Source organism: Phyllobates terribilis, unplaced genomic scaffold (assembly GCF_046119375.1).
Source record: "Phyllobates terribilis strain yellow unplaced genomic scaffold, ASM4611937v1 Scaffold_1__5_contigs__length_1240528914, whole genome shotgun sequence".
NCBI lineage: Eukaryota > Metazoa > Chordata > Amphibia > Anura > Dendrobatidae > Phyllobates > Phyllobates terribilis.
Genome location: NW_027362761.1, coordinates 368740036 through 369028393, shown reverse-complemented (window position 1 = coordinate 369028393; position 288358 = coordinate 368740036).

Sequence of the window (288358 nt, the reverse complement as noted above, 5' to 3'; positions counted from 1 at the left end):
AGGAGTGATAAGGGAAGAATGTGTTTGTTTGTCAGTTAAACTCATTGATGGTGATGTGTGTCAGGGCTCTTTATATCACTGTAAGCAATTGCAGACACCTGTGCTAATTAGTTTGGCAGGTGTGTCCAATGAAAGACAAGACTACTTAAGAAAGCTGTCCCACATTATTAAGCAGCCTACATTTTCTGCCAAAATGGGAAAGAAAAAGGATGTGTCGGCTGCTGAGAAGCAACAAATTGTGGAGTGTTTAGGTCAAGGCATGACTACTGTCAACATTGTGCGATGATCAGGATGAAGTGTCTGGGCAATCAAGAAGTATGTAGCTGATTCACAGTACACATGTGTGCGTGCTGATAAGGGCAAATTGAGGACTCTTTCCTACAGGCAATTACGTCAGGTTAAAAGAGCAGCGGCAAAAAAGCCTTGTCATAGCAGCAGACAAGTTTTTGAAGATGCTGGTGCCTCCAACGTCCCCCGAACAACAAGATGCAGGGTCCTTCAGAGGTTTGCAGCTGTGCGTACGCCATCCTGTCGACCTCCTCTATCCACTGCACACAAGCAGAAACTGCTCCAGGGGGCCAAACATTACATGAAGACTGATTTCAAAACTGTTTTGTTCACGGATGAGTGCCGTGCAACGCTCGATGGTCCAGTTGGATGGAGTGGAGGATGGCTGGTTGATGGACACCCCATGCAAACACGGCTACAGCGCCGACAAGGAGGAGGTGTAGTAATGTTTTGTGCTGGAATCATGGGGAGATAGATTGTCGGCCCCTTTAGGATCCCTGAAGGGGTAAAGATGAACTCCATAATGTATGTGGAGTTTCTCAAACAGCACTTCCTGCTATGGTTCAAGAAGAAGAACCGTGTATTCCACAGCAAGATCATTTTCATGCATGATAATGCACCGTCTCATGCTGCACATAACACATCTGCCTCTCTGGCTGATATGGGCATAAAAGGGGACAAACTTATGGTGTGACCCCCATGCTCCCCTGACCTCTACCCCATTCACAACCTCTGGAGCATCATCAAAAGGAGTGTCTATGATGGCGGGAGGCAGTTCACATCTAAGCAACAGCTCTGGGAGGGTATTCTGTCCTCATGCAAAACAATTGAAGCAGAAACCATCCAAAACCTGACAAATTCAATGGACGAGAGAGTTCAGAAGCTCCTTTCGAACAAGGGGTCCTATGTGCAAATGAACATCACCTAGAATAAAGTTTTGAGTTGAAAACTGTTTGATTTCAGTTTCTAATAACCTGCTAATGCTTATAATTTAAAAAATGACCATTTTTTTGGTCTTTTTTAAAATGAAAAGGTTGATCGAAGAGTGTGTGGGATCTAAGAGTGTGGCAACCCAGTAGTCAGGATTACTTCGAATTCTGACAATCTGAGGGTCATGTTGCAGGTAGTGCAGCAAGAAGGCACTTATGTGTCTTGCGCATCTCGGAGCCCCAAAATTATTTTCCGGGCTAGATGCAGATAAAAATTATTATTAATTTTAAATCTGGTGGAGCTTAGTATATATGGCCTAATAGAATCAGTACTGCACACTGCTACAAAGCCCAAATTATTTTCCAGCCAAGATACAGATAAACATGATTAGTAATTTTAAATCTGGTGGAGCTTAGTATAGATGGCCCAATAGAATTAGTACTGCACACTGCTACAAAGCCCAAATTATTTTCCAGCCAAGATACAGATAAACATGATTAGTAATTTGAAAGCTTAAAACGGTTGGTGAGGTGATTTTAACCAATCCTCAAGCTTTTACTCTCCCCAGGATGACACAGGGGTAGAAAAGTCTTTTCGGATCCATGATTTGTTCATCTTTATGAACGTGAGTCTGTCTACATTATCAGTGGAGAGCTGCGTGCGCTTATCTGTCAGCACACCACCAGCAGCGCTGAACACACATTCAGAACGCTGGCTGCGGGGCATGACAAGATCTCCAAGGCATAAGTGGCTAGCTCCGGCCATTTATCCAGATTGGAAGCCCAAAAAGAGCAAGGGTCCAGTGACACAGTCATGGCTTCAATATTTACTTGGAGATACTCCTGTACCATCGTCTCTAGGCGTTGACTATGTGTCAGACTTCTTGTCTACTGTGGCCTTGCAAAGAATGGGCTAAAAAAGTGGTGAAATGATTCCGCAAAATTGATGTTACCAGCAGATACTGTGCTTCTGTTACGGTTTGAGTGCTGAACACTCGACGCTCCCACTGTTGGCAAGTTGGAACTGTGAGATTCACTACGTGCACCACTGGTGTTTTGTGGAAAAGCACATGTAAGATTCTGCAACAGTCTCTGCTGATACTCCTGCATGCGTGCATCCCTTTCTATGGCAGGAATAATTTCTGCAAATTTACTTTTGTACCGGGGATCTAACAGTGTGGCAACCCAGTAGTCAGGATTATTTCTAATTCTCACAATTCGAGGGTCATGTTGCAGGTAGTGCAGCAAGAAGGCACTCATGTGTCTTGCGCATCCAGGAGCACCAAGTCCCTGTTGTGTTGGTGGCGAGGTAACAATCATGCTTCCTTCCTCTGTCCTCTCCCCCCAACCTCGCACAACAGAAATGTGATCAAGGTCTCCCTCATCTGTTGAGTCTTCCATCAGTTCGTCCTCCACTTCTTTCTGGGCTCCTGCACCTTCCTCACTAGTTTGGCTGCTACCATGCGCCCTGGTAAAACCATCTCCCCCACCCTCACGTGCCTGCCGTCTTGGTGCTGCCAACCGTCTGGACCTTGCAGATGTTAGCCCTTCCGCATACAACTCCTCCTCCTCTACTTCCTCCACCTCCTCTCGTGCCACCACCTGACTCCGAATTCTGTTTAACATGTGCTCCAGCATGTAAATCACCGGAATAGTCATGCTGATAATGGCATCGTCAGCACTAAACATCTTCGTCGCCATTTCAAAACTGTGCAGAAGGGTGCATAGGTCCCTGATCTGAGACCACTCCTCCAGCATGATTTGCCCCACCTCTGGATCTCGTTGGCCCAGGCTATACATCAGAACGTATTGCACCAGGGCTTGTCGGTGCTGCCACAGTCGCTGCAACATGTGCAGAGTTGAATTCCACCGGGTAGGCACATCGCATTTTAGCCGGTGAAGTGGCAGGCCCAACGACTTCTGTAGAGATGTAAGTCGCTGAGCTGCGGGATGCGAACGGCGGAAGTGAGCACACAGCGACCGTGCCCTCTGCAGAAGGCCATCTAGTCTTGGATAGTGGGCTAAAAATTGCTGGACAACCAGGATCAACACGTGACCCATACAAGGCACGTGTGTGACATTGCCCTGGCGAAGGGCCGCACCCAGGTTTGCAGCACGGCCTTCCCTGGCTTCAGGATTAGTGGAGACAACCATTCATGAAATTGGTTCTCCAGAGCTGACCACAACTCCTCAGCTGTGTGACTCACATTTCCCAGACATTTGAAAGTAAAAATCCGCCTGATGACGTTAAGCCCTACTGCCAGCATAGTAAGGAGTAGAGATGAGCGGTGTTCGACTAGAACTGTTCGCCAATCTCAAATTCGAGCTGTTTTGGGCGGTGTTCGAGTTGTTCGACGAACCCGAACGATTTGCAAAAAATTCGGCTGTTCGAGGTTATGTTCGATAACTGTTCGTGCACCAAAAGCGTGTCCTGCATGTCTGGCGCTATTTAGAGCACCAATCATGCAAGGATTGTCTGCCACTCACTGTAATGCCACAGCCATGGTGGTTGTGGCATTACAGTGATTGCCCAAATCGATGGGAACAGTGCCAACAGTGAAACATGAAAAGCCGGCAATTCAGCAGCGGCATACACCTGTACCCGACAATTTAGAACCGAAAGAATAGAGCGTCACACATAGATAAGATAGATAGAAACATGTCAGTCACATATATATGAAGTACAGTGACAGTGTTGCTTACTGTACTTGTCATTTAGCGTAAAGGATTTATCAAAAAAAATAATAGTGTTTTCATGCACCGTCTCTTTAAAAAAGCCGGCCGGCAATTCAGCATCTGTACCCGACAATTTATAACAGAAAGAATAGAGCATCACACATAGATTAGATAGATAGAAACATGTCAGTCACATATATATGAAGTACAGTGATAGTGTTGGTTACTGTACTTGTCATTTAGTATTAAAATAAAGGATTTATTATTAAAAAAATTGGCGTGGGGTTCCCCTTAATTTTAGGCTCTAGCGGAGGTTAAGCAGACGGCTGGGGCAGATGTTTGAAGCCTGGGAAGGGGGTAATACCCACGGAGCTTCCCAGGCTACTAATATCAGCCCCCAGCTGAATGCATAGCCTTTACTAGCTATTAAAATGGGGGACCCCCCCCAAAAAAATGACGTGGGGTCCCCCCTAATTTAATAGCTAGCAAAGGCTAGGCAGACAGCTGGGGGCTGATATTAATAGCCCAGGAAGGGAGCCATGAATATTGGCCCCCTCCCAGGCTAGAAACACCAGCCGTCAGCCGCCCCAGAAATGGCGCATTCATAGGATGCGCCAATTCTGGCACTTAGCCTCGCTCTTCCACGCTGCCCTGGTGCGGTGGCAGGGGGTAATAGGGTTGGGGTTGATGTCAGCTTATAATGCCAGCTGACATCAAGCCCAGGTTAGTAATGGAGAGGCGTCTATAAGACACCCCCATTACTAACCCCATAGTCAAAGTTAAAAAAAACACAAACACCCAGAATAAATTCCTTTAATTGAAATAAAGACACAATCCTTTATTGTTCTAAATTAAACCATACTTACCGTCACGCCCATTCCAGCTGAAGCCAACGATCTCCTGCAATAAAAGAAAAATAATAAAGCAACCTCATCCTTACCTTTCCATGGTTCCCACGACAGCTTCAGCTCTGCTACATCGAGATGACAGGCTGGACCGCAGCAGAACGCTGCCATCCAGCCTGTCATCCCGCAGACACTGAGAAGCGCAGGCTTGCTTGCGCTGCTCAGCGTCTCTCTGTGACGACATCCAGATGAGCCGAGTTCATGTCCAATGAACTCGGCTCACCTCATGCACGTCACTGACAGCGTGGAAAAATTCTCACGCTGAAGCGGTGAGTGCAGGAGAATTCTCCCACGCTGTCAGTGACGTGCATAAGGTGAGCTCATGTCCAATGAACTCAGCTCACCTCCTGCACGTCACTGACAGGGTGGGAGAATTCTCCTGCACTCAGCGCTTCAGCGTGAGAATTCTCCCACGCTGAAGCGCTGAGTGCAGGAGAATTTTCCCACGCTGTCAGTGACGTGCATAAGGTGAGCTCATGTCCAATGAACTCAGCTCACCTCCTGCACGTCACTGACAGCGTGGGAGAATTCTCCTGCACTCAGCGCTTCAGTGTGAGAATTCTCCCACGCTGAAGCGCTGAGTGCAGGAGAATTTTCCCACGCTGTCAGTGACGTGCATGAGGTGAGCCGAGTTCATTGGACATTAACTCGGCTCATCTGGATGCCCTCACAGAGAGACACTGTGGAGCGCAAGCAAGCCTGCGCTTCTCAGTGTCTGCGGGATGACAGGCTGGATGGCAGCGTTCTGCTGCGGTCCAGCCTGTCATCTCGATGTAGCAGAGCTGAAGCTGTCATGGGAACCATGGAAAGGTAAGGATGATGTTGCTTTATTATTTTTCTTTTATTTCAGGAGATCGTTGGCTTCAGCTGGAATGGGCGTGATGGTAAGTATGGTTTAATTTAGAACAATAAAGAATTGTGTGTTTATTTCAATTAAAGGACTTTTTTCTGGGTGTTGTGTTTTTTTTAAATACTTTACTAGAAATTCATGGTGGTCATGTCTAATATTGGCGTGACCCCATGAATTTCGGGCTTAGGGCCAGCTGATAATGCCAAGCTGGCCCTAACCCCTTTATTACCCAGTGAGCCACCGCATCAGGGCCCTGGATGAGTTGGGTACAGCGCCAGAAGATGGCGCTTCTATGAACGCGCCATTTTCCGGGGTGGCTGCGGACTGCAATTTGCAGCGGGGGTGGCCCAGAAAGCTTGGGCCTCCCTGCGCTGCGGATTCCAGCCCCCAGCTGCCTAGTTGTACCTGGCTGGACACAAAAACAGGGCGAAGCCCCACGTCAATTTTCTTTAAATTATTTCATGAAATAATTAAGAAAAAAAGGGCTTCCCTATATTGTTGTGTCCGGCCAGGTACAAATAGGCAGCTGGTGGTTGGGGGCAGCCCGTTCCTGCCTGCTGTACCTGGCTGGACACAAATATAGTGCGAAGCCCCACGTCAATTTTTTTTAAATTATTTCATGAATTTCCTGAAATAATTTAAAAAAATTGAAGTGGGGCTTCGCACTATATTTGTGTCCAGCCAGGTACAGCAGGCAGGAACGGGCTGCCCCCATCCACCAGCTGCCTATTTGTACCTGGCCGGACACAACAATATAGGGAAGCCCTTTTTTTCTTAATTATTTCATGAATTTCATGAAATAATTAAAAAAAATTGAAGTGGGGCTTCGCACTATATTTGTGTCCAGCCAGGTACAGCAGGCAGGAACGGGCTGCCCCCAACCACCAGCTGCCTATTTGTACCTGGCCGGACACAACAATATAGGGAAGGCCTTTTTTTCTTAATTATTTCATGAATTTCATGAAATAATTAAAAAAAAAGTACGTGGGGCTTCGCCCTATTTTTGTGTCCAGCCAGGTACAACTAGGCAGCTGGGGGCTGGAATCTGCAGCGCAGGGAGGCCCAAGCTTTCTGGGCCCCCCCCCGCTACAAATTGCAGTCCGCAGCCACCCCGGAAAATGGCGCGTTCATAGAAGCGCCATCTTCTGGCGCTGTACCCAACTCATCCAGGGCCCTGGTGCGGTGGCTCACTGGGTAATAAAGGGGTTAGGGCCAGCTTGGTATTATCAGCTGGCCCCAAGCCCAAAATTCATGGGGTCACGCCAGTATTAGACATGACCGCCATGAATTTCTAGTAAAGTATTTAAAAAGAACACAACACCCAGAATAAAGTCCTTTAATTGAAATAAAGACACAATTCTTTATTGTTCTAAATTAAACCATACTTACCATCACACCCATTCCAGCTGAAGCCAACGATCTCCTGCAATAAAAGAAAAATAATAAACCAACCTCATCCTTACCTTTCCATGGTTCCCACGACAGCTTCAGCTCTGCTACATCGAGATGACTGGCTGGACCGCAGCAGAACGCTGCCATCCAGTCTGTCATCCCGCAGACACTGAGAAGCGCAGGCATGCTTGCGCTCCTCACTGTCTCGCTGTGACGGCATCCAGATGAGCCGAGGTCATGTCCAATGAACTCGGCTCACCTCATGCACGTCACTGACAGCGTGGGAAAATTCTCACGCTGAAGTGCTGAGTGCAGGAGAATTCTCCCACGCTGTCAGTGATGTGCATGAGGTTAGCTCATGTCCAATGAACTCAGCTCACCTCCTGCACGTCACTGACAGCGTGGGAAAATTCTCCTGCAATCAGCGCTTCAGCGTGAGAATTTTCCCACGCTGTCAGTGACGTGCATGAGGTGAGCCGAGTTCATTGGACATGAACTCGGCTCATCTGGATGTCGTCACAGAGAGACGCTGAGCAGCGCAAGCATGCCTGCGCTTCTCTGTGTCTGCGGGATGACAGGCTGGATGGCAGCGTTCTGCTGCGGTCCAGCCTGTCATCTCGATGTAGCAGAGCTGAAGCTGTCGTGGGAACCATGGAAAGGTAAGGATGAGGTTGCTTTATTATTTTTCTTTTATTGCAGGAGATCGTTGGCTTCAGCTGGAATGGGCGTGATGGTAAGTATGGTTTAATTTAGAACAATAAAGGATTGTGTCTTTATTTCAATTAAAGGACTTTATTCTGGGTGTTTGTGTTTTTTTTAACTTTGACTATGGGGTTAGTAATGGGGGTGTCTTATAGACGCCTCTCCATTACTAACCTGGGCTTGATGTCAGCTGGCATTATAAGCTGACATCAACCCCAACCCTATTACCCCCTGCCATCGCACCAGGGCAGCGTGGAAGAGCGAGGCTAAGTGCCAGAATTGGCGCATCCTATGAATGCGCCATTTCTGGGGCGGCTGACGGCTGGTGTTTCTAGCCTGGGAGGGGGCCAATATTCATGGCTCCCTTCCTGGGCTATTAATATCAGCCCCCAGCTGTCTGCCTAGCCTTTGCTAGCTATTAAATTAGGGGGGACCCCACGTCATTTTTTTGGGGGGGTCCCCCATTTTAATAGCTAGTAAAGGCTATGTATTCAGCTGGGGGCTGATATTAGTAGCCTGGGAAGCTCCGTGGGTATTACCCCCTTCCCAGGCTTCAAACATCTGCCCCAGCCGTCTGCTTAACCTCCGCTAGAGCCTAAAATTAAGGGGAACCCCACGCCAATTTTTTTAATAATAAATCCTTTATTTTAATACTAAATGACAAGTACAGTAACCAACACTATCACTGTACTTCATATATATGTGACTGACATGTTTCTATCTATCTAATCTATGTGTGATGCTCTATTTTTCTGTTCTAAATTGTCGGGTACCGCTGCTGAATTGCCGGCCGGCTTTTTTAAAGAGACAGTGCATGAAAACACTATTATTTTTTTAAATAAATCCTTTACACTAAATGACAAGTACAGTAAGCAACACTATCACTGTACTTATTATATATGTGACTGACATGTTTCTATCTATCTAATCTATGTGTGAAGCTCTATTCTTTCTGTTCTAAATTGTCGGGTACAGATGCTGAATTGCCGGCCGGCTTTTTTAAAGAGACGGTGCATGAAAACACTAATATTTTTTTTAATAAATCCTTTACACTAAATGACAAGTGCAGTAACCAACACTGTCACTGTGCTTCTTATATGTGTGACTGACATGTTTCTATCTATCTAATCTATGTGTGATGCTCTATTCCTTCTTGTCTAAATTGTCGGGTACCGGTGTATGCCGCTGCTGAATTTGCCGGCCGGCTTTTTTAAAGAGAGTGTCTTCTGAGCAGTTTGTCAGCTTTTGGACACCTTTGCAGGTGTTTTCTATGTGTTTCTATGTGTTTTTGTTTGCCTGCCATTGGTTTTAACGGTGTTCGACGGTGTTCTAAGGTGTTCGACGAACAGTTCGACGAACAGTTCCTCGAACATCCCGGTGTTCGACGAACCGAACCGAACCCGAACACTACGGGGGTGGCTCAACACTAGTAAGGAGGTGTGCAGGATCCCTTCTGCGCAGTTAGAAAGCTTGTGGCATGACCAGACAGGCTTTTTGTGCAGGTGGAGGACCGAGAGGAGGCTGAGGAGGCAGAAGCAGTGGAGGAACTTTGAGATAAAGAGGATTGACGCACAACTCGTGGGTATGGCAAGACTTGGACAGCAGCCCCTTGTCCTGCTGTCACCATAGTTACCCAGTGCCCAGTCAGCGACATGTAACGCCCCTGTCCATGCCTACTCGTCCAAGTGTCTGTGGTGAAATGCACCCTGTCACACACAGAGTTTCTCAAAGAATCGGTGATGTTGTGTGCGACATGCTGGTGGAGCGCAGGCACACCTTTCTTTGAGAAGTAGTGCCAACTGGGCATCTGGTACTGGGGCACTGCGACGGACATAAGGTCTCAAAAATCCTCTGTGTCCACCAGGCGGAAAGGCAGCATTACTGAAGCCAAGAGCTTGCAGATGGTGAAATTCAACCTCTTAGCTTTCTCATGGCTAGGAGGAAATGGTCTTTTACTTGTTCACATCTGAGGGACCGAGGGCTGGCTGTTGTGCTTAGACGGGGTTGATAAGGGTGTCCCCGGCAAACTGCCGGTCTGTGAGGAAGATGCAGGCGGACATGTTAGGTTGCCTTGATCCAAAGGTGGTGCTATCGATGTCGGACAGCGCTCAACAACAGCTGTTGTTACCACCTCCAAAGAAAATGATGACCTGCCAATCACGCTGGCTGTTGCGGGTAAAGAGGTGGCAGGTCTGCGTCCCAAAACAGGTGTGACTGCTGTCCCCCCAGTCACAGAGGATGAAGAGGCCGCGGATGCACAAGATGTGGCAGACGGTGGTTGGCCCGGCCGGCTAGGCCGCATTGTAGCACAGTAAGCTTCCCACTGCAACTTATGCTTCATGTCCATGTGCCGGTTCATGCATGAAGTACTCAAACTATGTATTTTTTGGCCTCTACTTAGCTTTTGCTGACAAATGTTACAGATAACACGAGTTGGGTCATCTTTATCGATCTGAAAAAATGCCCAGGCTATGCAAGGCTTAGCACCCATGCGACCTGAAGAGCCACCACGACTTGTGGTGAGAGGCAGAGTTGTGTTTGAGGATGCAGTTGTTGACGTGCTTCCAGTACTACGTCTCTGTCCAGGAATGCGCAACCTGACCTCGTCGTCACTAGCATTCTCCTCCACCTCCTCTGCTGACCTCATCTCTTGGCTGACTGTGGGTTGACAGTAAGTGGGATCTCCAACCTCATCATCATCACCCTGTGTGTTATCACACCCATCGTCCTCAGAGCCAACCTGTTCCTGCCCTGACAAAAAACTAAAGTTGTCGCTCCAATTAGGTATTTGAGTCTCATCATCGTCTTCCTCATTGTCTCCACCAACAGGAGTTACAGTTTGGGAATGAGGGTCTACATTATGGTCAGAACCTTCTGCGTCTGGTTCTGGATTCGACTCATAAAGATTCTGGGCATCAGTGCAGATCATTTCCTCGTCTAGATTCACAGAAGCGCTGGAGCCGACCTCTGTTTCCCAGGTTATAGTATGAGTAAACAGCTCTGCAGACTCAACCATCTGTTCTACCTCATACTCAGACGGGCAGCAGGAGATTTGGGAGCTGTGAGGAAGCAAGTGCGATTGGGGTGACACCTCTGAGGACTGGAGTATTTGTGATGTTGAAGTTGATGTGGAGGAGAGCCCACTTAAAGGAGCACTTGATATCTGTTGAAGCACCTGCTGTTTTTGTGCCTCATCTGGAATTTGTACCGATTGGCGTGGACGTAAGAAAGGGATCTTATCACATTGTCCGCTAAAAGAAGTAAACATTTTAGTTTGGCTGAAAGATGGTCTTTCTTCTGCAGATATTACTGTTGCTTTAACACCTACCCCACGGACACAACCTTTTTTCCTCTTCCCAACACGCCTATTCCCCTTTCCACCAGCAGCAGGCCTTTTTCCACTCATTTTGGTGGTTACCTAATTCACAACTCTGGAGTTGTTTGCACAAAAAAACAATGGATGGGAACCGAGCAGAGCTAAGTGGCCAAACTGTGGTATTAGGCCAAAACTATTGGCTGGGTTAGATGCAGAAAAAAATTATATTCAATTTGCAACCTGATGGAGGTCAGTATAGATGGACTAATAAACCAAGTCCCACACACTGCTAGAAGCCCAAATATTTTTTCAGCGCTAGATGCAGAAAAAAATTATATTCAATTTGCAACCTGATGGAGGTCAGTATAGATGGACTAATAAACCAAGTCCCACACACTGCTAGAAGCCCAAATATTTTTTCAGAGCTAGATGCAGAAAAAAATTATATTCAATTTGCAACCTAATGGAGATCAGTATAGATGGACTATTAGAACAAGTCCCACACACTGCTAGAAGCCCAAATATTTTTTCAGAGCTAGATGCAGAAAAAAATTATATTCAATTTGCAACCTGATGGAGGTCAGTATAGATGGACTATTAGAACAAGTCCCACACACTGCTAGAAGCCCAAATATTTTTTCAGAGCTAGATGCAGAAAAAAATTATATTCAATTTGCAACCTGATGGAGGTCAGTATAGATGGACTAATAGAACAAGTCCCACACACAGCTAGAAGCCCAAATATTTTTTCAGAGGTAGATGCAGAAAAAAATTATATTCAGTTTGCAACCTGATGGAGGTCAGTATAGATGGACTAATAGAACAAGTCCCACACACAGCTAGAAGGCGAAATATTTTTTCAGAGTTAGATGCAGAAAAAAATTATATTCAATTTGCAACCTTATGGAGGTCAGTATAGATGGACTAATAGAATGATGCTATGCCCAAAAGGTTTTACTTCACTAGGTGCAGTAAAAAAATTGGTATTCTATAAACAGGTGGTATAGCTTGCAACACAGATAGGCTACTCCACTGACTAACACACTCTGCAATAGGCCAAAAAGGATTAGCTTTGCTAGATTTAGCCAAATGCTGTGAAAAAAACTTGCACAGCACTGGCACAGACCTGCCTGGCAAAAACTGATAGGAACTGATGTAACTTAGCCCTGAAAAGGACTGCAATTACAATTAGTCTTTACTCCCAATCTATCTATTTAAGAGCACAGACCTGCCTGATAAAAGTCGTAGGAAATGCTGTAACCTAGTCCTTAAAAGGACTGCAATCACAACTCTTCCCTACTCCCAAGCTATCTGTAGATTTGTGCGAAAATTGGCTTGAAATTAACAAGGTATAGCGCACACAGCAACAGCGGTGCCGTCTAACACGCAGCTGCAGCAGTGAGAAAATGGTGGCGACGGGGAAAATGGCTGGGTCTTATAGGGCAAGGACATGTGACATACACTGCCAATGACACATGCCCTTGCTTGTGTGAAAAAAAGCACTTCACTCCGTGTGTGCGCTGCTGATAGGATGACAGATTGCACCTCCCCACTGTAAATGCGGGAAAGAGAAAAAAAAATGGAGATCTTCAATATTCCTGCAGAGATCCATCCCCTGCCCCTCCTCCCCGCCCCGCTGTACACTCAAACTGCATATTAACATTAATTTTCATCATTACTGAGAAAAAATCCAGTTATGATTTTGGTGCACGAACAGTTATCGAACATAACCTCGAACAGCCGAATTTTTTTCAAATCGTTCGTGTTCGCCGAACGGCTCGAACACCGCCCAAAGCAGCTCGAATTTGAGATTGGCGAACAGTTCGAGTCGAACAACGCTCATCTCTAGCGGGGACATGTACATACAATAAATTCAATGCAAGGTAACACAGTTTAAACAGTTACATTAGGAGGTCCCTGCTCGCAAGGAAAATGGGTGGACATAATAGGTGAAAAGTGCTTGTTATTTCAGGTCTGGCAATTATAATAAGTAGGGATTTTCATATAAAGCTGCATGATCCATTCACCAGCCAGTATGCTTAAGTGCAATAATCAAGTATTGAGTGCAGTTATCGTGTGCATGGAAGGTGTGGAGACAGATGAATAGTAGGGTGCAGATTCTGAATAATATTTAGAAGGTAGGAACAGGGGAAAGTTAGTTTACTGAGTAGTTGAGATGGTAGGCTTGCTTAGATGGGTTTTTAAAGCGGTCTTAAAGATGTGGGGGCTAGGCATCAGTTGGATCTTCTGGGGTAGAGCATTCCAGAGAATTGGTGCTGCAAGAAAGGAGTCTTGGAGAGGAAAGTGCGAGGTTCAGTTTATGGGGGATGTTAGTCTTAGGTCTTAATCATTTGTAGAATGGAGGGCACGTGTAGGGTGATAGACAGAGATGAGAGAGGAGATATAAGGCAGTGCAGAACTGTGGAAAACTTTGTGGGTGAGAGTGATGAGTTTATATTGGACCTTGTAGCAAATGGGCAACCAGTGTAATGACTGGCAAAAGATGGAGCCATTGGTGAAGCGGCTGGACAGAAATACGACCCTGGCTGCCTCATTCAGAACGTATTGGAGAGGAGAAAGTTTGGTAAGAGGGAGACCGATCATAAGAGAGTTGCAGTAGTCCAGACAAGAGTGAATAAGAGTGACAGTAAGAGTTTTCGCAGTTTCAAAGGTGAGAAAAGGTCAGATTCTGGAGATGTTCTTAAGGTGCAGGTGACAAGAGCGACCTATACTGGTTGGCCACTTTTCTCGATCAACGGTACAAGGAGAAATTTCCTTTTCTCTTTTTGGAGTCACCAAAGAGTATTACAATGGAATCGTTCAAGAAGGCCGTTGTAGGTCAGTTGCTGAAAATATCACCCTCAGACAATGCTGGTGGCAGAGGTACCGGCTCTTTTCAACACAAGGGATAATGGGGAGAGACACGAACATCAGGACCACCAGAGGTGGGGGGAAAATGTGCACAAATTGGGCAATTTTCAATAAACCAGCACAACAGCAAGGGCTTTCTGTGCCTGTAACAATGCCAAGGAGGGATAAGTTGCAGAACATGGTCAAGGGGTACTTAAGTGACCATACGTGCATCCTTTCTGACCATTCAGTTCCCTTAAATTATTGGGTGTCTAAGCTGAACACTTGGCCCGACCTCTCCTTATATGCCTTGGAGGTGCTGTCAGAGCGTGTTTTCAGTTCCGCTCAGGCAATCATCACTGATAGGCGCACATGCCTCTCCACGGAAAATGCAGACAGACTAACTCTGATTAAATTCAACAAGGACAGGATATCTCCACAGTTTGTAATCCCTCCAGATGACAGCAAGCCAACCTAAATTCACCAAAAATGCAAATTCATGCTACTGCGGTTAATGTCACCCCCTTCCCATAAAAAATTGGTTCCTTCCTTCGTCAACCATGACTCAGCCCATAGGGCTAATTTTTACAAACCCTATGCTCATTGTGCAGTGGACAAACCAGGACAGTATTCCTACTCCAGCCTAACTACTATTTGTGATTGGAGGCCCTTCGGGATGGTGGCTTCCAAAATAGTGGGTAAAATGGCCTGGTGCGTGCTTGGTAGCCGGCAGTAGGAAATGTTTGGACTACTGCTTTGCGTATGGCACTAAACACCTTTTTAAGTGGACTAATGTGGACAGAAGGCAGGGAGTCACCCCAAAAACAGCGGGGAGAATGGCCTGGTGTGTGCTTGGTAGCAGACAGTAGGAAATATTTGGACTATAATCACTGATAGGTGCACACGCCTCTCCACGGAAAATGCAGACAGACTTACTCTAATTAAATTCAACAAGGACTGGATATCTCCACAGTTTGCAATCCTTCCAGATGACATCAAGCCAACCTAAATTCACCAAAAATGCAGATGTATTCTTCTGCTGTTGATGTCACCCTTCCCATAAAAACCCATTTCCTTCCTTTGTCAACCATGCCTCAGCCCATAGGGCTAATTTTTGGACAAACCAGGACAGTATTCCTACTCCAGCCACCTACTATTTGTGATTGGTGCCCCTTTGGGATGGTGGCTTCCTGCGTCAAACATGACTCAGCACATGGGGCTAATTTTTACAAACCCTATGCACATTGTGCAGTGGACATACCAGGACGGTATTCCTACTCCAGCCTAACTACTATTTGTGATTGGTGGCACTTCGGGATGGTAGCTTCCAAAATAGTGGGTAAAATGGTCTGGTGCGTGCTTGGTAGAAGCAGTAGGAAATGTTTGGACTACTGCTTTGCATATGGCACTAAACACCTTTTTAAGTGAACTAATTTGGATAGAAGGCAGGGTGTCAACCCCAAAACAGCGGGGAGAATGGCCTGGTGCGTGCTTGGAAGCAGGCAATAGGAAATGTTTGGACTATTGCTTTGCGTTGGGCACTAACCGCCTTTTTAAGTGGACTAATGTGGACAGCAGAAGGCAGGCTGTGACTACAAAAACAGCGGGGAAAATGGCTTGGTGCGTGCTTGGTAGCAGGCAGTAGGAAATGTTTGGACTACTGCTTTGCGTAGGGCACTAAATGCCTTTTTAAGTGGACTAATGTGGACAGAAGGCAGGCTGCCACCCCAAAAACAGCGGGGAAAATTGGCTGGTGCATGCTTTGTAGCAGGCAGCAGGAAATGTTTGGACTACTGCTTTGCATAGTGCACTAAACGCCTTTTTCAGTGGACTAATGTGGACAGAAGGTAGGCTGTCATCCCCAAAACAGCAGGGAAAAAGTCCTGGTGCGTGCTTGGTAGCAGGCAGTCGGAAATGTTTTGACTACTGCTTTGCGTTGGGACTAATGTGGACAGCAGAAGACAGGCTCTGACCCCTAAAACAGTGGGGAAAATAGACCGGTGCTTTTAAAAAAAAGGCAGCACAAAATGCTACTACACTATGTGCTGGAAAAATATTGCTTTGCCTCTGACAAGAGCTGTTTTAAGATGAACACTGGAAGAACACTTTAACCTCTCCCTACCTAATACACAATCTCTCCCTCCCTGTACTCTGACTTTGTTGTGTGTCTTCAGCTCTGAAAAGAGCTATTTTTTGGTGGTATTATGGAGATAGTGAGCGGCTCCTTTAAACTGTCCCTGCTCGAGTATCTCTCCCTCCCTACTCTACACTGAACTAGTATATACTGCAGGTAGCCCTTAAAAGGGCTTTTGCTTTATCAAGAGGCCTAAACACTCTCCCTAACAGCTCAGCGATCTCTCCCTATGCTTGTAGAATGCAGGCTCTGGACGCAATGTGCACAAAATGGCAGTGGCAGGGCTTAAATAGACCCTATGATCTAGGGAGGCCATCCAATCACAGTAATGCCACAACCAAGATGTCTGCGGCATTACTGTGATTGGTTAAGAAGCCCAGCATGTTTAGTGGCTGGAAAGGAGGCGCCAAAACTGCAGGGCGGGACATCCGAATATAGGGAGGTGAGTAAACAAATGCTCGCAATATAACGAGTAATCCGAATACCGTACTATCTGTGCAAATAGCGAATAGTAACGAATACACTCGCTCATCACTAACCTTGACCATATAGCGGTAGATGTCAGTCCTGCAGTACATATTAAGAGATTACAGCATAGTTATAATGACTTACAGGTAGGGATGAGCAGACCAGTGGAAGTTTGGGTTCTGGTACCTGACCAAACTTTATGTCCAAAGTCCAGTTTGGGTACCAGAACTTTACCAGAACTTGAACATGAACCCAAACCCCATTGAAATGTATAGGGACCTGAACTTTGGAGCTGGAAAATTCATTCTCTCTCTCTCCCCTCCTGAAATTCTCCTGGAACTTCGAACATTAAAACAGACTTCCAGGAGAAGTCCGTGTTCGGAGTTCAGCACCAGACACTTAGTGTCTAGTATCAACTAGTGGTGAGCGAACGTGCTTGCCACTACTCGGTACTCACCCGAGCATCACGGTGCTCAACAAGCTGGGCGAGTATTTCTGGGTTGCTCGGGTGGGAACTCGAGTCCCCACTCTGCATATTTGGCACTCTTTAGAGTGCCAATGAACATGCAGGAATTGCACTTAATGCCGTAGCCATGTTAGTTGTGGGCACTACAGTGATTGGCTGGCAGCACAGCGTCATCAGGTCTATATAAGACCTGGCACCACTATACTCGTCACAGTCTACCCCTGAAACAGGCAGAGTAGGGAGAGTTTCTGCTGAGTCAGGGAGAGATTTGCTTGTTTATAGTTAGTATAGGTATTCCACAACATATATATATATGTCCACAGTGGCGGCTCCCTTAGCCGCATAACACAGGTGGCATCACGAACTGTATATAAAAACTATAAAGCCCATGTAAATATCCCCCTTATATTGACCGCCCTGGGTCACAAACCGGATCACCGCCACTGTGACATCTCCCCTACCAACGACTGGCCCGGCACCGAGTACACCACGGCCCAGGGGGCGCGTCAACTTGGCATCACGAACAGGATATGAACCCACCCTTTATCACCGGGTATTGTGCACCTAGAGACTGTGTTATATACTGAATGTGGCGCCCACCCCAGATGAACGGGCGCCATTATGTGCGAGCCCAAAGACAACAAGAAACCACCTCCCATCGTGGGCCGGGTTCCAGAATGGCGCCAAAAGCGGGGCCCGCCCCGAGCAGCAGTGGCCATGTATGTAGATGTGGCCATCAAGATGGGGGGGCCAGCCCCTAGGTGTGTCCGACAGCAAGCTGCCATGGAACCGCCCCCGAAAGGGGAGAGGAGAGAAGAAACCTGGGAGACAGGGCGGAGTCTCCAGGAGTCTAGACAGACCGCACCCGGCAGGCAACATGGAGGAGAGAGTCCAGAGAAAGCTCCCGTCCATGACCTGCAGCAAGCAGAAATGCCTCTCACCCTGGAGGAGGCAATGGCTAAATTATCCCTGGAGGATACCGAGTTCCTCCATACCGAGATCCAGGAGCTAGGCCGGAGGATGAAAAGGGCCCAGCAGGATGCTATCGCCTGCTGGACGGAGGAGCTGCTTGGGTAGATTGTGACCCGGCAGCAGCCAGCGCTGCGTTCCACCAGCGGCGCCCCAGCCCCGGAGGAGCCTGAACAGAGCCAGGAGGCAGAGAACAGCACAGGCGGGAGCAGGTAAGAGGAGTCTCCCTGTCCCAGGCGCTGAGAGTGCTGACCTGCTCCTGGGCCCCCTGGGGGAGCCTCCAATCCTGGGCGCCTGCTCCGCTGACCTGCTCCTAGGCCCTCTACCAGAGCCACCTGCCCCTGCACCCGAGTGGGTGTACGGAAGCCCCGTCTATGACTGGTCTGCCAAATTCGAGGACCAGCAGGGACTGCCACTGACGCCCACACCTGCACCCCCGGTTACCTGCAAAGGAGGAGAGGAGTTTCGGTGGGACAACCGGGAGGGGGACCTCATGGCGTTCCCGTGAGAGACCCAGACCCAGGCCCTCAGGAGGGAGGAGTACTGCAGACGGGAGCTCCTACAGCTGGAGAAGGAGCATCATGACCGGCAAGTGCGGTGGGAGCAGATGGAAGCCCGGAATGTAACACGGGTACTTTAGATGCAGTGACACAGAAACACAGAGCAGCCAATACGGGGTTAATAAACAGGGGGAGTTATAAGTACAAGGTCAATCTCCACGCATGGAGCAACAAGGAAAATATGGGGGGAAAACAAGGAAAATAGCAGGTAAAAGTCTATAACTAACTTTTTCTACACTATCCCGGTCATGGGGAGGGCGGTACATCACGGATTGTAGGGCATCACCGTCCAGGGCCAGTAAGGCTATTTCAGCTTGCATAGCTGGGGTCATCGGATGCATACATAACATACTCCTAACTCTCTCAACCCAGTCCCACAGCATCATATTGTCCCCGGTGAACTTTGGGTGATTGCAGAACATGGCCCCCAGCGGCAAGCTAGATTTAGGAGCACCCAGGATGGGCTGCTCTGCAGTGTCTGTGTCTAACGACTGCATCCTGCCGACTATGCCAAATGTAACACGGGTACTTTAGATGCAGTGACACAGAAAAACAGAGCAGCCAATACGGGGTTAATAAACAGGGGGGGATTATAAGAACAAGGTCAATCTCTACGCAGGGAGCAACAAGGAAAATATGGGGGGAAAACAAGGAAAATAGCAGGTGAAAGTCTATAACTAACAGTTCACAGTCTGACAAGATGTAGCAGAGCCGATTCGGTTGTAAACGTTAGTTTGTACACTTAGCTGACTCTGGCTCCTCACAAGGCAGTCGCCAGCAGATGCAGGTGATGATTTCTTCAGGCTTCCCTGCCCAAACAATGCTCCGTCTTCTGGCGGCAGCGGGCGGTCTCCGGTTTTACCCGCTGAGCCCCTAGTCCATAACACGGCACCTCACGTGCCTCGGCTCCACGGACCCTGCGTCCCTTGTCTCTATAGTCTGGCTTGACTCCTCCAGTCCACTGCACCCGACTCCTGCTTCCAGTACTCGAGCCAGGAGCTTGGACCTTCTCACACTGTTCTCCTGTGCAGGACTCTGCTCCGCTTTCCCGCGCAAAACGTCCTCGTCTCTTCCTCTCTCCAGTCACACCAGGAGTCCCTCGGTCACCTGACTTCCCAGCTCTGTCTCTGGACACACCCCCAACTTCCCAGTCACATGACTCCTGTGCTCGCAGTCTGTCTCCCCCTGCAACAGGAGGTATGGCCCCGGCAGTTCAGGATCCCTTGATCTGAAATCACTTACACCCCGGTCTTCCCCCTTACAGGAACTTGGCGGCCAAAACCAGGGCCCGCAAGGTAAGATCCCCCGTCTGAAGGGGATAGTGGTGAAGTTCGACCTGGACGCCGGGTTGGGCTTCGTCAGAGAGCCACAGACGGATCAGGACGTCTTTGTAAATCGGCGGGATGTCGAGCCCCATCTCCAACAGGGGCATCCCGGCCGAGACCTCTAGCCCGCTGACTGCGTCACCTTTACCCGACACAAGGGAGAGCTCGTGTGGTATGCCCTCCAGGTGTACAGAGTGGTGAAGGAGAGAAAGGACATGCCCCCGCAATATGAGGCTGATGACCCAGCTGGGTCAGCTTGCTGAAATTAGGTGTTTCCCTGGAGGGCGCACCACTGTTGAACTGTTTAATTGAAAGAAAAAGTTTAAAGACTGTATATAGTTACCTGGAAGGGTACAACACTGCCCAAGTTCAAGTTTGAAAAGTTTGCTTTTGTGTGCATAATTACCTGGTAAGGGTACCAAAGACTAACAGGCTGAGGACTGTGAGCAGCCAAGAACTTAACTGTAAATAGTTGCACTTCTTAAAGTGCCCCTTATTGGTTTTATATGACAAGACTGACCTCAGAACAAAAACCCGTTTGGCATGGTCGAAGACGTGGTCGAACAACTGGATCACCTATGCCCTGCAGCCACGCCCAGGGCCTACGCTAAGGGTTTTCAGACGGGTCCCTCATGTTGTTCAAATTGCACCTTACCAGTGAAAAGGACATTCGGCTGTAAATTTAACTGTATTTGATTGAAAATGTCTAATATGAGAAGTGTTTTATCTGCTTGAAAAATGTTTTATATGTGTGAAGAAGGAAACTGTTTTCATTAAAAAGTTTTATATGGTAACCTGTAATGTTTAAAAAAAAGAAAATGTGCCTCCCATAAAGGGAAGAAAAGTTTTGTTTATTATCTTCTATGTAAATGCATTCAAAAATTTGCATATCTAAACTGTGTTTTTACTGTGTTCCAGCCCGCTGGCGTGCTGTGTTTTACCAGGGGGGTATGTGGCGCCCCTGCGGGTTCAGTCACCACAGAGGTACTGCATCTCAGCCAGAGGTGTGGTATCTCACTCTCAGGTAAGGAAGGAGTACTGCCCGGGACCCTAACACCTGCATCCAACACTACACTACTCCAGACCAGCAGGAGGGGCAAGAGGCGTCGCTTTCTGCTGAGCCCTGTCCCTGGTTGGAGTGGGGGAACCAAAGTAGGGGGAACCATGTAGTGGGTGTGGGTGGAGGAAGAAGTTCAAGGGAGCACTTGTTAGGAATAGTATAAAGAGGGAAGCCATCTTGGGAGTTAGAGAAGTAGAGGGAACAGGAGCTCTTTAGGAGCTCTGCTCAGTAGGAGGGCCTAGTCAGAGAGGCCCAAGACTGAAGAGAGAATATGATCTGAGCTCACTCACATAGTTATCAATGAGCTCATGCAATCATATTGGACATGGACTTAACTATGATGTTTAACAGGGACCTTTGATAATATCATTTATCCAAGGACTACTAACTCAGATGTCATTATCACATGTCATTATCATATTGACCTATTTGTGATACCCTGTTATTGTAATCATTACTCTGATTTTCTGATGTTTTGAAATATGCGATGCCTTGCTGATATGATCTATATTATTCTATGTTGGTCTAATGATGCATACTATGATCATGTTATTTATACCCTTTTTCTCATTTTCTTTAGATCCCATCCTAATTGGTGTTCCTCCCTCCTGATCCCCTAACTTCCTGGACTCCTATCCTGATCCTATAACATCTCTCCATCCTATCCAACAGTCTCCAGCGCTACTCATATGCAGTGGAACGCATACAGCATAGCGTGGAACGCACTCGCGCATCACTTCCGTTCACATGACCAGCCTTTCTCGTTGTAGGACCTTAAGAAATGTCATATGACGCTACTTCCGGTTTTCAGGTCCTTCAGATTGCCACATTCGCGCTCTAATCCCACTGCTACCAATGATTAGCCCAGTGAGTGACCCTTAACCCTCTCAAGCACCTATTTAAGACCCAATAGGTCCTGAGTACCTCATAGCACCTCCAGACAAACGGTGGACACCGTGTCCGGCTACCACACATCTCCAGGTAACTTCCCAGGGACCATGCCTTTACTCTCCACTCTAGCAATAGCCTTAGTCCATGGCATTTATGCCTTTATTTTTATCCCCACAGCTTACAGAACCTAATAGGCTACTGCTTTAATATATCCATTTCTGCATACTGGTAGGTTCCTTTCTACAAGTTTTCAGGCTCTGCCACCAATCCCCCTCCTCATCCTCCTTCCCTTACCATCCTGTCTTTCCCATGTTGTATTCCCTTTAAGCACTTTTGCATGACAAATTGGTTTGATTTGATCATGTTTGGTCACATCCGTATTGTTTATATATGTCTATATGATACTTACTGCCATTTTTATTTTTGTAGTACACCGATGAAGGTCTAATGTGACCGAAACGTCTGTTGTTTATTTTCTACACTACTTTATTAAAAATTATAAAAGAACCCATGAGTCTTCTGAGTGCCAGGTTACTTCTCTACATGATTACGGGCTTGTAACCCTACCTGGGCACCACCATCACCCCAGGAGTGCGGTAGTTTTCATCTATTCAATTACCTGGTTCTATATACCTGCACCCTGGTGTGTCATGACAACCAACACCTTCTTCTACAACGCCGAGGAAACGTCTAATATTATTGCCAAAACGAACCTACCATGTGATTTCCTGAAAATACCGCCGAAGGAGAAGAGAGGTAGAGATTGGGAAAAGGAGTTACGCCATTGTACTAATCTTGAACTACATTGTGCCACACTCTCTGAATACGTCAGTGTCCAACGTATTCCAAGAGGACTTAGAGTCCCATTACGCCCTACACTTTTCTATGACCAAGAGGACTATTGCATAAAGTTTGAATGTATTTTAAACAAATGCTCATTTGATCTCATGACTTTAACGATTGAATTCTTACAGAAGGAAATTATCGCATCCAAAGAACAGATTTCTAGCATCGAAACTCAACTAGCATCCATGATCTCCACAGAGGAATTGAATTCTCTAAAGACCAAGGTTAATCAGAACCTGGAACAACACCGAAGGGATACAGAAAACAGGAAACGACTGAAATTCATCCGTGACGCAGAGGACTACCAGAAGGATCGAGTATACAAATGGCGCGACTTATCCAGCACACGTCGTGGTCCGGGACAACAGGGTCACTCCTCCACCGACCTTTCCTCTTCTGGCTCGGAATTGGACAGACCAAATCACCCATCCTCCTCTACTCATTTTTTAGGTTTTTGGAAGAAATACAACCGAAGAAGAGGAGGACGAGGAGAGGCGGCACCAACAGGGGGCGACAGGAGCTTCATCAGGGTCACACGCTCCCAGGTATGACCCCATTAGTTGTGAACATTTCGTCACGATCCCTCAGCATAGCGGAACTATCGGTGTTACAGAAAGGCCTGTCTTCCTGCCCGTCTTACAAGTGTAATACTTTTGGTTTAGAGATGGATTTACAGAGATTTTTCAGATCCATTAGACTCAAGGCTCACTTTTCTCAGGAGGTCATTTCCAACACCACCACACCTATCATCAATCCTGTCAGCATCACAGCGGCTAGCTTAGGATTAAAGAATAAAAGTACCTATCGACCCCCTCAGAACTACCATGCTGCAGAAACTTTCATTCATTTCATTAAACAATCTTTCCAAAAATTACGATCAGATATTGATCTAGGCCGGTTACATTACCAACAGAATCTGTCCTCTTTGGACTGACAAGCACTAAAAACACTCCAATCTGATTCTTCCATTATCATCAAATCAGCAGACAAGGGCGGGGCGATAGTGGTGATGGACAAATCTACCTATCTGAGTGAGATCCATAGACAACTAGATGACAACTCAGTCTATGAGAGACTTACACATGACCCCACATCCACTATTAGGGAGGTTATTTCTCCAAAACCCTGGAACACCATTGCGTCCAGGGAACAATTGACAATAAAACCCGGGAATTTTTAACCAATACCTTCCCAATCACTCCAGTGTTTTACACCTTACCGAAAATTCACAAGGATCTCGAAAACCCCCCAGGCCGTCCTATAGTCGCTGCCACTAATTCCATTCTATCACCTTTAGCGATTTTCTTGGAAAAAATATTGACCCCTTTGGTTAAACAGACCACATCCTTCATCCTTGACGCAGGAGTCTTCCTTACCATTATTAAAGAGATTGCACAGATCCACCCAGAGTCCTTACTAGTCACCCTTGATGTTAATAATCTTTATACCTCCATCCCACATGAGAAAGGAATCACTTGTGTAAAAAACCTACTGGAAATTTCCCATACACCACCAGAGATCAGCTGCCTCTGCTTAGATCTTTTAACCTTGGTCCTATCTAAAAATTTCTTCTTATTCCAGGACACCTTTTACCTACAGTAACAGGGTACCGCGATGGGGTCCAATGTAGCCCCCCCGTATGCTAACTGCTTCATGTCAACATTTGAGGAAGAGGTAGTATACATGAATCCATTATGTAAGACCCACTCTAGGTTATGGAAGCGATACATAGATGACATTTTCTGCATTTGGACAGGGCCAATGGAGACCTTGACACAATTTTTTGAAATTCTGAACTCTTCCTGGGATGGTCTTGGCTTTACCATGTCTTCCAGTAGACAATCTATTCATTTTCTCGACACTACTATCATCAAAGATGAGCTGGGCTTCCTATCTACCGACTTGTATGTGAAACCCACAGACAGAAATAGCCTTTTACACTACACTAGCCTTCACCCGAAATCCATCTTTACCTCAGTACCCAGATCCCAGTTCCACCGGGTTCAACGCATTGTTAGTAATCCCTCTATACAGGATGTCAGGATCACTGAGATGAGGGAGAAATTTCTTGACAGAGGTTATCCACCAGCCATGTTATCTCGAGCCTTAGAGCCCACTACAAGCACTCGTCTTACTTCCAACAAACGCATACCTTTCATCCATACTTACCATCCTATGGTTTCAATACTACATAAAAAGATCAGACAACACTGGAACATATTGAAAACAGCTTACCCCACAGTTCCGGAGTTCAAGGTCCCGTTCTTACCATATTACAAAAGATCCACTAACCTCCGTGACCAACTCGTCCATTCAGACATCGGTACCACTAACACCCAACTAAGACAGAGATTCCTATCCACACCGAAGCATGGGACCTTCCCATGTTTACAATGTCACCAATGCAATAATATTATCCGGGGAGATACTATATATCACCCACAATCAGGCAAACAGTATAAAATTAAGGATTATTTCACGTGCAACTCTTCCTACGTGGTTTACATTTTAAAATGCCCTTGTGGCCTGATCTATGTGGGTGAGACTACTCAATGTGTCAAAGATAGAATCTCTAAGCATAAATCAACAATACGTTGCAAAAATTTACTCTTACCAGTTCCCTTACATTTTGTGACAGCCGGACATCTGGTGTCACAACTCAAATTTCAGGTGATTGAGCATGTCCCCCCTCCAAGATGGGGAGGAGACCGAATCCGTTTACTAAAACGCAGAGAGTCTTTTTGGATCCATGAGCTACAATCATTATCCCCCAAAGGACTCAATAAAGAATATGATCTGAGCTCATTCACATAGTTATCAATGAGCTCATGCAATCATATTGGACATGGACTTAACTATGATGTTTAACAGGGACCTTTGATAATATCGTTTATCCAGGGACTACTAACTCAGATGTCATTATCATATGTCATTATCATATTGACCTATATGTGATACCCTGTTATTGTAATCATTACTCTGATTTTCTGATGTTTTGCAATATGTGATGCCTTGCTGATATGATCTATATTATTCTATGTTGGTCTAATGATGCATACTATGATCATGTTATTTATACCCTTTTTCTCATTTTCTTTAGATCCCATCCTAATTGGTGTTCCTCCCTCCTGATCCCCTACCTTCCTGGACTCCTATCCTGATCCTATAACATCTCTCCATCCTATCCAACAGTCTCCAGCGCTACTCATATGCAGTGGAACGCATACAACATAGCGTGGAACGCACTCGTGCGTCACTTCCGGTCACGTGACCAGCCTTTCTCTTTGTAGGACCTTAAGAAACGTCATATGACACTACTTCCGGTTTTCAGGTCCTTCAGATTGCCACATGCGCGCTCTAATCCCACTGCTACCAATGATTAGCCCAGTGAGTGACCCTTAACCCTCTCAAGCACCCATTTAAGACCCAATAGGTCCTGAGTCCCTCATAGCACCTCCAGACAAACGGTGGACACCGTGTCCGGCTACCACACATCTCCAGGTAACTTCCCAGGGACCATGCCTTTACTCTCCACTCTAGCAATAGCCTTAGTCCATGGCATTTATGCCTTTATTTTTATCCCCACAGCTTACAGAACCTAATAGGCTACTGCTTTAATATATCCATTTCTGCAAACTGGTAGGTTCCTTCCTACAAGTTTTCAGGCTCTGCCACCAATCCCCCTCCTCATCCTCCTTCCCTTCCCATACTGTCTTTCCCATGTTGTATTCCCTTTAAGCACTTTTTCATGACAAATTGGTTTGATTTGATCATGTTTGGTCACATCCGTATTGTTTATATATGTCTATATGATACTTACTGCCATTTTTATTTTTGTAGTACACCGATGAAGGTCTAATGTGACCGAAACGTCTGTTGTTTATTTTCTACACTACTTTATTAAAAATTATAAAAGAACCCATGAGTCTTCTGAGTGCCAGGTTACTTCTCTACATGATTACGAGCTTGTAACCCTACCTGGGCACCACCATCACCCCAGGAGTGCGGTAGTTTTCATCTATCCATCTCCGAAATGACCACATCAGTCAAATACTGGAAGCACTGAAGCACTGCCTTGGCCAAGTGGCAACAGGCTGTGCTAAAGCTGATATGCTTAGGTGACAAACCACACAATGCTTAAGAGTTGTGGACAGCTCTGAAAGAGCAAGCAGATCTGTGGCTGACACCACTGACCCTACAGCCAGGCATTGTCATGTGTGACAATGGCTGGAACTTGGTGGCGGCTCTGAGGCGAGGCGAGCTCACACATGCCTGTCCCATGTGCTTAACATCATGGTTCAGCTATTTCTCAAAACCTACCCGGATATGCCAGATATGTTTGTTAAAGTACGCCGTGTGTGTGCCCATTTTAAAAATTCAGCTACAGGTTCCTCTGCCCTCACCATGCTTCAGCAGCAATTGAAGCTTCCAGCTCACCGACTAGTGTGTGATGTCACCATGCATTGGAACTCAACCTTGCATATGTTGGGAAGGATTTGTGAGCAGTAGTTGTTGAATACCAGCTTCAACACGACCATTGATATTCAGGTCATCAGTCGCACATAACAGCTGATGAGTGGGCATGGATGTCTGACATCTGTGCCATCCTCTAAAACTTTGAGGACTCCACCAAGATGGTGAGCAGCGATGATGCCATAATTACCGTTACCATCCCGCTTCTCTGTCTACTGAAACGCTCGCTGCTTACCCTTAAAGAGCAGGCATTGCAGGCGGAACACGATGAGATGGAGCAAGGAACTATGCAGGATGATGCCACACAGCCCAGCCTCATCTCAACGCGGATTGGGTGATAATAAAGAGGAAGAGGAGGAGGAACAGGAGCTGTTTTTCTGCGCTACAGACGGTAGTACCCACACAACAATCATAGCTTTTTGTTCAGCGTGGATTGCCTGAGGAGAGGGAGAAAAAGGAGGAAGATTAGGAGGAGGATTATGAGGAGAGCATAGACAGTCGTGTTCTTGATAAGGACAGGAAAGTTTTGGTAGTTGGCAGTCTGGCACACATGGCTGACTTTTTGTTCCGCTGCTTTTCCCGTACGCATTTTGAGCAAAAATAATTACTGGTGGGTCACACTTCTAGACCCACACTACAAAGAGAACTTTCTATCTCTCCTTCCTGTGACAGAGAGGTCGAATAAAATGGTGCAGTACCAGAAGGCCATTGTTGACGAATTATTAAAAAAATTCTCATCTGAAACGCTGGTGGCAGAGGTCACAGTTCCTTGAACAACCAAGGAGCACAACTAGATGCAGCAGAGGCAGGGGAACACTGTCAAAGGTGTGAGGCAGTTTTCTCAGACACTCCCAGCACACAGGCCCTGATGCGCGGGGTACTCTGACAAGGAGGGAAACATTTTTGAAGATGCTAAAGGAGTACCTTGCCGACCGTACCAACGTCCTCCGTGATTCCTTTGTTCCTTATAACTATTGGTTATCCAAGCTGGACATGTGGCATGAACTGTCTCTCTACGCTTTGGAGGTCCTGGCCTGCCCTGCCGCTAACATTTTGTCAGAGCGGGATTTTAGTGCCATCCGGGGTATTATCACTGATAAGCACATCCACCTGTCAACTGAAAATGCTGAAAGGCTGACTCTTATAAAAATGAACAAGAGCTGGATTGGGCCAGACTTTTCAACACCACTGGATGACAGCAGCATAACATAAATTCAAATCCAGTTGCTTTTTTTGGGGGGGTCTATTCCCATTTACCTATTCACACCCAGACATGGGTATATGCTTCGTGATTTTGTCTATTTTCTATTGTCCTCCTCCTCCTCCTTCTCCTCATCCTCCACCACCATATAACCAGGGTGACCGTGATGCAACACCCACATAATTTTTTTAAGGAAGTTTATGATGTCCATAGTACTTTTTTTAGAGACCTACCTCTAATATTCTGTATGTTATACAGCATGTTCATGTATACCCCCCAGGGGTAAATGTTTTTTAGCCCATGCACTTAGTGAATGGGCATTGCCAGTATAGGAGACCCACTCCTTAACAATTGTAACAATTTTTTAAAAGAGAACCTCCTCTACGTCTCTTCAAAGGGATATTGGAGTGCGTCTAATTTTTTTTCAGCCCTTGCAGTCACTGCATACGCAATAACAGTATAGGAAAACCATTCCTTAATAATTAAACAACACAGCATAGCCGACTGATGGCCCTCTAACAATAGTGAGGGACGACTGCTGGCCCTCTAATAATAGTAAGGGCCGCTGATGGCCTTGTAAAAATAGGCTTTGTGACTTTCACAGTCCCTCCTTCATAAATGAAACAGGATGTGTCTGATCATGTCTCACACACCACATGGCCTGATAAGGTAGTAAAATGTTAAAATTACATTTACCGGTGAATGTATTTTTCACCATTAAAAGCAATGTGCAAAAACACATCAAAAACGCTACGTGTGAGCATAGGCCAAGGTGTGGAGGAGCATTTTGGTTTTTGACTATTTATTTTGCCTTATATACAAGTCATTACCCTTGAAAGAATGTTCCTTAACATTTTTTCCAGGAAAATCCATTTTGGCTTAGTTTTTGAATGACAACATTGTTCACAGCAGTGACCTGGGAGTCAGAGATGCTTCCAGGGGTCTTCCCCATGCTGTTCCCATATCATTTTAGCACTGTTCCATCAATTGGTCAATTTTTAGGCCCTCTCCAGACCTCCGGGGGGTAGCTGCTGGAAAAATGCTTGAGTTTCCCATTGACTTACATTGGGCTCGTTGCTTGGGTCGAGCACCCGAGCATTATGATTTGTTCGACCCAAGCAAAGAGCACCCAAGCATTTAAGTGCCCGCTCATCAGTAACAGCAATATTTAACAGGTTAACCACTTAGAGTGGTGCGCCGCTCCACTTGCGGCAATTAGAGGCAGATGATGGCTCAATAATATGACCATCATCTGCCTTCAGAATTGAGGTCTCAGTTTGGAATGATGTATTCTGTAATCAGGGATGTTCCTTAAACCAGATTGGGTGGGATACAGCTGGCTTGACTTCTCTCCACTTTCTTTAGTTACCGTGTTTTATATAATATACAGTGAAGGAAATAATTAATTGATCCCTTGTAGTGATGAGCGAGCACTAAAATGCTTGGGTACTCATTGCTCGGGTCGAGCAAATTGGAATACTCGGGTGCTCGACCCGAGCAACGAGCCCAATATACGTCTATGGGAAACTCGACCATTTTTCAGACGGCTCTCCCCGGCTGTCTGCTGAGGGCCTAAAAATTGCCCAAATCGATGGGAACCGTGCTCAAATGACATGGGAATAGCATGGGGAAGACCACTGGAAGCATTTCTGACTCCCAGGTCACTGCTGTCAACAACCTTGTCAGAGGTATTACGGCACTTTTACGGACTCACAATAAAACAAACAAAAACTAATCCAAAATGGATTTTCCTGGGAAGTATGTTAAGGAACATCCTTTCCAGGGTAATGACTTGTATATAAGGCAAAATAAATGACCAAAACCAAAAATACTCCTCCACAACTTGGGCTATGTTCACACGTAGCGTTTTTGATACGTTTTTGCACTTTTGCATTGCTTTCAACCAAGACAAATGCATTCACTGGGAAATGTCATTTTAACATTTTACAACCAAATCTGGCTGTGTGGCGTGTGACACATCATCAGACACATACATACAGTGCTGAAAGGACTGGTTCTCGGCAGGGTTGGACGGGCCCACCAGAAAACCGGAGACTCCTCCGATGGGCCCTGGCTTCTCCTTCAGGAGAGTTCATAGTGCCGAAGTGAGGCCATGATGATGATAGAGGCCACCATCTGCTTAGTTTTCTGTTACTTGGAATGCAAGCGCAAGTATACAGCCAGCCACCCATCCACCCACCGGTCGCAATACTAAACTGGCAGATTTCTGGGCAGCTGCTTGCACTTGAAATGTGGCCTTTTAGGCTCGTGGAGACAGAAGCTTTTCACAACTTCATGCCGGCGGTGGCTGGGTGTCCATACTCGGTCCCCAGCCGCCACTATTTCTCCCGGGATCGTCTCCGCCTTCTACAAGCACGGGTCCCACAACATTACCCGTGCCCTCCCCAGTGCACTTACTGGGAAGGACCGCCTAACCCCAAACATGTGGTCAAGTGAATGTGGCCAGGGACAGTACGGAGCCAATCCACAGCTTTTTTTGCTGAGTTGTATTTCACCACAGCCATATTCTTTAGCTTGGTGAAAGGACTTGGGAAACCATATCTACTCCATCTGTCATTTCTCCCAGGAAGTCCTCTAAAGCAACTTTCACTTGAAATGTGGCCTTTTAGGCTCATGGAGGCGGAAGCTTGTCACAACCTGATGCTGGTAGTGGCCGGGTGTTCATACTCAGTCCCCAGCCGCCACTATTTCTCCCGGTATCATCTCCGCCTTCTACAAGCACGGGTCCCACAACATTACCCGTGCCCTCCCCAGTGCAATTACTGGGAAGGACCGCCTAACCACAAACATGTGGTCAAGTGAATGTGGCCAGGGACGGTACGGAGCCAGTCCACAGCTTTTTTTGCTGAGTTGTATTTCACCACAGCCATATTCTTTAGCTTGGTGGAAGGACTTGGGAAACCATATCTACTCCATCTGTCATTTCTCCAAGGAAGTCCTCTAAAGCTGCTTTCACTTGAAATGTGGCCTTTTAGGCTCGTGGAGGCGGAAGCTTGTCACAACCTGATGTGAGATGCTTGGGCGAGCACCGAGCAGTAGCAAGCATGCTCGCTCATCACTAATTAAGTTCCAAAAAAAATTATTCCTGGCCCCTGAGACCTCAGCCTTTTTCTAGAAATATCTAACAGCAGCAGCAGACAAAGCTGGAATGGAGCCTCTTTTGCTATGTGCACTGCAGTCTGCTATATACCCTGCCTGCCTGCCTATATTCACTGCCTGCATGATATCTCTGCTGATGGATTAGTCCTCAGAAGGACTGTTTGTTGAGATGGATATGTGTCTCTAATATAGTTTGGTACACCTACACTAACTAGAAACAAGCAAATCTCTCCCTAGCTCAGCAGCACCTCTCCCTACACTGTCTGATTCCTGAGTGACTGTGATGAGCATGGCGACGCCAGGTCTGATATAGACCCGATGACGCTGTGCGGCCAGCCAATCACTGTAATGCCACAACCAACATGGCCACGGCATTACAGTGAGTGGCAGGCAATCTCTGCATGTTCATTGGCTCTGTAAAGAGCGTCAAACATGCCAGGAGGAGACCCAAGCTCCCGCCGACCAACCCCGGAAATACTTGGCGAGCGTCGAGCATCTCGAGCAGTGAGATGCTCGGGCGAGCACCGAGCAGAAGCGAGAATGCTTACTCATCACTAATCCCTTGCTGTTTTTGTAAGTTTGCCCACTGACAAAGACATGAACAGTCTATAATTTTAAGGGTAGGTTAATTTTAACATTGAGAGATAGAATATCCAAAAAAGCAACAAGAAAATCACATTGTATAAATTAGATACATTTTTTTGCATTTTGCAGTGAGAAATAAGTATTTGATTCCTCTGGCAAACAACACTTAATACTTGGTGGCAAAACCCTTGCTGGCAAGCACAGCAGTCAGACATTTTTTGTAGTTGATGATGAGCTTTGCGCACATATCAGGAGGAATTTTGGTCCACTCCTCTTTGCAGATCATCTCTAAATCATTTTAAGAGAGTTGTCCACTATAATTCAAAATTGCCCAATGTATTTTTATGATGAAAAGAAGCTTCTTTCTAATTACCTCCCACTGCTGTTTCTGCCTGTGAGCGGCGCTATCGCGATACACTCACAGGCAGCACATGACCCCCCGGCTGATGTCACGTCAAGTGAGGCGTGACTCAGCACTGGGGTCCCTGTGGTGGCTGCTGGGTTGTGGGCGGGATTACTCCGCGCGTCACACCCAGCATCCACTGTGTGCTTTCCCAAGGAATGGGGAGAGGGAGAGCGCGTGGTGAAAGTTGGGTGTGATGCTGGGTAACCCTGCCCACAACCCAGCAGCCACCATGGAACACAGAAGATGGACCCCCGGCTGCATCTGGAATGCAGAGTTGGGGGTCACGTGTTGCCTGTGAGTGGCCAGTGCTAGCTCCGCTCACAGGCAGAAACAGCAGGGGGAGGTAATTAGAAAGAAGCTTCTATTCAGCATAAAAACACATTGGGCTATTTTGAATAGTAGTGGACATCCCCGTTAAGATTTTGAGGCTGTCGCTTGGTAACTCGGAGCTTCAACTCCCTTCATAAGATTTCTATGGGATTAAGGTCTGAAGACTGGCTAGGCCACTCCATGACCTTAATGTGCTTCTTTTTGAGCCAATCCTTTGTTGCCTTGGCTGTATGTTTTGGGTCATTGTCTTGCTGGAAGACCCAACCACGACCCATTTTTAATGTCCTGGCGAAGGGAAGGAGGTTGTCACTCAGGATTTTACGGTACATGGCTCCATCCATTCTCCCATTGATGCAGTGAAGTAGTCCTGTGCCCTTAGCAGAGAAACACCCCCAAAACATAATGTTTCCACCTACATGCAAGACAGTGGGGATGGTGTTCTTTGTGTCATAGGCTGCATTTCTCTTCCTCCAAACACGGCGAGTTGAGTAAATGCCAAGGAGCTAAATTTTTGTCTCATCTGACCACAGCACCTTCTCCCGATAACTCACAGAATCATCCAGGTGTTCATTGGCAAGCTTCAGACTGGCCTGCACATGTGCCTTCTTGAGCAGGGGGACCTTGCGGGCTCTGCAGGATTTTAAACCTTTAAGGCGTAATGTGTTACCAATGGTTTTCTTGGTGACTGTGGTCCCAGCTGCGTTGAGATCATTAACATGTTCCCCCCGTGTAGTTTTTGGCTGATATTTCACCTTCCTCATGATCACGCATACCCCACGAGGTGAGATTTTGCATGGTGCCCCAGATCGATGTGGATTAACAGTCATTTTGTATTTCTGACATTTTCTTACTATTGCAACAACAGTTGTCTCCTTCTCACCCAGCGTCTTACTTATGGTTTGTAGCCCATTCCAGCTTTGTGCAGGTCTATGATCTTGTCCCTGACATCCTTAGAAAGCTCTTTGGTCTTGCACATGTTGTACAGGTTAGAGTCTGACTGATTAATTGAGTCTGTGGACAGGAGTCTTTTATACAGGTGACTATGTAAGACAGCTGTCTTTAATGCAGGTAACGAGTTGATTAGGAGCGTCTAACTAGTCTGTAGGAGCCAGAACTCATAATGGTTTGTAGGGGATCAAATACTTATTTCTCACTGCAAAATGCAAATAAATTTATCTAATTTATACAATGTGATTTTCTTGATTTTTTGGGGGGATATTCTATCTCTTTACAACAGCAAGGTATCCCTTCACTGTATAAATAGATAGATCTTGCTAATGACAAGCTAACAGGCAAAATATGAAGCTGTAGACCAGGGGTGGGGAACCTCTGGCCTATGGGCCAATGCCCTTTCCTCCAACCCTGGGAAAATTCCTGGGGACTGCAATGCTCAGGCCACTGGCCCGTTAACCCCTACTTACACTGTGAGCATGCGTACAATGAAGGATTACTTCCTGGCGCTGGCCACTGCCAGTGTCAAGATGTTTTTTGTGGGTGAAGTTATCTCTCTCTGCGCTCCCCTCTCTCTGCGCTCCCCTCCCAGTGACTCCTATGTGACGTGTATACAGCAGTCTCAATGTCTCCTATATGATGTATATGCACCAGTACCAGTGACTCCTATGTGATGTATACACAGCAGCCAGAGTGTCTTCTATGTGATGTACATAAAGCAGTCTCTGTATCTCATGTGTGACGCATACACCAGCCTCAGTGTCTCCTATGTGATGTATATATTGCAGTCTCAGTGTCTCTTATGAGATGAATACAGCAGTCCCTGTGTCTCATATGTCATGTATACTTCAGACCTTTCACTGCTTGAATTCTGTAAATCTAATGTGAGCAGTGATGAATTTCCCACTGTGAGGAGACCTGCAGTGTAATATGCATCTGTGTTCAGAGCAAATTGCTGCTGTGATGAGTTCTTTACAAAACTTATCACAAAGAGTCGACGCCCTTATCGCTCCAGATTGATGTAAACCTGGAAATTGGAAAAAATGAGGACTTAAAAAAAGTGATGCCAAATTCTTTTTCAATGATTTTTATTAATTTTTTAATTAGTCAAACAGTGTTATACAGAGAGGATAAAAGGGGAAATGGGAAAAGGGAAGGGGAATGGGAAAGGGGAAAGGAGGAGAGCTCTAATAATTGAACAAGTTTATCCATAAAAGGAAACAGAACAAAATGACACATAGTTGTAATACATAACAGGTTAAACCGTAAGGAGCTGTATATATAACACGGGGTATACACTAGAATCAAGTAAACATTTAAGTATATAAAGACAAATGAATAATCTTATGGAATTATCTCAATCGGGAAATGTATTAGTCTACAGGGTCCATTTTTTTAAGTTTTGGTTAACCCATTATTGTTAATTGCAAATCTAAACTCGTAAGATTTATGTAGAGTAATCCTTTCTATTAACTCTGAAAAGCGGGGAGGATCAGTTTTTTTCCAATTAAATGCGACAGCATTTTTGACCACTAAACAGATGTGAATAATAAGAAGTCTTTCTGGTGGAGTGAAATTTTCCATTTCGAGAGAGAAAAGTGCTGTTTGAGGGGTAAGAGTAGTTGGCTGGTTAGTCAAATTTTTGATTAGTTTGGAAGTTTGTGCCCAGAGTTTATGGATTTTTGAGCATTCCCAGAAAATATGTAATAAATTTCCTTGTTGTCCACAATTCCTCCAGCACAAGGGTGAGTTATTAGGGTCAATATGGGAAAGCCTTATTGGGGTATAGTACCATCTGCAGAGGATTTTGTAAAACCCTTCATGCAGCGACATTGAGATGTTTGAAGCATATGAAAAGCATAATGCATTTTCCCAAGCTTCTATTGCAAAAGAGGAGTTGAGGTCTTTTTCCCACCTTTTCATGAATGAGGTTTTAGTTAGTGAATTATCATTATTGAAACAATTATAGATGTTTTTAAGACTCCAGAATATTTTGTGATCAACGTTGCATATGAGGTTTGTTAAGGCTTCCGAAGTTAATCTGTTGTTTGATAGGAAGAGTGAGATGAGTTCTTTAGTCATGGTATAGTATAGGAAATCAATTGGTCAGTTTAAATTTGACTTTTAGATCTTTGAAGGGGAAGAAAGTTTTACGACGAAGACGTCTTTAATTTTTTTTATACCAAGGTCTGGCCAATGTGAGGGGAATGGTTTGTTATGTAAAGCAGCTATAAACGAGAGATAAAAATTAATTGAGTTATTAGAATTGTTTATTCTTTTTTTGGTCATAGCTAGCTTTCCCCATGCAAAAATAGTTGCCTGGAAAATTGGGTGTGAAGGCTCTCTGTGGGAATTTTGAAAAGTTTGCTGTATAGTAACCCGTTCGGGGGATGGTTGTTATTCAGCAAAGTTTCAAGTTCAGTCCAAGCCGGTGAGTAATCTTGGCTTAGCTAATATTGACTTTGTTTTATAATATTGGCAAGATAGTACGCGTTTTGTATAAGATAGAAGTCGGGGTTCTAGCCTTTTTGCTACTCCAAATGAAAGAGTTAATTAGGTTTTGTATCCTTATTATATAAGAGTTGGGGATAATAAGTGGAAGGTTTCTAAAGACATACAAAATTTTAGGTAAAACGATGGTCTTTATTATTAACGTTTTGCCCAGCCAAGAGAGAACCTGATCAACGTAGTAGAGTACATCCTTGTGTATAACATCTATTATTGACTCCATATTTTTGTTTATTATTGAGTTGATTTTTTTTGATATAACAATTCCTAATTAAGTGAATTCTTCCTCTTCCCAACCAAACTTGAATTCTCCTTTGATTTTGTTTATTAGTTCGTCGCTTATGTTAAATTGTATTATTTTTGATTTACTGTTGTTAATTTTAAAATACGATATTTTAGAGAAGTCTTCAAGTATGGTCATGGCCTCTTTAATAGAACTGAGTGGGTCTAAAAGGGTAAGGAGAATGTCATCCGCGTACAAGTTAATTTTGAATTGCCGGAGGTCAGCATGAAATCCTTTAATATTCTGATTTTATTTTCTGTGCAAGTGGCTCCATTGCTAAAACGAACAGGAGCCGGGAGAGGGGGCAACCTTGTCTTGTTCCATTGGTGATTTAAATCGGGTTTGATAAATGATTGTTGGCATAGATTTTAGCTGTGGGATTAGAATAGAGTGCTAATACCGATGAAAGGAATTTTTCATTAAAACCAAATTTAATAAGGGCATGTTCCAGATAGAGCCAACTCAGCCGGTCAAATGCTTTCTCTGCAACTAATGTTAGGAAAATTGAGGGGAGTTTGGACGAATTAATCAACTTAATGATATTAATTGTCTAGTTCCTTCTGTGGGTTGTCTTTTACCAACAAAGCCGATTTGGTCGTTGTTAATGATGACGGGGAGTATAGATTTAAGTCTGCTCACTAGTGCTTTGGAATAAATTTTGACATCTGAATTGATCAGAGAGATGGGTCTAAAGTACTTTACATCTTCCAAATTGCTTTTAGATTTAGGTATGAGTATTATAGTAGCTGCCAGCATTTCAGGTGTGAAAGAACCTTGGGCAGATGCATGATTAAAGATTTAGATAAATGGGGAGCTAAAGTATGGTCAAATATTTTGTAATATTCATTATTGAAGCCGTTAGGACCGGGGGATTGGTATGGCTTGAGTTGTTTAATGGTATCAAGAATTTCTTGCTCGGTAAAGGGTGTCGTTAATGTTTCTAAGTCCTGTTGACTGATTTGGGGGAGTTTAATGGAGGAGAGAAATGAGTTTATGGAGTCTTTATTTGGCTTCGGAATGGAGTGATCCAAATTAATATTATATAGTTTGTGATAATACTTGGCGAAAGAATCAACTATGTCTTTGGTGTGATATTTGGGCGTGCCATCTTGCACTAAAATTTTGTCAATTCTGTTGTTCAACCTCTTTTGTTTGATGTGACTCATCATGAAATTTGTGGGTTTATTTAATGAAGAATAGAGCTTGATTTTGGAGTTTTTAATTAGTGAATCATATGAAGCAAAAATTTCTGTTTTGAGCTCCAGCCTAAGTTTAATAATTTCTTGCCTAAGCCTTGCCGATGGGGATCGTAGGTTAATTTGCAACTCTTCTTTGATTTTAATTTGAGATTGGATCTCAGTCATTTTTGCCCTGCTTTTCTTTTTGAGGGTAGAAGACAACTTCAACATTACCTCTCTAAGAACCGCTTTGTGAGCGTTCCAGCATGTGAAAGGACTAAAAGATTCGTCCTTGTTTTCTTTGAAATAATTTTTAAAATTTTCTTCTATGATGGCTTTATGTTCGGGGGAAAAGAGGAGGGTGGAGTTACACTTCCAAAGTAAATTATTTTTAAGATTAGGGCCTAGTCTGATTTCTCCTAAAATCGGAGAGTGATCCGAGAAAGTTTTTGAGTTGAATGAAATTTTGTTAAATTTTGAGATAGTGAAGACGTCTGTAATTATTAAGTCAATTTGGGACGCAGATTGATGAACTTCTGAAAAGAAGGTGAATTCTCTAGATGTGGTGTTAATGCATCTAAAAACGTCAAATAGTTAATTTTTTTCTAACCAGTTATTTAGGGAGGTGAACAGGGATGTTTTAGGGGAGGAGGAGTCTAAATGGCTATCCGGGACGATATTAAAATCTCCCAAAATTATTAGTTCTCCCTTTCTTACTTTGGAAACTTTTTTCATTAGTTTATTTAGGAAACCGATTTGTCTTCTATTGGGGACGTAAACGTTAACTATTGTGCATGGTTTGTTGTTAATTTTGCAAATCAGGATGTGAAATCTACCCTGCAAGTCAAAAAACTCCTCATCAAACTTAAAAGGGATTGTGTTCTTTATATTGGTAGCTACCCCTGGTTTCTTTTTATTTTTATTTGTTGACTCGAAAATGTTTAGAAAATTTTTGTGGCTAAATTTCGGGTGTTTGTCTTCAGAGAATTTCGCCTTTTGTAGACAAATAATGTCTGCTTGGTAGTTGTTCATTTCCTTACATAGTGCAAATCTTTTTTATGGATGTTTAGCCCTTTTACGTTGTATAAAAGGATTTTTATACTCATAATGATATAGGTCTCTACATGGTTAAATAATGTAAGAGAATACCTGTAGTGGGATTTCAAAAAAGATTATTCTATCAGGTGAATCTCTGGGTTTTATCAGTTCAATTTTGTGTCCTGTGCTAATTAGACAGTACACAATAAAAATAAAAAAAAAAAACAATAACAGAATATTAATACAGGTGAGAAGAAGTAAAAAGAAAAGAAAACACAACTCTGAAAGGAGTCCTCCAAAGGTTACCTACAAGTCCGTAGGGTTTTTCTTTTTCTTGGGAAAGTTCGTGCAAGCATCCATAACGAAGCAGCCTTGATGCTAAAAGAAGAATTCCCCAAGTGGGAATGTCCCAGAAAACATTGTAAAGATAAGGATTACGCAACAGAACATACAGTCATGGCCAAAAGTTTTGAGAATGACACCAAAATTATATTTTCACATGATCTGCTGGCGTCTGGTTTTTATTAGTGTTTGTCTGATGTTTATATCACATACAGAAATATAATTGCAATCATATTATGAGTACCAATAGGTTATATTGACAGTTAGAATGAGTTAATGCAGCAAGTCAATATTTGCAGTGTTGCCCCTTCTTCTTCAAGACCTCTGTAATTCTCCCTGGCATGCTCTCAATCTACTTTTGGACCAAATCCTGACTGATAGCAGTCCATTCTTGCATAATCAATGCTTGCATTTTGCCAGAATTTGTTGGTTTTTGTTTGTCCACCCGTCTCTTGATGATTGATCACAAGTTCTCAATGGGATTAAGATCTGGGGAGTTTCCAGGCCATGGACCCAAAATCTCTATGTTTTGTTCCATGAGCCATTTAGTTATCACCTTTGCTTTATGGCAAGGTGCTCCATCATGCTGGAAAAGGCATTGTTGGGCGCCAAACTGCTCTTGGACGGTTGGGAGAAGTTGCTCTTGGAGGACATTCTGGTACCATTCTTTATTCATGGCTGTGTTTTTAGGCAAGACTGTGAGTGAGCCGATTCCCTTGGCTGAGAAGCAACCCCACACATGAATGGTTTCAGGATGCTTTACAGTTGGCATGAGACAAGACTGGTGGTAGCGCTCACCTCTTCTTCTCCGAATAAGCTGTTTTCCAGATGTCCCAAACAATCGAAAAGGGGATTCATCAGAGAAAATGACTTTGCCCAAGTCCTCAGCAGTCCACTCCCTGTACCTTTTGCAGAATATCAGTCGGTCCCTGATGTTTTTTCTGGAGAGAAGTGGCTTCTTTGCTGCCCTCCTTGAAACCAGCCCTTGCTCAAAGAGTCTCCGCCTCACAGTGCGTGCAGAAGCACTCACACCAGCCTGCTGCCATTCCTGAGCAAGCTCGGCACTGCTGGTAGTCCGATCCCGCAGCTGAAACAGTTTTAAGATACGGTCCTGGTGCTTGCTGGTCTTTCTTGGGCGCCCTGGAGCCTTTTTGACAACAATGGAAGCTCTCTCCTTGAAGTTCTTGATGATGCGATAGATTGTTGACTGAGGTGCAATCTTTGTAGCTGCGATACTCTTCCCTGTTAGGCCATTTTTGTGCAGTGCAATGATGGCTGCACGTGTTTCTTTAGAGATAACCATGGTTAACTGAAGAGAAACAATGATACCAAGAACCAGCCTCCTTGTAAAGTGTCCAGTGATGTCATTCTTACTTAATCATGACTGATTGATCGCCAGCCCTGTCCTCATCAACACCCACACCTGTGTTAATGGATCAATCACTAAAACGATGTTAGCTGCTCCTTTTAAGGCAGGACTGCAATGATGTTGAAATGTGTTTTGGGGGTTAATGTTCATTTTCTGGGCAAATATTGACTTTGCAAGTACAGTAATTGCTGTTAAGCTGATCACTCTTTGACATTCAGGAGTATATGCAAATTGCCATTACAAAAAATGAAGCAGTAAACTTTGGAAAAATTACTATTTGTCTCATTCTCAATACTTTTGGCCATGACTGTACTTAGTGTAAAATGTAACAATTATGCGGAAACACAAAACTTGAAACTTATCAACAATTGTTATTGTTAGATTACAGTCAGCCCATGACCCCTACTAACTAATAACCAAATATATTTCTCCTGTAATCAGAGCTGATTTTGCTGATGATGAATACTCAGCGGTTGTTTCTTGGTGGAAGAGGGGGAGTTTTAAAGGAGGGATCATCTTTTAGAGATGCGATAAATTTACGACCTTCTTCTGGGGAAAGAAGTATAATGGTTTTCCCCCTATGGAACACCAGTAGTTTTAGAGGAAATCCCCATCTGCATGCCAGACCCACATCTCTCAGGTAAGTAGTAATTTCTCTGAATGTTTTTCTTGCTTCAATAGTCTCTTTGGATAAGTCCGCAAAGATTTTTAAGTTGTTGTAGGGCTCAGGGAAGGTTTTTTCCTCTCTTATATAGTTCTGTATCCTTTCTTTTGTGTTGTAGAAATGGATACGCATTATTGTAGCTCTTGGGATTTCTGCCGGAATTGAGTTTGGACGAGGGAGTATATGAATCCTGTCAATAATCAGCTCCTAATTGTGATGTTGTTACTACATCTGTGATTGGTTGGCTTGTTTCAGTTTCTGCCTAGTAACGATGAGGTAATGGGGAGGAGGGGACAAGGCAGGAGGAGGGGAACGGAAGGAGGAGAATAAAAGTATGGCTGTTTAAACCTACCATCCAGCATCTCTGTGTGGCCTTCTGGAGTTCCTTTCGTCTGCATAACAACACCACAACTGGCGACGAGGAAGCGTTCATCATCAACTAAAGGTATTTCAGCTCTACAACAATGGCCTGTTTACCTGCCTTCCCTGCTTTTGATGTACATCAGTCCCCAGCTAACCTAGCAGCATGCTGGGAGAAATGGCTGAAGCGTTTTGATATATTCCTACAAGCCATGAACATATCAGATGATACCAGGAAGAAAGCCATGCTATTACATTATGCAGGGGAACAAGTCTATGATATATTCACTACTCTGCCTAATACTGGAGAAGACAAAGACTATGAGCTCAGCAAGGCAGCTTTAAGCAAATACTTCTCCCCACACAGAAATGCGGCATTTGAAATCTTCAAGTTTAGGCAATTAAAGCAGTCAGCAACAGAAAATATTGATGAATATCATGTCCGACTACGGCACCTTGCAGCTTACTGTGAATTTGCAGATGTCGACAAAGAGATCCAAATGCAGATTTTACAAGGCTGCATCTCCTCTAAATTACGGAGACAAGCACTCAGAGATCCCACCATGACTTTAGCAAAATTGCTTGAAACAGCACGTGTAAATGATACCGCCGAAAAACAAGCTAAACTCATAGAGAACATTGAGTGCGAGGCGGAAGCACCATCTTGTATAGCAAAGCTAACACAGAGACCGCCTGTGCCTCGTATGCAGGGGGCAACTTGCTACAACTGCGGAGGGTTTTATCCTCACCAGAATGTCTGCCCAGCAAAAGGGGGGACCTGCCATAATTGTGGAAAACAAAACCATTTTGCAAAAGTGTGTAGATCCAAACCACAATCCCCTCATCCCACAGTACAACCCAGGTCACAAAAAGTCCAAACGCTGCAGCTTACTGACGAGCCTCACAGTACTTCTCTATTCTCAGTAACTGCAGAGGGATCTCAAACACTGCACGCACTTACCAGTCCAAGGCGACTTATCCTGATAAATGGCAGTCCGGTGGAAGCCCTAGTAGACACGGGGGCGTCAGTAAACGTCATCAGCCGTGCAGTCTATAGCCGACTCCCGAACAGACCTGCTCTACAAAGCACTAGCCTAAAGATTTTTCCTTATGGTTCAGCATCGGCACTACCCCTGTGCGGCAAATTTCAGTCAGAACTTGCAGCTGACGGGAAGTCCATCACCGACACTGTATATGTAGTAGAGTGCTCCGCAGACACGCTTCTCAGCTGCAGTACTGCTATATCTCTGGGTCTGGTCAACCTGGTCAATAGCGTCACGGGTCCTTCGGCCCAACACATCATGCAGAGGTACCCCAATCTCTTTAAAGGTCTCGGTAAGCTAAAAGACGTTCAGATAAAATTGCATATTGACCAGTCAATACAGCCGTCTGTTCAACCTCACAGGCGCATCCCATTTCATGTCCGCAAACTTGTGGAGCAAGAACTGCAAGATCTGGAAGCGTCTGATGTTGTTGAACGAGTTGAAGGCCCGACCCCTTGGGTATCGCCCATTGTTGTTGCACCAAAACCAAAGCAGCCTGGTAAAATCCGGCTATGTGTGGATATGCGGCATGCCAATCTGGCTATTCAAAGAGAAAGGCACATCACGCCCACTATTGATGACATTCTCGCAGACCTGAATGGTGCAAAAGTATTCTCTAAAATTGATTTAAAATCAGGTTATCATCAACTTGAGTTGCATCCAGATTCCAGATACATTACAACTTTTAGTACCCACGTGGGTTTACGACGGTTCAAGAGGTTGAACTTTGGTATCTCATCTGCGGCAGAAATATTTCAGAACGTTATCAGTCAGGTTCTATCTGGAATAGTAGGAGTCCTAAACGTCAGTGATGACATTCTTATATATGGTACAACCCAAGAAGAGCATGACAGTCACTTAGAGCAAGTGTTTCAGAGACTGCAAGCCTGCAATCTAACAGTCAATCCGTCAAAATGTGAGTTTAACCAAAAGTCATTAAGCTTCTTTGGATATATCTTTTCTGAGCAAGGAGTTTCAGTAGATCCTCAGAAAATTTCTGCCATAAAGTCAGCTAGCCAACCTCAAAATGTGTCAGACGTTCGCAGTTTTCTAGGACTAGTCACGTACTGTGGACGATTTATACCTGATCTGGCCACGGTCTCCGAACCCCTGCGACTACTCACAAAAAAAGACACTCCTTGGACATGGACTACTGAACACCAAGCAGCATTCGACTCCATGAAGTCCAGTCTAACTGGCGACACCGTCATGGCCTATTTTGACCCTCTAAAGTCCACCGAGCTTATCGTGGACGCAAGTCCGGTGGGCCTGGGTGCAATTCTCACACAAGTGTCCAAAGCAGGCACCGTCTCTACCATTTCCTATGCAAGCAAAGCCTTAACAGAGACAGAACAACGCTATTCACAAACTGAAAGGGAAGCTCTTGCGGTTGTATGGGGATGCCTTCATTTTCATCTGTACCTTATGGGACATAAATTCACAGTGATAAGTGACCACAAACCGCTCATTCCGCTTTTCAACAAACATTCTTCAAAGCCTCCCCCACGACTTGAACGCTGGTTGCTCCGCCTACAGAACTACCAGTTTCGGTTGAGATACGAGGCAGGAGCTGGTAATCCGGCAGACTACTTCTCGAGACACCCAACACCACAAACTACCAAGGACGACATCCCAGCAACTATCCTTGCAGAGGAACATATCAATTTTATTGTTGCACATTCTGTGCCAAAAGCCATGACTATGGAGGAAATACAAAAAACGGTGGATTCCGATCACCAACTTCAGTTAGTTATAGAGACTGTTCGATCTAAAAATTGGAGCAATTTTCTTGCTGAAGCCCGCCTCCAAACACCAGATCAAACAACCTACTTGACAGCTTTCTTTAATGCACGACATGCTCTCTCCGTGTCTGATTCAAATCTACTGTTGCGTAACAATCGGCTGGTGATACCCCAGAAGCTTCAAAGCAGAGTACTGGATCTGGCCCACGAGGCTCATCAAGGGGTGGTGAAAACAAAGCAATTACTGAGAGAGAAAGTCTGGTTTCCAGGACTAGACAAAAAAGTAGAGGCACTTATTGAAACTTGCATACCTTGCCAAGCAACTACAATTGACCATAGACGCGCACCCTTACAAATGACACCCCTGCCAGAGGGCCCGTGGACTGCTGTTAGTGTTGACTTCTGTGTTTTACCGGATCACTCCTATCTGCTGGTTGTCATGGATGACTATTCGAGGTTCCCAGTCATTGAACATGTTTCGACAACCTCTGCCAGGGCTGTTATACCAAAATTAGACAAGATCTTCTCGGCATATGGCATACCGGAAACAGTGAAATCCGACAATGGATCACCTTTTAATAGCACAGACTTTCGATCATTCGCAACCTATCTGGGTTTCACTCACAGGAAAATAACTCCTTACTGGCCTCAGGCCAATGGTGAAGTGGAACGGTTGATGCAATCAATCAACAAAACTTTGAGGATCGCTACCATGGAGCACAAGGATTTACAGCAAGAGCTACACAGATTTCTTAGCTACACCCCATTCTACTACCGGGGTGCCACCCGCCACTGCGCTGTTCAACAGGCCTATGCGTGTCAAACTCCCGAGCGTTCCGCTGAGTCCTGTTCAAACACCAATTGCTACTAAGGATGCCATATCCAAACAGAAGATGAAGAGGTATGCAGATAAGAGCAGTCATCGTTGCAAGCCGCCGGAAGTTTTGGTGGGAGATTGGGTCCTTGTAAAAAGACTAAGACCTAGTGACAAGTTTGCATCACGATACTATCCTGAACCCTTTCAGGTCACACAAGTCAAAGGCACCATGGTCACTGCTCAAGATCACGGTCGCCAGGTCACAAGGAACGTGTCACATTTTAAAGAACTTTGTGACTATATCCCAGAAACAGACGAGGCAGATGGCGATGACGTCCTGCCGGGTCCCCAGAGCTCAGCAGTTCCAAGGGAGGATACCTCAGAGAACTCGGAAAGTTCATCTGGGACTGAGATGTCTCACCGCTATCCAGCGAGGGCAAATCGAAGACCGCCAGCCCACCTCTTGGACTATGTTCTGCAGTAAAAAGAAAAAAAGAAAAAAAAAAAAAAACCCTTTGTACTAATGTGAATTTTTGAACCGTTATCCAGTTCTATTGTTGTTTTGTTTTGTGAGAAGAGGAGAGATGTGATGTTGTTACTAGAGATGAGCGTTGTTCTACTCGAACTGTTCGCCAATCTCAAATTCGAGCTGTTTTGGGCGGTGTTCGAGCCGTTCGGCGAACACGAACAATTTGAGAAAAATTCGGCTGTTCGAGGTTATGTTCGATAACTGTTCGTGCACCAAAATCATAACTGGATTTTTTCTCAGTAATGATGAAAATTAATGTTAATACGCAGTTTGAGTGTACAGCGGGGTGGGGGGAGGGGCAGGGGATGGATCTCTGCAGGAACAATGAAGATCTCCATTTTTTTTTCTCTTTCCCGCATTTGCAGTGGGGAGGTGCAATCTGTCAGCCTATCAGCAGCGCACACACGGAGCGAAGTGCTTTTTTTCACACAAGCAAGGGCATGTGTCATTGGCAGTGTATGTCACATGTCCTTGCCCTATAAGACCAAGCCATTTTCCCCGTCGCCACCATTTTCTCACTGCTGCAGCTGCGTGTTAGACGGCACCGCTGTTGCTGTGTGCGCTATACCTTGTTAATTTCAAGCCAATTTTCGCACAAATATACAGATAGCTTGGGAGTAGGGAATAGTTGTGATTGCAGTCCTTTTAAGGACTAGGTTACAGCATTTCCTACGACTTTTATCAGGGAGGTCTGTGCTCTTAAATAGATAGGTTGTGGGAGTAAAGACTAATTGTAATTGGAGTCCTTTTCAGGACTAGGTTACATGAGTTCCTATCAGTTTTTGCCAGGCAGGTCTGTGCCAGTGCTGTGCAAGTTTTTTTCACAGCATTTGGCTGAATCTAGCAAAGCTAATCCTTTTTGGCCTATTGCAGAGTGTGTTAGTCAGTGGAGTAGCCTATCTGTGTTGCAAGATATAACACCTGTGTATAGAATACCAATTTTTTTACTGCACCTAGTGAAGTAAAATCTTTTGGGCATAGCATCATTCTATTAGTCCATCTATACTGACCTCCATCAGGTTGCAAACTGAATATAATTTTTTTCTGCATCTAGCTCTGAAAAAATATTTGGGCTTCTAGCAGTGTGTGGGACTTGGTCTATTAGTCCATCTATACTGACCTCCATCAGGTTGCAAATTAAAAATAATTTTTTTCTTCATTTAGCTCTGAAAAAATATTTGGGCTTCTAGCAGTGTGTGGGACTTGTTCTATTAGTCCTTCTATACTGACCTCCAGCAGGTTGCAAATTGAATATAATTTTTTTCTGCATCTAGCTCTGAAAAAATAGTTGGGCTTCTAGCGGTGTGTGGGACTTGGTCTATTAGTCCATCTATACTGACCTCCATCAGGTTGCAAATTAAAAATAATTTTTTTCTGCATCTAGCTCTGAAAAAATATTTGGGCTTCTAGCAGTGTGTGGGACTTGGTCTATTAGTCCATCTATACTGACCTCCATCAGGTTGCAAATTAAAAATAATTTTTTTCTGCATCTAGCTCTGAAAAAATATTTGGGCTTCTAGCAGTGTGTGGGACTTGGTCTATTAGTCCATCTATACTGACCTCCATCAGGTTGCAAATTAAAAATAATTTTTTTCTGCATCTAGCTCTGAAAAAATATTTGGGCTTCTAGCAGTGTGTGGGACTTGGTCTATTAGTCCATCTATACTGACCTCCATCAGGTTGCAAATTAAAAATAATTTTTTTCTGCATCTAGCTCTGAAAAAATATTTGGGCTTCTAGCAGTGTGTGGGACTTGGTCTATTAGTCCATCTATACTGACCTCCATCAGGTTGCAAATTAAAAATAATTTTTTTCTTCATTTAGCTCTGAAAAAATATTTGGGCTTCTAGCAGTGTGTGGGACTTGTTCTATTAGTCCTTCTATACTGACCTCCAGCAGGTTGCAAATTGAATATAATTTTTTTCTGCATCTAGCTCTAAAAAATTGTTGGGCTTCTAGCGGTGTGTGGGACTTGGTCTATTAGTCCATCTATACTGACCTCCATCAGGTTGCAAATTAAAAATAATTTTTTTCTGCATCTAGCTCTGAAAAAATATTTGGGCTTCTAGCAGTGTGTGGGACTTGGTCTATTAGTCCATCTATACTGACCTCCATCAGGTTGCAAATTAAAAATAATTTTTTTCTGCATCTAGCTCTGAAAAAATAGTTGGGCTTCTAGCGGTGTGTGGGACTTGGTCTATTAGTCCATCTATACTGACCTCCATCAGGTTGCAAATTAAAAATAATTTTTTTCTTCATTTAGCTCTGAAAAAATATTTGGGCTTCTAGCAGTGTGTGGGACTTGTTCTATTAGTCCTTCTATACTGACCTCCAGCAGGTTGCAAATTGAATATAATTTTTTTCTGCATCTAGCTCTGAAAAAATAGTTGGGCTTCTAGCGGTGTGTGGGACTTGGTCTATTAGTCCATCTATACTGACCTCCATCAGGTTGCAAATTAAAAATAATTTTTTTCTGCATCTAGCTCTGAAAAAATATTTGGGCTTCTAGCAGTGTGTGGGACTTGGTCTATTAGTCCATCTATACTGACCTCCATCAGGTTGCAAATTAAAAATAATTTTTTTCTGCATCTAGCTCTGAAAAAATATTTGGGCTTCTAGCGGTGTGTGGGACTTGGTCTATTAGTCCATCTATACTGACCTCCATCAGGTTGCAAATTAAAAATAATTTTTTTCTGCATCTAGCTCTGAAAAAATATTTGGGCTTCTAGCAGTGTGTGGGACTTGGTCTATTAGTCCATCTATACTGACCTCCATCAGGTTGCAAATTAAAAATAATTTTTTTCTGCATCTAGCTCTGAAAAAATATTTGGGCTTCTAGCGGTGTGTGGGACTTGGTCTATTAGTCCATCTATACTGACCTCCATCAGGTTGCAAATTAAAAATAATTTTTTTCTGCATCTAGCTCTGAAAAAATATTTGGGCTTCTAGCAGTGTGTGGGACTTGGTCTATTAGTCCATCTATACTGACCTCCATCAGGTTGCAAATTAAAAATAATTTTTTTCTTCATTTAGCTCTGAAAAATTATTTGGGCTTCTAGCAGTGTGTGGGACTTGTTCTATTAGTCCTTCTATACTGACCTCCAGCAGGTTGCAAATTGAATATAATTTTTTTCTGCATTTAGCTCTGAAAAAATAGTTGGGCTTCTAGCGGTGTGTGGGACTTGGTCTATTAGTCCATCTATACTGACCTCCATCAGGTTGCAAATTAAAAATAATTTTTTTCTGCATCTAGCTCTGAAAAAATATTTGGGCTTCTAGCAGTGTGTGGGACTTGGTCTATTAGTCCATCTATACTGACCTCCATCAGGTTGCAAATTAAAAATAATTTTTATCTGCATCTACAGTACCTCTGAAAAAATATTTGGGCTTCTAGCAGTGTGTGGGACTATTTGTATTAGTCCATCTATACTGACCTCCATCAGGTTGCAAATTCAAAATAATTTTTTTCTGCATCTAACCCAGCCAATAGTTTTGGCCTAATACCACAGTTTGGCCACTCAGCTCTGCTCGGTTACCATCCATTGCTTTTTTGTGCAAACAACTCCAGAGTTGTGAATTAGTTAACCACCAAAATGAGTGGAAAAAGGCCTGCTGCTGGTGGAAAGGGGAATAGGCGTGTTGGGAACGGGAAAAAAGGTTGTGTCCGTGGGGTAGGTGTTAAAGCAACAGTAACATCTGCAGAAGAAAGACCATCTTCCAGCCAAACTAAAATGTCTACTTCTTTTAGCGGACAATGTGATAAGATCCCTTTCTTACGGCCACGCCAATCGCTACAAATTCCAGATGAGGCACAAAAACAGCAGGTGCTTCAACGGATATCAAGTGCTCCTTTAAGTGGGCTCTCCTCCACATCAACTTCAACATCACAAATACTCCAGTCCTCAAAGGTGTCACCCAAATCTCACTTGCTTCCTCACAGCTCCCAAATCTCCAGCTGCCCGTCTGAGTATGAGGTAGAACAGATGGTTGAGTCTGCAGAGCTGTTTACTCATACTATAGCCTGGGAATCAGAGGTCGACTCCAGCGCTTCTGTGAATCCAGACGAGGAAATGATCTGCACTGATGCCCAGAATCTTTATGAGTCGGATCCAGGACCAGACGCAGAAGGTTCTGACCATAATGTAGACCCTCATTCCCAAACTGTAACTCCTGTTGGTGGAGACAATGAGGAAGACGATGATAAGACTCAAATACCTGATTGGAGCGACAACTTTAGTTTTTTGTCAGGGCAGGAACAGGTTGGCTCTGAGGACGACGGGTGTGATAACGCACAGGGTGATGATGATGAGGTCGGAGATCCCACTTACTGTCAACCCACAGTCAGCCAAGAGATGAGGTCAGCAGAGGAGGTGGAGGAAGATGCTAGTGACGACGAGGTCAGGTTGCGTCTTCTTGGACAGAGACGTAGTACTGGAAGCACGTCAACAACTGCATCCTCAAACACAACTCTGCCTCTCACCACAAGTCGTGGTGGCTCTTCAGGTCGCATGGGTGCTAAGCCTTGCATAGCCTGGGCATTTTTTCAGATCGATAAAGATGACCCAACTCGTGTTATCTGTAACATTTGTCAGCAAAAGCTAAGTAGAGGCCAAAAAATACATAGTTTGAGTACTTCATGCATGAACCGGCACATGGACATGAAGCATAAGTTGCAGTGGGAAGCTCAGTGTGCTACAATGCGGCCTAGCCGGCCGGGCCAATCACCGTCTGCCATATCTTGTGCATCCGCGGCCTCTTCATCCTCTGTGACTGGGGGGACAGCAGTCACACCTGTTTTGGGGTGCAGACCTGCCACCTCTTTACCCGCAACAGCCAGCGTGATTGGCAGGTCATCATTTTCTTTGGAGGTGGTAACACCAGCTGGTGTTGAGCGCTGTCCGACATCGATAGCACCACCTTTGGATCAAGGCAACCTAACATGTCCGCCTGCATCTTCCTCACAGACCGGCAGTTTGCCGGGGACACCCTTATCAACCCCGTCTAAGCACAATAGCCAGCCCTCGGTCCCTCAGATGTGGACAAGTAAAAGACCATTTCCTCCTAGCCATGAGAAAGCTAAGAGGTTGAATTTCACCATCTGCAAGCTCTTGGCTACAGAAATGCTGCCTTTCCGCCTGGTGGACACAGAGGATTTTCGAGACCTTATGTCCGTCGCAGTGCCCCAGTACCAGATGCCCAGTCGGCACTACTTCTCAAAGAAAGGTGTGCCTGCGCTCCACCAGCATGTCGCACACAACATCACCGCTTCTTTGAGAAACTCTGTGTGTGACAGGGTGCATTTCACTTGGACGAGTAGGCATGGACAGGGGCGTTACATGTCGCTGACTGGGCACTGGGTAACTATGGTGACAGCAGGACAAGGGGCTGCTGTCCAAGTCTTGCCGTCCCCACGAGTTGTGCGTCAATCCTCTTTATGTCAAAGTTCCTCCACTGCTTCTGCCTCCTCAACCTCCTCTCGGTCTTCCACCTGCACCCAAAGCCTGTCTGGTCATGCCACAAGCTTTCTAACTGCGCAGAAGGGATCCTGCACACCTCCTTACTATGCTGGCAGTAGGGCTCAACGTCATCAGGCGGTTTTTACATTGAAATGTCTGGGAAATGTGAGTCACACAGCTGAGGAGTTGTGGTCAGCTCTGGAGAACCAATTTCATGAATGGTTGTCTCCACTGGACCTGAAACCAGCGAAGGCCGTGTGCGACAATGCTGCAAACCTGGGTGCGGCCCTTCGCCGGGGCAATGTCACACACGTGCCTTGTATGGCTCACGTGTTGAACCTGGTTGTCCAGCAATTTTTAGCCCACTATCCCAGACTAGATGGCCTTCTGCAGAGGGCACGGTCGCTGTGTGCTCACTTCCGCCGTTCGCATCCCGCAGCTCAGCGACTTACATCTCTACAGAAGTCGTTGGGCCTGCCACTTCACCAGCTAAAATGCGATGTGCCTACCCGGTGGAATTCAACTCTGCACATGTTGCAGCGACTGTGGCAGCACCGACAAGCCCTGGTGCAATACGTTCTGACGTATAGCCTGGGCCAACGAGATTCAGAGGTGGGGCAAATCACGCTGGAGGAGTGGTCTCAGATCAGGGACCTATGCACCCTTCTGCACAGTTTTGAAATGGCGACGAAGATGTTTAGTGCTGACGATGCCATTATCAGCATGACTATTCCGGTGATTTACATGCTGGAGCACATGTTAAACAGAATTCGGAGTCAGGTGGTGGCACAAGAGGAGGTGGAGGAAGTAGAGGAGGAGGAGTTGTATGCGGAAGGGCTAACATCTGCAAGGTCCAGACGGTCGGCAGCACCAAGGCGGCAGGCATGTGAGGGTGGGGGAGATGGTTTTACCAGGGCGCATGGTAGCAGCCAAACTAGTGAGGAAGGTGCAGGAGCCCAGGAAGAAGTGGAGGACGAACTGATGGAAGACTCATCAGATGAGGGAGACCTTGATCACATTTCTGTTGTGCGAGGTTGGGGGGAGAGGACAGAGGAAGGAAGCATGATTGTTACCTCGCCACCAACACAACAGGGACTTGGTGCTCCTGGATGCGCAACACACATGAGTGCCTTCTTGCTGCACTACCTGCAACATGACCCTCGAATTGTGAGAATTAGAAATAATCCTGACTACTGGGTTGCCACACTGTTAGATCCCCGGTACAAAAGTAAATTTGCAGAAATTATTCCTGCCATAGAAAGGGATGCACGCATGCAGGAGTATCAGCAGAGACTGTTGCAGAATCTTACATGTGCTTTTCCACAAAATACCAGTGGTGCACGTAGTGAATCTCACAGTTCCAACTTGCCAACCGTGGGACCGTCAAGTGTTCAGCACTCAAACCGTAACAGAACCACAGTATCTGCTGGTAACATCAATTTTGCGGAATCATTTCACCACTTTTTTAGCCCATCCTTTGCAAGGCCACAGGAGACAAGAAGTCTGACACATAGTCAACGCCTAGAGACGATGGTACAAGAGTATCTCCAAGTAAACATTGAAGCCACGACTGTGTCACTGGACCCTTGCTCTTTTTGGGCTTCCAATCTGGATAAATGGCCGGAGCTAGCCACTTACGCCTTGGAGATCTTGTCATGCCCCGCAGCCAGCGTTCTGTCTGAACGTGTGTTCAGCGCTGCTGGTGGTGTGCTGACAGATAAGCGCACGCGGCTCTCCACTGATAATGTAGACAGACTCACGTTCATAAAGATGAACAAATCATGGATCCGAAACGACTTTTCTACCCCTGTGTCATCCTGGGGAGAGTAAAAGCTTGATGATTGGTTAAAATCACCCTACCAACCGTTTTAACCTTTCAAATTACTAATCATGTTTATCTGTATCTTGACTGGAAAATAATTTGGGCTTTGTAGCAGTGTGCAGCACTGGGTTGCCACACTCTTAGATCCCCCAAACTTTTCGATCAACCTTTTCATTTTAATAAAGACCAAAAAAATGGTCATTTTTGAAATTATAAGCATTAGCAGGTTGTTAGAAACTGAAATCAAACAGTTTTCAACTCAAAACTTTATTCTAGGTGATGTTACATTTTCACATAGGACCCCTTGTTCGAAAGGAGCTTCTGAACTCTCTCGTCCATTGAATTTGTCAGGTTTTGGATGGTTTCTGCTTCAATTGTTTTGCATGAGGACAGAATACCCTCCCAGAGCTGTTGCTTAGATGTGAACTGCCTCCCGCCATCATAGACACTCCTTTTAATGATGCTCCAAAGGTTCTGAATGGGGTAGAGGTCAGGGGAGCATGGGGGTCACACCATAAGTTTGTCCCCTTTTATGCCCATATCAGCCAGAGATGCAGATGTTTTATGTGCAGCATGAGATGGTGCATTATCATGCAGAAAAATGATCTTGCTGTGAAATACACGGTTTTTCTTCTTGAACCATGGCAGGAAGTGCTGTTTGAGAAAATCCACATACATTATGGAGTTCATCTTTAGCTCCTTCAGCGATCCTAAAGGGGCCGACAATCTCTCTCCCCATGATTCCAGCCCAAAACATTACTCCACCTCCTCCTTGTTGGCGCTGTAGCCGTGTTTGCGTGGGGTGTCCATCAACCAGCCATCCTCCACTCCATCCATCTGGACCATCGAGCGCTGCACGGCACTCATCCGTGAACAAAACAGTTTTGAAATCAGTCTTCATGTAATGTTTGGCCCACTGGAGCCATTTCTGCTTGTGTGAAGTGGATAGAGGAGGTCGACAGGATGGCGTATGCACAGCTGCAAACCTCTGAAGGACCCTGCATCTTGTTGTTCGGGGGACGTTGGAGGCACAAGCAGCTTCAAAAACTTGTCTGCTGCTATGACAAGGCTTTTTTGCCGCTGCTCTTTCAACCTGACGTAATTGCCTGTAGGAAAGAGTCCTCAATTTGCCCTTACCAGCACGCACACGTGTGTACTGTGAATCAGCTACATACTTCTTGATTGCCAAGACACTTCATCCTGATCATCGCACAATGTTGATTGTAGTCATGCCTTGACCTAAACACTCCACAATTTGTTGCTTCTCAGCAGCCGACACATCCTTTTTCATTCCCATTTTGGCAGAAAATGTAGGCTGCTTAATAATGTGAGAGAGCCTTCTTAAGTAGTCTTGCCTTTCATTGGACACACCTGCCAAACTAATTAGCACAGGTGTCTGCAATTGCTTACAGTGATATAAAGAGCCCTGACACACATCACCATCAATGAGTTTAACTGACAAACAAACAAATTCTTCCCTTATCACTCCTAAACACTTTTTGTATAATAATTTGGAACGCAGTGTACATGTGCTTTTCCACAAAACACCAGTGGTTCACGTAGTGAATCTTACAGTTCTAACTTGCCAACCGTGGTCTGTATGGAGTTGTTCAATAAAGGGCCCAAAATTAAGATAACATAGATGGGAGAGGTCTCTATGAATAGGAATTCCTAAGTATTTGATACCCTGTGAGGGCCAGGCAAAGGGAAAGTTGGACTGGATGGAATCCTATATGGATTTGGGGAGGGAGACATCGAGGGCCTCAGACTTCGCTGCATTGATTTTAAAATTTTACCATGTAACAAAGTGATCTATTTCAGCCATAACAGCATGGATGGATATATGTGATTGAGTGATATATACTAGGACATCATCAGCAAATAGAGAGCACTTGTACTCGGTGCCTCCCACCTCAATCCACCTAATATTGGGGTTATGGCTAATTGATGAGAGCAGGTGCTCCGTCACTAGGATGTATAAGAGAGGGGACAGAGGACATCACTGCCTTGTCCCATTGGTGATTGTGAAAGGTGATGAAAATGTTCTGACGCACCCCCTGGGCCTTGGGACACCCGGAGCCGGACCCTTTTTGGTGGATGCTGGTGGTTGTAGTCTTTGTGGCGGCGACCCAGTTCCGTGGCTCAGGGCGGTCAAACCAGTGGTGGAACTATTTATGTGGTTTTCATGTTTAAATGTCCGACTACGCCACCCGTGGATTGCGGTCAGAGTGAACCGCCGCTACAGGGCAGACCACTGAGGCTGGTGTTGTGGGTGCAGCAGAGCGTAGCATAACTCCCCACGGGAGGAGTATAGCCTCAGGGCAGTGTATGCGGAGGATGGGGGTGATGGTGCAGGGCAGCAGCAGTAACGACACGGAGTCAGTGATGCAGTTCAGGGCCTTTACTCACAGTTCTTATTATCCAGACCACGTCTGCAGGTAACGGCTGCCCACGTCGTACTGTGCTCACCAGGTGAGGGGTTCAGACAACTCCCAGATAACTTTGGAGCACTTCACAGGACCCCCTTTGTGTGTCCTTTGTCTGGCCTTTCTTACCAACACTTCTGTCCGTCTGCCTCGGGCCTCCTCTTGGTAAACTTGGCGCCAGTTTCCCTGACCCTATGTGGTGCCTTCCTAGCGGGTGTAGCGAGGGGCTGCGCCACATAAAATGTCAGAGCCTCCGGTTTCTAGCTGAGGGTCGTTTCCTGCCTCCACTAGTTCGGGGACCGGTCTCCCCCTTTGGCCTGACCCCTCCACGCAGGTGGATTCTGGCGTGCGGTGGCGACTCGCCCGTCCGCACCCCTGGGATCCCTTCATTCCTCGTTCCTGGAGCCTTCTCCGCTCCTCTTCCTTCCTTCTCCCTCTTACAGGCCTGGGCCTCTGTTACTAGGCCCGCCTCCAGAGCAGAGCTCATGCAGAGCCCCTGCTCCCTGCCACTTCTGCTCAGACTTCTCTGCACTGAACTAAGATGGTGCCCACCTTTTATACTCCCTTCTCAATGCACCCAGGAACTGCTTCCTCCCTGCTCCTGCACTACAGGGTTCCCCTTCCTCAGTGTTCCCTCCCCCCACTCCAGCCAGGGACAGGGACTGTCGTGCCCATCTCAGGGGCATATTGGTCGCCCTGCCCCACGGCAATGTGGTGTAATGCATGCAGGTGTCGGGTCCTGATCCACACTCCATCCTTACCTGAGAGTGAGATATCACACCTCTGGGTGAGGTGCAATACGTCTGTAGCAACCGAGCCCTCAGGGTGCTACAGTTCCATTTATCTTCAGCCTAGGTGACGTATTGCGATACAGGGCCGTGATTTTGGCTATAAAAGGGTCCCCTAGACCCCTACCCCAAGCTTTTTAAGAGAATCATATATGGCGTGCCAGGAGACTCTATGGAATGCTTTCTCAGCATCCAACGAGAGTATCTAATTACAAATTTTTAACTGCATCTAGCCCAGGAAATACTTTGTGCCTAGTAGCAGTGTCTGCTAGTGAGCGGATTATACCGGCTGTTAAGCAAGCTGCACCACCTGTAGTTTAGACACTTAATTTTTTCAAAGGAAATGCTTCGGGACCATGGGATACTTAGTGAAGAGCATCAGGAGGCACCCCAAGGCATAGGGGCTGGGACTGGCAGTAGGATGCCTTGCGGTGGACAGCCGAGCTCGATCCTTATAAAAGCTTTTTAACTGCAGCAGCTTTAGTGGACGCTACTGGAGCTGGATTTACCGCGGCTGCTGGCATGAGACTTGCCCTCCAATAGATCCTTGTAAATGGATTTAAAGTGTATTCATTCAAATTAGAGAGACAATTTAAATTAAAAAGCTTAGAGCTGCCTCCACCACAGGGGGGCTCGCTCGACCCACCAGCGGACAGGCACCAGTATTGGGAGAGGGGGGCTGGCCGTCAGGGTTCACCGCGGCTCTGGCACAAACCCGGCGACACGGAGGTGGCACGGGCAGGAGCGGACTGGCCGTGTCGGCTTCTCACTTTTTGGATTTTAGAAGGGCATGACATGCCTATATCTGTGTCTCCCCCTCCTTTTACTCCTCCACCTCTTTTATTTTCGCATGACTATATGTACTTGTCACTTTTCCATGTGTTAGTTATGTCTTCTGAGCAGTTTGTCAGCTTTTGGACACCTTTGAAGGTGTTTTCTATGTGTTTCTATGTGTTTTTGTTTGCCTGCCATTGGTTTTAACGGTGTTCGAAGGTGTTCGACGAACAGTTCGACGAACAGTTCGGCGAACACACGGGTGTTCGACGAACCGAACCGAACTCGAACACTACGGGGGTGGCTCAACACTAGTTGTTACTACATCTGTGATTGGTTGGCTGTTATCCTTGTTTCAGTTTCTTCCTAGTAACGATGAGGTAATGGGGAGGAGGGGACAAGGTAGGAGGAGGGGAACGGAAGCAGGAGAATAAAAGTATGGCTGTTTAAACCTACCATCCAGCATCTCTGTGTGGCCTTCTGGAGTTCCTTTCATCTGCATAACAACACCACACTAATTGGAGAGAGAAGGCAGGATTTTTTAAAATAAGGTTTTAACGTAATCAGAAAGGCCGTAAGCAGGGACACTCTCAGGTATACCACGGATTTTTAAGTTGTTCCTGCGTTTGTGGTCTTCCAGGTCCGCTGATTTTGATCTGAGTTTGTAGATTTCTAACTGTATATCACGATTGTCGCTTGACATTTTTTCTGTTTTTTCTTCAACTGAGGCTAATCTTTTCTCATTGTCCTCAAGCTTTTCATTGAGGATTTTAAAGGTTGAGTGTATTAGTTCGGCTTGTTTTTCCAGGTTTATGAGAAATGGAGTATCTGCTCTGGTCTTGGCTTAGGTACTGGAAAAAATTAAATATAGGCAAATCGGTAAACAAAATTATGTTTTATTTTTAATGATAATTCTTAAAATTGGGAAAAACAGTCGTGTGTTTAAAAATATACAGGGGATGGTGGTTTATCTGCTTCGTGGATATAAAGCTTGCTAGGAGCTTGCTAGGATCAATCTAGAGGGAGAAAGGATGAGGGGTTATTACCTGATACTGTTGCTAGTTCCAGAAATACTAATAGGTGTCAAGGGTGGTTACCTTCTTAGCGGTCTAGATGTATTTTCAATAGATGTGTTCTAGTCCATGGGGGTGCACTCGGGGATTCTGTGAAAACAATGGGATTTTTGAGAGAGTGGTATGTGTTTAAGGATAATGGTCTCTATTCCTATAGTTCATACCTGATTTAGTGGGATGGTGGGAATACTGGCAGGATTACCAATGTTGTTATCCAGAAGGTTGTGTTGCTGCCGTTTTTCTGTGATATAGAAAGTTAATATTTCTAAGGACAATAGACAGGTGTGACTATGTCCAATAGATTAGATTACCTGATTAGATTTACCTTGTGTGGTGCGACGCTTGGTCTGACAGAGGCACCTTTTGTGGTATCTGCAGTGGATTTACCACTAAGTGACTGCAAGGAAAGAGTTGAAACTCTCTCCCTTAATTTCCTTGGTGGCTGCAGTAGCTGCCAGGAGGAGCCGTAGAGGGTTGTGCTCCTATATGCTTTGTAGGCAGTATTGGCAGTCTATAGTTTCACATGGGCACCTTCTAGTGGTGTCTGGAGTGGGTGATGCACAGAAAGTTGTGTGGCTGCTGTGTTCCTGTGACATAGAAAGTAATTATTCCTTAGCACAATAGACAGGTGTGACTATGTCCAATAGATTAGATTACCTGATTGGATTTACCTAGTATTGTGCGACGCTTGGTCTAACAGAGGCACCTTTTGTGGTATCTGCGGTGGATGTACCACTAAGTGACTGCAAGGAAAGAGTGGAGACTCTCTCCCTTAATTTCCTTGGTGGCTGCAGTAGCTGTCAGGAGGAGCCGTAGAGGGTTTTGCTCCTATATGCTCCGTAGGCAGTATTGGCAGGTATAGTTTCACATGGGCACCTTCCAGTGGTGTCTGGAGTGGGTGATACACTGCGTTACAGCAGAGGATGGAGTAGAGGGTTTCACTCGAGATCCTATTTGGTTGAGAGCGTTACCAGGAGGAAACAGAGAGGGATTGTTCCTGTATGCTTCGTAGACGATGATAATGCCAGGTAAAGATGATTGCAAGAGTATGAGGACTCTGCGTGGTGTAGCTAGAGTCCTATAGTAGGGGTAACTGCTGAAATTGCTGCCACGTACCTTTAGTTCCGGTGGTCAGCGTTTCTGTCGTTGCTGCCCTGTAGCTGAGGAGCTGCGGGATGTCCGGTCACGTGGTATGCGTGACGTAGGTATTCGCGTGTCTCGCGATGGTTCGGGTACGGGTGGCTCATTGAGGATTCAGTACTCACGTATTTAAGGATACACCCAGCACTGAAGGACCATCCCTGATGAAGGATTCCGAGCCAATCCGAAACGCGTAGGAAAGGTCCTCAGTGCCACCCGTACCCGAACCATCGCGACCACGTGACCGGACATCCCGCAGCTCCTCGCGAAAGGAAAAAGGTACCGCTACACAGGGCGCCCGCCTCACTGGAGCCTCCGGCCGGGACTCCGTGAGCGTCGAGACGCCCACATAGCTGACCACCACTGTCCTCAGCTACAGGGCAGCAACGACAGAAACGCTGACCACCGGAACTAAAGGTACGTGGCAGCAATTTCAGCAGTTACCCCTACTATAGGACTCTAGCTACACCACGCAGAGTCCTCACACTCTTGCAATCATCTTTACCTGGCATTATCATCGTCTACGAAGCATACAGGAACAATCCCTCTCTGGTTCCTCCTGGTAACGCTCTCAACCAAATAGGATCTCGAGTGAAACCCTCTACTCCATCCTCTGCTGTAACGCAGTGTATCACCCACTCCAGACACCACTGGAAGGTGCCCATGTGAAACTATACCTGCCAATACTGCCTACGGAGCATATAGGAGCAAAACCCTCTACGGCTCCTCCTGACAGCTACTGCAGCCACCAAGGAAATTAAGGGAGAGAGTCTCCACTCTTTCCTTGCAGTCACTTAGTGGTACATCCACCGCAGATACCACAAAAGGTGCCTCTGTTAGACCAAGCGTCGCACCATACTAGGTAAATCCAATCAGGTAATCTAATCTATTGGACATAGTCACACCTGTCTATTGTGCTAAGGAATAATTACTTTCTATGTCACAGGAACACAGCAGCCACACAACTTTCTGTGCATCACCCACTCCAGACACCACTAGAAGGTGCCCATGTGAAACTATAGACTGCCAATACTGCCTACAAAGCATATAGGAGCACAACCCTCTACGGCTCCTCCTGGCAGCTACTGCAGCCACCAAGGAAATTAAGGGAGAGAGTTTCAACTCTTTCCTTGCAGTCACTTAGTGGTACATCCACTGCAGATACCACAAAAGGTGCCTCTGTCAGACCAAGCGTCGCACCACACAAGGTAAATCTAATCAGGTAATCTAATCTATTGGACATAGTCACACCTGTCTATTGTCCTTAGAAATATTAACTTTCTATATTACAGAAAAACGGCAGCAACACAACCTTCTGGATAACAACATTGGTAATCCTGCCAGTATTCCCACCATCCCACTAAATCAGGTATGAACTATAGGAATAGAGACCATTATCCTTAAACACATACCACTCTCTCAAAAATCCCATTGTTTTCACAGAATCCCCGAGTGCACCCCCACGGACTAGAACACATCTATTGAAAATTAATCTAGACCGCTAAGAAGGTAACCACCCTTGACACCTATTAGTATTCCTGGAACTAGTAACAGTATCAGGTAATAACCCCTCATCCTTTCTCCCTCTAGATTGATCCTAGCAAGCTCCTAGCAAGCTTTATATCCACGAAGCAGATAAACCACCATCCCCTGTATATTTTTAAACACACGACTGTTTTTCCCAATTTTAAGAATTATCATTAAAAATAAAACATAATTTTGTTTACCGATTTGCCTATATTTAATTTTTTCCAGTACCTAAGCCAAGACCAGCGCAGATACTCCGTTTCTCATATTCCTAATCCCTGCAGCCTTCTTTGGTTCACTGCCTGTATCAGCTGCAGGTCTAGGCCACAAGTCGGATAGCGCCTTCTAACACTTTCTATTTTTCCAGGTTTAGTTTCATATTATCATTATAACTTTTGCTAGCTCCATCATGTATGTTTCAGTGTCATTTTTTGGGGGAGTAGGGAGCTCTTTGAAGCTGCATGTTTTATAGTCATTTTTATCAGGGGTCTGAAAAGCATGATCCCTTTTTGATTTCTTTCTTTCAGGGCTTAAGTTTGGAGACTAATCAGCGTAATCTGATTCTGATTCAGAATCAGAATTTTCCTGTGAAACTGTACTTTTTTGTCCCCAGTCATCTGGTTTGGGTCTTTTGTGTGATATTGAGAGGTCCATTTCCTCTCCTATCAGTTTGTTGAAATTAGGTGTTGGGTATTGTTCTTTGTTTGATTCAGCTATTGGTGATAAGCAAGTATCCTCTTTTTGGAGAGTTTACTATAGGTAAGGGACAAGCTATTTTTTCTTGTGTCCGATTGGTCTTCTCTCTTACGGGGGGGATCTAGATTTGAGAGGACTGATTGGATTAGGAATATCCTCTGAAGGATTACAGTATGAGTGAAACTGGGAGTTTTTATCTTTTGGTTGTTTGAACTTACTCGCAGAATTAGATGATTTGTTTCCTGAAGGATTGTTTTTTTTTTTGTTGGAGCTAATGTTTGAATAGCAGATTATCTGGAATAATTTATTCCTGACAAAGAGAAACAACAATATAAGAATAACCTTATGTAATATTTATGAGACACTTTTAGCCCCTGGCGAAAAAATTTGAAAGACGTAAGTCAGTCAATAAATTTTCAATTTTCAATTTTTTATTTTTTTTTTATGGTAAATAAGGTTTAATGTGTAGGTACCCCAAGAATTGTGAATTAAACCTTGCTTAAAGTGGGTAGAAGTTTGATTGGTCTAAATATCGAGAATATGCAATGGGCCTTGCCTTAAATCAAGGGAATTCTAGAAAGACAATTTCAAACCTGGAAAGAAAGATATGAGGATTAGTTTTATATTGCAGCTTTGATACTATAACTGTAAACAGGCCAGCAGAGACCACACACTGATCCTAAGTGTACCAAATATTAGGATGAGAAGAGCATAAGGAGCCACAAATATGTGAGTCTTTTATGCTGACACTGCTGTAAACTGATGGATGTTATAATATGCTTGAGAAAACAGATATATAAACCGACTGGAATGTTAGTAAAGTCCTGGGTCCAGATGAGAGCCAATCAGAGGGTTTGAGGAGCTTGCTTCTTTGAAATACCAGCCTGGGATAGTGCTGTGAGAACAGTAGGATTTAGAATGATCTCTTCTCTAGTTGGTCAGTGATCTTGTTGACCTGGAGACAGAATGCTGGTAGGTAGGTAGAAAGACCAGATGCCTCAGTGTCAGATGTCAGATCCTTAAAAGTTTTGTATATTTGACTTTATTTTAGTAGCAGAAACAGTTATTCAGTGCTGCAACTCCAAAGAGCTATATGTGCGGTGATAGGCAGTACAACAGATGCGAGGGGAGAGGGGGAGGCTGCGGTGCTGCTGTGCTGCTATGATACCCTTTAACCTCTCCCCAGGTCCAGACTCCCACAATGACTTGTATGTCCCACCGCTGAGAATAAGTGCCCAAGGGACACCAATAGGTGCTGAGAAGCGGGCTGGAGCTAGATGCCTGGAATACAAATATGCAGGAGCGGTGTCGCGTAGCTCCTTGTTCGCAGCTCTGCCGCCCGCTTGCTCTGCGGTATGCAGTACTCCTTCGCCACCCACTCACTGTTTACCGGGATCAGAGGAAGCCGTCCACGTGAAAGCCTTCACGTTGTGGATGTAGGGATGGGACCGAAAAGCTGGCGCTTGTCTGAAAGAGCCTCTGCCTTTGCCGGAGTTGAGTCTGTGCTGCCTGTAGTTTTCCTATCTCTGCAGCCTGCCGGTTTCACAGTGTGCTGTGACCTCTGCCACTCACGCTCTGCCCGCTGGAGTCAGAGGAAGCCGTCCACATGAAGGCTTCACGTAAGGTATGTAGGGACGGAGCCGGGAGGCTGGCACAGCCTGAGAGAGCCTCTGTCTTTGCCGGAGTTGAGTCTGTGCTGCCTGTAGTTCTCCTATCTCTGCCGCCTGCCAGCTTCACAGTGTGCTGCGACCTCCGCCACTCGCACTCTGCCTGCCGGAGGCAGAGCAAGCCGTCCACGTGAAAGCTTCACGTAAGGTATGTAGGGACGGGGCCGGGAGACTGACACTGCCTGACAGAGTCTCTGCCTTTACCGGGACTTGGTTTGCGCTGCCCGCACAGAAGCCGCTGTTCTTCCGCCGGTGGTTCTGAAGTCCTGCTGTTCTCCTCGTGTGATGCTTTCAATCCAGGTCTGGCTCTCGTCCACTGCAAGCACTATTGACCTCAGAGGGTAAGGTTGATGGTGGCAGTGGAACACAATGGCGCCACTGGATATGTCCCCTCCTTCTTGCTCCCTCAATCAAGCAGAGGTACAGGAGGGACACTTCCGGCCGTAGCGTCACGGCACCGCCGGGATCACAGGCCTATAGCTCCTTCAATATAAGTCTGTTTTTTATGGGGATAGTCTCAAAATGATCCTGAGACTTCCCCAAGTCAGTCCATATAGGATTGTCTGGGAAATTCTCTTTTCCGTTGCGTTATGGTCGGGTTAAAAGGGCTGCCTGCACGGAGCTCAGCTCACCCGCCTCCTACATCCATTGAGCCCAGGCCACACCCCAAGTGATGCCAAATTCTGAGCCATAAAGATGGGTACCAAAGCGAATGAACATTTACAAAACATTTTTTTATTTAAAATGCTATTTGTTTCAGAACTAAACTAGCTCCTTCTTTAGGTATATGCCTTATGGAAGGAGCTAGTTCAGCTCTGAAACGCGTAGCATTTTAAATAAATAAAAAACATTTTTTTACGTTCATTCGCTTTGGTACCCATCTTTATAGCTCAAAATTTGGCAGCGCTTTTTAAGCCCTTGTTTTTTCACTTTTTTCCATTTGTATCATCTGGGTTCAAGACTTGGACCCAGTGGGTTGACCCGCAGCCATTGGAGTAACCTTTTCGTTATCATCAGAGTTGTGCCTGGAGTCGCACAACTCATTCAGGTGAATAGTTTATTCGATGTACTCTGCTACATTATTGTCAGACCTGCGCAAGGAGTGCTTCCCCTTTTTTTTTTTTCTTCATTTTCGTAAACCTGGAAAAGCAGTTACAAGTAGCAACATCATCAATACCACTTAACATCACATACCTCATCAAAGAGAAGCAGCTTCAGCGATCACATTAGGGGTGACTTACCATATATACTCAAATATAAGCAGACTTTTTCAGCCCATTTATTAGGCTGAAAAGACCCCCTCGGCTTATACTCGGGTATATACTTTATTGCATATACATTCCGGTGGTGGTTAGTGATGGGGGGTTGCGGCAGCGGAGGAGCGGGGCACACACAGTAGTCGCTGCTGCAGCTACCACGTGTGCCTGATGCTAAAGCAAAATTAATATTCACCCTTCTCCATGCCCATGGGAGTGGAGAGGAGTGAATATTAATTTCTTTAATAGCGTGCGCACAGTGTCAGCAGTGCCGCAGCGGCTCAGCAATCCTGTGCCTGCTACTAAAGAGAATGCATATTCGCCCTTCTCCTCGCCCAAGCGCTGCTGACAATATGCGAACGCTATTAAATAACAGGGATATTCACTCCTCTCCACTACCATTGTCCCGGCATGGAGAGGAGTGAATAACCCCGCAGCTCACCTCGGCGTCTGAGGTAGCATGGCAGTGACATCATGCACTGCTCATATGCAGGAGGTAAGCTGCTGGCAGAACAGGACACAGCGCTGAAAGGAAGGTGAGTAGAAGTGTTTATTTTTTTAAATGTGTGCAATGATGGGGTGCCATGCATACCAGGATAAGGGGGGCCATGCATACGAGGCTAAGGGGCCATGCATACCAGGATTGGGATGAGTGGTGCGATGTATACCAGGATTGGGATGAGGGGTGCCATGTATACCAGGATTGGGATGAGGGGTGCCATGCATACCAGGATTGGGTCTGAGGGGTGCCATGCATACTAGGATTGGGGATGAGGGATGCCATGCATACTAGGATTGGGGATGAGAGGTGCCATGCATACCAGGATTGGGGATGAGGGGTGCCATACATACCAGGATTGGGGATGAGGTGGCCATGCATACCAAGATTGGGGATGAAATGGCCATGCATACCAGGATTGGGGATGAGGGGTGCCATGCATACCAAGATTGGGGATGAGGGGTGCCATGCATACCAGGATTGGGGATGAGGGGACCATGCATATCAGGATTGGGGATGAGGGGGCAATACTTACCAGGATGGGGAAATTTACCAGTAGCTGCTGCATTTCCCACCTTAGACTTATACTCCAGTCAAGTTTTCCCAGTTTTTTTGTGGTAAAATTAGGTGCCTCGGCTTATATTCGGGTAGGCTTATACTCGAGTATATACGGTAGTTGTTTGACCAAATATAACATGATAATTTTGACTGATGTTATAAATATCCAAATGGCCCTTGGCAGAAAAAAAGATTCTCCACCCCTGCTTTAGACCAATCATTTAATTTTTATCAGTCTCCCTCTATAACCCTATTTCTGTCCTGGTCATCTAGTAACATTGCTAATTCTATATGTATTTTCACTTTTTATAATGTTTTCTAATTACTCTTACTTTTGTATGTGGGCAGTGGGAAGGGTAAAATGTACAACTGAACTGGGAAGTTAGCTCATGGCACCTGGTCAATATAACTGAGTTGTAATGATTTGGAAATCAGTGCACTTAAATTGATTGTTAGTTTTTAGAACATCGGTAATATGTCATACAAATCATAGTATTGGGTTCTGTGTCACAGACACCAGACAGCTGAACAGCTCCTAGGCCAATTCATACATTACCAAAAAGGTCATCAAGATGTGATGATAATCCACCTTTAATATTCCAGCCTCACAAATGCTTCATTCTTGTTCCTTATCTAGCCAGATCATTACAGGCTACTGCCTTTCAAAATGAATGTCAGCTTCTTTTACTGCACAATGGAAAAAAAAGAAAGAGAAAAAGATGACCTTTAGTGAGTAAAATAGGTTTGTGAGCTTTCAGTGCTTTGTAGCTATGTCTGAAGCTCATTATCTCCTCATCTCAAGAACGTCCAGTCCCTGTATCAATAACTATGTCTATGCAATAGGTTTGTATCTATTGCTCGCAAGATAGAGCTCTTGCATGAAGGTTTATTAATAGCCAACAGCAAGCTGCCAAATGGATCAGAGCATTATAAATTGAAGGAAAGTGCTTCTTATTGTATTCTTTCAACTGCTGTTTTGGCTGTCTGAAGAGATTTTTTTTTGAGCTACTGACCCCAGACAGTGATGACAGGTAAAGCCAATGCTTACTGCTCTGGTATTGTCTATTGTGGGGGATTATATTAAATGTACTGCATTCATGATGGCGACAAATATTTTAAAATTTTTAATAGCGTCATTATTTTCCATAATAAAGCATGATATAAACATAACTTCACTGAATATTAGATTGCTAATGTTTCTCCAATACTTATTGCATAAATTCACTGTCTATTCCAATTGGAGTAATTATTAGTGATGAGCGAACGTGCTCGACAATGCTCGATACTCGCCCGAGCATCATGGTGCTCGACAAGTATTTCCAGGTTGCTCGGGTGGAATCTCGGGTCCCCGCCCTGCATGTTTGGCGCTTTTTAGAGAGCCAGTGAACATGCAGGGATTGCTTGCCACGCACTGTAATGCCATAGCCATGATGGTTGTGGGCATTACAGTGATTGGCTGGCCGCAAAACATCATCAGGTCTATATGAGACCTGGCACCGCTATGCTCGTCACAGTCTATCCCAGAACCAGGCAGAGTAGGGAGAGCTGCTGATGAGTCAGGGAGAGATTTGCTTGTTTATAGTTAGTAAAAGTATTCCACAGCATATCTATATACCCATCTGAACTAACAGTTCTTCTGAGGATTAATCCAGCTGCATATATTCAGTGGTGATAGCAGGAGTTAGGCAGGCAGGCAGTGTATGTGGCAGACTGCAGTGCATATAGTACAAGAGGGTCCATAGCACATTCCTGCTGCTGATGTTCTTACATGTATTTGTACACATAGCCCCATATATCACGGGCCAGAGCAAATGTTTTTTTATCTTAATTCTGGTTATTTGCTTTAAAAGCAATCCAGAGTACACCATTTTTCTGCTCCATTTGCTTGATAGCACTGCAGAATAAAGCCAGATCTGTTCCATATTTCAGCAATAAAAATCCAGAAATTTGAACTGAACGTGGAAAATATTGGCCTCCTTTTCCATTTTGTTGCAGTGTGTCGGTCAAGCTATTCACACTTGGTCTCTGTGAAGAATAGTATTAGTAAATTACAGGCCTGCTATTTAAAACCGTGGTTCTCTGTCAGACATATCACATATAACATTGTTCCAAACCCAGCCATTTCTGCCTTCCATTTTGTTTCAGTATGTCGGTCAAGCTATTCACACTAGGTCTCTGTGAAGTATAGTATTAGTAAACTACAGGCCTGCTATTTAAAACCATGGTTCTCTGTCAAACGTATCACATATAACTGGGTTGCAAAATCAGCCATTTCTCGTGAATGTGGAAAATATTGTCCTCAATTTAAAAAGGGCAAGGTACATAGCAAGGGACGGGGAAGTGGATGTAATGGTGATGATGCATGCAGAGGCTGAGGATGTGGCTGTGGGCAAGCTGAAATTGTGCCACAACAAACACCCACATCTTGTTGCTTGACCTTCATGTCCCAATTACTAGAGAACCAGAGCACACGACTATTGAACCCAGAGCAGTGTCAAAACTTTGGTTGTTGAATAGCAGATAATGCTTCCAGTCACTTTGCCACCACCATCACCACCCTGTCTTCCATACGGTCAAGTCTCAGTAGCCGTGAGTCTAGACCGCATATTCCTCAAAAGGCGCAAGCTAAAAGTTTTACTATGGCTCTCACAGTCCACTGATCTGAACATGATTGAAAAACTGTGGCTAGACATCAAAATAGCAGTGCATACAAGATGAGCTTGGAATCTCTCAGAAGTGGAAGAATTTTTCAAGGAAGAATAAATGAAAATCTATCAAACAAAAATTGAAAAACTCTTGGCTGGCTATAAAAAGAATTTACAAGCTGTGATACATTCAAAAGTGGGTGCTACTAGGAACTAACCATGCAGGGTGCCCAAACATTTGAATCTGACCATTTTCCTTTTTGTAATTTTTAAAACGTAAAAAATGAAAATATATACTGTAAATTTTTTTTTTTGCATAAAATATGAAGGAAATGTGTCATCTTTAACTTTAACTTTAGCCCTTTTAGAGATCATTTCATCTTGCCTAACTCTTAACAATAACAGTAATTTTACATGCCACTGTATGTAGCCAATTTGATCCAAAATACATCTCCGAAACTCTCTCTTGGTCAACTTGATTTAATTTTTGGCACACTCTTATGTCATCATAGAGATGACCCCTCTAGTTTTGCAATTAGTCAATTATTGATTACAAAAAGTTTTACAAAGGTTTTACTCTTTTTAATGAATTCACAAGCTTTGCAACCCCCATTTTTACAGGTACCAATGATCTTCGGGTTTAACCAGGTACCTTCTGGTTTGTGTTTTACAAAGTGATTGTGGACCAAATGGTTTCTCAAATTTTTCCCCCTCCTATATGTCATTTTTGACCTTTCCTGGGGTACATCTAGCTTTTCCATATCTGATCTTAGAATGCACCAAAGATCACATAGGATGTTGTAAACTTCCCTGTTCTGGTTGTAAAATGTACCAACTAGTTGGATCCGCTTATCAATGTATTTCCTAGTCACTGAAACCAGCAGAGATTTGCAATCCGGCAGGAGGGCATGCCTGTATGCATGACCCAGGACTTTTGTAGGATATCCCTTTTGAAGAAAATAATTTTTTTAAATCTTTTGATTTATTCATAAATTCCCCAATGGTGGAACAATTTTTCCTCATTCTTACATATTGACCTTTTAGAATTTCTTTGCGTAATGGTTCAGGATAATGACTGTCTCATAGTACCAGACTGTTTGTAACAGTAGATTTCTGATGCAAAGTTGTTTCCAATCAGCCTAAAAGAGTCTTGATGATGGTAATATCCAAAAAGTGTAGCCTTTCTCTCTGAATTTCACTAATTAAAAATAGATTAAATGGGTTTTGATTTATACAGTTTACAAATACAATAAGCTTTCAGAGTCTGACCACAGAATCAGCACATCATCAATATACCTCGCCCATAATATGATGGACGAGATACATTGTTCCATTTTGTCCGAGAAGATGGTGTGATCCTTCCACCAGCCAAAATACAGGTTTGCAAGACTTGGCACACAAGAACTGCCCATTGCAGTCCCAAGCTGCTGCTGGTAAAGGTAGTCCCGAAAAAGGAAGACATTCCTGGTTAGGGTGAACTGGAGGAGTTGGAAAACAAACTTATCAAAAGGGGGTTGTCCCACGAACAAATGTTCATTTTATTCACCAGATCTTGAAATAAAAATAAGAACCACAATTGGATGTGATTAAAAAATGTACCTGTGCTAAGATAATTTTATAAATGTGCCCCTGCTGTGTACTGTTTAATGGCTGTGTCTGACCGTGCAGGAACGTGGTCTGATCATACCACACCTCCTGGGCAGGGGAGGAAATAAAAGAGTTTACAGACATTACAGCACAGAATAACATCTGATTCTTTTTTTGAGGTAAAACATTGCTTAACAACAGGCAGGAAAATGTTTTGCGCCACAAACACAATCAGCTGCGATCCCCTACTGTACCCCTAGTTTCTAAATAATATTGTACTGCTTCGAGTTGTACAATGCCTCCACTTCTAGGTTCACCAAAAATGCATGTGGTGGTATTTCAGCTCTCTGCAATTTCTGTAAGATGTCCATAGTATCCCTATCATATGAGGGCAGCCAAGTTACAAAATTTTGCAATATTTTGTCTACATAAATACAAATATTCTGTGCATTACTCTTCAATCCTGATATAATCAGATGTCCTTTAAGGAGGCTTAACACTTTACGAATTTTGATAAGACTATAAAATGTTGAGGTTTGTGGATGGTCAATGAGCAGATATTACATTTCTCCCTTGTCATAAGACCTCTCATTCACACTTCAACCAATATCACCTCTAGTTCTTCTTTAAATCTAAGCAGGGGGTTATAATACAAATTTTTATAATATTTTGGTCCCACAAAATATTCAAACATATCTCCTTGTATTGCTCATTGTCAAGGATCACAAGGTTTCCCCTTTTATTTGCTGGTTTGATCGTAATAGTGGCATTGGATGTTAAAGTAGAAATGTCCCAAGTGAGAAAGGGAAGGAGATTTCCCTGCCAAGAGGACTACCGTGCTTGTTTTCCTAATTCATCAAATCTCATTGTGGCTATCTTTACAAATAGGTCAATTTGTATTGTTTCACAGAGAGGGGGGAACATGATGCTTTTTTTCAAGACAGTAACCTTTACCCTCCTAATGTTGTCCCTCATCAACTAGCTGCATTAATGTAGAAAATTCCGAAAAATCACTTTTTTGAAGGTTCAGTTCTTCACATTGTTGTCTATTTAGAATTTTATAAAAATTGCTCCATTTAAGTTTGTGGGCAGACAAATTCAAGTCCTTTATCCAATCAAATGCAATAAAATGTGTGGTAGGTACAAAGGAAAGCCCCTTCACATGGAGAAACAACTAAATGCATTAATCCTGATCAATTATCGATGGATCTGGTCTGTATCCTTTGCTCCACAGGAATAGGATACTCTTGATCTAAAAAATTCTTAGAATGTCCCTGATTGTTCCTAAACCTTAGATATCTCCCACGATTAAATTTATTTCCTGGTCTGGTGAAGTGGGAATTTTTCTATTACTCCCTCACAATCTGAGGGTTCACTCTCAGAGGAAGAGATCTCTGATAAAGTATCCCTTCATGGAGTATTACTCAGAAAATTATAGGCTTTGTGTTCCCTAAAATCAGAAAGGTCACAGGTAAACTGGTTATGTTTCCTTTCTATAATGGAACACTGTAATTTCTTGACAGCTTGTGGCAATGTTGCCAACAATTTGCCAAGTAATTGTAACTATATATATATATATATATATATATATATATATATATATATAATATATATAGAAATATATATACATATATATATATACAGCACAGACCAAAAGTTTGGACACACCTTATCATTTAAAGATTTTTCTGTATTTTCATGACTACATTCACACTGAAGGCATCAAAACTATGAATTAACACATGTGGAATTATATACTTAACAAAAAAGTGTGAAACAACTGAAAATATGTCTTATATTCTAGGTTCTTCAAAGTAGCCACCTTTTGCTTTGATGACTGCTTTGCACACTCTTGGCATTCTCTTGATGAGCCTCAAGTAGCAGTCAACGGAAATGGTTTTCACTTCACAGGTGTTCCCTGTCAGGTTTAATAAGTGGGATTTCTTGTCTTATAAATGAGGTTGGGACCATCAGTTGTGTTGTGCAGAAGTCTGGTGGATACATAGCTGATAGTCCTACTGAATAGACTGTTAGAATTTGTATTATGGCAAGAAAAAAGCAGCTAAGTAAAGAAAAACGAGTGGCCATCATTATTTTAAGAAATGAAAGTCAGTCAGTCCGAAAAATTGGGAAAACTTTGAAAGTGTCCCCAAGTGCAGTTGCAAAAACCATCAAGCGCTACAAAGAAACTGACTCACATGAGGACCGTCCCAGGAAAGGAAGACCAAGAGTCACCTCTGCTTCTGAGGATAAGTTTATCCGAGTCACCAGCATCAGAAATCACAGGTTAACAGCAGCTCAGATTAAAGACAAGGTCAATGGCACACAGAACACAAAGTTCTAGCAGCAGACACTGTTAAGAAGAGACTTTGTGGAGCAGGCCTTCATGGTAAAATAGCTGCTAGGAAACCACTGCAAAGGACAGGCAACAAGCAGAAGAGACTTGTTTGGGCTAAAGAACACAAGGAATGGATATTAAACCAGTGGAAATCTGTGCTTTGGTCTGATGAGTCCAAATTTGAGATCTTTGGTTCCAACCACCGTGTCTTTGTGCGACGCAGAAAAGGTGAACGGATGGACTCTACATGCCTGGTTCCCACCGTGAAGCATGGAGGAGGAGGTGTGATGGTGTAGGGTGTGCTTTGCTGGTGACACTGTTGGGGATTTAGTCAAAATTGAAGGCATACTGAACCAGCATGGCTACCACAGCATCTTGCAGCGGCATGCTATTCCATCCGATTTGCGTTTAGTTGGACCATCATTTATTTTTCAACAGGACAATGACCCCAAACACACCTCCAGGCTGTGTAAGGGCTATTTGACCAAGAAGGAGAGTGATGGGGTGCTGCGCCAGATGACGTGGCCTCCACAGTCACCAGACCTGAACACAATCGAGATGGTTTGGGGTGAGCTGGACCGCAGAGTGAAGGCAAAAGGGCCAACAAGTGCTAAGCATCTCTGGGAACTCCTTCAAGATTGCTGGAAGACCATTTCCGGTGACTACCACTTGAAGCTCATCAAGAAAATGTCAAGAGTATGCAAAGTAGTCATCAAAGCAAAAGGTGGCTACTTTGAAGAACCTAGAATATAAGACATATTTTCAGTTGTTTCACACTTTTTTGTTACGTATATAATTCTACATGTGTTAATTCATAGTTTTGATGCCTTCAGTGTGAATGTACAATTTTCATGGTCATGAAAATACAGAAAAATCTTTAAATGAGAAGGTGTGTCCAAACTTTTGGTCTGTACTGTATATATATATAATATAATTTTAATATCCCCTTTAAAAATAGGAAAACACACAAAAAGTGAAAAAATTATTTACATGTAAAGTGACCAAGGGTGGTAGCCATGGACAAGCTGCTACTCCATAATGCCCTGGCACTTTACAGGAAAATCGTATCCCAGTCCCAGTATGCTGCCAGGTGTGGGGTGCATCACATTCACTTGTAGGCCACAGGCCTCTGCTTTCTCCTAGCCTCCATCTTCAGGAGCCGACGTACATAACTCAGGAGATACCCAGTTCATTTCTACAAGCAAACGTTTACTGGACCGTTCAAGTTCATCAGATTGTAGCATGCAGTATTAGGCACAACACATCTTAGTTCCCGTTTCCTTAATAGAGATGAGCGTTGTTCGACTCGAACTGTTCGCCAATCTCAAATTCGAGCTGTTTTGGGCGGTGTTCGAGCCGTTCGGCGAACACGAACGATTTGAGAAAAATTCGGCTGTTCGAGGTTATGTTCGATAACTGTTTGTGCACCAAAATCATAACTGGATTTTTTCTCAGTAATGATGAAAATTAATGTTAATAAGCAGTTTGAGTGTACAGCGGGGTGGGGGGAGAGGCAGGGGATGGATCTCTGCAGGAATAATGAAGATCTCCATTTTTTTTTCTCTTTCCCGCATTTACAGTGGGGAGGTGCAATCTGTCAGCCTATCAGCAGCGCACACACGGAGCGAAGTGCTTTTTTTCACACAAGCAAGGGCATGTGTCATTGGCAGTGTATGTCACATGTCCTTGCCCTATAAGACCAAGCCATTTTCCCCATCGCCACCATTTTCTCACTGCTGCAGCTGCGTGTTAGACGGCACCGCTGTTGCTGTGTGCGCTAAACCTTGTTAATTTCAAGCCAATTTTCGCACAAATCTACAGATAGCTTGGGAGTAGGGAATAGTTGTGATTGCAGTCCTTTTAAGGACTAGGTTACAGCATTTCCTACGACTTTTATCAGGCAGGTCTGTGCTCTTAAATAGATAGATTGTGGGAGTAAAGACTAATTGTAATTGCAGTTCTTTTCAGGACTAGGTTACATCAGTTCCTATCAGTTTTTGCCAGGCAGGTCTGTGCCAGTGCTGTGCAAGTTTTTTACACAGCATTTGGCTGAATCTAGCAAAGCTAATCCTTTTTGGCCTATTGCAGAGTGTGTTAGTCAGTGGAGTAGCCTATCTGTGTTGCAAGATATACCACCTGTGTATAGAATATCAATTTTTTTACTGCACCTAGTGAAGTAAAATCTTTTGGGCATAGCATCATTCTATTAGTCCATCTATACTGACCTCCATCAGGTTGCAAATTGAATATAATTTTTTTCGGCATCTAGCTCTGAAAAAATATTTGGGCTTCTAGCAGTGTGTGGGACTTGTTCTATTAGTCCATCTATACTGATCTCCATCAGGTTGCAAACTGAATATAATTTTTTTCTGCATCTAGCTCTGAAAAAATATTTGGCCTTCTAGCAGTGTGTGGGACTTGTTCTATTAGTCCATCTATACTGACCTCCATCACGCTGCAAATTCAAAATAATTTTTTGTCTGCATCTAGCTCTGAAAAAATATTTGGCCTTCTAGAAGTGTGTGGGACTTTCTCTATTAGTCCATCTATACTGACCTCCATCAGGTTGCAAATTAAAAATAATTTATATCTGCATCTAGCTCTGAAAAAATATTGGCCTTCTAGCAGTGTGTGGGACTTTCTCTATTAGTCCATCTATACTGACCTCCATCAGGTTGCAAATTAAAAATAATTTTTTGTCTGCATCTAGCTCTGAAAAAATATTTGGGCTTCTAGCAGTGTGTGGGACTTGTTCTATTAGTCCATCTATACTGACCTTCATCAGGTTGAAAACTGAATATAATTTTTTTCTGCATCTAGCTCTGAAAAAATATTTGGCCTTCTAGCAGTGTGTGGGACCTGTTCTATTAGTCCATCTATACTGACCTCCATCATGCTGCAAATTCAAAATAATTTTTTGTCTGCATCTAGCTCTGAAAAAATATTTGGCCTTCTAGCAGTGTGTGGGACTTTCTCTATTAGTCCATCTATACTGACCTCCATCAGGTTGCAAATTAAAAATAATTTTTATCTGTATCTACCTCTGAAAAAATATTTGGGCTTCTTGCTGTGTGTGGGACTTGTTCTATTAGTCCATCTATACTGACCTCCATCAGGTGGCAAACTGAATATAAATTTTTTCTGCATCTAGCTCTGAAAAAATATTTGGCCTTCTAGCAGTGTGTGGGACTTTCTCTATTAGTTCATCTATACTGACCTCCATCAGGTTGCAAATTAAAAATAATTTTTAACTGCATCTAGCTCTGAAAAAATATTTGGCCTTCTAGCAGTGTGTGGGACTTTCTCTATTAGTCCATCTATACTGACCTCCATCAGGTTGCAAATTAAAATAATTTTTTGTCTGCATCTAGCTCTGAAAAAATATTTGGCCTTCTAGCAGTGTGTGGGACTTTCTCTATTAGTCCATCTATACTGACCTCCATCAGGTTGCAAATTCAAAATAATTTTTTGTCTGCATCTAGCTCTGAAAAAATATTTGGCCTTCTAGCAGTGTGTGGGACTTTCTCTATTAGTCCATCTATACTGACCTCCATCAGGCTGCAAATTAAAAATAATTTTTATCTGCATCTACCTCTGAAAAAATATTTGGCCTTCTAGCTGTGTGTGGGACTTGTTCTATTAGTCCATCTATACTGACCTCCATCAGGTTGCAAACTGAATATAATTTTTTTCTGCATCTAGCTCTGAAAAAATATTTGGCCTTCTAGCAGTGTGTGGGACTTTCTCTATTAGTCCATCTATACTGACCTCCATCAGGTTGCAAATTAAAAATAATTTATATCTGCATCTAGCTCTGAAAAAATATTTGGCCTTCTAGCAGTGTGTGGGACTTTCTCTATTATTCCATCTATACTGACCTCCATCAGGTTGCAAATTAAAAATAATTTTTTGTCTGCATCTAGTTCTGAAAAAATATTTTTGCCTTCTAGCAGTGTGTGGGACTATCTCTATTAGTCCATCTATACTGACCTCCATCAGGTTGCAAACTGAATATATTTTTTTTCTGCATCTACCTCTGAAAAAATATTGGGCTTCTAGCTGTGTGTGGGACTTGTTCTATTAATCCATCTATACAGACCTCCATCAGGTTGCAAACTGAATATAATTTTTTTCTGCATCTACCTCTGAAAAAATATTTGGGCTTCTAGCTGTGTGTTGGACTTGTTCTATTAATCCATCTATACAGACCTCCATCAGGTTGCAAACTGAATATAATTTTTTTCTGCATCTACCTCTGAAAAAATATTTGGGCTTCTAGCTCTGTGTGGGACTTGTTCTATTAGTCCATCTATACTGACCTCCATCAGGTTGCAAACTGAATATAATTTTTTTCTGCATCTAGCTCTGAAAAAATATTTGGCCTTCTAGCAGTGTGTGGGACTTTCTCTATTAGTCCATCTATACTGATCTCCATCAGGTTGCAAATTAAAAATAATTTTTATCTGCATCTAGCTCTGAAAAAATATTTGGCCTTCTAGCTGTGTGTGGGACTTGTTCTATTAGTCCATCTATACTGACCTCCATCAGGTTGCAAACTGAATATAATTTTTTTCTGCATGTAGCTCTGAAACAATATTTGGCCTTCTAGCAGTGTGTGGGACTTTCTCTATTAGTCCATCTATACTGACCTCCATCAGGTTGCAAATTAAAAATAATTTTTTGTCTGCATCTAGCTCTGAAAAATTATTTGGCCTTCTAGCAGTGTGTGGGACTTTCTCTATTAGTCCATCTATACTGACCTCCATCAGGTTGCAAACTGAATATATTTTTTTTCTGCATCTACCTCTGAAAAAATATTTGGGCTTCTAGCTGTGTGTAGGACTTGTTCTATTAGTCCATCTATACTGACCTCCATCAGGTTGCAAACTGAATACAATTTTTTTCTGCATCTACCTCTGAAAAAATATTTGGGCTTCTAGCTGTGTGTGGGACTTGTTCTATTAGTCCATCTATACTGACCTCCATCAGGTTGCAATTTGAATATAACTTTTTTCTGCATCTAACCCAGCCAATAGTTTTGGCCTAATACCACAGTTTGGCCACTCAGCTCTGCTCGGTTCCCATCCATTGTTTTTTTGTGCAAACAACTCCAGAGTTGTGAATTAGTTAACCACCAAAATGAGTGGAAAAAGGCCTGCTGCTGGTGGAAAGGGGAATAGGCGTGTTGAGAAGGGGAAAAAAAGGTTGTGTCCGTGGGGTAGGTGCTAAAGCAACAGTAACATCTGCAGAAGAAAGACCATCTTCCAGCCAAACTAAAATGTCTACTTCTTTTAGCGGACAATGTGATAAGATCCCTTTCTTACGGCCACGCCAATCGCTACAAATTCCAGATGAGGCACAAAAACAGCAGGTGCTTCAACGGATATCAAGTGCTCCTTTAAGTGGGCTCTCCTCCACATCAACTTCAACATCACAAATACTCCAGTCCTCAAAGGTGTCACCCCAATCGCACTTGCTTCCTCACAGCTCCCAAATCTCCAGCTGCCCATCTGAGTATGAGGTAGAACAGATGGTTGAGTCTGCAGAGCTGTTTACTCATACTATAGCCTGGGAATCAGAGGTCGACTCCAGCGCTTCTGTGAATCCAGACGAGGAAATGATCGGCACTGATGCCCAGAATCTTTATGAGTCGGATCCAGGACCAGACGCAGAAGGTTCTGACCATAATGTAGACCCTCATTCCCAAACTGTAACTCCTGTTGGTGGAGACAATGAGGAAGACGATGATGAGACTCAAATACCTGATTGGAGCGACAACTTTAGTTTTTTGTCAGGGCAGGAACAGGTTGGCTCTGAGGACGACGGGTGTGATAACGCACAGGGTGATGATGATGAGGTTGGAGATCCCACTTACTGTCAACCCACAGTCAGCCAAGAGATGAGGTCAGCAGAGGAGGTGGAGGAAGATGCTAGTGACGACGAGGTCAGGTTGCTCCTTCCTAGACAGAGACGTAGTACTGGAAGCAAGTCAACAACTGCATCCTCAAACACAACTCTGCCTCTCACCACAAGTCGTGGTGGCTCTTCAGGTCGCATGGGTGCTAAGCCTTGCATAGCCTGGGCATTTTTTCAGATCGATAAAGATGACCCAACTCGTGTTATCTGTAACATTTGTCAGCAAAAGCTAAGTAGAGGCCAAAAAATACATAGTTTGAGTACTTCATGCATAAACCGGCACATGGACATGAAGCATAAGTTGCAGTGGGAAGCTCAGTGTGCTACAATGCGGCCTAGCCGGCCGGGCCAACCACCGTCTGCCATATCTTGTGCATCCGCGGCCTCTTCATCCTCTGTGACTGGGGGGACAGCAGTCACACCTGTTTTGGGGCGCAGACCTGCCACCTCTTTACCCGCAACAGCCAGCGTGATTGGCAGGTCATCATTTTCTTTGGAGGTGGTAACACCAGCTGGTGTTGAGCGCTGTCCGACATCGATAGCACCACCTTTGGATCAAGGCAACCTAACATGTCCGCCTGCATCTTCCTCACAGACCGGCAGTTTGCCGGGGACACCCTTATCAACCCCGTCTAAGCACAATAGCCAGCCCTCGGTCCCTCAGATGTGGACAAGTAAAAGACCATTTCCTCCTAGCCATGAGAAAGCTAAGAGGTTGAATTTCACCATCTGCAAGCTGTTGGCTACAGAAATGCTGCCTTTCCGCCTGGTGGACACAGAGGATTTTCGAGACCTTATGTCCGTCGCAGTGCCCCAGTACCAGATGCCCAGTCGGCACTACTTCTCAAAGAAAGGTGTGCCTGCGCTCCACCAGCATGTCGCACACAACATCACCGCTTCTTTGAGAAACTCTGTATGTGACAGGGTGCATTTCACCACAGACACTTGGACAAGTAGGCATGGACAGGGGCGTTACATGTCGCTGACTGGGCACTGGGTAACTATGGTGACAGCAGGACAAGGGGCTGCTGTCCAAGTCTTGCCGTCCCCACGAGTTGTGCGTCAATCCTCTTTATGTCAAAGTTCCTCCACTGCTTCTGCCTCCTCAACCTCCTCTCGGTCTTCCACCTGCACCCAAAGCCTGTCTGGTCATGCCACAAGCTTTCTAACTGCGCAGAAGGGATCCTGCACACCTCCTTACTATGCTGGCAGTAGGGCTCAACGTCATCAGGCGGTTTTTACTTTGAAATGTCTGGGAAATGTGAGTCACACAGCTGAGGAGTTGTGGTCAGCTCTGGAGAACCAATTTCATGAATGGTTGTCTCCACTGGACCTGAAACCAGGGAAGGCCGTGTGCGACAATGCTGCAAACCTGGGTGCGGCCCTTCGCCGGGGCAATGTCACACACGTGCCTTGTATGCAATTTTTAGCCCACTATCCCAGACTAGATGGCCTTCTGCAGAGGGCACGGTCGCTGTGTGCTCACTTCCGCCGTTCGCATCCCGCAGCTCAGCGACTTACATCTCTACAGAAATCGTTGGGCCTGCCACTTCACCGGCTAAAATGCGATGTGCCCACCCGGTGGAATTCAACTCTGCACATGTTGCAGCGACTGTGGCAGCACCGACAAGCCCTGGTGCAATACGTTCTGACCTATAGCCTGGGCCAACGAGATCCAGAGGTGGGGCAAATCACGCTGGAGGAGTGGTCTCAGATCATGGACCTATGCACCCTTCTGCACAGTTTTGAAATGGCGACGAAGATGTTTAGTGCTGACGATGCCATTATCAGCATGACTATTCCGGTGATTTACATGCTGGAGCACATGTTAAACAGAATTCGGAGTCAGGTGGTGGCACGAGAGGAGGTGGAGGAAGTAGAGGAGGAGGAGTTGTATGCGGAAGGGCTAACATCTGCAAGGTCCAGACGGTCAGCAGCACCAAGGCGGCAGGCATGTGAGGGTGGGGGAGATGGTTTTACCAGGGCGCATGGTAGCAGCCAAACTAGTGAGGAAGGTGCAGGAGCCCAGGAAGAAGTGAAGGATGAACTGATGGAAGACTCATCAGATGAGGGAGACCTTGATCACATTTCTGTTGTGCGAGGTTGGGGGGAGAGGACAGAGGAAGGAAGCATGATTGTTACCTCGCCACCAACACAACAGGGACTTGGTGCTCCTGGATGCGCAACACACATGAGTGCCTTCTTGCTGCACTACCTGCAACATGACCCTCGAATTGTGAGAATTAGAAATAATCCTGACTACTGGGTTGCCACACTGTTAGATCCCCGGTACAAAAGTAAATTTGCAGAAATTATTCCTGCCATAGAAAGGGATGCACGCATGCAGGAGTATCAGCAGAGACTGTTGCAGAATCTTACATGTGCTTTTCCACAAAACACCAGTGGTGCACGTAGTGAATCTCACAGTTCCAACTTGCCAACCGTGGGACCGTCAAGTGTTCAGCACTCAAACCGTAACAGAACCACAGTATCTGCTGGTAACATCAATTTTGCGGAATCATTTCACCACATTTTTAGCCCATCCTTTGCAAGGCCACAGGAGACAAGAAGTCTGACACATAGTCAACGCCTAGAGACGATGGTACAGGAGTATCTCCAAGTAAACATTGAAGCCATGACTGTGTCACTGGACCCTTGCTCTTTTTGGGCTTCCAATCTGGATAAATGGCCGGAGCTAGCCACTTACGCCTTGGAGATCTTGTCATGCCCCGCAGCCAGCGTTCTGTCTGAACGTATGTTCAGCGCTGCTGGTGGTGTGCTGACAGATAAGCGCACGCGGCTCTCCACTGATAATGTAGACAGACTCACGTTCATAAAGATGAACAAATCATGGATCCGAAACGACTTTTCTACCCCTGTGTCATCCTGCGGAGAGTAAAAGCTTGATGATTGGTTAAAATCACCCTACCAACCGTTTTAAGCTTTCAAATTACTAATCATGTTTATCTGTATCTTGGCTGGAAAATAATTTGGGCTTTGTAGCAGAGTGCAGCACTGATTCTATTAGGCCATCTATAATAAGCTTCACCAGATTTAAAATTACTAATCATGTTTATCTGTATCTTGACTGGAAAATAATTTGGGCTTTGTAGCAGTGTGCAGCACTGATCCCATTAGGCCATCTATACTAAGCTCCACCAGATTTAAAATTAATAATAATTTTTAGCTGCATCTAGCCCGGAAAATAATTTTGGGGCTCCGAGATGCGCAAGACACATAAGTGCCTTCTTGCTGCACTACCTGCAACATGACCCTCATATTGTCAGAATTTGAAGTAATCATGACTACTGGGTTGCTACATACATAGATCCCCCAAACTTTTCGATCAACCTTTTCATTTTAATAAAGACCAAAAAAATGGTCATTTTTGAAATTATAAGCATTAGCAGGTTATTAGAAACTGAAATCAAACAGTTTTCAACTCAAAACTTTATTCTAGGTGATGTTACATTTTCACATAGGACCCCTTGTTCGAAAGGAGCTTCTGAACTCTCTCGTCCATTGAATTTGTCAGGTTTTGGATGGTTTCTGCTTCAATTGTTTTGCATGAGGACAGAATACCCTCCCAGAGCTGTTGCTTAGATGTGAACTGCCTCCCGCCATCATAGACACTCCTTTTGATGATGCTCCAGAGGTTCTGAATGGGGTAGAGGTCAGGGGAGCATGGGGGTCACACCATAAGTTTGTCCCCTTTTATGCCCATATCAGCCAGAGATGCAGATGTTTTATGTGCAGCATGAGATGGTGCATTATCATGCAAAAAAATGATCTTGCTGTGAAATACACGGTTCTTCTTCTTGAACCATGGCTGGAAGTGCTGTTTGAGAAAATCCACATACATTATGGAGTTCATCTTTAGCGCCTTCAGGGACCCTAAAGGGGCCGACAATCTCTCTCCCCATGATTCTAGCCCAAAACATTACTCCACCTCCTCCTTGTTGGCGCTGTAGCCGTGTTTGCGTGGGGTGTCCATCAACCAGCCATCCTCCACTCCATCCATCTGGACCATCGAGCGCTGCACGGCACTCATCCGTGAACAAAACAGTTTTGAAATCAGTCTTCATGTAATGTTTGGCCCACTGGAGCCTTTTCTGCTTGTGTGAAGTGGATAGAGGAGGTCGGAAGGATGGCGTATGCACAGCTGCAAACCTCTGAAGGACCCTGCATCTTGTTGTTTGGGGGACGTTGGAGGCACCAGCAGCTTCAAAAACTTGTCTGCTGCTATGACAAGGCTTTTTTGCCGCTGCTCTTTTAACCTGACGTAATTGCCTGTAGGAAAGAGTCCTCAATTTGCCCTTATCAGCACGCATACGTGTGTACTGTGAATCAGCTACATACTTCTTGATTGCCAAGACACTTCATCCTGATCATCGCACAATGTTGATTGTAGTCATGCCTTGACCTAAACACTCCACAATTTGTTGCTTCTCAGCAGCCGACACATCCTTTTTCTTTCCCATTTTGGCAGAAAATGTAGGCTGCGTAATAATGTGAGACAGCCTTCTTAAGTAGTCTTGCCTTTCATTGGACACACCTGCCAAACTAATTAGCACAGGTGTCTGCAATTGCTTACAGTGATATAAAGAGCCCTGACACACATCACCATCAATGAGTTTAACTGACAAACAAACAAATTCTTCCCTTATCACTCCTAAACACTTTTTGCATAATAATTTGGAACACAGTGTACATGTGCTTTTCCACAAAACACCAGTGGTTCACGTAGTGAATCTTACAGTTCTAACTTGCCAACCGTGGTCTGTATGGAGTTGTTCAATAAAGGGCCCAAAATTAAGATAACATAGATGGGAGAGGTCTCTATGAATAGGAATTCCTAAGTATTTGATACCCTGTGAGGGCCAGGCAAAGGGAAAGTTGGACTGGATGGAATCCTATATGGATTTGGGGAGGGAGACATCGAGGGCCTCAAACTTCGCTGCATTGATTTTAAAATTTAACCATGTAACAAAGTGATCTATTTCAGCCATAACAGCATGGATGGATATATGTGATTGAGTGATATATACTATGACATCATCAGCAAATAGAGAGCACTTGTACTCGGTGCCTCCCACGTCAATCCACCTAATATTGGGGTTATGGCGAATTGATGAGAGCAGGTGCTCCGTCACTAGGATGTATAAGAGAGGGGACAGAGGACATCCCTGCCTTGTCCAATTGGTGATTGTGAAAGGTGATGAAAATGTTCTGATGCACCCCCTGGGCCTTGGGACACCCGGAGTCGGACCCTTTTTGGTGGATGCTGGTGGTTGTAGTCTTCGTGGCGGTGTCCCGGTTCCGTGGCTCAGGGTGGTCAAACCAGTGGCGGAACTATTTATGTGGTTTTGATGTTTAAATGTCCGACTACGCCACCTGTCGGTTGCGGTCAGAGTGAACCGCCGCTGCAGGGCAGACCACTGAGGCTGGTGTTGTGGGTGCAGCAGAGCGTAGCATAACTCCCCACGGGAGGAGTATAGCCTCAGGGCAGTGTATGCGGAGGATGGGGGTGATGGTGCAGGGCAGCAGCAGTAACGACACGGAGTCAGTGATGCAGTCCAGGGCCTTTACTCACAGTTCTTATTATCCAGACCACGTCTGCAGGTAAGGGCTGCCCACGTCGTACTGTGCTCACCAGGTGAGGGGCTCAGACAACTCCCAGATAACTTTGGAGCGCTTCACAGGACCCCCTTTGTGTGTCCTTTGTCTGGCCTTTCTTACCAACCCTTCTGTCCGGCTGCCTCGGGCCTCCTCTTGGTAAACTTGGTGCCAGTTTCCCTGACCCTATGTGGTGCCTTCCTAGCGGGTGTAGCGAGGGGCTGCGCCACAAAAAATGTCACAGCCTCCGGTTTCTAGCTGAGGGTCGTTTCCTGCCTCCACTAGTTTCGGGGACCGGTCTCCCCCTTTGGCCTGACCCCTCCACGCAGGTGTATTCGGGCGTGCGGTGGCGACTCGCCCGTCTGCACCCCTGGGATCCCTTCATTCCTCGTTCCTGGAGCCTTCTCCGCTCCTCTTCCTTCCTTCTCCCTCTTCCAGGCCTGGGCCTCTGTTACTAGGCCCGCCTCCGGAGCAGAGCTCATGCAGAGCCCCTGCTCCCTGCCACTTCTGCTCAGACTTCTCTGCACTGAACTAAGATGGTGCCCACCTTTTATACTCCCTTCTCAATGCACCCAGGAACTGCTTCCTCCCTGCTCCTGCACTACAGGGTTCCCCTTCCTCAGTGTTCCCTCCCCCCACTCCAGCCAGGGACAGGGACTGTCGTGCCCATCTCAGAGGCATATTGGTCGCCCTGCCCCACGGCAATGTGGTGTAATGCATGCAGGTGTCGGGTCCTGATCCACACTCCATCCTTACCTGAGAGTGAGATATCACACCTCTGGGTGAGGTGCAATACCTCTGTAGCAACCGAGCCCTCAGGGTGCTACAGTTCCATTTATCTTCAGCCTAGGTGACGTATTGTGATACAGGGCCGTGATTTTGGCTATAAAAGGGTCCCCTAGACCCCTTCCCCAAGCTTTTTAAGAGAATCATATATGGCGTGCCAGGAGACTCTATGGAATGCTTTCTCAGCATCCAACGAGAGTATCTAATTACAAATTTTTAGCTGCATCTTGCCCAGGAAATACTTTGTGCCTAGTAGCAGTGTCTGCTAGTCAGCGGATTATCCCGGCTGTTAAGCAAGCTACACCACCTGTAGTTTGGACGCTTAATTTTTTCAAAGGAAATGCTTCGGGACCACGGGATACTCAGTGAAGAGCATCAGGAGGCACCCCAAGGTATAGGGGCTGGGACTGGCAGTAGGATGCCTTGCGGTGGACAGCCGAGCTCGATCCTTATAAAAGCTTTTTAACTGCAGCAGCTTTAGTGGACGCTACTGGAGCTGGAATTACGCGGCTGCTGGCATGAGACTTGCCCTCCAATAGATCCTTGTAAATGGATTTAAAGTGTATTCATTCAAATTAGAGAGACAATTTAAATTAAAAAGCTTAGCGCTGCCTCCACCACAGGGGGGCTCGCTCGACCCACCAGCGGACAGGCACCAGTATTGGGAGAGGGGGGCTGGCCGTCAGGGTTCACCGCGGCTCTGGCACAAACCGGGGGCACGGAGGTGGCACGGGCAGGAGCGGACTGAACGTGTCGGCTTCTCACTTTTTGGATTTTAGAAGGGCATGACATGCCTATATCTGTGTCTCCCCCTCCTTTTACTCCTCCACCTCTTTTCTTTTCGCATGACTATATGTACTTGTCACTTTTCCATGTGCTAGTTGTGTCTTCTCAGCAGTTTGTCAGCTTTTGGACACCTTTGAAGGTGTTTTCTATGTGTTTCTATGTGTTTTTGTTTGCCTGCCATTGGTTTTAACGGTGTTCGAAGGTGTTCGACGAACAGTTCGACGAACAGTTCGGCGAATACACGGGTGTTCGACGAACCGAACCGAACTCGAACACTACGGGGGTGGCTCAACACTATTCCTTAATACAGTGCGCTTTCAGCATTGCTATCTGTACCACCTGCACTACAGTATCCTTATGTTTACTGTTTCTATCAGCCCAAAGCATTTCCCGTCAAGCTCCTCAATGCACCTGGGATCCGTTACCTTCCTTTAACGTGGCTCTACATACATTGTTTCCTGCACACCAGAGGATAAGGCACTCTTCATAGTACTTGTATCGAGCCTTGAGCTCCGGACATTGCAGGAATGTCCACAATAGATTCCAGTTATGCTTCCCACTGCCAAAACAATAGATTCTTGTCAGTCTTATGAGCAAAGAAACTTTCTTAGATAGACAAGCCTTGATTTCACTATGTTCTTGTGGATGCCGGGTGTGACGCGCTGGGTAACCCCGCCCACATCCCAGCAGCCACTGGTGGAACGCAATAGAGGGACCCTTGGCTGCAGCCTGGACTTGTCGTGACGTCAGCGGATGTCAGAGCCAGCTGGGGTCACGTGATGCCTGTGAGCGGCCAGTGATAGCGCTGCTCACATGCAGAAAAGGCACCACAAGGTATTTAGAGAAACACTTATTGGCCCCGGGGGAATACATTGGGGGATCATATAAAGTAGTGGACAACCCCTTTAAACTGCTGCAGTGCATTAACAATGCAAACATTTTTATTAGAATGCTATATTGCAGTTTATCACAGAGCAATCAATTCACAATCACACAGACTCTGCAGGTCCTTATCTTCCCTATCACTAGAATCTATGTAATATTAGTCACAGTACCACACAACCACTATGTTTTGGACACATCTATCTCTATTACTAATGATCAGCTGTGCGATCTGACCTCCTATACCTAGACTGTAAAACCTTAAAATGGCCACTGCTTTTTCTGCCTCATCTTCTTTATTGGCATGGCTGGCATAATTCTTCCTGTTTGGCTATGCTACATCACATGATGTAATGCTGCAAGGCAATAAGAAGCCTGCGCCGGCATCCCTGGTATTATGTGAGCCCACTATCTTGCTGATGCAATGTTAGGCAATGTGTGAAATGATGCTGAGGATTTTTTTTAACGATGTACACAAATTGAACCATGAAATGGTTAAATTAATTGAGACCTGTGAATTTCTTGAAATTCAACTTAAAGTTGATTTGCAGCAGTTTGATTTGATCAGCTTTAGAAATTACGTCTATGGTTCTATGGTTGGTAAATGTGCTCCAGCTTCCTAACTTTAAACATGGCATTGGGTTGCTGGAGGGCAGGGAGTAAGGAGGTGTATGACTTTGACTTTGTACAAGAAGAGATGGGCACAAAATGTACAGCATCAAGCATTAAAGAGACTTCTGACTTTGAACATGGGGGGACAAGATATATGGCAATATATATTGTAATGCAGCGGCTTGCTTGGCATTACTGTAATGGTCCAGGATGTGTTTTGGGCTGACCATGTACCTCCCCCTCAGGTGACTGGTCACATGACTGTGACATAGTGCAGGTCCTGTGCACACAGAATGTCTGATCACATGACTGTGACATCAGCACAGGTCCTGTGGGTGTGTACTACAGGATATATAAACCCTGGTAGTCTTGAGACAGGGTGTGGAAGGCGTGAGGCCTGTTCCCGTGTGGGACACCATTAGTGTGAAGCCTGGTGAAGCCTGATGAAGCCTGAAAGGTCTAGGCTGGATCTTTAGCTGTGTAAGCGATGCCAGTGGCCTTGGAGGGCAGAGGCTTGAAAGACAAGAGTCCTGAAAGGCAAAGGCTGGATGTTAAGTGTGAAGACATACCAGTAGCCATCGAAGGTCCGAGGGCTGGAGACCCCCACCTGGGAAGCCTAAAAGCCACAGTGATGGCAGAACGAAACTGTTAAGACCCGGCAAAAGGTAAAAGCGGTACGTTACATGGACACTGTTATATATGGACATTGTTATAGTTACTTTGCTGAAGGCTGTAACTGGAGCCCAGTAGGCATAGCTGCCACTGGAAAGGCTCGTGGACATTATATGTGTGATAAGCGGTTTTATGATAAATAATAAACTGCTGCATTGTGAAAAACCGGAAAGACATTGCATGTGTGCTTTAATTGACCCGGTGCAGCGAGTATCCACCAGTATGATGACTAGCGCTGCCTTACATGTGGTTCAAGAATGCGGGCAACTGCAGCCTGGTTGCTAGGGGCAGCTGCAGCCCGGTTGCTAGGGGAAACTGCAGCCCGGTTGCTAGGGGTAACAGCGGGGTCACGAAGATTAAAACATCTTGCTGTGACTCGGCGGGGTCACGAAGATTAAAGCATCTTGCTGTCACTCGGCGGGGTCACGAAGGTTAAAGCATCTTGCGGTAACTCGGCAGGGGTTACGAAAATTGTCCTCGCACTCAAACCTGGTTTGCTGTGGCTCAGCGGGGCCACGAAAATTTTTCCAGGGGAAGCGGTGAAGTGTCTAGTGTGAATAGTGTACCGAGATGGCTGTGGATGGTGCAGTACCTCCAGACGGACTGGAGAAGGGGTTAGATGACCGGCTGCAAACGTCCTGCAGAAAAATGGAGTGTCCTGAAGAAATGCAGGAGCAGATAAAGATGGCTGTGAAGGGAGCTGCAAATGAGTCTGAAGCTATTGAGCGATTAAAGTGCCTGTTAAAACCGCAGCAGGAATTTGAGAAACATCTACTGGACATGGTGCTGGAACCGCAGGAGCTGTGGGCACCGTATAGAGTGGCGGCAGTGGACCATTCTGTGAACTCTCCGGTGGCGCCATTGTTGTCCCAGAGTGCCCGGGGAGGTGGTAAGAGCTGTTGTGAACTGAGTCCTAAGACTATTGTTGATTTTTCTTGTAAAAATTCCCCTACCGGTGTGGTTGTTAAAAAGGGGGCAGAGTCTAAAAAAGGGGCGGTTGCTCAAAACAGCGTGGAGTATAGAAAATCAAAAAAATTTACAGTTGGTGGGTTGGTACTGCCTAAAAATGACAATGTGACCGTTGATAATGGAGTAGCTCCAGTAGAAGGGGGTGACATCAAGGTGGGAGGTGACTTGTTGGTCCACGACACCATAGGGAGTGACGCAGACCCCACAACTGATGGTGACACTACAAAAGTAGAAAGAGAGTTCAGTCAGGAGGGGCTAGATGAGGGGAGAGAGTCCCCCTCTCATCGGCGACGGTGCAAGGGCAACAAAAAGGTTGCTCCTGCAGTCTTTGCTGCAAGTGAAAATAAAGAAAATGTAGTTCTGTGTGCCTTTGTTTCAAGTGTGGATCCTCCTTTAGAAGCAAAAGAGGAGGCGGCCAGTCCTGACCAAGAGCTGGAGCCTATCAGGCAGCAGTATCAGAGTGACATGCAGCAACTAAGGAAAAACCTGGAGAACGTGTCCTCAGACCAGCAGAGCCTGGAGTCTGAACAGCAGAAAATATACCAGGTTGTGAGGAACTGGCAGCGAGACCTGGAGGGAAGCAACGAGGAGGTTAACCAATGGAAGGAAGCGTTCTACGAAATAGAGGAGGACCGCCGCAAAATCTAGGAGGAGGTTTTTCAATTGGAGATTGACAAAGCAGAGTGTGAAGATGAGTTGTGCGAGGTGAAAGGTCGCTTCTCTCGGGTACAGTTAGAGCTGTCTGCCCTCAAAGAGGTGCTGCAGGATGAAGTTTCTGGGCGTGAACAAAACCTATTACGACTGTGCGAACAGTTCAACCGGGAGCTGTGTGACTCCAAGAAGGAATATGGTGAACTCATGAGGGAGCTGCAGCAATGCCAGGACCAAGTAAAGCCTCTAAGGCAGGAGAAGGAGCGGCTGATGGACTCTCTGTACCAGCGAGACTGGGAGCTATCCGCCCTGAAAGAGGCAGAAAAGAGGCATGAAAAGTTCAATAGGGAACTGCAACAAATCAAGAGAGACTATGAGGATCTCCTCAGGGTTAAAGAAAAACTAGAGGATGATAAGGTGGATGCAGAGCACATGGAAATCTGTGCTTTGGTCTGATGAGTCCAAATTTGAGATCTTTGGTTCCAACCACCGTGTCTTTGTGCGACGCAGAAAAGGTGAACGGATGGACTCTACATGCCTGGTTCCCACCGTGAAGCATGGAGGAGGAGGTGTGATGGTGCGGGGGTGCTTTGCTGGTGACACTTTTGGGGATTTAGTCAAAATTGAAGGCATACTGAACCAGCATGGCTACCACAGCATCTTGCAGCGGCATGCTATTCCATCAGGTTTGCGTTTAGTTGGACCATCATTTATTTTTCAACAGGACAGTGACCCCAAACACACCTCCAGGCTATTTGACCAAGAAGGAGAGTGATGGGGTGCTACGCCAGATGACCTGGCCTCCACAGTCACCAGACCTGAACCCAATCGAGATGGTTTGGGGTGAGCTGGACCGCAGAGTGAAGGCAAATGGGCCAACAAGTGCTAAGCATCTCTGGGAACTCCTTCAAGATTGCTGGAAGACCATTTCTGGTGACTACCTCTTGAAGCTCATCAAGAGAATGCCAAGAGTGTGCAAAGCAGTCATCAAAGCAAAAGGTGGCTACTTTGAGGAACCTAGAATATAAGACATATTTTCAGTTGTTTCACACTTTTTTGTTAAGTATATAATTCCACATGTGTTAATTCATAGTTTTGATGCCTTCAATGTGAATGTACAATTTTCAAAGTCATGAAAATACAGAAAAATCTTTAAATGAGAAGGTGTGTCCAAACTTTTGGTCTGTACTGAATATATATATATATATATATATATATATATATATATATATACACAGGGTGGTCCAAAAGTAGGTGGAAAGAAAGTGTAATAAGGTTATGAAAGGGGAGATTTATCAAACACTAAATTGCAGCCACCTGTCTGGATCATCCTCCAATAAACCAAGAATCAGACTTGGACGTTAAGATTTCCACCCAATAGATTTCAGGATTTGCATGATAGAAGCGCGTGAAATTCCCGATTCCAAAGAGGCTCTTCTGGTGGACTTTTTTGGACTCTGAACAAATGTTTCAGCAACAAGTTGTTTATTATCTTCTGTCAGAGTGTTTTAGGTCGACCAGTTTTTGGAGCATTAAGGATTGAACCAGTGGCATTGAATTTGTCACGAATTCGGTAAATGGTTTGTCTCTTTGGGGCTTGAGTACCAAATATTTCAACCCAATTTATCTAATGGTTTCAGCATTTTGAGATCTCCAATACTCTGTTAAAATCCATTTTCTTTGATCTGTGTTTAAATTATTTGCCATTATGTGTTATCTGAAAAGAAAACAGATTTGGGGGAGATGTATCTGTATATGTATCAGTTGCCCTTAGCAACCAATCAGATTCCACCTTTCATTTTCCAAAGAGTCTGTGAGGAATGAAAAGTGGAATCTGATTGGTTGCTAAGGGCAACTGAGCCAGTTTCACTTTACACCATGTTTGATAAATCTCCCCCTTCATAACCTTATTACACTTTCTGTCCACCTACTTTTGGACCACCCTGTATATAGATATATCTAGATATATGTAAATTTATATGTATATATATTCCTGACATTGTACATGTGGAAGGCCCAATCCCGACTTTTGCTATGTTGCCCCTTGATTTCTACGTTCACCCATGTGCATACCATAATGTTTTGTATTTACAATAAAAGATAAATTTAATGAGTACATTAAAGATGGAGCATGATTGAAATTGATTTTTCACTTCATTATTGCCTTTCGTACTTCTTGGAGTTTCTACTCCCATGTGTTGTGCCAAGATTTGTAATTCCTAAGCGATTTCATTTTTTGGTTTGACATTGAGTTGATTATCATTATCTTCATTGTTTTTGTTTTTAAACAGGAGACATTGACAATTATCAGTGTTCCTACTCCTGTTGTGAGTAGTGATGAGCGAGCACTAAAATGCTTCAGTACTCGTTGCTCGGGTCGAGCAAATTGGAATGCTAGAGTGCTCGGTCCAAGTAACGAGCCCAATGTAAGTCTATGGGAAACTCGAGCATTTTTTTGGCGGCTCCACCCGGCGAACTGCAGAGGGCCTAAAAATTGCCCAAATCGACTGGAACAGTGCTCAAATGACATGGGAACAGCATGGGGAAGACCCCTGTAAGCATTTCTGACTCCCAGGTCACTGCTGTCAACAACGTTGTCAGAGGTATTACGCCACTTTTACGGACTCACAATAAAACATGCAAAAACAAAAACAAAATGGATTTTCCTGGGAAATATGTTAAAGAACATCCTTTCCAGGGTAATGACTTGTATATAAGGCAAAATAAATAATCAAAAACAAAAATGCTCCTTCACACCTTGGGCTATGTTCACATGTAGCGTTTTTGATGTGTTTTTGCACTTTTGCATTGCTTTCAACCAATACAAATGCATTCACTGGTAAATGTCATTTTAACATTTTACAACCTTATCTGGCCATGTGGTGTGTGACACATCATCAGACACATGCATACAGTGCTGAAAAGACATGGAATCAGCATGGGGAAGACCCCTGGAAGCATCTCTGACTCCCAGGTCACTGCCTAAAAGTGTGCCCATCAAAAGCCTCCTGCCATGCACCTGTCATTGCAGACTTGCAGCAATCATCATCCACGTCATTGTCCCAGCGCAGTGTTCAGTTGCCCCTACCCCATTCCTTGGAATGTAAGCACAAGTATGCAGCCAGCCACTCACCCATCCACCCACAGGCTGCAATGCTATACTGCCAAATTTTTGACAGCTTCTTGCACTTGAAATGTGTCCTTTTAGGCTCGTGGAGGTGGAAGCTGACCACAACCTCATGGCAGTGGCAGCTGGGTGTCCATACTCAGTCCCCAGCAGCCACTATTTCTCCCAGTGTCGTCTTCGCCTTCCACAAGCACAAGTCCAACAACATTACCCGTGCCCTCCCCAGTGCACTTACTGGGAAGGACCACCTAACCATAAACACGTGGTCAAATGAATGTGGCCAGGGACAGTACGGAATCAGTCCACAGCTTTTTTTCTAAGAGTCCTATGTCACCACAGCCATATTGTAACATACCTGGCGGCGTCCTTGCATGGTGGTCCATCTCCCACTGTGCAAGAGCGCGCACTTGATCTCCAGTCCAGAATGTCTCTCTGGCTTCCCTCCTTGCTGTCTGTTTGTCTGTTTTGGCTGCATAGGGCGACGCCCGCTGAACTTCCTGTTTCTTGTACCTGCTGCGGACACGCCCCTGTTGCACCTTCAGCCTATTGCTGTCCATCTTTGGGTATTTATACCACCTTCTTCCTCAAGATGGCGCCTGAGCATTGTGTCCTGTCAGTCGGCTTTTTGTCTCTGACATGCCAGGTCCTATCCTGTTTTCCTGCCTGTTTTCCAGTTCTGTGTCTGAACTGTGGTCTGTTCTTGTGAACACACTTCTTGCCTGTTCTTTTGCCTTCTAGGGGCCGTATTCCTAGATCTGCCTGTCTGTGCCTTGCGGTATCTGTTCCCGTCTGAACAGAGTCCTGTTTGTGTCTCTGCCTTGCGGTATCTGTTCCCGTCTGAACTGAGTCCTGTCTATTTCTCCTGTCTTGCAGTATCAGTTCCCGTGTCTGAACTGAGTCCTGTCTATGTCTCCTGCCTTGCGGTATCAGTTCCCGTGTCTGAACTGAGTCCTGTCTGTGCACTTTTGCCTGCTGCCTTTCCTGGAGGCTGTATTTCCAGGCCTGTCTGAACACGCTCCTTGCCTGTTCCTCCCGCCTTCTAGGGGCCGATTACCTAGATCCGTTCCTGTATCTTGTCTGTCCTGTCTGAACACGCTCCTTGCCTGTTCGTCCCGCCTCTCTGGGGGCCGTATTCCCAGACCCGCTCCTGTATCCCGCTGCAGTGTCGGTCTCTTCCGTACACTCAGTTCCAGTCTGAACTCTCTCCTATCCTTTACCTGTTTTGCCTCTATGTCCGTTCCTTTCCTTTTTCTGCAGAGTCTGAACTCGTACCTAACTCCTGCTTGTTGTCTCTGTACTCCCGTTTGTGAGTTTGTGGTCCACTTGCTACTTCACTGCAAATACCCTGTGGGTATCTGGCTCTGCCTTTCCCTTCCTGTCTGTTCCGTGTGAACAGAGCCCTGTCCGTCCTGCTCTGACTCCTTGCTCACTGCTCCGGCAGCCTTGCTCCGCTCTGACCCTTTTGCTCACTGCTCCGGCAGCCTTGCTCCGCTCTGACCCTTTTGCTCACTGCTCCGGCAGTCCTGTCCTGCCCTGCTTCTGCCCGCTGCTCCGGCAGTCCTGTCCTGCCCTGCTTCTGCCCGCTGCTCCGGCAGTCCTGTCCTGCCCTGCTTTTGCCCGCTGCTCCGGCAGTCCTGTCCTGCCCTGCTTCTGCCCGCTGCTCCGGCAGTCCTGTCCTGCCCTGCTTCTGCCCGCTGCTCCGGCAGTCCTGTCCTGCCCTGCTTCTGCCCGCTGCTCCGGCAGTCCTGTCCTGCCCTGCTTCTGCCCGCTGCTCCGGCAGTCCTGTCCTGCCCTGCTTCTGCCCGCTGCTCCGGCAGTCCTGTCCTGCCCTGCTTCTGCCCGCTGCTCCGGCAGTCCTGTCCTGCCCTGCTTCTGCCCGCTGCTCCGGCAGTCCTGTCCTGCCCTGCTTCTGCCCGCTGCTCCGGCAGTCCTGTCCTGCCCTGCTTCTGCCCGCTGCTCCGGCAGTCCTGTCCTGCCCTGCTTCTGCCCGCTGCTCCGGCAGTCCTGTCCTGCCCTGCTTCTGCCCGCTGCTCCGGCAGTCCTGTCCTGCCCTGCTTCTGCCCGCTGCTCCGGCAGTCCTGTCCTGCCCTGCTTCTGCCAGCTGCTCCGGCAGTCCTGTCCTGCCCTGCTTGTGCTCGCTGCTCCTGCAGCCCCGTCCTGCTCTGTTCTTGCCCACCGCTTCGGGCGTTCCCTCTCTGCTGTGGTTGTCTACCGCATCTGCGGTTCTGTGACCCAGTCTGTACTGGGTCTTAACCTTTCTGTGCTCCAGCACGTCCTTTCGGCCAGTACCTCCCTGCCTGCATACTCGCCTGTATCCACCCATCTGCATACCTGCCGTGTTTGCTTACATCCACCAGTCTGTGCCAGCCTAACCTGCCTGTTCCAGTAATCCCAGTGTGGGTCAACCCCCGTGTCCGGAGTTTGACCTGGAGTAGCACCTGGTCCCTCTGCCCGGTTTCTCCCTGGTGCACTGGCGTCGTATGCCGTCGTGCCACCTTGGTCGGATCGGCCAGATACTTAGTCACGCCCCTCCAGGCACTCTCCGGTCCACGGTCCAGTGGAACCACAACACCCGCACACGCCAGTCAGTCCGGGCGTGTGCATAACAGCATGCTCAGGCCATGGTTCCCGTTGAGCCCCACGGCCTTCGCTCTCTGAGAAGTTTTCCAGCGAATACATGCATTAAAAATAAATAAATAAAATTTATTTTTTTTCTCAGCTGAGTTCCAGGCGAATTACGCACCCGTCCAGATGTATCTATCTGCTCTCGTTCCTGCGGATCCGCCACGTTACTATGGGGATCCAAGACAAAGTCGTGCATTTGTGGAGCAATGCATGCTACACTTCAAGTTCTACCCTCTATGTTTTCCCACCGATCGGGTTAAGGTGGCATTCATTATGTCTTACCTGGCGGGTGATGCCTTGGAATGGATCAACCCCCTATATGAAACACAGTATCCGATCCTCCTGGACCTAATGGCCTTCCTGGTGGCCTTTCTAATGGTCTTCGATGATCCTAACCCGGAGGCTCCTGCTGAAGCTTCACCTCCCAATATCCCGGAGCAGTCCCGATGGGTAATGTGTGTGGGTAGCGCAATAGTCCTCCAGTCCAATGAGACTACTGCCCACCCAGAATCCTCACAGGGTGACTACGCTTTCCGGAATACTTCTCCCAACCTCAAGAGGCAGTCCAGACGTGCTAGACGTAGAGGCAAGCCGTCACGCCAGGGTCTGTCCTCCCTGAGACCTCCTGACCCCAACCTTGAAGTCCCTAATGAAGCTTCATCTCCCTGTATCCCGGAGAAGCCCCAACGGGTAATGTGCGTGGGTAGTGCTCCGGTTCTCCTGCCCGAAGAGACTTCTGCCCATCCAGACTCCACACAGGAGAACTTCCTGCACCCGGCATCAGATGCTTCACCCACTTTAACCGGTGTGCATGTCCAAGGATGCTCCAAAGCTGTGGTTACCTCTGAGTCTGTGCACCTCTACTACCTGGCGGAGGACCCCCTGTTGCCTCCTGAATACTCCGGGATACCACTCGATGACAAATGGAGAGAGACTTCTCTACACTCGGTACTCGATACTTTGTCCGCTTCGTTCTGTGAGCCTGACAATCGGTACCCCAAAGTGGTAGTTACCCCCGAGTCTCTACACCCCTCCGACCAGGCGGAGGACCTCCAGTTGTCTCCAGAACCCTTCGGGGTGCTACCTGGTAGCGAAAGGACAGAGACTCTCCTATACTCTGTACCTGATACCTCGCTCGCTTCGTCCAGTGAGTCCAACCTAGTGTACTCCGAAGCAGAGGTTACTCCCGAGTCTCTACACCCCTCCGACCAGGCGGAGGACCTCCAGTTGTCTCCAGAACCCTTCGGGGTGCTACCTGGTAGCGAAAGGACAGAGACTCTCCTTTACTCTGTACCTGATACCTCGCTCGCTTCGTCCAGTGAGTCCAACCTAGTGTACTCCGAAGCAGAGGTTACTCCCGAGTCTCTACACCCCTCCGACCAGGCGGAGGACCTCCAGTTGTCTCCAGAACCCTTTGGGGTGCCACCTGGTGGTGAATGGACAGAGACTTTCCTATATCCTGGATCTGATACCTCGCTTGCTTCGTCCAGTGAGTCTGACCTTGTGTACTCTGAAGCAGAGGTTACCCTTGAGTCTCTACACCCCTCTGACCAGGCGGAGGACCTCCAGTTGTCTCCAGAACCCTTCGGGGTGCCACCTGGTGGTGAATGGACAGAGACTTTGATATACTCGGTACCCGATACCTCGCCTGCTTCCTCCAGTGAGTCCGACCTAGTGTACTCTGAAGCAGATGTTTTCTCTGAGCCTCTGCACTCTTCTGACCCGGCGGAGGACCTCCAGTTGTTTCCTGAATTCTCCAGGGTACCACCAGATAACAAAGAGACAGTGACTTTTCCTCATTATGTACCTGATAACCTGTCTATTTCTTCCTGTGAGCTTGACAAGATGTACCTCGAAGCAGAGATTACCCCCAAGTCTCTGTCCCCCTCCAACCCGGTGAAGGACTTCCAGTTGTCTCCTGTACCCTCTGGGGTGCCACCTGAAAATATGTGGAGAGAGACTTCCTTGTGTGCTGTTCCTGGTACTCCACCCGTTTCGTCTGTTGCTAAGGATGACTGGATAGGAGGTAGCATCCTAGCTAACCAGATGAGATCAATTTTTCCTGTAGACAGTGGAAGTGATCTCCTTGAAGTGAACGACTGGTCCTCGAATTCCCTGCGGAAGATTCTGGCAGGCCTGAAGAAGAGGGGGCGTAAGGGGGGGGGTACTGTAACATACCTGGCGGCGTCCTTGCATGGTGGTCCATCTCCCACTGTGCAAGAGCACGCACTTGATCTCCAGTCCAGAATGTCTCTCTGGCTTCCCTCCTTGCTGTCTGTTTGTCTGTTTTGGCTGCATAGGGCGACGCCCGCTGAACTTCCTGTTTCTTGTACCTGCTGCGGACACGCCCCTGTTGCACCTTCAGCCTATTGCTGTCCATCTTTGGGTATTTATACCACCTTCTTCCTCAAGATGGCGCCTGAGCATTGTGTCCTGTCAGTCGGCTTTTTGTCTCTGACATGCCAGGTCCTATCCTGTTTTCCTGCCTGTTTTCCAGTTCTGTGTCTGAACTGTGGTCTGTTCTTGTGAACACACTTCTTGCCTGTTCTTTTGCCTTCTAGGGGCCGTATTCCTAGATCTGCCTGTCTGTGCCTTGCGGTATCTGTTCCCGTCTGAACAGAGTCCTGTTTGTGTCTCTGCCTTGCGGTATCTGTTCCCGTCTGAACTGAGTCCTGTCTATTTCTCCTGTCTTGCAGTATCAGTTCCCGTGTCTGAACTGAGTCCTGTCTATGTCTCCTGCCTTGCGGTATCAGTTCCCGTGTCTGAACTGAGTCCTGTCTGTGTACTCTTGCCTGCTGCCTTTCCTGGAGGCTGTATTTCCAGGCCTGTCTGAACACGCTCCTTGCCTGTTCCTCCCGCCTTCTAGGGGCCGATTACCTAGATCCGTTCCTGTATCTTGTCTGTCCTGTCTGAACACGCTCCTTGCCTGTTCGTCCCGCCTCTCTGGGGGCCGTATTCCCAGACCCGCTCCTGTATCCCGCTGCAGTGTCGGTCTCTTCCGTACACTCAGTTCCAGTCTGAACTCTCTCCTATCCTTTACCTGTTTTGCCTCTATGTCCGTTCCTTTCCTTTTTCTGCAGAGTCTGAACTCGTACCTAACTCCTGCTTGTTGTCTCTGTACTCCCGTTTGTGAGTTTGTGGTCCACTTGCTACTTCACTGCAAATACCCTGTGGGTATCTGGCTCTGCCTTTCCCTTCCTGTCTGTTCCGTGTGAACAGAGCCCTGTCCGTCCTGCTCTGACTCCTTGCTCACTGCTCAGGCAGCCTTGCTCCGCTCTGACCCTTTTGCTCACTGCTCCGGCAGCCTTGCTCCGCTCTGACCCTTTTGCTCACTGCTCCGGCAGTCCTGTCCTGCCCTGCTTCTGCCCGCTGCTCCGGCAGTCCTGTCCTGCCCTGCTTCTGCCCGCTGCTCCGGCAGTCCTGTCCTGCCCTGCTTCTGCCCGCTGCTCCGGCAGTTCTGTCCTGCCCTGCTTCTGCCCGCTGCTCCGGCAGTCCTGTCCTGCCCTGCTTCTGCCCGCTGCTCCGGCAGTCCTGTCCTGCCCTGCTTCTGCCCGCTGCTCCGGCAGTCCTGTCCTGCCCTGCTTCTGCCCGCTGCTTCGGCAGTCCTGTCCTGCCCTGCTTCTGCCCGCTGCTCCGGTAGTCCTGTCCTGCCCTGCTTCTGCCCGCTGCTCCGGCAGTCCTGTCCTGCCCTGCTTGTGCTCGCTGCTCCTGCAGCCCCGTCCTGCTCTGTTCTTGCCCACCGCTTCGGGCGTTCCCTCTCTGCTGTGGTTGTCTACCGCATCTGCGGTTCTGTGACCCAGTCTGTACTGGGTCTTAACCTTTCTGTGCTCCAGCACGTCCTTTCGGCCAGTACCTCCCTGCCTGCATACTCGCCTGTATCCACCCATCTGCATACCTGCCATGTTTGCTTACATCCACCAGTCTGTGCCAGCCTAACCTGCCTGTTCCAGTAATCCCAGTGTGGGTCAACCCCCGTGTCCGGAGTTTGACCTGGAGTAGCACCTGGTCCCTCTGCCCGGTTTCTCCCTGGTGCACTGGCGTCGTATGCCGTCGTGCCACCTTGGTCGGATCGGCCAGATACTTAGTCACGCCCCTCCAGGCACTCTCCGGTCCATGGTCCAGTGGAACCACAACAGCCGCACACGCCAGTCAGTCCGGGCGTGTGCATAACACATATTCTTTAGCTTGGTGAAAGGACTTGGGAAACCATATCTACTCCAGCTGTCATTTCTCCCAGGAAGTCCTCTAAAGCTGCTTGCACTTGAAATGTGGACTTTTAGGCTCGTGGAGGTGAAAGCTGTCCACAAACTCATAGCGGCAGCGGCCGGGTGTCCATACTCGGTCCAAAGCCATCACTATTACTCCCGGTGTCGTCTCCACCTTCCACAAGCACAGGTAGAACAACATTACCCGTGCCCTCCCCAGTGCACTTACTGGGAAGGATCGCCTAACCACAAACACGTGGTCAAATGAATGTGGCCAGGGACAGTACGGAATCAGTCCACAGCTTTTTTTCTAAGAGTCCTATGTCACCACAGCCATATTCTTTAGATTGGTGAAAGGACTTGGGAAACCGTATCTACTCCAGCTGTCATTTCTCCCAGGAACACGTGGACAAGTGAATGTGGCCAGGGATGGTACAGAGCCAGTCCACAGCTTGTAGGTGAGTTGTATTTCACCACAGCCATATTTTTTAGCTCAGTGAAAGGACTGACTTTTTGGAAACCGTATCAACTCCGACTGTCATTTCTCCTTCACCAGGTTACGCCCATTGTCACACACGACCATGTCTTGCTGTATGTTCAGTGGTGAGAGCCACAGATCAGGCTGCTGTGTTACAGCTTTCAACAACCCTGCAGCAGTGGGCGGTTTGTCACCTAAGCATTAAGCATATTATTTTCAGCACAGCCTGTTGCCGCTTGGCCAAGGCAGTGCTGCAGTGCTTTCAACTTGTGAATGATGTGATCTTTTGGAGATCGAGGCCGAGCTGGAGGAGGAGATGCAGGAGCTGAACAATAAGATTAAATTAATGTTACATTGACGACTCTGGTTTTTATACTAAAGAAAGAACCTACTGTGGTTTTTTTTTACGTTATTTTTAAGACAAATGCATTCAACGGGAAATGTCATTTTAACATTTTACAACCTTATATGGCCATGTGGTGTGTGATACATCATCAGACACATCCTGTTTCATTTATGATGGAGAGACTCTGAAAGTCACAAAGCCTATTTTTATAGGGCCATCAGGTGGCCCTTACTATTCTTAAAGGGCCAGCAGTCGGCCTTTGCTATTGTTAGAGAGCCATCAGCCGGCTATGCTTTGCCGTTCTCATTATTAACGAGTGGGTTTCCTATACTGTTATTGCGTATGCAGTGATTGCAAGGGCTGCCAAAAATTTGGAGGCACTCCAATGCCCCTTGCAAGAGACGTAGAGGTCAGAGAGCCTCCTTAAAACAATGTTCCCATTATTAGGAAGTGGATCTCCCATAGTGTTTGCCTATGCAGTGAAGAAACGGCTGCCAAAAATTTGGAGGAACTCCAATGCCCCTTGCAAGAGACGTAGAGGTCAGAGAGCCTCCTAAAAACAATGTTCCCATTATTAGGAAGTGGGTCTCCCATAGTTTTCACCTATGCAGTGAAACAATGGCTGCCAAAAATTTGGAGGAACTCCACGGCCCCTTGGAAGAGATGTAGAGGTCAAAGAGCCTCCTAAAAACAATGTTCCCATTACTAGGAAGTGGGTCTCCCATAGTGTTTGCCTATGCACTGAAGCAATGGCTTCAAAAATTTGGAGGAACTCCAATGCCCCTTGCAAGAGACGTAGAGGTCAGAGAGCCTCCTAAAAACAATGTTCCCATTATTAGGAAGTGGGTCTCCCATAGTGTTTGCCTATGCAGTGAAGCAACGGCTGCCAAAAATTTGGAGGAACTTCAATACCCCTTGCAAGAGACGTAGAGGTCAGAGAGCCTCCCAAACACAATGTTCCAATTATTAGGAAGTGGGTCTCCCATAGTTTTTGCCTATGCAGTGAAGCAACGGCTGCCAAAAATTTGGAGGAACTCCAATGCCTCTTGCAAGAGATGTAGAGGTCAGAGAGCCTGCAAAAAACAATGTTCCCATTATTAGGAAGTGGGTCTCCCATACTGTTTACCTATGCAGTGAAGCAGCGGCTGCCAAAAATTTGGAGGAACTCCAATGTCCCTTGCAAGAGATGTAGATATGTTGATATGGTACATATGGTGGTGATATGGTGGTGGAGGATGAGGATGCGGAGAAGGAGGAGGACAAGAGCAAATAGACAAAATCAGGAAGCGTATACCCATGTCTGGGTGTGAAGACAGAGGTGCATGGGAACAGAGTTAGACCTCCCCCCAAAAAAACACTGTATTTGAGTGTTTGCATGTTACACTGCTATCATTCAGTGGTGTTGAGAAGTCTGGCCCAATCCAGCCCTTGTTCATTTTTATAAGAGTCAGCCTGTCAGCTTTTTCAGCTGACAGGCAAATGCCCCCATTGGTTATAATTCCACCGGCGGCACTAAAAACTCGCTCTGACAAAACGCTAGTGTCAGGGCAAGCCAGGACCTCCAAGGCATAGAGAGTCAGTTCACAACATGTGTCCAGCTTGGATACCCAAAAATTATAAGGCACAGAGGAATCACAGAGGACATTGGTACGGTCGGCAAGGTACTCCTTTCACCATCTTCCGAAACTTTGCACTCCTTGTGAGAGTACCCCGCGCCTCAGGGCTTTGCGATGGGAGGGTCTGAGAAAACTGTCCCAGAACTTTGACAGTGTTCCCCTGCCTCAGCTGGATTGCATTTGTGGCTCTCTCGCCTGTACTCCTTATTTGTCCAATGAACTTTCAGATGGGAATCTTTTCACTAATTCTGCAACAAGGGCCTTCTCGTACTGCCCCATTTTATTAGGCATGTCCTGCAAAGGAATAAGAGACATACAGTTCTCCCTGTAGCATGGGTCTAGAAGCGTCACCAACCAGTAATGACTGTCACCCAAAATTTGGACAATGCGAGGGTCACGGGAAAGGCAGCGTACCATAAACTCAGCCATGTGTGCCAGACTGCAAAGAGGCAAGCCTTCCATGTCCTCACCAAGAGGATGACTGACCAAGCTCTCCTCCTCATCCTCCTCCTCTTCCTCATTCTCTCTGTCCTCAGACCATCCATGCTGAACAGACAGTATGGCAGTTGTGCAGGTAGTACCATCTATTGCGCAGGAATCTAGCTCCTGTTCTTCCTCCTCCTCCTCTTCCTCATTGTCACCCAATCCACGTTGGGATGAGATGAGGCTGGGCTTTGTGTAATCACCCTGTATGGTTCCTTGCTCCATCTCATCTTGCTCCGCCTGCAATGCATCCTCTTTAATAGAGAGCATTTCAGAAGTCAGAGAAGCGGGATGGAGATACAAATTATGGCGTCATCGCTGCTAACCATCTTGGTGAAGTCCTCAAAGTGGAGGATGGTACAGTTGTCTGACATCCATGTCCACTCCTGAGGTTTTATGCGTGGAGTCTGACCTGAATAATGACGGCATTGTTGATGCTGGTAGTCAAGAACTGCCCTCTTCTCCTCACAAATCCTTCCCAACATCTGCAATGTAGAGTTCCAATGCGTGGGGACATCACACACCAGTTGGTGAGCCGGAAGCTGCAAACGCTGCTGAAACACGGCAAGAGAGGCAGAATCTGTAGCTGACTTTCTAAAATGGGCACACAGGCGGCGTTCTTTGACAAGCAGATCCGACAGATCTGGGTAGGTTTTGAGAAATTGCTGAACCACGAGATTAAGCACATGGGCCAGGCATGCTACGTGTGTGAGCTCGCCTCGCCTCAGAGCTGCCACCCGGTTCTGGCCATTGTCACTCACGACCATGCCTGACTGTAGGTTCAGCGGTGTCATCCACAGACCTGCCTCCTCTTTCAGAGCTGTCCACAACTTTTTAGCATTGTGTGGTATGTCACCTAAGCATATTAGCTTCAGCACAGCCTGCTGCCGCTTGGTCGAGGCAGGCTGTAGTGCTTCCAGCTTGCGACTGATGTGGTCATTTCGGAGATGGATGCTGAAGAGGAGGAGGAGGTGCAGGAACTGTAGAATGTGGGGGCAACCCTGATTGACCCAGGGCCCGCAATCCTCGGCGTCGGGAGGACGTGTTCCATCCCAAGGTCTGACTGGGTCCCGGCTTCCACTATGTTATCCCAGTTGTACCGTCAGCAAGATGTACCGTCCCTGACCACTAGCACTTGTCCACGTGTTTGTGGTTAGGTGGACTTTCCCAGCAACTGCGTTGTTGAGGGCACGGCAAATGTTGTGTGACACGTGCTTGTGCAATGCAGGGACGGCACACCGGGAGAAATAGTGGCGGCTGGGGACCTAGTGCCGAGGGACGGCTGCCGCTATCAGGTATCAGGCTGCATATTTGCACTTGCGTTCCAAGGATTGGGGTATGGACAACTGAACGCAGAGGTGGGACAAGGACGTAGACGTGCTTGCTGATGGTGCTAGTTGAGAGTGTTCAATGACAGGTGCAGGGCAGGAGGCAACTTCGCATGTGCCATAGGTAGGGGATTAGCATGCACACACAACAGCGGAACAAGCAGTGGTGTCACCCGCAGACACTGTTGCTGGACCCTGAGGTTCGGCCCACTTAGTCGGGTGCTTTGCTGCCATGTGCCTGATCATGCTGGTGGTGGTCAGGCTGCTAGTTTTGCTACCCCTGCTGATGCTGGCCTGGCAGGTGGTGCAAATGGCCTTTCTGGGATTGTAGGCAGAGTCTTTAAAAAACACCCAGTCTCGGGAAAACCTAACAGTTGTACTGGCAACTTCCGTCGTATTGATGTTATAGGGAACGGTTGCCCGCCTTCTGTCTGTGGCCACCACACTGCTTGTTCTTGCCTGTTGTGGTGCTTCGCCTCCCCCTGTGTGCTGCTGTCCTCGCTCCACATGTCACCTTGCCAGGTTTGGTCAGTGACTTCATTGTCCACCACCTCATCTTTAGTGTTGAGCCACCCCCGTAGTGTTCGAGTTCGGTTCGGTTCGTCGAACACCCGTGTGTTCGCCGAACTGTTCGTCGAACTGTTCGTCGAACACCTTCGAACACCGTTAAAACCAATGGCAGGCAAACAAAAACACATAGAAACACATAGAAAACACCTTCAAAGGTGTCCAAAAGCTGACAAACTGCTCAGAAGACACAACTAACACATGGAAAAGTGACAAGTACATATAGTCATGCGAAAAGAAAAGAGGTGGAGGAGTAAAAGGAGGGGGAGACACAGATATAGGCATGTCATGCCCTTCTAAAATCCAAATAGTGAGAAGCCGACACGTTCAGTCCGCTCCTGCCCGTGCCACCTCCATGTCGCCGGGTTTGTGCCAGAGCCGCGGTGAACCCTGACGGCCAGCCCCCCTCTCCTAATACTGGTGCCTGTCCGCTGGTGGGTCGAGCGAGCCCCCCTGTGGTGGAGGCAGCTCTAAGCTTTTTAATTTAAATTGTCTCTCTAATTTGAATGAATACACTTTAAATCCATTTACAAGGATCTATTGGAGGGCAAGTCTCATGCCAGCAGCCGCGTAATTCCAGCTCCAGTAGCGTCCACTAAAGCTGCTGCAGTTAAAAAGCTTTTATAAGGATCGAGCTCGGCTGTCCACCGCAAGGCATCCTACTGCCAGTCCCAGCCCCTATGCCTTGGGGTGCCTCCTGATGCTCTTCACTGAGTATCCCGTGGTCCCGAAGCATTTCCTTTGAAAAAATTAAGTGTCCAAACTACAGGTGGTGTAGCTTGCTTAACAGCCGGGATAATCCGCTGACTAGCAGACACTGCTGCTAGGCACAAAGTATTTCCTGGGCTAGATGCAGTTAAAAATTTGTAATTAGATACTCTCGTTGGATGCTGAGAAAGCATTCCATAGAGTCTCCTGGCACGCCATATATGATTCTCTTAAAAAGCTTGGGGTAGGGGTCTAGGGGACCCTTTTATAGCCAAAATCACGGCCCTGTATCACAATACGTCACCTAGGCTGAAGATAAATGGAACTGTAGCACCCTGAGGGCTCGGTTGCTACAGAGGTATTGCACCTCACCCAGAGGTGTGATATCTCACTCTCAGGTAAGGATGGAGTGTGGATCAGGACCCGACACCTGCATGCATTACACCACATTGCCGTGGGGCAGGGCGACCAATATGCCTCTGAGATGGGCACGACAGTCCCTGTCCCTGGCTGGAGTGGGGGGAGGGAACACTGAGGAAGGGGAACCCTGTAGTGCAGGAGCAGGGAGGAAGCAGTTCCTGGGTGCACTGAGAAGGGAGTATAAAAGGTGGGCACCATCTTAGTTCAGTGCAGAGAAGTCTGAGCAGAAGTGGCAGGGAGCAGGGGCTCTGCATGAGCTCTGCTCCGGAGGCGGGCCTAGTAACAGAGGCCCAGGCCTGGAAGAGGGAGAAGGAAGGAAGAGGAGCGGAGAAGGCTCCAGGAACGAGGAATGAAGGGATCCCAGGGGTGCGGACGGGCGAGTCGCCACCGCACACCCGAATCCACCTGCGTGAAGGGGTCAGGCCAAAGGGGGAGACCGGTCCCCGAAACTAGTGGAGGCAGGAAATGACCCTCAGCTAGAAACCGGAGGCTGTGACATTTTATGTGGCGCAGCCCCTCGCTACACCCGCTAGGAAGGCACCACATAGGGTCAGGGAAACTGGCGCCAAGTTTACCAAGAGGAGGCCCGAGGCAGTCGGACAGAAGGGTTGGTAAGAAAGGCCAGACAAAGGACACACAAAGGGGGTCCTGTGAAGCACTCCAAAGTTATCTGGGAGTTGTCTGAGCCCCTCACCTGGTGAGCACAGTACGACGTGGGCAGCCGTTACCTGCAGACGTGGTCTGGATAATAAGAACTGTGAGTAAAGGCCCTGGACTGCATCACTGACTCCGTGTCATTACTGCTGCTGCCCTGCACCATCACCCCCATCCTCCGCATACACTGCCCTGAGGCTATACTCCTCCCGTGGGGAGTTATGCTACGCTCTGCTGCACCCACAACACCAGCCTCAGCAGTCTGCCCTGCAGCGGCGGTTCACTCTGACCGCAATCCACGGGTGGCGTAGTCGGACATTTAAACATCAAAACCACATAAATAGTTCCGCCACTGGTTTGACCACCCTGAGCCACGGAACCGGGTCGCCGCCACGAAGACTACAACCACCAGCATCCACCAAAAAGGGTCCGGCTCCGGGTGTCCCAAGGCCCAGGGGGTGCATCAGAACAATTTCATCACCTTTCACAATCACCAATGGGACAAGGCAGGGATGTCCTCTGTCCCCTCTCTTATACATCCTAGTGACGGAGCACCTGCTCTCATCAATTCGCCATAACCCCAATATTAGGTGGATTGAGGTGGGAGGCACCGAGTACAAGTGCTCTCTATTTGCTGATGATGTCCTAGTATATATCACTCAATCACATATATCCATCCATGCTGTTATGGCTGAAATAGATCACTTTGTTACATGGTCAAATTTTAAAATCAATGCAGCGAAGTCTGAGGCCCTCGATGTCTCCCTCCCCAAATCCATATAGGATTCCATCCAGTCCAACTTTCCCTTTGCCTGGCCCTCACAGGGTATCAAATACTTAGGAATTCCTATTCATAGAGACCTCTCCCATCTATGTTATCTTAATTTTGGGCCCTTTATTGAACAACTCCATACAGACCACGGTTGGCAAGTTAGAACTGTAAGATTCACTACGTGAACCACTGGTGTTTTGTGGAAAAGCACATGTACACTGTGTTCCAAATTATTATGCAAAAAGTGTTTAGGAGTGATAAGGGAAGAATTTGTTTGTCAGTTAAACTCATTGATGGTGATGTGTGTCAGGGCTCTTTATATCACTGTAAGCAATTGCAGACACCTGTGCTAATTATTTTGGCAGGTGTGTCCAATGAAAGGCAAGACTACTTAAGAAGGCTGTCTCACATTATTAAGCAGCCTACATTTTCTGCCAAAATGGGAAAGAAAAAGGATGTGTCGGCTGCTGAGAAGCAACAAATTGTGGAGTGTTTAGGTCAAGGCATGACTACAATCAACATTGTGCGATGATCAGGATGAAGTGTCTTGGCAATCAAGAAGTATGTAGCTGATTCACAGTACACACGTGTGCGTGCTGATAAGGGCAAATTGAGGACTCTTTCCTGCAGGCAATTACGTCAGGTTAAAAGAGCAGCGGCAAAAAAGCCTTGTCATAGCAGCAGACAAGTTTTTGAAGCTGCTTGTGCCTCCAACATCCCCCGAACAACAAGATGCAGGGTCCTTCAGAGGTTTGCAGCTGTGCATACGCCATCCTGTCGACCTCCTCTATCCACTTCACACAAGCAGAAACGGCTCCAGTGGGCTAAACATTACATGAAGACTGATTTCAAAACTGTTTTGTTCACGATGAGTGCCGTGCAGCGCTCGATGGTCCAGATGGATGGAGTGGAGGATGGCTGGTTGATGGACACCCCACGCAAACACGGCTACAGCGCCAACAAGGAGGAGGTGGAGTAATGTTTTGGGCTGGAATCATGGGGAGAAAGATTGTCGGCCCCTTTAGGATCCCTGAAGGCGCTAAAGATGAACTCCATAATGTATGTGGATTTTCTCAAACAGCACTTCCTGCCATGGTTCAAGAAGAAGAACCGTGTATTTCACAGCAAGATCATTTTTTTGCATGATAATGCACCATCTCATGCTGCACATAAAACATCTGCATCTCTGGCTGATATGGGCATAAAAGGGGACAAACTTATGGTGTGACCCCCATGCTCCCCTGACCTCTACCCCATTCAGAACCTCTGGAGCATCATCAAAAGGAGTGTCTATGATGGCGGGAGGCAGTTCACATCTAAGCAACAGCTCTGGGAGGGTATTCTGTCCTCATGCAAAACAATTGAAGCAGAAACCATCCAAAACCTGACAAATTCAATGGACGAGAGAGTTCAGAAGCTCCTTTCGAACAAGGGGTCCTATGTGAAAATGTAACATCACCTAGAATAAAGTTTTGAGTTGAAAACTGTTTGATTTCAGTTTCTAATAACCTGCTAATGCTTATAATTTCAAAAATGACCATTTTTTTGGTCTTTATTAAAATGAAAAGGTTGATCGAAAAGTTTGGGGGATCTATGAATGTGGCAACCCAGTAGTCATGATTACTTCAAATTCTGACAATATGAGGGTCATGTTGCAGGTAGTGCAGCAAGAAGGCACTTATGTGTCTTGCGCATCTCGGAGCCCCAAAATTATTTTCCGGGCTAGATGCAGCTAAAAATTATTATTAATTTTAAATCTGGTGGAGCTTAGTATAGATGGCCTAATAGGATCAGTGCTGCACACTGCTACAAAGCCTAAATTATTTTCCAGTCAAGATACAGATAAACATGATTAGTAATTTTCAATCTGGTGGAGCTTATTATAGATGGCCTAATAGAATCAGTGCTGCACTCTGCTACAAAGCCCAAATTATTTTCAAGTCAAGATACAGATAAACATGATTAGTAATTTGAAAGCTTAAAACGGTTGGTAGGGTGATTTTAACCAATCATCAAGCTTTTACTCTCCCCAGGATGACACAGGGGTAGAAAAGTCGTTTCGGATCCATGATTTGTTCATCTTTATGAACGTGAGTCTGTCTACATTATCAGTGGAGAGCCGCGTCCGCTTATCTGTCAGCACACCACCAGCAGCGCTGAACACACGTTCAGACAGAACGCTGGCTGCGGGGCATGACAAGATCTCCAAGGCGTAAGTGGCTAGCTCCGGCCATTTATCCAGATTGGAAGCCCAAAAAGAGCAAGGGTCCAGTGACACAGTCATGGCTTCAATGTTTACTTGGAGATACTCCTGTACCATCGTCTCTAGGCGTTGACTATGTGTCAGACTTCTTGTCTCCTGTGGCCTTGCAAAGGATGGGCTAAAAAAGTGGTGAAATGATTCCGCAAAATTGATGTTACCAGCAGATACTGTGGTTCTGTTACGGTTTGAGTGCTGAACACTTGACGGTCCCACGGTTGGCAAGTTGGAACTGTGAGATTCACTACGTGCACCACTGGTATTTTGTGGAAAAGCACATGTAAGATTCTGCAACAGTCTCTGCTGATACTCCTGCATGCGTGCATCCCTTTCTATGGCAGGAATAATTTCTGCAAATTTACTTTTGTACCGGGGATCTAACAGTGTGGCAACCCAGTAGTCAGGATTATTTCTAATTCTCACAATTCGAGGGTCATGTTGCAGGTAAGTGCAGCAAGAAGGCACTCATGTGTGTTGCGCATCCAGGAGCACCAAGTCCCTGTTGTGTTGGTGGCGAGGTAACAATCATGCTTCCTTCCTCTGTCCTCTCCCCCCAACCTCGCACAACAGAAATGTGATCAAGGTCTCCCTCATCTGATGAGTCTTCCATCAGTTCGTCCTCCACTTCTTCCTGGGCTCCTGCACCTTCCTCACTAGTTTGACTGCTACCATGCGCCCTGGTAAAACCATCTCCCCCACCCTCACATGCCTGCCGCCTTGGTGCTGCCGACCGTCTGGACCTTGCAGATGTTAGCCCTTCCGCATACAACTCCTCCTCCTCTACTTCCTCCACCTCCTCTTGTGCCACCACCTGACTCCGAATTCTGTTTAACATGTGCTCCAGCATGTAAATCACCGGAATAGTCATGCTGATAATGGCATCGTCAGCACTAAACATCTTCGTCGCCATTTCAAAACTGTGCAGAAGGGTGCATAGGTCCCTGATCTGAGACCACTCCTCCAGCGTGATTTGCCCCACCTCTGAATCTCGTTGGCCCAGGCTATACGTCAGAACGTATTGCACCAGGGCTTGTCGGTGCTGCCACAGTCGCTGCAACATGTGCAGAGTTGAATTCCACCGGGTAGGCACATCGCATTTTAACTGGTGAAGTGGCAGGCCCAACGACTTCTGTAGAGATGTAAGTCGCTGAGCTGCGTGATGCGAACGGCGGAAGTGAGCACACAGCGACCGTGCCCTCTGCAGAAGGCCATCTAGTCTGGGATAGTGGGCTAAAAATTGCTGGACAACCAGGTTCAACACGTGAGCCATACAAGGCACGTGTGTGACATTGCCCCGGCGAAGGGCCGCACCCAGGTTTGCAGCATTGTCGCACACGGCCTTCCCTGGTTTCAGGTCCAGTGGAGACAACCATTCATGAAATTGGTTCTCCAGAGCTGACCACAACTCCTCAGCTGTGTGACTCACATTTCCCAGACATTTCAATGTAAAAACCACCTGATGACGTTGAGCCCTACTGCCAGCAGAGTAAGGAGGTGTGCAGGATCCCTTCTGCCCAGTTAGAAAGCTTGTGGCATGACCAGACAGGCTTTGGGTGCAGGTGGAAGACCGAGAGGAGGTTGAGGAGGCAGAAGCAGTGGAGGAACTTTGACATAAAGAGGATTGACGCACAACTCGTGGGGACGGCAAGACTTGGACAGCAGCCCCTTGTCCTGCTGTCACCATAGTTACCCAGTGCCCAGTCAGCGACATGTAACGCCCCTGTCCATGCCTACTCGTCCAAGTGTCTGTGGTGAAATGCACCCTGTCACACACAGAGTTTCTCAAAGAAGCGGTGATGTTGTGTGCGACATGCTGGTGGAGCGCAGGCACACCTTTCTTTGAGAAGTAGTGCCGACTGGGCATCTGGTACTGGGGCACTGCGACGGACATAAGGTCTCGAAAATCCTCTGTGTCCACCAGGCGGAAAGGCAGCATTTCTGTAGCCAACAGCTTGCAGATGGTGAAATTCAACCTCTTAGCTTTCTCATGGCTAGGAGGAAATGGTCTTTTACTTGTCCACATCTGAGGGACCGAGGGCTGGCTATTGTGCTTAGACGGGGTTGATAAGGGTGTCCCAGGCAAACTGCCGGTCTGTGAGGAAGATGCAGGCGGACATGTTAGGTTGCCTTGATCCAAAGGTGGTGCTATCGATGTCGGACAGCGCTCAACACCAGCTGCTGTTACCACCTCCAAAGAAAATGATGACCTGCCAATCACGCTGGCTGTTGCGGGTAAAGAGGTGGCAGGTCTGCGCCCCAAAACAGGTGTGACTGCTGTCCCCCCAGTCACAGAGGATGAAGAGGCCGCGGATGCACAAGATATGGCAGACGGTGGTTGGCCCGGCCGGCTAGGCCGCATTGTAGCACACTGAGCTTCCCACTGCAACTTATGCTTCATGTCCATGTGCCGGTTCATGCATGAAGTACTCAAACTATGTATTTTTTGGCCTCTACTTAGCTTTTGCTGACAAATGTTACAGATAACACGAGTTGGGTCATCTTTATCGATCTGAAAAAATGCCCAGGCTATGCAAGGCTTAGCACCCATGCGACCTGAAGAGCCACCACGACTTGTGGTGAGAGGCAGTGTTGTGTTTGAGGATGCAGTTGTTGACGTGCTTCCAGTACTACGTCTCTGTCCAGGAAGGCGCAACCTGACCTCGTCGTCACTAGCATCTTCCTCCACCTCCTCTGCTGACCTCATCTCTTGGCTGACTGTGGGTTGACAGTAAGTGGGATCTCCAACCTCATCATCATCACCCTGTGCGTTATCACACCCGTCGTCCTCAGAGCCAACCTGTTCCTGCCCTGACAAAAAACTAAAGTTGTCGCTCCAATCAGGTATTTGAGTCTTATCATCGTCTTCCTCATTGTCTCCACCAACAGGAGTTACAGTTTGGGAATGAGGGTCTACATTATGGTCAGAACCTTCTGCGTCTGGTCCTGGATCCGACTCATAAAGATTCTGGGCATCAGTGCAGATCATTTCCTCGTCTGGATTCACAGAAGCGCTGGAGTCGACCTCTGATTCCCAGGCTATAGTATGAGTAAACAGCTCTGCAGACTCAACCATCTGTTCTACCTCATACTCAGACGGGCAGCTGGAGATTTGGGAGCTGTGAGGAAGCAAGTGCGATTTGGGTGACACCTTTGAGGACTGGAGTATTTGTGATGTTGAAGTTGATGTGGAGGAGAGCCCACTTAAAGGAGCACTTGATATCCGTTGAAGCACCTGCTGTTTTTGTGCCTCATCTGGAATTTGTAGCGATTGGCGTGGCCGTAAGAAAGGGATCTTATCACATTGTCCGCTAAAAGAAGTAGACATTTTAGTTTGGCTGGAAGATGGTCTTTCTTCTGCAGATGTTACTGTTGCTTTAACACCTACCCCACGGACACAACCTTTTTTCCCCTTCCCAACACGCCTATTCCCCTTTCCACCAGCAGCAGGCCTTTTTCCACTCATTTTGGTGGTTAACTAATTCACAACTCTGGAGTTGTTTGCACAAAAAAACAATGGATGGTAACCGAGCAGAGCTGAGTGGCCAAACTGTGGTATTAGGCCAAAACTATTGGCTGGGTTAGATGCAGAAAAAAATATATTCAGTTTGCAACCTGATGGAGGTCAGTATAGATGGACTAATACAACAAGTCCCACACACAGCTAGAAGCCCAATATTTTTTCAGAGGTACTGTAGATGCAGATAAAAATTAGTTTTAATTTGCAACCTGATGGAGGTCAGTATAGATGGACTAATAGAGAAAGTCCGACACACTGCTAGAAGGCCAAATATTTTTTCAGAGCTAGATGCAGAAAAAAATTATATTCAGTTTGCAACCTGATGGAGGTCAGTATAGATGGATTAATAGAACAAGACCCACACACAGCTAGAAGCCCAATATTTTTTCAGAGGTAGATGCAGAAAAAAATATATTCAGTTTGCAACCTGATGGAGGTCAGTATAGATGGACTAATACAACAAGTCCCACACACAGCTAGAAGCCCAATATTTTTTCAGAGGTAGATGCAGAAAAAAATATATTCAGTTTGCAACCTGATGGAGGTCAGTATAGATGGACTAATACAACAAGTCCCACACAGCTAGAAGCCCAAATATTTTTTCAGAGGTAGATGCAGAAAAAAATATATTCAGTTTGCAACCTGATGGAGGTCAGTATAGATGGACTAATACAACAAGTCCCACACACAGCTAGAAGCCCAAATATTTTTTCAGAGGTACTGTAGATGCAGATAAAAATTAGTTTTAATTTGCAACCTGATGGAGGTCAGTATAGATGGACTAATACAAGTCCCACACACAGCTAGAAGCCCAAATATTTTTTCAGAGGTACTGTAGATGCAGATAAAAATTAGTTTTAATTTGCAACCTGATGGAGGTCAATATAGATGGCTAATAGAGAAAGTCCGACACACTGCTAGAAGGCCAAATATTTTTTCAGAGCTAGATGCAGAAAAAAATTATATTCAGTTTGCAACCTGATGGAGGTCAGTATAGATGGATTAATAGAACAAGACCCACACACAGCTAGAAGCCCAATATTTTTTCAGAGGTAGATGCAGAAAAAATTATATTCAGTTTGCAACCTGATGGAGGTCAGTATAGATGGACTAATACAACAAGTCCCACACACAGCTAGAAGCCCAATATTTTTTCAGAGGTAGATGCAGAAAAAACTATATTCAGTTTTCAACCTGATGGAGGTCAGTATAGATGGACTAATACAACAAGTCCCACACACAGCTAGAAGCCCAAATATTTTTTCAGAGGTAGATGCAGAAAAAAATATATTCAGTTTGCAACCTGATGGAGGTCAGTATAGATGGACTAATACAACAAGTCCCACACACAGCTAGAAGCCCAAATATTTTTTCAGAGGTACTGTAGATGCAGATAAAAATTAGTTTTAATTTGCAACCTGATGGAGGTCAGTATAGATGGACTAATACAACAAGTCCCACACACAGCTAGAAGCCCAAATATTTTTTCAGAGGTACTGTAGATGCAGATAAAAATTAGTTTTAATTTGCAACCTGATGGAGGTCAGTATAGATGGACTAATAGAATGATGCTATGCCCAAAAGATTTTACTTCACTAGGTGCAGTAAAAAAATTGGTATTCTATACACAGGTGTTATATCTTGCAACACAGATAGGCTACTCCACTGACTAACACACTCTGCAATAGGCCAAAAAGGATTAGCTTTGCTAGATTCAGCCAAATGCTGTGAAAAAAACTTGCACAGCACTGGCACAGACCTGCCTGGCAAAAACTGATAGGAACTCATGTAACCTAGTCCTGAAAAGGACTCCAATTACAATTAGTCTTTACTCCCACAACCTATCTATTTAAGAGCACAGACCTCCCTGATAAAAGTCGTAGGAAATGCTGTAACCTAGTCCTTAAAAGGACTGCAATCACAACTATTCCCTACTCCCAAGCTATCTGTATATTTGTGCGAAAATTGGCTTGAAATTAACAAGGTATAGCGCACACAGCAACAGCGGTGCCGTCTAACACGCAGCTGCAGCAGTGAGAAAATGGTGGCGACGGGGAAAATGGCTTGGTCTTATAGGGCAAGGACATGTGACATACACTGCCAATGACACATGCCCTTGCTTGTGTGAAAAAAAGCACTTCGCTCAGTGTGTGCGCTGCTGATAGGCTGACAGATTGCACCTCCCCACTGCAAATGCGGGAAAGAGAAAAAAAAATGGAGATTTTCATTGTTCCTGCAGAGATCCATCCCCTGCCCCTCCCCCCATCCCGCTGTACACTCAAACTGCGTATTAACATTAATTTTCATCATTACTGAGAAAAAATCCAGTTATGATTTTGGTGCACGAACAGTTATCGAACATAACCTCGAACAGCCGAATTTTTATCAAATTGTTCGTGTTCGCCGAACGGCTCGAACACCGCCCAAAACAGTTCGAATTTGAGATTGGCGAACAGTTCGAGTAGAACAACGCTCATCTCTAGTAATGGCCCTGGACTGCATCACTGACTCTGTGTCGTTACTGCTGCTGCCCTGCACCATCACCCCCATCCTCCGCATACACTGCCCTGAGGCTATACTCCTCCCGTGGGGAGTTATGCTACGCTCTGCTGCACCCACAACACCAGCCTCAGCGGTCTGCCCTGCAGCGGCGGTTCACTCTGACCGCAATCCACGGGTGGCGTAGTCGGACATTTAAACATCAAAACCACATAAATAGTTCCGCCACTGGTTTGACCACCCTGAGCCACGGAACCGGGTCGCCGCCACGAAGACTACAACCACCAGCATCCACCAAAAAGGGTCCGGCTCCGGGTGTCCCAAGGCCCAGGGGGTGCATCAGAACAATTTCATCACCTTTCACAATCACCAATGGGACAAGGCAGGGATGTCCTCTGTCCCCTCTCTTATACATCCTAGTGACGGAGCACCTGCTCTCATCAATTCGCCATAACCCCAATATTAGGTGGATTGAGGTGGGAGGCACCGAGTACAAGTGCTCTCTATTTGCTGATGATGTCCTAGTATATATCACTCAATCACATATATCCATCCATGCTGTTATGGCTGAAATAGATCACTTTGTTACATGGTCAAATTTTAAAATCAATGCAGCGAAGTCTGAGGCCCTCGATGTCTCCCTCCCCAAATCCATATAGGATTCCATCCAGTCCAACTTTCCCTTTGCCTGGCCCTCACAGGGTATCAAATACTTAGGAATTCCTATTCATAGAGACCTCTCCCATCTATGTTATCTTAATTTTGGGCCCTTTATTGAACAACTCCATACAGACCACGGTTGGCAAGTTAGAACTGTAAGATTCACTACGTGAACCACTGGTGTTTTGTGGAAAAGCACATGTACACTGTGTTCCAAATTATTATGCAAAAAGTGTTTAGGAGTGATAAGGGAAGAATTTGTTTGTCAGTTAAACTCATTGATGGTGATGTGTGTCAGGGCTCTTTATATCACTGTAAGCAATTGCAGACACCTGTGCTAATTATTTTGGCAGGTGTGTCCAATGAAAGGCAAGACTACTTAAGAAGGCTGTCTCACATTATTAAGCAGCCTACATTTTCTGCCAAAATGGGAAAGAAAAAGGATGTGTCGGCTGCTGAGAAGCAACAAATTGTGAAGTGTTTAGGTCAAGGCATGACTACAATCAACATTGTGCGATGATCAGGATGAAGTGTCTTGGCAATCAAGAAGTATGTAGCTGATTCACAGTACACACGTGTGCGTGCTGATAAGGGCAAATTGAGGACTCTTTCCTACAGGCAATTACGTCAGGTTAAAAGAGCAGCGGCAAAAAAGCCTTGTCATAGCAGCAGACAAGTTTTTGAAGCTGCTTGTGCCTCCAACGTCCCCCGAACAACAAGATGCAGGGTCCTTCAGAGGTTTGCAGCTGTGCATACGCCATCCTGTCGACCTCCTCTATAGTGTTGAGCCACCCCCGTAGTGTTCGGGTTCGGTTCGGTTCGTCGAACACCGGGATGTTCGAGGAACTGTTCGTCGAACTGTTCGTCGAACACCTTAGAACACCGTCGAACACCGTTAAAACCAATGGCAGGCAAACAAAAACACATAGAAACACATAGAAAACACCTGCAAAGGTGTCCAAAAGCTGACAAACTGCTCAGAAGACACTCTGTTTAAAAAAGCCGGCCGGCAAATTCAGCAGCGGCATACACCGGTACCCGACAATTTAGACAAGAAGGAATAGAGCATCACACATAGATTAGATAGATAGAAACATGTCAGTCACACATATAAGAAGCACAGTGACAGTGTTGCTTACTGCACTTGTCATTTAGTGTAAAGGATTTATTAAAAAAAATATTAGTGTTTTCATGCACCGTCTCTTTAAAAAAGCCGGCCGGCAATTCAGCATCTGTACCCGACAATTTAGAACAGAAAGAATAGAGCTTCACACATAGATTAGATAGATAGAAACATGTCAGTCACATATATAATAAGTACAGTGATAGTGTTGCTTACTGTACTTGTCATTTAGTGTAAAGGATTTATTTAAAAAAATAATAGTGTTTTCATGCACTGTCTCTTTAAAAAAGCCGGCCGGCAATTCAGCATCTGTACCCGACAATTTATAACAGACAGAATAGAGCTTCACACATAGATTAGATAGATAGAAACATGTCAGTCACATATATATGAAGTACAATGACAGTGTTGGTTACTGTACTTGTCATTTAGTATTAAAATAAAGGATTTATTATTAAAAAAATTGGCGTGGGGTTCCCCTTAATTTTAGGCTCTAGCGGAGGTTAAGCAGACGGCTGGGGCAGATGTTTGAAGCCTGGGAAGGGGGTAATACCCTCGGAGCTTCCCAGGCTACTAATATCAGCCCCCAGCTGAATACATAGCCTTTACTAGCTATTAAAATGGGGGACCCCCCAAAAAAAATGACGTGGGGTCCCCCCTAATTTAATAGCTAGCAAAGGCTAGGCAGACAGCTGGGGGCTGATATTAATAGCCCAGGAAGGGAGCCATGAATATTGGCCCCCTCCCAGGCTAGAAACACCAGCCTTCAGCCGCCCCAGAAATGGCGCATTCATAGGATGCGCCAATTCTGGCACTTAGCCTCGCTCTTCCACGCTGCCCTGGTGCGGTGGCAGGGGGTAATAGGGTTGGGGTTGATGTCAGCTTATAATGCCAGCTGACATCAAGCCCAGGTTAGTAATGGAGAGGCGTCTATAAGACACCCCCATTACTAACCCCATAGTCAAAGTTAAAAAAAACACAAACACCCAGAATAAAGTCCTTTAATTGAAATAAAGACACAATCCTTTATTGTTCTAAATTAAACCATACTTACCATCACGCCCATTCCAGCTGAAGCCAACGATCTCCTGCAATAAAAGAAAAATAATAAAGCAACCTCATCCTTACCTTTCCATGGTTCCCATGACAGCTTCAGCTCTGCTACATCGAGATGACAGGCTGGACCGCAGCAGAACGCCGCCATCCAGCCTGTCATCCCGCAGACACTGAGAAGCGCAGGCTTGCTTGCGCTGCTCAGCGTCTCTCTGTGACGACATCCAGATGAGCCGAGTTCATGTCCAATGAACTCGGCTCACCTCATGCACGTCACTGACAGCGTGGGAAAATTCTCACGCTGAAGCGCTGATTGCAGGAGAATTTTCCCACGCTGTCAGTGACGTGCATGAGGTGAGCCGAGTTCATTGGACATGACCTCGGCTCATCTGGATGCCGTCACAGCGAGACAGTGAAGAGCGCAAGCATGCCTGCGCTTCTCAGTGTCTGCGGGATGACAGGCTGGATGGCAGCGTTCTGCTGCGGTCCAGCCTGTCATCTCGATGTAGCAGAGCTGAAGCTGTCGTGGGAACCATGGAAAGGTAAGGATGAGGTTGGTTTATTATTTTTCTTTTATTGCAGGAGATCGTTGGCTTCAGCTGGAATGGGTGTGATGGTAAGTATGGTTTAATTTAGAACAATAAAGAATTGTGTGTTTATTTCAAGTAAAGGACTTTATTCTGGGTGTTGTGTTTTTTTTAAATACTTTACTAGAAATTCATGGCGGTCATGTCTAATACTGGCGTGACCCCATGAATTTTGGGCTTGGGGCCAGCTGATAATACCAAGCTGGCCCTAACCCCTTTATTACCCAGTGAGCCACCGCACCAGGGCCCTGGATGAGTTGGGTACAGCGCCAGAAGATGGCGCTTCTATGAACGCGCCATTTTCCGGGGTGGCTGCGGACTGCAATTTGTAGCGGGGGGGTGCCCAGAAAGCTTGGGCCTCCCTGCGCTGCAGATTCCAGCCCCCAGCTGCCTAGTTGTACCTGGCTGGACACAAAAATAGGGCGAAGCCCCACGTACTTTTTTTTAAATTATTTCATGAAATTCATGAAATAATTAAGAAAAAAAGGCCTTCCCTATATTGTTGTGTCCAGCCAGGTACAAATAGGCAGCTGGTGGTTGGGGGTAGCCCGTTCCTGCCTGCTGTACCTGGCTGGACACAAATATAGTGCGAAGCCCCACTTCAATTTTTTTTAATTATTTCATGAAATTCATGAAATAATTAAGAAAAAAAGGGCTTCCCTATATTGTTGTGTCCGGCCCGGTACAAATAGGCAGCTGGTGGATGGGGGCAGCCCGTTCCTGCCTGCTGTACCTGGCTGGACACAAATATAGTGCGAAGCCTCACTTCAATTTTTTTAAATTATTTCAGGAAATTCATGAAATAATTTAAAAAAAATTGACGTGGGGCTTCGCACTATATTTGTGTCCAGCCAGGTACAGCAGGCAGGAACGGGCTGCCCCCAACCACCAGCTGCCTATTTGTACCTGGCCGGACACAACAATATAGGGAAGCCCTTTTTTTCTTAATTATTTCATGAAATAATTTAAAGAAAATTGACGTGGGGCTTCGCCCTGTTTTTGTGTCCAGCCAGGTACAACTAGGCAGCTGGGGGCTGGAATCCGCAGCGCAGGGAGGCCCAAGCTTTCTGGGCCACCCCCGCTGCAAATTGCAGTCCGCAGCCACCCCGGAAAATGGCGCGTTCATAGAAGCGCCATCTTCTGGCGCTGTACCCAACTCATCCAGGGCCCTGATGCGGTGGCTCACTGGGTAATAAAGGGGTTAGGGCCAGCTTGGCATTATCAGCTGGCCCTAATCCCGAAATTCATGGGGTCACGCCAATATTAGACATGACCACCATGAATTTTTAGTAAAGTATTTAAAAAAAACACAACACCCAGAAAAAAGTCCTTTAATTGAAATAAACACACAATTCTTTATTGTTCTAAATTAAACCATACTTACCGTCACGCCCATTCCAGCTGAAGCCAACGATCTCCTGAAATAAAAGAAAAATAATAAAGCAACATCATCCTTACCTTTCCATGGTTCCCATGACAGCTTCAGCTCTGCTACATCGAGATGACAGGCTGGACCGCAGCAGAACGCTGCCATCCAGCCTGTCATCCCGCAGACACTGAGAAGCGCAGGCTTGCTTGCGCTCCACAGTGTCTCTCTGTGAGGGCATCCAGATGAGCCGAGTTAATGTCCAATGAACTCGGCTCACCTCATGCACGTCACTGACAGCGTGGGAAAATTCTCCTGCACTCAGCGCTTCAGCGTGGGAGAATTCTCACACTGAAGCGCTGAGTGCAGGAGAATTCTCCCACGCTGTCAGTGACGTGCAGGAGGTGAGCTGAGTTCATTGGACATGAGCTCACCTTATGCAAGTCACTGACAGCGTGGGAGAATTCTCCTGCACTCACCGCTTCAGCGTGAGAATTTTCCCACGCTGTCAGTGACGTGCATGAGGTGAGCCGAGTTCATTGGACATGAACTCGGCTCATCTGGATGTCGTCACAGAGAGACGCTGAGCAGCGCAAGCAAGCCTGCGCTTCTCAGTGTCTGCGGGATGACAGGCTGGATGGCAGCGTTCTGCTGCGGTCCAGCCTGTCATCTCGATGTAGCAGAGCTGAAGCTGTCGTGGGAACCATGGAAAGGTAAGGATGAGGTTGCTTTATTATTTTTCTTTTATTGCAGGAGATCGTTGGCTTCAGCTGGAATGGGCGTGATGGTAAGTATGGTTTAATTTAGAACAATAAAGGATTGTGTCTTTATTTCAATTAAAGGACTTTATTCTGGGTGTTTGTGTTTTTTTTAACTTTGACTATGGGGTTAGTAATGGGGGTGTCTTATAGACGCCTCTCCATTACTAACCTGGGCTTGATGTCAGCTGGCATTATAAGCTGACATCACCCCCAACCCTATTACCCCCTGCCACCGCACCAGGGCAGCGTGGAAGAGCGAGGCTAAGTGCCAGAATTGGCGCATCCTATGGATGCGCCATTTCTGGGGCGGCTGACGGCTGGTGTTTCTAGCCTAGGAGGGGGCCAATATTCATGGCTCCCTTCCTGGGCTATTAATATCAGCCCCCAGCTGTCTGCCTAGCCTTTGCTAGCTATTAAATTAGGGGGGACCCCACGTCATTTTTTTGGGGGGTCCCCCATTTTAATAGCTAGTAAAGGCTATGTATTCAGCTGGGGGCTGATATTAGTAGCCTGGGAAGGTCCGTGGGTATTACCCCCTTCCCAGGCTTCAAACATCTGCCCCAGCGGTCTGCTTAACCTCCGCTAGAGCCTAAAATTAAGGGGAACCCCACGCCAATTTTTTTAATAATAAATCCTTTATTTTAATACTAAATGACAAGTACAGTAACCAACACTATCACTGTACTTCATATATATGTGACTGACATGTTTCTATCTATCTAATCTATGTGTGAAGCTCTATTCTGTCTGTTATAAATTGTCGGGTACCGCTGCTGAATTGCCGGCCGGCTTTTTTAAAGAGACAGTGCATGAAAACACTATTATTTTTTTTGATAAATCCTTTACGCTAAATGACAAGTACAGTAAGCAGCACTGTCACTGTACTTCATATATATGTGACTGACATGTTTCTATCTATCTAATCTATGTGTGATTCTCTATTCTTTCTATTCTAAATTGTCGGGTACCGCTGCTGAATTGCCGGCCGGCTTTTTTAAAGAGACGGTGCATGAAAACACTATTATTTTTTTTGATAAATCCTTTACGCTAAATGACAAGTACAGTAAGCAGCACTTTCACTGTACTTCGTATATATGTGGCTGACATGTTTATATCTATCTAATCTATGTGTGAAGCTCTATTCTTTCGGTTCTAAATTGTCGGGTACAGGTGTATGCCGCTGCTGAATTGCCGGCTTTTCATGTTTCAATGTTGGCACTGTTCCCATCGATTTGGGCAATCACTGTAATGCCACAACCACCATGGCTGTGGCATTACAGTGAGTGGCAGACAATCCCTGCATGATTGATTCTCTAAATAGCGCCAGACATGCAGGACACGCTTTTGGTGCACGAACAGTTATCGAACATAACCTCGAACAGCCGAATTTTTTGCAAATCGTTCGGGTTCGTCGAACAACTCGAACACCACCCAAAACAGCTCGAATTTGAGATTGGCGAACAGTTCTAGTCGAACACCGCTCATCTCTACTCCTCTATCCACTTCACACAAGCAGAAACGGCTCCAGTGGGCTAAACATTACATGAAGACTGATTTCAAAACTGTTTTGTTCACGATGAGTGCCGTGCAGCGCTCGATGGTCCAGATGGATGGAGTGGAGGATGGCTGGTTGATGGACACCCCACGCAAACACGGCTACAGCGCCAACAAGGAGGAGGTGGAGTAATGTTTTGGGCTGGAATCATGGGGAGAAAGATTGTCGGCCCCTTTAGGATCCCTGAAGGCGCTAAAGATGAACTCCATAATGTATGTGGATTTTCTCAAACAGCACTTCCTGCCATGGTTCAAGAAGAAGAACCGTGTATTTCACAGCAAGATCATTTTTTTGCATGATAATGCACCATCTCATGCTGCACATAAAACATCTGCATCTCTGGCTGATATGGGCATAAAAGGGGACAAACTTATGGTGTGACCCCCATGCTCCCCTGACCTCTACCCCATTCAGAACCTCTGGAGCATCATCAAAAGGAGTGTCTATGATGGCGGGAGGCAGTTCACATCTAAGCAACAGCTCTGGGAGGGTATTCTGTCCTCATGCAAAACAATTGAAGCAGAAACCATCCAAAACCTGACAAATTCAATGGACGAGAGAGTTCAGAAGCTCCTTTCGAACAAGGGGTCCTATGTGAAAATGTAACATCACCTAGAATAAAGTTTTGAGTTGAAAACTGTTTGATTTCAGTTTCTAATAACCTGCTAATGCTTATAATTTCAAAAATGACCATTTTTTTGGTCTTTATTAAAATGAAAAGGTTGATCGAAAAGTTTGGGGGATCTATGAATGTGGCAACCCAGTAGTCATGATTACTTCAAATTCTGACAATATGAGGGTCATGTTGCAGGTAGTGCAGCAAGAAGGCACTTATGTGTCTTGCGCATCTCGGAGCCCCAAAATTATTTTCCGGGCTAGATGCAGCTAAAAATTATTATTAATTTTAAATCTGGTGGAGCTTAGTATAGATGGCCTAATAGGATCAGTGCTGCACACTGCTACAAAGCCTAAATTATTTTCCAGTCAAGATACAGATAAACATGATTAGTAATTTTCAATCTGGTGGAGCTTATTATAGATGGCCTAATAGAATCAGTGCTGCACTCTGCTACAAAGCCCAAATTATTTTCAAGTCAAGATACAGATAAACATGATTAGTAATTTGAAAGCTTAAAACGGTTGGTAGGGTGATTTTAACCAATCATCAAGCTTTTACTCTCCCCAGGATGACACAGGGGTAGAAAAGTCGTTTCGGATCCATGATTTGTTCATCTTTATGAACGTGAGTCTGTCTACATTATCAGTGGAGAGCCGCGTCCGCTTATCTGTCAGCACACCACCAGCAGCGCTGAACACACGTTCAGACAGAACGCTGGCTGCGGGGCATGACAAGATCTCCAAGGCGTAAGTGGCTAGCTCCGGCCATTTATCCAGATTGGAAGCCCAAAAAGAGCAAGGGTCCAGTGACACAGTCATGGCTTCAATGTTTACTTGGAGATACTCCTGTACCATCGTCTCTAGGCGTTGACTATGTGTCAGACTTCTTGTCTCCTGTGGCCTTGCAAAGGATGGGCTAAAAAAGTGGTGAAATGATTCCGCAAAATTGATGTTACCAGCAGATACTGTGGTTCTGTTACGGTTTGAGTGCTGAACACTTGACGGTCCCACGGTTGGCAAGTTGGAACTGTGAGATTCACTACGTGCACCACTGGTATTTTGTGGAAAAGCACATGTAAGATTCTGCAACAGTCTCTGCTGATACTCCTGCATGCGTGCATCCCTTTCTATGGCAGGAATAATTTTGGCAAATTTACTTTTGTACCGGGGATCTAACAGTGTGGCAACCCAGTAGTCAGGATTATTTCTAATTCTCACAATTCGAGGGTCATGTTGCAGGTAGTGCAGCAAGAAGGCACTCATGTGTGTTGCGCATCCAGGAGCACCAAGTCCCTGTTGTGTTGGTGGCGAGGTAACAATCATGCTTCCTTCCTCTGTCCTCTCCCCCCAACCTCGCACAACAGAAATGTGATCAAGGTCTCCCTCATCTGATGAGTCTTCCATCAGTTCGTCCTCCACTTCTTCCTGGGCTCCTGCACCTTCCTCACTAGTTTGGCTGCTACCATGCGCCCTGGTAAAACCATCTCCCCCACCCTCACATGCCTGCCGCCTTGGTGCTGCCGACCGTCTGGACCTTGCAGATGTTAGCCCTTCCGCATACAACTCCTCCTCCTCTACTTCCTCCACCTCCTCTTGTGCCACCACCTGACTCCGAATTCTGTTTAACATGTGCTCCAGCATGTAAATCACCGGAATAGTCATGCTGATAATGGCATCGTCAGCACTAAACATCTTCGTCGTCATTTCAAAACTGTGCAGAAGGGTGCATAGGTCCCTGATCTGAGACCACTCCTCCAGCGTGATTTGCCCCACCTCTGGATCTCGTTGGCCCAGGCTATACGTCAGAACGTATTGCACCAGGGCTTGTCGGTGCTGCCACAGTCGCTGCAACATGTGCAGTGTTGAATTCCACCGGGTAGGCACATCGCATTTTAGCTGGTGAAGTGGCAGGCCCAACGACTTCTGTAGAGATGTAAGTCGCTGAGCTGCGGGATGCGAACGGCGGAAGTGAGCACACAGCAACCATGCCCTCTGCAGAAGGCCATCTAGTCTGGGATAGTGGGCTAAAAATTGCTGGACAACCAGGTTCAACACGTGAGCCATACAAGGCACGTGTGTGACATTGCCCCGGCGAAGGGCCGCACCCAGGTTTGCAGCATTGTCGCACACGGCCATCCCTGGTTTCAGGTCCAGTGGAGACAACCATTCATGAAATTGGTTCTCCAGAGCTGACCACAACTCCTCAGCTGTGTGACTCACATTTCCCAGACATTTCAAAGTAAAAACCGCCTGATGACGTTGAGCCCTACTGCCAGCATAGTAAGGAGGTGTGCAGGATCCCTTCTGCGCAGTTAGAAAGCTTGTGGCATGACCAGACAGGCTTTGGGTGCAGGTGGAAGACCGAGAGGAGGTTGAGGAGGCAGAAGCAGTGGAGGAACTTTGACATAAAGAGGATTGACGCACAACTCGTGGGGACGGCAAGACTTGGACAGCAGCCCCTTGTCCTGCTGTCACCATAGTTACCCAGTGCCCAGTCAGCGACATGTAACGCCCCTGTCCATGCCTACTCGTCCAAGTGTCTGTGGTGAAATGCACCCTGTCACACACAGAGTTTCTCAAAGAAGCGGTGATGTTGTGTGCGACATGCTGGTGGAGCGCAGGCACACCTTTCTTTGAGAAGTAGTGCCGACTGGGCATCTGGTACTGGGGCACTGCGACGGACATAAGGTCTCGAAAATCCTCTGTGTCCACCAGGCGGAAAGGCAGCATTTCTGTAGCCAAGAGCTTGCAGATGGTGAAATTCAACCTCTTAGCTTTATCATGGCTAGGAGGAAATGGTCTTTTACTTGTCCACATCTGAGGGACCGAGGGCTGGCTATTGTGCTTAGACGGGGTTGATAAGGGTGTCCCCGGCAAACTGCCGGTCTGTGAGGAAGATGCAGGCGGACATGTTAGGTTGCCTTGATCCAAAGGTGGTGCTATCGATGTCGGACAGCGCTCAACACCAGCTGCTGTTACCACCTCCAAAGAAAATGATGACCTGCCAATCACGCTGGCTGTTGCGGGTAAAGAGGTGGCAGGTCTGCGCCCCAAAACAGGTGTGACTGCTGTCCCCCCAGTCACAGAGGATGAAGAGGCCGCGGATGCACAAGATATGGCAGACGGTGGTTGGCCCGGCCGGCTAGGCCGCATTGTAGCACACTGAGCTTCCCACTGCAATTTATGCTTCATGTCCATGTGCCGGTTCATGCATGAAGTACTCAAACTATGTATTTTTTGGCCTCTACTTAGCTTTTGCTGACAAATGTTACAGATAACACGAGTTGGGTCATCTTTATCGATCTGAAAAAATGCCCAGGCTATGCAAGGCTTAGCACCCATGCGACCTGAAGAGCCACCACGACTTGTGGTGAGAGGCAGAGTTGTGTTTGAGGATGCAGTTGTTGACGTGCTTCCAGTACTACGTCTCTGTCCAGGAAGGCGCAACCTGACCTCGTCGTCACTAGCATCTTCCTCCACCTCCTCTGCTGACCTCATCTCTTGGCTGACTGTGGGTTGACAGTAAGTGGGATCTCCAACCTCATCATCATCACCCTGTGCGTTATCACACCCGTCGTCCTCAGAGCCAACCTGTTCCTGCCCTGACAAAAAACTAAAGTTGTCGCTCCAATCAGGTATTTGAGTCTCATCATTGTCTCCCTCATTGTCTCCACCAACAGGAGTTACAGTTTGGGAATGAGGGTCTACATTATGGTCAGAACCTTCTGCGTCTGGTCCTGGATCCGACTCATAAAGATTCTGGGCATCAGTGCAGATCATTTCCTCGTCTGGATTCACAGAAGCGCTGGAGTCGACCTCTGATTCCCAGGCTATAGTATGAGTAAACAGCTCTGCAGACTCAACCATCTGTTCTACCTCATACTCAGACTGGCAGCTGGAGATTTGGGAGCTGTGAGGAAGCAAGTGCGATTGGGGTGACACCTTTGAGGACTGGAGTATTTGTGATGTTGAAGTTGATGTGGAGGAGAGCCCACTTAAAGGAGCACTTGATATCCGTTGAAGCACCTGCTGTTTTTGTGCCTCATCTGGAATTTGTAGCGATTGGCGTGGCCGTAAGAAAGGGATCTTATCACATTGTCCGCTAAAAGAAGTAGACATTTTAGTTTGGCTGGAAGATGGTCTTTCTTCTGCAGATGTTACTGTTGCTTTAACACCTACCCCACGGACACAACCTTTTTTCCCCTTCCCAACACGCCTATTCCCCTTTCCACCAGCAGCAGACCTTTTTCCACTCATTTTGGTGGTTAACTAATTCACAACTCTGGAGTTGTTTGCACAAAAAACAATGGATGGGAACCGAGCAGAGCTGAGTGGCCAAACTGTGGTATTAGGCCAAAACTATTGGCTGGGTTAGATGCAGAAAAAAATTATATTCGATTTGCAACCTGATGGAGGTCAGTATATATGGACTAATAGAACAAGTCCCACACACAGCTAGAAGCCCAAATATTTTTTCAGAGGTAGATGCAGAAAAAAAATATATTCAGTTTGCAACCTGATGGAGGTCAGTATAGATGGACTAATAGAGAAAGTCCCACACACTGCTAGAAGGCCAAATATTTTTTCAGAGCTAGATGCAGAAAAAAATTATATTCAGTTTGCAACCTGATGGAGGTCTGTATAGATGGATTAATAGAACAAGTCCCACACACAGCTAGAAGCCCAATATTTTTTCAGAGGTAGATGCAGAAAAAAAATTATTTTTAATTTGCAACCTGATGGAGGTCAGTATAGATGGACTAATAGAGAAAGTCCCACACACTGCTAGAAGGCCAAATATTTTTTCAGAGCTAGATGCAGAAAAAAATTATATTCAGTTTGCAACCTGATGGAGGTCAGTATAGATGGACTAATAGAACAAGTCCCACACACAGCTAGAAGCCCAAATATTTTTTCAGAGGTAGATGCAGAAAAAAATATATTCAGTTTGCAACCTGATGGAGGTCAGTATAGATGGACTAATAGAGAAAGTCCCACACACTGCTAGAAGGCCAAATATTTTTTCAGAGCTAGATGTAGAAAAAAATTATATTCAGTTTGCAACCTGATGGAGGTCTGTATAGATGGATTAATAGAACAAGTCCCACACACAGCTAGAAGCCCAATATTTTTTCAGAGGTAGATGCAGAAAAAAAAATATTTTTAATTTGCAACCTGATGGAGGTCAGTATAGATGGACTAATAGAGAAAGTCCCACACACTGCTAGAAGGCCAAATATTTTTTCAGAGCTAGATGCAGAAAAAAATTATATTCAGTTTGCAACCTGATGGAGGTCAGTATAGATGGACTAATAGAACAAGTCCCACACACTGCTAGAAGCCCAAATATTTTTTCAGAGGTAGATGCAGATAAAAATTATTTTTAATTTGCAACCTGATGGACGTCAGTATAGATGGACTAATAGAGAAAGTCCCACACACTGCTAGAAGGCCAAATATTTTTTCAGAGCTAGATGCAGATAAAAATTATTTTTAATTTGCAACCTGATGGAGGTCAGTATAGATGGACTAATAGAGAAAGTCCCACACACTGCTAGAAGGCCAAATATTTTTTCAGAGCTAGATGCAGAAAAAAATTATATTCAGTTTGCAACCTGATGGAGGTCAGTATAGATGGACTAATAGAACAAGTCCCACACACAGCTAGAAGCCCAAATATTTTTTCAGAGGTAGATGCAGATAAAAATTATTTTTAATTTGCAACCTGATGGAAGTCAGTATAGATAGACTAATAGAGAAAGTCCCACACACTGCTAGAAGGCCAAATATTTTTTCAGAGCTAGATGCAGAAAAAAAATTATATTCAATTTGCAACCTGATGGAGGTCAGTATAGATGGACTAATAGAATGATGCTATGCCCAAAAGATTTTACTTCACTAGGTGCAGTAAAGAAATTGGTATTCTATACACAGGTGGTATATCTTGCAACACAGATAGGCTACTCCACTGACTAACACACTCTGCAATAGGCCAAAAAGGATTAGCTTTGCTAGATTCAGCTAAATGCTGTGAAAAAAACTTGCACAGCACTGGCACAGACCTGCCTGGCAAAAACTGATAGGAACTGATGTAACCTAGTCCTGAAAAGGACTGCAATTACAATTAGTCTTTACTCCCACAATCTATCTATTTAAGAGCACAGACCTGCCTGATAAAAGTCGTAGGAAATGCTGTAACCTAGTCCTTAAAAGGACTGCAATCACAACTATTCCCTACTCCCAAGCTATCTGTAGATTTGTGCGAAAATTGGCTTGAAATTAACAAGGTATAGCGCAAACAGCAACAGCGGTGCCGTCTAACACGCAGCTGCAGCAGTGAGAAAATGGTGGCGACGGGGAAAATGGCTTGGTCTTATAGGGCAAGGACATGTGACATACACTGCCAATGACACATGCCCTTGCTTGTGTGAAAAACAGCAGTTCGCCCATGTGTGCGCTGCTGATAGGCTGACAGACTGCACCTCCCCACTGCAAATGCGGGAAAGAGAAAAAAAATGGAGATCTTCATTATTCCTGCAGAGATCAATCCCCTGCCCCTCCCCCCACCCCGCTGTACACTCAAACTGCGTATTAACATTAATTTTCATCATTACTGAGAAAAAATCCAGTTATGATTTTGGTGCACGAACAGTTATCGAACATAACCTCGAACAGCCGAATTTTTCTCAAATCGTTCGTGTTCGCCGAACGGCTCGAACACCGCCCAAAACAGCTCGAATTTGAGATTGGCGAACAGTTCGAGTAGAACAACGCTCATCTCTACTCATCTTCACTTCTGCACCCTGTGTTAGAACCTTGCTCTTAGGTTTTTTCCTTTGCTGGTCACATGACCTTGTTGGCCTATTTAATCCTGCTCCGCCCTTCTGGCTTTGCTGGACTTCATTGTATAACTACTTTCTAGCTAGCCTGTGCTCTGTATCTAACTCTGTTAGTTTGCTTGGTCTACGGACCTCTATGTTCTATATATTTTGTTTGTTCGTCTGTCTGCTACTATTTCTGTTAGGAGGTGTCCCATTTTCCTCCCAGTCCTTAGTACTTGTAGGGATTCCTTCCCCACATCTATAGGTCTCCGTACAGACTAGCTTAGGACTTTAGCAGGTCTGATCGCAGGATCAGGTCCCCTGTTACATCGTAGGGATCAAGCTGAGTTCTATCGTAGGGACAGATCTCCTCTCTTTCCTTAGCTCTGGTAGCAGAACATAACAGTAAGTCCAGCCTGCAAATTCTCTAAGGAAAGATTTTTCTGTTCCATCATGGTGTCGGTTCAGGATTTGGCTCATCGCCTGCAGGGACTCTCTCTGGAGGTGGCCGAGCTCCGTCAGCACGTGAGTAACTGTCCTGGAGCACATTTCTTGGAGCCTAAGGTATGTTTGCCGGATTTATTTTTTGGTGAACACCGAGAATTTTTTTCATTTAAAAATGCTTGCTTATTGTATTTTCGTTTGAGACCCAAGTCCTCTGGGGATGAATCCCAGCGCATAGGGTTCATAATGTCACTTTTGCACAAAGAGCCTCAGGAGTGGGCCTTTTCTTTGCAACCTAGTGATACATGCTTCAGATCAGTGGATAGTTTTTTTTCTGCTTTGGGGCTATTATATGATGATCCTGACCGTGTCGCATCAGCTGAGACTGAGTTGAGACGTTTGAGACAGGGATCAGGTAATGTGGAAAAATATTGTACTCATTTCCGTCGTTGGTCTATTCAAACAGGGTGGAACGATTCTGCTCTGAAAAGTCTATTTCTTGCTGGGCTCAATGAAAGGGTTAAAGACCTGCTAATTGCTTATCCTACACCTGAAGATTTGCAACAGGCTATGCAATTAGCTATACGGGTGGATAGGAGACTGCGTGCAAGGGTTAATGAGAGCAAATCCTCTGCTATGTCAGTTTCTGGTTATGAGAATGTGTGTACTAACAGTGGTGAACCGATGGAGATTGGATCGGTGGCACCTCGCTCTCAAGAAAAAGATCGCAGATTTTCTGAAGGCTTGTGTTTCTATTGCGGAAAATCTGGTCATTTGATTAAAGGCTGTGAGCTTCGTATGAAGAAAGAAAAAAAAAATGGTCAGTCATGCCCGTATTGCCTGTTTAAATTCCAAGGGTGTATTTTTAGCTGCTTCCACGATTGCTCAGGAAAAATTAATGGAATTTCGGGTGTTTGTTGATTGTGGGTCTACTCTGAATGTAATTGATGGGGGATTCTTGGAAAGACTCAATTTAAAACCCGAACCTTTATCATCCCCCATTGCTGTGGTTTCTGTGGATGGTTCCCCTTTGAAGAATATTACTCTCAAGGTCTGTGAATTTCCTCTCACTTTTAATGGTGTTCACCATGAGAAATTGGATTTGGTAGTTTTGCATAACTTGCCTTCTCCAGTAATATTGGGATTGCCCTGGTTAAAATTTCACAATCCTGTACTGGATTGGTCTACCAGTGAAATTAAATCCTGGAGCCATAAATGTTATGACTAGTGTTGAGCGATACCTTCCGATATCAGGAAATATCGTATCGGATTGGATTGGGCCGATACCCAAAAAGTATCGGATATCGCCGATTCCGATACCGGAAACCAATGCAAGTCAATGGGACACAAATATCGGAATGAAAATAAACCCTTTCTTTCCTTGTAGGTTAATTCTACATGAAGTAAAACAACTAAGAATAATGTAGAATGACATGAAAAGCCGGCAATTCATCAGCGGCATACACCGGTACCCAACAATTTACAACAGAAAGAATAGAGCTTCACACATAGATTAGATAGATAGAAACATGTCAGTCACATATATATGAAGTACAGTGACAGTGTTGCTTACTGTACTTGTCATTTAGTGTAAAGGATTTATTAAAAAAAATATTAGTGTTTTCGTGCACCGTCTCTTTAAAAAAGCCGGCCGGCAATTCAGCAGCGGTACCCGACAATTTATAACAGACAGAATAGAGCTTCACACATAGATTAGATAGATAGAAACATGTCAGTCACATATATAAGAAGTACAGTGACAGTGTTGCTTACAGAACTTGTCATTTAGTGTAAAGGATTTATTAAAAAAAATATTAGTGTTTTCGTGCACCGTCTCTTTAAAAAAGCCGGCCGGCAATTCAGCATCTGTACCCGACAGTTTATAACAGACAGAATAGAGCTTCACACATAGATTAGATAGATAGAAACATGTCAGTCACATATATATGAAGTACAGTGACAGTGTTGCTTACTGTACTTGTCATTTAGTGTAAAGGATTTATTAAAAAAAATATTAGTGTTTTCGTGCACCGTCTCTTTAAAAAAGCCGGCCGGCAATTCAGCAGCGGTACCCAACAATTTATAACAGAAAGAATAGAGCTTCACACATAGATTAGATAGATAGAAACATGTCAGTCACATATATATGAAGTACAGTGACAGTGTTGCTTACTGTACTTGTCATTTAGTGTAAAGGATTTATTTAAAAAAATAATAGTGTTTTCATGCACCGTCTCTTTAAGAAAGCCGGCCGGCAATTCAGCATCTGTACCCGACAATTTAGAATAGAAAGAATAGAGAATCACACATAGATTAGATAGATAGAAACAAGTCAGTCACATATATATGAAGTACAGTGACAGTGTTGATTACTGTACTTGTCATTTAGTGTTAAAATAAAGGATTTATTTAAAAAAAAATTGGCGTGGGGTTCCCCTTAATTTTAGGCTCTAGCGGAGGTTAAGCAGACAGCTGGGGCAAATGTTTGAAGCCTGGGAAGGGGGTAATACCCACGGAGCTTCCCAGGCTACTAATATCAGCCCCCAGCTGAATACCTAGCCTTTACTAGCTATTAAAATGGGGGAACCCCCCCAAAAAAATAACGTGGGGTCCCCCCTAATTTAATAGCTAGCACAGGCTAGGCAGACAGCTGGGGGCTGATATTAATAGCCCAGGAAGGGTGCCATGAATATTGGCCCCCTCCCAGGCTAGAAACACCAGCCGTCAGCCGCCCCAGAAATGGCGCATCCATAGGATGCGCCAATTCTGGCACTTAGCCTCGCTCTTCCACGCTGCCCTGGTGCGGTGGCAGGGGGTAATAGGGTTGGGGTTGATGTCAGCTTATAATGCCAGCTGACATCAAGCCCAGGTTAGTAATGGAGAGGCGTCTATAAGACACCCCCATTACTAACCCCATAGTCAAAGTTAAAAGAAAACACAAACACCCAGAGTAAAGTCCTTTAATTGAAATAAAGACACAATTCTTTATTGTTCTAAATTAAACCATACTTACCATCACGCCCATTCCAGCTGAAGCCAACGATCTCCTGCAATAAAAGAAAAATAATAAAGCAACCTCATCCTTACCTTTCCATGGTTCCCAGGACAGCTTCAGCTCTGCTACATCGAGATGACAGGCTGGACCACAGCAGAAAGCTGCCATCCAGCCTGTCATCCCGCAGACACTGAGAAGCGCAGGCATGCTTGCGCTCCTCAGTGTCTCTCTGTGACGTCATCCAGATGAGCCGAGTTCATGTCCAATGAACTCAGCTCACCTCATGCACGTCACTGACAGCGTGGGAAAATTCTCACGCTGAAGTGCTGAGTGCAGGAGAATTTTCCCACGCTGTCAGTGACGTACATGAGGTGAGCTGAGTTCATTGGACATGACCTCGGCTCATCTGGATGCCGTCACAGCCAGACACAGAGGAGTGGAAGTATGCCTGCGCTTCTCAGTGTCTGCGGGATGACAGGATGGATGGCAGCGTTCTGCTGCGGTCCAGCCTGTCATCTCGATGTAGCAGAGCTGATGTGTCGTGGGAGCCATGGAAAGGTAAGGATGATGTTGCTTTATTATTTTACTTTTATTGCAGGAGATCGTTGGCTTCAGCTGGAATGGGCGTGGTGGTAAGTATGGTTTAATTTAGAACAATAAAGAATTGTGTGTTTATTTCAATTAAAGGACTTTTTTCTGGGTGTTGTGTTTTTTTAAATACTTTACTAGAAATTCATGGTGGTCATGTCTAATATTGGCGTGACCCCATGAATTTTGGGCTTAGGGCCAGCTGATAATGCCAAGCTGGCTTTAACCCCTTTATTACCCAGTGAGCCACCGCACCAGGGCCCTGGATGAGTTGGGTACAGCGCCAGAAGATTGCGCTTCTATGAACGCGCCATTTTCTGGGGCGGCTGCGGACTGCAATTTGCAGCGGGGGTGGCCCAGAAAGCTTGGGTCTCCCTGCGCTGCGGATTCCAGCCCCCAGCTGCCTAGTTGTATCTGGCTGGGCACAAAAATAGGGCGAAGCCCCACGCATTTTTTTTTTTAATTATTTCATGAAATTCATGGAATAATTAAGAAAAAAAGGGCTTCCCTATATTGTTGTGTCCAACCAGGTACAAATAGGCAGCTGGTGGTTGGGGGCAGCCCATTCCTGCCTGCTGTACCTGGCTGGACACAAATATAGTGCGAAGCCCCACGTCAATTTTTTTTTAATTATTTCATGAAATAATTTTTTTAAAAAAGGGCTTCCCTATATTGTGGTGTCTGGCCAGGTACAAATAGGCAGCTGGTGGTTGGGGGCAGCCTGTTCCTGCCTGCTGTACCTGGCTGGACACAAATATAGGGCAAAGCCCCACGTCAATTTTTTTTTAATTATTTCATGAAATAATTTTTTTAAAAAAGGGCTTCCCTATATTGTTGTGTCCGGCCAGGTACAAATAGGCAGCTGGTGGTTGGGGGCAGCCTGTTCCTGCCTGCTGTACCTGGCTGGACACAAATATAGGGCGAAGCCCCACGTCAATTTTTTTTTAATTATTTCATGAAATAATTTTTTTAAAAAAGGGCTTCCCTATATTGTTGTGTCCGGCCAGGTACAAATAGGCAGCTGGTGGTTGGGGGCAGCCTGTTCCTGCCTGCTGTACCTGGCTGGACACAAATATAGGGCGAAGCCCCACGTCAATTTTTTTTAAAATAAATCCTTTATTTTAACACTAAATGACATTTGAGGAGTTAATAAAGATGAAGTCCCTAAATTATTATTTATTTTTTAATTAATTTTTCCCAAAACTTTTGACGTGGGCTTCGCCATATTTTTGTATGCCAGCCAGGTACAGCATCCAGCTTCTATGAACGCGCCATTTTCCGGGGTGGCTGCGGACTGCAATTTTCAGCGGGGGGGGTAGAAAGCTTGGGCCTCCCTGCGCTGCAGATTCCATCCCCCAGCTGCCTAGTTGTACCTGGCTGGACACAAAAATAGGGAGAAGCTTCACGTATTTTTTTTTTTTAATTATTTCATGAAATAATTAAGAAAAAAAGGGCTTCCCTATATTGTTGTGTCCAACCAGGTACAAATAGGCAGCTGGTGGTTGGGGACAGCCCGTTCCTGCCTGCTGTACCTGGCTGGACACAAATATAGTGCGAAGCCCCACGTCAATTTTTTTTAAATCATTTCAGGAAATTCATGAAATAATTAAAAAAAATTGACGTGGGGCTTCGCCCTATATTTGTGTCCAGTCAGGTACAGCAGGCAGGAACGGGCTGCCCCCAACCACCAGCTGCCTATTTGTACCTAGCCGGACACAACAATATAGGGAAGCCCTTTTTTTCTTAATTATTCCATGAATTTCATGAATTTAAAAAAAAAAAACGTGGAGCTTCGCCCTATTTTTGTGTCCAGCCAGGTACAACTAGGCAGCTGGGGGCTGGAATCTGCAGCGCAGGGAGGCCCAAGCTTTCTGGGCCCCACCCGCTGCAAATTGCAGTCCGCAGCCGCCCCGGAAAATGGCGCGTTCATAGAAGCGCCATCTTCTGGCGCTGTACCCAACTCATCCAGGGCCCTGGTGCGGTGGCTCACTGGGTAATAAAGGGGTTAAGGCCAGCTTGGCATTATCAGCTGGCCCTAAGCCCGAAATTCATGGGGTCACGCCAATATTAGACATGACCACCATGAATTTCTAGTAAAGTATTTAAAAAAAACACAAACACCCAGAATAAAGTCCTTTAATTGAAATAAACACACAATTCTTTATTGTTCTAAATTAAACAATACTTACCATCACGCCCATTCCAGCTGAAGCCAACGATCTCCTGCAATAAAAGAAAAATAATAAAGCAACCTCATCCTTACCTTTCCATGGCTCCCACGACGGCTCCAGCTCTGCTACATCGAGATGACAGGCTGGACCGCAGCAGAACGCTGCCATCCAGCCTGTCATCCCGCAGACACTGAGAAGCGCAGGCATACTTCCACTCCTCAGTGTCTGGCTGTGACGGCATCCAGATGAGCCGACAATGAACTCGGCTCACCTCATGTACGTCACTGACAGCGTGGGAGAATTCTCCTGCACTCAGCGCTTCAGCGTGAGAATTTTCCCACGCTGTCAGTGACGTGCATGAGGTGAGGTCATGTCCAATGAACTCGGCGCACCTCATGCACGTCACTGACAGCGTGGGAGAATTCTCACGCTGAAGCGCTGAGTGCAGGAGAATTTTCCCACGCTGTCAGTGACGTGCATGAGGTGAGCTGAGTTCATTGGACATGACCTCGGCTCATCTTTATGCCGTCACAGCGAGACACTGAGGAGCGCAAGCATGCCTGCGCTTCTCAGTGTCTGCGGGATGACAGGCTGGATGGCAGCGTTCTGCTGCGGTCCAGCCTGTCATCTCGATGTAGCAGAGCTGAAGCTGTCCTGGGAACCATGGAAAGGTAAGGATGAGGTTGCTTTATTATTTTACTTTTACTGCAGGAGATCGTTGGCTTCAGCTGGAATGGGCGTGATGGTAAGTATGGTTTAATTTAGAACAATAAAGAATTGTGTCTTTATTTCAATTAAAGGACTTTTTTCTGGATGTTTGTGTTTTTTTTAAATACTTTACTAGAAATTCATGGTGGTCATGTCTAATATTGGCGTGACCCCATGTATTTCGGGCTTAGGGCCAGCTGATAATGCCAAGCTGGCCTTAACCCCTTTATTACCCAGTGAGCCACCGCACCAGGGCCCTGGATGAGTTGGGTACAGCGCCAGAAGATGGCGCTTCTATGAACGCGCCATTTTCCGGGGCGGCTGCGGACTGCAATTTGCAGCGGGTGGGGCCCAGAAAGCTTGGGCCTCCCTGCGCTGCGGATTCCAGCCCCCAGCTGCCTTGTTGTACCTGGCTGGACACAAAAATAGGGCGAAGCCCCACGTATTTTTTTTTTTAATTATTTCATGAAATTCATGGAATAATTAAGAAAAAAAGGGTTTCCCTATATTGTTGTGTCCGGCTAGGTACAAATAGGCAGCTGGTGGTTGGGGGCAGCCCGTTCCTGCCTGCTGTACCTGACTGGACACAAATATAGGGCGGGGAAAAATTAATTAAAAAATAAATAATAATTTAGGGACTGCATCTTTATTAACTCCTCAAATGTCATTTAGTGTTAAAATAAAGGATTTATTTAAAAAAAAAATGGCGTGGGATCCCCCATAATTTTAGTCTCTAGCGGAGGTTAAGCAGACGGCTGGGGCAGATGTTTGAAGCCTGGGAAGGGGGTAAAACCCACGGAGCTTCCTAGGCTACTAATATCAGCCCCCAGCTGAATACCTAGCCTTTACTAGCTATTAAAATGGGGGACCCCCCCAAAAAAATGACGTGGGGTCCCCCCTATTTTAATAGCTAGCAAAGGCTAGGCAGACAGCTGGGGGCTGATATTAATAGCCCAGGAAGGGTGCCATGAATATTGGCCCCCTCCCAGGCTAGAAACAAGAGTCGTCAGCCGCCCCAGAAATGGCGCATCCATACGATGCGCCAACTCTGGCACTTAGCCTCACTCTTCCACGCTGCCCTGGTGCGGTGGCAGGGGGTAATAGTGGTGGGGTTCATGTCAGCGCCAGCTGCCATGAAGCCCAAGTTAGTAATGATGGGCGTCTATAAGACACCCCCATTACTAACCTACAAAGTGTTAAAAAGAAAAAACACACTACACCCAGAAAAAAATAATTTATTTGAAATAAAACACACAATTTTATTTAATTCTTAGTTTACTAAAAATAATAGTTACCTGTCCACGTTCCTGCGCTGATCTCCCATGCACAGCTGTCACATCTGGAGATGGTGACAGCTGTGCATGGCTGCTGTAAGCTCACGCTGCCGGGAACACGTCCGCTCCCGGCAGCGGGAGCCACTGACTGAGGTCACCGGAGTGCATTCAGGCAGCGCAGCTCCGGAGACCTCCTTTACGGCACTGCTGTACCGTGGGAATTTCTCACGATTCAGCAGGGCCGTAAAGGAGCTAACCGGAGCAGCGCTGCCTGAACTCCGGTGAACCCTTACGGCCCCGTCATTCTAGCGGCGGCAGCGGTTCAGAGCGGTCACATTCTATGTGGCTGCTCTGAACTGGAGATCTTCGTGGGACACTCGTGGACTGCTACGGAGGGGTAAGGATAAGGTTGTGGTTTATTATTTTATATTTTATTACAGGAGATCGATGGCTTCGGGGAATTAGGTGTCTAGGTGAGTATAGGTGTAGTTTTTTATTTTTTACTTTATTTTAGGTGGCGATCGGCGGGGACAGGTAATGTATGAACTAATTTATTGTAGGTAACCACTGGCCACCAATGACGTGTATTTAACATTTATTGGGGACACAGTAGGGCAATTTAAATAGCAGGATCAGGCTGATGGGAACTACTGCTCCCATCGAGCTGATCCTGCTGGCAGGAGTGGACGGGGGACAGACATAGGCCGATGGGAGTAGTAGTGTCACATCGGCCTATGTCTGCCTGCACGCACACACCCGCACAGACACCGCACACACCCGCACACATCGCACAGACACCGCGCACACCCGCACACACACCCCGCACACACACCCCGCACACACACTAATCATGACGGGTCTGGGAGGTGAGGCTGACCTGTGCGGCCGTGGGAAAGTTCATGTGAGTTCATGCAGTCAAGCATGAACTCACATGAACCCTCTGAGGGCAACACGGCGACTTCAAATGAACAGCTGATCGGCATCACCTGATACCTCAGCTGTTCATTTGAAATAACCGGCGGGAAAGCGCAGCACAGAACGGAAAAGCCGGCGGTGAAGTCTTTTCACTGCCGGCTTCCCCGCCCGGGTCCTTCACTCCCCGCTCCTTGGTGCTGCGCTCCCCGCCCGGTCCTAACTTACGATCGGGATGGGAGGTGGCGAGGGGAGCAGAGGATCGGGGTGGGAGGCTGCGGGGAAGCAGTATGGGGCTGTGTGATTGTTTAAAAGCCGGCGGCTTTTTACCGCGCGCCGGCTTTTAAACAATCAGGAGAATTCTCCCCCGCTGGGATGGCATTCTGATGACAGGCTGGATCGCGCTGCCATCCAACTTGTCATCCTTCACAGACACTGCAGAGCGCAGGCATTATGGGAACTTCCGATTCCGGTATCCGATATTGTAAAAGTATCGGAATTAAGTATCGGAATTCCGATACCGCGAATATCGGCCGATACCCGATATTACAGTATCGGAATGCTCAACACTAGTTATGACAAGTGTTGTAACGGGCGCATTGCAGCTTTGGATAGGGGAGAATTGCCTGTTCCTATTCAGGATTTTTGGAGAGTTTTTTCTGAGAAGGAATCGCAGGTTTTGCCTCCCCATAGAGACTATGATTGTTCTATTGAATTTGTCCCTGGAGCGACTCTTCCTAAAAGTCGTTTATTTAACCTTACTATTCCTGAGAGGAAGGCTTTGGAGGAATACATACAGACAAGTTTGGCCGCCGGTCACATTAGGCCCTCTAAGTCTCCTGTGGCGGTTGGATTTTTTTTTGTAAAAAAAAAGGACGGCGGTTTATGTCCTTGTCTGGATTTTCGTGAGATTAACAAAATTACTGTACGCAATCCTTACCCACTGCCATTGATTCCTGATCTGTTTAACCAGTTAATGGGGGCCAAGTGGTTCTCTAAAATTGACCTTAAGGGGGCATACAATCTGTTGCGCATAAAGGAGGGTGACGAATGGAAGACTGCTTTTAACACTCCTGTGGGTCATTTTGAGAATCTGGTTATGCCTTTTGGTCTTACTAATGCTCCTGCATTTTTTCAGAATCTTATTAATGACATCCTTAGACCTTTGATCGGCAAAAATGTGGTTGTGTATTTGGATGACATTTTGATTTATTCGCCGGATCTGGAGTCTCATTGGCGGAGCGTACGTGAGGTATTACAGTTGTTAATGGACAATACGCTTTTTGCTAAGCTGGAGAAATGTGAGTTCGCTGTACAAAGAATTAGTTTTTTGGGTTACATTATCTCCAGCGAAGGTTTTGAGATGGACCCGGTTAAAGTTCAAGCTGTACAGGAATGGCCTAGGTCTATTGGTTTGAAATCGATACAGAGGTTTTTAGGTTTCGCCAATTATTACAGAAAATTCATAAAAAATTTTTCTAGTATTGTCAAACCTCTGACCGATCTCACCAGGAAAGGTGCTGATGCGGTTCAGTGGTCTTCTGAGGCCATTGAAGCTTTTGTGTATCTCAAGGAGAGGTTCACCTCTGCTCCCATCCTTATGCAGCCTGATGTGACTAAGCCGTTTTTGGTTGAGGTTGATGCTTCCTCTGTGGGGGTTGGCGCAGTATTGTCTCAGGATAACGGGGATGGATTACATCCCTGTGCCTTTTTTTCAAAAAAATTTTCGGAGACTGAACTGAATTACGATATTGGTAATCGGGAATTATTGGCTATTAAACTCGCATTTGAACGCTGGCGCCACTTCTTGGAAGGTGCGGAATTTCCCGTTCAGGTTCTTACGGATCATAAAAATCTGATATATCTTGATGCTGCCAAGCGCCTGAATGCCCGTCAGGCTAGGTGGACACTGTTTTTCTCGCGGTTTAATTTCTCCGTTACTTACATCCCTGGTACTAAGAATGTTAAGGCGGATGCCTTGTCTCGCAGTTTTTCTCCCATAGTCGGTGCTGAGAAAGAAGAGAACATTTTACAAGAAGGTGTTGTGATAGCTGCTTTGGACTCCGTTTTGGAAGATGAGATTCTTAAAGCACAGGAGAATGCCCCATCTAACACTCCTCATGGGAGGTTGTTTGTGCCTGGGACCTTTAGGAGAGATTTGTTTGTTGAGTGTCACGAATCTCGGTTGGCAGGTCATCCCGGAATCTCTGAGACCAAGAGACTGGTGGGTCGCAGTTTTTGGTGGCCTGGATGGCAGAAGGAAGTCATTAAGTGGGTGCGTCAATGTACTATATGTGCTAGATCTAAGTCCTCACATACTCCTGCTGCGGGGTTGCTTTGTCCTTTGGAGGTTCCCAGTGCTCCTTGGACACATTTGGCTATGGACTTTATAACGGACCTTCCCCCCTCTGAGGGTTTTACTGTCATCTGGGTGGTCGTGGACCATTTTAGCAAGATGTGTCACTTGGTTCCCTTCGTCAAACTGCCCTGCGCTAAAACTCTCGCTAAGGCCTTTGTCAAGGAAATTGTCAGACTTCATGGCGTTCCTACTGACATTGTTTTTGATAGGGGTCCTCAGTTCGTGGCTCGTTTTTGGCGTGCCTTTTGTGACAGGTTGGGAGTTCATTTGTCGTTCTCGTCCGGATATCATCCTGAATCTAATGGCCAGACAGAAAGGAAAAACCAGGATGTTGAGCAGTTCTTGCGTTGTTTTGTGGCAGACAATCAAGAGGGGTGGTCTGAGTTTCTGCCACTTGCTGAATTTGCTCTGAACAATCATACATCTTCTTCTGCTGGTTGTTCGCCTTTTTTTTGTTGTTCTGGGAGACATCCGTCGTTTGGGTCGTTCTCCAAGTTGGGATCTGCCGTGCCTGAGGAGGAGAATTTTTCCGGTGATTTGGAGAGAGTTTGGACGGATGTGCGTGGTAATCTTCAGGAGGCCAACAGAAAATCTAAAGACTACTTTGATAGGAAACGACAGGAGGTTTTGTTCGCTGTTGGTGACATGGTTTGGTTGTCCTCTAGGAATCTGCGGTTGAGGATTCCTTCTAAGAAATTGGGTCCCAAGTTTGTAGGGCCCTTTAAGGTGCTTCAGGTTGTCAACCAATCTGCTGTTAGGTTGGAGGTTCCTACCTCCTGGAGAATTAATCCGGTATTTCATGTCTCTCTGTTAAAAAAAGCTGTTGTGTCGGATGGTGACGCCTCTGCCTCTGTTCCTCCGGTGGTGGAGGACGGGGAATATGAAATTTCTCGCATCCTTAACTCTAGACGGTATAGAGGTAGTTTGCAGTATCTTGTGGCCTGGAAAGGTTTCGGACCCGAGGATAACTCTTGGGTGAGGTCAGATGATGCTTCCGCGTCCAGACTTATCAGAGCGTTTCACAGGAGATTTCCTGATAAGCCTGGTCCTAGGGGATCCGGAGGATCCTCTTAGAAGGGGGGGTACTGTTAGAACCTTGCTCTTAGGTTTTTTCCTTTGCTGGTCACATGACCTTGTTGGCCTATTTAATCCTGCTCTGCCCTTCTGGCTTTGCTGGACTTCATTGTATAACTACTTTCTAGCTAGCCTGTGCTCTGTATCTAACTCTGTTAGTTTGCTTGGTCTACGGACCTCTATGTTCTATATATTTTGTTTGTTCGTCTGTCTGCTACTATTTCTGTTAGGAGGTGTCCCATTTTCCTCCCAGTCCTTAGTACTTGTAGGGATTCCTTCCCCACATCTATAGGTCTCCGTACAGACTAGCTTAGGACTTTAGCAGGTCTGATCGCAGGATCAGGTCCCCTGTTACATCGTAGGGATCAAGCTGAGTTCTATCGTAGGGACAGATCTCCTCTCTTTCCTTAGCTCTGGTAGCAGAACATAACACCCCGGTCCTCATCCTTGCTTTTTGGCAAATGTGTCTCATCATCATCCACTTCTTGTGACAATTTCTCACCGTCGCCTTCGTGTGACCGTGGGTGCTCAAATATTTTGCCATCGCTACATGCGATCTCTTCTTGTCACGCCTCAAGTGGACCGGGCGAGAGGCCCGAATCTATAAATGGAAAATCGAACAGCTCTTCTGAATGTCCAAGTGTGGGATCAGTTGTCTCCGGGCACTTGGCATGGTGGGAGGAAGGATGACCAGGGTGAGGAATATGCAGTCCAGACTCACGGCTACTGAGACTTGACCGTGTGGAAGACAGGGTCGTGGTGGTGGTGGTCACTAAGTGACTGGAAGCATTATCTGCTATCCAACCAATAACCTTTTCACACTGCTCTGTGTTCAATAGTGGTGTTCTGTGGTCCCTTATTTATTGGGACAGGAATGTCGAGCGAGAAGATGTGGGTGTTTGTTGTAGCACAATTTCAGCTTGCCCACGGCCTCGGCCTCATCCTCTGCATGCACCATCATCACCATCATGTCCACTTCCCCGTCCCTTGCCATGCGCCTTGCCCATTTTAAATGGAGGACAATATTTTCCACATTCACTACAAATGGCTGGATTTGAACCGCAGTTATATGTGATACGTGTGACGGAAAACCACAGTTTTAAATAGCTGGCCTGTAGGTTACTATTTTTCACAGTGACCTGGTGTCAATAACTTCACTGACACACTGCAACAAAATTTAAAGAGAGGCCAGAAATGGCTGAATTTGTAGCGAACTTATATGTGATACGTGTGATGGAAAACCACAGTTTTAAATAGCTGGCCTGCAGGTTACTATTTTTCACAGCGACCGGGTGTCAATAACTTCACTGACACTCTGCAACAAAATTTAAATGGAGGCCAGAAATGGCTGAATTTGGAGCACAGTTATATGTGATACGTTTGATGAAAAAACACATTTTTAAATAGCTGTCCTGTAGATTACTGTTTTTCACAGCGACCTGGTGTCCATAACTTCACTGACACACTGCAGCAAAATTTAAATGGAGGCCAGAAATGACTGAATTTGGAGCGAACTTATATGTGATACGTGTGACGGAAAACCACAGTTTTAAATAGCTGACCTGTAGGATACTTTTTTTCACAGCCACCTGGTATCAATAACATCACTGACACTGCAAACAAAATTAAATGGAGGCCAGAAATGGCTGAATTTGGAGCGAAATTATATGTGATACGTGTGATGAAAAACCACAGTATTAAATAGCTGGCCTGTAGGTTACAATTTGTCACAGCGACCAGGTGTCAATAACTTCACTGACACACTGCAACAAAATTTAAATGGAGGCCAATATTTTCCACGTTCACTACAAATTTCTGGATTTTTATCGCTGTAATATGGAAAGAATCTGGCTGTATTCTGATGTGGCAACAAGCAAATGGAGCAGAAAAACTGTGTTCCCTGGATTGCTTTTTAACCAAATAATCAAGATTAAGATCAAATAAATAATTATCCCTGGCCCCTGATACATGGGGCTATTTGTAGAAATATCTGTAACAGCAGGAGCAGCAGACAGAACTGGAATGGAACCTCTTGTGCTGTATTATACACTGCAGTCTGCCACATACACGGCCTGCCTGCCTAGCTCTGATATATATACACTGCTCAAAAAAATATAGGGAACACTTAAACAACACAATGTAACTCCAAGTCACTTCTGTGAAATCTACCTGTCCAGTTATGAAGCAACACTGATTGTGAATCAATTTCTCCTGCTGTTGTGAAAATGGAACAGACAACTGGTAGAAATGATAGGCAGTTAGCAAGATACCCCTATAAAGGAGTGGTTCTGCAGGTGGTGACCACAGACCATTTCTCTGCTCTCATACTTTTTGGCTGTTGTTTTGGTCACTTTTCATTTTGCCATTGCTCTCACCCCTAGAGGTTCAGTAGCATGAGGCGGTGTCTACAGTACAATCCACAGAAGATGCTCAGGTAGTGCAGTTCATCCAGGATGGCACATCAGTGCGAGCTGTGGCAAGAAGGGTAGCTGTGTCTGTCAGTGTAGTGTCCAGAGCATGGAGCAGATACCAGGAGATGTGGAGGGAGCCATAGGAGGGCAACAACCCAGCAGCAGGACTGTTACCTCCTCCTTTGTGCAAGGAGAAACAGGAGGAGCACTGCCAGAGACTTGCAAAATGACCTCCAGCAGGCCACAAATGTGTATGTGTCTGCACAAACGGTTAGAAACCGACTCCATGAGGGTGGTATGAGGGCCCGACGTCCACAGATGGGAGTTGTGCTCACAGCCCAACACCGTGCAGACCGCTTGGCATTTGCCACAGAACACCAGGATTGGCAAAGTCTCCACTAGTGTTGAGCCACCCCCGTAGTGTTCGAGTTCGGTTCGGTTCGTCGAACACCCGTGTGTTCGCCGAACTGTTCGTCGAACTGTTCGTCGAACACCTTCGAACACCGTTAAAAACAATGGCAGGCAAACAAAATCACATAGAAACACATAGAAAACACCTTCAAAGGTGTCCAAAAGCTGACAAACTGCTCAGAAGACATAACTAACACATGGAAAAGTGACAAGTACATATAGTCATGCGAAAATAAAAGAGGTGGAGGAATAAAAGGAGGGGGAGACACAGATATAGGCATGTCATGCCCTTCTAAAATCCAAAAAGTGAGAAGCCGACACGGCCAGTCCGCTCCTGCCCGTGCCACCTCCTTGTCGCCGGGTTTGTGCCAGAGCCGCGGTGAACCCTGATGGCCAGCCCCCCTCTCCCAATACTGGTGCCTGTCCGCTGGTGGGTCGAGCGAGCCCCCCTGTGGTGGAGGCAGCTCTAAGCTTTTTAATTTAAATTGTCTCTCTAATTTGAATGAATACACTTTAAATCCATTTACAAGGATCTATTGGAGGGCAAGTCTCATGCCAGCAGCCGCGTAATTCCAGCTCCAGTAGCGTCCACTAAAGCTGCTGCAGTTAAAAAGCTTTTATAAGGATCGAGCTCGGCTGTCCACCGCAAGGCATCCTACTGCCAGTCCCAGCCCCTATGCCTTGGGGTGCCTCCTGATGCTCTTCACTGAGTATCCCATGGTCCCGAAGCATTTCCTTTGAAAAAATTAAGTGTCTAAACTACAGGTGGTGTAGCTTGCTTAACAGCCGGGATAATCCGCTGACTAGCAGACACTGCTACTAGGCACAAAGTATTTCCTGGGCTAGATGCAGTTAAAAATTTGTAATTAGATACTCTCGTTGGATGCTGAGAAAGCATTCCATAGAGTCTCCTGGCACGCCATATATGATTCTCTTAAAAAGCTTGGGGTAGGGGTCTAGGGGACCCTTTTATAGCCAAAATCACGGCCCTGTATCACAATACGTCACCTAGGCTGAAGATAAATGGAACTGTAGCACCCTGAGGGCTCGGTTGCTACAGAGATATTGCACCTCACCCAGAGGTGTGATATCTCACTCTCAGGTAAGGATGGAGTGTGGATCAGGACCCGACACCTGCATGCATTACACCACATTGCCGTGGGGCAGGGCGACCAATATGCCTCTGAGATGGGCACGACAGTCCCTGTCCCTGGCTGGACTGGGGGGAGGGAACACTGAGGAAGGGGAACCCTGTAGTGCAGGAGCAGGGAGGAAGCAGTTCCTGGGTGCATTGAGAAGGGAGTATAAAAGGTGGGCACCATCTTAGTTCAGTGCAGAGAAGTCTGAGCAGAAGTGGCAGGGAGCAGGGGCTCTGCATGAGCTCTGCTCCGGAGGCGGGCCTAGTAACAGAGGCCCAGGCCTGGAAGAGGGAGAAGGAAGGAAGAGGAGTGGAGAAGGCTCCAGGAACGAGGAATGAAGGGATCCCAGGGGTGCGGACGGGCGAGTCGCCACCGCACGCCCGAATCCACCTGCGTGGAGGGGTCAGGCCAAAGGGGGAGACCGGTCCCCAAAACTAGTGGAGGCAGGAAACGACCCTCAGCTAGAAACCGGAGGCTGTGACATTTTATGTGGCGCAGCCCCTCGCTACACCCGCTAGGAAGGCACCACATAGGGTCAGGGAAACTGGCGCCAAGTTTACCAAGAGGAGGCCCGAGGCAGCCGGACAGAAGGGTTGGTAAGAAAGGCCAGACAAAGGACACACAAAGGGGGTCCTGTGAAGCGCTCCAAAGTTATCTGGGAGTTGTCTGAGCCCCTCACCTGGTGAGCACAGTACGAAGTGGGCAGCCGTTATCTGCAGACGTGGTCTGGATAATAAGAACTGTGAGTAAAGGCCCTGGACTGCATCACTGACTCCGTGTCGTTACTTCTGCTGCCCTGCACCATCACCCCCATCCTCCGCATACACTGCCCTGAGGCTATACTCCTCCTGTGGGGAGTTATGCTACGCTCTGCTGCACCCACAACACCAGCCTCAGCGGTCTGCCCTGCAGCGGCGGTTCACTCTGACCGCAATCCACGGGTGGCGTAGTCGGACATTTAAACATCAAAACCACATAAATAGTTCCGCCACTGGTTTGACCACCCTGAGCCACGGAACCGGGTCGCCGCCACGAAGACTACAACCACCAGCATCCACCAAAAAGGGTCCGGCTCTGGGCGTCCCAAGGCCCAGGGGGCGCATCAGAACATTTTCATCACCTTTCACAATCACCAATGGAACAAGGCAGGGATGTCCTCTGTCCCCTCTCTTATACATCCTAGTGACGGAGCACATGCTCTCATCAATTCGCCATAACCCCAATATTAGGTGGATTGAGGTGGGAGGCACCGAGTACAAGTGCTCTATATTTGCTGATGATGTCCTAGTATATATCACTCAATCACATATATCCATCCATGCTGTTATGGCTGAAATAGATCACTTTGTTACATGGTCAAATTTTAAAATCAATGCAGCGAAGTCTGAGGCCCTCGATGTCTCCCTCCCCAAATCCATATAGGATTCCATCCAGTCTAACTTTTCCTTTGCCTGGCCCTCACAGGGTATCAAATACTTAGGAATTCCTATTCTATGTTATCTTAATTTTGGGCCCTTTATTGAACAACTCCATACAGACCACGGTTGGCAAGTTAGAACTGTAAGATTCACTACGTGAACCACTGGTGTTTTGTGGAAAAGCACATGTACACTGCGTTCCAAATTATTATGCAAAAAGTGTTTAGGAGTGATAAGGGAAGAATTTGTTTGTTTGTCAGTTAAACTCATTGATGGTGATGTGTGTCAGGGCTCTTTATATCACTGTAAGCAATTGCAGACACCTGTGCTAATTAGTTTGGCAGATGTGTCCAATGAAAGGCAAGACTACTTAAGAAGGCTGTCTCACATTATTAAGCAGCCTACATTTTCTGCCAAAATGGGAAAGAAAAAGGATGTGTCGGCTGCTGAGAAGCAACAAATTGAGGAGTGTTTAGGTCAAGGCATGACTACAATCAACATGGTGCGATGATCAAGATGAAGTGTCTTGGAAATCCAGAAGTATGTAGCTGATTCACAGTACACACGTGTGCGTGCTGTTAAGGGCAAATTGAGGACTCTTTCCTACAGGCAATTACGTCAGGTTGAAAGAGCAGCGGCAAAAAAGCCTTGTCATAGCAGCAGACAAGTTTTTGAAGCTGCTTGTGCCTCCAACGTCCCCCGAACAACAAGATGCAGGGTCCTTCAGAGGTTTGCAGCTGTGCATACGCCATCCTGTCGACCTCCTCTATCCACTTCACACAAGCAGAAACGGCTCCAGTGGGCCAAACATTACATGAAGACTGATTTCAAAACTGTTTTGTTCACGGATGAGTGCCGTGCAGCGCTCGATGGTCCAGATGGATGGAGTGGAGGATGGCTGGTTGATGGACACCCCACGCAAACACGGCTACAGCGCCAACAAGGAGGAGGTGGAGTAATGTTTTGGGCTGGAATCATGGGGAGAGAGATTGTCGGCCCCTTTAGGATCCCTGAAGGCGCTAAAGATGAACTCCATAATGTATGTGGATTTTCTCAAACAGCACTTCCTGCCATGGTTCAAGAAGAAGAACCGTGTATTTCACAGCAAGATCATTTTTCTGCATGATAATGCACCATCTCATGCTGCACATAAAACATCTGCATCTCTGGCTGATATGGGCATAAAAGGGGACAAACTTATGGTGTGACCCCCATGCTCCCCTGTCCTGTACCCCATTCAGAACCTTTGGAGCATCATTAAAAGGAGTGTCTATGATGGCGGGAGGCAGTTCACATCTAAGCAACAGCTCTGGGAGGGTATTCTGTCCTCATGCAAAACAATTGAAGCAGAAACCATCCAAAACCTGACAAATTCAATGGACGAGAGAGTTCAGAAGCTCCTTTCGAACAAGGGGTCCTATGTGAAAATGTAACATCACCTAGAATAAAGTTTTGAGTTAAAAACTGTTTGATTTCAGTTTCTAACAACCTGCTAATGCTTATAATTTCAAAAATGACCATTTTTTTGGTCTTTATTAAAATGAAAAGGTTGATCGAAAAGTTTGGGGGATCTAAGAGTGTGGCAACCCAGTAGTCATGATTACTTCGAATTCTGACAATATGAGGGTCATGCTGCAGGTAGTGCAGCAAGAAGGCACTTATGTGTCTTGCGAATCTCGGAGCCCCAAAATTATTTTCCGGGCTAGATGCAGCTAAAAATTATTATTAATTTTAAATCTGGTGAAGCTTTAGTATAGATGGCCTAATAGGATCAGTGCTGCACACTGCTACAAAGCCCAAATTATTTTCCAGTCAAGATACAGATAAACATGATTAGTAATTTTAAATCTGGTGGAGCTTATTATAGATGGCCTAATAGAATCAGTGCTGCACACTGCTACAAAGCCCAAATTATTTTCCAGCCAAGATACAGATAAACATGATTAGTAATTTGAAAGCTTAAAACGGTTGGTAGGGTGATTTTAACCAATCATCAAGCTTTTACTCTCCCCAGGATGACACAGGGGTAGAAAAGTCATTTCGGATCCATGATTTGTTCATCTTTATGAACGTGAGTCTGTCTACATTATCAGTGGAGAGCCGCGTGCGCTTATCTGTCAGCACACCACCAGCAGCGCTGAACACACGTTCAGACAGAACGCTGGCTGCGGGGCATGACAAGATCTCCAAGGCGTAAGTGGCTAGCTCCGGCCATTTGTCCAGATTGGAAGCCCAAAAAGAGCAAGGGTCCAGTGACACAGTCGTGGTTTCAATGTTTACTTGGAGATACTCCTGTACCATCGTCTCTAGGCGTTGACTATGTGTCAGACTTCTTGTCTCCTGTGGCCTTGCAAAGGATGGGCTAAAAAAGTGGTGAAATGATTCCGCAAAATTGATGTTACCAGCAGATACTGTGGTTCTGTTACGGTTTGAGTGCTGAACACTTGACGGTCCCACGGTTGGCAAGTTGGAACTGTGAGATTCACTACGTGCACCACTGGTATTTTGTGGAAAAGCACATGTAAGATTCTGCAACAGTCTCTGCTGATACTCCTGCATGCGTGCATCCCTTTCTATGGCAGGAATAATTTCTGCAAATTTACTTTTGTACAGGGGATCTAACAGTGTGGCAACCCAGTAGTCAGGATTATTTCTAATTCTCACAATTCGAGGGTCATGTTGCAGGTAGTGCAGCAAGAAGGCACTCATGTGTGTTGCGCATCCAGGAGCACCAAATCCCTGTTGTGTTGGTGGCGAGGTAACAATCATGCTTCCTTCCTCTGTCCTCTCCCCCCAACCTCGCACAACAGAAATGTGATCAAGGTCTCCCTCATCTGATGAGTCTTCCATCAGTTCGTCCTCCACTTCTTCCTGGGCTCCTGCACCTTCCTCACTAGTTTGGCTGCTACCATGCGCCCTGGTAAAACCATCTCCCCCACCCTCACATGCCTGCCGCCTTGGTGCTGCCGACCGTCTGGACCTTGCAGATGTTAGCCCTTCCGCATACAACTCCTCCTCCTCTACTTCCTCCACCTCCTCTTGTGCCACCACCTGACTCCGAATTCTGTTTAACATGTGCTCCAGCATGTAAATCACCGGAATAGTCATGCTGATAATGGCATCGTCAGCACTAAACATCTTCGTCGCCATTTCAAAACTGTGCAGAAGGGTGCATAGGTCCCTGATCTGAGACCACTCCTCCAGCGTGATTTGCCCCACCTCTGAATCTCGTTGGCCCAGGCTATACGTCAGAACGTATTGCACCAGGGCTTGTCGGTGCTGCCACAGTCGCTGCAACATGTGCAGAGTTGAATTCCACCGGGTAGGCACATCGCATTTTAGCCGGTGAAGTGGCAGGCCCAACGACTTCTGTAGAGATGTACGTCGCTGAGCTGCGGGATGCGAACGGCGGAAGTGAGCACACAGCGACCGTGCCCTCTGCAGAAGGCCATCTAGTCTGGGATAGTGGGCTAAAAATTGCTGGACAACCAGGTTCAACACGTGAGCCATACAAGGCACGTGTGTGACATTGCCCCGGCGAAGGGCCGCACCCAGGTTTGCAGCATTGTCGCACACGGCCTTCCCTGGTTTCAGGTCCAGTGGAGACAACCATTCATGAAATTGGTTCTCCAGAGCTGACCACAACTCCTCAGCTGTGTGACTCACATTTCCCAGACATTTCAATGTAAAAACCCCCTGATGACGTTGAGCCCTACTGCCAGCATAGTAAGGAGGTGTGCAGGATCCCTTCTGCGCAGTTAGAAAGCTTGTGGCATGACCAGACAGGCTTTGGGTGCAGGTGGAAGACCGAGAGGAGGTTGAGGAGGCAGAAGCAGTGGAGGAACTTTGACATAAAGAGGATTGACGCACAACTCGTGGGGACGGCAAGACTTGGACAGCAGCCCCTTGTCCTGCTGTCACCATAGTTACCCAGTGCCCAGTCAGCGACATGTAACGCCCCTGTCCATGCCTACTCGTCCAAGTGTCTGTGGTGAAATGCACCCTGTCACACACAGAGTTTCTCAAAGAAGCGGTGATGTTGTGTGCGACATGCTGGTGGAGCGCAGGCACACCTTTCTTTGAGAAGTAGTGCCGACTGGGCATCTGGTACTGGGGCACTGCGACGGACATAAGGTCTCGAAAATCCTCTGTGTCCACCAGGCGGAAAGGCAGCATTTCTGTAGCCAGGAGCTTGCAGATGATGAAATTCAACCTCTTAGCTTTCTCATGGCTAGGAGGAAATGGTCTTTTACTTGTCCACATCTTAGGGACCGAAGGCTGGCTATTGTGCTTAGACGGGGTTGATAAGGGTGTCCCCGGCAAACTGCCGGTCTGTGAGGAAGATGCAGGCGGACATGTTAGGCTGCCTTGATCCAAAGGTGGTGCTATCGATGTCGGACAGTGCTCAACACCAGCTGGTGTTACCACCTCCAAAGAAAATGATGACCTGCCAATCACGCTGGCTGTTGCGGGTAAAGAGGTGGCAGGTCTGCGCCCCAAAACAGGTGTGACTGCTGTCCCCCCAGTCACAGAGGATGAAGAGGCCGCGGATGCACAAGATATGGCAGACGGTGGTTGGCCCGGCCGGCTAGGCCGCATTGTAGCACACTGAGCTTCCCACTGCAACTTATGCTTCATGTCCATGTGCCGGTTCATGCATGAAGTACTCAAACTATGTATTTTTTGGCCTCTACTTAGCTTTTGCTGACAAATGTTACAGATAACACGAGTTGGGTCATCTTTATCGATCTGAAAAAATGCCCAGGCTATGCAAGGCTTAGCACCCATGCCACCTGAAGAGCCACCACGACTTGTGGTGAGAGGCAGAGTTGTGTTTGAGGATGCAGTTGTTGACGTGCTTCCAGTACTACGTCTCTGTCCAGGAAGGTGCAACCTGACCTCGTCGTCACTAGCATCTTCCTCCACCTCCTCTGCTGACCTCATCTCTTGGCTGACTGTGGGTTGACAGTAAGTGCGATCTCCAACCTCATCATCATCACCCTGTGCGTTATCACACCCGTCGTCCTCAGAGCCAACCTGTTCCTGCCCTGACAAAAAACTAAAGTTGTCGCTCCAATCAGGTATTTGAGTCTTATCATCGTCTTCCTCATTGTCTCCACCAACAGGAGTTACAGTTTGGGAATGAGGGTCTACATTATGGTCAGAACCTTCTGCGTCTGGTCCTGGATCCGACTCATAAAGATTCTGGGCATCAGTGCAGATCATTTCCTTCTCTGGATTCACAGAAGCGCTGGAGTCGACCTCTGATTCCCAGGCTATAGTATGAGTAAACAGCTCTGCAGACTCAACCATCTGTTCTACCTCATACTCAGACGGGCAGCTGGAGATTTGGTAGCTGTGAGGAAGCAAGTGCGATTGGGGTGACACCTTTGAGGACTGGAGTATTTGTGATGTTGAAGTTGATGTGGAGGAGAGCCAACTTAAAGGAGCACTTGATATCCGTTGAAGCACCTGCTGTTTTTGTGCCTCATCTGGAATTTGTAGCGATTGGCGTGGCCGTAAGAAAGGGATCTTATCACATTGTCCGCTAAAAGAAGTAGACATTTTAGTTTGGCTGGAAGATGGTCTTTCTTCTGCAGATGTTACTGTTGCTTTAACACCTACCCCACGGACACAACCTTTTTTCCCCTTCCCAACACGCCTATTCCCCTTTCCACCAGCAGCAGGCCTTTTTCCACTCATTTTGGTGGTTAACTGATTCACAACTCTGGAGTTGTTTGCACAAAAAAACAATGGAAGGGAACCGAGCAGAGCTGAGTGGCCAAACTGTGGTATTAGGCCAAAACTATTGGCTGGGTTAGATGCAGAAAAAAATTATATTCAATTTGCAACCTGATGGATGTCTGTATAGATGGATTAATAGAACAAGTCCCACACACAGCTAGAAGCCCAATATTTTTTCAGAGGTAGATGCAGAAAAAAATATATTCAGTTTGCAACCTGATGGAGGTCAGTATATATGGACTAATACAACAAGTCCCACACACAGCTAGAAGCCCAATATTTTTTCAGAGCTAGATGCAGAAAAAAAATATATTCAGTTTGCAACCTGATGGAGGTCTGTATAGATGGATTAATAGAACAAGTCCCACACACAGCTAGAAGCCCAATATTTTTTCAGAGCTAGATGCAGAAAAAAATATATTCAGTTTGCAACCTGATGGAGGTCTGTATAGATGGATTAATAGAACAAGTCCCACACACAGCTAGAAGCCCAATATTTTTTCAGAGGTAGATGCAGAAAAAAATATATTCAGTTTGCAACCTGATGGAGGTCTGTATAGATGGATTAATAGAACAAGTCCCACACACAGCTAGAAGCCCAATATTTTTTCAGAGTTAGATGCAGAAAAAAATATATTCAGTTTGCAACCTGATGGAGGTCTGTATAGATGGATTAATAGAACAAGTCCCACACACAGCTAGAAGCCCAATATTTTTTCAGAGGTAGATGCAGAAAAAAATATATTCAGTTTGCAACCTGATGGAGGTCTGTATAGATGGATTAATAGAACAAGTCCCACACACAGCTAGAAGCCCAATATTTTTTCAGAGGTAGATGCAGAAAAAAATATATTCAGTTTGCAACCTGATGGAGGTCTGTATAGATGGATTAATAGAACAAGTCCCACACACAGCTAGAAGCCCAATATTTTTTCAGAGCTAGATGCAGAAAAAAATTATATTCAATTTGCAACCTGATGGAGGTCAGTATAGATGGACTAATAGAATGATGCTATGCCCAAAAGATTTTACTTCACTAGGTGCAGTAATAAAATTGGTATTCTATACACAGGTGGTATATCTTGCAACACAGATAGGCTACTCCACTGACTAACACACTCTGCAATAGGCCAAAAAGGATTAGCTTTGCTAGATTCAGCCAAATGCTGTGAAAAAAAACTTGCACAGCACTGGCACAGACCTGCCTGGCAAAAACTGATAGGAACTGATGTAACCTAGTCCTGAAAAGGACTCCAATTACAATTAGTCTTTACTCCCACAATCTATCTATTTAAGAGCACAGACCTGCCTGATAAAAGTCGTAGGAAATGCTGTAACCTAGTCCTTAAAAGGACTGCAATCACAACTATTCCCTACTCCCAAGCTATCTGTAGATTTGTGCGAAAATTGGCTTGAAATTAACAAGGTATAGCGCACACAGCAACAGCGGTGCCGTCTAACATGCAGCTGCAGCAGTGAGAAAATGGTGGCGACGGGGAAAATGGCTTGGTCTTATAGGGCAAGGACATGTGACATACACTGCCAATGACACATGCCCTTGCTTGTGTGAAAAAAAGCACTTCGCTCTGTGTGTGCGCTGCTGATAGGCTGACAGATTGCACCTCCCCACTGCAAATGCGGGAAAGAGAAAAAAAAATGGAGATCTTCATTGTTCCTGCAGAGATCCATCCCCTGCCCCTCCCCCCACCCCGCTGTACACTCAAACTGCGTATTAACATTAATTTTCATCATTACTGAGAAAAAATCCAGTTATGATTTTGGTGCACGAACAGTTATCGAACATAACCTCGAACAGCCGAATTTTTCTCAAATTGTTCGTGTTCGCCGAACGGCTCGAACACCGCCCAAAACAGCTCGAATTTGAGATTGGCGAACAGTTCGAGTAGAGCAACGCTCATCTCTAGTCTCCACTGGCGCCCTGTGCTCTTCACAGATGAAAGCAGGTTCACACTAAGCACCTGTTACAGATATGACAGTGTCTGGAGATGCTGTGGAGAGCGATCTGCTGCCTGCAACATCCTTCAGCATGACTGGTTTTGCAGTGGGTCAGTAATGGTGTGGGGTGGCATTTCTTTGGAGGGCCGCATAGCCCTCCATGTGCTCGCCAGAGGTAACCTTGACTGCCATTAGGTACTGAGATGAGATCTTCAGACCCCTTGTGAGACCATATGCTGGTGCAGTTGGCCCTGGGTTCCTCCTAATGCAGGACAATGCCAGACCTCATGAGGCTGGACTGTGTCAGCAGTTCCTGCAAGATGAAGGAATTGAAGCTATGGACTGGCCCGCCTGTTTCCCAGACCTGAATCTGATTGAGCACATCTGGGACATCATGTCTCGCTCCATCCACCAACGTCACGTTGCACCACAGACTGTCCAGGAGTTGGCGGATGCTTAGTCCAGGTCTGGGAGGAGATCCCACTGGAAACCATCTGCAACCTCATCAGGAGCATGCTCAGGCATTGTAGGGAGGTCATACAGGCACAAGGAGGCCACACACGATACTGAGCCTCATTTTGACTTGTTTTAAGGACATTACATCAAAGTTGGATCAGCCTGTAGTGTGTTTTTCCACTTTACTTTTGGGGACTAAATCCAGGCCTCCATTGGTTAATAAATTTGATTTACATTGATGATTTTTGTGTGATTTTGTTGTCAGCACATTAAACTTTGTACAGAACTAAGTATTCAATGAGAATATTTCATTCATTCAGATCTAGGATGTGTTATTTGAGTGTTCCCTTTATTTTTTTGAGCAGTGTATATATGTGGCGCCCCTGCGGGTCCAGTAGCCACAGAGGTACTGCATCTCAGCCAGAGTTGTGGTACCCCACTCTCAGATAAGGAGGGAGCACTACCTGGGACCCACACACCTACATCCAACACTACACCACTCCAGACCAGCAGGAGGGGCAAGATGCACTTGGTCACTGCTGAGCCCTGTCCCTGGCTGGAAGGGGGGGAACCAAAAGAGAGGGAACCATGTAGTGGTTGTGGGTGGAGGAAGAAGTTCAGGGGAGCACTGAGAGAAGCATATAAAAATAAGGGTGGAAAGATCTAGAAGGAGTTTAGAAGGAGTTCTGCTCAGGTGAGCAGTTGAGTTCAGTCCTGCTCAGGAGAGCAGAGGAGTGGGACCCAGTGAGAGAGGCCCAGGAGAAGAGCGAGGAGAGAAGACAGGAGAAATGGGAAAGGCTCCAGATATAGAGGGGATCCTAGGGGCACGGTGAGTGCGGAGTCCACCTGTGCGCCCGAGTTCACGTTGACCATGGAGGGATCAGGCCGCAGTAGGGGACCGACCCCAGACTAGTGGAGTACTACAAGTCTCAGCTAGCAAACTGGAGGTTGCGGTATCTTCCAGTGCCGTAGCCACAATCCACACATACTCACTGAAAAGGTGGCCATATAGGACCAAGGGGACTCTGAGGACGTCGCCCAACAAGGCCAGCGGCCACTGGCTTGGTACATTGTGTGTGAGGCGCAGGGCAGGAGGGCGAGAGCCAGCGCAGAGAGACGACCTGGAGAGGTACACAAGAAAGGGGTCCCGTTCAAGTGCTTCCAAAATATCTGAGACTTGGCTGGATCACTTCCCCGGAGGACACATGACGACGTGGGCGGTTACAGACCAGTAACTGTAACCTGTAGAACTTAACTGTCCTTGAATAATTGCTGCGCCATCACCTGCCTTGCACTACATCAGCAACATCTACAAGATCCATCTAATATACTGCCCTGGGGCCTAGCTCTGCCCGTGGAGAGCTGAATTATCTTTGCTGTGTAACAATCAGCCCAAGGGGATCTGCACTGCAGCGACGGCCCCATATAGCCGTATACCATGGGTGGCGTCACGAACATTATCCTCAAATCTTTATTTCTCCAATTGAATGTTCTTAATTTGACCGCCCTGGGCCACGGACCAGGTCACTGCCACCGTGACTACCCCAATACCGGACCAGCCCGGCTACCAAGTACACCATGGCCCCAGGGGGCGTGTCATATATATATATATATATATATATATATATATATATATATATATATACACACGTGTGTATATGTATATGTATATATATATGCTGTGGAATACCTAGACTAACAGGACTTTCAATGGACCCTCTTGCTATATGCACTGCAGTCTGCCACATACACTGCCTGCCTGCCTAATTCTTGCTATCACCACTGATTATATGCAGCTGGATTAGTCCTCAGCCCTTGAATGTGTCCCCAATTGCAGTTGCAAAAACCATCAAGCGCTACAAAGAAACTGGCTCACATGAGGACCACCCCAGGAAAGGAAGACCAAGAGTCACCTCTGCTTCTGAGGATAAGTTTATCCGAGTCACCAACCTCAGAAATTGCAGGTTAACAGCAGCTCAGATTAGAGACCAAGTCAATGCCACACAGACTTCTAGCAGCAGACACATCTCTTCAACCACTGTTAAGAAGAGACTTTGTGCAGCAGGCCTTCGTGGTAAAATAGCTGCTAGGAAACCACTGCTAAGGACAGGCAACAAGCAGAAGAGACTTGTTTGGGCTAAAGAAAGCAAGGAATGGACATTAGACCAGTGGAAATCTGTGCTTTGGTCTCATGAGTCCAAATTTGAAATCTTTGGTTCCAGCCACCATGTCTTTGTGCGACGCAGAAAAGGTGAACGAATGGACTCTACATGCCCGTTTCCCACCGCGAAGCATGGAGGAGGAGGTGTGATGGTGTGGGGGTGCTTTGCTGGTGACACTGTTGTGGATTTATTCAAAATTGAAGGCATACTGAACCAGCATGGCTACCACAGCATCTTGCAGCGGCATGCTATTCCATCCGGTTTGCATTTAGTTGGACCATCATTTATTTTTCAACAGGACAATGACCCCAAATACACCTCCAGGCTGTGTAAGGGCTATTTTACCAATCAGTAGAGTGATGGGGTGCTACGCCAGATGACCTGGCCTCCACAGTCACCAGACCTGAACCCAATCGAGATGGTTTGGGGTGAGCTGGACCGCAGAGTGAAGGCAAAAGGGCCAACAAGTGCTAAGCATCTCTGGGAACTCCTTCAAGATTGTTGGAAGACTATTTATGGTGACTACCTCTTAAAGCTCATCAAGAGAATGCCAAGAGTGTGCAAAGCAGTCATCAATAGAGATGAGCGGTGTTCGACGAACGCGAATGATTTGCAAAAAATTTGGCTGTTCGAGGTTATGTTTGATAACTGTTCGCGCACCAAAATCGTTACTGAATTTTTTCACATCATGCAGGGATTGTCTGCCACTCACTGAAATGCCACAGCCATGGTGGTTGTGGCATTACAGTGGTTGCCCAAATCGATGGGAACAGTGCTCACAGTGAAACATGAAAAGCCGGCAATTCAGCAGCGGCATACACCGGTACCCGACAATTTAGAACAGAAAGAATAGAGCATCACACATAGATTAGATAGATAGAAACATGTCAGTAACATATATAAGAAGTACAGTGACAGTGTTGGTTACTGTACTTGTCATTTAGTGTTAAAGGATTTATTAAAAAAAATAATAGTGTTTTCATGCACCGTCTCTTTAAAAAAGCCGGCCGGCAATTCAGCATCGGTACCCGACAATTTAGTATAGAAAGAATAGAGCATCACACATAGATTAGATACATAGAAACATGTCAGTCACATATATAAGAAGTACAGTGATAGTGTTGATTACTGTACTTGTCATTTAGTGTTAAAATGAAGGATTTATTAAAAAAAAAATTGGCGTATGGTTCCCCGTAATTTTAGTCTCTAGCGGAGGTTAAGCAGACAGCTGGGGCATATGTTTGAAGCTTGGGAAGGGGTTAAAACCCGCGGAGCTTCCCAGGCTACTAATATCAGCCCCCAGCTGAATACCTAGCCTTTACTAGCTATTAAAATGGGGACCCCAAAAAAATGACTTGGGGTCCCCCCTATTTTAATAGCTAGCAAAGGCTAGGCAGACAGCTGGGGGCTGATATTAATAGCCCAGGAAGGGTTCCATGAATATTGGCCCCCTCCCAGGCTAGAAACACCAGCCGTCAGCAGCCCCAGAAATGGGGCATCCATTGGACGCGCCAATTCTGGCACTTAGCCTCGCTCTTCCCACTACCCTGTAGTGGTTGCAGTGGGGTAATAGGGTTGGGGTTGATGTCAGCTTATAATGCCAGCTGACATCAAGCCCAGGTTAGTAATGGAGAGGCGTCTATAAGACACCCCCATTACTAACCCCATAGTCAAAGTTAAAAAAAAACACAAACACCCAGAATAAAGTCCTTTAATTGAAATAAAGACACAATTCTTTATTGTTCTAAATTAAACCATACTTACCATCACGCCCATTCCAGCTGAAGCCAATGTCTTCTGCAATAAAAATAAAGTAATAAAGCAACATCATCCTTACCTTTCCATGGTTCCCACGACGGCTTCAGCTCTGCTACATTCACATGACAGACTGGATCACAGCCGAAAGCTGCCATCCAGCTTGCCATGCCGCAGACACTGAGAAGCGCAGGCAAGCTTGCGCTCCTCAGTGTCAGGCTGTGACGGCATAAAGATGAGCCGAGGTCATGTCCAATGAACTCAGCTCACCTCATGCACATCACTGACAGCGTGGGAGAATTCTCCTGCGCTCAGCGCTTGAGCAGGAGAATTCTCCCTCGCTGGCATAGCATTGAGATGACAGGCTGGATTGCAGCTGAACGCTGCCATCCAGCTTGTCATCCTTCAGAGACACTGCAGAGCGCAAGCATGCCTGCGCTCCTCAGTGTCTTCGGCATGGCAAGCTGGATGGCAGCGCTCAGCTGCGATCCAGCCTGTCATCTCAATGCCATCCCCGCATGGGAGAATTCTCCTGCTCAAGCGCTGAGCGCAGGAGAATTCTCCCACGCTGTCAGTGACGTGCATGAGGTGAGCTGAGTTCATTGGACATGACCTTGGCTCACCTTTATGCCATCACAGCCAGACACTGAGGAGCGCAAGCATGCCTACGCTTCTCAGTGTCTGCGGCATGACAAGCTGGATGGCAGCTTTCGGCTAAGATCCAGCCTGTCATGTGAATGTAGCAGAGCTGGAGCCGTCGTGGGAACCATGGAAAGGTAAGGATGAGGTTGCTTTATTATTTTACTTTTATTGCAGGAGATTGTTGGCTTCAGCTGGAATGGGCGTGATGGTAAGTATGGTTTAATTTAGAACAATAAAGAATTGTGTGTTTATTTCAATTAAAGGACTTTATTCTGGGTGTTTGTGTTTTTTTTTTAACTTTGACTATGGGGTTATTAATGGGGGTGTCTTATAGACGCCTCTCCATTACTAACCTGGGCTTGATGTCAGCTGGCATTATAAGCTGACATCAACCCCAGCCTTATTACCCCACTGCCACCACTACAGGGCAGTGGGAAAAGCGAGGCTAAGTGCCAGAATTGGCGCATCCTATGGATGCGCCATTTCTGGGGCGGCTGACGGCTGGTGTTTCTAGCCTGGGAGGGGGCCAATATTCATGGCACCCTTCCTGGGCTATTAATATCAGATCCCAGCTGTCTGCCTAGTCTTTGCTAGCTATTAAAATAGGGGGGACCCCACGTCATTTTTTTTGGGGTCCCCCATTTTAATAGCTAGTAAAGGCTAGGTATTCAGCTGGGGGCTGATATTAGTAGCCTGGGAAGCTCCGTGGGTATTACCCCCTTTCCAGGCTTCAAACATCTGCCTCAGCCGTCTGCTTAACCTCCGCTAGAGACTAAAATTACGGGGAACCCCACGCCAATTTTTTTTTTTAATAAATCCTTTATTTTAACACTAAATGACAAGTACAGTAATCAACACTTTCACTGTACTTCTTATACATGTGACTGACATGTTTCTATGTATCTAATCTATGTGTGATGCTCTATTCTTTCCATTCTAAATTGTCGGGTACCGATGCTGAATTGCCGGCCGGCATTTTTAAAGAGACGGTGCATGAAAACACTATTATTTTTTTAATAAATCCTTTAACACTGAATGACAAGTACAGTAACCGACACTAGAATCATAGAATCATAGAATCATAGAATGGTAGAGTTGGAAGGGACCTCCTGGGTCATCTGGTCCAACCCCCTGCTCAAAGCAGGATTCACTAGATCATCTCAGACAGATGTCTGTCCAGCCTCTGTTTGAAGACGTCCATTGAAGGGGAACTCACCACCTCTCGTGGCAGCCTGTTCCACTCATTAATCACCCTAACTGTCAAAAAGTTTTTTCTAATATCTAATCTGTGTCTCCTCCCATTTAGTTTCATCCCATTGCTTCTAGTCTTTCCTTGTGCAAATGAGAATAAAGATGATCCTTCTACAATGTGACAGCCCTTGACATATTTGTAGACAGCTATTAAGTCTCCTCTCAGTCTTCTTTTTTGCAAGCTAAACATTCCCAAATCCTGCAACCGTTCCTCATAGGACATGGTTTGCAGACCAGTCACCATTCTGGTCGCTCTTCTCTGAACTTGCTCCAGTTTGTCTATGTCTTTTTTAAAATGTGGTGCCCAAAACTGTACACAGTATTCCAGATGAGGTCTGACCAAAGAGGAGTAAAGACCGATAATGACTTCACGTGATCTAGACTGTATGCTTCTGTTAATACATCCCAGAATTGTATTTGCCTTTTTTGCTGCTGCATCACACTGTTGACTCATGTTCAGTCTATGATCTATTAGTATACCTAAGTCTTTTTCACATGTACTGTTGCTTAGCTCTATTCCTCCCATTCTGTATATGCTTTTTTCATTTTTATTGCCCAGATGTAGTACTTTGCATTTTTCCCTGTTAAAAACCATTCTGTTGGTTGCTGCCCACTGCTCCAGTTTATTTAGGTCTTTTTGAATCCACTCTCTCTCTTCTCTAGTATTAGCTATCCCTCCTAGCTTTGTGTCATCAGCAAATTTAATCAGTTTACCCTCAATTCCTTCATCTAAATCATTGATAAAGATGTTGAACAATACAGGTCCCAGGACGGAGCCCTGTGGTACCCCACTTGAGACATTCATCCAGCTGGATGTGAAGCCATTTACAACCACCCTTTGAGTCCGATCACTAAGCCAGTTATGAATCCACCTAACAGTTGCCTGGTCCATTGCATACTTGGTCATTTTTTCAATAAGGATGGTGTGAGATACTTTGTCAAATGCTTTGCTGAAGTCAAGATATACTATATCTACAGCATTTCCCTGATCCACCCAGTCAGTGATTCTGTCATAGAAGGAAATTAAGTTAGTCTGACATGACTTGTTAGTTACAAACCCATGCTGACTCTGGTTAATCACTTCATTCTTATCCATGTACTTACATACATGTTGTTTAATAATTTGTTCAAAGATCTTTCCTGGTATAGAAGTCAGACTCACCGGCCTATAGTTCCCTGGGTCCACCTTCTTCCCCTTTTTGAAGATAGGAACAACATTTGCTCTTCTCCAGTCATCTGGGACTTCTCCTGTTCTCCAAGAATTTTCAAAGATTATGGAGAGTGGTTCTAAAATTTCTTCTACGATCTCCTTCAGTACTCTGGGGTGTAATTCATCTGGACCTGGAGACTTGAACTCATTTATGTTAGCTAAAAATTCCCTCACAATCTTTCTGTTTACAGATAACTTGGATTCCTCTATTCCTTTAAAAGGACAGTGAAGATCAGTTGATGTTACATTTTGTTTCTGAGAGAAAACAGATGCAAAATAGGAATTAAAAAGTTCGGCCTTCTCAACATCCTCTCTTACCATTTCTCCATTTTCATCCTGTAAAAATCCTATAGCATCTTTGACTTTTCTTTTACTTTTGACATACCCCCAAAATCCTTTTTTATTGCTTTTGACATCTCTTGCAAGCCTTAATTCATTGTCAGCTTTAGCTAACCTGATACGTGCCCTGCAGGATCTGCAGACTGCATTATAATCTTCTTTAGATATGCCTCCCTCTTTCCATTTAATAAACATTTCTTTCTTTCTTTTTAGCATGTGTTTAAGTTCTGTGTTCATCCATCCTGGTTTCCTTAAATGCTTCCCATTCTTCCTACTTTTCGGGATTGTTAACGATTGTGCTTTGAGAATCTCATTTTTAAAAATTTCCCATCCTTCCTGGACATTTTTGTCCTTAAGGACATCCAGCCATTGGATCCCTCCTATTCTCTTTCTGAGTCTCTTAAAATCTGCCTTTCTAAAATCTAACCTTGAAGTTTGAGTCTTCACATGTCTTCCTCCTCTAGTTATCCAAAATTCTATAATAGCATGATCGCTGCCTCCTAGGGTCCCAGCCACCTTTACCTCCTCAACCATTTCCTCCCTGTTTATAAGGATTAGATCCAAAGTAGCAGATCCCCTTGTTTTCTCCCCTACCTTTTGGAAGATAAAGTTGTCAGCAAGAGAGGATAAGAATTTGCTTGACCTGTTAGTTTTACTTGAGAGAGATTCCCAACAAATGTCTGGATAGTTGAAATCTCCCATGACCACTACGTCATATTTTTTGGAGAACTTGGTCATTTGATACATAAAGAGTTCATCCATATCTTCAGCTTGCCCAGGTGGCCTGTAGTAAATGCCTACAATGGTGTTCTTTCCGTTGTTCTCTCCTTGTATTCTTACCCAAACAGTTTCCACAGAACTCCCAGTCTCTGAAGCTTCAATCTCTGTGCAGATATACGCTTTTCTAACATACAATGCAACACCTCCTCCTCGTTTATCAAGTCTGTTTCTTGCAAATAAGTTGTATCCTTTTAGCCTTTTATTCCAATCATGTGTATCGTCCCACCAAGTTTCAGTGATTCCAATGACATCATATTCCTTTTCCTGCATTAGCAGTTCCAATTCTCCTTGTTTGTTGCCCATGCTTTGTGCATTTGTATAAAAACATTTTAGTTTGTGATTGGTTTCTCTTCCTCCCATATTTTTATTATTTAAATTGTTTTGTCTTTGTTCTTCCTTTCCACTTCCAGTAGCAGAGATCTCAATAGTATTTGTCAGTTGTATGGCTTTTTCTGGCCTTTTGCTTCCCTTCCCACATTGTTCTAGTTTAAAGCTCTTCTGATGAGTGTAGCAAGGCGACTTCCAAGTACATGTTTTCCAGTCTTCGTAAGGTGCACCCCATCTCTAGCAAGTAGTCCATCGTATAGGTAATTCATTCCGTGATCCAGAAATCCAAATCCTTGTTGACGGCACCATCGACGTAGCCAGTTGTTCACCTGTAGAATCTTATTCCACCTCATTGTTCCATGGCCATCCACTGGGAGGATGGATGAGAAGACCACCTGCGCTCCCAATTCTTTCACTTTCTTGCCTAAGTCTTCAAAGTCACTGCAGATGGTTTCCAGGTCCTTTCTTGCGGTGTCATTTGTCCCCACATGTATTAGCAGGAATGGGTAGTGATCTGTAGGTCTGAAGAGTCTTGATATCCTGTCAGACACATCTTTAATTTTTGCTCCTGGAAGACAGCACATTTCTCTTGAGGTTATGTCTGGTCTGCAGATAGCGGCCTCTGTTCCTCTTAACAGGGAATCCCCCATGACCACCACTCTCCGTTTTTTCTTCACAACATTCTTCTTTCTCCATCCAGGAGGATTCTGAGGGCTTACAAGGTTATTCATTGCTGGCAAAGTCTTATTTTGCTGTATTTCTTCATGGTTCTCCTGCGTGAGAGCCTGGTACTGGTTCCTGAGCAGTATGGGTGCTGACTGCCTCTCGATCCTCCTGCTTCTGTGGGTCACATGCTTCCATTCCTCTGTTTCCTCAGGTGCAGTTCGAATTTCTTCTCTTTCTGAATCATGAAGAGATAATTCTGCTCTGTCTAAGAACTCTTCACCTTCCTTAATGATTTTCAAGGTAGTTAACCTCTCTTCTAGATTTCGCAACTTTTCCTCCAACAGGGACACAAGCTTGCATTTCTGGCATGTGAAGTTTGGCTTTTCCACTGGCAAGTCTGTGAACATGTAGCAGGATATGCAGTTCACCAAATGGCTCCTGGACTCTTCCATGTTCTTATTGTTAATGTTCTGAAAACAGTGAAAAAAGCTTAAAAAAAAAGCTTCAAAATGCGCGCGCCGGTAGGCTGTACACTGTCACTGTACTTCTTATATATGTGACTGACATGTTTCTATCTATCTAATCTATGTGTGATACTCTATTCTTTCTGTTCTAAATTGTCGGGTACCGTGTATGCCGCTGCTGAAATGCGCGCGCCGGTAGGCTGGTACACTGTCACTGTACTTCTTATATATGTGACTGACATGTTTCTATCTATCTAATCTATGTGTGATACTCTATTCTTTCTGTTCTAAATTGTCGGGTACCGTGTATGCCGCTGCTGAATTGCCGGCCGGCTTTTTTAAAGAGAGCGTCTTGTGAGCAGTTTGTGAGCTTTTGGATACCTTTGAAGGTGTTTTCTATGTGTTTTCTATGTGTTTCTATGTGGGTTTTTTTGCCTGCCATTGGTGTTAACGGTGTTCGACGGTGTTCGACGAACAGTTCCACGAACATCCCGGTGTTCGACGAATCGAACTGAACCCGAACACTACGGGGATGGCTCAACACTAGTCATCAAAGCAAAAGGTGGCTACTTTGAAGAACCTAGAATATAAGACATATTTTCAGTTGTTTCACACTTTTATGTTAAGTATATAATTCCACATGTGTTAATTCATAGTTTTGATGCCTTCAGTGTGAATGTACAATTTTCATAGTCATGAAAATACAGAAAAATCTTTAAATGAGAAGGTGTGTCCTAACTTTTGGTCTGTACTGTACACCTGATGATGCTGTGCGGGCAGCCAATCACTGTAATGCCACAACCAACATGGCTACAGCGTTACAGTATGTGGCAGGTAATCTCTCCATGTTCATTGGCTCTCTAAAGAGCACCAAACATGCAGGGAGGGGACCCGAGCTCCCACCCAAGCAACCAGGAAATACTCGCAGAGCGCCTAGCATCTCGAGTAGTGAGTTTAGTTAGCCTTACCTTCTGTCAACTCATGCCAGCATTTTGGCCAAAGTGATCAGTAATTTGACTTTGAGGACCAGGACTAGTGTAGCCTCAATTCTATACACAGCACTCCTCACTACACTGTTTCCTTATATTTATAGTTATCATTTTCTGATACTTTTCCTGAATTTACATTTTATAGAGGAGATAATTTTGGTAAATATTAGTAATGAGTGAGCACTAAAGTGTTCGGGTTCTCGTTGCTCAATTCGAGCAAATTGAAATGCTCGGGTACTCGACCCAAGCAACGAGCCCAATGTTAGTCTATGGGAAACTCGAGAATTTTTCCGGCGGACCCCCCAGAGGTCTGTAGGGGGCCTAAAATTGCCCAAATTGATGGGAACAGTGCTCAAATGACATGGAAGCAGCATGGGGAAGCCCCTACCAGCATCTGAGACTCCCAGGTCACTTCTATGAACAATGTTGTCAGAGTATTATGCCACTTTTACGGACTCACAATAAAACATACAAAAACAAAACTAAAATGGATTTTCCTGGAAAAAATGTTAAGGAACATAATTTCCAGAGTAATGACTTGTATATAAGGCAAAATAAATAACCAAAAACAAAAATGATCCATAACTTGGACTATGTTCACACATAGCGTTCTTGATGCGTTTTTGCTCTTTTGCATTGCTTTCAACGGTGAAAAATACGTTTACCGGTAAATGTAATTTTAACATTTTACAGCCATATCTGTCCATGTAGTGTGTGAAATATGATCAGACACATCCTGTTTAATTTATGAAGGAGGGACTCTGAAAGTCACAAAGCCTATTTTTATAGGGCCATCAGGTGGCCCTTCTATTCTTAAAGGGCCAGCAATCGGCCCTCATTATTGTTAGAGGATCATCAGCTGGCTATGTTTTGTTGTTCCCATTATTAAGGAGCAGGTCTCCTATAGTGTTATAGCATATGCAGTGACTGCAAGGGCTGTCCAAAATTTGGAAAAACCCCAATAACCCTTTGAAGAGACATAGAGGGCCTGATTTAAAAAAATAATTTCCCATTAATAAAGAGCAGGTCTCCTATAATGTTATTGCGTTTGCAGTGACTGAAAGGGCTGCCCAAATTTTGGAAAAACACCAATACCATTTTGAAGAGACATAGAAGAGGGCCTCAGTAACAAAATGTTCCCATTATGACATAGCGGTTCTGCTATGCAGTTATTGCATATGCAGTGACAGCAAACGGCTGCCTAAATTTTGGAAGAACCCCAATACCAATTTAAAGACACATAGAGGAGGGCCTCAGTAACAAAATGTTGCCATTATAAAAGAGAGGTTCTGCTATACAGTTATTATGTATGCAGTGACTGCAACGACTGCCTAAATTTAGGAAAAAAAACAATACCAATTTAAAGACACATAGAAAAGTGCCTCAGTAACAAAATGTTCCCATTATAAAGGAGCGGGTCTCCAATACTGTTCTTGCGTATGCACTGACTTCAAGGGCTGACAAAAATTTGGATGCACTCCAATGCCTCTTGGAAAAGACGTAGAGGAGAGCGTCATTAAAAAAATGTTCCCATTATAAAGGAGCGGGTCTCCTATACTGTTCTTGCGTATGCAGTGACTGCAAGGGCTGACAAAAAATTGGACGCACTCCAATGCACCTTGGAAGAGACGTAAAGGAGAGCCTCATTAAAAAAAATGTTCCCATTATAAAGGAGCGAGTCTCCTATACTGTTCTTGCGTATGCAGTAACTGCAAGGGCTGCCAAAAATTTGGACGCACTCCAATGCCCCTTGGAAGAAACATAGAAGAGGGCATCATTAAAAAAATGTTCCCATTGTAAAGAAGCGGGTCTCCTATACTGTTCTTGTGTATGCAGTAACTTCAAGGGCTGCCAAAAGCTTGGACGCACCCCAATGTCCCTCGGAAGAGACGTAGAGGAGGGCCTCATTAAAAAAAATGTTCCCATAATAAAGGAGCGGGTCTCCTATACTGTTCTTGCATATACAGTGACTGCAAGGGCTGCCAAAAATTTGGACGCACTCCAATGCCCCTTGGAAGAGATGTAGACGAGAGACTCATTAAAAAAATGTTCCCATTATAAAGAAGCGGGTCTCCTATACTGTTCTTGCATATGCAGTGACTCCAAGGGCTGCCAAAAATATGGACGCACTCCAGTGCCCCTTGGAAGAGACATAGAGGAGGGCCCCATTAAAAGAAGTTCCCATTATGAAGGAGTGGGTCTCCAATACTTGTATACTTGTAAACATTGTAAACCTTTAACTTGTAAACATTTACCCCTGGGGGGTATACATGAACATACTGTAAAACATACATTTCCTATGGGCATCATAAACACCCTTAAAAAAAATTATGTGGGTGTTGCATCACGGCCACCCTGGTGATATGGTGGTGGAGGATGAGGATGAGGAGAAGGAGAAAGACAACAGAAAAAATACAAAATCAGGAAGCGTATACCCATGTCTGGGTGTGAAGAAGTGCATGGGAATAGACTTCCCAAAAAAAAAAGACACTGGATTTGAGTTTATGTTACGCTGCTATCATTCGATGGTTTTGAGAAGTCTGGCCTAATCCAGCATTTGTTCATTTTTAAAAGAGTCAGTCTGTCAGCATTTTCAGTTTACAGGTGGATGCGCCTATCAGTTATAATGCGCCCGGCCGCACTAAAAATCCGCTCTGACAAAATGCTAGCAGCAGGGCAGGCCAGGACCTCTGAGGCGTAGAGAGCCAGTTCATGCCACGTGTTCCTCTTGGATACCCAATAATTATAAGGCACAGAGGAATCACGGAGGACATTGGTATGGTTCAGCATCTTCATAAAAATTATTCCTCCTTGTGAGTGTACCCCCCGCCTCATGGCCTGTGCAATGGGAGGGGTTGAGAAAACTCTCCCACACCTTTGACAGTGTTCCCCTGCATCTGCTGGATTGTATTTGTGTTTCTCTCGCCTGTACTCCTTGGTTGTCCAACAAACTGTGACCTCTGTCGCCAGCATTTTCAGTTCGGAATTTTTGTTAATAATTCCGCAACAAGGGCCTTCTGGTACAGCACCATTTTAGTAGATCTGTCCACTGCTGGAATGAGAGATAGAAAGTTCTCCTTGTAGCATAGGTCTAGAAGTGTCACCAACCAGTAATGACTGTCATCCAAAATTTGGACAATGCCAGGGTCACGGGAAAGGCAGCGTAACATAAACTCAGCCATGTGTGCCAGACTGCTAACAGGCAAGACTTCCATGTCCTCACCAAGCGGATGACTGAGCATGCTCTCCTCCTCATCCTCCTCCTCCCTCAAATCAGGCCATCCACCCTGAACAGACGGTATGACAGTTATGTGAGTAGTACCGTCTATAGCACAGGAAACTAGCTCCTTTTCTTCCTCCTCCTCATTGTCACCCAATCCACGTTGAAATGAGATGTGGCTCGGCTGTGTGGAATCACCCTGTATGGTTCCTTGCTCCATTTCATCGTGCTCCACCTGGGACTGGGGTAGAGACAACTGAACGCTGTGCTGGGACAAGGATATGGACGTAGTTTCTAATGGTGGCGATTGCTAGTGTGCATTTATAGGTGCAGGGCAGGAGGCATCTTCGCATGCGCCATGGACAGGGGATTGGCACACATGCACAACAGGGAACAAGCAGTGGTTTCACCTGCAGAACACTGTTTCTGGACCCTGGCATTCGGCCCACCTAATTAGATGCTTTGCTGTCATGTGCCTGAGCATGCTGGTGGTTGTCCAGCTGCTAGTTTTGCTACCCTGCTGATGCTGGCCTTGCAGATGGTGCAAATGGCCTTCATGGGGTTTTCTGGACAGTTTTTAGAAAACAACCAGACTCGGGAAGACCTAACAGTTGTACTGGCAACTTCACTCGTGTTGGTGTTCCGGGGAACATTGCCTGCCTTCTGTCTGTGGCCACCACACTGCTTGTTCCTGCCTGTTTTGGTGCTACACCTCCCTCCCCCTGTGTGCTGCTGTCCTTGCTCTGCATGTCACATTGCCAGGTTGGGTTAGTGACTTCATCGTCCTCCACCTTGTCTTCCACTTCCGCTCCCTTGTCCTCCTCCTGACTTTTTGGCAATTGTGTGTCATCATCATCCACCTCTTGCGACAGTTATTGCACTTTCCCACTGTCGCCTTCGTGTGACCGTGGCTGCTCCAATATTTGGGCATCGTTACACGCGTTCTCCTCTTGACTCGCTTGAAGCTGGTCGGGCGAGAGGTCTGAATCTACAAATGGAAAATTGAACAGCTCTTCTGAGTGTCCAAGTGTGGGATCAGTTGTCTCCGGGCACTCGGCATGGTGGGAGGAAGGAGGATCAGGGAAAGGAATATGCGTTCCAGACTCATGGCTACTGAGACTTGACTGTGTGGAAGACAGGGTGGTGGTGGTGGCAAAGTGACTTGAAGTATTATCTGCTATCCAACCAACAAACTTTCCACACTGCTCTTGGTTCATGTAGCGTCGGCGTCCCTGCCTCTTGCTAGGCAGAGACGCCGTTCCTCTCACCTCCCTGCTCCGTCCTCGGCGTCCTCTTCCCGCGCTGCTGGCAGCGCTCGCCTCTTCCCGGGCACTGTGCTTAGGGCGCGCGCGCTCCCTCTCTCTTAAAGGGGCCGCGCGCGCCGTCCTAAGGAGTCCCCGGCCAATTGCCGGTGGAGCTCCCATATATAAGGCACCTCCTCCAAAATGGAGGTGCCCGAGCAAAGTTGTTGCAAAGCCTTTCACCTCTGCTTCAGCCCTCAGGTCCTGTTGCCAGTCTGCTGTCCAGCTCTGTCTACCTGCTTGCATTCCTGCGGTCCGACAGTCTGTCTACCTGCATCCGCCAGTCTGTCTATGGACCAGTTCGCCGGCAGATCAGGAAGCACCTGCCTGATACCTGCCTGATACCTGCCTGATACCTGCCTGAGACCACCTGCCAGCCAGCCGAGAAACTCTTTCCCGCTCACCTGGGTGCGCTCACCTGCTACCCGCCAGCTAGCCTACCTGGAGGCTCTGCCGTCACTTGCCATGACCACCTGCCAGCCAGCCGAGAGACTGTTACCCGCTCACCTGGGAGCGCTCACCTGCTACCCGCCTGCTAGCCTACCTGGAGGCTCTGCTGTCACTTGCCGTGACCACCTGCCTGTCTAGAGACTCTTAACTTGCTGTCACTTGCCGTGACCACCTGCCTGTCTAGAGACTCTTACCCTGCAGTCACTTGCCATGACCACCCACCTGTCTAGAGACTGTTCCCGTCACTTGCCCTGACCTTCTGCCCTTCTACCCAGAGACTGTTCCTGTCACTTGCCGTGACTACCTGCCCACCTTCCCTGGGAGCCACCCGCTTCCTTACAAGGACATCCCCTTTGTATAGTAGCTCAGAGGTTCCACCTCCCAGACCCGTTACAGTTTGCTCGGGCCATGGAACCCGGTGGCACCCAAGCTCCCTCGCTCTCGGACCTATGTCAAGAACTTTCCCATCAGAGGTCCCAACAGGACTTCATCTTGGGCCACCGGCGTAGTGTTCACTCCCGCCTGGACACACTGACTGCCTCGTCGGGAGCTGCTTCTACTCGCACAACTACTACCCCGGCACCGCCGCAGCCCATCAATACCATGGCATCCCTTCCCGGTCCCCGCCTTTCCGCCCCGCCTCGTTTTGGTGGAGATCCCGGTCAGGCACAGGGCTTCATTAACCAGTGCACCCTGCACTTCGAACTTTTGGCACACCAGTTTTCCACCGACCGAGCCAAAGTGGCCTTCATCATGTCCCATCTCACTGGGGAGGCGCTGGCTTGGCTAAATCCTCTATGGAAGAGAGGAGACCCCCAGGTGTCCAACCTGCCTGCCTTTCTCACGGCCTTCCGGAAAGTCTTCGACGAACCAGGATGAAAGACCTCTTCCGCCTCATCTCTGCTACGCCTCCGTCCAGGGAGTCTCACCGTGGGCCAATATGCCATACGGTTCCGTACCCTTGCTTCGGAGCTTGCCTGGGATAACGACGCCCTGGTGTCCGTCTTCTGGGAGGGTCTATCCGGGCGGATTAAAGATGAACTTGCCGGTCGGGACATTCCTACCACTCTCGATGACTTAATAACACTTGCCACCCGGATTGACATCTGGTTCCAGGAGCGTACCAAAGAGGTTACCCATGAGAGGAGGTTTCCTCGCCTTGCTCCTACCGTCCAGAATCCCGTCACTTCCTCTGTTACTCCCCAGGCGCACTCACCTGAGCCAATGCAGGTTGACCAGACCAAGACGGTCAAAACCCATCAAGAGTCATGCCGTGCCGAGGGGAGCTGCTTCTACTGTGGCAGTAAGGAGCACCGGATCCGTTCCTGCCCGAAGAGGTCGGGAAGCGCCTGAGTCTAGGATCGCTCAGAGAGGTCGTCCTAGACAAGAATAAACCCTCTCCATCTCTGATGCTGTCGGTCTCTATCATCTGCGGGGAGAACCGTTACTTTGAACTAGCTCAACTTGATTCTGGAGCTGCCGGAAATCTCATTTCCCTGTCCTTGGTAGAGAAATACCGCATTCCCACCAAACCTCTGGCCGAACCCTTATCTGTCGCCTCCGTGGACGGGGGTCTCTTACCGCATCCCATTCAACTTATCACCGAACCCATTACTCTGCAGGTGGGAATGCTGCACTCTGAGAGCATCTTCTTCCATGTTCTACCTGGACTCTCTCATGCTCTTTTGCTTGGCCTACCTTGGCTCCAGAGACATGCTCCCGTGCTTGATTGGCAGACCGGAGAAGTCCTTCGCTGGGGACAGGACTGCCATAAGACTTGTTTCGTTCCCATTCGTCCTGCCCGTCCTTCTCCTCCCCCAGCCAATCTACCCAGCCTGCCAGTACCCTATTGGTCTTATGCTGATGTCTTTAATAAAAAGGAAGCAGAGACATTACCTCCTCATAGACCATACGATTGCCTATCGACTTGGTACCTGGCGCTTGTAACGGGTCCGGGAGGCGGAACCTCTGAGCTACTATACAAGGGGGCGGCCCTTGTAAGGGAGCGGGTGGCAGTCTCTGGGTGAACGGACAGGGAGTTACGGCAAGTGATCAGGGCAGTCTCTGGGTAAGGGGTAGGTACGACCTGTGATGGCAGAGCCTCCGGGTAGGCTAGCAGGCAGATGGTAGATGTGTGCTCCCAGGTGAGCAAGCGAGAGTCTCTGGAATAGCAGGTGGTCACGGCACGTGACGGCGGAACCTCCGGGCTGGCAGGCAGGTAGGTAACGGAGAAGCGCTCCCAGGTGAGCGGGCAAGAGTCTCTGAGAAAGCTGGTGGTCACAGCACGTGACAACGGAGCCTCCAGGCTGGCAAGCAGGCAGGTAGCGGAGAAGCGCTCCCAGGTGAGCGGGCAAGCTGGTCCATAGACAGACTGACCGGAGTTGTAAGGCAGACCGTCGGACCACAGGCAAGCAGGCAGGTAGCTGATGTGCGCTCCCAGGTGAGCGGACAAGTTGGTCCTTAGACAGACTGACCGGAGTTGTAAGGCAGACCGTCGGACCTCAGGCAGGCAGGCAGGTAACAAGTATTCAGGCAGGAATCAGGCAGGTAACTAGCAGGAAACTGGCAGGAAACTGGCAGGTAACTGGCAGGTAACTGGCAACGGGACCTGAGGGCTGAAGCACAGGTGAGACACAGGTGCAAACAACATTGCTCGGGCACCTCCATTTTGGAGGAGGTGCCTTATATATGATGAAGTCCTCCGGCCATTGGCCGGGGACTCCTTAGGACGGCGCGCGCGGCCCCTTTAAGAGGAGGGGAGCGCGCGCGCGCGCGCCCTAAGCACAGGGGCCGGGAAGGAGCGCGCGCTGAGAGCAGAGCGGGAGGAGGACGCCGGGAAGGAGCGCGCGCTGACAGCAGAGCGGGGAGAGGACGCCGGGCACGGAACAGAGCGGTGAGGGGAGCAGCGTCCCTGCCTAGCAGAGGGCAGGGACGCCAGCGCTACAGCGCTACTCCGCCCCGAGGGCGTATCTACCCTTTGTCCGCTGCTGAGACCCGGTCCAAGTCTGAATATATCGAGGAGAACCTGGCCCGGGGGTTTATCCGGAAATCTACCTCCCCGGCGGGAGCAGGCTTCTTCTTCGTTAAAAAGAAGGACGGCTCACTCCATCCCTGCATAGACTATAGAGGCCTTAACCAGATCACGGTGAAAAATAAATACCCCCTTCCGCTCATTCCTGAATTATTTGAACATCTGAGGGGTGCTCGAATCTTCACCAAGCTGGATCTCCGTGGGGCCTATAACCTGGTTCGTATCCGATAGGGGGATGAATGGAAGATGGCATTCAACACCCCGGACGGCCACTATGAATACCTCGTAATGCCCTTCGGTCTCTGTAATGCTCCCGCCGTCTTTCAAGAGTTGGTCAATGATATCTTCCGTGACCTTCTCTACTCCTGCGTGGTGGTATACCTGGACGACATCTTGGTCTTCTCTCCGGATCTCCCTACACACCGGAGGGACGTTCGTCAGGTCCTGCTCAGGCTCAGGCAAAACCACCTCTACGCAAAATTTGAGAAGTGCCTCTTTGAGCAGACCTCACTTCCATTTCTGGGCTACATCATCTCTCAGACCGGTCTACGAATGGATCCTGAGAAACTATCTGCCATCCAGAAGTGGCCCCGACCGGAGGGGTTGAAGGCTATCCAGCGGTTCCTGGGCTTCGCCAACTACTACCGCCTCTTCATTCTGCACTTCTCTTCCCGGACTGCCCCTATCTCTGCTCTCACCCATAAGGGCGCTAATCCCAAAGAATTGCCGCCCGAGGCAGAGGAGGCCTTCCTGTCTTTGAAACAAGCTTTCTCCTCCGCTCCTGGGCTGCTCCGCCCTAAGCACAGGGGCCGGGAAGGAGCGCGCGCTGAGAGCAGAGCGGGAGGAGGACGCCGGGAAGGAGCGCGCGCTGACAGCAGAGCGGGGAGAGGACGCCGGGCACGGAACAGAGCGGTGAGGGGAGCAGCGTCCCTGCCTAGCAGAGGGCAGGGACGCCAGCGCTACAGTACCCCCCCCTTTAGGCCCCCCCTTTTTTAGGCCAGACAGAAATTTAGCTAGGATGAGAGGGGCATGGATGTTCTCCCGGGGCTCCCACGTTCTCTCCTCAGGACCAAACCCCTTCCAATCTACTAGAAAAAAGGTCTTTCCTCTTACCCTTTTGGTGGCAAGAATGTTCTCTACCTCAAACTCGTCCTCAGCAGAAACCGGAGCAGGAGGCGTACCTGTAGACTTGGAAAAAGAGTTAAGCACCACAGGTTTGAGGAGAGACACATGGAAGGAGTTAGGGATCCGTAAGTTGGCCGGGAGTTTCAATTTATAGGCCACCGGGTTGATCTGACTGATGACCTCCAGTGGGCCGATGAACCGAGGCCCTAACTTATAGGAAGGGATCTTGAGCCGGACATATTTGGACGAGAGCCAGACTTTATCCCCAGGGCGGAATTGAGGAGGGTCCAGACGTTTTTTGTCAGCGTGTCTTTTCATACGCTCGGAAGACAGAAGGAGTGCGGACCGGGTACTCTCCCATATGGAGGAAAATTTGTTAACAAGAGATTCCGCAGCCGGATTGTCCGCCGAGGTGGAGACGGGAAACGGGATCCGAGGATGCTGACCGTAGACTACAAAAAACGGGGATTTGGAGGAAGACTCGCTCTCGTGATTGTTGTACGAGAATTCGGCCCATGGCAGGAGATCCACCCAGTCAGAATGGTGGGCATTAACGAAGTGCCGAAGGTAACTGGTCAGGTTCTGATTGATCCGCTCCACTTGACCATTAGACTGTGGGTGGTAAGCGGAGGAGAAGTCCAGGGTGACGTCCAGCAATTTACAAGTGGCTCTCCAGAAACGGGAAGTGAACTGTACCCCACGATCCGACACGATGTGACGGGCAGGCCATGAAGACGGAAGATGTGGCGGATAAAGTCTTTAGCCAGCTCGGGTGCAGACGGAAGACCTGGCAGTGGAATGAAGTGAGCCATCTTGGAGAAGCGGTCAGCGACCACCCAAATGACCGTACAACCGGCAGAGACGGGTAGATCAGTAATGAAGTCCATCGCTATATGCTGCCAGGGGGCAGCAGGTACTGGCAGAGGTAGGAGGCGGCCGGCCGGCAGGTGTCTCGGAACTTTGTTGCGGGCGCAGGACACACAGGCAGAAACAAAGTCTATTACATCCTTGTGCAGGTTAGGCCACCAGTAGTGCCGGGTAATAAGCTGGAGGGTCTTTTTCTGACCGGCGTGGCCAGCTAGTTTAGACGAATGACCCCAGTGTAGGATCTTCTCCCGATCAGGTACTGGTACGAACGTCTTACCAGGAGGAAGACGATTTAGACTCACGGGAGCCACCTGCATTACTCTGGCGGGATCGATGATATGTTTCGGATCCTCCTCGAGATCAGACACCAGAAAGGACCGAGACAAGGCGTCCGCCTTGACGTTTTTGTCAGCCGGGCGAAAATGAAGGACAAAATCAAAACGAGCAAAAAACAAGGACCACCGGGCTTGGCGCGGGTTAAGTCTCTGGGCATGCTGGAGGTAAGCCAAGTTCTTGTGGTCAGTGTAAATTATTACCGGGTGAAGAGCCCCCTCGAGCAGGTAACGCCACTCCTCCAATGCCAGTTTGATGGCCAATAACTCTCGGTCTCCTATGGAATAGTTGCGCTCAGAGGAGGAGAAGAGTTTAGAGAAGAAGCCACAAGTTACCATCCTCCCGGAAGATGATTTTTGAGTAAGTACCGCTCCGGCTCCAGAGGAGGAGGCGTCAACTTCCAGGAAGAACTGTTTGTTGCCATCTGGGCGATGCAGCACCGAGGCGGAAGAGAAGGCCTGTTTAAGGGAAAGAAAGGCCTCCTCTGCTTCGGGTGGCCACTCTTTGGGATTAGTACCTTTACGGGTGAGCGCAGAAATTGGAGCCGTCCGGGAAGAGAAGTGTGGTATGAAGAGGCGGTAGTAGTTGGCGAAGCCCAGGAATCGCTGAATGGCCTTCAACCCCTCCGGTCGGGGCCATTTCTCGATGGCAGACAGTTTCTCAGGATCCATTTGTAGGCCGGTCTGAGAGATAATGTAGCCCAGAAACGGAAGCGAGGTCTGCTCAAAGAGGCACTTCTCAAATTTAGCGTAGAGATGGTTCTGCCTTAGCCTGAGCAGGACCTGACGAACGTCCCTCCGGTGAGTCTGGAGATCCGGAGAGAAGACCAAGATGTCGTCCAGGTACACTACTACGCAGGAGTAGAGAAGGTCCCGGAAGATGTCATTGACCAACTCTTGAAAGACGGCAGGAGCGTTACAGAGACCAAAGGGCATTACCAGGTATTCATAGTGGCCGTCCCGGGTGTTGAATGCCGTCTTCCATTCATCCCCCTGACGAATACGAACCAGGTTGTACGCCCCACGAAGGTCCAGTTTGGTGAAGATCCTAGCCCCCCTCAGGCGATCAAATAATTCTGGAATGAGCGGAAGGGGGTACTTATTCTTCACCGTGATCAGGTTTAGGCCTCTATAGTCTATACAGGGACGGAGAGAGCCGTCCTTCTTTTTGACGAAAAAGAAGCCAGCTCCCGCCGGGGAGGTAGATTTCCGGATGAATCCTCTGGCCAGATTCTCCTCAATATATTCGGACATTGACCGGGTCTCAGCAGCGGATAAAGGATAGATACGCCCACGGGGAGGAGTAGTACCGGGTAGCAGATCGATGGGACAGTCGTATGGTCTATGTGGTGGTAATGTCTCTGCCTCCTTTTTATTAAAGACATCTGCATAAGACCAATAAGGAATCGGAAGTCCAGGTAGATTAGCTGGGGTAGGAGAGGGACGGACGGGATGGACGGGAACCAGGCAGGTTTTATGACAGTCTTGTCCCCAGCGAAGGACCTCTCCGGTTTGCCAGTCTAGCACGGGTGCATGTCTCTGGAGCCAGGGCAGACCTAGCAAGAGGGCGTGAGAGAGTCCAGGCAGAACATGAAAGGAGATACTTTCAGAATGCAGCATTCCCACCTGCAGGGTAATGGATTCGGTGATGAGTTGAATGGGGCGAGGTAAGAGGTCCCCACCCACGGCAGCGACAGACAAGGGTACAGCCAGAGGTTTGGTGGGGATGCGGTATTTCTCAACCAGGGACTGTGAAATAAGGTTCCCGGCTGCTCCAGAGTCAAGTTGGGCTAGTTCGAAATAACGGTTCTCCCCGTAGATGATCGAAACTGACAACAGCAGGGATGGAGAGGATTTATTCTTGTCTAGGTGGACCTCTCTGAGCGAACCTAGACACAGGCGTTTCCCGACCTCTCCGGGCAGGCACGGATCCGGTGCTCCTTACTGCCACAGTAGAAGCAGCTCCCCTCGGCACGGCGTGAGTCCTGACGGGTTTTGACCATCTTGGTCTGGTCGACCTGCATAGGCTCAGGAGAGTGTACCTGGGGAGAGATGGAGGGAATGACGGGTTTCTGGAAAGTAGGAGCTAAACGTGGAATCCTTCTCTCACGGGTGACCTCTTTGGCACGCTCCTGGAACCGTAGGTCAATCCGGGTGGCAAGGGTTATTAGATCATCGAGAGAGGTAGGAATGTCCCGACCAGCAAGTTCATCTTTAATACGACCGGACAGACCCTCCCAGAAGACGGATACCAGAGCATCGTTATCCCAGGCCAGCTCCGAGGCAAGGGTGCGGAACCGTATGGCATATTGGCCCACGGTGAGACCCTCCTGACGGAGGCGTAGCAGAGAGGATGCGGATGAGGTCTTCCGTCCGGGTTCGTCGAAGACTTTCCGGAAAGCCGAGAGAAAAGCAGGCAAGTTGGACACCAGGGGGTCTCCTCTCTCCCATAGAGGATTTAGCCAGGCCAGGGCCTCCCCGGTGAGATGGGACATGATAAAGGCAATTTTGGCCCGGTCGGAATTAAACTGATGGGACAAAAGTTCAAAGTGCAGGGTGCACTGATTTATGAAGCCCCGAGCCTGGACGGGGTCGCCTCCGAAGCGAGGAGGTGCAGAGAGCCGGGGTCCGGGGTAGGATACCATAGTATTAGTGGGCAGCGGAGCTGCCGGTTTGCAAGATATGGCACTGGCGGAGGTTGTTGGTGGATCAAACAGAGTGTTCAGGCGAGTATTAACATTCCGCAGGTGACCCAGGATGGCCTCCTGTTGGGACCTCTGACGGGACAGTTCAAGACAGAGGTCCGAGAGCGAGGGAGCTTGGGTGCCACCGGGTTCCATGGCCCGAGCAAACTGTAACGGGTCCGGGAGGCGGAACCTCTGAGCTACTATACAAGGGGGCGGCCCTTGTAAGGGAGCGGGTGGCAGTCTCTGGGTGAACGGACAGGGAGTTACGGCAAGTGATCAGGGCAGTCTCTGGGTAAGGGGTAGGTACGACCTGTGATGGCAGAGCCTCCGGGTAGGCTAGCAGGCAGATGGTAGATGTGTGCTCCCAGGTGAGCAAGCGAGAGTCTCTGGAATAGCAGGTGGTCACGGCACGTGATGGCGGAACCTCCGGGCTGGCAGGCAGGTAGGTAACGGAGAAGCGCTCCCAGGTGAGCGGGCAAGAGTCTCTGAGAAAGCTGGTGGTCACAGCACGTGACAACGGAGCCTCCAGGCTGGCAAGCAGGCAGGTAGCGGAGAAGCGCTCCCAGGTGAGCGGGCAAGCTGGTCCATAGACAGACTGACCGGAGTTGTAAGGCAGACCGTCGGACCACAGGCAAGCAGGCAGGTAGCTGATGTGCGCTCCCAGGTGAGCGGACAAGTTGGTCCTTAGACAGACTGACCGGAGTTGTAAGGCAGACCGTCGGACCTCAGGCAGGCAGGCAGGTAACAAGTATTCAGGCAGGAATCAGGCAGGTAACTAGCAGGAAACTGGCAGGAAACTGGCAGGTAACTGGCAGGTAACTGGCAACGGGACCTGAGGGCTGAAGCACAGGTGAGACACAGGTGCAAACAACATTGCTCGGGCACCTCCATTTTGGAGGAGGTGCCTTATATATGATGAAGTCCTCCGGCCATTGGCCGGGGACTCCTTAGGACGGCGCGCGCGGCCCCTTTAAGAGGAGGGGAGCGCGCGCGCGCGCGCCCTAAGCACAGGGGCCGGGAAGGAGCGCGCGCTGAGAGCAGAGCGGGAGGAGGACGCCGGGAAGGAGCGCGCGCTGACAGCAGAGCGGGGAGAGGACGCCGGGCACGGAACAGAGCGGTGAGGGGAGCAGCGTCCCTGCCTAGCAGAGGGCAGGGACGCCAGCGCTACAGCGCTACTCCGCCCCGAGGGCGTATCTACCCTTTGTCCGCTGCTGAGACCCGGTCCAAGTCTGAATATATCGAGGAGAACCTGGCCCGGGGGTTTATCCGGAAATCTACCTCCCCGGCGGGAGCAGGCTTCTTCTTCGTTAAAAAGAAGGACGGCTCACTCCATCCCTGCATAGACTATAGAGGCCTTAACCAGATCACGGTGAAAAATAAATACCCCCTTCCGCTCATTCCTGAATTATTTGAACATCTGAGGGGTGCTCGAATCTTCACCAAGCTGGATCTCCGTGGGGCCTATAACCTGGTTCGTATCCGATAGGGGGATGAATGGAAGATGGCATTCAACACCCCGGACGGCCACTATGAATACCTCGTAATGCCCTTCGGTCTCTGTAATGCTCCCGCCGTCTTTCAAGAGTTGGTCAATGATATCTTCCGTGACCTTCTCTACTCCTGCGTGGTGGTATACCTGGACGACATCTTGGTCTTCTCTCCGGATCTCCCTACACACCGGAGGGACGTTCGTCAGGTCCTGCTCAGGCTCAGGCAAAACCACCTCTACGCAAAATTTGAGAAGTGCCTCTTTGAGCAGACCTCACTTCCATTTCTGGGCTACATCATCTCTCAGACCGGTCTACGAATGGATCCTGAGAAACTATCTGCCATCCAGAAGTGGCCCCGACCGGAGGGGTTGAAGGCTATCCAGCGGTTCCTGGGCTTCGCCAACTACTACCGCCTCTTCATTCTGCACTTCTCTTCCCGGACTGCCCCTATCTCTGCTCTCACCCATAAGGGCGCTAATCCCAAAGAATTGCCGCCCGAGGCAGAGGAGGCCTTCCTGTCTTTGAAACAAGCTTTCTCCTCCGCTCCTGTGCTGCTCCGTCCGGACAGCAACAAACAATTCTTCTTAGAAGTAGACGCTTCCTCCTCCGGAGCCGGAGCGGTGCTCACCCAGAAGTCGTCATCCGGAAGAATGGTAACCTGCGGCTTCTTCTCCAAACTCTTCTCCTCATCTGAGCGCAATTATTCTATAGGAGACCGAGAATTGTTAGCCATTAAGTTGGCACTGGAGGAGTGGCGTTACCTGCTCGAGGGGGCTCTTCACCCGGTAATTATCTACACGGATCACAAAAACTTGGCTTATCTCCAGAGTGCCCAAAGACTTAACCCGCGCCAAGCCCGGTGGTCCTTGTTCTTCGCCCGCTTTGATTTCATTCTTCATTTTCGCCCGGCAGACAAAAATATCAAAGCTGATGCCTTGTCCCGATCCTTTTTGTTCTCAGATCTAGAGGAGGAGCCCAAGCACATCATCGACCCCGCCAAGGTAATGCTGGTGGCTCCCGTGGGTCTAAATCGCCTTCCACCCAGTAAGACGTTCGTAACAGTACCTGATCGTGAGAAAGTCTTACACTGGGGACATTCGTCTAAGCTAGCTGGCCATGCTGGCCAGAAAAAGTCCCTCCTGCTTATTACCCGGCATTACTGGTGGCCTACCCTGCACAAGGACGTAATAGACTTTGTCTCAGCCTGTGCGTCCTGCGCCCGCAACAAGGTTCCTAGACATCTGCCAGCCGGCCGCCTTCTGCCTCTTCCCATACCTGCTGCCCCATGGCAGCATATAGCCATGGACTTTATAACGGATCTCCCTGTCTCTGCTGGCTGTACGGTCATTTGGGTGGTCGCTTACCGCTTCTCTAAGATGGCTCACTTCATTCCCCTGCCGGGCCATCCGTCTGCATCTAAATTGGCTAAAGACTTTATCCATCATATTTTCCGTCTTCATGGTCTCCCTCTCCACATCGTATCCGACCGAGGAGTTCAGTTCACCTCTCGCTTCTGGAGAGCCATGTGTAAACTGCTGGGGATCACCTTGGACTTCTCCTCTGCTTATCACCCACAGTCCAATGGTCAAGTAGAGCGGATCAACCAAATTTTAACCAGTTACCTCCGGCACTTTGTAAATGCCCACCATTCCGACTGGGTGGATCTTTTACCGTGGGCCGAATTTTCCTATAATAAACACGAGAGCTAGTCTTCCTCCAAATCCCCGTTTTTTATTGTCTACGGTCAACATCCTCGGATCCCATTTCCCGTCTCCGCCTCGGTGGATAATCCGGCCACGGAATCTCTTGCTAGCGAATTCTCCTCCATTTGGGAGAGTACCAGATCCGCACTTCTTCAGTCCTCCGATTGGATGAAGAAACAGGCTGACAAAAGACGTCTGGATCCGCCCCAATTCCGTCCTGGAGATAAAGTCTGGCTCTCGTCCAAGTATGTCCGGCTCAAGATTCCTTCCTACAAGTTAGGGCCTCGGTTCATCGGCCCACTGGAAGTTAACAAACAAATCAACCCGGTGGCCTATAAATTGAAACTCCCGGCCAACTTGCGGATCCCTAACTCCTTCCATGTATCTCTCCTCAAACCTGTGGTACTTAACTCTTTTTCCAAGTCTACAGGTACGCCTCCTGCTCCGGTTTCCACTGAAGACGAGATAGAGGTAGAGAGCATTCTGGCCACCAAAAGGGTAAGAGGAAAGATCTTTTTTCTAGTGGATTGGAAGGGGTTTGGTCCTGAGGAGAGAACGTGGGAGCCCCGGGAGAACATCCATGCCCCGCTCATCCTTGATAAATTTCTCTCCGGCCTAAAAAAGGTGGGGCCTAAAGGGGGGGGTACTGTAGCGTCGGCGTCCCTGCCTCCTGCTAGGCAGAGACGCCGTTCCTCTCACCTCCCTGCTCCGTCCTCGGCGTCCTCTTCCCGAGCTGCTGGCAGCGCTCCCCGCTTCCCGGGCACTGTGCTTAGGGCGTGCGCGCGCTCCCTCTCTCTTAAAGGGGCCGTGCACCCCGTCCTAAGGAGTCCCCGGCCAATTGCCGGTGGAGTTCTCATATATAAGGCGCCTCCTCCAAAATGGAGGTGCCCGAGCAAAGTTGTTGCAAAGCCTTTCACCTCTGCTTCAGCCCTCAGGTCCCGTTGCCAGTCTGCTGTCCAGCTCTGTCTACCTGCTTGCATTCCTGTGGTCCGACAGTCTGTCTACCTGCATCCACCAGTCTGTCTATGGACCAGTCCACCGGCGGATCAGGAAGCACCTGCCTGATACCTGCCTGATACCTGCCTGAGACCACCTGCCAGCCAGCCGAGAGACTCTTTCCCGCTCACCTGGGAGCGCTCACCTGCTACCCACCAGCTAGCCTACCTGGAGGCTCTGCCGTCACTTGCCGTGACCACCTGCCAGCCAGCCGAGAGACTCTTTCCCGCTCACCTGGGAGCGCTCACCTGCTACCCGCTAGCTAGCCTACCTGGAGGCTCTGCCGTCACTTGCTGTGACCACCTGCCAGCCAGCCGAGAGACTCTTACCCGCTCACCTGGGAGCGCTCACCTGCTACCCGCCTGCTAGCCTACCTGGAGGCTCTGCCGTCACTTGCCGTGACCACCTGCCTGTCTAGAGACTCTTACCTTGCTGTCACTTGCCGTGACCACCTGCCTGTCTAGAGACTCTTACCCTGCTGTCACTTGCCGTGACCACCCGCCTGTCTAGAGACTGTTCCCGTCACTTGCCGTGACCTCCTGCCCTTCTACCCAGAGACTGTTCCTGTCACTTGCCGTGACTACCTGCCCGCCTTCCCTGGGAGCCACCCGCTTCCTTACAAGGACTTTCCCTTTGTATAGTAGCTCCGAGGTTCCACCTCCCAGACCCGTTACAGTTCAATAGTGGTGTGCTGCAGTCCCTTAGTAATTGGGACTGGAAAGTCAGGCGACAAGATGTGGGTGCTTGTTGTGGCACAATTTTAGCTTGCCCACGTGCTTGCATGCACCATCACCATCACGTCCACTTCCCTGTCCCTTGCCACGTGCCTTGCTCATTTTAAATGGGCCATTTTAAATTTTAAATGCCCATTTTAAATTTTGCACAGTCCCTACAAATTGCTGGATTTGTATTGCGGTAATATGTGATACATCTGACGGACGCCCACGGTTTTAATTGCCAGCCTTTCAGTTTCCTATTATTAGCAGCGACCACGTGTAAATAGCTTCACTGACATACTGCTGCCTAACTGTAAAAGGAGGATAATATTTTGCACGATCCCTACAAATTGGTGGATTTGTACCGCAGTAATATGGGATCACGTCTGATGATGGAAAAGATCTGGCTGTATTCTGCAGTGCTAACAAGCAAATGGAGCAGTATAATGTTGGACTCTATTGCTTTTTAAGAAAATAATCAGGATTAAGAACAAAAAAGAAAGCCCTGATATCTAGTCCAATGGCTGTCTGTAACAGGCAGCAGCAGCAGAAGACAGAACGTGCAATGGACACTATTGTGCTGTTTAGTGTTCACAAATTGTTCTGCCTGACTAACTCCTGCTATCACCACTGAATATATGCAGCTGGATTTGTCCTCAGAAGGACTGTTAGTTCAGATGGATATATCTAACTATAACACTGCCAATTCTCTCCCTAGCTCAGCAGCATCTCTCCCTACTCTGCCTGTTTCCGGGTTTTACTGTGATGAGCATAGGGCCACCAGGTCTTATATAGACCCCATGACACTATGCGGCCAACCAATCACTGTAATGCCACAACCCATAAGGCTATGGCATTGCAGTGCGTAGCAATCAAACCATGCAAGCTCCTTGGCTCTCTAAAGAGTGCCAAACACACACGGCGGGGACCCAAGCTCCCACCTGATCATCTTGGAAATACTCGCCGAGCACTGAGCATCTCGAGCAGTGAGATGCTCGGGTGAGTACCAAGCAGTGACGAGCATGCTCGCTGATCACTAGTAAATATTCTGCAAATTTTAGTAACATTTTTTTTTAATACCAGAGAGCACTAACTAAAGTGATTTTATAAAAGGTTATTATCAAAATGATGATAAAGTGATAAAATACAACTTATTGTCATAAAAGTACAGAAAATCAAGAGCCATAGTAGAGATATTTAATGTAAATGATACTCTTTACATGGTATTATTAGTCGTTTTTACATAAAATTGTAGCATTGAAAGATATTATTTCTTTTAAAACTGTATAATGTAATGGTACTATATTTCATAAGCCTATAAAGTATGGTAATAGTAGTGTGATGGATTTGAATTGGTTTCCTGGTAGGGGGCATAAAAAATAATGGAGATTGGGTGTTTCTGCTTGGTTGCAAGCTTTCTACAAGAAGCAATAACATCTCTTTTAAATAGCAAAGCAAGAACTATTACTACTTATATATATGCTGATATTTAAAGCTATTAAAGTAGTTTATTCAAAAAGATATACAGTATAAGAAAATCACCAGCATGAGAGAGGGTAGAGAACGAGTGAAGAAAGACATTTCTGATCCAAAAGTTGAATTGTATGAAATGTATGCTGTACTGTACACATATAGTGAATTGCAAACTACCAAAATATAGTCCAGTATATCAACTATTTCATTTTATTTTCACAAATACACAAGGCTGTTTTTCTCATTTCCAGTTTTCTTCTGCTCACTCCATTGTTACACAGTGTGTTCATATACCTCAAATATTCAATTTGTTAAGTATAATAAACCTTCTAAAGTGCTACAATAATCTATAATTTTTCTCTATTTTGTGATTTTTTTATCTGTATGAAAGCCTATCAAAGGAAGTTCAACAGTAAGATAGAGTTAGATATAGAGACTAAGTTAAAGGTTCTAGTTTAGTGATGGGCGAGCACTAAAGTGACTGCTCGGGTCGAGCAAATCGTAATACTCGGGTGTTCGACCCAAGCAACGAGCCCAATGTAAGTCAATGGGAAACTCGAAGATTTTTCCTGCGACCCCCCCGGAGGTCTGGAGGGTGCCTAGAAATTGGCCAAATCGATGGAAATAGTGTTAAAATTATATGGGAACAGCATGGGGAAGACCCCTGGAAGCATCTCTGACTCCAAGGTAACTGCAGCGAACAATGTTGTCAGAGTATTATGCCACTTTTACGGACTCACAATAAAACATACAAAAACGAAACCAAAATGGATTTTCCTGGAAAAAATGTTAAGGAACATCTTTTCCAGGGTAATGACTTGTATATAAAGCAAAATAAATAACCAAAAACAAAAATGCTCCTCCACGCCTTGGGCTATGTTCACATGTAGCATTTTTTATGTGTTTTTGCACATTTGCATTGCTTTCAATGGTGAAAAATATATTCACCAGTAAATGTAATTTTAATATTTTACAAATGTGGTAAGATGACTCACTTGGCTGCTTACAGAAGAGGATTCAAGACACGATTTCCTTTGCAAGTTTATTGTAGCGGCATAAGCACTGCAGATTCGGCAAAATAAACACAGCCTTTCCAGTGTAATGGCAAAAAAACCCATTAGGTATAGCACAGTCCATAAGTAAGCGAGTTCCACCCCCTCTCGGTATCACAAGCCAATCAGGCAAAGTCCTTTTGTGGAGTTCTTTAGCTTCCACACACAGACTGGAAACTTCACTCTCCAGATCACACCAACAGAAAAAAAATAGTGACTGAGCATTTAAGCTTGCTCAGCCACACACTGAGAGGAGATAGGTTGAATGACTTCCCACCCGATCTCTGTGCCATACACATTCAACCACTCCCTTTTTAAGTGAATTAACCCCCAACATATAACATGCTGGAGAAAAGTTGCAGGTTCAGTTCACACAGGCTAGCAGCTGGAGTGACACATACCTCCTGTCACGCTGGATACAGTGATCGGAGGAATTGGCTGCGAAAAGGGACCTACACATGACCCCGCAACTGGTGGGGAACCCTGGCTTTCCCTTATCCTGAAGGTACAGCTAATGGTGCCGAGGTTTGAGCCTCCAGCGTATACCTTACTCCTACCGAAGCCCTGTCCAGACCCCCTCTCCCCCGGGAAGGGAACAGAACCGACAGAACAGGGGAACACACACAGGGATAACAAAAAAGCAAGCTTTCCAAAAATGCATTTGCAGTCACAAAGGTAAACACCGGGAAAGAGAAGGTAGGTAAACTAAATGGGACCGAGGATAGGAACACTCAGCCGAACAGCAAGCAGAAAACACAAGGAAAACCGTCAACTTCTCCAGACAACAGACTCCTACTCCTCACACCAGGTTAGGTAGAATGAACTGAAAACCAACATCAACTGAAGGGGCATGAGACTATTTATAAGGTGGAGCAAGAGGCCACACCCACATCAGCAGAACAATCAACACATCAAGCTAGGCAAGGAAAACTGACATTAACCCCTGACAGCTCAAATGAAAAAAACAGCAAAGATGACAGGGCCGCCACAAATCATTTAATACTTCATGACAGTGCCCCCTCCACCACGAGTGTCCCAGAACACTCAAGACCGGATTTATCTGGCAAATGACCAGCAGAAGTGACACTTCGAATGTCAGAGGTCACGTCCGCAAACACAAGGTCCCCTTAGTCCAAATACACTAAAGAAGGTGATAGAGACGCAGGCTTCAAAGCCACAACTAATAGCTTAAGCGATGACCTGTGGAAAACATTATGGCATGGTATCACCGAGGGTAACTGCACCTGAAAGGTCGTAGGGCTGAGTATGGCTGAAATTCTATATGGGCCAATTTCCCGAGAACCTTGAGACTCTGATGAATACCTCCACTTGATATTTCTAGTAGACACCCATATGTGATCATTCACACACAGGTCCAGACCTGGACATTTATTACCACACACACAACTGGGAGTAGATGGATCTCCCCTTGAAGGACTGACTAAGGAAGAGTTTCCGCTTATCCGAGAACTCTTACTCACTTGCTGACTGGTGTCAATTCCCACCCCCACCTGGCCACACCTACCATGGGGGCCCCGCAGTCTCCCGTTAACCAGGGGTATGGGAAGAGACCCACCCCTATTCTCTGGTTGCACCTCTGCCCCCCCACCAGAGAACGGGTAGGTTTCCTCAGGACAGCAGAAATAGTGGTAGCCATGCAATTTTTACCACAAAAGTTGCCCCAACTGACTACCCTACTGGACCGCCAATCAATGACCGGGTTGTGTTTTTTCAGCCAGGGATAGCCCAAAACAATGGGCGCAGGCAGACCTGAAAAAACATAATACAACATGGACTCACTATGGTCAGAACCCATGCGCAAGTTGACACCATGAATCACATGAGTCAGAGTCTTCTGACTGAGAGGAGCTGAGTCAATGGTAAAGACTGAAATGAAACTCGCCAGGGCCTTAGATGTTAGACCCATGGTCTGAACAAAGGGATATTTCCTTTGTTTGCAATTGCAGAGGTCAGCCGTTTCCTGTAGTTCTTGACCAAATTTGCACACACTGCAGCAGGGATTTTGGCCCACTCTTCCATACAGATCTTCTCAAGATCTTTCAGGTTTGAGCTGAAACTCAATGTTGAGCTGAAACTCAATGTTTCAGCTCCCTCCCAAGATTTTCTATTGGGTTCAGGTCTGGAGGCCACTCCAGGAACTTGAAATGCTTTTTATGGAGCCACTCCTTAGTTGCCCTGGCTGTGTGTTTTGGGTCATTGACTTGCTGGAAGACCCAGCCACAACCCATCTTAAATTCTCTTACTGAGGAAAGGAGGTTGTTGGCCAAAATCTCGCAATACATGATCCCATTCATCATCCATTCAATAAGGTGCAGTCGCCCTCTCCCTTTTGCAGAATAGCACCACTAAAATGTTACTAACGGTAATGTTTGGGACTGTGGTCCTATCTCTCTTCAGGTCATTGACCAGGTTTTCCTGTGTAGTTCTGGGCCGATTCCTGACCTTTCTCAGAATCATACTTGCTAGTGATGAGCGAACAATGAAATGCTCTGGTGCTTGTTGCTCTGGTCGAGCAAATCGTAATGCTCAGGAGCTCGAGCAATGAGCCCAATGTAAGTCTATGGGAAACTCGACCATTTTACCGGAGGTCTGGAGGGGGCCTATAAATTGGCCAAATCGATGAACACAGAGCTCAAATGATATGGGAACAGCATGGGGAAGACCCATGGAAACATCTCTGAATCCCAGGTCACAGCTGTGAACAATGTTGTCAGAGTATTACGCCACTTTTACAGACTCACAATAACACATACAAAAACGAAACCAACATGGATTTTCCAGGAAAAAAATGTTAAGGAACATTCTTTCCAGGGTAATGACTTGTATATAAGGCAAAATAAATAACCCAAAAACAAAAATGCTCCTACACACTTTGGGCTATGTTCACATGTAGCGTTTTTGATGTGTTTTTGCACTTTTGAATTGCTTTCAACAGTGAAAAATACAGGTGCTTCTCACAAAATTAGAATATCATCAACAAATGAATTTATTTCAGTTCTTCAATACAAAAAGTGAAACTTATATATTATATAGAGTCATTACAAACAGAGTGATCTATTTCAAGTGTTTATTTCTGTTAATGTTGATGATTATGGCTTACAGACAATGAAAACACAAAAGTCATTATCTCAGTAAATAAGAATAATTAACAAAAAACCCCTGCAAAGGCTTCCTACATTACTGCGGTAATAATACAGACATTTTTGGCAACGTGACAAATATTAAACTCCATTTAAAATGGGTAAGGCCCGTGGCAAGGGATCGGGAAGTGGACATGATGGTGATGGTGCACAAGGAGGCTGAGGCCATGGGCAAGCTGAAATTGTGCCTGCTGAGGTAGCACAACAAACACCCACATCATGTCGACCTATCTTCCTGTCCCACTTTCTAGGGGGTCGCAGAATATCACTCTTGAAGCTAAACCAGTGTGAGAAGGTAATTGGTTGGATAGCACTTAAATACATAATGTTTCCTGTCAGTTTGCAACCACCACCCTGTCTTCCACACAGTGCAGTCTCAATAACCATGAGTCTGGACCACATTATTATTATTATTATTATTAGAGCGCCATGAATTCCATGGCGCTTTACATGTGAAAAAGGGGTATACAAAGCAAAAACAATTACAATAATCTTGAGCGAGGGTTGCTACAGGTTGTATGCTTGTCCAAAGAGATGTGTCTTCAGGTTCCTTTTGAAGGTTTCAAAAGTAGGCGAGAGTCTGATATCTTGGGGTGGAGAGTTCCAGAGTAGGAGAGATGCACGGGAGAAATCTTGTATGCGATTGTGGGAAGAGGAGATAAGAGGGGAGTAGAGAAAGAGATCTTGTGAGAATCTGAGGTTGCATGCAGGTAAGTACTAGGTCACAGACGTATGGAGGAGACGGGTTGTAGATGGCCTTGCATGTCAAGGTTAGGGTTTTGAACTGGAGTTTCTGGGCACTGGGGAGACAGTGAAGGTATTGACAGAGAGGAGAGGCTGGGAAATAATGGGGTGACAGGGGGATAAGTCGGGCAGTGGAGTTTTGGATAGATTTGAGGGGTGCGAAAGTGTTAGAAGGGAGGCCACAGAGCAGGAGGTTGCAGAAGTCGAGGCGGGAGATGATGAGGGCATGAACTAGTGTTTTTTTAGATACTTGTTTGAGGAATGTGTGGATCTTGGAGATTTTTTTATTTGGAGTCAAATATTCCTCATACTGATCCTCCTTCCTCCCACCATGCCGAGTGCCTGGAGACAACTCATTCCACACTTGGACACTCCAAAGAGCTGTTCTGTTCATCTTTCCATTTTGGATGATGATGAGACACAATGGACAGAAAGTCAGGAAGAGGACCAGGGAGCGGAAGTGTAAGATAAGTTAGTGGACGATGATGTCGATGGGCCGAACGCCAGGGTCCAGAAACAGTGTCTGCGGATGACACCACTGCCTCTAACCCTGTTGCACGTGCACGCCAAGCATCCGTCCATGATGCAGGTGAAGATGTCTCTCACCCTGCACCTGTCGATGCACACATGCAACCATCACCGTCAGCAACCACGTCCATGTCCTTGTCCCAGCGCATCATTCAGTTTTCCCTACCCCAGTCCTTAGAATGCAAGTGCAAATGTGCAGCCATCCACAGGCCAAAATACTAAACTGCCACATTTCTCAACTGCTTGCACTAGAATTTTTGCTTTTTAGCCTCGTGGAGGCGAAAGCTTTCTGCAACCTCATAGCGTCAGCTGTCCCTTCGTCTTTGGTCCCCAACCGCCACTATATCTCCTGGTGTGGCATTCCTACCTTACACAATCACGTGTCCCAGAACATTTCCTGTGCCCTTACCAATGCAGTTACGGGGAAGGACCACCTAACCACAAACACGTGAACAAGTGAATGTGGCCAGGGACGGTACATCTCCCTTATGGCACACTGGGTTAATATTGTGGAAGCCAGGATACAGTTGGACCCTGGGACAGAACACGTCCTCCCGACGCAGAGGATTGCGGGTCCTGGATCGAGTCAGGGATGCCCCACATTCTACAGCTCCTGCCCTTCCTCCTATCCCCCTCTTCAGCCTCAATCTCCATCACTTGATTCATTTTTTTCAGGAGATATTTCAGATTATGTACTTAAACTTCATGGGTGTCAATAACAATGATCAGGACTGTATGCTTAGGTGACAAATCGCACACCACTGCAGAGTTGTTGAAAGCTGTAACGGAGAAGGCAGATCTGTGGCTCTCACCGCTGAACCTACAGCCAGGCATGGTCTTGTGTGATAATGGCCGGAACCTGGTGGCGACTCTGAAGCTAGGCAAGCTCGCAGAGGTACCATGCCTGACCCATGTGCTCAACTTAGTGGTTCAGTGGTTTCTCAAAACCTACCCGGATCTGCCAGAGCATATTGTGAAAGTATGCCCCGTGTGTCCATTTCAGATAGTCAGCTACAGCTTCCTCCACCCTGGCAGTGCTTCAACAGCATTTGCAGCTTCCTGCTCACTGACTGGTGTGCGATGTGACCACATGTTGGAAGTCAACATTGCAGATGTTTGGAATGATTAGTGAGCGGCAGAGGGCAGTTGTTGAGTACCAGCTCCAACATGCCCTTTAGAATTCAGTTCAGCCTCCACACATAAGAGCTGATGAGTGGGCATGGATGTCTGACATCTGTGCCGTCCTCCAAAACTTTGAGGACTCCATCAAGATGGTGAGCGACAATGATGCCTTAAATAGCATCACCATCCCTCTTCACTGTCTACTGAAATGCTCGCTGCTCACAATTAAAGAGAAGGCATTGCAGGCGGAACATGATGAGAAGGACCAGGCACTATACAGGGTTATGCTACACAGCCCAGACTCATCTCAGCTCAATGTGGAATAGGTGATAATAAGGAGGAAGAGGAAGAGGAGGACAGTCATCCTCTTGGTGAGGACAGGGAACTCTTGGCTGTTGGCAGTCTGGCATACATGGCTGACTTTATGTTCCGCTGCCTTTACCGTGACCCTAGCATTGTACGCATTTTGGGCATTACAGAAAACTGGCGCGGCACGGGATAAGTCTTGGAGATGGAGGTATGAGGTTCTGATTAAGGAGGATGTCAGTCTTAGATCAGTTGCAGAATGGAGGGCACGGAAGGGGTGCTACACAGAAATGAGGGATGAGATATAGGGCGGTGCAGAATTGTGGAGAGCTTGGTGGGTGAGAGAGATGAGTTTGTATTGTATTCTGTAGAGAATGGGTAACCTAACCAGTGCAATGACTGACACAATGGTAGATGCATTGGTGAAGCGGCTTGATAGAAGTATGACCCTGGCTGCTGCATTCAGAATGGATTGGAGAGGAGAGAGATTGTTTACAGGGAGACCGATTAGAAGAGAGTTGCAATAGTGAATAAGAGTGATCGTAAGAGTTTTTGCAGTACCAAAGGTGAGAAAAGGTCTGATTTTGGAGATGTTTTTAAGGTGCAGGTGACATAAGCAAGTGAGTGATTTTCCATGGGGAATAAAGTTAAAGTTGTGTGTCAAATATGACTCCAAGACAGCAGACGTGCTGAGTGGGAGTTATGGTAGCACTACCTAAAGGAAATTGCAAAGTCAGGTATAGGTAGGTTATTAAAAGTTAGTTTTAGGTAGGTTAGTAAAGGGAGGAAACAGAAGAAGTTCATTTCTGGAGATAATCAATTCAGGCAATTGTGGAAGAATTATAAAAAAAAAATTCCCATCTGACAATGCAAGCTGCCGAGATCACAGGCAGTTCATTGGACAACCAAGGAGTACAGGCGAGGGAGAGACAAACCAGATGTGGCAGAGGCAGGGGAATGCTGTCAAAGGACTGGGACAGTTTTCTCAAACCCTCCCAGCGCCCAGGCCCTGATACACGGGGTACTCTGACAAGCAGGGAAAAGGTTTGGAAGATGCCGAAGGAATACCGTGGCGACCATACCAGCATCCTCCATGATTCCTTTCTGTGCCTTACAACTGCTGGGTATCCAAGTTGGACACTTGGCATGAACTGTCTCTGTATGCCTTGGAGGTCATGGCGCTAGAGTTTTGTCAGAGATGGTTTTTAGTGCCGCAGGGGGCATTGTAGCTGATAAAACTGATAGGCGCATCTGACGCTCCCCCTGGGCCGTGGGGGTACCCGGAGCCGGGCCTTGTAGATGCTGGGGGTTGTAGTCACCGTGGCGGTGACCCGGTCCGTGACCCAGGGCGGTCAAACCAGGGTAGTCTATGTGTATCTGGTTTAAATAGTCTGACTACGCCACCTGTGGAATGCTGTTATTGGGAACCGCTGCTGCGGAGCAGTCCACTGAAGCTGGTGATATGTGCAGCAAGGTAGTGTAACTCCCCACAGGAAGAGTGTAGCTTCAGGGCAGCTTGAGTGGATAATGGTAGTGATAGTACCTGGATCAGTAATGATGACACGGAGTCTTTGCAGTGCAGTCCTAGGGTCTTTACTGGTGGTAATTATATAGGCCCAACGGGAGTACTTGCTAGGGATGAGGGCCTGGTCAGTCTGGGAGCAATCCTAGAATTCCCCTGGCCAGGTGGAGTTGTAGGCCTGCCGTTCTGACTGTACTCTTTTGGCTATCCCGCTTATAGTCGTGTTGTAGCTCACGTCCCTGAGTGTGACGTGCTGTGCTCACCCGTATGGCTGACGACTCGGATCCCGTGTATTCCTCACTACTCTGTGGCGGTACTGGTCCTTTCGTGTAGCTGAGCCTCCGGGCTTCTGTTGGACCAGGAGACCTAAAATCCCCTGTCCTGCGGTATCTGCTGCTGGGCTGGAAGGGTCCCACAGCCTCGGACTCCGGTGTCCGGTCCTCTGTATGTACTCCGGCTAGGATGAGCTCTGCCAGCTCCAGTCCTCAGCCCCTTGCTCCTTAGTGTCCTATCTGACTCCTGACACTGACTTAACTCAGACTAAACTCTGACTAGACTCACTAACCCCGCCTCCAGATCCAGTAATATAGGGCAGGATCCTCCCCTTTTCTGGTCTGGAGCAGGGGGTGTTGCATGTAGTGTGTTCCCTGACCAGGAAACTCCTGTTTTGCTCCCAGACATGGTATTACTACCACTGTGGCAATCAGACCCCCTGGGGTGCCACATTCCCCCCTAGTAAATTTCCTAGTAAATTTCAGTACTCCGGGACTGAGCATATTTTGCAAAAATAACAGGTAACATATACAATACATGAACATATTACAGTCCCCTGTATTTACTCCTGGTGTGGTCGGCTCAATGTTCACCTCACTACAGGTGTTTGGAGGTGTCTCTGGTAGGTTGGGCAGCTTCCTACGGATCCTTTGGCTTACCGTGGGTATGACAGGATCGCTACTAGCAGAGGGTAGATTCTCCTGGTCTGCTGATGAGGAATCTTCTGTCTCCTGGGCCAATGGTTCTTCCAACTCTACTGGGACTTCCGTAGCTTCTTGAGGGGCTGGTTGGAGAAATGTAAGGACTGGCACAACAATGGCATTATTCACTTACATCCATGACCGGGGAAATTCTCCGAGTACTGTGCTAACCATTTCTTCCACTTCCTCTGCGGGTTGAGGGATATCTTGGCCTTCTTCAGCATGCTGTAGCTGCTCGGGACATTTCTTCAGGTGTTCTCTGGAAACTGTTGCTGTTGTCTCACCTCTGTCCTTACTTATGAGGCACACCTTGGTGTTATCATGACTTGATGGTAGAACGGTGTACGGCTTGTTCTCCCACTGGTCATCCAACTTGTGGAGTCTTCCTCTTTAGGACTTGCTCTCCAGGTGACAGGGGAACAGCAGGTGCAAGTTGATTGTAAGTCTTCTCCTGCATTTCTCTTGCTTGGGACAGACTTCTTTCAACACTTTCCTGTACCTTGCGGTACTGCTGTTGCTGCTCAGTGTCCCAATCTGCGTCTGGTGAGGCGTCCTCTGGCGTCAGAACTCCCATATCCAGGTCGATGGGCAGCTTACCAGGTCTCGCTCGCATCAGGTACGCTGGTGTGCAGTTGGTGGAATTCACTGGGATTCACTGGGATATGATTGTAGAGGTCCACCAGGTCTTGCAACTTTTCTGGCCACAGACTGCGTTCCTCCAGGGGCAATGTCTTCAGTTGGTCTATCACCACCTGGTTCATCTTTTCACACATCCCGTTGGTCTGGGGGTGATATGGCGTTGTCCTGATCTTCTTGCAGCCGTACAGGTTGCAGAACTCCTGGAATACCTCCGCTTCGAAGGCCGGACCTTGGTGATTTAGCACACGTTCTGGGTAATCGTGCAGGTGGCAGAAGTGCTGTTGGAAAGCTCTGGCTGCTTTCTGAGCCGTTTGGTCCTTGACTGGCACTACTACCAGGAACCGGGAGTAGTGGTCTACGATGATGAGAGCGTAGACATAGCCTGACCTGCTCGGGGATAGCTTCACATGGTCCAGGACTACCAGTTTGAGTGGCTGCTTGGTGATGATGGGCTGCAGGGGTGCCCTCTGGCTGTCACGGTCTTTTCTTCTAAGGTTGCATGGTCCGCATTCTCGACACCACCTCTCGACTGCTTTCCTCATGCCAACCCAATAGAACCGTTCACGTAGCAGGACTTCCAGCTTGTTCCATCGAAAATGTCCCGCTCCATCGTGGTATGCTTCCAGGACCATAGACGCATCTCGCCTCGGGACTACTACCTGCCAGACCAGCTCATGTGTCCGGGAGTTGACAGTTCTTCGACACAGCTTCCCTTCATAGATGAACAGCTTGCTCTTTTCTTTCCACAGCTGTTTGGTCTCTTCTGGAGCATCTGAATCAGGGTATGCGTCAGCTTGTGTCAGCAACTCTTTGACTAGGCGAACAGCAGGGTCGCTGTCTTGTGTTTCTGCCCATCCATGGTGGGGCAATGGATTGAACGTGGCTTCTCTGTTGGCAGAGCACCTGTTCTTCACACAATGGGAGCACTGCATTATCCCATGGCGGTGGAACGCGGGGATTTCTTTCTCTTCCAGCTCCTCTGGGTCTTCTCCCCCATCTGGCAAGTTAGGCATTCTGGACAGCGCATCTGCGTTTGCATTCTTGTGCCCAGCCCAGTACTTGATGGGGAATTCGTAATTAGACAGTCGGGCCATCCATCTTTGTTCCAGAGCACCAAGTTTTGCAGTGTCCAGGTGTGTCAGCGGGTTATTATCTGTGAAGACGGTGAATTTGGAGGAGGCGAGATAATGCTTGAAGCGTTCAGTCACAGCCCAGACCATGGCAAGGAACTCCAACTTGAAGGAGTTGTAGTTCTCTGGGTTTCTTTCTGTGGGCTGGAGCTTCCTGCTGGCGTAGGCTATCACCCTTTCTCTGCCTTGTTGGATCTGGGACAGCACCGCTCCCAGTCCCACGTTGCTAGCGTCCGTGTGAAGGATGAAGGGCTGTCCATAATCAGGGTAGGCCAGGACCTCGTCTCCTGTTAGGGCCATCTTCAACCTGGTGAAGGACTCATCTTCCAGCTTGTCCCATTTGAATGGTGGTTTCTGGTTCTTGGCCTTCCTGGACTGGCCTATCGGGAGGTCTTGCATGGGTACCGCCATCTTGGTGAAGCCTGGTATAAACCTTCGGTAGTAGCCTACCAACCCGAGGAACTGCCGCACTTCTTTGATGGTGGAACGTCTCGGCCAGTCCTTGATTACGGTGATCTTATCGGGGTCTGGTGCCACACCATCAGCGCTTACCACATGTCCCAAGTAGTGTACTTTGGGCTTCAGCAGGTGGCACTTTGATGGCTTCACCTTCAGGCCAAAGCGAGCCAGGGCTTCAAACACTTCCGCCAGGTGCTTCAGATGATCCTCATATGTCTTCTTATGTCCTAGACAGCACTCTATCAACCGCTAGAAGGTTCCTGGGGCGTTGCAGAGCCCGAATGGCATGCAGTTGAACTCGCTGAGGCCCATCGGGGTGGTGAATGCGGTCTTTTCCTTATCCGCCTCTGCTACAGGAACCTGCCAATACCCACTAGTAAGATTCAAAGTAGAGAAATAATTAGCAGATTTTAACGCAGCTAGTGACTCCTCTATCCTGGGTAGCGGGTACGCATCTTTATGAGTTATGCGGTTAATTTGCCTGTAGTCTACACACATTGTGCCATCCTTTTTCTTTACAAGAACTAATGGAGCTGCCCAGGGGCTACAACTGTCTCTTATTACCCCAGCCTCCTTCATCTCTCGTAACATCCCTTTGGCATTTTGGTAGTGTGCTGGCGGTACAGGCCGGTACCTTTCTTTAATGGGTGGATGGTCTCCCGTGGGAATATGGTGTTGAACCCCCTTTACCTGCCCGAAGTCGAGTGGGTGTTTACTGAAGACCCTCTCATACTCCTGGACCACCCGGTATACTCCTTGTTTTTGATGTGGAGGGGTGGAGTCAGTGCCCACATGCAGCTTCTGGCACCAGTCCTCCATCTGTCCCTTGGAGCCATTATCCTCCGCCTGTTTGGATGGAGGTAAGGGTTCCACTGTCTTTATAGAACTTTGGTTGACGGTGAATAGCTTGGCCAGGGTGGCATGCCGGGGCAAGTGGACTTCTTTTTCCCCAATGTTCAGGATGCGGACTGGCACTCTCCCATGGCGGATATCAACCACCCCCCTGGCTGTCAAAATGGTGGGCCTACTGTCAGAGTAGACGGGCTCTACCAAGGCCTGGTAATCTCTACCCCTTAGACCGATGGCTGCCCGGCACCATATCTGCATTTCACTTCTTGGGGGCATGGCAATAGGGAATGGGTCACTCATCCTAACACTGCCAATCTCACCACCAGACAGTTCTACCTGTTGTCTTTTCATCAGGGCTCTGATCTCTCTTTGTAGAACCCGCTGCTGGCTGGAACTGGCGGTCTCCGCAACCTGCTGTAACAAGACAATTATTTCTGCAAGACAATTTTCAATGACATTAGTGCCTAAGGTTATCATGGGATGACTTTCTCGGCGATTAATGTCGACAATAATCAGTCCTTGCGCTGGCAGTTCGACTTTGACAACCTTTATGGTCACTTCTTTGAACCCCACCTGAGGTACGGGTTGACCATTGCTGGCATAAATGCTCAAATGTTCATCTGGACGGCGGGTGATGTCAGAGTCAGTCCAGTACCGTTTGAAAAGAATGTAGGGGATGGTGGTCACCTGGGATCCAGTGTCCAGCAACGCGCTCATTGGAAAGCCGTCCAGCACGACAGCTAGGACCGGTCGTCCTCCCACATATTTGTCTCGCCAGCTTGATGGGCCTGGTGGTCTTATGCCTGGGGGTTGGCCCTCTGCCCCAGGTTTTGCTCGTTTAAATAACAGTACCTTGCATAATGTCCTGGCTGGTTGCAGCGTCGGCAGATGGGTTGTCCGTCCTGGTCGTAGCGGTCACTGTTCCTCCCTCTGGATGGTGGAATCCTCTTCTGTCGGCGCCACGGGACATCCTCCGGACTGGAAGCCAGCTGGATCTTTCCTTTGGGAGACACCTGCAAGGATTGCACAGTTTTGGTTAGCGCAGCTACACTTTTAGTTAACTCTTGGACCTGATGGTGCCGGTCTGTAGACGGGGCATTGTCCAGAGTCTGTGCATCAGCTCCTACAGGCTCCGGGGAAAAGGGTGTCACCTCCTGGTGGTAGGTGATAGCTGGGCGGCAGTGAGCTGTAGCGCCACCTGGTGCTGGTTCTCGTAGTACCCAGATGGCCCTGTCCTTAAACTGAGCAAAGTCTAAGTCAGGGTTTTGCAGAACCATTATGCGCAGCTGGGTTCGGTGGGTGCTGGACAGTAAACCCTCAATAAATTGTTCAGTCAACAGTCTGTTTTCATCACGCACACTGTCAGGGTCCACCTGTTTGATGGCCCTCAGCGCCTCCTGCAGGTTTAAAGCATAGTCCCATACACTGTCCTGTGCCCGTTGTTTGCACCCATAAAACTTCATCTTTATCTCTGCCGTAGTACGGGTGTCAAAGTGTCCTTTAGGCGGGCCAGTATCTCTTTTACAGTCCCATTTTCTCTGGCTGACCAGGATTTTACTTCTCTTTGGGCTGCACCGATTAACTGGCCTATAAGGATGCTCATTTTCTGTTCCTCGGACAGGGGGTACAGTTTGAATAAACTGTTTAGTCTCTCCTTGAAGTCACTCAGGGTGTGCGACTCTCCTGAGTACTGAGGCAACCACGCTGCCCCCGGTATATAAGGCATGGTGAATGGCATTACCGCGGCAGCGGCCGCGCCGGTGGTTGAAGTTCCCTCCATATCGGGTGCCTTCCTCCCCCCTAGTGAACCGTGGCCTACCTTCCTTCACTTTCCTTCCATAGGCCGCAGTTCCGCAGGCGATGGTCTCCATCGAGGACCTGGTGTCGCACGTGTCTGATGTCAGCGTGTGCTGTGGCTCCTTCCAGGACCTGGCGCTGCATCAGTGCGTGGGGCGGGGCATTGGACTTCACGCGTTTTCAGCGATCACGCCCCTCTTCTTCCCGTACGGCGACCCGAAAATGGCGGACAATGGGGGGAAAACGGCAGCAGATGGCGGGAAATCTTCACCACCGTAGGGGACACAGTCTGTGAAGTCGCGCAGTACCCGGTGGTAGCGGGCACGTAATCCTGCCGACTACGCCAAAGTAGATGCGCCCCCTGGGCCATGGGGGTACCCGGAGCCGGGCCTTGTAGATGCTGGGGGTTGTAGTCACCGTGGCGGTGACCCGGTCTGTGACCCAGGGCGGTCAAACCAGGGTAGTCTATGTGTATCTGGTTTAAATAGTCTGAATACGCCACCTGTGGAATGCGGTTATTGGGAACCGCCGCTGCGGAGCAGTCCACTGAAGCTGGTGATATGTGCAGCAAGGTAGTGTAACTCCCCACAGGAAGAGTGTAGCTTCAGTGCAGCTTGAGTGGATGATGGTGGTGATAATACCTGGATCAGTAATGATGACACGGAGTCTTTGCAGTGCAGTCCTAGGGTCTTTACTGGTGGTAATTATATAGGCCCAACGGGAGTACTTGCTTGGGATGAGGGCCTGGTCAGTCTGGGAGCAATCCTAGAATTCCCCTGGCCAGGTGGAGTTGTAGGCCTGCCGTTCTGACTGTACTCTTTTGGCTATCCCGCTTATAGTCGTGTTGTAGCCCACGTCCCTGAGTGTGACGTGCTGTGCTCACCCGTATGGCTGACGACTCGGATCCCGTGTATTCCTCGCTCCTCTGTGGCGGTACTGGTCCTTTCATGTGGCTGAGCCTCCGGGCTTCTGTTGGGCCAGGAGACCTGAAATCCCCTGCCCTGCGGTATCTGCTGCTGGGCTTGAAGGGTCACACAGCCTCGGACTCCGGTGTCCGGTCCTCTGTATGTACTCCGGCTAGGACGAGCTCTGCCAGCTCCAGTCCTCAGCCCCTTGCTCCTTAGTGTCCTATCTGACTCCTGACACTGACTGAACTCAGACTAAACTCTGACTAGACTCACTAACCCTGCCTCCAGATCCAGTTATAGAGGGCAGGATCCTCCCCTTTTCTGGTCTGGAGCAGGGGGTGTTGCATGTAGTGTGTTCCCTGACCAGGAAACTCCTGTTTTGCTCCCAGACATGGTATTACTACCACTGTGGCAACAAGGCCCCCTGGGGTGCCACACATCCACCTGTCAACTGAAAATGCTGACAGGCTGACTCTTATCAAAATGAATAAGGGCTGCATTGGGCCAAATGATAACATCCTAACATAAACTCAAATCCAGTGTTTTTTTGGGCGGCGTCTATAAATATGCAACCCTTCCCACCTAGACATGGGTATACGCTTCAGGAATTCTTCTATTTTATGTCACCCTCCTCCTTCTTCTCATCCTCCACCATCATACCACCATGGTGACCAATATGCCATGCCCACATAATTTTTTTAAGGGTGTTTCTGATTACAGATGAGTGAATATTTCAATATTTGTTTCGGATTACGATCGCCGATTTTGCAATATTCGCTGATTTATTTGTCGAATATTCGCTGAACATTGCCAACTGCCATTGGATTCAATGGGCGGCAAAACCAAACGCATACACAACACCTTCAAATGGGCCGAAAAGCTGCCAAAACACATTAAATTAGGGGCAGACACCAGAAAAATGCCATCAATTGACCCAGAGTACAAGTAATATAATTATTATTTATTATTATAGCGCTATTTATTCCATGACGCTTTACATGTGAAAAGAGGTCACTGACTAGTACAAGAGGAGAGAGGACCCTGCCCATAACGGCGCACAAACAATCTACAAGGGATGAGTGAGCATACAATGAGGGTACAGCTGGTTGTACAGCGGTATGGTGGAGCAAGGGTTACTGCAGGTTGTACACTTGTTGGAAGAGGTGGGTCTTCAGGTTCCTTTTGAAGGTTTCAACAGTAGGCGAGAGTCTGATATGTTGGGGTAGAGAGTTCCACAGTAGGGGGGATGCACGGGAGAAATCTTGTATATGATTGAAGGAAGAGGAGATAGGAGTGCAGTAGAGAAGGAGATCTTGTGAGGATCTGAGGTTGTGTGCAGGTAAGTACTGGCAGACTAGGTGATGTATGGATGAGACAGGTTGTGGATGGCTTTGCATGCCAAGGTTAGGGTTTTGAACTGGAGTCTCTGGGCAATAGGGAGCCAATGACGGGATTGACAGAGAGAAGAGGGCGGGGAATAGAGGGGGGGACAGGTGGATTAGTCAGGCAGCAGAGTTTAGGATAGATTGGAGGGGTGCGAGAGTGTTAAAAGGGAGGCCACAGAGCATGATGTTGCAGTAGTCGAGGTGGGAGATGATGAGGGCATGCACTAGTTTTTTTGCAGATTCTTGTTTGAGCAATGTGCGGATCCGGGATATTTTTTTACTTGGAGTCGGCATATTCCTTAGTTGTCCCTCAGCGTTCAGTTGTCCCTACCCCAGTCCTTGGAATGCAAGGGCAAATACGCAGCCACCCAAATGCCACAATACTAAACTGCCACATTATACCTCTACTTGCTCTAGAAATTTTGCCTTTTAGGCTCATGGAAGCAGAAGCTTCACACAGACTTTTCTTAGCCAGGGCTGCTTCTCGGTGAGAGCTGTATTTCACCACAGCCAAATTCATTAGCTCGGTGAAAGGACTGGCATAGAGGGAAACTGTATCTACTCCAGCTGTCATTTGTCTGCCACGAGGTTCCAGCTATTGTCACACATGACCATGCCTGGCTTTATGTACTGTACAGCGGTGAGAGCTGCCTGCTCTGTTACAGCTTTCAACAACTCTGCAGCGGTGTGCGGTTTGTCACCTAAGCATATTATCTTCAGCACAGCCTGTTGCCGCTTGGCTGAGGCAGTACTGCAGTGCTTCCAGCTTGCGACTGATGTGGTCATTTTGGAGATGGAAGCTGAAGAGGAGGAGGAGGTGTAGGAGCTGTACAATGTGATTACATTGAGGTTAAATTGGCGAGTCTGGTTTTTATACTAAAATTCCTGCTGTTTTTTTTATTTCATTTTTTTTTATTTCTCTTCAAATGTATATTGAAGTGCATCATAATTTTTGGCAGCCCTTGAAATTGTTGCATATAAGCAAGAACAGTATAGGAGACCCACTATTTAATAAGGGGAAGGACAGTTCAAATAGATTCTACATTCTAGAGTATTACCTGTCTTATCTGATATTCGTTTACTGCTGAGGTATCGCAGTATGGATAGCATATTACATCGATCCAGCCAAGTATTATTGCCTTATACTGCGTGCGGCTGGTGCTGCCGGCAAAAAAAAAATCTATTCTATTCCCCATTGATACCACTGTTACATGCATTTACAATAGGGATAGGTGTTGCTAGGTGATATCATCAGCTCGAGATAAGTGTTCATTCTGGTTGCATAAATCTCTTCTACAGTCCATAACTTTTTTTTTATTTTATTTCTTTGGCCTTATATATACGTCATGACCCTGCAAAGAATTTTTCTTACAATTTCTTCAAGGAAAATCCATTTTAGCTTTGTTTTTGTATGCTTTATTGTCATTCCGTAAAAGTGGCATAATACTCTGACAACATTGTTTACAGATATGCTATTGGTCAACGACCAACTGTGAAAAGGTTTGAACATACAACTGCAATACTTTAAATGGAGTATAATATTTGACACGCCCCCAAAAATTTCAGGATTATTACCACAGTAATATGGGATCACGTGTCAATAGTTGAGAACAACATACACCTGCCAGACTTAAAATGGAGTGTAATATCTGACACGCTCTCAAAAATTTCTGGATGATTATGGCATTAATATGGGATCATGTCTGATGACCACGGTTTCAGGCAGTCGTCTCATAGTATGGTATTTATCAGTGACCTAGTTTGAATAGTTTTAAACAACATACGCCTGCCAGACTGTGAATGGAGTGTCATATCTGATACGCCTCCAAAAAATTCAGGATTATTACCGCACTAATATGGGATCATGTCTGATGAGCACGGTTTCAGGCAGTCATCTAAAAGTATGGTATTTGTCAGCGACCAAGTGTTAATAGTTTGGAACAACATACACCTGCCAGATTTTAAATGGAGTGTAATATCTGACACTCTCTCAAAAATTTATGGATTATTACGGCACTAATATGGGATCACTTCTGATGACCACCATAATAATATGTTATTTGTCAGTGACCAAGTGTCAATAGTTTGGAACAACATACACCTGCCAGACTTTGAATGGAGTGTCATATCTGATACGCTCCCAAAAAATTCAGGTTTATTACGGCACTAATATGGGATCACGTCTGATGACCACGGTTTCAGGCAGTCTCCAAATAGCATGGTATTTGTCAGCGACCAAGTGTCAATAGTTTGAAACAACATACACCTGCCAGACTTTAAATGGAGTGTAATATTTGACAAGCTCCACAATATGTCTGTACTATTACCGCAGTAATATGGGATCAAGTGTTATTGTGGAAAATTTTCTCTGCTGTATTCTGCTAACAAGCAAATGGAGCAGTAAGATGGTGTACTCTGTACTGCTTTTTAAGCAAATATTCAGGATTAAGAGCAAAAAAAATAACCCGGATATGTAGGGCTATGGATATATGTAACAGCAGCAGCAGACAGAATGTGCAATGGACCATATTGTGGAATATACACTGCACACAAACCCTGCCTGCCTAACTCTTGCTATCACCAGTAACATATGCAGCTAGATTAGTCCTCAGAAGGACTGTTAGTTCAGATGGATATATATATCTTTTTGTGGAATACCTATACCTAACTAATATACCACCAATACTGTCCCTCACTCAGCAGCACCTCTCCCTACTCTGCCTATTTCCGGGGTAGACTGTGACGAGCATAGGGCCACCAGGTCTTATATAAACCTGATGACGCTATGCGGCCAGCCAATCACTCTAATGCCACAACCAGCATTACAGTGCATGGCAAGCAATCCCTGCATATTAATTAGCTGTCTGAAGAGCACCAAACATGCAGGGTGGAGACCCGAGGTCCCATCCAAGCATTCCGGAAATACTTTAGAAGCGCCAAGCATATCGAGCAGAAAGATGCTTGGGCGAGTACCAAACAGTGACGAGTGCGCTCGCTCAACACTAATCCTTATTCCACGAGGTGAGATCTTGCATGGAGCCCCAGACCAAGGAAGATTGACAGTCATGTTGTGTTTCTTCCATTTTCTAATAATTGTGACAACAGTTGTTCCTTTCTCACCAAGCTGCTTGCCTATTGTCCTGTAGTCCATACCAGCCTTACGCAGGTCTACAATTTTGTCCCTGGTGTCCTTAGACAGCTCTTTGGTCTTGGCTATGGTGGAGAGGTTGGAGTGTGAGTGATTGAGTGTGTGGACAGGTAATGAGTTCAAACAAGTGCAATTACTACAGGTAATGAATGCAGAGTAGGAGAGCTTCTTAAAGAAAAACTAACAGGTCTGTGTGAGACAGAATTATTGCTGGTTGGTAGGTGATCAAATTCTTATTTCATGCAATAAAATGCAATTTAATAATTTAAAAATCATGCAATGTGATTTTCTGGGTTTTATTTTTAGATTCTGTCTCTCACAGTTGAAGTGTACCTATGATAACAATTACAGACCTCTCCATTCTTTGTAGATGGGAAAACTTGCAAAATCGGCAGTGTATTAAATACTTATTTTCCCCACTGTATGTCACATCACTAATCTCAATTTTAAATGACAATGTTACCTCTGACAGTGACACCATCTGTTTAAGTCACTGATATGCACATTCTTCGACATCCACCATTATAACTGTTCATCTTTTTGATTGCTGACTTTTAATTATGTCAGTGAAACCTACATTTGATATATTGGATGAGATGAGCGGTCAGTGTTTGGACTTGGATGAGGTGGAGTGCAAGAAGTAACGGACATGTTTCAAACACCTAGCTGTGTTGGTGACATTGTCATACACTATAGATGGGGCACCGGCAGTGGCAGCAAAGGTTATAGTGGCACTCTGAACCAGGGCAAATCTAGAAGTGAAGGAGGAGCAAAAAGTTCAGGATATTTTCAATACTAAAACAAATGTCAGCGCAATAAGGAACTATGATGTTGATGATGATGATTGTAAATTAAAAGGACCTGCTCACAGAAAAAGGACAGTAATTGAAAAAACATTACAGAAAAAGAAGTAACCTCACCAAAGCCAAGTCAGATAAAAAATGCACTAGCAGGATGCAGTTGTCCCCCATGATAAAAGCGGGGTCAGCACAGATGCAAAATATTTATGCAGACAGCCACACAGAACCTACCAATCCCTGGAGGGGCTGGCTGCCTAGTATTAAAAATACACATAGATAATGCATGATGGGGCATTTGTTATCTGACTTTGTGTTGGTAAGGCGGCTTCTTTTTTTGTGATTTTTTTTTTTAACTGAACAGAACTTAGGAGCCATGTTAGGATGATGAGAAATTGATGTCATTAGAGTAGAAGGTTGGTGGCATCAGCGATAAGGAGCTGAGCTAAAGTCCAATGAAAATATCTTCCAGGACAGATCTGTTTCTTCTGAAGTCAGCTAGAGAGTAGGTGATACCACATCTGCTGTTGGTGGATAGTGGGGGTAGTGAGTGCTACATGTGGTCATCTCAGTTGTGTAAATTCTTTTCCCCATTGCCAGAGGACCAATCTATTACAACATGTAAGATCTTCAGTTGGAAAATAAACCATGGACACCACGACGCAAATCAACTTGGAACTGCTCACCTGGGAAAAGAAAACTGACCAGCAATATGAGCAAGGCTCAAGTTGTCCTCCTCATTGTCATGATCATATTTCTAATAACCAAACAAAATTCCCAGGCAGTGTTTGGTAACTGTCATCAATTTATTAATTGTCATCATCACCATCATCCTCATCTACTGTTTTACATATTCTTTCTCCTCTTCCTCTGCTGCGTTGTCAGTTAATTAAATGTGTGCCTAGGAAATATGCATAAAGTCATCCATTTGGAAACTCAACTCACATGTCCAAATTCACCACAATTGCATTTTAGAAAAATGTTAATGTGTTCTCAGCATCAATAGAGGATAACTATTCTTCATTAATGTGCTCTTGAAAGTTGCATTGCACTTCACTATCATCATCATCATAATTGGTACATCAAATACAACCAGGCACTATATATACTGTACATATCTTTCATGGACCATTGGCTCAATGTTTATAAAAGTAGAGATGAATTACCGCAATTGGGACAGGTGGCAACGCTTACTTATGCACTTCCTCCACTTTTGCTATCCTCATCAGCATAAGGCAGAATAATATATCAACTGTCCTACTCAATAGCTCTAGGAATCTTAGTAAGTGACAATTTCAGATTAATCTTGTCTGACATGCTTCAGTAACACATGGTCACTGCATGGCACACGTCCTCCATATGATCGTACAACATTTTTTACATTTAGCCCCTGTGTAGGACTTAACACAAAAGAATAAAATGTTTTTCAAACTAGATTTTAGGGCTTCCATGATCATCATTACCATCCTCAGTATTTGCTAAAATTAAGGTTTTTGGTGCCTTGACTGATTTGATTTAACCTTGTAGTTTCTCCATCTAAGATTGAGCCCCTGCTAATGTTGTTGCTGTAGTGTTATTTCGTTCACAAATATAGGATATACAGTGGGTACGGAAAGTATTCAGACCCCTTTAAATTTTTCACTCTTTGTTTCATTGTAGCCATTTCATAAATTCTAAAAAGTTCCCTTTTTTTTCTCATTAAAGTACACACTGCACCCCACCTTGAATGAAAAAAACACAGAAATGTAGAAATTTTTGCAAATTTATTAAAAAAGAAAAACTGAAATGTCACATGGTCATAAGTATTCAAACCCTTTGCTCAGTATTGAGTAGAAGCACTCTTTTGAGCTAGAACAGCCATGAGTAGTGTTGAGCGATACCTTCCGATATCAGGAAATATCGTATCGGATTGGATCGGACCGATACCCAAAAAGTATCGGATATCGCCGATTCCGATACCGGAAACCAATGCAAGTCAATGGGACACAAATATCGGAATGAAAATAAACCCTTTCTTTCCTTGTAGGTTAATTCTACATGAAGTAAAACAACTAAGAATAATGTAGAATGTATTACACGAAAAGCCGGCAATTCAGCAGCGGCATACACTGGTACCCGACAATTTACAACAGAAAGAATAGAGCTTCACACATAATTTTAGTCTCTAGCGGAGGTTAAGCAGACGGCTGGGGCAGATGTTTGAAGCCTGGGAAGGGGGTAATACCCACGGAGCTTCCCAGGCTACTAATATGAGCCCCCAGCTGAATACCTAGCCTTTACTAGCTATTAAAATGGGGGACCCCCTCAAAAAAATGACGTGGGGTCCCCCCTAATTTAATAGCTAGCAAAGGCTAGGCAGACAGCTGGGGGTTGATATTAATAGCCCAGGAAGGGTGCCATGAATATTGGCCCCCTCCCAGGCTAGAAACACCAGCCGTCAGCCGCCCCAGAAATGGCGCATCCATAGGATGCGCCAATTCTGGCACTTATCCTCGCTCTTCCCACTGCCCTGTAGCGGTGGCAGTGGGATAATAGGGTTGGGTTTGATGTCAGCTTATAATGCCAGCAGACATCAAGCCCAGGTTAGTAATGGAGAGGCGTCTATAAGACACCCACATTACTAACCCCATAGTCAAAGTTAAAAAAAAAACACAAACACCCAGAATAAAGTCCTTTAATTGAAATAAACACACAATTCTTTATTGTTCTAAATTAAACTCTACTTACCATCACGCCCAGGAGAATTTTCCCACGCTGTCAGTGACGTGCATGAGGTGAGCCGAGTTCATTGGACATGACCTCGGCTCATCTTTATGCCGTCACAGAGAGACACTGAGGAGCGCAAGCAAGCCTGCGCTTCTCAGTGTCTGCGGGATGACAGGCTGGATGGCAGCGTTCTGCTGCGGTCCAGCCTGTCATCTCGATGTAGCAGAGCTGAAGCTGTCGTGGGAACCATGGAAAGGTAAGGATGAGGTTGCTTTATTATTTTTCTTTTATTGCAGGAGATCGCTGGCTTCAGCTGGAATGGGCGTGATGGTAAGTAGAGTTTAATTTAGAACAATAAAGAATTGTGTGTTTATTTCAATTAAAGGACTTTATTCTGGGTGTTGTGTTTTTTTAAAATACTTTACTAGAAATTCATGGTGGTCATGTCTAATATTGGCGTGACCCCATGAATTTCGGGCTTAGGGCCAGCTGATAATGCCAAGCTGGCCTTAACCCTTTTATTACCCAGTGAGCCACAGCACCAGGGCCCTGGATGAGTTGGGTACAGCGCCAGAAGATGGCGCTTCTATGAACGCGCCATTTTCCGGGGTGGCTGCGGACTGCAATTTGCAGCGGGTGGGGCCCAGAAAGCTTGGACCTCCCTGTGCTCCGGATTCCAGCCCCCAGCTGCCTAGTTGTACCTGGCTGGACACAAAAATAGAGCGAAGCCCCACGTATTTTTTTTTTTAATTATTTCATGAAATTCATGAAATAATTAAGAAAAAAAGGGCTTCCCTATATTGTTGTGTCCAACCAGGTACAAATAGGCAGCTGGTGGTTGGGGGCAGCCCGTTCCTGCCTGCTGTACCTGGCTGGACACAAATATAGTGAGAAGCCCCAGGTCAATTTTTTTTTAATTATTTCATGAAATATTTTTTTAAAAAAAGGGCTTCCCTATATTGTTTTGTCCAGCCAGGTACAAATAGGCAGCTGGTGGTTGGGCGCAGCCCGTTCCTGCCTGCTGTACCTGGCTGGACACAAATATAGGGCAAAGCCCCACATCAATTTTTTTTTAATTATTTCATGAATTTCCTGAAATAATTAAAAAAAAATTGACGTGGGGCTTCGCACTATATTTGTGTCCAGCCAGGTACAGCAGGCAGGAACGGGCTGCGCCCAACCACCAGCTGCCTATTTGTACCTGGCCGGACACAACAATATAGGGAAGCCCTTTTTTTCTTTATTATTTCATGAATTTCATGAAATAATTAAAAAAAAATACGTGGGGCTTCTCCCTATTTGTGTGTCCAGGCAGGTACAACTAGGCAGCTGGGGGATGGAATCTGCAGCGCAGGGAGGCCCAAGCTTTCTGCCCCCCGCGGTGCAAATTGCAGTCCGCAGCCACCCCGGAAAATGGCGCGTTCATAGAAGCTGGATGCTGTACCTGGCTGGCATACAAAAATATGGCAAAGCCCACGTCAAAATTTTTGGGAAAAATTAATTAAAAAATAAATAATAATTTAGGGACTGCATCTTTATTAACTCCTCAAATGTCATTTAGTGTTAAAATAAATGATTTATTTTAAAAAAAATTGGCGTGGGATCCCCCATAATTTTAGTCTCTAGCGGAGGTTAAGCAGACGGCTGGGGCAGATGTTTGAAGCCTGGGAAGTGGGTAATACCCACGGAGCTTCCCAGACTACTAATATCAGCCCCCAGCTGAATACCTAGCCTTTACTAGCTATTAAAATGTGGGACCCCCCCAAAAAAATGACGTGGGGTACCCCCTATTTAATAGCTAGCAAAGGCTAGGCAGACAGTTGGGGGCTGATATTAATAGCCCAGGAAGGGTGCCATGAATATTGGCCCCCTCCCAGGCTAGAAACACCAGCCGTCAGCCGCCCCAGAAATGGCGCATCCATAGGATGCGCCAACTCTGGCACTTAGCCTCGCTCTTCCACGCTGCCCTGGTGCGGTGGCAGGGGGTAATAGGGTTGGGGTTCATGTCAGCGCCAGCTGCCATGAAGCCCAGGTTAGTAATGATGGGCGTCTATAAGACACCCCCATTACTAACCTACAAAGTGTTAAAAAGAAAAAACACACACTACACCCAGAAAAAAATAATTTATTTGAAATAAAACACACAATTTTATTTAATTCTTAGTTTACTAAAAAAAATAGTTACCTGTCCACGTTCCTGCGCTGATCTCCCATGCACAGCTGTCACATCTGGAGATGTGACAGCTGTCATGGCTGCTGTAAGCTCACACTGCCGGGAACACATCCGCTCCCGGCAGCAGGAGCCCCTGACTGAGGTCACCGGAGTGCATTCAGGCAGCACAGCTCCGGAGACCTCCTTTACGGCACTGCTGTACCGTGGGAATTTCTCATGATACAGCAGGGCCGTAAAGGAGCTAACCGGAGCAGCGCTGCCTGAACTCCGGCGAACCCGCTTATGCAATGACGGGGCTGCTTTACGGCCCCATCATTCTAGCGGCGGCAGCGGTTCAGAGCGGTCACATTCTATGTGGCTGCTCTAAACTGGAGATCATCGTGGGACACTCGTGGACTACTACGGAGGGGTAAGGATAAGGTTGTGGTTTATTATTTTATATTTTATTACAGGAGATCGATGGCTTCGGGGAATTAGGTGTCTAGGTGAGTATAGGTGTATTTTTTTATTTTTTACTTTATTTTAGGTGACGATCGGCGGGGACAGGTAATGTATGAACTAATTTATTGTAGGCAACCACTGGCCACCAATGACATGTATTTAACATTTATTGTGGACACAGTAGGGCAATTTAAATAGCAGAATCAGGCTGATGGGAACTACTGCTCCCATCGAGCTGATCCTGCTGGCACGAGTGGACGGGGGACAGACATAGGCCGATGGGAGTAGTAGTATCACATCGGCCTATGTCTGCCTGCACGCACACACCCGCAGACATCGCACAGACACCGCACACACTCGCAGACATCGCACAGACACCGCAGACACCGCACACACCCGCAGACATCGCACAGACACCCCGCACACACTCGCAGACACACACACAGACACTCCGCACACACTCGCACAGACACTCACACACACCAATCATGACGGGCTGATCGTCTGGGAGGTGAGGCTGACCTGTGCGGCCGTGGGAAAGTTCATGTGAGTTCATGCAATGCAGTCAAGCATGAACTCACATGAACCCTGTGAGGGCACCACGGCTCCTTCAAATGAACAGCTGATCGGCATCACCTGATACCTCAGCTGTTCATTTGAAATAACCAGCGGGAAAGCGCAGCACAGAACGGGAAAGCCGGCGGTGAAGTCTTTTCACTGCCGGCTTCCCCGCCCGGGTCCTTCGCTCCCCGCTCCTTGGTGCTGCGCTCCCCGCCCGGTCCTAACTTACGATCGGGATGGGAGGTGGCGAGGGGAGCGGAGGATCGGGGTGGGAGGCTGCGAGGAAGCAGTACGGGGCTGTGTGATTGTTTAAAAGCCTGCGGCTTTTTACCGCCCGCCGGCTTTTAAACGATCAGGAGAATTCTCCCACGCTGGGATGGCATTCTGATGACAGGCTGGATCTCAGCTGAGCGCTGCCATCCAGCTTGTCATCCTTCAGAGACACTGCAGAGCGCAGGCATTATGGGAACTTCCGATTCCGGTATTCGATATTGTAAAAGTATCGGAATTAAGTATCGGAATTCCGATACCGCGAATATCGGCCGATACCCAATATTTCAGTATCGGAATGTTCAACACTAGCCTTGAGTCTTCTTGGGAATGATGCAACAAGTTTTTCACACCTGGATTTGGAGATCTTCTGTCATTCTTCCTTGTAGATCCTCTCCATTTCTGTCAGGTTGGATGGTGAACTTTGGTGGACAGCCATTTTCAGGTCTCTCCAGAGATGCTCAATTGGCTTTAGGTCAGGGCTCTGGCTGGGCCACTCAAAAATGGTCACAGAGTTGTTCTGAAGCCACTTCCTTATTTTAACTGTGTGCTTAGGGTCATTGTCTTGTTGGAAGGTGAACCTTCAGCCAAGTCTGAGGTCCAGAGCACTCTGGAAGAGGTTTTCATCCAGGATATCTCTGTACTTGGCCGCATTCATGTTTCCTTCAATTGCAACCAGTCATCGGTGAAAAATACCTCCATAGCATGATGCTGCCACTACCATGTTTCACTGTTGGGATTGTATTGGGCGGGTGATGAGCAGTGCCTGATTTTCTCCACACATACCGCTTAGAATTATCACCAAAAAGTTCTATCTTTGTCTCATCAGACCAGAGAATCTTATTTCTCATAGTCTGGGAGTCCTTCGTGTGTTTTTCAGCAAACTCTATGCGGGTTTTCATATATCTTGCACTGAGGAGAGGCTTCCGTCTGGTCACTCTACCATAAAGGCCCAACTGGTGGAGGGCTGCAGTGATAATTGACTTGGTGGAACTTTCTCCCATCTCCCTACTGCATCTCTGGAGCTCAGCCACCGTGTTCTTGGGGTTCTTCTTTACCTCTCTCACCAAGGCTCTTCTCCCATGATTGTTCAGTTTGGCTGGACGGCAAGGTCTAGGAAGACTTATGGTGGTCCCAAACTTCTTCCATTTAAGGATTATGGAGGCCACTGTGCTCTTAGGAACATTGTGTAGTGCAGAAATTCTTTTGTAACCTTGGCCAGATCTGTGCCTTGACACAATTCTGTCTCTGAGCTCCTTGGGCAGTTCATTTGTGCTCATGATTCTCATTTGGTCACATGTCACATGCACTGTGAGCTGTGAGGTCTTATATAGACAGGTGTGTGCCTTTCCAAATCAAGTCCTATCAGTTAAACACAGCTGGACTCCAAGGAAGGAGTAGAACCATCTCAAGGAGGATCACAAGGAAATGGACAGTATGTGACTAAAATATGAGTGTCTGAGCAAAGGGTCTGAATACTTATGACCATGTGATATTTTAGTTTTTCTTTTTTGAATAATTTTCCAAAAATTCTACATTTCTGTTTTTTTCAGTCAAGATGGGGTGCAGAGTGTACTTTAATGTGAAAAAAAAATGAACTTTTTAGAATTTACCAAATGGCTGCTTTGAAGCAAAGTGACAAATTTAAAGGTGTCTGAATACTTACTTTCCTTACCCACTGTAGTCCTAGGAGACCTCACAGTGTTTCTTTCAGGAAACTTGGTGGCTTAGCAGACTTTGCGATTCACAGTAAATTGACCATAAATCAAATTAGAAAAAAATATGGCAAAGTTAGTGAATTTGAATTTCAAAAGATTTGCTCATTTCTGTCCTCACTTATAAAACAGGAATACCAGTTTAATTAGTTTTCAATTGATACAGTATCTGGCATTTATATAAAGATCTAGTAAATATTTCCTTCCTTGTTTCTGCATGGTTGATGCTGAACTGGAAATCAGCAAATGTATATAATGATAATAATGAGGCTGTGCCTCTACTGACTGAAAACAGTGGATCAACTGATAATGGATTTGTCAGTTCATTATTTTCTGCAGAAGATATGTTAGAAGATATGTTTGTTTTATTATTTGTATTTCTTGTAACATCCAATTTTCTTGACTGAAATAACAGTGTGGCACATTGTCAAGTACATGAAATGTAATTGTGAAAATTAGATATTATTTATTTAGAATAATTGTGGGATTCTGTGACATTTTGTTACTTAATCTCTATGGAGCTCATTTACCAAGCAAAGGATTTCTTCCTTCCTTGTCAAAATAGTATCCTCTTTTCACAAGGTCAGATTATCATGACTGCATTGATAACAGCAACTTATTAACCAAACAACTTGCTAAAACATTCTCATTGGAAGCTGAAGAACTAATGTTTAATAATGATACAGCGGACATGACGATGTGCACTGCTATTCAAATAGAATTCTGTGTCACCATTGGATTTAAATTTGTTGTCTGTTTCTGATGACCTCCTTATTGGTTGAATGGTTCCACACTATTAAATGAACACATGAAGTTTTACTGGTCACACTTTTAATAATCAGCTGTAATCTGTTGGCACCTAAGTAGTGTTGAGCACTCCGATACTGAAATATCGGGTATCGACCGATATTCGCTGTATAGGAGTTCCGATACTGAGTTCCGATACTTTTACAATATCGAATACCGGAATCGGAAGTTCACATAAAGCCTGCGCTCTGCAGTGTCTCTGAAGGATGACAAGCTGGATGGCAGCACTCAGCTGCGATCCAGCCTGTCATCAGAATGCCATCCCAGCGTGGGAGAATTCTCCTGCTCAAGCGCTGACATTACATTATCTCCCTTACATTACAATTAAATGGAATAGCAGGAATTAATATTTTTTTAAGACGTTAATGCCACAGCCATGGTAGTTGTGGCATTACAGTGGTTGCCCAAATCGATGGGAACAGTGCTCACAGTGAAACATGAAAAGCCGGCAATTCATCAGCGGCATATACCGGTACCCGACAATTTAGAACAGAAAGAATAGAGCTTCACACATAGATTAGATAGATAGAAACATGTCAGTCACATATATAAGAAGTACAGTGACAGTGTTGGTTACTGTACTTGTCATTTAGTGTTAAAATAAATAATTTATTAAAAAATATATTGGCGTGGGGTTCCCCGTAATTTTAGTCTCTAGCGAAGGTTAAGCAGACGGCTGGGGCAGATGTTTGAAGCCTGGGAAGGGGGTAATACCCACGGAGCTTCCCAGGCTACTAATATCAGTCCCCAGCTGAATATCTAGCCTTTACTAGCTATTAAAATGGGGGACCCCAAAAAAAATGATGTCGGGTCCCCCCTATTTTAATAGCTAGCAAAGGCTAGGCAGACAGCTGGGGGCTGATATTAATAGCCGAGGAAGGGTGCCATGAATATTGGCCCCCTCCCAGGCTAGAAACACCAGCCGTCAGCCGCCCCAGAAATGCCGCATCCATAGGATGCGCCAATTCTGGCACTTAGCCTCGCTTTTCCCACTGCCCTGTAGTGGTGGCAGTGGGGTAATAAGGCTGGGGTTGATGTCAGCTTATAATGCCAGCTGACATCAAGCCCAGGTTAGTAATGAGAGGCGTCTATAAGACACCCCCATTACTAACCCCATAGTCAAATTTAAAAAAAAACACAAACACACAGAATAAAGTCCTTTAATTGAAATAAACACACAATTCTTTATTGTTCTAAATTAAACCATACCTACCGTTACGCCCATTTCAGCTGAAGCCAACGATCTCCTGCAATAAAAGTAAAATAATAAAGCAACCTCATCCTTACCTTTCCATGGTTCCCAGGACGGCTTCAGCTCTACTACATTCACATGACAGGCTGGATCGAAGCAGAAAGCTGCCATCCAGCCTGTCATGCCGCAGGCAGACACTGAGAAGCGCAGACATGCTTGCGCTCCTCAGTGTCAGGCTGTGACGGCATCTAAATGAGCCGACATTGAACTCAGCTCACCTCATGCACTTCAATGACAGCGTGGGAAAATTCTCCTGCGCATGTGATGAGTGTGAGAGACTCGGCTCATCTGAATGCCGTCACAGCCTGACACTGAGGAGCGCAAGCATGCCTGCACTTCTCAGTGTCTGCCTGCGGCATGACAGGCTGGATGGCAGCTTTCTGCTGCGATCCAGCCTGTCATCTCGATGTAGCAGAGCTGGAGATGTCCTGGGAACCATCGAAAGGTAAGGATGATGTTGGTTTATTATTTTTCTTTTATTGCAGGAGATCGTTGGCTTCAGCTGGAATGGGCGTGATGGTAGGTATGGTTTAATTTAGAACAATAAAGAATTGTGTGTTTATTTCAATTAAAGGACTTTATTCTGGGTGTTGTGTTTTTTTTAAATACTTTACTAGAAATTCTTGGCTGTCATGTTTAATATTGGCGTGACCCCATGAATTTCGGGCTTAGGGCCAGCTGATAATACTAAGCTGACCCTAACCCCTTTATTACCCAGTGAGCCACCACACCAGGGCCCTGGATGAGTTGGATACAGCGCCAGAAGATGGAGCTTCTATGAACGCGACATTTTCCGGGGTGGCTGCGGACTTCAATTTGCAGCGGGGGGGGGGGGGGCAGAAAGCTTGGGCCTCCCTGCTCTGCAGATTCCAGCCCCCAGCTGCCTATTTGAACCTGGCTGGACACAAAAATAGGGCGAAGCCCCACGTATTTTTTTTTTAAATTATTTCATGAAATTCATGAAATAATTAAGAAAAAAAGGGATTCCCTATATTGTTGTGTCCAACCAGGTACAAACAGGCAGCTGGTGGTTGGGGGCAGCCCGTTCCTGCCTGCTGTACCTGGCTGGACACAAATATAGTGCTCGACCCGAGCAATGAGCCCAATGTTAGTCTATGGGAGACCCGAGCATTTTTGCGGCGGCCGCCCCGGCAGTCTTTTAAAAGCCTAACAAGTGCCCAAAACCATAGTGACAGTGCTCAAATGACATGGGGACAGCATGGGGATGGCCCCAGGAAGCATTTCTGACTCCCAGGTCACTGCTGTCAACAACGTGGTCAGAGATATTAATCCACTTTTATGGGCTCACAATAAAACGTTTAAAAACGAAACTGAAACTGCTTTCCTGTGAAATATGTTAAGGAAGTTCCTTTCCAGGGTAAAGACTTGTGTATAAGGTAAAATAAATAACCAAAAAAAAAAATACTCCTCCACACCTTGGGCTATGTTCACAAGTAGCATTTTTTATGCGTTTTTGCACTTTTGTATTACATAGTTACATAGTTAGTAAAGCCGAATAAAGACTTGCGTCCATCAAGTTCGACCTGTTAGTTCTGTAATTGCTAAAGTTGATCCAGAGGAGGGCAAAAACCCCAAATGATTTAGCCAATCTTCACCTGAGGAAAAATTCCCTCCCGACTCTGAAACCAGCAGTCAGAATAAATCCCTGTATCAACCTACTATTTTATTTTATTTTTAAGTATATGCTGAAATCTGCCTGGTATCTAGAAATGCATCCAGTCCCCGCTTGAACTGGTTTAGTGAATCCGACATTATCGTCTCCTCACTCAGTGAATTCCATATTCTCACTGCTCTTACCGTAAAGAACCCCTTCCTATGCTGGTGCTGAAACCTTTTCTCTTCCAGTCTTAGTGAGTGCCCTCTTGTTAGCGTAACATCCCTCCTTTTGAACAAATCCCGGGCAAGGTCTCTATACTGTCCCCTAACATATTTGTACACATTTATTATGTCCCCCCTCAACCTTCTCTTTTCCAGGCTGAATAGTCCTAGTTTTGCCAACCTCTCTGGGTATTGCAGTCCCTCCATTCCCCTTATTAATTTTGTTGCCCTCCTTTATACCTTTTCAAGCTCATTTATATCCTTTCTATATTTTGGGGCCCATAACTGAGCACAGTATTCCAAGTGTGGTCTGACCAGTGCTTTGTACAGTGGAAGAACAATGTTCTCATCCTTTGCAGCTATACCTCTTCTGATACATCCCATTACCCTGTTTGCCCTTACAGCAGTGGCTTGACTTTGGGCACTCCAATTTAGTTTGCTATCAATCAAGATGCCCAAGTCCTTCTCCATCTCTGAATTCCCCAATGGTTTCCCATTCAGTGAGTACTGGTGACTTCCATTTTTCCTTCCCATATGTATGACCTTACATTTCTCCTCGTTAAACCTCATTTGCCATTTAATGCTCCACCTACCCAGCTTATCCAAATCCCTCTGTAGGTCTTCACTGTCCTCTTTTGTATTAATTGTTTTACATAACTTTGTGTCATCTGCAAATATTGATATTTTACTATTTATCCCGTTGACTATGTCGTTAATAAAGATATTAAATAACATTGGGCCTAGTACAGACCCCTGTGGTACCCCACTAGTGACGCTTACCCAATCTGAGTATATTCCATTTATAACCACCCTCTGCCTTCTATCCTTTAGCCAGTTAGCTACCCACTTGCAGACATTTTCCCCCAGCCCCATCATTCTCATTTTGTATACCAACCTATTATGTGGCACGCTATCGAACGCTTTTGAGAAGTCGAGATACACGACATCCACTGGTTCCCCCTGATCTACTCGAGAGCTAACCTCCTCGTAGAAGTCAATCAGGTTTGTTTGGCAGGAGCGATTCCTCATGAATCCATGTTGGTTCGGGGTTAATAGATTATTAGCATCAAGATGCTCCATGATTGCCTCATTAATAAAGCCTTCAAAAATTTTGCCCACAACGGACGTCAGACTCACCGGCCGATAGTTTCCGGTGTTACTTTTTGCTCCCTTTTTGAATATTGGCACTACATTCGCCTGTCGCCAATCAAGTGGTACAGACCCAGTCTCAGAGTCCTTAAATATAAGATATAACGGTCTGTCTATCACATTACTTAGTTCCCTTAGTACCCGTGGGTGTATGCCATCAGGTACTGGTGATTTGTTTATTTTAATGTTACTGAGGCGTTTCTGTACCCCAGCTTGGGTTAGATTTGTCATACTTAGTGGAGGATTAAGTTTGTCACTTCTCATTTCGCCTGTTAGTTCTTTTTCCTTTGTGAAAGTTGACGAAAAAAATTTATTTAATAGATTAGCTTTATCCTCATCTTTCTCTATGATTTTGCCTTCATCACTTTTTATCGGTCCAATATTATTCGATTTAATCCTTTTACTATTTATATACGTAAAGAACAGTTTGGGATTTGATCTACTTTCCCTAGCAATACGTCTCTCTGTTTCCTCCTTTGCTATTTTTATTTGTTTTTTGCAGGTTCTCGTTTTTTCCTTGTAACACATTAGTGCCTCCTTGCTGTTTTCCTGTTTTAATCTCTTGAATGCCTCTTTTTTGCTATTTAACGCCCCTTTTACGTTCTTATTCAACCATATTGGTTTCCTTTTATTTCTGGCCCTTTTATTCCCATACGGTATATACCTCTCGCACTGAGTATTCAGAATTCTTTTGAAGGTTTCCCATTTACTATTCGTATTTCCTTGATTAAGAACTTTGTCCCAGTCTATAAGTTGAAGGTTTTCTTTCAGCTGATCAGCTATTGCTTTCAACCGTGACAAATGCATTCACCAGGAAATGTCATTTTAACATTTTACAACCTTATCTGGCCATGTGCTGTGTGACGCACGCATACAGTGCATAAGACATGGGAACAGCATGGGGAAGACACATGGAAGCATCTCTGACACCTAGGTCACTGCCTAAAAGTGTTCCCTTCAGAAGTCATCCTTTCCGCATCAGAAGATGCAGACTTGCAACTATCCCCGTGCAAGTTCTTGTCCCAGGGCACTGTTCAATTGTACCTCCCCCATTCCTTGCAATGCAAGTGCAAAAAATGCAGCCAACCACCTACCCACCCCCAGGCTGCAATACCATACTGCTTGCTTGCACTTGAAATTGGGCCTTTTAGGCATGTGGAGGTGGAATCTAGCCACCACGTCATGGCTGCGTTGGCGGCCTGTAATCCATACTCAGTCCCCAGCCGCCCGGCGGCCGGGTGTCCACACTCGGTCCCCAGCCGCCTGGGGGCAGCCGGGTGTCCATAAACGGTCCCCAGCCGCCCCTATTTCTCCTGTCAACTTCCCCCCACACAGTTTTCTTAGCCCAGCCTGCTTTAGGGCAGCATTGGACGAGCCCACCAGAGAACCAGACTCCTCCGGTGGGCCCTGGCTTCTCTATCAGGGGAGTTGAGAGTGCCAAAGTGAGGAGCATGATGATAATGATAGAAGTTAGCATCTGCTTTGTTTTCCTTTAATGCAAGAGTAAGTGTGCAGCCTGCCACCCACCCACCCCCAGGCTGCAATGCTATACTGCTTGCTTGCACTTGAAATGGCTCCTTTTAGTTTGGAGGGGGCCGAAGCTTGGCCACTACCTCATGGCTGCTTCGGCAGCGAGGTATCCATACTCAGTCCCCAGCCGCCCCTATTTGTCCCGGTGTGCCTTATACATAAGATTAAGCGCGCATACCAAAACATTACCTGTGCCCTCCCCAGTGCATTTAGTGGGAAGGACAGACTATTCCGCTGTAGTGTGTGCATGCTAAACCCCTGTTCATGGTACATGCGAAGATGCCTCCCACCCTGCACCTGTCGTTGCAGACTTGCAACTATCCCCGTTCAAGTTCTTGTCCCAGGGCACTATTCAATTGTACCTCTCCCATTCCTTGCAATGCAAGCGCAAGTATGCAGCCTGCCACCCACCCAACCCCAGGCTGCAATACCATACTGCTTGCTTGCTTGCACTTGAAATTGGGCCTTTTAGGCATGTGGAGGCGGAATCAGCCCACCACGTCATAGCTGCGTTGGCGGCCTGGAATCCATACTCAGTCGCCAGCCGCCCGGCGGCCGGGTGTCCATACTCGGTCCCCAGCCGCCCCACGGCCGGGTGTCCACACACGGTCCCCAGCCGCCTGGGGGCAGCCGGGTGTCCATAAACGGTCCCCAGCCGCCCCTATTTCTCCTGTCAACTTCCCCCCACACAGTTTTCTTAGCCCAGCCTGCTTTAGGGCAGCATTGGACGAGCCCACCAGAGAACCAGACTCCTCCGGTGGGCCCTGGCTTCTCCATCAGGGGAGTTGAGAGTGCCAAGGTGAGGAGCATGATGATGATGATAGAAGTTAGCATTTGCTTTGTTTTCTTTTAATGCAAGCGCATGTATGTATTAGCGGCTAGGCCTGAGGTGGTCAGCGTTTTGGCGCATATCCTACCTCCTCCGAGGATTGGAGGATTTCTCCAAAGGAGAAAGAGCAGGAGGAACAGGGACCATTCACATCAATATCAGGCCAGTCAACCACATATGTCTTGTAGGATATGTTTCTGTAACAAAAGGAGCGCTTCGGCTACACAGTTATAGGGCATACAGTGAGTGTAATGCCTACCAAAAATTTTGAGGCACTCCCATGCCCCTTGGAAATTACATGAAGGTCAGAGGGCCTTAACTAAACCATATTTTCCATTTATAGCAACTGGGTCTCCTGTACACTGTTGGTCTAAGCAGTGAATGGAAGGCTTTCCAAAAATGATGGGGAACTGCAATGCCCCTTGAAACAGACGTGGATTACAGCGTACTAAAAACCTTTTACCCATTACTGGGTAGTGGGTCTCCCTTAGTGTTCGCCATTGCATTGAAAAGTAAAAGCTGACTAAAATTAGGAGGAAATGCAATGCCTGTTGGAAGAGTCGTGGAGGTTAGAGGTAATTAAAAACAACATTTCAATGCCCCTTGGAAGAGCTGTGGAGTTCAGAGTGGCTTAAGAAGATGCTTTTAATGCCCCTTTGAAGAGACGTGGAGGTCACAGTAGCTTAACAAGACGGTTTTAATGCCCATCGGAAAAGACGTGGAGGTCCCAGTAGCTTAACAAGATGGTTTGAATGCCCCTTGGAAGAGACATGGCGTTCACAGTAGCTTAACAAGATGGTTTTAATGCCCCTCGGAAAAGTGGTGGAAGTCGCAGTAGCTTACAAGAGCCAAGCAGTACAGCATATTACAAACATTATTCCCATTATTGGGGAGTGTGTCTCCCATAGTCTTTGCTTATGCCTTCCAAGCAAAAGCTGCCAAAAATTAGGATGGAGGAGCTTGCAATGCTCTTTACAAGATCCATGCAGTACAGCATATTACAAACATTATTCCCATTATTGGGGAGTGGGCTCCCATAGTATTTGCTTATGCCTTCCAAGCAAAAGCTGCCAAAAATTAGGAGGAAATGCAATGCCCGTTCGAAGAGTCGTGGAGGTTAAAGTTAATTAAATCAACATTTCAATGCCCCTTGGAAGAGCTGTGGAGTTCAGAGTGGTTTAACAAGATGCTTTTAATGTCCCTCAGAAGAGACGTGGAGGTCCTAGTAGCTTAACAAGACGTTTTTAATGCCCCTCGGAAAAGTGGTGGAGGTCCCAGTAGCTTAACAAGATGGTTTTAATACCTCTTGGAAAAGTGGTGGAGGTCACAGAAGCTTAACAAGACGCTTTTAATGCCCCTTGGAAAAGTGGTGGAGGTCACAGTAGCTTAACAAGACGCTTTTAATGCCCCTCGGAAAAGTGGTGGAGGTCGCAGTAGCTTAACAAGAGGCTTTTAATGCCCCTTACAAGAGCCATGCAGTACAGCATATTACAAACATTTTCCCATTATTGCGGAGTGTGTCTCCCATAGTCTTTGCTTATGCCTTCCAAGTAAAAGCTGCCAAAAATTAGGACGGAGGTACTTGCAATGCCCATAACAAGAGCCATGCAGTACAGCATATTACAAACATTATTCCCATTATTGGGGAGTGTGTCTCCCATAGTCTTTGCTTATGCCTTCCAAGCAAAAGCTAGCAAAAATTAGGATGGAGGAACTTGCAATGCCCCTTACAAGAGCCATGTAGTACAGCATATTACAAACATTATTCCCATTATTGGGGATTGTGTCTCCCATAGTCTTTGCTTATGCCTTCCAAGCAAAAGCTGCCAAAAATTAGAACGGAGGAACTTGCAATGGCCGCTTACAAGAGCCATGCAGTACAGCATATTACAAACATTATTCCCATTATTGGGGAGTGTGTCTCCCATAGTCTCTGCTTATGCCTTTCAAGCAAAAGCTGCCAAAAATTAGGACGGAGGAACGTGCAATGCCCCTTACAAGAGCCATGCAGTACAGCATATTACAAATATCATTCCTATTATTGGGGAGTGTGTCTCCCATAGTATTTTCTTATGCCTTCCAAGCAAACACTGACAAAAATTTGGACGGAGGAACTTTCAATGCCCCTTACAAGAGCCATGCAGTACAGCATATTACAAACATTATTCCCATTATTGGGGAGTGAGTCTCCCATAGTCTTTGCTTACGCCTTCCAAGCAAAAGCTGCTATAAATTAGGATGGAGCAACTTGCAAAGCCCCTTACAAGGGCCATGCAGTACAGCATATTACAAACATTATTCCCATTATTGGGGAGTGAGTCTCCCATAGTCTTTGCTTACGCCTTCCAAGCAAAAGCTGCTATAAATTAGGATGGAGGAACTTGCAAAGCCCCTTACAAGGGCCATGCAGTACAGCATATTACAAACATTATTCCCATTATTGGGGAGTGGGTCTCCCATAGTATTTGTTATGCCTTCCAAGCAAAAGCTGCCAAAAATTAGGAGGAAATGCAATGCCCGTTCGAAGAGTCGTGGAGGTTAGAGTTAATTAAAAACAACATATCAATGCCCCTTGGAAGAGCTGTGGAGTTCAGAGTGGTTTGACAAGACGCTTTTAATGCCCCTCAGAGGTAACGTGGAGGTCCCAGTATCTTAACAAGATGGTTTTAATGCCCTTCGGCAAAGTGGTGGAGGTCCCAGTAGCTTAACAAGACAGTTTTAATGCCCCTCGAAAAAGTGGTGGAGGTCAAAGAAGCTTAACAAGACGCTTTTCATGCCCCTCAGAAGAGACGTGGAGGTCCCAGTAGCTTAACAACACGGTTTAAATGCCCCTCGGAAAAGTGGTGGAGGTCCCTCTAGCTTAACAAGACACTTTTAATGCCCCTCGGAAAAGTGGTGGAGGTCGCAGTCGCTTAAGAAGACGCTTTCAATGCCCCTTACAAGAGCCATACAGTACAGCATCTTAAAAATATTATTCCCATTATTGGGGAGTGGGTCTCACACAGTCTTTGCTGATGCCTTCCAAGCAAAAGCTGACAAAAATAAGGACAGAGGAACTTTCAATAATGGCAACACGGACCACGGTCACCCTGGTGGTATAGTGGTGGTGGATTCTGAGGATAAGGAGAAGAACATAAAACAGCCAAAATGAGGAAGTGTATACCCATGTGTGGGTGTGAAGCGGTGCATGTGAATACACCTCCCGAAATAACACAGTGGATTTGACTTTATGTTACTCTGCTGTCATTTGGTGGTGATGAGAAGTCTGGCCCAATCCAGCCCTTGTTCATTTTGATAAGGGTCAGCTTGTCAGCATTGTCAGTTGACAGGCGAGTGCGCTTATCAGTTATAATTCCCCCAGTGGCACTAAAAGCACTCTCCGATAACACGCTAGCGGCAGGGCAGGCCAGGACCTCCAAGGCGTGCAGAGCGAGTTCATTCCAAGTGTCCAGCTTGGATACCCAATAATTAAAAGGCACAGAGGAATCACTTAGGATGCTGGTACAGTCGACAAGGTACTCCCTCACCATCTTTTGAAACGTTCCACTCCTTGTGAGAGTACCCCGCGCCTCAGGGCCTGTAAGCTGGGCGGGTCTCAGAAAACTGTCCCAGAACGTTGACAGTGTTCCCCTGCCTCTGCTGGATTGGAGTTGCGTCTCTCTCACCTGTACGCCTTGGTTGGTCAACGAACTGTGACCTCTGCCGCTAGCGTGTTTAGATGGGAATTTTTTTAACAGTTCTGCAGCAAGGGCCTTCTGGTACTGCCCCATTTTTGTAGACCTCTCCACCTCAGGAATAAGAGAGTGAAAGTTCTCCTTGTAGCGGGGGTCTTAAAGTGTCACCAACCAGTAATGACTGTCACCCAACATTTTGACAACGCGAGGGTCACGGTTAAGGCAGCGTAACATAAAGTCAGCCATGCGTGCCAGACTGGTAACGGGCAAGACTTCCATGTCCTCACCAAGATGACGACTGACCATGCTCTCCTCCTCCTCCTCCTCCCCCCTGTCCTCAGGCCACCCACGCTGAACCGACAGTATGATAGTTGTACAGGTACTACCATCTACAGCGCATGATACAAGCTCCTGTTCTTCTTCCTCCTCCTCCTCTCCCTCATTGTCACTAAATGCACGTTGGGATGAGATGAGGCTGGGCTGTGTGTAATCGACCGCTATGGCTTCTTGATCCATCTCATCATACTCTGGCTGCAATGCCTTGTCTTTAATTCTCTGCAGAGAGCTTTGCAAAAGACAGACAAGTGGAATGCTGACACTATTGATGGCGTCATCGCCACTCACCATCTTGGTGGACTCCTCAAAGTTTGTCAGGATGGTACATATGTCAGACATCCAGGTCCACTCCTGAGGTCTTATGTGTGGAGTCTGACCTGAATATCGACAACCTTGTTGCAGCTGGTACTCAACAACTGCTCTCTTCTGCTCACAAATCCTTTGCAACATGTGGAGGGTAGAGTTCCAACGTGTGGGGACATCACACACCAGTCGGTGTGATGGAAGCTGAAAACGCTGCTGCAACACAGCAAGGGCGGCAGAAGCTGTAGCTGACTTGTGAGAATGAGCTGGCAGGCGGCGTACTTTGACGAGCAGATCTGGCAATTCGGGGTACGATTTAAGAAACCGCTGAACCACGAGATTAAGCACATGAACCAGACATGTTACGTGTGTGATCTCGCCTCGCCTCAGAGCCGCCACCAGGTTACGGCCATTGTCACACACGACCATGCCTGGATGTAGGTTTAGTGGTCTCAGCCACAGATCTGCCTGCTCTTTCACAGATGTCCACAACTCACAAGCAGTGTGAGGTTTCTCACCTAAGCTTATGAGTTTCTGCACAGCCCGTTGCCACTTGGCGGGGGCAGTACTGCAGTGCTTCCAGCTTGTAACTGATGCGGTGATATCTGAGATGGAGGCTGAACATGAGGAGGAGGAGGATGATGCGCAGGAGCTGTACACTGTGGGGGCAACTCTGACTGACATAGGGCCCGCAATCCTCGGTGTGGGGAGGATGTGTTCCATCCCAAGGTCCGACTGGGTTCCGGCTTCCACTATGTTTACCCAGTGTGCCGTCAGGGAGATGTACCATCCCTGGCCACAAGCACTTGTCCACATGTCCGTTGTCAGGTGGACTCTCCCAGTAACTGCATTGTTGAGGGCACGTCAGATGTTTTGGGACACGTGCTTGTGTAGTGCGGGGATGGCACACCGGGCAAAATAGTGTGGGCTGGGGACCGAGTACCGAGGGACGGCCACCGCCATAAGGTTGCAGAAGGATTCCATCTCCACCTGCCTAAAAGGTAGCATTTCCAACGCAACCAGTCATGAAATGTGCGAATTTAGGACTGTGGCCTGTGGGGCCTTAGCTGCGAATTTCTGCTTTCGTTCAAAGGTCTGGAATATGGACAATTGAACGCTGCGGTGGGACGTGGACGTTGATGCTGTTTCTTGAGAAACTGCCATAACAAGTGAAGACTGAGAGGAGGGGGCATCATTGCATGCAGTATGGACAGGGGATTGCCTTGCACACACAACAGGGGGTTCTATTGCACGCACAACAGCGGAAGAAGCAGTGGTGACACCCGCTGACTCTGGTCGTGGACCCTGGGGTTCACCCCACAAAGTTGGGTGCTTTGCTGCCATGTGCCTGATCATGCTGGTGGTGGTCAGGCTGGTAGTTTTGTCACCCCTGCTGATGCTGGCATGGCAGGTGGTACAAATGGCCTTTTTGTGGGTTATCAGCAGAGTCTTTAAAAAAATTCCAGACTCTGGAAGACCTACAGGTTGTACTAGCAACGTCCCTTATGTTGCTGTTATGGGGAACTGTTGCCCGCATTCTGTGTGCGGCCACCACACTGCTTCTTCCTGCCTGTTGGGGTACTCTGCCTCCCTCACCCTGTGTGCTGCTGGCCTCGCTCTACATGTCCTCCTGCCACGTTGGGTCAGTTACTAGATCATCCACCACCTCCTCCTTTTCCACTTGCGCACCACGATCTTCCTCCTCACTTACTGGCAATTGTGTCTCGTCATCGTCCACCTCTTGTGACAAATTGCCAGCATCGACTTCCTGTGGCCGTGGCTGTTCAAATATTTGGGCATCGCTACATGGAACCTCCTCTTCCACCACTTCAAGCGGAGCAGGCGAAGGGCACAAATCTGGAAATGGACCAGTGAACAGCTCTTCAGAGTGTCCAAGTGTGGGATCAGTTGCTGTTTGACGACAGCAAGTATAAAGCGCTGGTAAGGCCGCACTTAGAATATTGTGCACTCTGGGCTCCGGTGCTCAGGAAAGACATATTAAAGCTAGAGAGGGTACAAAGGAGGGCGACTAAGGTAATAAAGGGAATGGAGGGACTAGAATACCCGGAGAGGTTGTCAAAATTAGGCCTATTTACGTTGGAAAAGAGAAGGCTTAGGGGAGACCTCATAAACATGTATAAATACATCAGGGGGCAGTACAGAGATCTCTCCCATGACCTGTTTATACCAAGGATGGTGACAAAGACGAGGGGGCACACTATGCGTCTGGAGGAAAGGAGGTTCCTGCACCAGCATAGAAGGGGATTCTTTACGGTCAGAGCCGTGAGACTCTGGAACTCTCTGGGAGAGGAAATGGTGATGTCCAACTCACTTAATGAGTTCAAGAGAGGCCTGGACGCCTTTCTTGAGAACAATAAAATTACATCTTATGCTTAGGGATAGTTAATTAATCCAGGGATTTAATCTGACTGCCAGATTGGTGTCGGGAAGTGAATTTTTCCTCAATGATGTAAATTGGCCTATATCGCATGGTTTTTTGTTGCCTCCCCCTGGATCAACGCTGCGGAATAGCTGCAGTGCACAAGAAATACGCTGAACTGGATGAACGCTTGTCTTTTTTCGGCCTTATAAACTATGTAACTATGTAACTATGACACTCGGCATGGTGGGAGGAAGGAGCATCAGGGTGAGGAGGAGTATGCGGTCGAGACTCACGGCTACTAAGAGTTGACCATGTGGAAGACAGACCGGAGGTGGTGGTGCCCATGTAACTGGAAGTATTATCTGCTATCCAATTAATAACCTGTTCACACTGATCAGTTCGCAATACTGGTGTTGTTCTGTGCTTCCCTAGTAATTCAGTCAAGAAGTGGGAGAGAGAAGATGTGGCTGTTGGCTGTGGTACATTTTTACCTTGGCCACGGCCCCGTCCTCTGCACGCACCATCACCAGAACGTCCACTTTTTCGTCCCTTGCCACGCGCCTTGCCCATTGTAAAGGAAGTAAAATAGCTTACACTCACACTATCAATGGAAAAAGGGTAATAAAAAGTAGATTAGAACCGTGGAAGAGGAAAACCACAGTTCTATTTTTCTATTTCTCTGGCCTTAACCCGACTCTTTTAAACAATCTGAACAATCAGGGAGAAACTATTACTGTTTTTCTTTGCGGAAAAAATACCAAAAGCTGAATAATAGAGATTTTTTACCGTGGAATGGCAAAACCACAGTTATTGTTTACTGGGGTATACCAGAAATTTTTAAATAGATATATTTGCAGCTGAACAGTGAGGGACACACTCAAACTGCTTTTTTTAGGTAAAAATGGCCCAAAAGTGGATAATACAGAGGTTTGAACCGTGGAACTGCAAAACCACACTTGTATTTCTCGGGCCTACACCAGACTATTTTCAACATATATATTTGTGTCTGAACAATCAGGAGACACTACTGTTTTTCTTTACGGCAAAATATGCCAAAAGTAGGAAAATACAGAGATTTGACCCGTGGAACTGCAAAACCACAGTTCTAGTAATCTGGCCTACACCAGACTGTTTTCAACAGATATATTTGTGTCTGAACAATCAGGAGACACTACTGTTTTTCTTTACGGCAAAAAATGCAAAAAAGCAGGATAATACAGAGATTTCACCCGTGGAACTGCAAAACCACACTTGTATTTCTCGGGCCTACACCAGACTATTTTCAACACATATATTTGTGTCTGAACAATCAGGAGACACTACTGTTTTTCTTTACGTCAAAAAATGCAAAAAAGCAGGATAATACAGAGATTTGACCCGTGTAAACTGCAAAACCACACTTGTATTTCTCGGGCCTACACCAGACTATTTTCAACAGATATATTTATGTCTGAACAATCAGGAGACACTATTATTTTTTTTTTACGGCCAAAAAATGCCAAAAGAAGGATAATACAGAGATTTGACCCGTGGACCTGCAAAACCACAGTTCTAGTAATCTGGCCTACACCAGACAATTTTCAACAGATATATTTGTGTCTGAACAATCAGGAGACACTACTGTTTTTCTTTACAGCAAAAAAGCAGGATAATACAGAGATTTGTCCCGTGGAACTGCAAAACCACACTTGTATTTCTCAGGCGTACACCAGACTATTTTCAACAGATATATTTGTGTCTGAACAATCAGGAGACACTACTGTTTTTCTTTACAGCAAAAAATGCAAAAAAACAGGATAATACAGAGATATGACCCGTGGCACTGCAAAACCACACTTGTATTTCTCGGGCCTACACCAGACTATTTTCAACAGATATATTTGTGTTTGAACAATCAGGAGACACTACTGTTTTTCTTTACGGCAAACAATGCAAAAAAGAAGGATAATACAGAGATTTCACCCGTGGAACTGCAAAACCACACTTGTATTTCTCGGGCCTACACCAGACTATTTTCAACAGTTATATTTGTGTCTGAACAATCAGGAGACACTATTATTTTTTTTTACGGCAAAAAAATGCCAAAAGAAGGATAATACAGAGATTTGACCCGTGGAACTGCAAAACCACAGTTCTAGTAATCTGGCCTACACCAGACTATTTTCAACAGATATATTTGTGTCTGAACAATCAGGAGACACTACTGTTTTTCTTTACGGCAAAAAATGCAAAAAAGCAGGATAATACAGAGATTTGACCCGTGGAACTGCAAAACCACACTTGTATTTCTCGGGCCTACACCAGACTATTTTCAACAGATATATTTGTGTCTGAACAATCAGGAGACACTACTGTTTTTCTTTACAGCTAAAAATGCAAATAAGCAGGATAATACAGAGATTTGACCCGTGGACCTGCAAAACCACAGTTCTAGTAATCTGGGATACACCAGACTATTTTCAACAGATATATTTGTGTCTGAACAATCAGGAGACACTACTGTTTTTCTTTACGGCAAAAAATGCAAAAAAGCAGGATAATACAGAGATTTTACCCGTGGAAATGCAAAACCACACTTGTATTTCTCGGGCCTACACCAGACTATTTTCAACAGATATATTTGTGTCTGAACAATCAGGAGACACTATTATTTTTTTTACGGCAACAAAATGCCAAAAGAAGTATAATACAGAGATTTGACCCGTGGAACTGCAAAACCACAGTTCTAGTAATCTGGTCTTCACCAGACTATTTTCAACAGATATATTTGTCTCTGAGCAATCAGGAGACACTACTGTTTTTCTTTACAGCAAAAAATGCAAAAAAGCAGGATAATACAGAGACTTGACCTGTGGAACTGCAAAACCACACTTGTATTTCTTGGGCCTACACCAGACTATTTTCAACAGATATATTTGTGTCTGAACAATCAGGAGACACTACTGTTTTTCTTTTCAGCAAAAAATGCAAAAAAGCAGGATAATACAGAGATTTGACCCGTTGAACTGCAAAACCACACTTGTATTTCTCGGGCCTACGTCAGACTATTTTCAACAGATATATTTGTGTCTGAACAATCAGGAGACACTTTTGTTTTTCTTTACGGCAAAAAAGCAGGATAATACAGAGATTTGACCCGTGGAACTGCAAAACCACAGTTCTAGTAATCTGGCCTACACGAGACTATTTTCAACAGATATATTTGTGTCTGAACAATCAGGAGACACTGCTGTTTTTCTTTACAGCAAAAAATGCAAAAAAGCAGGATAATACAGAGATTGACCTGTGGAACTGCAAAACCACACTTGTATTTCTCGGGCCTACACGAGACTATTTTCAACAGATACAGTACAGACCAAAAGTTTGGACCCACCTTCTCATTTAAAGATTTTTCTGTATTTTCATGACTTTGAAAATTGTACATTCACACTGAAGGCATCAAAACTATGAATTAACACATGTGGAATTATATACTTAACAAAAAAGTGTGAAACAACTGAAAATATGTCTTATATTCTAGGTTCTTCAAAGTAGCCACCTTTTGCTTTGATTACTACTTTGCACACTCTTGGCATTCTCTTAATAAAGGCTATGTTTTATACAATATAATAGCTGACCACGATGAATTAGTAATGACTTCTCTACATGGATTGGAAACTGTATCTATTTTTGGGATATACAACAGGTTTGCTATTCAGAAAATGATGAAGCAATTACAAAGGCTTTTTATCAAACCATCCAAAGATCCTTTTAAACTGAAGGAGCAATAGTTTGTCACCAAGACTTTCCAAAAATTAGCCCTATTTGGGGTAATGTTTCATGTTTATGTACTCTCAAGAGAGCATGTTTCACATTAGCAGTACAGGATACACTATACATTACAGTCTGGCAAGAGCAGAAGTTGTATGGTAGAGAATTAAGATGAGGAAGGCAGGGAGACCTCAGACAGTATAGAGTCAGAATCAGAAGCCCAAGCAGCAGCAGTAATACAGCATAGATGACATGATGGGCAGGGAGTAGAGATGGGTGGACCCCTGGATGTTCGAGTCCGGCAGGTTCGGCTGAACAGCTATTAAAATTTCGAGTTTGGGTACCAAAACAGTACCCGAACCCAGATCCCATTCATATGAATGGGGGGCCTGAAAACCCGGTGCTTCCTGTGCTGTCATCTGCATGACAGTGCGAGAAACAGGGTCTCTGATCGACGATAACATTGTTCATGCTGTCAGATGTCAGCCATCACTGTGACTGTGACCCGTGGTAAAAAGCTTATCAGCTGATGAATTCCTGTGACCACTCTCATGGCACCTCAGAGTTATACACTGCGGAAGCGATTCAGCTCCTGTGAGTGTGTAGCTGGCTGCCAGGTAGAACAGTCACATCTGCTGAGGTGACTGTTTTACAAATTAAATCATCGTGGGACAGTATGGATTACGTGGATTACGGCAGATCGGTGAGTATTTTAGTGGTTTATTATTATTATTATATATTCTTTTACAGGTGACGTGGGCTTTGGGGATTAGGTGTTAAGGTGATTATTATGGTGTTTTTATTTTCTGTTTTTTACAGGGGACAAGCGCTTCAGGGATTAGGTGTTCGGTGGGTATAACTGTGTTTTTTTTTTTTATTTCAAAATTTATATATTAATTTTAACTTTTTTTTTTTACTTTGAGCAAAGGTGCCAGCTTATGAATACTCATATCAGCAGTGAAAGCAGGCATAGGATGAGGGAAGCAGTAGTCTCTCATCTGCCGACACCTGTTACCTGCGGTAAGCTTTTTAGTGACAGCTGCAGGCTCAAACTGACATCTGACAGCATGGTTCCGCAACTCTCTGACCGGCGGTAACGATGTTACCACTGATCAGAGACCCTGTTTCCCTCACTGTCATGATGATGATAGTGCAGGAAACACCGGATGTTCGGGCTCCCCAATCATATGAATGGGGTCTGGGTTCCAGTTCGGGTACTGTTCTGGTACCCAAACCCGAACTTTTAATAGCTGTTCGGCAGAACCCACATGACCTGAACATCAAGCGGTCCGCCCATCTCTAGCTTCAGTCCTTGGTGCTGCCACATAAAACCAAAAATCTTTTGAGGGCCAATTTAAATAGATTCTATTCTCTAATAATTCCACTTTTATCTGCAATTCGGGTGAGGTTAGCTGCCGGAGTAGGGATAGTGTATTAGATGCATTAACCCCTTCACCCTGCTGCCCTTTTCCATTTTTGCTCCTTTGTTTTTTGCTCCCCTTCTTCCCAGAGCCATAACTTTATTATTTTTTGGTCAATATGGCCATGTGAGGGCTTATTTTTTGCGGGACGAGATGTACTTTTAAACGACACCATTGGTTTTACCATGTGCTGGGCTGACTGCAAGGACTTCAGGTGCAAAGCTAACCAGCGAGGCTGCTGAGAGGCTGATTTGAGCATCACAGAGGAAGCATAAGTAAAAAGGTGGCAGATAAGTACATAGTTAAATGCAATAACATAATTTGTTAGCTGGTGTAACTATTGAGAGATTATCTGTTTTGTCTTGGTGGTGGGTTACTACTGAATAAAGCAGAGAAGAAAAAAAAAAAAAGAAAAAAGGGGGGTAGTTTGGTTCATGTGACCAGCTGTGTGTTGGTGTAGCGTCAGTGTCTCTGCCTCGTGCCCTGCAGAGACGCCGATCCCCTCAACGCCTAGGTCCCTCTCCGGTGTCCTCCAGCTCCCTCGCCACATCTGCCCGGGGTGCGCACACCGCGCACAAATCCCCAGGCACTGTACTTAGGGCGCGCGCACTCCCTCCCTCTTAAAGGGGCTGAGCATGCCGTCCTAAAAAGTCCCCGGCCAATGGCCGGAGGATTGCCCCTATTTAAGGCACCTCCTCCAAAATTGAGGTGCCTGTGAAAAGTTGTTGCTTTGTGTACTAAACACTTCTCCAGCCCTCAGGTCCCAGTATTGTTCGCCAGCCTGTCTATCAGCCGTGCCCGCCAGCCTGTCTATCAGCCATGCCCGCCAGTCTGTCTACCAGCCGTGTCCACTTTTCAGTCTGCCAGCCAAGCCTGCCTGCCTACGTGCATCACCTGCCTGTCCACCTGCTGTGCTCATCTGCCGTGCCTGTCAGTTTTGGCTATAGTCCTGTGGGAGTCGCCTGCTCTCACACGAGGTCGGTCGCAAAGTGGCACCTGGTCCACCTTCCTGGTCCCTCCCTGGTTTACGGAGTCGATTAAGCCGCCGTGTAGCCAGGATCGGTCCGGGTATGCACTTAGTTATGCCCCTCTGGTCCCTCCTTGTATCACAGCACATAGGTTCCACTACCCAGACCCGTAACAGTTTGCACAGGCCATGGAATATGGTGGCTCCCAGGCTCCTTCGCTCTCAGACCTGTACCAAGAGATCTCCCACCAGAGATCTCAACAGGATACGATCCAGTCTTATCTGCGGACTGTCAACTCTCACTTGGACGCACTGTCCACCCCGACTGTGTCTGCCTCTAACCAAGCGACATCCGCTTTCTGCAGCACCTCAACCAAGTAGCGCTGTGACACCTGGCTTAGGACCTCTGATATCTGCTCCACCACATTTTGGCGGTGATCCTGCTCTATGTCGGGGCTTCTTCAACCAGTGCATGCTGCACTTCGAGCTCTTGGCTCATCAATTCTCTTCTGACCGGGTTAAAGTGGCACTTATCATGTCTCATCTCACTGGAGAGGCATTGGCGTGGCTCAACCCCCTGTGGGAGAGAGGGGATCCCCTGGTGTCGAATCTTCAGGCTTTCCTTGCAGCCTTCTGCAAGGTTTTTGATGAACCCAGCTGCACATCTTCGACTGCCTCCTCTCTTCTTCACCTACGCTTATGCCTGTGGGCCAGTATGCGGTGCAGTTTCGGACCCTCACTTCTGTGCTGGCCTGGAATAATGAGGCTACCTTTTGGGAGAGCCTTTCCGGATGGATCAAGGATGAACTAGCCGGTCATGACATACCCTCCTCTCTGGACGACCTGGTGTCTTTGGCCTCACGGATCGACATCCGGTTCCAGGAGCGTTCTAACAAGGTGATCTGCAAGAAGAAAACTCCGTGCCTTGCACCAACCTTCCAAAGGCCAGTCTCCCTATCGGCCTCTATCTCGGCATCTATGCCTGAAGTTATGCAGGTAGACCAGGTTAAAATGGGCAAGTCTCACCAAGAGGTCCGCCCACTGAGAGCAGATGTTTCTACTGTGGCAGTTCAGAACACCTAATGCGCTCCTTTCCAGAGAGACCAGGAAACTCCAGTGCCTAGGATCGCTTGGAGAGGTTGTCCTGGGCAAAAATTCTTCCTCTCCAACCCTGACTCTGTTCGTATCGATAACCTGTGGGAAAATACACTTCTTCAAGACTGCCTATCTGGATTCCGGTGCCGCTGGGAATCTCATCCAACAGGCCCTTGTGGAATGGTTTCAGATCCCTACTCAATGCCTTTCGGATCCGTTAGCAGTTTCTTTCATGGATGGGAAGCTTCTTTCAGAGTCCATCTTGTTTGTCACCGAGCCTGTAGTTCTTCAGGTGGGAATGCTACACTCAGAGAAAATCTCCTTCTACGTGCTGTCCGGCCTCTCTCATCCTTTGCTGCTAGGACTGCCTTGGCTACAGAGACACGAGCCAGTCTTGAATTGGAGCTCGGGTAGTGTGCTCCGCTGGGGACAGGAGTGTCATAAGACCTGCTTGGTTCCTATCCGTCCTGCTCGACCTTCGTCCACTCCAGCTAACCTACCTGGCTTGCCGGCACCTTACTGGTCATATGCGGATGTCTTTGACAAGATGGAGGCTGAAACACTACCACCTCATAGGCCGTATGACTGTCCCATCGACCTCATCCCTGGTGCTTCACCTCCTTGTGGTCGAATCTACCCTCTGTCACTGGCTGAGTCCTGTGCCATGTCTGAGTACATTGAAGAGAATCTTGCTAGGGGATTTATCCAGAAATCCACCTCTCCAGCTGGAGCAGGATTCTTCTTCGTCAAGAAGAAGGACAGCTCTTTTCACCCTTGTATCGACTATATGAGCTTAAATCAGATTACGATCAAAAATAAGTATCCCTTGCCTCTCATCTCAGAGTTGTTTGACCACCTAAAGGGCGCGAAGATCTTCACTAAACTCGATCTTTGTGGTGCGTACAATCTGATCCAGATTCGCCAGGGAGACGAGTGGAAGACCACATTCAACACCCGAGATGGCCACTACGAGTACCGCGTGATATCCTTCGGACTCTGCAACGTGCCAGCTGTCTTTCACGAGCTGGTGAATGACATCTTACAAGATCTCCTATACTCATGCGTGGTAGTGTACCTGGACGATATCCTGGAGTTCTCCCCTGATTTGCCTTCTCACCGGAGAGACATTAAACAGGTATTGCAGAGGCTCAGAAAGAATCGTCTGTATGCCGTGTTCGAGAAATGCTTCTTTGAACAGACTTCTCTTTCATTTCTGGGATACATAATCTCGGAGACCGGACTTAGGATGGATCACGAAAAAGTGTCTGCTGTCCTAAAATGGCACTGGCCTGAGGGGCTGAAGGCTATTCAGCGGTTTCTGGGATTCGCTAATTATTACTGCCTCTTCATTCCTCATTTCTCTTCCCGGACTGCTCACATCTCTGCCCTGACCCGCAAAGGGGCTAATCCCAAGGAATGGACTCCCGAGGCGGAAAGTGCTTTTGTGTCCTTGAAGCAGCCTTTCACTTCTGCTCTGGTGCTACATCGTCCTGACTGTAACAAACAGTTCTTCTTGGAGGTTGATGCCTCTTCCTCAGGGACCGGAGCAGTTCTCACCCAGAAATCCTCGTCCGGGCGAATGGTGACCTGCGGCTTCTTTTCTAAGCTCTTCTCCCATTCCGAGCGCAAATACTCCATTGGAGATTGGGAGCTGCTTGCCATCAAATTAACACTGGAGGAGTGGTGGTTCTTACTAGAACGGGCTTTGCATTCAGTGGTCATCTACACGAACCATAAGAATCTTACCTACTTGCAGTCTGCTCAAAGACTAAATCCTCGTCAGGCCAGATGGTCTCTATTCTTTGCTCGCTTCAACTTCACTCTCCATTATCGCCCGGCAGACAAGAATATTAAGGCTGACGAACTCTCCCACTCATTCCTGTTTACTGATCAAGAAGAGGAGCCTCTACACATCATTGACCCCTTCAGAGTAATGACTGTTGCCCCGTTGGACCTGTCTCATCTTTCTCCTGGTAAGACCTTTGTGGCAGCTCCGGATAGGAGGAGGGTCTTACTCTGGGGTCATTCATTGAAACTGGCTGGACATGCCGGTCAAATGAAGATGCTTCTGTTAATTTCCCGACATTATTGGTGGCAGACTCTCCGCAAGGATGTTGCAGATTTTGTCTCTTGCTCTTCCTGTGCCCATAATAAAACACCTAGGCATCTTCCGACTGGTCGACTTCTTCCTCTACCCGTGCCTTCTGCTCCCTGGCAACAAATCGCTATGGATTTCATCAGGGATCTTCCTGTATCAGTCGGTTGTACTGTCATTTGGGTAGTCGCTGACGGCTTCTCCAAGATGTCTCACTTCATTCCCCTTCGCTCTACGCCTGTGCTCACTAAAGACTTCATCCATCACATCTTCCGTCTCCACGGCCTACCTCTCCATATTGTCTCGGATAGAGAAGTTCAGTTTACTTCACGCTTCTGGAGAGCCACTTGCAAGCTGCTGGATGTTACATTGAATTTCTCTTTGGCCTATCATCCTCAGTCCAATGGCCAGGTGGAACATATCAATCAGATCCTCACTAGTTTCCTTCAGCACTTTGTCAACGCTCATCATAGCGATTGGGTAGAACTTCTGCCTTGGGCTGAGTTTTCATACAACCATGTGAGTGAGTCCTCAACCAAGTCTCTGTTCTTTGTGGTGTACAGTCAGCATCCCAATATTCCGTTTCCTGTTTCTACTCTTGTGGACAATCCGGCTGCGGAGTCTCTCTTCAGAGACTTTTCGGTGATTTGGGCAGACACTAAATCTGTGCTGCTAAAGTCCTCGGAGCAGATGAAGAAGCATGCTGATAAGAGATGTCTGGATCCGCCTCTATTTTGTTCGGGAGACAAGGTCTGGCTTTCCTCCAAATATGTCCGTCTCAAGATACCATCATACAAGTTGGGCCCACGGTTCATCAGTCCTTTCGAGATTCTGAGCCAAATAAATCCAGTGGCATACAAGCTGAAACTCCCTGCCTCCTTACGGATCCCCAATTCCTTTCATGTGTCTCTCCTCAAGCCTGTCATCCTCAATCCTTTCTCTGATGATCCAGGCACCACTCCAGCTCCAGTCTCCACTGAGGACAACTTTGAGGTAGAGAACATTTTGACCATCAAAAGGGTAAGAGGAAAGACTTTCTTTCTTGTGGATTGGAAGGGGTTTGGTCCTGAGGAGAGGTCGTGGGAGCCCAGGGAGAACCTCCATGCTCCTCTTCTTCTAGAAACATTTCTTGCGGGCTTGAAGAAGAGGGGGCGTAAAGGGGGGTACTGTAGCATTGGCGTCTCTGCCTCCTGCCCGGCAGAGACTCCAACCCCCTCACTGCCTCGGTCCTGGTCCGGCATCCTCCGGCTCCCTCGCTGCATCTGTCCGGGGTGCACTCACCGTGCGCAGATTCCCCAGGCACTGTACTTAGGGCGCGTGCTCCCTCCCTCTTAAAGGGACCGCATGCGCCATACTAAAATGTCCCCATCAATGGCCGGAGGACTGCCCCTATTTGAGTCACCTCCTCCAAGATGGAGGTGCCTGTGCAAAGTTGTTGTTTTGTGTACTAAACACTTCTCCAGCCCTCAGGCTCCAGTACTGTCCGCCAGCCAGTCTATCAGCCATGCCCGCCATCCTGTCTATCAGCCGTGCCTGCCAGCCTGTCTATCAGCTACGCCCGCCAGCCTGTCTACCAGCCGTGTCCACTTGTCAGTCTGCCAGCCAAGCCTGCCTGCCTACCTGCATCACCTGCCTGTCTACCTGCCATGCTCATCTGCCGTGCCTGTCGGTTTCGGCCATCAGTCCCATGGGAGTCACCTGCTCTCACATGAGGTTGGTCCCAGAGTGGCACCTGGTCCACCTTCCTGATCCCTCCTTGGTTCACGGAGTCGATTAAGCCGCCGTGTAGCCAGGGTCGGTCCGGGTAGACACTTAGTTATGCCCCTCTGGTCCCTCCTTGTATCACAGCACAAAGGTTCCACCACCCGGACCCCTTACAGTTGGCAGGACTATTTGTTTTAGAATCTCCTAACAGGATCACCTGTGCTGGGCTGACTGCAAGGACTTTAAGTGAAAAACTAACCAGCCAGGCTGCTGAACATGCAGAGGATGATTTGAGCGTCCCAGAGGAGGCATAAGTACAGAGGTGGCAGATAAGTACATATTTAAACGCAATAACATAGTTTAACACAAGAGCATAGTTTGGTGTTTTCCTTACTAGCCTTCTATTAGTTTTTCTGCTTTTACCTGTATTGTTTTTCCGCATTTAATATGTGCTCCATGGACAATGCTACAAGGTGTGCATCTTGTGAGATGTATGCATGCCTTGAACAGTTGTTTGAGGGTGAATAAGTCTGCACTCGATGTCAGCGAGTTTCATGTTTGGAAGCCCAGATACTGGATCTAAATGTGCAGCTAGCAACACTCAGTAACATTGCAAACATGCAGAGGAGTTTAGAGCTCACTGATCTTGCACTGGCTGGGGCCAGTGATATGGAGGAGGGTGGAGGTGGGGAAGATCAGGACCCAGAAGTAGGTACCTGGGTTACAGTTAGAAGAAGGGGTAAGGGGAAAAGTGCCATGGAGCCCAGTCCTGGTCTGGGCCAACCTAGCAAGTATGCCTGTTTGGCTGACATTAGGATTGCAATCCCAGGGCTGGGATCACTGCAGCAGGGCATTGCTCCTAGGAAAATAGGAGTGCAGCAGAGTCCAGACAGATGTTGGTGGTAGGGGACTCTATAATTAGGCAGACAGACAGGGTCATCTGCCCCCGAGACCGTGAATGCCGAACTGTGTGTTGTGTGCTGGGTGCTCGGGTTCGACATATTGCGGATCGGATAGACAGATTGCTGGGTGGGGCTGAGGAAAATCCAGCGGTCATGGTACACATCAGTACCAATGACAAAGTTAGAAGGAGTTGAAAGGTCCTTAAAAATGATTACAGGGAACTAGAAGAGAAGTTGAAGGCCAGGACCTCCAAGGTGGTGTTTTCAGAAATACTACCAGTGCCACGTGCGTCACTAGAAAGACAGTGGCAGCTTAGGGAGATAAATAAGTGGCTTAGAAATTGGTGCAGGAAGGAAGGGTTTGGGTTCATGGAGAACTGGGCTGACTTCGCTGTCGGCTACAGGCTCTACAGTAGGGACGGGCTGCATCTCAATTGGGAGGATGCAGCTATGCTGGGGGAAAAAATGGTCAGACGGATGGAAGAGCTTTTAAACTAGGATCTGGGGGAGGGAGGGTATTCATGCTAATAAGGGGATAGATAGAGTAGACAGAGAGAGTATAACAGCATGGGTTATAAAGGATCTATGGGGGCTTAGTATACGCAAGGAAAGTATGGAGCTGAGTCAGAGTAACAAATGTGCTAATAGTATTAAATGCCTACTGGCAAATGCAAGAAGTCTTGCAAACAAAATGAATGAACTGGAGACTCTTATGTCGGTCACGGAATATGATGTGGTCGGTATTAGGGAAACCTGGCTGGATGAAAGCCATGACTGGGTGACAGACGTGAAAGGATATACTACATTTAGAAAGGAGAGGAAAGACAAAAAAGGTGGAGGGTGTGTATTTTCGTAAGATCCATCTTAAATCCTGTGCTCAATGACAACATTGGGGGGAGCTGCGACAATGTAGAGTCAGTCTGGGTTAATGTACATGGATATGGCCATAATGGAAAGCTTTTAATTGGAGTTTGTTACAAGCCTCCTAATATAGCTGAACTGGTAGTGGTCAAAATGCTGCAACAAATTAAAAATGCAGCAAATAATAATAGGGTCCTTATTATGAGGGATTTTAACTATCCAGATATTCAATGGGACATAGAATCTTCCAGTTGTGCTAAAAGCTGCAAGTTTTTATCCACAGTTCAGGACAATTACCTCTCTCAACTGGTAGATAAACCAACCAGGGGAGGTAATCTGCTGGATCTGGTGCTGTCAAATAGACCCGGTACAATTTCAGATCTACAGGTCCGGGAGCATTTGGGAAAAGTTTCAATGTAATATTCAATAAAACATTTCAAAAAGGAAATGCAAAAACCTGGAACTTTAGGAAAGCTGATTTCAACAAATTAAGGGAAGAGCTTAGTCGAGTAGACTGGGACCATGTCATGGTAACTGGGGATATCGAACATAAATTGGGCAAGTTTAAGGAAATACTACTAGAATCCTGTAGAAAATTTATACCCTCTACTAATAAAATGTCTAGGAATAAACAGAAATTATTATGGATCAATAAGACAGTACAAAGGTTAATAAGACAAAAACAAAGGGCATTCAAAATCTTGAAGGCCGAAAATACAGAAATAGGATTTCAGGAGTATAAAGATATAAATAAAAAATGTAAATAAGAAATGAAGCTAGCAAAATTATCTACAGAGCAACAAATCGCCAGTGACATTAATGACTCGCCCCCTGGGCTGTGGGGCACTCGGATCCGGGCAATAGGGAAACGATGGGGGTAGTAGTGGCTACCCGGTTCCGTGGCTCAGGGTGGTCAGACCAGTGGTAGTCCATTTATGAGTTTTAAGTGACTACGCCACCCGTGGATTGCGGCTATTATGAACCGCCGCTGCAAGGCAGACCGCTGGGGCTGATGGTGTATGCAGCTAAGAAAGTGTAACTCCCCACGGGAAGAGTGCAGCCCCAAGGCAGTGTAGTGGATGGTGGGGGTGATGGTGCAGGGAGTCCCAGTACCGGTAGTGCTGGAGGAGAGAGAAAGTACACAGACAACGTACTGCAGTCCAATGTCTTTTACTCACAGTTCATGTGCTCCGGGTCACTTCGGCACCAGTAGTGACCGCCCGAGCCGGGCTGCGTCCACCAGGTGTGGGGCTCGGTCAACACCCAGGCAATTCAGAAGTCTGGCTCAGGACCCCCTTTTATCCTTTCTCTGGCCTGCCTCACCAGTGACCCACTTTTGTCCAGCTGCCGCGGAACTGCGCGGGTAAACGTGGGCCCCGTTCCCCACTATCCTATATGGAGCCTTCCTAGCAGATTTGATGAGGTGTCGCACCAATAAATGATCACGACCTCCGGTCTTTGGCTGAGGGTAGTTTCTCCTCCACCAACTTGGGATCCGGTACCCTTAATATGCCTGACCCTTCACCCTGTATTCTCGTGGGTTCTTAGTGTCCCTTTCACCTTCTTGTTTCTGAGCCCTTCTACACTTTGGGTACTTCTCTTTCTGTTTCTGTTCCTTGCTGTTTCTGTTCCTTTTCTGTTCTTGTTCCTTTCTGTTCTTGTTCCTTTCTGTTCCTGGCCATTTCTCTAGGCCTGTCTCATGGAGCTGGGCCTAGAGGGAGCCACAGCTCCCTGTCACATCTCCACTCTGCTTCTTCTCTGACCGAACTGAACTAACTAACCCAGAACTAAGATGGTGCCCACCTTATATACCCTTCCCTAGTGTGTGAGCTCAGGTGACCAGCAACCAATGAGCTCCTACCTACACTCAGAAACCGTCCCCTCCTGCTCCTACATCACTGGGTTTTCCTCCCCCCTCTCCACTCCAGCCAGGGACATGGTCTGTCGTGCCTGCATTTCTGTCTAATGGGAGCACCGTTGAACTGTCCCTCGGAAATGGGGTGAGTGTGCTGTATGCAGCTAACTGAACCCTGGTCCATACTCCATCCTTACCCGGGAGTGGAATATCACACCTCTGGCAGAGGTGCAATACCCCTGTAGCGGCTGAACCCTCGGGGCGCTACATTAAAATAAATCCCAAAAATTTTTATACATACATCAATGCAAAAAGAAAAAATTAGATGGTATCGACCCCTTAAAAGACGATAATAGCAAGATAATTATAGTGGACACAGAAAGAGCTGAGATATTAAACAAGCACTTTTCATCCATGTTCACAAACAAACCGTCTGTTCCAGGGATCTTTCAACAGGGCAAAAATCAAAGTTCACCACCAGATATAACTAGTTTGTAATAAAAAGGAGCATGGACGGCACCTCCAAAAATCATACATTTGATCTAATGCCTCTTATATGAGAGCTTAAGGAAGGTGAGCCACAATGCTCCTTTCTTGTGGTGTTGGTGCAGTGTATCGGCCATTGTTGCTGTGTTTTTGTGCTTGTGGGGCGGCGTCGCCTGGAGTCATGGGGACTCGGTCTTGCAGCATGGGTGCTGTGAGTCACCAGGCCGCCCGCCCTGCTAGTGCATTGTCGTTGTGGCGGTGGTTGGCGCACGGCTCCGCTCCCGTTCAGGTAGAAAATGTTAGGACGTACTACGAGGTTTGCCGTGACGTGGCAGTGGGCTTCATACAGTCTGATCAGAATGTTAAACTAAGAACCTCATGTTCAGTTATATATATTTTTGCTGACGAGGCATTAGATCAAATGTATGATTTTTGGAGGTGCGGTCCATGCTCCTTTTTTTTTGCTTTGCATATTCTTTCTCCTTTCTTGGACCAGCACTCCTACCATTTGGCACAGGTGATTTTAATTAGCAGGAGACTGCAAAGAGGGTCTAGCCTATTTTTGCTCTCATATGAGAGCTTAAGGAAGGTGAGCCACAATGCTCCTTTCTTGTGGTGTTGGTGCAGTGTGTCGGCCATTGTTGCTGTGGTTTTGTGCTTGTGGGGCGGCGTGGCCTGGAGTCATGGGGACTCGGTCTTGCAGCATGGGTGCTGTGAGGCACCAGGTCGCCCGCCCTGCTGGTGCATTGTCGCTGTGGCGGTGGTTGGCGCACGGCTCTGCTCCCGTTTAGGTAGGAAATGTTAGGACCCACTACGAGGTTTGCCGTGACGTGGCAGTGGGCTTCATACAGTCTGATCAGAATGTTAAACTAAGAACCTGATGTTCAGTTATATATATTTTTGCCGAAGAGGCATTAGATCAAATGTATGATTTTTGGAGGTGCGGTCCATGCTCCTTTTTTTTGCTTTGCATATTCTTTCTCCTTTCTTGGACCAGCACTCCTCCCATTTGGCACAGGTGATTTTAATTAGCAGGAGACTGCAAAGAGGGTCTAGCCTATTTTTGCTCTCATATGAGAGCTTAAGGAAGGTGAGCCACAATGCTCCTTTCTTGTGGTGTTGGTGCAGTGTGTCGGCCATTGTTGCTGTGGTTTTGTGCTTGTGGGGCAACGTGGCCTGGAGTCATGGGGACTCGGTCTTGCAGCATGGGTGCTGTGAGGCACCAGGCAGCCCGCCCTGCTGGTGCATTGTCGCTGTGGCGGTGGGTGGCACACAGCTCCGCTCCCGTTCAGGTAGGAAATGTTAGGACCCACTACGAGGTTTGCCGTGACATGGCAGTGGGTTTCATACAGTCTGATCAGAATGTTAAACTTAGAACCTGATGTTCAGTTAAATATATTTGTGCCGAAGAGGCATTAGATCAAATGTATGATTTTTGGAGGTGCCGTCCACGCTCCTTTTTTTTGCTTTGTATATTCTTTCTCCTTTCTTCGACCAGCACTCCTCCCATTTGGCACAGGTGATTTTAATTAGCAGGAGACTGTGTAGCGCCCCGAGGGTTCGGTCGCTACAGGGGTATTGCACCTCAACCAGAGGTGTGATATCCCACTCCCGGGTAAGGATGGTGTGTGGACCGGGACTCAGTTAGCTGCATGCATCACGTACACCCCATTTCCGGGGGGCAGCTCAACGGTGCTCCCATTAGTACAGTAATGCAGGCACGACAGAACATGTCCCTGGCTGGAGTGGGGAGGGGGGCGGAAAACCCAGTGATGTAGGAGCAGGAGGGGACGGTTTCTGGGCATAGGTAGGAGCTCATTGGTTGCTGGTCACCTGAGCTCACACACTAGGGAAGAGTATATAAGGTGGGCACCACCTTAGATCAGTGTTCAGTCTGAGAGAGGAAGTGACAGAGCAGGGCCTCTGTGGAGCTCTGCTCCGGAGGCGGGTCTAGCCTGTGAGGCCCAGCCGGCACTGAAAGAGAAGAAGTCAGTGCAGAGAGTTGGAGAAGAGAAGGAGTTCAGCCAGAGAAGGCTGACAGGGAGCTGTGGCTCAGTCTGGGCCCAGCTCCACGAGGCAGGCCTGGAGTGGAGGCCAGAGCCAGAGGAGAGGAACGGAAACAGAAAGGAAAGTAAGAAGGAACAGAACACCAAGAGAGGCCCAGAGACACGAAGGCAGAAGTAACCCTAAGGACCCAGGAGAGTGCGGGTGACGGGTTGGCAGAACAGGGTACAGGATCCCAAGTTAGTGGAGGCGACTAATCCTCAGCCAAGGACCGGCGGTCGTGACCATTTACTGGTGCGACCCCTCACTACACCTACTAGAAATGCACACCACATAGGGTCAGGGAAGTGGACACCCAGCCTCCCAAGAGAAGACCCGAGGCAGCTGGACAGAAGTAGTGTCACTGGTGGGTCACGGCTGACGAAAGGATAGAAGGGAGTCCTGTGCCACACTCCGGAATTACCTGGGGGTTGATCGAGCCCCCTGCCTGGTGTACGCAGCACGGCTCGGGCGGTCCTATCTGTGCACAAGTGACCTGGATGACAACTGTGAGTAAAGAACTTGAACTGCAACACCTTGTCTCTGTGCTTTCTCACCGCATACAGCACTACTAGTGCTGGGACGCCCGCACCATCACCCCCACCATCTACTGCACTGCCCTGGGACTGCACTCTTCCCGTGGGGAGTTACACTACCTCAGCTGCATACACCATCAGCCCCAGCGGTCTGCCTTGCAGCGGCGGTACACATTGACCGCGATCCACGGGTGGCGTAGTCGGACATTAAACCACAAAAACCACATAAATAGACTGCCACTGGTTTGACCACCCTGAGCCACGGGACCGGGTCGCCGCCATGGTGACTAGAACTCCCAGCATCCCACAAAAGGTCCGGTTCCGGGTTCCGCACGCGGCCCAGGGGGCGCGTCAACTGCAAAGAGGGTCTAGCCTATTTTTGCTCTCATATGAGAGCTTAAGGAAGGTGAGCCACAATGCTCCTTTCTTGTGGTGTTGGTGCAGTGTGTCGGCCATTGTTGCTGTGGTTTACTGCTTGTGGGGCGGCGTGGCCTGGAGTCATGGGGACTCTGTTTTGTAGCATGGGTGCTGTGAGGCACCAGGCCGCCCGCCCTGCTGGTCCATAGTCACTGTAGCGGTGGTTGGCGCACGGCTCCGCTCCCGTTTAGGTAGGAATTGTTAGGACACACTACGAGGTTTGCCGTGACATGGCAGTGGGCTTCATACAGTCTGATCAGAATGTTAAACTAAGAACCTGATGTTCAGTTATATATATTTTTGCCGAAGAGGCATTAGATCAAATGTATGATTTTTGGAGGTGCGGTCCATGTTTTTTTTTTGCTTTGTATAACTAGTTTGTGATGCGCCCACTGGGGCCGTGGGGTACTCGGTAGCCGGGCCTGTCCTTTTCTGGGGTAGTCACGATTGCAGTGACCCGGTCCATGGCTCCGGGTGGTCAAATGAAGGATAAGTGTAAAAGTCAATTTTGGGGAATGTATTTGTGACCCCACCCGTAATATGCGGCAATATGAGGCCGCCGCTGCGGTGCAGATCCAATGGAGCTGATGGTGACTCAGCTGAATTGGCTCAGCTCTCCACAGGCAGAGCTAAGCTCCAGGGCAGTATATGATGAATTGTGGAGGTAGATGTTGGTGCAGTGTAATGCAGGGCTGAGGGCGCAGATAATGACCAGACAACAAATTAATGGCGGTTTCCTCTAGCTTTACTTGCGGTTTGTCAGAGCCGACCGGTGCACTGGTACTAGCTGGTGGTGGAGATCCGGGCAGCCTAGAAGCAGTTTGGGAATCCACCTCGCCAGGTGGAGTTGTAGGCCTTCCCCCTGCGCTATTCTCTCTAGCCCTGCTGCTTAAAGCTATGCTCCGGCCCTCGTTCCTGAGCAAAATGTCTATTCCTCACCCATATGGCAGGCAGCTCGAGCCTTCTTCAGGTGTCGCTCCTTCGTGGCGGTGCTGGGCACTAGGATGCTGCTGAGCCGCCGGGCGTCTGGTGGGGCCAGGAGACCTGCAGTCTCCTGCCCTCCAGATTTAGCTGCCGGGCCTTCAGTGCCCGCACAACCACGGACTCCGGTGTCCGATTCCCTTCTCTCTAGGGTGAGCTTGTTCACAGCTCTCTTCCCCAGGTCCTTCCTCGTCGCTCTCCTGTCTCCAACTCTCCTTCAACAAACTCTTTCTAACCCCGCCTCCAGGTTCCAATTTAAAGGGGAGGAGCTCCCCTTTCTGGTCTGAAGCCAGGAAAGTGTTGGATGCTGGGATACCTGATAAGGGGACCCCTCCTTCCTTCTAGGCATGGCATCACCCCCTGTGAGGGAGGCAATGCCACTGTGGCAACCCGACTCCTGGGGTGCCACATTCCCCCCTAGTTAAATTCAGTACTCCCAGACAGAGGACACCTTTAGAATTAAACAACTAACAATAACGATTTATATTCCAAAAAATTTACAGTGTCTCAAAAAGGCAAAAATTGCAGAACAACGAAAGCAAACAAAAATTGGGAGCAGTCATTGCGATGCTTAGTCTTTACGCCACTATCCAGGAATTGTCTGAAGGTTGGTTCGTGGGCCTGGTTTTCGGCCACGCCTGCGGTTTATTTTTAAGGCTAACAACATCTAGTTCTGTGGTCCATTTGTCCATAAATATAATAACTATATACACTCACGATTGCTTAAAAGTTCTTACAGGAAGTCTCTGTAGGTTCTCATACTTAACGGTTGCAACTATATACTATACACTATTATCTTATTACACCTTAGTCCCTATAATGGGCAGGGAGCTGACCTCTGGTACTACAGGTTGATGTACGCAGTACAGTTGTTGCCAATGACCTACCCGGGTCTCTAGTGTCTACCGCTGGTGTGGTGGGTGCACTATGGACTACACTATGGTTAGTCTGAGGTAACACCGGTAGGCTTGGTAGTCTTCTACGACTTCTTTGACTCACCTTGGGCATGACAGATTCACTGCTGGCAGGGGGTAGATTCACTCATTCCACTGTGGTTGTGGCATCTATTGCTGGGGCCGTCTGGTCTCCTAGCTGTTCTGGAGTCTCTGCGGCTTCCGATAAGGCTACTTGGGGAAAGGTCAGGACAGGTACCACGATTGCTTGGTTCACCTGCATCCAAGACCAGGGAAATTCTCCAAGGATCGTTTGAACCGTCTCTTCCACATTTTCTGTGTGCTGGGGGCTGTTTTGGTCTTCCTCTTGGTGTCTCAATTGATCAGGGCATATCTTCAGATGGTCTCTTGAGACTGCTGCCTAAGTCTCTCCTCCATCTTTACTGATGATGCATACCTTGGTGTTGTTGAAATTTGAAGGTAAGACGGTGTATGGCTCAACCTCCCACTGATCATCTAATTTGTGAACTCGTCTCTTCCTTTTGAGTACCTGTTCTCCAGGTGATAAGGGAACTGCAGGTGAGTGCTGATTATAAGTTCTCTCCTGCCTCTGTCTCGCCTGGGACAAACTTCTCTCTACACATTCTTGCACCTTGTGGTATTCTTGCTGCCGCTCCATATCCCAATCTGCATCTGGTAATGTCGTCTCAGGTGTTAAAACTCCCATGTCCAAGTCAATGGGTAACTTGCCAGGTCTTGCCCTCACCATGTAGGCGGGTGTACAGTTGGTGAAGTTCACCGGGATGTGGTTATATAGGTCTACCAAATCCGGTAACTTCTCTGGCCACAGGCTACGCTCTTCAAGGGGCAACGTCTTCAACAGGTCTATTACCACCTGGTTCATTTTGTCGCACAACCCGTTGGTCTGGGGATGATACGGTGTGGTCCTTATTTTCTTACAGCCGTACAAGTTACAGAATTCCTGAAATACTTCTGCTTCAAAGGCTGGGCCTTGGTCGGTAAGCACTCATTCAGGGTAACCGTGCGGGCGACAAAAATGTTGTTGAAACGCTTTGGCTGCCGTCTTAGCCATCTGATCCTTCACTGGAACTACTACCAGGAACCATGCGTAGTGGTCTACTATGGTGAGAGCGTAGACATAGCCTGACCGGCTTGGGGCTTGCTTCACATGGTCCAAGGCTACCAATTCAAGTGGTTGTTTGGTAATTATGGGCTGCAGTCTAGCCCTCTGGCTATCACGGTCTTTCCGTCTCAGGTTGCATGGACCACATTCTCGACACCATCTCTCGATGGCTCTCCTCATGCCAACCCAGTAGAATTGCCTCTAAGACCATTGGCTTCGGGACTACCACCTGCCAGACCAGTTTGTGTGTCCAGGAGTTGATGCTTCTCCGACACAGCTTTCCGTCGTAGATGAACAGCTTGCCCTTCTTCTTCCACATCTGTTGGGTCTCCTGTGGAGCATCTGGACAAGGGTGCGAGTCAGCTTGTGTCAGCAACTCCTTTACTAGGTGGACAGCCGGGTCGCTATCCTGTGTCTCTGCCCATCCATGGTGGGGCAATGAGTTAAACGTGGCCTCTCTTTTTGGCGGAGCGCTTCTCCTTCACACAGTGGGAGCACTGAGTCACCCCTTGATGATGGAAAGCCGGTAGCTCTATCTCCTCCAGCTCTTCCGGGTCTTCTCTCCCATCTGGCAAGTTGGGCATCCTGGACAGCGCATCAGCATTAGCATTTTTATGCCCCGCACGATACTTGATGGTAAACTCGTAGTTGGACAGCCGGGCCATCCATCGCTGCTCCAGCGCACCTAGCTTCACCGTTTCAAGGTGGGTCAGCGGATTATTGTCTGTGAAAATTTTAAACTTTGCTGAAGCCAGGTAGTGTTTGAAGCACTCTGTTACAGCCCAGACTATGACTAAAAACTCCAACTTGAAGGAACTATAGCTGTTGGGGTTCCTTTCCGTGGGATGGAGCTTCCTGCTGGCATAGGCAATCACTCTTTCTCTGCCCTGCTGTACATGGGACAGCGCCGCTCCCAATCCCATGTTGCTGGCATCTGTATAGAGTATAAAGGGTTGGCCATAGTCGGCATAGGCCAGGACTTCATCTCCCGTAAGAGCCACTTTCAGTAAAGTGAAGGATTCTTCTTTCTTACCCCACTCGAATGGACGATTCGGGTTCTTGGCCTTTTTGGACTGGCCCACTAGGAGGTCCTGCATGGGCGCCGCTATCTTGGTGAAACCCTTGATGAATCTCCTGTAGTAGCCTACCTGCCCCAGGAACTGCCGCACTTTCTTGAAGGTGGAGGGTCTTGGCCAGTCCTTGATCACGGTGACTTCTTCAGGGTCTGGTGCTACACCTACAGCGCTTACCACATGACCTAGGTACTGCACCTTGGGCTTTAACAGGTGGCACTTGGACGGCTTTAATTTCAGGTCAAAACCAGATAGGGCTTCGAACACCTCAGCCAGGTGCTCCAGGTGGTCTTTGTTTGTCTTTGAGTAGATGATTACGTTGTCTAGGTACAGCAGAATGGTTTTGAAGTTTTTGTGTCCTAGGCAACACTCCATTAACTGCTGGAATGTTCCCGGGGCATTGCAGAGCCCGAATGGCATGCAGTTGAACTTGCATTTGAACTCGCCGAGGCCCATTGGTGTCATAAACCCGGTCTTCTCTCTGTCCACCTATGCCATGGGAACCTGCCAATACCCATTGGTGAGATCCAAAGTGGAGAAATAGTTAGCGGATCTTAGTGCAGCTAATGATTCCTCAATTCTGGGTAATGGGTAGATGTTAGTGTTGAGCGAGCATGCTCGACACTGCTCGTTACTCGTCCGAGCATCTCACTAGTCGGGATGTTCGTCGAGCACCGAGCATTTCCGGGTTACTCGGGCCGGAGCTCGGGTCTCCGCCCTGCACTTTTGGCGCTCTTTACAGAGCCAATGAATATGCAGGGATTGCCAGCCAGTCACTGTAATGCCGCAGCCATGTTGTTTGTGGGCATTACAGTGATTGGCTGGCCGCACAGCGTCACCTTGAGTATTTAAAACCGGGCGCCGCCATCTTGGACACAGTCGCTCCAGATCAGCCAGTGTAGGGTCAGTGCTGCTGAGCTAGGGAGAGATTTATATTCCGAAATAGTTAGTGTAGGGTCTCTAACGACTGCCAAATCAAACAAACAGTCCTTCTCAGGACTAAAATCCATCCCAGATATCAGGCAGGCAGGCTGTAAAGGAGATGCAGTGGTTATACCAGCTAACGCTGCATTACAGTCCTGTGTGCTCCTGTTGGTCAAATTGCTAGACTTATCCACCGGTCTCAGGGGCCAGGAAAAATCCTTTTTTTTTTCACTCAGTCAGACTGTACAAATATGCGTCTTATTAACCTTTTGGTATTTTCCCCCCTCCCCCCCAAAAAATTCAGTGTGTCTGTGACTGTTCAGACACCAATATATCTTTTTAAAAGAGTCTGGTGTAGGCCAGAGAGATAGAACTGTGGTTTTGCAGTTCCATGGGTCAAATCTCTGTATTGTCCTGCTTTTGGCATTTTTTGCCGTAAAAAAACCTGTAATAGTGTCTCCCTGACTGGTCAGACACCAATATATCTGATGATATCTGATGATATTCAGGTCAGACTCCACACAAGACCTCAGGAGTGGACCTGGATGTCTGACATATGCACCATCCTGACAAACTTTGAGGAGTCCACCAAGATGGTGAGTGGCGATGACGCCATCATTAGCGTCAGCATCCCACTTGTCTGTCTTTTGCAACGCTCTCTGCAGAGAATTAAAGAGGAGGCATTGCAGCCAGAGTATGATGAGATGGATCAAGAACCCGTAATGGGCGATTACACACAGCCCAGCCTCATCTCATCCCAACGTGCATTGGGGGACAATGAGGGAGAGGAGGAGGAGGAGGAGGAGGAACAGGAACTGGTATCATGCGATGTAGATGGTAGTACCTGTATAACTGTCATACAGTCGGTTCAGCGTGGGTGGCCTGAGGACAGGGGGGAGGAGGAGGAGGAGAGCATGGTCAGTCATCATCTTGGTGAGGACACGGACGTCTTGCCCGTTACCAGTCTGACACGCATGGCTGACTTTATGTTACACTGCCTTAACCGTGACCCTCGCGTTGTCAAAATGTTGGGTGACAGTCATTACTGGTTGGTGACACTTTTAGACCCCCACTACCAGGAGAACTTTCACTCTCTTATTCCTGAGGTGGAGAGGTCTACAAAAATGGGGCAGTACCAGAAGGCCCTTGCTGCAGAACTGTTAAAAAAATTCCCATCTGAACACGCTAGCGGCAGAGGTCACAGTTCGTTGACCAACCAAGGCGTACTGGCGAGAGAGACGCAACTCCAATCCAGCAGAGGCAGGGGGATACTGTCAACATTCTGGGACAGTTATCTGAGACCCGCCCAGCTTACAGGCCCTGAGGCGCAGGGTACTCTCACAAGGAGTGGAAAGTTTCAAAAGATGGTGAGGGAGTACCTTGCCGACCGTACCAGCGTCCTCCGTGATTCCTCTGTGCCTTTTAATTATTGGGTATCCAAGCTGGACACTTGGAATGAACTCGCTCTGTATGCCTTGGAGGTCCTGGACTACCCTGCCACTAGCATGTTATCGGAGCGTGTTTTTAGTGCCGCTGGGGGAATTATAACTGATAAGCGCACTCGCCTTTCAACTGACAATGCTGACAAGCTGATCCTTATCAAAATGAACAAGGGCTGGATTGGGCCAGACTTCTCATCACCACCAAACGACAGCAGAGTAACATAAAGTCAAATCCACTGTGTTATTTCAGGAGGTGTATTTCCCTGCACCGCTTCACACCCACACATGGGTATACGCTTCCTCATTTCGGCTGTAGTTTGCTCTTCTCCTTATCCTCAGCCTCCACCTCCACTATACCACCAGGGTGACCATGGTCCGTATTGCCAGCATTGGAAGTTCCTCCGTCCTAATTTTTGTCAGCTTTTGCTAGGAAGGCATACGCAAAAACTATGGGAGACCCACTCCCCAATAATCGGAATAATGTTTTTAATATGCTGTACTGCATGGCTCTTGTAAGGGGCATGAAAACCGTCTTGTTAAGCTACTGCGACCTACACCACTTTTCCCAGGGGCATTGATATTGTCTTTTTATTCCACTGCGACCTCCACATCTCTTCCAAGGGGCATGAAAACCGTCTTGTTAAGCTACTGCGACCTCCACCACTTTTCCCAGGGGCATTGATATTGTCTTTTTATTCCACTGCTGCCTCCACCATTCTTCCAAGGGCCATTAAAACCGTCTTGTTAAGCTACTGCGACCTCCACCACTTTTCCAAGGGGCATTGATATTGTCTTTTTATTCCACTGCGACCTCCACGTCTCTTCCAAGGGGCATTAAAACCATCTTGCTAAGCTACTGCGACCTCCACGTTTCTTCCAAGGGGCATTAAAACCGTCTTGTTAAGCTACTGCGACCTCCACCATTTTTCCAAGGGGCATTGATATTGTCTTTTTATTCCACTGTGTCCTCCGTGTCTCTTCCAACGGGCATTAAAACTGTCTTGTTAAGCTACTGCGACCTCCACGTCTCTTCCAAGGCGCATTAAAACCATCTTGTTAAGCTACTGTGACCTCCACGTCTCTTGCAAGGGGTATTAAAACCGTCTTGTTAAGCTATTGCGACCTCCACCACTTTTCCAAGGGGCATTGATATTGTCTTTTTATTCCACTGCTACCTCCACATCTCTTCCAAGGGGCATTGAAACCGTCTTGTTAAGCTACTGCGACCTCCACCACTTTTTCAAGTGCCATTGATATTGTCTTTTTATTCCCCTGTGACCTCCACCATTCTTCCAACAGGCATTGCATTTCCTCCTAATTTTAGTCAGCTTTTGCTTTTCAATGCATAGGCGAACACTAAGGGAGAACCACTCCCCAATAATGGGTAGAAGGTTTTTAGTATGCTGTAATCCACGTCTGTTTCAAGGGGCATTGCGGTTCCTCATAATTTTTGGAAAGCCTTCCATTCACTGCTTAGGCCAACAGTGCACAGGAGACCCAGTTGCTATAAATGGAAAAAACGGTTTTGTTAAGGCCCTCTGACCTCCATGTCACTTCCAAGGGGCATTGGATTGCCTCAAAATTTTTGTTAGGCATTCCACTCACTGTATGCCCTATAACTGTGTAGCCGAACCGCTCCTTTTGATACAGAAACATATCCTACAAGACATGTGTGGTTGACTGGCCTGATATTGATGTGAATGGTCCCTGTTCCTCCTGCTCTTTCTCCTTTGCCACCACCTCATCCATCATTCATCACTTGAAGCTTTGTTTTAACGGGAGTCTGGGATAGTAGCAGGAAAACTTCCAGCAATCCTCGGAGGAGGTTGGATATGCGCCAAAACGCTGACCACCTCAGGCCTAGCTGCTACTACATACATGCGCTTGCATACCGAGAAAATAAAGCAGACGCTAACTTCTATCATCATCATCATGCTCCTCACCTTGGCACTCTCAACTCCCCTGATGGAGAAGCCAGGGCCCACCAGAGGAGTCTGGTTTTCTGGTGGGCTAGTCCAATGCTGCCCAAAAGCAGGCCGGGCTAAGAAAAGTGTGGGGGAACTTCCAAGGAGAAATAGGGGTGGCTGGGGACCGTTTATGGACACCCGGCCGCCCCCTGGCGGCTGGGGACCGAGCGTGGACACCCGGCCGCCGGGCGGCTGGGGACTGAGTATGGATACCTTGCTGCCAAAGCAGCCATGAGGTAGTGGCCATCTTCGGCCTCCTCCAAACTAAAAGGCCCCATTTCAAGTGCAAGCTAGCAGTATGGTATTGCAGCCTGGGGGTGGGTGGGTGGCAGGCTGCATACTTGCGCTTGCATTGCAAGGAATGTGGGAGGTACAATTGAACACTGCCCTGGGACAAGGACTTGCACGGGGATAGTTGCAAGTCTGCATCTTCTGATGCGGCAAGGATCACTTCTGATGGGCACACTTTTAGGCAGTGACCTGGGTGTCAGAGATTCTTCCAGCGGTCTTCCTAATGCTGTTCCCATGTCTTTTCAGCACTGTATGCATGTGTCACACAGCACATGGCCAGATAAGATTGTAAAATGTTAAAATTACATTTCCCAGTGAATGCATTTGTCACGGTTGAAAGCAATACAAAAGTGCAAAAACGCATAAAAAATGCTACTTGTGAACATAGCCCAAGGTGTGGAGGAGTATTTTTGTTTTTGGTTATTTATTTTACCTTATACACAAGTCTTTACCCTGGAAAGGAAGTTCCTTAGCATATTTCACAGGAAAACCGTTTCAGTTTCGTTTTTGAACATTTTATTGTGAACCCGTAAAAGTGGCTTAATACTTCTGACCACGTTGTTGACAGCAGTGACCTGTGGGTCAGAAATACTTCCCGGGGCGATGCCCATGCTGTCCCCATGTCTTTTGACCATTGTCACTATCGTTTTGGGCACTTTTTAGGCTTTCTACTGACTGCCGGGGGTGCCGCCGCAAAAATGCTCTGGTCTCCCATAGACTAACATTGGGCTCATTGCTCGGTTCGAGCACCCGAGTATCACAGTGAGCTCGGCCCGAGCTTCGAGCACCTGAGCATTTTAGTGCTCGCTCAACACTAGTAGGCGTCTTTATGTTTAATGCGGTTAATCTGCCTATAATCAACCCACATCCTTATTGTACAACTATCTCTGATCATCCCAACCTCATTCATCTCCTGTAACATTCCCTTGGCACATTGATAGTGAGCTGGGGGTACAGGCCGGTACCTCTCTTTAATTGGCGGATGATCTCCTGTGAGGATATTATGTTGGAACCCATTTACCAGCCCAAAGTCTAGTGGGTGTTTGCTAAAGACTCGCTCATATTCTTGGACCACCTGATACACCCCATGCTTTTGGTACAAAGGGGTGGAGTCAGTGCCTATTTGTAACTTCTGACACCAATCCTCTTCTCTATTGTCTTCTGCCTGTTCGGACGGAGGCAAGGCTTCCACTGCCTTTATTGCGTTGTTACTGACAGTGAACAGCTTAGCAAGGGTGGCATACCGGGGTAAATGGACCTCTTTCTCCCCACAATTCAGGATGCGAATCAGTACTCTCCCCTTGCGGACATCGACCACCCCCCTGGCAGTCAAGATGGTGGGCCTACTATCAGAGTACACGGGTTCTACCAGGGCCTGATTATTTAGACCCCTGAGACCTATTGCTGCTCGACACCTTATTAACATTTCACTCCTAGGGGGCATTGCAATGGGGAATGGATCACTCACTCTGACACTGCCGACTTCTCCACCTGACAGCTCTACCTGTTGTCTCTGCATCAGGGCTTTGATCTCCTTCTGCACAACTTGCTGCTGACTAGAACTGGCAGTCTCTGCGACCTGTTGCAACAAAACAATAATTTCCCCAAGACAATTCTCTATCACATTGGTGCCTAAGGTTATCATAGGGTGGCTTTCTCGGCGATCAATATCTACAATAATCAACCCTTGTGATGGCAGTTCTACTCGGTCAACCTTTATGGTCACCTCTTTATACCCCACCTGAGGCAAGGGCTGACCATTGCTGGCAAAGATGGTAATGTGTTCATCTGGACTGCGGGTAATGTCTGAATCAGTCCAGTATCATTTAAAAAGGATAAATGGCATCGTTGTCACCTGGGAACCAGTGTCTAGTAACGCGTTCATCGGGATGCCAACAAGCACGACAGGTACGACCGATCGTCCTCCCACGTACTTGTCTCGCCAGCTTTGTGGGCCTGGTGGTCTTATGCCTGGGGGTTGGCCCTCTGCCCCAGGGGTTGCTCGTTTAAATCGCAGAATCTTGAGAGGTGCTCCGCCTTTTGACAGCGGCGGCAGATGGGTTGTCCGTTCTGGTCGTAGCAATCGCTGTTTCTCTCTCTCGTCTGTGGAATTCTTCTCTGCCGTCGCCACAGGACGTCATCTGGACTGGAAGTCAGTTGGATTCTTTCCTTTGGAGACATTTGCATGGCCTGCACGGTTTTGGTTAGTGTAGCCACACTTTTGGTCGGCTCCTGGACCTGAAGGCACAGGTCTCCAGAGGGGTCATTATCTAGGGCCTGCTCGTCAGCCTCCACAGGTGCCGGGAAAAGAACGCCGCCTCCCGGTGATATGTCATAGCTGGGCTCCGGAGGGGTGCAGTGCCACTTGTGGTTTATTATTGCAGCACTCGGATGGCCCGGTCTTTAAATTGCGCAAAGTCCAGATCAGGGTTTTGCAGAGCCATAATGCGCAGCTGTGTCCGGTGGGCATTACACAGGAGCCCCTCGATAAACTGTTCAGTTAGCAATCTGTCCTTGTCTCGCACACTGTCGGGGTCTACCTGTTTAATGGCCCACAGCGCCTCCTGCAGGTTTAAAGCATAGTCCTGTACACTGTCCTGCACCCTTTGAACTTCATTTTAATCTCCGCTGCTGTGCCGGTGTCAAAGGTATCCTTCAACCGGGCCAGTATTTGCTTAACAGTGCTTTTGTCCCTGCCCGGCCAGGACTTCACCTTCCTCTGAGCTGCACCGATTAGCTGGCCTATAAGGATGCTGACTTTTTGCATCTCAGACAGGGGGTACACTTGGAAGAAACTTCACAGTATCTCCTCAAATTCGCTCAGGGTATGCGACTCCCCTGAGTACTGGGGCAACGACGCCGCCCCTGGAATATACGGCATGGATAAAGGCATTACAGTGGCGGCACCCGCAGCTGGATCCTCTCCCTGGTTGGGCATTTTCCTCCCCCCTTAGGGAACCTCAGCCAAGTCCTGGGTTTCTGCTGGCGTACCAGTATGCTGCTCTGCAGGCGAGAGGGATCGCTTACCCCTGCGGTTCTGGATCGGGGCCTTCTGTTTCCCCTCCGCTGACGTCAAATCACGAGATTAAACAGCTCAGCAAAGTCTATGGCCCACAGTACCCGGTTATACCGGGCTTCGAATCCTGTTTGTGACGCCAGGTTGACGCGCCCACTGGGGCCGAGGGGTACTCGGTAGCCGGGCCGGTCCTTTTCTGGGGTAGTCACGATGGCAGTGACCCGGTCCGTGGCTCCGGGCAGTGAAATGAAGGATAAGTGTAAAAGTCAATTTTGGGGAATGTATGCTGGTATGCAGCAATATGGGGCCCCCGCTGCGGTGCAGATCCACTGGAGCTGATGGTGACACAGCAGAGTTGGTTCAGCTCTCCACAGGCAGAGCTAAGCTTCAGGGCAGTATATGATGAATTGTGGAGGTAGATGTTGTTGGTGCAGTATAATGCAGGGCTGAGGGCGCAGATAATGACCAGACAACAAATTAATGGCGGTTTCCTCTATCTTTACTTACGGTTTGTCAGAGAAGACCAGGGCACTGGTACTAGCTGGTGGTGGAGGTCCGGGCGGCCTAGAAGCAGTTTGGGAATCCACCTCGCAAAGTGGAGTTGTAGGCCTTCCCCCTACGCTATTCTCTTTGGCCCTGCTGCCTAAAGCTATGCTCCGGCCCTCGTTTCTGAGCAAAATGTCTATTCCTCACCCGTATGGCAGGCAGTTTGAGCCTTCGACAAGTGTCGCTCCTTCGTGGCAGCGCTGGGCCCTAGGATGCTGCTGAGCCACCGGGCGTCTGGTGGGGCCAGGAGACCTGCAGTCTCCTGCCCTCCGGATTTAGCTGCCGGGCCTTCAGTACCCGCACAACTCCGGTGTCCGATTCCCTTGCGCTTCTCTCTGGGGCAAACTTGTTCACAGCTTCCTTCCCCAGGTCCTTCCTCGTCACTCTCCTGTCTCCAACTCTCCTTCAACTAACTCTTTCTAACCCCGCCTCCAGGTTCCAATTTAAAGGGGAGAAGCTCCCCTTTCGGGTCTGGAGCCAGGAAAGTGTTGGATGCTGGTATACCTGATAAGGGGACCCCTCCTTGCTTCTAGGCATGGCATCACCCCCTGTGAGGGAGTAAATACCACTGTGGCAACCCGACTCCTGGGGTGCCACATTTGCGTCTGAGCAAATTAAACATTGATGGTATTCATCCATTGATACTGAGGGAATTGAGCTCAGTAATTGACAAACCGCTGAATCTCATTTTCTTATGCTCCCTTGTAACAGGGCACTAACCTAGAAGCAAAGTCACAATAAGAAGAATAAAAATTCCATCAAAATTCAAGAAAAAACACACCATAAAAAGGGCAACAGTGTTTACCTGCCCAGATCCAAGAACTAATGCACTCAGGATGCAGCAAGCCCATATAACAAAGATGGCTGCATCACAGGTGCAAAATACTGATGAGACAATCACTCACAACCTACCCAGTTCATGGAGGGAGTGATTGCTTAGCATTAAAATTGCACACAAAGATGACTTATATAGGGTGCTGTTCACACATAGGTAGTGCACAGCATCTGGCTTACAGCCTATTAGTGACGCCCATACTATTTGATTAAGCGTGCTGCACAGTACTAAGTGCACCCCATGAGGACAGACACCCTAGTTTGCAATGCCAACACTGATGGGCCTGGCTGCACCCTGGAATGAAAAAGTGCAAAAATACATATATAACATGAGATATTGGTCGATATTTTGGCCAAAATACGCAACCTCACAACCAGTGTCAAGGGTCCTCACACTTGCGAGTCCTAACACTAACCTAGAAGCAAAGCCACAATAAGAAGAATAAAAATTCATCCTCCTCCTCAGCCTCCTCCTCTTCATTATCACCCAATCCACTCTGAGAAGATGAGATGAGGCTGGGCTGGGTAGTATCTCCCTGAGTACATTCTTTCTCCATCTCCACCTGGTCCACATGCAAAGCTTCCTCCTTAATTGTGAGCAGCGAGTATTTGAGTAGACACAGAAGCGGGATGTTTATGCCGATTATGGCGTCATCACCGCTCACCATCTTAATTGATTCCTCAAAGTTTTTTAGAACCTCACAGATGACAGACATCTATGCCCACTCGTCGGTTTTTATGTGCGAAGGCTGATCGAAATACCAATGGGCATGTTGTAGCTGGTATTAAACTACTACCCTCTGCTGCTCACAAAGCCTTGCCAACATATGCAATGGGGAGTTTCAAGACGTGGTCACAGTGCACACCAGTCTGTGAGCTGGCACTTGCAAGTGCTGCTGCAGCACTGCCAGACTGGTGACAGCTGTAGCTGACTTGCAGAAATAGGAGCACACGTAGCGAACCTTCACAAGTAGCTCAGGCAAATCTGGATAGGTTTCCAAAGACTGCTTAACCACTAAGTTGAGTACATGGGCCAGGAATGGTACATGCGCAAGGTTGCCAAGCTTCAGTGATGCAACCAGGTTACGGCCATTATCACACTCGACCATGCCTGGTTGTAAGTTCAACGACGCTTCCAGCTTACGACTGTTATGGACAGCATGCTCTGAGATGACAATTTGGAGATGGAGGATGAAGAGGAGGTGGTGCAGGAACTGGTGTAGGAGGTGGAGGAAACCCTGATGAAACTAGCACCCGCAATGGTGTCGGTAGCACGTGTGCCGTCCCAGGGTCCGACTCAATTCCGGCATCCACAAGATTCACCCAGTGAGACATCAGAGAAATGTAGCATCCCTGGCCACAAGCACTTGTCCACATGTCGGTTGTTAAGTGACCCTTTTACAGTAACTGTGTTGGTCAGGGCACAGGTGATGTTATGGGACACATGTTAGTGTAAAACAGGGACGGCACCTATGAGGAAAAAAATTGGCCACTGGGGACCGACTACTGGTCTGGCAAGTCAATTCTATACTAAGAATTCCAACTTTGAATTGATATGAAAATTCTGCTATAGAGGTATTGTATATCTGAAGCCATTGTCCCTCCAGCTCTATCCCCCAGCCAATGCAGTCTTCTCCTGCTTGAGTGAAAGCTTCTTTGCCTGAAGTCACACAGAGACTGACAGTCAATCAGGGTGATGAAGTGGAAAACAAAAACAGTTGGAGCACCAATAGTGAAGAGCCTAAGGTTTTGGGGGGAAGTAGGGTGAGATGTTGTGACCACTCACCTGGTCCTGTTGTGCCATGGAGCCCCACACAACAAGAGAAAACGCTTCCAGGTGGGAATCTGTATGATGACCGCAGCTTAACAGGGACTGCTGTACGGAGTTAATCCCTGCTTCAGCGGTCCCATGACCAGGACTGTGTGACCGACGTGGGCTTTCCACAATGACATCACGGCAGGTCCTGTGGTAAGCTAGTTGTAAACAGAGCAGCTTCCACCGCTCTCCACAGGGGAGATTAGAAATCAAGAAAGAAAGAATTGTGCGGTGTTAGGGAAGCGCTAGAACAACTAGACATTGAGGGGATTAAGGTTATAACACACAAACCTTTTATTGTTTAATACGCTCTCTAATGCCACGACGCGTTTCAATAGCAGAAGCTATCTTCCTCAGGTAAATGAGGAAGATAGCTTCTGCTATCGAAACGCGTCGTAGCGTTAGAGAGCGTATTAAACAATAAAAGGTTTGTGTATTACAACCTTAATCCCCTCCCTGTCTAGTTGTTCTAGTGCTTCCCTAACACCGCACAATTCTTTCTTTCTTAATCAGGGTGATGAGGCACTGGACAGGGAATAGAGCTGGAAACACATACAATAGGCTTCAGATATACAGCGTCATTTGCATATCAATTCACATGCTGATTTCTCAGTAATGGAGGAAAGGACTGATCATGTAAAAGTATTGCTGAATTTCTCTTTGAAAGACCTACATATACAGTTGAAACCAGAAGTTTACATACACTATATAAAAAGACACATATGCATGTTTTTCTAAATATCTGACATGAAATCAGAATAAACCTTTCCCATTTTAGGTCAATTAGGATTACCATCATTTTTAATATGAGAATAATGAGAGAGAGAATGTTTTAAGGCATTTGTATTATTTACTGCAAAGTCAAAAGTTTACATACATTTCATTAGTATTTGGTACCATTGCCCTTAAACTGAATGACTTGGGTCAAACATTTGGGATATCCTTCCACAAGCTTCTCACAATAGTTGGTCAGAATTTGGGCCCATTCCTTCTAACAAAACTGGTGTAACTGATCCAGGTTTGTAGGTCGCCTTATTCGCACCTGCCTTTTCAGCTTTGGCCATAAATTTTCAATAGGATTGAGATCAGGGCTTTGTGATGGCCACTCCAAAACATTGACTTTGTTATCCTTAAGCCACTTTGTTACCATTTTGGCAGTATTCTTCGGGTCATTTCCATTTGGAAGACCCATTTCCGCCCAAGCTTTAACTTCCTGGCTGATGTCTTGAGATGTTGCTTCTGTATTGCCACATAATCTTCTTTTCTCCAGATGCCATCTATTTTGTGAAGTGCAACAGTCCATCCTGCAGCAAAACAACCCCACAACATGATGCTGCCACCCCCGTGTTTCACAGTTGGGATGGTGTTCTTAGGCTTCCAAGCTTCTCCCTTTTTCCTCCAAAAGTAGCAATGGTCATTATGCCCAAAATGTTAAATTTTAGTTTCATCAAACCACATGACATGTCTCCAAAAATTAAGCTCTGTGTTCCTGTGTGCATTTGCAATCATTAATCTGGCTTTTTTATGTTTCTTTTGGAGTAATGGCTTCTTCCTGACAGAGTGGCCTTTCAGTCCATGTTGATACAGAACATCTTGTTTGCACTTGCGTATAATTGTTTGTACAGATGAATGAGGCACCTTCAGATATCTTGAAATTGTACCCAAGGATGAGCCAGACTTGTGCAAGTCCACAATTCTCTTCTTGATATCTTGGCTGATTTCTTTAGACTTTCCCATGATGCTACACAGTAAAGCAGTGTGTTCCAGATGTGCATTAAAATACATCCACAGGTGTGTCTCTAATTAACTCAGATGTTGCCAAAAAAACTATCAGAAGCCTCCAAACACATGACCTCATCATATGGGCAGTCCAGAATTGTTTAAAGGCATTGTCATCTTAGTGTATGTAAACTTTTGACTTTGCAGTAAGCAATAAAAATGCCTTAAAACATTCTCTCTCTCTCTCATTGTTCTGGCATTTGGCAAATATTAAAAATTATGGTAATTCTAATTGACCTTAAACGGGAAAGGTTTATTCTGATTTCATGTCAGATATTGAGAAAAACATGCATACAGTACAGACCAAAAGTTTGGACACACCTTCTCATTTAAAGATTTTTCTGTATTTTCTTGACTATGAAAATTGTACATTCACACTGAAGGCATCAAAACTATGAATTAACACATGTGGAATTATATAATTAACAAAAAAGTGTGAAACAACTGAAAATATGTCTTATATTCTAGGTTCTTCAAAGTAGCCACATTTTGCTTTGATGACTGCTTTGCACACTCTTGGCATTCTTTTGATGAGCTTCAAGAGGTAGTCACCGGAAATGGTCTTCCAACAATCTTGAAGGAGTTCCCAGAGATGCTTAGCACTTGTTGGCCCTTTTGCCTTCACTCTGCGGTCCAGCTCACCCCAAACCATCTGATTGGGTTCAGGTCTAGTGACTGTGGAGGCCAGGTCATCTGGCGTAGCACCCCATCACTCTCCTTCTTGATCAAATAGCCCTTACATAGCCTGGAGGTGTGTTTGGGGTCATTGTCCTGTTGAAAAATAAATGATGGTCCAACTAAACGCAAATCGGATGGAATAGCATGCCGCTGCAAGATGCTGTGGTAGACATGCTGGTTCAGTATGCCTTCAATTTTAAATAAATCCCCAACAGTGTCACCAGCAAAGCACCCCCACACCATCACACCTCCTCCTCCATGCTTCACGGTGGGAACCAGGCATGTAGAGTCCATCCGTTCACCTTTTCTGCGTCCCACAAAGACACGGTGGTTGGAACCAAAGATCTCAAATTTGGACTCATCAGACCAAATCACAGATTTCCACTGGTCTAATGTCCATTCCTTGTGTTCTTTAGCCCAAACAAGTCTCTTCTGCTTGTTGCCTGTCCTTAGCAGTGGTTTCCTAGCAGCTATTTTACCATGAAGGCCTGCTGCACAAAGTCTCCTCTTAACAGTTGTTGAAGAGATGTGTCTGCTGCTAGAACTCTGTGTGGCATTGACCTGGTCTCTAATCTGAGCTGCTGTTAACCTGCGATTTCTGAGGCTGGTGACTCGGATAAATTTATCCTCAGAAGCAGAGGTGACTCTTGGTCTTCTTTTCCAGGGGCGGTCCTCATGTGAGCCAGTTTCTTTGTAGCGCTTGATGGTTTTTGCAACTGCACTTGGGGACACTTTCAAAGTTTTCCCAATTTTTCGGACTGACTGACCTTCATTTCTTAAAGTAATGATGGCCACTCGTTTTTCTTTACTTAGCTGCTTTTTTCTTGCCATAATACAAATTCTAACAATCTATTCAGTAGGACTATCAGCTGTGTATCCACCAGACTTCTGCACAACACAACTGATGGTCCCAACCCCATTTATAAGGCAAGAAATCCCACTTATTAAACCTGACAGGGCACACCTGTGAAGTGAAAACCATTTCCAGTGACTACCTCTTGAATCTCATCAAGAGAATGCCAAGAGTGTGCAAAGCAGTCATCAAAGCAAAAGGTGGCTAGTTTGAAGAACCTAGAATATAAGACATATTTTCAGTTGTTTCACACTTTTTTGTTAATTATATAATTCCACATGTGTTAATTCATAGTTTTGATGCCTTCAGTGTGAATGTACAATATTCATAGTCATGAAAATACAGAAAAATATTTAAATGAGAAGGTGTGTCCAAACTTTTGGTCTTTACTGTATGTGTTTTTTATATAATGTATGTAAACTTCTGGTTTCAACTGTACATACAAATAGTTGGAAGAATGAAATCCTGCTGACAGATTTCCTTTAAATGGAGAAACACAATGTTTAAATATTTTGGTCACTGGAGCTTTATGAGGGCTTGTTTTTGTATTTTGAGTTGATATTTTTATTGATATAATTTTGGGTAGATATTTATTTTCTAAATCTTTTTTTTATTTTTTTACTGTAATTGTATATATTACTTGGCTGATCGCTTGTACTATATACAGCAAAACCACAGTATTGCTGTTTATAGCAACATTTACAGTCTTCTATGAAGCGCAGCCTCTGACTGGTCATCATAATAGGAGTACCGTCATGGCAGGTGCCTTCATTGAAGCTGGATTTCCTTTTCAACTTGCAGTCTTCAGCAGACCCCTTCACGGATGCCCTGGAATCATATAATGGGGGAACCAATTGGTGCTTAGAATGGCGCACCAACTTCAGGCTGAGAACTGCAAATGCCCCTATCAGAAACAGACAGCGGAATTTAACAATATAACAGCAGTGAGAAGAGCTCAGCTCTACCCGATGCTGTTGGAGGCAAATGAAAGCTTCTTAACACAGTCATCATCTAGCAGGAACTATACGCCGCAGCTCATGAGAATTGGATGCACAATATGTCCAATATCGAAAAGGGGTTAAATCTTTATGCGGGCTTTCACTGCAATGCATAGAGTAAAATCTGCATCAAATGTTTAATATATCCTGCATTGGTTAGCCACAGCATTTGTGATAAAATTTGCAATAGATTTTGTTCTGTGTTAATTTGGTACATTTGAATGTATTCTTAAAGGGAACCTGTCACCAGAAAAATTAACCTGCAGAAAAGGGCTGAATGTGTAGGTTAATAGCGATATTAACCTGCTTTCCCCTGCATTTACCCGAACACTGCTAGGAGAAAATGAACTTTAAAATAGCACTCCGTAATGCTAAGTATGCGAACATGAAATATATGAAATATGAATAGCATTACTGCTGTAGAAAATAGAAATAAATGAGAAATCTTAGCTCATAAATTGGCCAATTCATGTGTACCTGGTAGCTGCGATAAGGCATTTCTCAAAATACCAGGACCCTATCAATGTGAATACCTCTCTAAGGGACATCCGTCTGCTTATGTGTGGGATAATAAGATCCTGCTGTAATTAAAATCGCGTGTGGTATACAGGCGAAGTGCTCAGTCAAAGCTTATACATAGAAACAGAAAAAAAAGAAAAAACTGACCAGCACTTCAAAACAAGAAATAGGTGTGAACAGGTGCTTACTAGGAGCAGCCATCTCCATATACAACTAACAAACAAAGTAGCACTCCGTAACGCTAAGTATGCGAACATTAAATTATTATTATTATTATTATTATTATTATTATATGGAGATGGCTGCTCCTAGTAAGTACCTGTTCACACCTATTTCTTGTAGTGCTATTCATATTTCATATATTTCATGTTCTCATACTTAGTGTTATGGAGTGCTACTTTGTTTGTTAGTTGTATATGGAGATGGCTGCTCCTAGTAAGCTAGTAAGCTCCTAGTAGGTCTAATCATTTTATTTGCATATTTTCAGTGTTTTTGTGGTGCACTATTCTAACATACTGAAGACAAAATCATGCTATCCTTTTAAAAAAACATCCACTCTTTAAGCCTATCTGCAGGGCAGCTGCATAGCTAATGGTGGTCCTTGGATGACAAAGTAACAGTAGGCTTCATGTTTACTCCATTTTTTTACATTTACCCTCTGTTCCTCCTCTAATTTAGTCACACCCATTCAGTGGTGTCATCAATAGGTCATTAATATCAGATTGTTGGGGTACGATACCCAACACCCCATGGATTAGTTGTTATAAGCAGCTGTGTGTCAGACCCTTACAAATCTGACATTGATGACCTATCTTTGGGATAGAACATAAACTTTCTGTTAATCCACAGACATATTTCATTACTAGAATTAGCTGTATTATTATTATCACTAGTGAAGTCTTTAAAACCTAATGTATATTTTTTTTTCTGCTTAAAAAAGCACATTATGTAGTGCTATGGTGAAAAAGATGGCAATTATGCCTGATACAATTTTAACATAAATTAGTTCAAGCTTAAAATTGAAAATGTCAGTGGTGTCAAGAGGTGTAAATTGGATAGTTTCTCATATAGTAAGTTTATACCAAAAAATGTCACTCTGAGTTATTAGTCATAAAGTATGCATTTTTATCTGACAATATTTTTTCAGATCCAAGGTTCCTTTAGCTTAAAATGATTGGATTTTAATAACTTAGAGGTAAAATGAATATTCTAATAAAAATCTTCTAAAATACCAATAACAATGTATATTGTAAGGTGGCTAATGGTCGCGTAGTCGATGGGAGGTATGTATCACAGAGATGGCTGATCTCTGTGACGTAACCCAGAGTATTTCTCTAGTGCACGCATGCACTAAGATGTCTAATTGGTGCACCTGGGAGATGGGTTATGGGTTGCTAGAAGAGAATGGGCGAGTCCAGCAACCCATATACCTCACCTCTGGGTGTGGTTACCATTCTATATAATGGCGTCACTAGATAGACAGCGGGATCTTAGGGAGATAAATAAGTGGCTCAGAAACTGGTGCAGGAAGGAAGGGTGTGGGTTTATGGAGAACTGGGCCGATGGAGGAGCTTTTAAACTAGGATCTGGGGGGAGGGAGGGTATTCGTGCTTATAAGGGGATAGATAGAGTAGACAGAGAGAGTGGGACAGCAGGGGTTATAGAGGATCTAGGGGGGCTGGGATACGGAAGGAAAGTAGGGAGATGAGTAGGAGTAGCAAATGTGCTAATGGTATTAAATGTCTGCTAGCTAATGCAAGAATTCTGGCAAACAAAATGGCTGAACTGGAGACTCTTATGTTGGTCACAGAATACGATGTGGTGGGTGTTACGGAAACCTGGCTAGATGAAAGCCATGACTGGGTAACAAACATAGAGGGATACGCTACATTTAGAAAGGACAGGAAAGACAAAAAAGGTGGAGGGTGTGTATTTTTGTAAGATTCAACTTAAATCCTGTGCTCAATGACAACATTGGGGGAAGCTGCGACAATGTAGAGTCAGTCTGGGTAAATGTACATGGGGATGACCATAATGGAAAGTTTTTAATTGGAGTTTGCTACAAGCCTCCTAATACAGCTGAACAGGTAGAGGATGAAATGCTGGAACAAATTAAAAATGCAGCAAATAATAATAGGGTCCTTATTATGGGGGATTTTAACTATTCAGATATTCAATGGGACATAGACTCTTCCAGTTGTAAGGCTGTTTGCCCACTATGCGTTTTTTAAGCGTTTCTGCAGCGGAAATTCCGCTGTAGCAACGCTTAAAAAACGCTTGGTAGAAGGTTTGTCATGTTCCCCAATGATAATCCGCATGTGCAGCACTACCATCAATTTTGCGCAAACGCGGCGTTTTTGCCGCCATTGACTTGCATTAGAGCGCATGGATTCCGCATCACTGTATCTGTACATGCGGAATCCAAGCATTTCAATGTGTGGATGGTACCCGGGTCTGGAGAAGAGGAGACTCTCCTCCGGACCCGGGTACCATAGAACCTGTAATAAAAGAATAAAATAAAAAATAAATATTATACTTACCTTCTGATGGCCCCCAGTCTCATTGTCTCTGCTTGCCCGCAACTCGCGGTACACTAAAGGACCTGCGCTGATGTCATTTAGTCATGTGACGGGGCACATGACGCTGATGTCGGCAGGACCTTAAATCTACCGCGAGCTGCCGGCAAGCCGATACGCATCGGATAAAGACAGTGCGGGCCATCAGAAGGTAACTATATATTTATTTTTTACCATTCTTTACTTTCACACTATATAAATCCATGCCGTTTGCCTGGATTTATATAGTGTGACCAAGTTGTCAAGCACTTTCCAAGTGATGCTAAAATTGCTTGGAAAGCGATTTTCAACCCGCATGCGGAAATGCATGTGAAGAACGCTTCACATCTGCTTGTCCCTGGCAGAAAAAATGCTGTACAATCCGCATGCGTTTTTTTCTGCCAGGGAGATGCAGAAACGGTCAGAAAAAATCCGGAGCATTTCTGCATCGTGGGCACATAGCCTAAAGAGTAAAAGCTGCAAGTTCTTATCTACAGTTCAGGACAATTACCTCTCTCAGCTGGTAGATGAACCAACCCAGGGAGGTAATCTCCTGGATCTAGTGCTATCAAATAGACCAGATGCAATTTCAGATCTACAGGTCCAGGAGCATTTGGGAAACAGTAACCATAATATGGTAAGTTTCAATGTAATATTTAATAAAACATTTCAAAAAGGAAATGCAAAAACCTGGATCTTTAGGAAAGCTGATTTCAGCAAATTAAGGGAAGAGCTTAATCGTGTAGACTGGGACCATGTCATGGTAACTGGGGATACCGAACATAAATGGGGCATGTTTAAGGAAATACTAGAATCCTGTAGAAAATTTATACTCTCTGGTAATAAAATGTCCAGGAATAAAAAGAAACCATTATGGGTAAATAAGACAGTACAAAGTTTAATAAAACAAAAACAAAGGGCATTCAAAATCTTGAAGGCCGAGAATACAGAAATAGCTTTTCTGGAATATAAAGTCCTAAATAAGAAATGTCAAAAAGAAATCAAGCTAGCAAAATTATCTACAGAGTAACAAATCGCCAGGGACATTAAATTAAATCCCCAAAAAATGTATATATACAGTACAGACCAAAAGTTTGGACACAACTTCTCACTTAAAGATTTTTCTGTATTTTCATGACTTTGAAAATTGTACATTCACACTGAAGACATCAAAACTATGAATTAACACATGTGGAATTATATACTTAACAAAAAAGTGTGAAAATATGTCTTACATTCTAGATTCTTCAAAGTAGCCACCTTTTGCTCTGATGACTGCTTTGCACACTCTTGGCATTCTCTTGATGAGCTTCAAGAGGTAGTCACCGGAAATGGTCTTCCAACTATCTTGAAGGAGTTCCCAGAGATGCTTAGCACTTGTTGGCCCTTTTGCCTTAACTCTGCGGTCCAGCTCACCCCAAACCATCTCGATTGGGTTCAGGTCTGGTGACTGTGGAGGCCAGGTCATCTGGCGTAGCACCCCATCACTCTCCTTCTTGGTCAAATAGCCCTTACACAGCCTGGAGGTGTGTTTGGGGTCATTGTCCTGTTGAAAAATAAATGATGGTCCAGCTAAACGCAAACCGGATGGAATAGCATGCCGCTGCAAGATGCTGTGGTAGCCATGCTGGTTCAGTATGCCTTCAATTTTGAATAAATCCCCAACAGTGTCACCAGCAAAGCACCCCCACACCATCACACCTCCTCCTCCATGCTTGACGGTGGGAACCAGGCATGTAGAGTCCATCCGTTCACCTTTTCTGCGTCACACAAAGACACGGTGGTTGGAACCAAAGATCTCAAATTTGGACTCATCAGACCAAAGCACAGATTTCCACTGGTTTAATGTCCATTCCTTGTGTTCTTTAGCCCGCACAAGTCTCTTCTGCTTGTTGCCTGTCCTTAGCAGTGGTTTCCTAGCAGCTATTTTACCATGAAGGCCTGCTACACAAAGTCTCCTCTTAACAGTTGTTGTAGAGATGTGTCTGCTGCTAGAACTCTGTGTGGCATTAACCTGGTCTCTAATCTGAGCAGCTGTTAACCTGTGATTTCTGAGGCTGGTGACTCAGATAAACTTATCCTCAGAAGCAGAGGTGACTCTTGGTCTTCCTTTCCTGGGGCGGTCCTCATGTGAGCCAGTTTCTTTGTAGCGCTTGATGGTTTTTGCAAATGCACTTGGGGACACATTCAAAGTTTGCCCAATTTTTCGGACTGACTGACCTTCATTTCTTAAAGCAATGATGACCACTCATTTTTCTTTACTTAGCTGCTTTTTCTTGCCATAATACAAATTATATCAGTCTGTTCAGTAGGACTATTAGCTGTGTATCCACCTGACTTCTGCACAACACAACTGATGGTCCCAACCCCATTTATAAGGTAAGAAATCCCACTTATTAAACCTGACAGGGCACACCTGTGAAGTGAAAACCATTTCCGGTGACTACCTCTTGAAGCTCATCAAGAGAATGCCAAGAGTGTGCAAAGCAGTCATCAAAGCAAAAGGTGGCTACTTTGAAGAACCTAGAATATAAGACATATTTTCAGTTGTTTCACACTTTTTTGTTAAGTATATAATTCCACATGTGTTAATTCATAGTTTTGATGCCTTCAGTGTGAATGTACAATTTTTCTAGTCATGAAAATACAGAAAAATCTTTAAATGAGAAGGTGTGTCCAAACTTTTGGCCTGTACTGTAATTCCCCATGTGTTAATTCATACTTTTGATGCCTTCAGTGTGAATGTACAATTTTCAAAGTCATGAAAATACAGAAAAATCTTTAAATGAGAAGTTGTGTCCAAACTTTTGGTCTGTACTGTACATCAATACCAAAAAGAGAAAATCAGATGGTATCGGTCTCTTAATAGATGATAATAATAAGATTATTATAGAGGACAAAGAAAAGGCTGAGATATTAAACAGACACTTTTCATCCGTATTCACCAACAAACAGTCTGTTCCATGGATCTTTCAACAGGGAAAAAAATCAAAGTTCACCACCTGATATAACTAGTTTAACACAAAAAGAAGTATGACTGCGTCTGAATAAATTAAACATTGACAAATCCCCTGGACCAGATGGCATTCATCCACGGATACTGAAGGGATTAAGCTCAGTAATTGATAAACCACTGTATCTCGTATTCTTAGACTCTCTTGTAACAGGGGTAGTGCCACAGGATTGGAGGATAGCCAATGTAGTACCGATTTTTAAGAAAGGTAAGAAGGTGGATCTAGATAACTACCATCCAGTAAATCTTACAGCAGTAGTGTGCAAAGTTTTTGAGGGCATCATAAGGGACGACCTGCAGAGTTATATTGCATAGAATAATATAATAAATGATAATCAGCCCGGATTCATGAAGAATAGGTTGTGTTTAACCAACATGTTGGGGTTTTATGAGGAGGTAAGTGTAAATCTGGATGTTGGTAATGCGGCTGATGTGATTTATCTGGACTTTGCGAAGGCATTTGATACTGTTCCACATAGCAGCCTTATACTGAAGCTACAGAAGCAAGGACTTGGGGGAACTGTATGTAGATGGGTAAGGAATTGGCTACATGATAGGAAACAAAGGGTTGCCATAAATGGTCCATCCTCTAAATAGGACATAGTCAGCAGTGGGGTGCCGCAGGGATCTGTGCTAGGACCAATTCTCTTTAACATCTTTATTAATAACCTGGGGGGATGGGATTGTGAGAAAAGTGTCAGTATTTGCTGACGATACCAAACTATGCAGGATATTAAAATCTGATCTTGACATTACAATATTGCAGAACGATCTGGATAAGATGACTGAAGGGCAAACACTTGGCAGATGAGGTTTAATGTAGATAAATGTAGAGTAATGTACCTATGACGGAGTAATCCTATTGCTACATATACATTAAATGGGAGTATTCTCGGGACTACAGAGCAGGAGAAGGATATGGGTATTCTGGTTACGAGTAAGCTAAGCAGCAGTACTCAATGTCAAGCAGCTGCCGCAAAAGCAGACAAGATTTTAGGGTGTATAAAAAGAGAAATAAAATCTTGTAATCCCAAAGTATTGTTACCCCTTTATAAATCACTGGTGAGACCAAATCTATAATATGAAATCCAGTTTTGGGCTCCACATTTTAAAAAAGATATTCAGAAGTTAGAGTCAGTTCAAAGGCGGGCAACTAGAATATTACAAGGGATGGAAGGCCTCTCATATGATGAGAGGTTGAAAACGTTGATCTTGTTTAGCTTAGAAAAATGACTCCTCAGAGGGGATCTCATTTACATGTATAAATATGTGTGTGGTGAGTACAAAGGTCTAGCCCATAACTTATTCCTTCCAAAGACTATACTAAGGACCAGGGGGCACTCATTGTGGGTGGAAGAAAGGCAATTCCGGCACCTAAACAGGAAAGGCTTCTTTACAGTCAGAGCAGTCGGACTGTGGAATTCCCTACCACAAGAGGTAATAATGGCAGATACTATAACAGCATTCAAAAAAGGGCTGGATGATTTCCTCAATACACATAACATTGTGGGCTACAGTTAAGTTAGACAAAATGTTACACCTATAGTAGTACTTTTGATCCAGGGTTCTTATACTGATCGCCTTTCTCGGGGTCAAGAAGGAGTTTTTCTCCGTGATGCAAATTGGCTGAATGTATCCTGTGGTTTTTGCCTTCTTCTGGATCAACAGATTTAAGTATAGGGATTTTAGTAATACCATAACAGTAATACAAAAATAAAACTAACTAAAACATTATAAACTGGTTTATTTGTAATTGTAATAGTGCAGTAATGATAAAAATAAAAATGGTAATTTATTTGTGAGGCCTAGTTCCAGTAAGTTAGTGTAGTGTTGGTATGGGGAGTTCAATTGGGGTGGAAAGGTTGAACTTGATGGACCTAGGTCTTTATTCAACCTATGTTACTATGGTACTATGTAATGCAAACACAAGTTTAGAAACGTCCAAATTACCTCAACATATCTGGCTATGGGAAAATAGTTGGTAACTGGTGGTAACAAGTAGCCTATTTAATAACAGACAGCACAGACAGTTTTTATGCTTTTCAAAATGATAAAACTGTCCAAAAATGATCCCTCTTAGGTTTTTGTTATCAGGCTTGCTGCCTGTAACTTCAAGATGACTGCAATTTACTGGATCTGGGCCAAGTCAAAATTCACCTGTATAGGCATGTTTTCTATGCCAATGCTGATTTATCAAACATATTATAAATGATTTCCGATTGGTTCTGGACTTCATGACGGCCATCCAGTCTTCTGGCAATGAGACTGTGTTTTTGTGTCCTACCAACTTTGGATGATACTTTCTGTGGGTAATATAGTGTACAGACCATGGGAAACAGAGAATCAGGGTTTCATTCCTTGAGTAATTACCCTCTTCATCCATGTGCCAACGAATTACACAGCTGATTGAAGAACCTTTATTGGAGAATTGTGATGTTGTAGCTGAAGAACCAGCAAGAGATACACCATCAATAGAAGAATTAGCCATTATTAATAGTGGAGGGCGATTCCATGGATGTTTGGGTCCAGCAGGTTCGGCCTAACATTAAAAAAAAAGTTTGGGGTATACCCCATTTTTGACAACCAGCCAAGCTAAAGCAGACAGATGGGGGCTGGTATTCTAGACTGGGAAGGAGCCATGGTTATTGGCCCTCCCCAGCTTAAAAATAGTAGCCCACAGCCGTCCCAGAAAAGGCGCATCTATTAGATGTGCAAATTCTGGCACTTTGCCCAGCTTTTCTCACTTGTCCTGATGCGGTGGCAAGTAGGGTAATATTTGTGGGGTTGATGTCAGCTTTTTAATGTCAGCTGACATTGAGCCCACAGGTTAGGAATGGAGAGGCGTCAATAAGAACAGCCAGAGTAAAGTCCTTTAATTGAAATAAAAACAGACTCCTTTATTTGAAAGAAACACTCCACGCCCTCTTTCATCTATTTATTAATGCAAAATTAAAAATATTAAAACACCATATTCCTCACCTGTCCGATGATAATCCATATGTGCTACGGCGTAATGCAACATCTGGATTTTATGGTTGAGCGGTGGCATGATGCGAGTGGGGTAATATTTGTGGGGTAGATGTCAGCTTTGTAATGTCACCTGCCATCAAGCCCACAGGTTAGTAATGAAGAGACGTCTAAAAGACGCCCCCATTACTAACCCCAAAGTCAAATGTTATAAAAACACAAATAAAGTCCTTTAACTCCTTTACCCCAAATGACCAGGCCAATTTTTACAATTCTGACCACTGTCACTTTATAAGGTAATAACTCTGGAATGCTTCAAGGGACCCCACTGATTCTGAGATTATTTTTTTGGTGACATATTGTACTTCATGATAGTGGTAAAATTTCTTCGATATGACTTGCGTTTATTTGTGAAAAAATCGGAAATTTGGCAAAAATTTTGAAAATTTTTCAATTTTCAAAATTTTAATTTTCATGCCCTTAAATCTCAGAGAGCTATGTCACACAAAATAGTTAATAAATAACATTTCCCACATGTCTACTTTACATCAGCACAATTCTGGAACCAAAATTTTTTTTTGTTAAGAAGTTATAAGGGTTAAAAGTTGACCAGTGATTTCTCATTTTTCCAACAAAATTTACAAAACCATTTTTTTAGGTACCATATCACATTTGAAGTGACTTTGAGGGGCCTTTATGATAGAAAATACCAAAAAGTGACACCATTCTACAAACTGCACCCCTCAAGGTGCACATACAAGAAGTTTATTAACCGTTCCGGTGCTTCACAGGAAAAAAATGAATAATTTTTTATTTTTGCAATGGTAACAGGAAAAAATGGACCCCAAAATTTGTTGTGCAATTTCTCTTGAGAATGTCAATACCCCGTATGTGGGGGATAACCACTGTTTGGGAGCACGGCAGGGTTCGGAAGGGAAGAAGCACCATTTGACTTTTTGAATGTAAATTTTGCTTGAATAATTAGCGGATGCCATGTTGCGTTTGGAGAGCCCCTGATGTGCCTAAACAGTGCAATTCCCCCACAAGTGACACCATTTTGGAAACTAGACCCCTCAGGGATCTTACCTAGATGTGTGGTGAGCACCCTGAACACCCAAGTGCTTCACAGAAGTTTATAACATGGAGCTGTGAAAATAAAAAAATCTAACTTTTTTCACAAAAAAGATGTTTTAGCCCCAATTTTATTATTTTCACAATGGTAAGAAGAGAAAATGGACCCCAAAAATCTTTTGTGCAATTTCTCCTGAATATGCCGATACTCCATATGTGGGGAAAATACACTGTTTGGGCACACGGTAGGGTTCAGAAGGGAAGGAGCACTGTGTGACTTTTTGAACTCAAAATTGTCTGGAATTGAGAGCGGAAGCCATGTCACATTTGGAGAGCTCCTGATGCGCCTAAACAGTGGAAACCCCCTAGAAGTGACCCCATTTTCGAAACTAGACCCCTCAAGGATTTTATCAAGGGGCATAGTGAATATTTTTAACCCAGAGATACAACACAGAATTTGATAAAATTAGGTCATCATATTGAATAGGTTGTCATTAGTCTTGAGTGCAAGTGCTCGCTACTTGAGTTTGCATCGGGTACTCGGGTACACACCATGTATCGCGGGTGCTCGAATGACATGCTTGAGTCTCTGCCCCGCATGTTTCATGATTGTAAGACACCCAAAAAAAACATGCGGGGATCACTCGTGCATGGCAGGCAATCCATGCAATGTTTTTGTGGCCAAGAAGCATATGAGGCGGAGACTCGAGCATGTCACTCGAGCACCCACGATACTCGGTGCATACCCAAGCACCCGATGCAAACTCAAATAGTGAGCAAAGGTGCTCAACACTGGTCGCCATATCATCACCATTTTTTTTCTTTACTTTTGAAAGAATCCCAACCCTAGCACAACCCTAGCCCTGGCACAACCCTAACCCTAGCACAACCCTAACCCTAGCAAAACCCTAACCCTAACCCTAGCACAACCCTAACCCTAACACAACCCTAACCCTAGAGTTTATTTTTTACGCCGTTCCTTGTGCGGTATAAGTGATTAGACGACTGTATTCTTCGGATCAGCGCGATTACAGCGATGCCAGAATCATATTGGGTTTTTATAATTGACAGCTGTCACACACTAAAAGACGTTTTTTTTGCAAAGATTATTTTTTGCATCGCCATATTTTGAGAGTTATAATTTTTCCATATTTTGGCTGACAGAGTCATGTAAGGGCTTGTTTTTTGCAGGTCGAGTTGACGTTTTTATTGGTATCATTTTCGGGCACGTGACATTTTTTGATCGCTTTCTACTCTGATTTTTGGGTGGCAGAATAAACAAAAACCAACAATTCAGGAATTGTTTTTTTTTAAATTTTTTTTTATGCCGTTCTGCGTGTGGTAAAATTGATAAGGCAGAGTTATTCTTTGGGTCAGTACGTTTACAGTGGTACCACATTTCCATTTTTTTTATGTTTTGGCGCTTTTACACAATAAAAACTATTTCATAAAAAAAATAATTTTTTTGTATCGCTTTATTCTGAGAGCTATAACTTTTTTATTTTAGGGCTGATGAAGCTGTATGGTGGCTTATTTTTTGCGGGACAAGATGACATTTTTAACGGTACCATTTTTATTTACATTTGTGTTTTTGATCGCGTTTTATTCCATTTTTGTTTGGAGGTATGATGATAAAGCATAATTTTTTTGCTTTGTTTTTTATTTTTTATTTTTTTTTACCGTGTTCATTAAAAGGGTTAACTAGTGGGACAGTTTTATAGGTCAGGTCGTTCTGGACGGGGTGATGCTAAATGTGTTCTTTTAATGGTTTATTTTTTTCAGAATATTTATTTATGGGTAAAGTAAAATTTTATTTTTAGGGATTATTTTTTTTATTTTTTTTAAATATTTTTTAAAATATTTTTACAATTTTTTTTTTATTTTTTCTTTTCTGACACTTCATTTACTTGTACACTATGTCCCACTATGGGCCTCTCCCTTTTTGCAGCCTGATCGCTTATATAGCATAGAGATGCAATAGCTCTGCACTCTGCATGCGCACTGTTCATGACCAAAGTAACTTCTTGCCTCCTGGAGACCCGGATGTCAGCTCAGACAGCGCGGGATGCTGGAGAGGAGGTAAGTATCGGCGCTTACCTCCCCTTGCTCCCAGAATGCTGCGATCGACTTTGATCGCAGCATTTCTGGGGTTAATGTGCCAGCAGCGGTTCTTGACCGCTCCTGGCACATAGCACCGGGTGTCAGCTGTGACAATCAGCTGACACTCGGCGCTGATCGCCCCGCACCACTTGTGTGCGGGCGCAATCACAGCGCGTGTAGTTGTACGTAGCTGGCCTATAAGGCCCAGGGCGCAGTTATGTACTATTACTGATCTCGTCGTAAAGGGGTTAATTGAAATAAACACACAGACTCCTTTATTTGAAATAATCACCCCGCACAATCTTTTTCCCATTTACGACTGTAAAATTAAATAATAAAACACCATATTCCTCACCTGTTCGACGACAATCCATTTGTCCCATGATGAGCCCAGCTCTGCTTCATCTGGATTTCATGGCTTTCTTTTCTTTTGTTGTGTAAATGGGGATTCATTTTTTACGTTATTTTTTGCTGATATCGGGGGAAAATTTAACGAAATAAAGGAAATATGTGTTTATTTTTCACAATTTTTTACTTCATTATTTTTTATGACCACAAAGGACCACTAAATACATTTTAAATCGCATTCCCCTTTAAGTAGGAATTATTATTTTACATATATGCTTTTTTTCTATTTTAGTGTAGCTTTTTTATTTATTACTTATTTTATTTATTTCATAAACTGTGCTCCCCGTAAAGCCTTAAAAGAACTTTGGGGCGCATTTGAAGATATTAACCCCTTCACCCCTCCAAGTCTGTTTTCACCTTCATGACAAGGCCAAATATTACAATTCTGACCAGTGTTACTTTATGTGGTAATAACTCTGGAACGCTTCAATGGATCCCAGTGATTCTGAGACGTTTTCTTGTGACATATTATACTTCACGATAGTAGTAAAATTTGTTCGACATGACTTGCGCTTATTTGTGAAAATATCGGAAATTTGGCGAAAATTTAGAAAATTTCACAATTATCAAACTTTTAATTCTTATGCCCTTAAACCAGAGAGTTATGTCACACAAATAGTTAACAAATAACATTTACCACGTGTCTATCTTACATATGCATAATTTTTTAAACATTAATTTTTTGTTAGAAGGTTGGAAGGGTTAAAAAATTTTCAGCAATTTCTAACTTTTTCAACAAAATTTTTACATAACCATTTTTTTAGGGACCACATCACATTTGTAGTGACTTTGGGGGGCCTATATGACAGAAAATATCTAAAAGTGACACCATTCTAAAAACTGCAACACTCAAGGTGCTCATACAAGAAGTTTATTAACCGTTCAGGTGCTTCACAGGAAAAAAATGAACAAAACCACATTCAAGTAGTTTATTAACCAATTAGGTGCTCCACAGGAATTGAAGCAATGTGGAAGGAAAAAATGAGCATTTTACTTTTTTCACAAAAAATGTTACCTTAAACCCCATATTTTTCATGTTAACAAGAAAATTGACCCAGAAATTTGTTGTGCAGTTTCTTCAGAGTATGCTGATACCCCATTTGATAGCATAGTACTTGTGTATGATGAGCGGGAGGACGTGGTAGATGAGTGGAGGGGCTACTGATAGCTCAGAACAGGTCAGATCAGCGGCGCGTTTGTCATTTTTCTTTTTTTTTTTCTTCCTATAGGCGGCAACATTAAGTCAGGAAAGCACGGCTAGCCAATCAGAGCGCAGGAAGCATCAACACTGTCCAGACACAAGGGCTTCTGCCATAGGCTGCTGAAATCACATGTCCTCTCTATATAAAAAGCAGCCATGTTCCCTCAGCGCCATTTTATCCATGTCACTGCTGGAGACAGACGCTGCTGAGTGTGCGCCTGTGTACTGAGAGATATTAGCTAGATAGATGGGCGCTTGTTTAGAAGTCAGAGAGTGTAGATAAGTCCTCTGCTGTGTACCTGTTCAATCGACCTTGCAGCACATTTTTTTTTTTTTGTGCAATTACTGAGACTCTGACAGAATGAGCAGGGCTCATGCCATAGAACAGTGTTGTGCACCGGTTGTATTGTGCTCCATGCACAAGTATATAGTGGGTACGGAAAGTATTCAGACCCCTTTAAATTTTTCACTCTTTGTTTCATTGCAGCCATTTGGTAAATTGTAAAAAGTTCTTTTTTTTCTCATTAAAGTACACTGTGCACCCCATCTTGACTGAAAAAACCAGAAATGTAGAAATTTTTGCAAATTTATTAAAAAAGAAAAACTGAAATATCACATGGTCATAAGTATTCAGACCCTTTGCTCAGACACTCATATTTAAGTCACATGCTGTCCATTTCCTTGTGATCCTCCTTGAGATGGTTCTACTCCTTCACTGGAGTCCAGCTGTGTTTAATTAAACTGATAGGACTTGATTTGGAAAGGCACACACCTGTCTATATAAGACCTCACAGCTCACAGTGCATGTCAGACCAAATGAAAATCATAAGCTCAAAGGAACTGCCCAAGGAGGTCAGAGACGGAATTGTGGCAAGGCACAGATTTGGCCAAGGTTGCAAAAGAATTTCTGCATTACACAAGGTTCCTAAGAGTACAGTGGCCTACATAATCCTTAAATGGAAGAAGTTTGGGACCACTGGAAGTCTTCCTAGAGCTGGTCGTCCAGCCAAACTTAGCAATCATGGGAGAAGAGCCTTGGTGAGAGAGGTTAAGAAGACCCCCAAGATCACTGTGGCTTAGATCCAGAGATGCAGTAGGTAGATGGGAGAAAGTTCCACAAAGTCAACTATCACTGCAGCCCTCCACCAGTCGGGCCTTTATGGCAGAGTGGCCCGATGGAAGCCTCTCCTCAGTGCAAGACATATGAAAGCCCGCATAGAGTTTGCTCAAAAACACATGAAGGACTCCCAGACTATGAGAAATAAGATTCTCTGGTTTGATGACACGAGGATAGAACTTTTTGGTGATAATTCTAAGCGGTATGTGTGGACAAAATCAGGCACTGCTCATCACTTGCACAATACAATCCCAACAGTGAAACATGGTGGTGGCAGGATCATGCTATGGGGGTGTTTTTCAGCTGCAGGGACAGGATGGCTGGTTGCAATTGAAGGAAACATGAATGCGGCCAAGTACAGAGATATTCTGGATGAAAACCTCTTCCAGAGTGCTCTGGACCTCAGACTACGCTGAAGGTTAACCTTCCAACAAGACAATGACCCTAAGCACACAGCTAAAATAACAAAGGAGTGGCTTCAGAACAACTATGTGACCATTCTTGACAGGCCTGGCCAAGAAACCCAATTGATCATCACTGGAGAGACCTGAAAATGGCTGTCCACAAACGTTCACCAACCAACCAGACGGAACTGGAGAGGATCTGCAAGGGATAATGGCAGAGGATCCCCAAATCCAGGTGTGAAAAACTTAAAACTTGTTCCATTATTCCCAAGAAGACTCATGGCTGTACTGGCTCAAAAGGGTGCTTCTACTCAATAATGAGCAAAGGGTCTGAATACTTATGACCATGTGATATTTCAGTTTTTCTTTTTTAATAAATTTGCAAAAATTTCTACATTTATGGCTTTTTTCAATCAAGATGAGGTGCACAGTGTACTTGTGTGCCCACGATGCGTTTTTCAAGCGTTTATGCTGCCTAATTTCCGCAGGATAAACGCTTCAAAAACGCTTGGTAATCCGCCCCCCGTGGTCCCCAATGAGAAGCCGCACTTTCAATGCCCATGCTGTGTTTTTTTCCGCAGCGTTTATGCTGCGCTCAAAAATGTCCATTAATTTTGCGGAAGAGCTGCGTAATCGCCAATCTCAAATTCGAGCTGTTTTGGGCGGTGTTCGAGCCGTTCGGCGAACACGAACGATTTGAAAAAAATTCGGCTGTTCGAGGTTATGTTCGATAACTGTTCGTGCACCAAAATCATAACTGGATTTTTTCTCAGTAATGCTGAAAATTAATGTTAATACGCAGTTTGAGTGTACAGCGGGGCAGGAGATGGATCTCTGCAGGAATAATGAAGATCTCCATTCTTTTTTCTCTTTCCCGCATTTACAGTGGGGAGGTGCAATCTGTCAGCCTATCAGCAGCGCACACACGGAGCGAACTGCTTTTTTTCACACAAGCAAGGGCATGTGTCATTGGCAGTGTATGTCACATGTCCTTGCCCTATGAGACCCAGCCATTTTCCCCGTCGCCACCATTTTCTCACTGCTACAGCTGCGTGTTAGACGGCACCGCTGTTGCTGTGTGCGCTATACCTTGTTAATTTCAAGCCAATTTTCCCACAAATCTACAGATAGCTTGGGAGTAGGGAAGAGTTGTGATTGCAGTCCTTTTAAGTACTAGGTTACAGCATTTCCTACGACTTTTATCAGGCAGGTCTGTGCTCTTAAATAGATAGGTTAGGAGTAAAGACTAATTGTAATTGCAGTCCTTTTCAGGACTAAGTTACATCAGTTCCTATCAGTTTTTGCCAGGCAGGTCTGTGCCAGTGCTGTGCAAGTTTTTTTCACAGCATTTGGCTAAATCTAGCAAAGCAAATCCTTTTTGGCCTATTGCAGACTGTGTTAGTCAGTGGAGTAGCCTATCTGTGTTGCAAGTTGTTCTATTAGTCCATCTATACTGACCTCCATCAGCTTGCAAATTGAATATAATTTGTTTCTGCATCTAGATCTGAAAAAATATTTGGGCTTCTAGCAGTGTGTGGGACTTGGTCTATTAGTCCATCTATACTGACCTTCATCAGGTTGCAAATTAAAAATAATTTTTATCTGCATCTAGCTCTGAAAAAATATTTGGGCTTCTAGCAGTGTGTGGGACTTGTTCTATTAGTCCATCTATACTGACCTCCATCAGGTTGCAAATTCAATATAATTTTATTCTGCATCTAGCTCTGAAAAGATATTTCGGCTTCTAGCAGTGTGTGGGACTTGGTCTATTAGTCCATCTATACTGACCTCCATCAGGTTGCAAATTAAAAATAATTTTTATCTGCATCTAGCTCTGAAAAAATATTTGGGCTTCTAGCAGTGTGTGGGACTTGTTCTATTAGTCCATCTATACTGACCTCCATCAGGTTGCAAATTGAATATAATTTTTTTCTGCATCTAGCTCTGAAAAAATATTTGGGCTTCTAGCAGTGTGTGGGACTTGGTCTATTAGTCCATCTATACTGACCTCCATCAGGTTGCAAATTAAAAATAATTTGTATCTGCATCTAGCTCTGAAAAAAATATTTCAGCTTCTAGCAGTGTTTGGGACTTGTTCTATTAGTCCATCTATACTGACCTCCATCAGGTTGCAAATTCAATATAATTTTTTTCTGCATCTAGCTCTGAAAAAATATTTGGGCTTCTAGCAGTGTGTGGGACTTGGTCTATTAGTCCATCTATACTGACCTCCATCAGGTTGCAAATTAAAAATAATTTTTATCTGCATCTAGCTCTGAAAAAATATTTCAGCTTGTAGCAGTGTGTGGGACTTGGTCTACTAGTCCATCTATACTGACCTCCATCAGGTTGCAAATTGAATATAATTTTTTTCTGCATCTAGCTCTGAAAAAATATTTGGGCTTCTAGCAGTGTGTGGGACTTGGTCTATTAGTCCATCTATACTGACCTCCATCAGGTTGCAAATTCAATATCACTTTTATCTGCATCTAACCCAGCCAATACTTTTGGCCTAATACCACAGTTTGGCCACTCAGCTCTGCTCGGTTCCCATCCATTGTTTTTTTGTGCAAACAACTCCAGAGTTGTGAATTAGTTAACCACCAAAATGAGTGAAAAAGGCCTGCTGCTGGTGGAAAGGGGAATAGGCGTGTTGGGAAGGGGAAAAAAGGTTGTGTCCGTGGGGTAGGTGTTAAAGCAACAGTAACATCTGCAGAAGAAAGACCATCTTCCAGCCAAACTAAAATGTCTACTTCTTTTAGCGGACAATGTGATAAGATCCCTTTCTTACGGCCACGCCAATCGCTACAAATTCCAGATGAGGCACAAAAACAGCAGGTGCTTCAACGGATATCAAGTGCTCCTTTAAGTGGGCTCTCCTCCACCTCAACTTCAACATCACAAATACTCCAGTCCTCAGAGGTGTCACCCCAATCGCACTTGCTTCCTCACAGCTCCCAAATCTCGAGCTGCCCGTCTGAGTATGGGGTAGAACAGATGGTTGAGTCTGCAGAGCTGTTTACTCATACTATAGCCTGGGAATCAGAGGTCGGCTCCAGAGCTTCTGTGAATCCAGACGAGGAAATGATCTGCACTGATGCCCAGAATCTTTATGAGTCGGATCCAGGACCAGACGCAGAAGGTTCTGACCATAATGTAGTCCGTCATTCCCAAACTGTAACTCTTGTTGGTGGAGACAATGAGGAAGACGATGATGAGACTCAAATACCTGATTGGAGCGACAACTTTAGTTTTTTGTCAGGGCAGGAACAGGTTGGCTCTGAGGATGACGGGTGTGATAACACACAGGGTGATGATGATGAGGTTGGAGATCCCACTTACTGTCAACCCCCAGTCAGCCAAGAGATGAGGTCAGCAGAGGAGGTGGAGGAGGATGCTAGTGACGACGAGGTCAGGTTGCGCCTTCCTGGACAGAGACGTAGTACTGGAAGCACGTCAACAACTGCATCCTCAAACACAACTCTGCCTCTGACCACAATTCGTGGTGGCTCTTCAGGTCGCATGGGTGCTAGGACTTGCATAGCCTGGGCATTTTTTCAGATCGATAAAGATGACCCAACTCGTGTTATCTGTAACATTTGTCAGCAAAAGCTAAGCAGAGGCCAAAAAATACATCGTTTGAGTACTTCATGCATGAACCGGCACATGGACATGAAGCATAAGTTGCAGTGGGAAGCTCACTGTGCTACAATGCGGCCTAGCCGGCCGGGCCAACCACCGTCTGCCACATCTTGTACATCCGCGGCCTCTTCATCCTCTGTGACTGGGGAGACAACAGTCACACCTGTTTTGGGACGCAGACCTGCCACAGCTTTACCCGCAACAGCCAGCGTGATTGGCAGGTCATCATTTTCTTTGGAGGTGGTAACACCAGCTGGTGTTGAGCGCTGTCCGACATCGATAGCACCACCTTTGGATCAAGGCAACCTAACATGTCCGCCTGCATCTTCCTCACAGACTGGCAGTTTGCCGGGGACTCCCTTATCAACCCCGTCTAAGCACAACAGCCAGCCCTCGGTCCCTCAGATGTGGAAAAGTAAAAGACCATTACCTCATAGCCATGAGAAAGCTAAGAGGTTGAATTTCACCATCTGCAAGCTCTTGGCTACAGAAATGCTGCCTTTCCGCCTGGTGGACACAGAGGATTTTCGAGACCTTATGTCCGTCGCAGTGCCCCTGTACCAGATGCCCAGTCGGCACTACTTCTCAAAGAAAGGTGTGCCTGCTCTCCACCAGCATGTCGCACACAACATCACCGCTTCTTTGAGAAACTCTGTGTGTGACAGGGTGCATTTCACCACAGACACTTGGACGAGTAGGCATGGACAGGGGCGTTACATGTCGCTGACTGGGCACTGGGTAACTATGGTGACAGCAGGACAAGGGGCAGCTGTCCAAGTCTTGCCGTCCCCACGAGTTGTGCGTCAATCCTCTTTATCTCAAAGTTCCTCCACTGCTTCTGCCTCCTCAACCTCCTCTCGGTCCTCCACCTGCACCCAAAGCCTGTCTGGTCATGCCACAAGCTTTCTAACTGCGCAGAATGGATCCTGCACAACTCCTTACTATGATGGCAGTAGGGCTCAACGTCATCAGGCGGTTTTTACTTTGAGATGTCTGGGAAATGTGAGTCACACAGCTGAGGAGTTGTGGTCAGCTCTGGAGAACCAATTTCATGAATGGTTGTCTCCACTGGACCTGAAACCAGGGAAGGCCGTGTGCGACAATGCTGCAAACCTGGGTGCGGCCCTTCGCCGGAGCAATGTCACACACGTGCCTTGTATGGCTCACGTGTTGAACCTGGTTGTCCAGCAATTTTTAGCCCACTATCCCGGACTAGATGGCCTTCTGCTGAGGGCAGGGTCGCTCTGTGCTCACTTCCGCCGTTCGCATCCCGCAGCTCAGCGACTTAAATCTCTACAGAAGTCGTTGGGCCTGCCACTTCACCGGCTAAAATGCGATGTGCCTACCCAGTGGAATTCAACTCTGCACATGTTGCAGCGACTGTGGCAGCACCGACAGGCCCTGGTGCAATACGTTCTAACGTATAGCCTGGGCCAACGAGATCCAGAGGTGGGGCAAATCACGCTGGAGGAGTGGTCTCAGATCAGGGACCTATGCATCCTTCTGCACAGTTTTGAAATGGCGACGAAGATGTTTAGTGCTGACGATGCCATTATCAGTATGACTATTCCGGTGATTTACATGCTGGAGCACATGTTAAATAGAATTCGGAGTCAGGTGGTGGCACAAGAGGAGGTGGAGGAAGTAGAGGAGGAGGAGTTGTATGCGGAAGGGCTAACATCTTCAAGGTCCAGACGGTCGGCAGCACCAAGGCGGCAGGCATGTGAGGGTGGGTGAGATGGTTTTACCAGGGCGCATGGTAGCAGCCAAACTATTGAGGAAGGTGCAGGAGCCCAGGAAGAAGTGGAGGAAGAATTGATGGAAGACTCATCAGATGAGGGAGACCTTGATCACATTTCTGTTGTGCGAGGTTGGGGGGAGAGGACAGAGGAAGGAAGCATGATTGTTACCTTGCGACCAACACAACAGGGACTTGGTGCTCCTGGATGCGCAACACACATGAGTGCCTTCTTGCTGCACTACCTGCAACATGACCCTCGAATTGTGAGAATTAGAAATAATCCTGACTACTGGGTTGCCACACTGTTAGATCCCCGGTACATAAGTAAATTTGCAGAAATTATTCCTGCCATAGAAAGGGATGCACGCATGCAGGAGTATCAGCAGAGACTGTTGCAGAATCTTACATGTGCTTTTCCACAAAACACCAGTGGTGCACGTAGTGAATCTCACAGTTCCAACTTGCCAACCGTGGGACCGTCGAGTGTTCAGCACTCAAACCGTAACACAAATCATGCATTCGAAACGACTTTTCTCCCCCTGTGTCATCCTGGGGAGAGTAAAAGCTTGATGATTGGTTAAAATCACCTCACCAACCATTTTACTAATCATGTTTATCTGTATCTTGGCTGGAAAATAATTTGGGCTTTGTAGCAGTGTGCAGTACTGATTCTATTAGGCCATCTATACTAATCTCCACCAGATTTAAAATTACTAATCATGTTTATCTGTATCTTGGCTGGAAAATAATTTGGGCTTTGTAGCTGTGTGCAGTACTGATTCTATTAGGCCATCTATACTAAGCTCCACCAGAATTAAAATTACTAATCATGTTTATCTGTATCTTGGCTGGAAAATAATTTGGGCTTTGTAGCAGTGTGCAGTACTGATTCTATTAGGCCATCTATACTAAGCTCCACCAGATTTAAAATTACTAATCATGTTTATCTGTATCTTGGCTGGAAAATAATTTGGGCTTTGTAGCAGTATGCAGTACTGATTCTATTAGGCCATCTATACTAAGCTCCACCAGATTTAAAATTAATAATAATTTTTAGCTGCATCAAGCCTGGAAAATAATTTTGGGACTCCTAGATGCGCAAGACACATGAGTGCCTTCTTGCTGCACTACCTGCAACATGACCCTCAGATTGTCAGAATTCGAAGCAATCCTGACTACTGGGTTGCCACACTCTTAGATCCCCCACACTCTTCGATCAACCTTTTCATTTTAATAAAGAACAAAAAAATGGTCATTTTTGAAATTATAAGCATTAGCAGATTATTAGAAACTGAAATCAAACAGTTTTCAACTCAAAACTGTATTCTAGGTGATGTTACATTTGCACATAGGACCCCTTGTTCGAAAGGAGCTTCTGAACTCTCTCGTTCATTGAATTTGTCAGGTTTTGGATGGTTTCTGCTTCAATTGTTTTGCATGAGGACATAATACCCTTCCAGAGCTGTTACTTAGATGTGAACTGCCTGCTGCCATCATAGACACTCCTTTTGATGTTGCTCCAGAGGTTCTGAATGGGGTAGAGGTCTGGGGAGCATGGGGGTCACACCATAAGTTTGTCCCCTTTTATGCCCATATCAGCCAGAGATGCAGATGTGTTATGTGCAGCATGAGACGGTGCATTATCATGCATGAAAATAATCTTGCTGTGGAATACACGGTTCTTCTTCTTGAACCATGGCAGGAAGTGCTGATTGAGAAACTCAACATACATTATGGAGTTCATCTTTACCCCTTCAGGGATCCTAAAGGGGCCGACAATCTCTCTCCCCATGATTCCAGCCCAAAACATTACTCCACCTCCTCCTTGTTGGCGCTGTAGCCGTGTTTGCATGGGGTGTCCATCAACCAGCCATCCTCCACTCCATCCATCTGGACCATCGAGCGTTGCATGGCACTCATCCGTGTACAAAACAGTTTTGAAGTCAGTCTTCATGTATTGTTTGGCCCACTGGTGCCGTTTCTGCTTGTGTGCAGTGGATAGAGGAGGTCGACAGGATGGCTTACGCACAGTTGCAAACCTCTGAAGGACCCTGCATCTTGTTTTTCTGGGGACGTTGGAGGCACCAGCAGCTTCAAAAACTTGTCTGCTGCTATGACAAGGCTTTTTTGCCGCTGCTCTTTTAACCTGACGTAATTGCCTGTAGGAAAGAGTCCTCAATTTGCCCTTATCAGCACGCACACGTGTGTACTGTGAATCAGCTACATACTTCTTGATTGCCAAGACACTTCATCCTGATCATCGCACAATGTTGATTGTAGTCATGCCTTGACCTAAACACTCCACAATTTGTTGCTTCTCAGCAGCTGACACATCCTTTTTCTTTCCCATTTTGGCAGAAAATGTAGGCTGCTTAATAATGTGGGACAGCCTTCTTAAGTAGTCTTGCCTTTCATTGGACACACCTGCCAAACTAATTAGCACAGGTGTCTGCAATTGCTTACAGTGATATAAAGAGCCCTGACACACATCACCATCAATGAGTTTAACTGACAAACAAACAAATTCTTCCCTTATCACTCCTAAACACTTTTTGCATAATAATTTGGAACACAGTGTACATATGCTTTTCCACAAAACACCAGTGGTTCACGTAGTGAATCTTACAGTTCTAACTTGTCAACCGTGGTCTGTATGGAGTTGTTCAATAAAGGGCCTAAAATTAAGATAACATAGACGGGAGAGGTTTCTATAATAGGAATTACTAAGTATTTGATATCCTGTGAGGGCCAGGCAAAGGGAAAGTTGGACTGGATGGAATCCTGTACGTATTTGGGGAGGGAGACATCGAGGGCCTCAGACTTCGCTGCATTCATTTTAAAATTTGACCATGCAACAAAGTGATCTATTT